This window comes from Dermacentor albipictus, chromosome 3 (assembly GCF_038994185.2).
Source record: "Dermacentor albipictus isolate Rhodes 1998 colony chromosome 3, USDA_Dalb.pri_finalv2, whole genome shotgun sequence".
NCBI classification, from domain to species: Eukaryota; Metazoa; Arthropoda; class Arachnida; order Ixodida; family Ixodidae; genus Dermacentor; species Dermacentor albipictus.
This window is the reverse complement of record NC_091823.1, coordinates 120,089,479-120,377,836: the sequence shown is the minus strand read 5'-3', so window position 1 is coordinate 120,377,836 and position 288,358 is coordinate 120,089,479. Positions and strand designations below refer to the sequence as shown.

The window sequence follows — 288,358 nt, the reverse complement described above, 5'->3', positions numbered from 1 at the left end:
TGACGTCCCTGGCGTCCCGTTTCTAAGGAAGAGACCGGCAGGAAGCGCTCTTTCCAGACGTACGCCGGTGCCGTGACGATGACGGTACTGAGCGGATGACGGGTGCGTCAATCAGGCCTAGGCATAAACGTGAGAGACTTTGCATTGGCACTATCTTAATCACAGTTAGAGCGAACACGTACACGGCAGCGCATGACCATGGTTTATTCTTCCACCGTGCGCATGACCACGGTACGTGCTGCGCCAGTGCTGCGAGCCCGGCCACGCATCGAAGCAAACCTGCGCAGCCGCAGAGACGCCAGAGCTGATGAAAAGTACTGGCTCACCGGCTGAAATAACGCAGCAGCAGACCACGTCTTTAAGCATCACTTCGCCTTCGCAGGCTTCCTTCTATGCGCCGCCGTGCTCGCATCACCGGCGCTGCCGTGTTCATTTGTAACCGTGGAATCGTAGGAAAAGAAAAAATGGCCAGGCTTAGCTTGGTTAAGCCAAGAATGCGTTGAATATTGCGCGAGTTGGTGCCCAGCTTTTCCTCCGGCTTTCGTGACGTCACGTCACGTGGTTGCGCTAAAGGTCAATGGTGGCTGCCCGGCCGCGCCCAAGGGCTGAACTGAGTGATTGCAATATGCAACGCATAAAAATAGAAGCAACTTAATAACAAACATAGCAAACTTAAAAGAGAATAGACCTACATATGAGACGCGCAGCAATGAACAATGGCTCATACCCTCAATGGTGGCTACCCGCCGTGGTTGCTCAGTGGCTATGGTATTGGGCTGCTGAGCACGAGGTCGCGGGATCGAATCCTGGCCACGGCGGCCGCATTTCGATGGAGGCGAAATACGAAAACACCCGTGTACTTAGATTTAGGTGCACGTTAAAGAACCCTAGGTGGTCGAAATTTCCGGAGTCCTCCACTACGGCGTGCCTCATAATCAGAAAGTGGTTTTGGCACGTAAAACCCCATAATTCTTCTTCTTCAATGGTGGCTGCGCGGCCGCGCCCAAGGGCTGAACTGAGTGATTGCAATATGCAACGCATAAAAAAAAGGGAGGGCAAGGAGGTTAATCAGAAGGTTGGCTTCCCTGAGCGAGCAAAGCAGGAAACGGCAAAGGGACAGATAGTTCTCGTTTTCAGTATCAAACACTGGTGCCAATGAGCGTGCTCCAAAGTCCGTGGATTTCAAAACAGTCGGTAAAACTCGCATAGATTTCTCGATGGATGATGAGTGATGCCCAGCATCCAGGAATATTGCCGCTGTAAAGTGTCGACCGGAATGTTTTCATACGCTGTTTGTGAATCTCGCACATAAATGTATACTGCGAGCTTTCTACGGTGTCCCAAAAATATGTTTTTGTTTATGTACAGTCGGATAGGAAGTTCACCTGTATTGCCTACGCATGATACGGATGAACAGGCTCAAGTTCTTGACGTTCTAACAGCCGCGGACTTTACATAAACAAAAACATAGGATGCAGGCGTCCACTCTCTGAAGCCGCGACCTCCACAGCCTCGTGCGAATCGAAAATCCGTTGTTACTTTCCCGCAGCCATCAGCTGCCGCTGCTATAATCGCCGAACAATGGTTGTGCTGATTGGGCGCACGACGCTGCTTCGTGTCCTCGAGTTCCTATCATCGTATTGGGCCCCTCTCTAAAGCGGGGTTGCGTTACCGAGTCCGGACCTTGCTTGCGTCAGCTGGTGAAGGGGCACATTCGACTGGGTCCGAGTAAATAACTGCAGCGCGTCAGAAACGCTGACAGAGTTGGGTGAAACAGAAGCGCCGAAACAGTGATCTTTCCGCCTGGCTTCCGGTCATACTTGTTGCGGTTTCTTTGTCAGTCCAAACTGAGTGGCACGAACATAACCTTTGTTTTTATTTGTTCTATTTATCTGCAACATTAACGGGAGAAAGGCTGGCGAGGTCGGCCGGAGTTATGCTACTCCATGCCGGGTGAGGGGTCTGTGCTGTTAAGTTCAGACCCACATATGAGACGCGCAGCAATGAACAATGGCTCATACCCTCAATGGTGGCTGCGCGGCCGCGCCCAAGGGCTGAACTGAGTGATTGCAATATGCAACGCATAAAAAGTGCTGCTTTAAACACAAAGGGGAAAGAAATTACGATATCATTGGGCTCCATGGCCTTTGCACAGCATTCTGCCGAGCAGGATGTGTGATAGGCATGCTGAAAGCACTACATCTAGTAGATTGTTTTACTGGGAGTCTGGAGCCCGTGCAAGGAGTGTGGATGCCGCATAGACGGAGTCAACAGATTTGATGGCGATGCTGAATCCATTTCTATACTTACCTGATTTTTAGGTATTTCCTAGTCAGGACGGCAGTGCTTTTGAATTTTTGTGTGTTCTGCTTGCATTTGTGGTCTTCCAGGTATGAAAGGAAAAAAGGAAAAAGAAACGTTAAAGGTGGAGGTCTCCCGCTGCAGTATTAAGAGTTCAAACTAGAAAAGTAAATATGGTTGTTTCATGGCCAAAATTTGACAAAAACAAGAATCTCGAGGACACAATTAGCTATGAAGCTAGTGAATTTCATTTCTCATGAGAGCTTTTTTCTGAGTGCTTGAGGTGTTTAAATTGTTCTTTTTTTGTTGATTTTCTGAGAACCCATTTCACTGCATTTCTTTCACATCCCCTCAATAAGCAATTTTCTAAACAGATTTTTTCAATGACCCAGTGCACATTTATTTGTTACATAGCTAAGCAATGGGCCTTCAGAAATAAAATTGTACGAGAATTTCATACAAGGGATACCAATAAGAAGAGCAAGTTGTTGTTCTTTCTTGTTGGTTATTTCATTATTACGCTCTCAGGATTCCTCATACCTCTTAGTTCTCGTTCATTGCACAGATAAATACGTCTCCTATGTGGCTGCAAAAATTGTTTTGTTATGGCAAGTTAAATTTAAGTTACGAGTGCTGGCCTAACACACGCAGTTGTAAGGCATTCCTTCAATACAAAAATATAATTTTTTACTCTTTATATAACACTTTCATCTGCCTAGTAATATGTGCTCTCTAAGTAGACTAACAATCTGTGCTACAATGCTTGTTCACCTACAATGCTTGTTACAACTTTGCGACATACTTTAAAGGCGATGGAATCTTTCATAGTGGCCTACAGCTGCCTTCATTGGACGATACGGCAAACTCATCTCACTGCGGTGCCAACTGGGCGTGGTTGTGACACGGTTACCTAGCTGACGAAATCTATTCGTTCATTACAACTTCGAATTGAAACCACGAAGCAGTACTTTACAGCGCCACTTGGAGTGTCCTCGATATGGTCTAATCAGTAGAACCGACCTTGCGCTGCTTAAAAGAGGAAACCTAAATTCTACCATCTGCAGCGCCATGTTTTGAACCGTTCTGGTTTGGGTGCAAGCGAGACTGTACACTTCGTGAGCCCACAAAGCACTACGGAATAAAGACACCACAATCCTTCTTTGAGTGTGCTAAATGTTGAACACGTGCCTGAGTGAATTTTTAAATTTCCAGTATGTCCCACATAACTAATGAGGATTAGACTTCTTGATGGCTGCAACCGTATGATCTCAAAGGTGTATATAGCCTATTAAATTGGGCCGAGCAGCTGTTTCAGCTTTGCAAAACAAATTGTCATAACTGTTCCTGAAGCAATATAAGTTTGTTAACCACTTACCCGAGGTGGACGCGTAGCCTTGAAATGGATTCACTGCTTACTGTCTCTCCGCGTACTGACAGCTTTCTGACAGTTGCGATTCGTTTCCTTTAGTTACTTCCTTTCATAACGGGCATCGAACAACGTTCTTATAATAAGTACTTCAAACAGTAGATGGCGCTGACAGAGTCTGGGTTGCAGTGCTAGTTAAATCCTCCTGCTACTGCGTGACGTTTCAGCTATCCTATGAAAAAATTCGGTATTTTACCTTGAACTGGCTGTGTTAAAGAGTTAAAATCAAGCCAAATGTAGAATTTATGTAGCAGGCAATGTGTTCATCATCATCATCATCATCAGCCTGGTTACGCCCACTTTAGGGCAAAGGCCTCTCCCATATTTCTCCAACAACCCCGGTCAGGCATTGTGTTACCTGCTCTTTGAACTGCGGCGAAAATACATCGTCTTTTATTGACATGTCTGATCTTAGTCTTTATATTTATACTTGGATTACCCACCTAAACTGACGCTACAAGAGTAATAATCACGCATGAAACTTCGCAGCGCGTAAGAGCTGCCTTTGGCAAATAGACTCCTCAGACATTTGCATAAATATTTTGCACACGAAAACAACCGAAACTGTTTTTTGAAAGGACCGCCAGAAGTGTGTTAGTATAGATAACTAGAGAGAACAAACGGAACCACTGCAGGAGGCCCGCGTACACCGCCAGGGCTCTAGCAGACGACAAGCGAGAGTCCTGACCCTGACGCCCCGCGAGCGGCGCTCGGAGCGCCCCTGTAGGCCACAGTCAGAGATAATAGAGCCATATGATTGGTTAATCCCAAAAAATTGCAGATAAATTTCACAAAGAAAGAAGCTTTTGAATTCGTCCCTAAATTTTATGCCTTTACATTTACGGCGGCCATTTCTTGGCCGAACCCCCGCGGTCATTTGCGCTACTTCGCGTGGAACAACCAAGGAGGTTTGATGATGATGATGGTGCCCTTGATCAGCATCATCGTCATGAAACAAAAACAAGGAGGTTTAAGACAGTACAACCGCCCTACCACTTCGTCTTTCTCGATGCATGCGCACCTCTGAAAGCGCGTTTCGAAAACGGTTCTCGTTTTCTCGCCACTGAAGTGCTAATAATCTGGGCTCGTTTTACGCGCGAGCGAACAGAATGTGCGAAAAAAACGTGTCTCTGAACAAACGCTTCTGTGCACGCTCTTGCACGCTAACTTATCCGGTGCCTCGTTTTGTTCCAAGTCCCATGTTGTGCTGTGGTATCTGTCCAAGGTGATTGATACTACGTGCGGTAATTGAAGGGCCGCACCGGAAGGGGTGCAGGCTGCGTTTGCCGTGTAGGTATACGTACCTTGTGCCGGGTTGACGCTGATCATGCAGGGCGCACCCAGAGAAGAGGCCTTGCGCTGACTCTCGCCACTGCCCAAATCAGGGTCAGTGGGGCACATAATTTTTGGTAGCGGGGGATCGGGGACACCGGCCGAACCGGGCCCCATCCCCCACCTCTGACAATCAAAAATAAGACTCGGTAATCGTGCACTGCCTGCTTGCTGTAACGTGGTTAAGCGGCAAAGCAAGAATCGCTGAGAAAGTAATGATACGCGCACGCCGTTACCACAACTCTCGGCGCAACGTAGGCGCTCTTATAACCATATCTCAGCGAACTAAAAGTAAGACATATGTATGGTCCAGTTCCCGTTTCGAAATGTTCGTCATGTTTCCTTCACTCTTCCGGAGTTGTGCTGACTCATCCAGACTGGCACCCTTGTGAACGTCGAAACTTTCTTTGGCTGCCACCCTGGAGTTTGGCGCAGGTTTTCGTTCATTGGACGACATTATTCTGTCGTCAATTAACATTTATAGGGGCGTAAGTAACGTTACAGGACAGATAATGTTGCATCAGTGAATGAACTACTGTTTTGAGTAATAAAACAACTCTCGATGACGTGGAACCTGTACATATGTGTGAACTTACAGGTATCTCTAAAGCACACACACCTCTTAGAAGAAATAGGGAATGCTATTACAGCGAAGCTGTATGTTGCTAGCCAATTTATCCGTCCGTCAGTCTGTCGCCTGTGCAACAAAAACTGCGAAAACGGCGAAAAATAAAAGACGAAGAGAGGCACGCGATTGGCGGCGCTAATAGTGACGTCGTTGCTCTCTGCCGCAGCCGGGCACGCGCGCAGCAGTTTCTCTCTGACCCCGAAATGGGTAGGCCACGCGTCATACGTGCTCCTGAGGAGCAGGCAGCCTGCGAAGCAACGTCGCGAGCAGAACCGGGAACGAGCTCGTCTGCGCCGTGCCGATGCTGCAGCCCGGGCACAAGAACTGGTGTAGCCGAGCGCAAGCCACAACTGCGTACCGAGAATCCGGCATCCTACTAAGCCGTCGTTTAACGAATTGTAGGGATTCACCCAGTCGTAAACACCGGGGACGCACGTTTCAGCTTCGCTGGTTTTACTCAACGGCTTTTAGGGCGTCCGTTATTGCGTTTAGCGTCAGCGTAACCGAGCGAACGAGCACAGCGAAGAATGAAAGAGCGAACGCGGAGCGCCGCGGGAGATGAGAGACGACGAGCACGAGGAAGAAAGCGAAGGAGGAGGGTATGGCTAAAACGTGAGAAGTAAAGCATGGTTCTGCGCAAGCCGGGCTCCCCACGAGAGGTTCAGTTGAAGGAAGGAAGGAAGGAAGGAAGGAAGGAAGGAAGGAAGGAAGGAAGGAAGGAAGGAAGGAAGGAAAACTTTATTTGGTCCTTCAAGTAGTGATAATTAAGCACTAAGCGGATCGCCAGCCGTTCATGCGCAGGCGCGAGTAAGAGCGTGCTCGAGAGCGAAAATTTGGGGGCTTTTGCTCCTTGAATATACTCATACACTACGGAGGAGGTTTCTTAGCGCGTGTTGTATGCGTTTCTCCCTAGGCGTGCCGGCATCGCGGAGTGGGGTTGAGTTTGTTTAGGCTCGGACGTTTGCTGCTGGCGAAGAGTAAAAGCATTTGCTGTCACGATACGAAATTACGCGGCAAGATATGTTGAACATTTTTTTCAAGGCGAAAGCCTTGAATGCCTCCTCAGGTGGAGCTCTTGAAAACGCGGCGTTCGGCGCACAAAGTCAGGTGAGCTCCCCTTGCGCAGAGACGCGCCCGTGCCACTGCTGGCGCGTTCGTCATCTTCTCCCACAGCTGGCTCCGATGCCACTCATCATGTCAGCGTTCCTGACTTGCCCCTCGCCCTCGTGCCACTGCTCTCGCGTTCGTCGTCGTCTTCTTTCACGTCTTGTTACGATGCCGCTCATCATGTCAAAAGGCAACGTCAATTAGGATAGATTTATTTGAGGCACTCCAACCCACGACTTTTGGTAGAAGAAAACAAGTAGTAAGAAGTAACAACGCACTCGAATGAGGATATCAAGCAATTTAATGAATGTCTCTTGAGCTCGCAAGCTTTCGCCTTGACCCTGTTTGGCGCATGCTAAAGTGACGGCCATTTTTTGTTTTTCCATTTACAATTGCCAGCTTCATAATAACAAAGTACTAATAATAACAATAATAGTAATATTCACATGCGTTATCGTGAGGCGAGTAAATTAGTAAAAATAAAGATCTCGGCCCGACCATAGAAACATAGCAGGTAAACACCAATTACGAGATAAATGATATGGAAGTGGGCAAATGGAATTCCGGAGAAAAAGAGTGCACCATCACCATCAGCGCCACCAGCCCTCGGCAATGAGCTTGATCGGCGGGCTTTTTTAGAACCTTTGTTTTAAATTAAATTTCCTGCTGACTAAGAGACTCTGTTGTTTAATCTTGATTTCTTGCACTGGTTATCTTGACTTGACCTTCTTGTTGATATCTTCTTGAGGTGTTCTTGTAGCATGAATGTTTTACTTTATTGCAGGAATAGAAAAACACGAGAAATTGTTGGAACCACACCCCGTCACGTTTAAAATGGATTATGTTTATTTATTTTCTTTATTTTCCATCTACAGAGCCAAATGAATTAATGTTGGCCATCCATATTAATTCCTTTCCTTTATAACTCTGCATTAGTTTATACTATCAGAGTGGTCTTGGAGATGTGGGGAGACCTTTTTTTGTTTTCTAATTTTGTTATGGATTGTTTACTTTTTCATATACTTTACTTAATGCCACTTGTACACTATTTATCATGCTCGGATGTGTTCTATATTAATATCCTTTATTTCCCGCTGTTAATTCGCTATCATATTAATTTATTTTCATCCATGGAAGGTGCGGAAACTTGTCTTTTTTTTCTTTGTTCTACAGTAGTTATTGTTTTCATATGCTTGTTTTTCTATGAACATTGCTGTCTATGAGCATTTTTATGTTCATAGATGTGCTGTCTGGAACTAGGAGGTATCTAATATTTGTCAGTGAATTTATTTATGTATATGAACGCATTTTTTCACCATCGCATGATTTTGAAGAACAGTTACTTGGACAGATAGAATGAGACATATTTTCAGTAATAGAATATATGGGCCATTTCAGTGAAGGGTAGTTCTTGCTTCCTTGAATAATCTTTTTTTATATATCCTTCCTTGTTTTTGTTCTTTTTTCCACTGTTATTTTCCTTTTCCCCCTTTGTTTTGTATTTCTTTTCTCGTTTTTCCATTTTTAGTCTTTCTTCTTTCTTTTTCTGTTCTTTTTTCATGGCTGTGTTATTTTCTTTTTTTGATACATTGTGGCTTCCATGCTAAATGTTTACACGAAATCAATCAATACACACGCAAATGCAAACATGTCAATGGACAAGGAGTTATGTTCTTGTGTGGATGTTTCATTTAAAGGGATTTTTGTGGACATGCCTACATGGGAACATTAACCGCAATATGTGAGCGGATCAGAAAGTATTTGCCCCTATTTTTATTAGCCAAAATAAGGTGCATACAGGTAACTAAAAACATACGTACTATTCTACGTACCTTGCACTATTTTCCTACGTATTCCCCACAATGGTTAAGATATTTGTTCCATCGCAGCCCTACGTTTGAGATGCCCTGTGGTGGAATTTGTCCGGCTGCCCGAGGAACCACCGTCGGACTGCTGTCTTGGCTTCATCGTTGCACGTGAATCGCTGTCCTGCCTGGAACACTCCCATGCGAAATGCCATACTGCCTGGAAGTGTCCTTGAGGTACACATGCCTATCCTCTTTCATCATTGCATCCACGCCGGAAGTGTCAGTCAGTGACGCAAACGGCCTCCCCGAACGCTCATTGTCATGAAAGCCTTCATGGACATTTGACGAGCTCACAACACCACCTCACACATCTCGCACATCACAGCGTTCATTCCTGGCTCCATAGACAAGAACGGCACCGAGAGCGGCGCTGCTGCGCCGGCGTTGAGAGCGCCGCATGCGGAGCAAAATTCTATTAGCCGGTGGTACCCCTCTCCCATCTCTCCTTCGCGCCGCCTTGATTGCCTCCTGCACTGCGCGTGTTTGGGCACGTTTCGCGCCGCGCGCGGTGTGTGCGCGTGGACATTTCTTTCGAAGGGCGGTGTACAGTCTCTCTCACATTTAGGGGAAAACTCGAAGCGCATTGCATCGCGATGCGGCGAGCGCTTGAGTCAAGCGGCGGCAGCAGCTCGCGCAGATGCTCGAGGGGCGGGATCTTGAACGGCGTCGTCTGCTACGGCGACGCACGCTGGCCGCATTGTCGAGAAACGTTCTACTGTCAGGTGCAGGGCGCTGATCACATCGTTACTGCGTGAAAGGAGCCGGTATTCTTTGCTAAGCGTTGCGCGACGCCCACAGATACGCCTCGAATGTAAGTTCATCGCTGCATGGCAGTCATAGACGACGTACTGATTCCATACATTCTTGACGGCCCGTTTCTGTAAGGCGACTATATATTCTAACGCGATAGGACGCCGATCCACACTGCTCGTGCTGTGCAAGAACTGCTAGAAGAGCGCGCAGTCACTCTCTTGGAGCGGCCGCCTCAATCCCCGGGCGCCAACATCATTTAAAATGTCTGGGGCTCGTTGAAAGTATCGCTGGCGCAACATCCCCTCTATCAGTCGCACGAGGATAGGCTTCGATCCACCATCGTCAGTGACTGAGACGTGCAGCGAATGAACACATCCCCAGTGGCGTAGCAACAGGGGGGGCCGGGGGGCCGTGGGCCCCGGGTGCAAGGGGTCAGTGGGGGGAGGGGGGGGGGTGTCATATACGTCTGAAGACACCCCTCTTTCCGCCGGCTACACCCGGGGGGGGGGGGGGGGGGGCTGACAGAAGACCTATGGGCCCCGGGTGCCAGACAACCTAGCTACGCCACTGCACATCCCTGATCAAGTCATTCTACACTTCACTGCCTTCCAGGATGAGCGCTGTCATCGCTGCCGCTGGGGACATGACGAGATACTAACTGAAGTTCCGAGCGTGACGTGTCCAATTCCCCACCGGCGGGCAGGGTCTGTCTGGTGTAGCGAAAGATTATCGAGAAAAATCACTTCCAGCTCATTGTCTGAACCTGTTCTGTGCGCGTCGCGAATGTACGGCCAGACTTTTCTTTCAAGAGGGAAGCGGGCCTCCCTTACTTTTATGGCTTTCTCTTTCACTGGCCCCCCGCGGACTCCAAGCTGTGCGCGAGAGAAAGGACCCCGCTCCCTCCGTTCGGTTCCTGAAAGAAACCCAGTGACGACGCTTCGGGGTGGTCGGCTGTTTCCCGTGCCCGGGGGCGTCGACGGGGATGGAAACCACAGTTGGAAAGGCGCGGGACGGGCAGACTCGCCCCACCAGCCCTAGAGACCGGACCACTTTTTTACGGGGCTAAAACTGAACGTTTTGTGTATTTTTAACTGGCTTTTCTGACCTTCTCAGTGTAATTAAAGTTTGTTTTAAATGTTCAACTGCGTTCGACCCGTTATCTAGCTGGACAGCGGACGCTTTGATCCCGTCAAGTGCGATCCGCGAGGCCAGCATAGAACCTAAAACGTTCATTTAATCGTGTCCGTTTGTTTCACCGTGTTCGACTCCCATTGTTGAGTGCTTTGTTTTCCTTTCGAGTCAAACAAAGACTGAGCACGTTGCGCGCACATCTTGGTGCGTTTTGTCGCTGCTCATTACGGTAGCACACACAGTGAAGAAATATACGTGCACACGCTCAGTACTCCGGCCTTTCGAAAGAACAAATGAACCATGTTGTCAAAAGAAGTTTGTGGAACTCCATTATCGCCAATGAAGGATCAGAGTGTGGCGACGCACAACGTTTAGTAAAGAATATCAGCTCAGTTCCCGCAGTACCGATGAAATCGGTGCATTGCCCCTGACAGTACCACGCTTCCCGAAAATGCGGCCAGCGCGCGCCGCCGTAGCAGACGACGCAGATCACGACACTGCCCCTCAAGCGTGTGCGCCTGCTCGAGCTGCTGCCGCCGCACGACTCCATTGCTTGCCGCATCGCGACGCAATACGTTCCGAGTTTTCCCCTTAGTGTGAAACAAACTGCACACGCTATATTTGCCTTTAAGAAGATCGGTACGCTTGACGATTATTTTTATGGCTGCAATGCGGCGAAACAGCAGCGTCTGCTTAACCATGTAAGGGACGCTGAGCAGGTAATTGGAAACGACATCGTATGTGCCGCCGGAAAAATCGTCAGCACATACGATGCGGCACATACATACGGCACCTACGAGCTAAAGTCATTTTTGCAGTTTCTCACATTATGTTTGCTACAAATCCGTGTTGTCTCTGATGGCGACAACGGACTTCTATCGACACTGTGCGGAAATAAACAAGATATATCGCTGCATAGCACAAGTACGACATGCGCACACAACTTTAACTAGTACGTCCCCTACAATATGGAATAGAGGCAGCAATGTAGACAGCTTGGTCATTTTTTAACAGTACTCAAGAGACGGAAGTTGAAAGTATTATTAATCATTCCTGCTTCAGCAATGCCGGCGTGACCAAGACGCGGGTGTATATCGTCCAGTAACCCGATCGATCGGTGCGGTGGTGAAGCGGGAATGAACTCCGGTCATGTTCAATGCATCATGCACATATTCAATTTCTCGGCACGCGTGAACTTCGGCCACTGCTAGCGCATACAACAGACGTGGTTTCCATTCTTAGACAGCGCACACACAAACGAAACACGAGAAAGAAGACAGGACAAGCGCTCGTTTAACTTAAAGTTTTTATATGAATAAAAGGATTATGTACCGAGTAATTATTAATTTCACGTGGGTTACATATAGAAACCGTCATACACTCAGGAGTGATCAATAAACGAGCTCGCTTCGTTTGCCAGATGTTTACTTCGCTCGGCGCATAATCATGTCTGTCGTCTGCTTCTTTCGTACCATTTTCTTGTGAATCGGCAGAATTTCACTGGTGGCATCAACCTTTTCATGTTTACATTGCTGTCGTGACAGTTAACAACACAACAATAATTTCCGGTCATCCGAAGAGGCGCCGTCGCAAACATGAGACGTTTCGCGCGCAGCGCGAACTGAACGCGGGCGCGACCGCGAAGGGAAGCGGCGACGGAAACCACCGTTGGAGATGAAATCGTGCCGCCAGGGGAGAAATGAGCGCTGGCGTCTAGGATGAAACTTGGCGTGCGGTCGTCTATAGAGAACGAATCGCACTTCGTTACTCGTACGCCGTGGACGCGTGAAGCACGACCTCCATTTTCAACAACTGACAGCGGCATCGTACCACGGAGTTACAGGCAGATAAGCCTTGGCCGGTCCAAGAAAGATCCCACGTTTGGAATGGATATGTTGACATGTACAGAAGTAATTTAGATAAAAGAAATACAAGGGAAAAACTCTGTGATTCGCCCTCGTAGTAACAAAGTATCGAATAGTAACAGTAATTGTAATATATCGGCACGCATTTTTAGGCTGCGCTATCTCTGGGATCGCCTCATGAAAGGGGTGTTAGAAATATACGCGATCCCTAAAAGTGGTGTTAGCTCGCCATGAAAGACTTCGTCATTAAAAAAAAATATTTGTTGGTTAACATAATGTGATTTGCGTGCTGTCTCTCTTTCTTGGATCTCGTTTTTGAGTGTACGAATGTTATGTCTGCTTTATAGGAGACCATTCTATAGACCTTCCTTCTTAATGGAATTCTACTAAAATGCAGCACTTTAGTGGCGTGGCTACGACTGTAGTGGTGCACCAACATCCTTCTAGGCGAAGCGAGTAAATTTTGCCGGGCATGGTGTCCTGTGCATGCAGCTATCCCTTCACACCAAGTACTGTGTCAGCTGAGTAATAGAAAACGCTTGGTCTAAAATGGTTCATAAATAATCGCTGCTGCGTGCACGATATTTATAATCACACGTAGGTTTACGCTAAGGTTATTCTAGTGAATAGAGCTCCTGCCAGGCTTGCTTACTTTTTTCATGAAACGAGGAAATCTGGGCAAAAAATGTTGCAACCCTGGCGTGCTGCGCCATCGCTGTTTCTACAGCGGAAAGGCCGCAGGCCATTCAGAGTTGTATTGTTTTAGGCGCACAAGAAACACCTGGAAAATTGCCCACCAGGTCAAGGGAAAAGACTGCTACGTATTTGCAGGACCACACGCCACTTGAATTTTGTACTCACGAGGGCGTTTCTTCTCGATGGCGAGCACAGAGGACCGATAATGGTGAATGACACAATGCATGGTTATCGCTCCTCTAAATAAGATACATGACAAGGTACCAGGGGCGTAGCCAGGGGGGGGGGGGGGCTTATGGGGCTTCAGCCCCCCCCCCGAAATTTTTTCGTGCTGTCATGTGCCGCCGACCAAAACAACTCCCGGCGCCAGAACTCATGCTCGATTTTGTCTAGAATGTCCTTAATTCACGCTCGAAAAGACATTTTAGCGCGAACATTGCTAAATCGGGCTGGATTTCGGGGCAACGCCCATGCATCGGGAGTCACATATCGTAACGCAAGGAGCCCCACCGGGCACAAGATTTCAAGGGCGTTTTGAAGGCGAGCGGGCTCATCTCGGCATCTCGCGGAGGCCGCGGAATCTACGGAGCGCTTGGATTTCAATTCTGAAACGTTATGGGTATAAAGTTCTCATAACATTTTGATGCGAAATGTTCATTGACATTTTCAAAGTCGTGCTTTAGATTTTCAATTCCGGAACTTCTTGGGTTTAATGCTGTTGTAAACATTTGACGCCAAAGGTGCATCGACTTTTCTAAAGTCGTACATCGGGCCATACAACGAGACAAGCCAAATCAATATACTATCAGACAAGTTGACAAAGCACGCAGCGAGGTCCGATGAGACAAAGCGTTGTGGTGGTTCATTTGTGCTGTCAGGTCACAGAAAAGAATATAAACATTTTTTTTTTCACCTGCGCCAAAGCATCCATGTCATGACACTAAAGCCACCATCGTAACTAAGTTCTTATTCATTTTTCTACCTAGACTTTTGTTCACGAGGATATATTGAGCCTCTTTCTCATTTCTTTTTCTTTTTTTTTCTCGCAACCCGCGAACTGCCGATCCAGCCAGAGTGCATGCGTTTTTCTCGTGCTGCATCGATAACCGCGGGCCGCACTTGGATGCGCGTTTGTTTTTCTCTGGCTGACTACATTTTCGCCTGGCAGAGTTTTGGACGCTTTCTGGCTAGCAGACGAGAAAAAGAAACAATGCAGAGTCGCTCGCCGCCAGCACTGTGGGGACTCGATAGATTGCAACGCGTTCGCTTTAGCGCAACCTCTCCGGAAAATTTTGTCTCGCCGGTGTAGGATACCGAGCAGTACGCGTATGGTTTCCTGTGGACCAAGCGTCACACGTTTTCTTCGATATTCCTTCGGCAGCCACACTAGGTGCCCAAAGTAGGCATTCGATTGTAGCCAACATGCTTTCCTTTTCGTTATTCTATTTCGCCACCCCCCACCCACAAAAAACAAAGAAGACATTGTTGCGGCGCAGCGAATTTTCGCATGGTGAAAGTTCGATTTTGTTACTTCTCTTGCGGAAAGTAATGGGCGACGGGACGCTTCAGTTGCCGGATACTATTTTATTATTGCGATAGCAGCTCTATAAAGAATCCAGGCGCATTTCTGTCGTTGCCCTCATGTTCCGTATAAATAACGACCAAGGGCGATAACATCGTGACCACGCGCCGCATGCTCTATGTGCGAGTGAAAACGTGCAGGGAAAAGGGGAGGGGGTGAGCCGACGATGGTGGCCGAGTCTTGTGTGCGCAAGGGAGAAAAGTGGGGAGGAAGCGCGCCGCCTTCCGTCGCACGCGATACATTTTGGGAGTGGAAAGAGGGGGGGGGGGGGGTGCTGTGATCTGTGAATCTGTGGTTGCGGAACCTGTTTATTTGCCTTGTTTGACGCATTATATATAGTGACTTTTTCTTAGGTACGTAGATTTATTGGTGACTTATGCGTATATTTAAATATCTTGTTGCGAGGTTTTGTGCATATGCGCAGTGAACATTGTTTCCAGTGCCAATTTTTTGCCCTGTATCAAGCTGTATCTTCACATTTGTATGTTCCATTGTATCTTCGCATTTCTAATGTCCCAAGGCCAGTCAAATGAAAGTGAGACAACCCGCCCCGCGCAATAATGGTTCGGTTCATTATTTTCGATGCTTGTGCGTAGCACATACGCATCTACTTTACAAGTGACATGCAGAGGTGAGGTTAAATGTTCTTTAATGCGCTCATACACGGGGTTGCACATGGTTGCGTGACATAATGGACACTTCAAAAGTTGAACAGCTTGGTGTCGTGAGGTTTTTGACAAATGAAGATGTTTCCCAAAAAGAAATTATTCGCCGTATGGCTGCCGTATGCGTTGAACATTGCGTGTCATTGGCCACGGTGAAGCGTTGTAGCTAACTGTTCAAAGAAGCACATGAAAGTTAGAAAGACGATCCATGGCCGGGCCAAAGCCACCGTGCAGTCACCCCCAACACAATTGAAAAGGCCGTGGTTGCTCAGTGGCAATGGTGTTCGGCTGCTGAGCACGAGGTCGGGCGAATAGAATCCCGGTCACGGCGGCTGCATTTCGATGGAGGCAAAATGCGAAAACACCCGTGTACTTAGATTTAAGTGCACGTCAAAGAACTCCAGATGAGGGTGACGAATTTTTGACTGCAATAGTGACCGGGGATGACTCATGGTGCCACTACTGCTAGCCTGAAACACTACGGCAAAGCTTACAGTGAAAACATTTGAATTCACCACTCCCAAGGAAAACAAAGGCCGTCATTTATGCCAAAAAAGCGTTGACTTCTTTTTAGATCGTTAGGGGCCACTATTGACCGAATTTTTTAAACCTGGAGAGACTCTAAATCGTTTCAGATATTGTGAAAGATCGGATCAGCTGCGTGTCGCAATTAAGAGCAAACGACGTGGAAAATTGAGCATTGGGGACATCTTGCTTTACGACATTGCCCGTTCCCACGTCGCTGATGTGGTTAATACAAAACTGGCAAAGTTCAAGTGGGAAACGCTACAACATCCCTCATGCAGCCCAGACCTGTTGCCTTGCGTCTTCCACATTTGGTAAAATGTGAAGAAACTGCTCAAGGGAACCAGATTCGTGTCGGAAGATGACGTGTAGTCATTTACAGATTTTCGAGGCAGTAACCCAAGGAGTTTTATGAGACAGGAATTACGCAATTCGTTAGTAGGACAAGTGTCTAAATACTCATGGTGACTACTTTTAAATAAAGTACCCCGTTTGTCATATATTCGCATTGGCTCACTTTCATTTGACTCGCCCTTGTATATGTTGCAGAACTCCTGCTTTTTATATGTGCTCTCTGTTGCGACTATAATTTCGGAGCAATTACTCGCAATGCACAACCGGTGACAGCTGCTCCTGCGCAGTACATTCTAACAAAGGAAAGCGTCATTGAGATTTTCCCCTGGTCGTTGCATGTGTACAAACATGTAAACAAGGTTATTGAATGACAGACATTATGTGTATATATATATATATATATATATATATATATATATATATATATATATATATATATATATATATAGATCCCTCGACTAATTTTATAAGGAGCAGGCCGCGCTGCAAAGTGAGCCCCCCCCCCCCCCCCGAACGAAATTTCTGGCTACGCCACTGCAAGGTACTGCAGCTATCCACATGCAGCTATCCCTTCACACCAAGTACTGTGTCAGCTGAGTAATAGAAAACGCTTGGTCTAAAATGGTTCATAGATAATCGCTGCTGCGTGCACGATATTTATAATCACACGTAGGTTTACGCTAAGGTTATTCTAGTGAATAGAGCTCCTGACAGGCTTGCTTACTTTTTTCATGAAACGAGGAAATCGGGGCAAAAAATGTTGCAACCCTGGCGTGCTGCGCCATCGCTGTTTCTACAGCGGAAAGGCCGCAGGCCATTCAGAGTTACATTGTTTTAGGCGCACAAGAAACACCTGGAAAATTGCCCACCAGGTCAAGGGAAAAGACTGCTACGTATTTGCGGGACCACACGCCACTTGAATTTTGTACTCACGAGGGCGTTTCTTCTCGATGGCGAGCACAAAGGAGCGATAATGGTGAATGACACAATGCATGGTTATCGCTCCTCTAGATAAGATACATTACAAGGTACTCTCTACTAGAGGCACCTTTTCCCGTGCAGGTATTTAATCGTCGCATTTGACGCGGGCTCGACTATACCCCGCTGCCGCCATAGAGAAAATTGCCCGCCCGGTGTCACCTAGAAAACGAGTTCTTGCCGAAAATGCCGTCATCCCGTGTGCATCGAGATGGACTTCTTGTGGTGACTTTTGCTGTCGCATTTCTCTTATGCTCCGCATCCTCCGAGAAAGTCGTGAATATCACGCTCTACTACGAAGGACTTTGTTATGCCTGCCACGATTTCATCCTGCACCAACTCCACCCCACATACGGCAAGCTCGAAGACTACCTCGACGTCGATATCTTGCCTTTCGGCAACGCCCACATGCACGTCACCAACGGTACCGTCAAAATTCAGTGCCAGCACGGACCTGACGAGTGCTACATCAACGAAGTGCAGACGTGCGCTGTGAAGTATGTCCACCCGACCCGAAAGCTTCTCGACTTCGTTGCGTGCATGCTAAGCCAGAACGATCCCACCAAAGCTGGGAAGCCGTGTGCCGTGAAGGTGGGTACCGACTGGGGTGTCTTGGACAGATGCAGCAGTGGACCCGAAGGTGCGCAGCTTCTGTACGAGATGGGAAAGAGGACGCGGAACCATAAGCCACCAATCGGGTACGTGCCGTGGATAGAGGTCAACGGAGCGCACAACCCCACAATTCAGCAGAAGGCCTCGCGTGATCTGTTTGGCTTCGCCTGCGAGCTTCTCGGGCCAGATGCCCCTAGGATCTGCAAGAAGCCGCACTCGTACTATTGTGCCGCATGACAGTGACCGATATACACCCGTCACCGCACAGTTAATCTTGTACGTTGCTGCTATGAAGACACATCACGGCAATGATTGTCTTGCTTAACCTGCTGCTGGAATAAATTGGAAACAGTATACAGCAAAGAAAAAAAAAACGCCACCCTGTCTTCTTAAACCTTCTGTGAAATCCAAACGAAGTGGAAGCTAGGTCATCAAAAAATATATGTAGTGATTTCACTGGTAGAATTTAGCCACGTGCTTGCTTCAATAACGGTAAAATTTGTAATAAGGTTGCAAGAATCAAACGTGTGTTCCTTATTTACGCTAAAATGAGTAGTCGAGAATGTGGGAATTAACCAGGCAACCATTTTAAGCATAGGCATTGAAGTGATGTTGTACGTAATTGCGTGCTGCAAACGACGAATCTTCATCCCGCATTTATCTGATTACTAGACGATTTTGATTCGAATTATTAGTCAAAAGCATGATGGTTGCAACTGTTTATGGTCAACACTGTTTATGGTCAAAAACAGTAGTGCGGTGCCCCGATGCTTTCCGTAATAAGGAAGTTTGTGCTTCTACAAATAATTCCTGGTACCGCTTGTTGATCAAATCGACGTACGCGGCATCGTTTTTTGTTTCTTGTGTGTGCTTTTTTACAGCGAAGCTGTTTATAGCTCCGGTTCCGGGAATTTTCGGCCTGCGTCAACAAAAATGTGGGCCGTTCCTGGTGATTGCGCAAAAAGAGTACAAGGGCACATACCCCATTAGACTCTGGGTAGCGGACTGCAAGAGCTGTAACGAGTCCTCGAACTACCCTTGTCACACTTGGAACCCGAACACGTCCCAGGCAGAAGGGTACAAAAAACTAAATTATGGGGTTTTACGTGTCGAAACTACTACCTGATTATGAGGCATGCCGTAGGGGAGGACTACGGAGATTAGCGCCTCCTGCGGTTCTTTAACGTGCACCTAAATCTAAGTACACCGGTGTTTTCACATTGTACCCCCATCGAAATGCGGCTGCCGTGGCCGGGATTCAATTCTCCGACCTCGCGCTTAGAATCTAAGCGCAACAGCGTAGCAAATAAGCAATCGCGGCGGGTACAAATGGTAAGAACATAGGTTTTCTGAAATGCTGTACACATTTTATACGTGATGAAAATAACTGTGTGCTATATTTGTAACTTTCCTTTATTCAAGACAAACCTGTGTGTGCGTGTTTCTGCGTAGATTTACGTGTGTTTGTTGAAGTCTTCTTACAATGTGGCAGGCGAAGTCCACTGGGAAACGTGTTCCCCTCACCTGGATGCCACGTGCGTGGAGTAGACTTCGCGTGAAGACACAATGCTTTCACTGATTGCGAGCTTGAACAGCCGGCGGTAGCTCTTGCTGCAGAGTCATTTCAGGACTCGGTCGTTACCTAGGTCCCTGGATCCGAGCGTACCGACGACGATTGCCTCGATGCTGACTCGCCGGTCGCGGCGAAGAGGTACTGGGCCGGATGTGTTTGTACTTCTCCACCTTCGCTTGTCGAGCTGCCTCCAGAGCCTTGACTCGGTTCTCGAACGGACAGGTCACGTCGACGAGGATCGCCTCCTCTCCATTGGTAAGGACCAGATAGGGGCGGGGCGTCTTGTCACCGACAGGTCGGTTATCCTGAGTCACCGTGAACTTTGCGGTGGCAGTCTGCACCCTTTTTGTTGTGGCTGATGGTGTATGCAGACCTGTGACTCATGCAGTGACACAGGACCTGCGGAAGCGTTTCCTGCGTGTACCCGCATACCCCGCAGTGCTGGTCCAGGCACGTTCCCAGGGCCTGGCTTCGTTCACGGGCAGCAGGTTGAGGCGTGCCCTGTAAATGGAGCACCAGTCGCTGAACCGGGTGAAGCGGCCAGACCGCATGAAGTGTGAGCGGCAGCACACTCCATCACCTTTGCTTGGTTAGGTTTCTCGTGGTCCCGTGCTCCCGTCATGCTATTCCGGAGCGTTCTCACCACATTAGTGCGGTGTTTTGTAGTCAGGGTGTCCTTGCCGCAAGTGATGATGCCACCATGTTCCTGCATCTGCCAAGAAGCACCTAGACGGCGGGAGGCCTTCCGTGCCACGGTCTATACCAACTGCAGCTCGCTTGCTAGAGCTCGGAAGTCGTTCTCTGTCTCTGTACCCGTTTGCCGAGTCTGCTGACAGAAAAAAAATGTCTTTTTGATTAGCGGCCGGAGGTCTTCGTCGAGGCATGCCCACTCTGCTTTTCCCACAACCCCACAATGTATGGTGAAGTTGAGTGCAGGAATAACGAAAGTTTGCACCGCATCAATCCTCTGCCAAGGGTCGAGCATGGAGTGCATCAGGCTGCGACCGACGTCGATCACCTCATTGGTCGTGCTGCTGTCTGGCAACAGAGAGAAGACGACAGCATGCCCTAGAAATGACTGCCCCTGCGGAAGGAATTGCCTCACCATGTACCATGAATTGCGTTGGCCGGGTGCCTGCGGGTGTTTTGCCAGAGATGTGCAGACTCTTGCATTTCGCTGAGCTGAAGTGAAGTTCCAATCGAGAGATGAGGTTTGCCACTACGTTAATGCTGCTCTGGAGTTCATCTGGGTCGTCCTCCAGCAGCATCAGATCGTTGGCGTAGGAAAGCACGTTGTGCTGCTTGTCGCCTCCCTGAACTGCCCGCATGACGGTGTCGATCACCAGCTAAAACAACAGGCCGCTCATTGGGTAACCCTGGTGAATCCCGGCTGAGATGTTGATTGGTGCGGTCGCGTTGGCCTCAGCCACGATGCAGCATTTGTCGCGGTAGAGGTCTGCAGCAGAGGCGCAGAAGTCCTCTCCGGCATCTACTCCGCTGAGTGCGTCAACGAGAGCGTTGGGCGGAAGAGAGCCAAATTCGTCGCAAAGTCGAGGAACGCCATGCCAGATGCCCCCACCGCCGGGCCACGCTGCATCGAGGCGCTGCTGCAACACCAAGTTGTGTTCGAACACGCCGTCGTGCGACAGGAACCCCTTCAGACACCGCGAGGGCACTTTGGGTCGCTCAACCACTGCATTAGACGGTAAGCGAGACACCCTGCGTACAGCCTGGTGATTGTGCTTCCAAGGGCGATGGGTCTCCAGTTCGTGACGTCCTGAGGCTCACCGTTCTTCTGGATAAGGAACGTCCTTGTCTCCTTCCAGGCAGTGGGCACGCGCTGGTACCTGAAGCAGACATTAAACACTGCTGTAAGAAATAGGCATCAGGGTCACTTGAGTGCCAGTGCTGGCGCGTAAAGTGGTCACTGCCGAGGGGCTATGGTTTCGCATCTGCGAAGGCGCGTGGTCACTTCTCTGTCAGTCAGTTTAGCTAGACAGGGTTCTGTCAAGTCATTGCAACACGTACTGTTCAGGAGAAAACCGGTGTCTGCGTTCCTGGGTGCCCACGATGCGGGGAAATGTTTCTCAAGCTTATCGAGGGCGATCAAGCAACGCTTTGACTCGCCTTCCACGATGAGGTGAAAGGCCCGGCTCTGGTTGCGAAGGTACAACCTTTGCAACTGCTAAGCGTTGTCTGGGTTGCTTGGGTGCCTTGATTTGCCAGCAGTGGCTGCCGGTGGAAGATTAACCTCTTTAGCAATTGCCTAAGTGGCATAGCCCAGAATGGACCGAAAACCACACCACTGTTTAGCAGAAACAGGCTCTCAAGGCAGGTCCCGCAGTTTCTTCGTGTACTCAGCCAGCAAGCACGGGTCGTCTATTGGTGCTGAAAGAAAGATTTGATCAGGGCGCTCATCTTGTGAAGCATTGGCGTTGTTTCCAACGCTTACTGCACTCGTGTGGATGGCCTCAAAAGAGAGTTGTCGCTGCGTGGGAGATCTTGCACCACTGCGGCTGCTTCTTTCTGTCGATTTTAGTGGCTCGGGTTCTGCTGCTTATGGCTGCAAGGAGGCTGCACTGATGAGGGAAGCTTCTGGTGTTGATGCAGTGGTTGTTGGTGGTGCATTCGGTGTAGCCGGTGTAGTCAGTGGGAAGGTAATATTCAGGGGGCTGCCACGTGACGAAGTCCCTGACGTTGAAGCAGTTGTGGGCTCCTTCGAGGGCGCCGGTATCGTTGTCGTGCCTGAAAATGGGGAGTCATTGTCAGTATCGTCGCTGATCGTAGGGAGTGGCTTGCGAGCGAGTGGGAACTCGCGGCGGCACCGATGCAAAATATAAGGACGCAATAGAGCTTGCGGTATGCAAAAGAAATCTTCGAATAAAAGCTACTAAGTTATGCTTACAAGTGAGAAGAAAAAAGAACAAGAAAAAAAAGGAAGAAAGGTACTATATTTAAACAAGGCAAGTGTCGAAAGAGGCAATGTTGACTCTTACCAGCTCAGCAGGTTCTTTCACGGGGCCAGTTACGTAAATACACAACACTCGGTGCATTCACACAATGCACCAGAACACAATTATGCATACTCGTGCTACGGTGAAGGTCCTTTCTCAGTTAAGGTCCTCAATAATTTGTTGCAATTCATCCCTAGCGTTGGTGAACAGGGCAATGTCGTCTGCAAACCGAAGGTTGAAATAATCGCCGTTGATCCTCACTCCTGAACATTCCCAGCAACCGCTTGAATACTTCTAAACAGGCAGCGACAAGCATTGGAGGGATTTTGTCTTTTTGACTGACTCCTTTCTTGAAAGGTAATTTTCTACTTTCTTTCTGAAAAATTTTTGTGGAAATTTTCTGCTTTTTTGTGGTGCAGCATGGCCTTATTCCCCTTTCCGCCATTAAACTCGAATTAACTAGCGTTATTTGTGAAGAAACAAATTGCTATGGAATCTTAGTAGATATTGCTAAGCATATTTTCGTATGTCTCCCCTACTTCTTAATTACGCAATGACTCCATGGCTGCTCGTATCTCTGCTGTATAAATGTCTTATCATAGTCTACGAGAGCCATATATAGAGGTTTCTTGTACCACCCAGGCTTCTCAAGTACCTGATGGTTGATATGGACGTGGTCCGTAGGATATCCCTCCCTGAAGCGAGTCTGTTCTCTTGGTTGATTAATGTTGAGTGCTCCCCTGATTCTATTGAAAAGTATAATGGTGCCTATTTTATACAATGCTCAAAGCAAGCTAATGACCCTTTAATTATTCAATTCTTTAATGGCCACCTTCTGATGCAATGGCATAACGCTGGCATTATTCCAGCTCCCTAGTACAATTGAAGTCGTGAGGCTTTGCGTATCGAAGGCCGCAATTTTTCCAACCACATTATCTTCTCCACTTTCCAATTTTTCTTGCACCATAAAAATTTTAAGGTAACTTCACCTAATAAATCTACATCAACAATGGCGTTGGGGCAGAACGAACATCATTTTCTGGAGTAGCTGTTGCCCTATAAACTAGAGCAGACTCTTCGGAAGTAAATTTTGTCTGTACTTTTTGGTTTGATTTCCACAACTGTGGAACACCCAGCTACTATTGCAATAGCCAAGTGTGTTATTGTACTTTTCTTCTAGTGGAAAGTTTTTGTAGTAACGTAATCGTGGACGTCTTGGCTCTTTAGATATTTTTTTCGACAGAAACGCTTATGGAACACGAAAACGTGTCTATAAAGTGTGGTGGTTACACGAAGATTCCGAAGATGTCGTTCACAGGATTACCGTACGCTGGTAAGAACCAGTGTCCGGTACTCGAGTATTAATGAAACACCGGAAGACCGGACATGGTAAGAGTATCTTTTTGTAATGTGAGGAGATAGACCAATTTTTTTACGTGATGCTGCAATAAAGCTAGGAGGCATAACAATGACCACGAATACATAAAAAATAATGTTGCGAGCGTTTGTTCTGGGTGCGCTTGCGTTTGGCCGCTACAGCAACCACAGGAACGAAGCAAGACAATAACGTAATTAAGAGAACCATACGGGCATTACACAGCGATGTTGCAATAGACCGATGATAGATATAGCGCACATTAAAACAGATATTTCATGTTAGAATAGAAAATTACACAAGCAAAAAAATTTAGAATAGCAGTACATCGAACTCGATGTTAACTACCATGTGCCCAACGAACGTAGGAAGAAAAAAAGCAGAGTACAAGAACACATCCAAAACCCTGAAAACCCATAAAGTCATTACACCTCCCGCCCCACCAATTGGTGTTACAATAAATCAAGGATGATTACAATTCGTGATTCAAACAAATAATGCTTGTTAAAATAATTGCACGTCAAAAGAGATACTGTACGTTAACGTGAGGGAAGATCACAACTAAAAAAAAATGAAAGCAGTAAGTGAAACTCCGTGCTAGCCTAAATCAAAGCCATTTGTACAAGCAACATGAAAATATGGTGAAACACGAAGTAAAACAATAAATAGAGTACAACAACAGATTGACTTCTTGAACGAATGAGCAGAAGAATCATAGGCGTGTACGTCAAGACACTGTTTTAGTTTTGTTTGTAATTCATCATAATTTAGAGCGGATAAGATTTCAATTCATAACATATTCTAATGATATATTGCGAGAAAGAGGGGCGAGTTAGTGCGCGCCTAAAAGGGCTGCACTTTAATGTTATGATTCAGGGGCGTGACCATAGGATGGGAGGGTCTGCGAAGGCCTGCGCTGAAAGACGACCTGCAGTGATAAAGGTTGTGACAAAGGGAAAGAAGCCCTATCGGTCTTCGATTTTCTAGTGAGGACAATCACAGAGATATTTTAATAATGCTTGATGTTCGATTTTTTCCTAATGAAGAGGGATGACTTTGTTTTGGACTGACACCGCATGGATGCACCGCATAACACCTCCACCACATGAACGTGGAAAGCGAAACTGCTTGATAGAAGCAACTATATCAGAGCAACTATATCATAGAAGTAACTATATCAGTTGCGAACGGTGCTCTAATGCTTGCTAGTATATTTGCTTGTGCTTTGAGTGGTTCGAACTTCAACAACTGCATAAAAATATCACAGGTCGTAAAAATCTCAGAAATCCTTGAATTTACTAGGCATAACTATATCCAGTCTTACTGAAACGCGGATGTATAATAAAGCTCCTGTAAACACTGATAACACAAAAGGAAAAAGTGGATTTTTAGCCCATTAAAGCGCACAAAATATCTACCAGGTAAACTTTGTTGACCTTTAATACCACATGACATTTCTGCACTGTAAATGCATTCTCAAAGTTCCATGAGCTGCGATTTAATTTTTGAAACGCTACGATTCCATACTTCATAAATTAGGCTTGGCCTTCATGGGAGCAAAACATGATGCAGGTCATCAACTGTACATGCTATACTTTGGAGCTTTCTAAAACCGAAACGCTTGCAACGAGGACTCAAACGAGACTTTACGCAAGTTCGGATAACCTTCCGGTAGCAATACTAGCCTTTTAGTGCATTAGGTGTTCTTGCTATTCAAGTGCATGGCATGACTTCATCGAGTAAAGCGGAAAGGCTTTAGTGTTGCTTTCAGAAGCGTGCGCGATGCAAATATATTATTGGTGCAGATCTAGGCGTGATATTTTATGACGAATGCAGGCATTCAATGTTAACACATTCCGCATTTGTTTTAGTGGTAATTAAAACAGTCAACAGACTGATGGCATCTTTTCCAATGAGGGGATTCTTCCAATACAGTCGTCTTCTATGGCCTGCTGGGTGACATTTTCGTACAATTTTATAACCTTTCAAAAGATGGGGTTTGCGTCTAAAACCGCAATCTTGGTTGCCCTACCTTTATCGCATAACTCATCTCGATTGGCAGGGGAATGTATGTCGACTTTTTTGTTTTCTGTTTCCTCTCACCGATTTTAAAATTTGCAATGAAATCAAGTATAACTTATCTGTCTTCTTATGTAATCTTCATATGATATTGAAATTGATGATTTAATTTTCTCAACCTAATGTAACTCCGTTCGCTATTTCATTGACTGAGAAGACAGGAACATCGTTAACTTTGTCGGCAGCAAGAAAGAAACCAACATGAATAATAGCAATGCCGATGTTATTCTTCTCATTTTATTACCTGGAACCACCTATGAAGTTCTTTCGCCCCGAATAAATATTTTATGGAAAAGAGGTAAAAACAACAACATCTTGTTTGCTTCGAAAAGAAGCACGCCCCTCTACCATACCTATAGGCCCAGCTTACTTTACAAAGTACCCCTGCAGTCATTTTCTTGCGAGGCTATAAATATGAATTGTATATGGAATGTCATGCATTCATTGTCCGCGCCATTCTTTTCTAAAACTTACACGCAAACTGCAGCTTGGATAAGCATACGGTATACTTGACAAAACAATAAAGAAAGTGTATGTTTAGCAGCACCTGCGGTTTGTAGCACTTTATCTATGGCGATGAACAGGTCAGATACATTATGCAGTAGACAGAATACTATAATGCTGTCGTCTTGGCAGGACCCCATCCTAGCAAAACGGAGTACTATGGAACACGCTGTTTTTTGGTTAATTAGTTACTAATCAAAGTCGTACTGTGCTTTCAAAAGTACGCTGGCCGCTAATGGGTTAACAGCAACCATAGAAAAAAATGTCAGATAAATCATTAAGTAAATTACGTTCGTTCAACATTGCCCCAATAAGGATCACAAGCGTATGCTTACAGTTTGCTGACAACACTTGCCGAGGACAAGTTCATTATCAGGATCATTCTTACGTGGAAGCGGTGGTCGCAAGTTTGCTTTGAAAAATGTAATAAAAGTCACTAGCCAATCCACTCCATGAAGGTGGATGACAAGCGAACTATTTAGCAGACGACACAGAGGCGACACAGAATTTTGAACAAAGATATGAACTCTTTTATTGTCGTGATCTGTGGTCATCGTGACGAAAGCTACGCACGCACATTGATTTATATACATTTGTGAGAACGACCATATATATATATATATATCTTCTGCATCACGAGAGGAATGATCCATTGCAGCTTTTGCTTGCGCGGGAGGGTATGAACCATTGCATATGATGATAGTTTTTGTTGACGCAGAACAGAAATGCAGGGAAGCCTAGCCATAAACAGCTTCGCTGTAAAACGGCGTATTGTTTTTTTTCTCTTGAGTGACCTTCAGCAATTCAGCACATTTCACCACCCGGTGAGCTGGTCGACAATAAATGGTATCATCAGACGGTTAACGTTCATGCCCATGAATGGACACTGCTAGATGGCAGTGATTTTTACGTGAAATATTAGAAAAGCGCAGCAGGATAATAATAATATTTGGGGTTTTACGTGCCAAAACCACTTTCTGATTATGAGGCACGCCGTAGTGGAGGACTCCGGAAATTTTGACCACCTGGGGTTCTTTAACGTGCACCTAAATCTAAGCACACGGGTGTTTTCGCATTTCGCCCCCATCGAAATGCGGCCGCCGTGGCCGGGATTCGATGCCGCGACCTCGTGCTCAGCAGCCCAACACCATAGCCACTGAGCAACCACGGCGGGTGCGCAGCAGAATGTTCGACAGGTGACCACAACAGGCCATTTTTGAACGTGCTGTCTTCTTTTACTGCCTTTACTTCTGCTGCTCGCTTCCGGTCTTCTAAACTAACTCCATTACCACTTGTCCACTTTGGCGTAGGCGGGGGGAAGAGGTTTGACGGGCGGAATACACCCGCCTCGTGAAATTTTCTGGCAAAATCTCCCCCTTCTTCCCTTTCTCACGCAAGACAAAGTTTCAGGAGGAAGGTTCAGAAAGAGCGGCGTGGATGAAAGAAAAAGGTTGAATGTGAAAGCAAGTGTAGGGCTAGCGGCTGTGCGAAGGGAGGGGGGAGAGAAGGTCTTATGGAGGCGATCACCTCTAACATGCACACGCACAATAAAAGTCTTCGCCGTCGCGCCAACAACAAATGAGCGAAAGGGGCAGCTTATTACGCGTCCCCGTCAGCTCGCGTCTGATTGTGGAAAAATTGACTACATGTGTTCTCAGAAAGAAAAAGAATTTAGCTAACCACACGGGATATGCCTGACACCTGAACGTTGGCCAGATAAGAGATTGGTGCAATGAAGAGGAAACCGAACTGGAAAAAGCACATAATAGTGGCGAGCCAAGAAGTCGAGAGGGGCCTATTCACAATAGTTAGAGTATTTGTAATACTGAACATTAGTGCAATATACTCAGACAATTCAACCCCCATGCAGGGTACCCACTGGTTAGTGGGCATGAATAGGGCGAGCAGACAGTTAGGAGAGCCCATTTCAAGAGGCGCTATTGCATCCAGTATGATTGCAGAAATTTTCAGGGGCGTTGGCTTCGTTCACTGTTGGTAGCGAAGCGTTTTCTAAGTAAACACACAAGTTCATCCACGTCGCTACTCCCCACCGGCGCGTATGCCTATGAAATGCACAAAGCGATTACGCGAGCGGAGAGAAAGAAAAGCTCTACATTGAAAAGAAAATCGACAAGCATGCAAAAGGCGTCCTGAATACACCGCACATTTTTCCCTGTTGCAAGAACGATGAGTTTGTTGTTCTCTGGAGAACGGCCAGGGCTTGCTCTGTGCTGGTAACCGGCTGCGCCCACAAAGTGCACCACTGATGAGATCCTCCGCGAATAATTTGAAGCATGGACGGATAGGCGCCGAAAACATTTCCTCAGCTGTAGAACTCCCCCCCCCCCCTCCCCAACCCAACTCCCTTGAATCCAATGTTTAGGAGAACTATGTTTAGACAACCCTCTTACGCCACTTTCGGAGCTAAATGTAGGAAAAAGCGTTGCTTGGCGCCTGTAGCAGGCAGAACTTGTGGCCCCACCCGAGCGCGCCTCTCGCTTATTACGGATCGTGTTAACCATAACTGATGAAGTGCGATTCCCGCTAAACATTACACACACTGAAAAACATGGGACGAGTGGGTGCTTAAAACTTTGGGGCATGGTTGCTCCCTACCGGGCCTCCGTGACGTCCAAGAGCTTCTAATTTCTGGTACTTGACCGAATCGTTGACCACACTGTGCGCAAGAAAACCATTTCGAAAGTATTGCGAATTGATTGCTTGGGAAACGCATAATAAGCAACCCCACTCCCATCTTATTATTACTTTCCCTTGTTTCTCACATTCACTGAGTAAACAAACTTGAAGAAATCTTGCTGGAGCCTCTAAATAGTTTGTACACGTTGTTAAGAATGAAAACAGTGCAAAAAAGAGACAAGACAGAAATATCTACAGAACGCTGATTTGCGGGCGGTAAAATATGTCAAGGACGGGGTTACAGGACGAGGGAGGCTAAGAAATAGCCACAACATACAGGTGAGAGGAGAGGCAGGTGAATGGCCGCGTCCTCCACAAAGCGACGCCGCCTTGAAAAGGTGAACAGAAATATGGGAACTTTATTGGCCCCCAGTCCAATTGCGACAGTGAACGACGGCAAAGAGTTTTGAGGAGGAGAGTGCAGTGACGGACACGTGGAGGGGAGGGGGGGGGTGGAGGTACAGCGCGCATAAAAGGCGTCGAGAACGAAGGTGGCGAAAAATTACGAACACCAGGAGAGCGTCTCCTCACTGCCCGATCCTTCTACACGAGACGGCTGTGGCCAGTCACCTTGCTGAAGTTCACCTACCCTGTCGTAACATTTGGTGCTGAGAGCCCACTATAACAAAGCGTCTCTGCATTCTTAAGAACAGCCGGGTGTCAGGAGACTTGGCATTTTCAAATGTATCGGTGCTGTTATCCCTTCTTTTACTGCGAACTAAGGATACCGCAATTTCGACAAATGTATCCAACACGGAAAGCATCCCTGGTTCGAATTGTCTGCTTCATCGGTTCCCGAGTGTGATCAAATTAGGACATGTGATGCGTAATCAGGACTGCCACTCCATGATGGCAAGTTCCCTCCAAACATTATTTCAAACAAGACGGACAGCAGGTCAATGAAAGTGTGCTAGATTGCATCCCATGATAATGTCGAAGGTATCAAGCTTCATTCCTGTTTATTAAATCTAGAAGAATATAGCCGGCCTACAGAGCCGGAATGCCGATTGAGTAATAGGTGACCTGCAGAATAGTGCCCGCCTTCTTTCGTGCGTAGACGCAGCCGAACCACTCACTAGACGATCTGGCTGGAAAACAACGCTTATCGATCTCAGCCGTTATCTCGCCTGCAACAAGCCTTCTTTCAAAGCGAAGCATTCTTTGCCTCTTCGGCTTTCACACTGCTGCTGCTCCTGTGGGCTGCTCCGACTGCTGTTTTCCGGCACCCCGCGAATGCCGGCCACGTCAGGACGTAGTTGAGAATCGCGCCACTAACGCCAGCCGCGTCGGGACCTGGTCCAGACGGGGCCGTGTCACAAAACATAAAAGGCATGCGCTGTCGGTGATTTATTTCATGACGTTTATTTGTGAGTTGTCATTCTCAACTATCTGAGGAATAACGCAGGAAAGAATGTAAGACACGACGGGCGCCACGTGGAAGGCCGGCGTGGTTGCGGTTCAGGGCCGGTATTTTGTAGCGATGACTTTTCCGATTCTATGCGTTTTCAGGCGTTTTGTCGCTTGGCCAGTGGGATCAGGCGGCCGTGTGTGGTGGATGATAAGAATAGCATAGAATAAGGCGTAAGGCATCGCTACAATATAGCGGCCCAGGATGATTATTTGCCAAGCGACTCCCGCGACGTCGACACCACGTTTCCTACTACGCGAGGCCCTTAACGCTATCGCGTTAGTACACGACAGGACTGCGGCACATAGGAAAGGCGACCAGAGAAGCTCGGGCCAAGATTTACGCCGCGTCGCATCTGCACCATGCACTCTGGACGCCTAACTGGGCGTGACCCCTCTCAAGTGCTGTGCACTAGCTGCCGCGCTTGTCTCCGTCCTCATGCGCAACAGCAACGACAGTAAAGGCAGGAGGTGGGGAGAATGTTAGTGAGAGAATAGAGAGAGAGATGATGCAGTCTTGTGAGATACAATGCTACAACCCAGAATGGCACCGAAGCGTGCACTTAGTGCCGACGAGACGAAGGCTCGCACAAAGCGTCGAGCGGAGCGCAACAAACAGAAACGGAGCAGGTAACATTTGACATCCCGCCACGACTGTTGCATGCCGTCAATATATCACCCCCAAATAACGTCGATGAACGCGAACAGTAAACAAAGCTTCGCTTACATCGATTCCCACAGTGGGTGGGATCTGCATATTTTTTGTTCTTTGACATTGCTTTCAGTGCCTATCGTTCTTGCTATATATGCGTCAAATAATAATTGAAGGGAACGCCAGTACCTTTCGGTTCACGAAAAACGGATTTTCATGGACCACTTGGAGATATCCAGCTTTGCTGTCTTTCCCGGCTGTTTGGCGTTTTATTTGTTTTATTTGTTTCATAGATACTGCCACTCCCCACAGGGATTTTAGCTCTTCTCCACAGACTCTATTCGTCCCTCTAAGTGCGTTCTGTTGGGGGAGGAGCGCGACCTCAAAAGTTTTGCAATTTCGGAGAAAATTTGTTGTCCTCATGTGGTTCCCGACTCTATACACTTAGCTGTCGAAAGGAAATCTTGTATTGTTGCCGTTGAAATGCTGTTGCAACCATCGAAACCTAAAAGATCGAGTAGTGGGTTTGTACTGGTAAAGGCGAAGATGGGGGTCCAATGGTAAGAATCATTGTTCTGCTAGAATGTGCATGCGAACGTCGTGGCACAAAAATACTTATCTCGCGCATGCGCACAGTACATGTGCGAAGGGTAGGTCGCTATGTGTTACGTTGTTCACTATGGGTTTGTAAACTGTGCTGCTTAAATAAATGCGTGGCAAAAATCAAGCAGCGCTCAACACGGGAGCAAACGAAGAGGCAGAGCAGTGCGCTTTCTTTTCCTTTGGTCCCGTTTTTATCGCTGTTCGTTTTTCAAATCATGTACCGACTGGGTCATCAACACATGGTGTATAAATATATCAAGGTGTACATAAAAAGTGAGTCTCTATTTTTTTATTATCACAATTTTTAATATAGCACAAATATGATAGCGTGATTTGATGCATACTGGTTGGACGCCTTAATAATTGAAGGGAACGCCAGTACCTTTCGGTTCACGAAAAACGGATTTTCATGGACCACTTGGAGATATCCAGCTTATCCAGGAGATACATGCAGCGGTGGCGTAGAGGTAGAACACCCGCCTCGCGTGCAAGAGGTCCGTGGTTCGAATCCCGGTGCCGGCAATTTTCCACGCGGATTAAAAAAAATCCGCGTGTTGATAAAATTGCATAAACAGGCCTGGAGTGTGGCCTGATCCCGGTGACCAGAACCGGTAACGCACTCCCTCACCAGAGCAGGATTGGCCACCCTGGTGCAGTACTTGGCCACTACCTCCTATATGAACAACACAATCAAACCCCGGCCCTCAGTCCCCAGCAGCTGCGAAGCAACTGACCACGGCGGCGGTCAGACCTGCGACGCTGCAGAGGGTGCTAAAACCGGGGTTGTTGGAGAAATATGGGAGAGGCCTTTGCCCTGCAGTGGGCGTAACCAGGCTGATGATGGTTGGACGCCTTCGCAAAGAAAAATTTTTGTCGGAAGTTAAGTAAAATATTGTTTCGGCAACGTAATAACGTGCATTTTCGTTGGCATATCTATTTATAAGCGTTGTCGAATAAACACTTTGCTTAACTCCCGACATATATACACAGGGTGTCCTGACTATTAAGCATCAGTAAGTAAAAATGTGCAAATGCCATGTGGCTGGACAGAACCAAGGTAATGTTGTTTGCCGTCGCATGCAGATACTAAGATTATTTGACAGTGTAAGCGTTGATGGGCTCATACCAACAGCCGTATCGGTTGGCGATGGTGTCCGCCACCGCCGGTGTCCGGTGTCCGTAGCATCTATCGCCGGGAATGCGAAAAAAAGGGCCCAGTTGCCGACGGGATCAAATCCGGGCCCGTTGCATGGGAGGCAGCTACTCCACGATTGAGCCACTCCAACTTTTTCTTTCTTTTTCTTTGTTACCGACATGGCAACAAACAAAACAAGATGTTTTAGCAATGCAAGACCATCACGATAAAAGTATCTGCTATTGGTTGGCTAACACGGAGGCTAAAAAGGCTTGAAGTTCGCAAGCTCGGTCATCAAACTGAGCCCTGTTGGTTTTTTTTATACAAATTATCCATTTCCTTAATATAACAAATGCTTTGAATGAAGTATTCTTTAGCAGGCCGGGCGTTTATTTCAGCATGTCTCACGGCCATTCTAGCTTTTCATAAACTATGCAAGGACAACCGCATGAACATGTCATACGGTAGAGTGTCTTCATTTAGAGTACGCAAGAAACGAATCCCGCATGGCGTAAGAGGTAAGTTCTTTGGGATTCTCTGTAAGATATCCTAATGGAACACCGCATCGCAGCATTGAAGAAATATGTGTTCGATGGTTTCGGATTACCGGCAAAGTAAACGGTTGACGCTACAAGGCGAAAAAGGTCCTTTTTCCTCTAGCCATGGTTTGACAAGTAAAGTACTAGTGCGGAGCTGGAAAAAGCACTTTACCGACGGACGTACTGGGATTCGTTTTACTCTTTTTAGCATGTTCTTTTCAGGTCCAATGCATAATATCAAGCAATACACTGGTGCCAGCAACATTGCGTCTGTCAGGTCCTTATATAAACGCTTTCGTGGTGCCCGACTTTACTCTTTCGTTCCGTTAAAAAGTAGAAGACAAGGTCTTGCACATTTACTCATGAGGCGGGTTGTGTCGAGCTTTGTTTACTTACGGTTTACTTGTCGGTGCAGTCAAGGCAGAGTGCGTGATTTCCTAAAAGAAGTAGTCTGGGCTTTTCCGCTGCTGGAGGTTTGGTTTTTAATAGAGCAATGAGCCACACCAGTGCTTGCGAGGATGCAGCGGAAAAATGCCCTATAAACGTGTCGTAGCGCGCGAGAAGACACGCGATGTGACATGCGTGCTGCGCAGCGTCAATACGTGCACATTTTGCATTGCACTTGCATATTATTACACCAGAGAGTGGTGGTGGTAAACTTTATTGAAAGGGGGAAGGGGAAACGGGGATGTGGCTGAGGAATCGGGCTCAAGTAAGGCCCTGGGCCTGCTTGGCCTTCTCCGCCCAGTCCACCAGTTCAAGCTGTCGGTCGACGTCCCCTGAACTGAGTCAGGCTGTCCAGTCAGTCTCGCTGCTGACGGGGGGATGAGAAAATGGGAGCGAGGTGCATTCCTACATTATGTGTGCGGGTGTCCCTGTTTGTCAACAGAGCCTTCATTGGTCGCTTTCCTTGCCCCCTGTGATTTTGTTAATGTACTTTTGGTGTGGGTATGTGTTTGTCTGGAGTCGCCTAAACGCGACCACTCGCGTTTTATCGAGTTGCTTGGCCGGTGGTGGGAGCTGTTACGACTTTGCACCGCTGCACCACGATTACGACTTTGTGGTCCCGTAGCGCTCGTCACCCGTTTCGTGAATGAGCGTTGGTAGCGAAGACTCCGAGCCAGGCGTCGATGAGAATAACAAAAGGGACTTTATACACTATATACAGGTCATTATACAGGACATGAACGGGTCGGCACTGGGGCCGAGATCTCACAGCAAACGCGACTGTTCCCGCACGTCGACGTCCGGCGAAAACGCGTGACACATCTCACCCCAGTCGAGAGCGGCACTGTGCTCTCGGAGTGCCGGCGGATCCTGTTTTCGAGGCGGCCGGCTCGCGGCTTTAAACTCCCCGAGAACCATTGTCACTCAAACGGCCCAATACAAAGTCAGCACTCGGCGGTCGTCCGAGAGGTCCAACCAGCGACCGCGCTGGCCACCCGGTTCAAAGTTCGCGCGCGCGGTGACCCCCAGGCAATAGGAGGTGCGGCGCCGGACTGTCTGGCACTTGCTGACACGTTTGAACACGTTGCCTGCCGATGCTTCTCCCGCAGGACACCGCTGCCTGACGGCTCAGCATCTTGACTTTTCAAAGGAGAATTTGGGCGCTCGCAGGATAAATTCTGCATCTTGCAGATTCGGAATCCGGGCTTGTGGTAATGGCACAACAGCATCCCCGCCCTCAGATAAGGCGCCGGGAAGACGAGCTGCCTCCACGTGGCTCGGATGCCAGGCGCGCACGTTCGTCAGGCTCGTCCAAGTTCACGTCCAGTGTCAGGACGCCAGGTAACTTCACGTGCCCACGTCCGACTCGCCAGGACAGGAGCTCTGCTTACCGTGTTGTCGCCAAGGCACCTCGACCAGCTCCGCTCGGGTCGTTCCTAAGCCCTTGCTTCTCGCCACTGGTCCCGGTTGGTCGTTCTGCAGCTTGCAAAACCGACCGGCAAAAGGCAACACCTAACACGAACAAGTGCCCTCTGTCTCCCGTCAAACACCAGACAAGGCCATAATCCAAATCAATCTAACTAAATTGCTATCCCTCTTTTTGCTCCCGCTGCAACAAGAGGCAGGTGTACGATCTGGTACACAAGGATCAAACAACCAGTTTTCAAATTAACAACACACAAAAATATCAGGAACAATTAATAATAAACAATAATAACGACAAATAGAATGGTCCCTTTGAAATCACTTGGACCGAAAACATACTACTGAGGAAGCAAATGAGGTCATTCATTTTTCCCGGCGATATTTTCGCGGAATCCGAAGCTGCTTATATTTGCGACCCTGCTTATCCGTGTAGCGGCGGTACAATAAGCCAGATTCCTTGCCAAATGAAACCCTCTTTTTTTCACTCCCCGTTTGACGCTCTTCCTCAGATCGGCTAGTGAACAGTCTTCCTGTTGCTCGCGAATCAGAGTTTCTCTTTCAACTGCCGCCTGCTTCTGCCGGCCGGCGGAAACCGGAGCAAGTGTGGAGCCCGCGTCGCCTAACTGCGCCGTCGCGTCCAAATCGCGGCTAGCACTGCACGTGTCACTCCCACTCACTTCCAGAACACGCTCGCCCAGGCCAGCCTCCGAGCTCTGCCTCTCCCGTGCCTGCTCGCCACTCAAGTTACCTTGATCGGTCCGTGTGCCGCACCGCTGTTCGCTCACCGACGCAAAGTCAAGTTCCCTCGACAGCGGGCGCGCTTTGGATCGCGTGAGGGCCATGTACGCCACGTCGGCAAAGAATGATTTGCCCTCATCCTTCAGCAGCTGCTCCGAGCTATTTGAGAAGAGGTAGGGAAAGTGCTCCGGGAAGGCGGCAGACACAGCTGCTTCTGTGTTAAGTTTCCCAAACTCTCCCTCAATGATAACCGTTGCGATCGGTAAACAGACACTCTCCTCCTCGGCCACTTGCCGTATCCTAGCGCACTCTCCCGTAAAATCACTCGCGGAGACGAAAGACGGGTGGACAACGTCCATAGTTGCTGCAGAGTCCCGAAGTGCACGGCACTTCTTACCGTTTACCTTAATTTCCTGCATATACGGCTCCAATAGTCGCATGCCTTTGTGAGTTTCCTGTATTGTTGCAAAAGCAATTTTCTCTTCGCAGTTCGCAGCGATGTGCCCTTGCCTTTTGCAATTGTAGCAGGTTAATAGTTTCCGTTTTTCAAAAGAACGCGTCGTATCGTTTCGCTGTTTTGTTGCAAAAGCAATTTTCTCTGGGCAGTTCGCAGCTATGTGCCCTTTCTTTTTGCAATTGTAACATTTCCGTTTTTCGGGCTTTCCGGAAAACCCAACTCTCCTATCTGCCTTTTCTACGCGCACTGCCTTGCTGTGCAAGCTGCGGCGGGTGTAATACTCTTCCGCTAACTCTGCTGCCTTGTTTAGCTTAACCTCCTTTAGCCAATCTTGCAGCCAGAGCCTGACCTCCTCATCAATGCAACGGTAGAACTGCTCCAACGCGATGTATTCGACGATTTTGTCGCGGTCGTCGTAAACCTCTTCGCCCTTCAGCCATTCCACCAGGTCGGCTTTTAGACGAAACGCGAAGTCAACATTCGACTCCTTGCCCTTTTTTGCATACCAAAACCTCTGCCGGAAAGCTTCGGGCGACAATTTGTACTTCCGCAGTAGCGCTTCCTTCACATCACTGTAGCTCTCAAACGCCTCTTTCGATAGGCAAGTTATTACGTCTGATGCCTCCCCAGGAAGCAACGCTAACAGATTCTGTGCCCAGAGGGATCGCTCAATGCTATTCCGTTCGCACACGCCCAGTTGAAAATGACAACAGAGGTTGTGTTCAGTACTACAGAAATTTCTGTTGTACAACAGGATTTTTCTGTAGTAACTACAGATTCCTGATGGAGCGACAGACTTTTCTGATGTACAACAGACATTTGTTGTTGCTACTACAGAAGTACAGTCTGTCGTATGTCTGTTGTTACAACAGAAAGCTGAAGCTCTACAACAGATTTTTGTAGTACTACAGAAATTTCTGTTGTACAACAGGATTTTTCTGTAGTAACTACAGATTCCTGATGGAGCGACAGACTTTTCTGATGTACAACAGACATTTGTTATTGCTACTACAGAAGTACAGTCTGTCGTATGTCTGTTGTTACAACAGAAAGCTGAAGCTCTACAACAGATTTTTGTAGTACTACAGAAAACATTGTCATCACTACAGGCACCCTGTTGTCCCAACAGAAATGGTCCTGAAGTAACCCTAAAAACTCCTGTAGTGCTACAGAGAGCTGTTGAAATACTACAGAAACCTATTGTGGCAACAGGCCCCCAATTGTCACAACAGAAGTGTTCCTGAAGTAATGCGACCAACTTCTGTTGTACTACAGAAAAATGTTGTTGTACGACAGAAGCCTATCATTGCAACAGGCCCCCAGTTGTCATAACAGAAGTGTTCCTGAAGTAATGGACAAACTTCTGTTGTACTACAGAGAACTGTTCCACAACGGAAACCTATCGCCGCAACATGTACCCAATGATGACAACAGAAGTGCACTGAAATTGTGTGATGCGACAAGCTTCTGTAGTGCCTTGTTGAAAAAGACAAAAGGAATTCCTGTCGCAACTACAGAAATTCTGTTGTACGACAGAAATGGTTGACATTTCTTAATTGGGAGACATTTCTGACATTACGACAGAAATTCTGATTTCGCAACAGAAGCATTCTGTCGCGACAACAAGAGTTCTGAAGTCGGAACAACAGCTTTATATCCTGACAGCGACTCCGACGTTACGACACCAATTCTGACGTCGCAGCAGAAACATTCGGTCGCGACGGCCAAGAGTTCCGAAGTCGCAACAGAAGCGCTTTCCGTCGCGGTCCTTTAAAATTGTATGTTTTCGCATCGGTGGTGTACACTGTACTTTTCTCTTGCGCGGTATTCAATCGCGCTTCCCTGAAGCCGGCAATGCTGATGGCACCGACACCGGTAATAAAGTCGACGTGGCGAATAGTTATAATTGTGCCGTGACGACGCGGCACCGGCAACGTCCTACCAGCCTCATCAAAATCGGCCGCTGATCAAAATCATACCATCTGCGGGAATGGCTGCGTTTCCGTTTTTTTTTTTTTTGGTACGATGTGGCACACAGGCCTATGGACTTACATGTGCTGTTACACTGACACATTAGTTAATTTCCCAGGAATATTTCACAAGCTTTATGCGAAGCAGAAAAGAAGATTTGGGTTGTTCCACAAAGTTGCGTGAAAAGCTGTCTCGCTCGGGTCTCATTAATCTGGTACAGTGCTGCCGTGAGAAGCCAGTATGCTGTCAGAAAGAACTCTCATCCACGAATGTTTATGTAGCTATTTTGCATTGAACACACGAATTATATGCGCGCTCAAAAGTGTAAAGAACGAGAGACTACTGTCGAAACTAGCAGTAATAACCCTAAAAGTCAACGTTGCCTGTTTCTGAATTCCTTATTTAATATGGATATCGTACATCAAAATCGATGTTCTAGCACTGCGCGATGTACCTGTCGATGGTACGAACACTCTTGCTCTTCTAGAAATGCGGCACTTGACGCGGTGGAGTGATAGCGGATCTTGGCTCACAAAATGCAAATGTAAACATCAGCGCATCAGCACGTCGTACTATTCACATAGCCAAAATGTACACTCGAAAAGCATGTCAGCGGTGGTGCAGTGGTAAGATGCCGGGCTGGGAATCGTGAGGTCGCATGTTCGAATCCTAGGCAAAGACGTTTTTTTTATTTTTTTTTTTTTTACTTTTATGTTTTTCGTTTTTGTACTAACAAATTTACATAACCTTACGGACGTCTCTGTCAATTTTTAATTAAATATTGATCAAGAACTACAGAACTTTCTACTACAGGACGGCACACTACAGACAACAGAACTACAGACAACAGAACTACAGGCAACAGAACTACAGGCAACAGAACTACAGGCAACAGAACTACAGGCAACAGAACTACAGGCAACAGAACTACAGAAACAACGTCCCAAAATACGACAGACTGTTAAAATTTCCTGTTGTGTTTTTCAACTGGGCGTGCTCAAATTTCACGAGGTATTTGGCCACATCCTCTCCGACGACAAAGGGTGGAAGTTGATCGCGTATTCTTGTACCGTTAGAAGTTATATCAGGCGCCGGCAAGCTATTTCGGGTCTCCAACTCTTTCATTTTAAGCTCGTGCTCGCGACGTTCCCTTTCTGCCTGCAACTCCCGAAGTTCCTTTTCTTTCCTTTCATCCTTTTCCTCCTCGCGACGTTCCTTTTCTTTCCTTTCCTCCCTTTCCCGACGTTCATTGATATCCGCCCAGGCCTCTTCGGCTTCCTCAGCCGTTACGTCCCCAGTCCTCATGACCTCAAGGATCGCATTCTTTCTTTTAGTTGAGCCCAACTCAATGCCCAACTCTTCACAAATTTGTAGAAGTTCCTTGACCTTGTTCTTCTCCATCATTCACACTGTCCTCCTGCTGTTTACCCTTTTTGAATATTTGAGCAAACGCGACTGTTCCCGCACGGCGACGTCCGGCGAAAACGCGTGACACATCTCACCCCAGTCGAGAGCGGCACTGTGCTCTCGGAGGGTCGGCGGATCCTGTTTTCGAGGCGGCCGGCTCGCGGCTTTACACTCCCCGAGAACCATTGTCACTTAAACGGTCCAATACAAAGTCAGCACTCGGCGGTCGTCCGAGAGGTCCAACCAGCGACCGCGCTGGCCACCCGGTTCAAAGTTCGCGCGCGCCGTGACCCCCAGGCAATAGGAGGTGCGGCGCCGGGCTGTCTGGCACTTGCTGACACGTTTGAACACGTTGCCTGCCGATGCTTCTCCCGCAGGACACCACTGCCTGACGGCTCAGCATCTTGACTTTTCAAGGGAGAATTTGGGCGCTCGCGGGATAAATTCTGCATCTTGCAGATTCGGAATCCGGGCTTGTGGTAATGGCACAACAGAGCGCACTACGCCTCAAGCGATACCTATGGGCCATTTCGTGATAAGTCTTGCAGGGTTCCTCGTGTCTCTCCTCCTCATTTACGCCAGGTAGAGCGCCATGTAGCAGATGCACATGCAGCGGTACAAGGCAGTTAAAGAAGGTCTGAGGAAGAAAAAGAAGTTGGTGGAGATGTAAACAGGAATGCTATAAATAAATATAGACATTCGCTACCTAATTAAATCAAGCTGGCTGGGTGATTGAATCACTGCCGCGTTTCAAGGGGGATGCCAATAAATCGTCATCATGAACATCGTGTCGTGCCACTTGCCTTACAATGCGAGATTCGCGCCGCGTAGCGTCTATACGTGCGCCCTTTGCATTGCAGTTGCATATTGTTACAGCAGGTGGCACGTCATGTAGCAGCTGCACAAGCAAGAGGTGCAAAGTAGATTGGGAAGCCTTGAGGAAGAAAAAGAATACTATGGAGATATATTAATATTGATATAATGATGAAGCATGTGACATACCTGAATAATTCAAGCAGACTAGGTGACTGTTTTTAATGCCCTGTTTCAAAAGTAATGTCGCTGAATCGGCACCACCATCATTACCACCGTATTGCGCCATTTGACATGCGCATTGCGTAGCATCGATACCTACAAACTCTGCATTGCATTTCCGTTATATTCCACAAGGTCTCCCGACATGTAGCAGTTGCACATATTAATTGGATGCTGCATGTAGCTGACCCTGGATGTAGCAGGCTAGGTGACTACTTGTCACCTTCCCGTTTGGAAGGGGATGCCATCATTGTCATCACCATCATCAACAGCGACGTACCGTGCCACGAGTCAAGGGATGCGACATGTGCGCCACGTAGTTTGGATACCGTTTCGGTACACGTTATGGCCTCTCCTCGCAGGGGACGAACCTGAAGAAGCGATTCGTAGAGCTATGCGCCCGGCTGCAACCAGGCAACATCGGGCTTAGCAAATCACTGTGCAGAGAGCAGGAGAAGTCGCAGCTCGCCGTCGAACCCGGTGGGACAGTTCGGATCGTTCTCGTGAAAACGACGCGAAGGTACTTCGCCGCGAAGACCTGTAGTGCGTGGTGCCAAATATGGAGCTCCTGTGGAGCCGCTCCACCAGCTTACGCTGTGACCGTGCTGCGTGTGCCGCACAGGCGAGTTTTTCTTTTGTTCGGTCAATTCATGCCTGATCAGTGTGTACACGTCATATCAGATTGGGAGCTATGACGGCTTTCATGACGTTGTGTGATGCACAGGCGAAGTGGTGGTGGCGCGAAATGTTTTTGCATTCCGCCTAATTACGTAATTAGTTTTATATAAGTAATGAACTTCTCAAATATTATAACTTGATGAAAAGTGTCAATGAGAAAACTGTAGAGCAACATAATAAGCTCCCGATACAGCGTTCTGTTTACTCTATACGTGGTTCACAAAAGTGTTTTTCCGAGCGTGAAAGAAGCCAGCGAATAGACGCGAAGTGCCTCGAGTAGGCAGTCGCGTGGAACACTAATCAAACACGATTCTCAAGACCATGATATTCAGTGTTACGAAGGCGCGCTCATGCGCTTGCTGCGAGAAGCGAGTTATTACTTGAACGTGTTCGCAGCGGGCACATTAGATACTTCGCCCGGAGCAATTTTATGCTTTCTGTATGAGAATTACATACAGTTCCGTAGCTTGAACTTTCATGAGTACAAGTAGGTAGCAAAATTGTCCACGTAATACGGACGTCATGCCTATACCTGCAATTGAAGTATGTCTTCAGGTTGAAAGAACGTCGTGTAAACTAATGCAAATAATAAAGCTCAAAATAAAAGGATCAAGGTAGAGAAACTTCGAAGTTACAACTGAGTGAGGTAATGCAAGATCAAGGTGCAAGGCTAGGCAGCAATGATGAGTTCTCAGCACAATGTTATGAGGACACATTCAGGCCCAGACTGCATGTGATTGCCAAGCGATATCAGAAAACAGGCCGAGCACATGTGCGAGCTTGCAGATGCAGGGACGTTCAGCCATCGACTCATCTTTCTAGATAATTCCTCGGAGCGGCAGGCCACTCGGCGATAGCCACTATCTGTACGCGGCATATGTTCAAGTGTGGCTTACCACGATATAAAGGTCGCCGCCAAGAACACCTAAGCATACGGGAGAGGACAGCGGAAAAGGCTTCAGGTGCTCGCTGCAGCCATGAAAGCGACAGGGTTGCTAAGTGGTCGATATATTTTTTCATGTATACTCATCCTTGCGGCACTGTCAAGGTCTCCCACTGCTGGTGAGCCGGTGAACCTTACACTTTACTACGAAGGGTTATGTCCCGACTGCCACGAATTTATCCTGGGCCAGCTGTGGCCGACGTTCGGAAAGCTAGAAGAATACCTCGACTTCGATCTCCTGCCATTCGGCAATGCTGACATGAAAGTCGCCAACGGAACGATCACCTTCCGGTGCCAGCACGGTCCCGACGAGTGCCTCGTCAACGAAGTGCAAACGTGTGCCGTCAAGTATGTGCACCCGACCAGGAAACTGATAGATTTCGTCGCCTGCATGCTCCGCCAGCCTGACCCGACCCAAGCAGGTGAGCCTTGTGCACGGAAAGTGGGCACCGACTGGGCTGTCCTGGACAGGTGCAGCCGGGGACCCGAGGGTACCCAGCTCCTCTACGAAATGGGCAAGAGGACGCGGGGGCACCAGCCTCCAATCGAATATGTGCCCTACGTGGAGATTAACGGCTATCACAACGAGACCATGCAAGAACAGGTGCAGGAAGACCTTTTTCGCTTCGTCTGCAAGCTCTTGGAACCCGCGCCACCTAAAGTCTGCATGAGTGGGGCAACCGGAGGTCGCTGTTTTAGAAGTGCCGCTTTTCACTTTCCTCCCCGAAGAGCATGATTTTCCTATGCAAGGTATAATGTCGTGACATGTTTCCCGCGACACAAATGCCATTATAGCGCACTCATCTATAGGTATGAAATGTTTGAGTTTAGGGCCGCACAAGAAGAATGTATACACGCAGTAAAAAGAGCTGTGAAACCAAACTAGTGTCTCTAAAGGCCGAAGGATCCTTGTCAAATAAACGTTCATCTTTTTCACCCTCTAAAAAACACGTAGTTTATTTCGCGAGAAAATTTGAATACTTTTTTTCTGTTCTTGTTATGATCGCGAACAAAAATTATTACTATATACAAGGTTGCAACAGCCACAAGCAGTGGCGAAGCATGCAGGGCTATTGCGTGATGATGATGACTATGGCCTCATATAATGTCTCATACCCCCAATGAGAGATTGGTCAAGAATCGTGTGCTAAAACGTTTACTATTGTATGCCTCTAGCTACGTCATCCTCATCATCCGACCGCAGTAGCAGTGCCTTCACTGTCTCGTGGCACTATCACCACGGGCGAGAGTACCGACCCGGCGCTTGGTAGGACATACCAGAGGTGGACAACGTACACGATACCAAAGCGCAGTCGCACAGGCGGCGCTGGCTCGACGACATATTCACTTTCGCATATAACGTCGGTGACTTGACGTAACAGCCTGTAAGGACCGCGGAAGCGGCATAATAGCTTTTCGGAGAAGCCGATACTGCGGGACGGAGACCATAGTAGCACGAGGGAACCTGGAGGGTACCAAACGTCTCTGTGGCGACGGTTATACAGGGATTTTTGGGAAGTCTGGGACGCTTTTCAGGAGCAATATAGCGAGTTGTACCGGCGCGCGCTATGGCATCGCGAACGTACGTTGTGGACGAACTTATGGCAGCTGGAAGTAAAATACAGAGATGGTTCGCGTCCATAGAGACAATAAAACGGTTAGTAGCCAGTGTTGTTATGCCTGGACGAGTTGTAGGTTAAAGTTACATAAATGTAGCGTCCCAATCGCGGTGGTCGGCTGAAACGTACATTGAAATCATATCAGTCAGAGTTCGGTTGAGGGACTCTCCGAGTGCATTCGTTTGCGGGCGATAAGTGGTTGTGGGCGTATGGCGGGTAGAGCATGAAGGAATTATGTATGCGATGACGCGACACAGAAAGTAGCGGCCTTGTACGTCGGTCAGAAGCTGTCGAACAGCACCATGATGCAACATGACAGCAGCTGGCTAGCGTACTCAATAACGCAGTGGTGTACGCACTGAGTGTGAGCGAGGACGGCGCCGATTCCATGGCCGCTGTCATCTGTGCGGACTTACGTCGGCGCAGTGGGATCAAAATTCGCTAAACCAACTTGGAGGGTGCTTAAGTTGCGCCTTTAAAAGTGGAACGCGATAGCATTCAAAGATCCCTGACTTTCAAAGATCCCTGACCGGCAACTGCAGCTTATGTGACCGCAATGTCTACCACGAAACACTGGCGGCGAACACTATGCTCGGAGGTGAGCTTTGTAGCAGAAACGCCTCCTCTCGCGTGGGCCGATCTCGAAAATGATGCAAAGACAGCCGCGCAAAAAAAAAAAATTGTATCACTTACAGGTTTCGGTTATTGTTTCGCGCTTTTAATATTTCTGTCCGAGAAGATTTCACATAAAAGGCATGCGCTGTCGGAGTTTTGTTTGATGACATTTGTTTTGTGGGCTGTCATACTCAAAATTCAGAGTAATAACTTTGTCAATAATGTAACAGAAGGTATTAGCAACTTCAGTGATAGAATTGAGTGGCTACATAACCCGCATATACCGCCTGTCATATGGCAAGGCGTTGCGTATACATGTACGTAAATATAAACAGGAATTCTCGCGCATGGGGACGTCGGCTCCGGACGCCGGCAACGGATTTTCTGCGATACGGGGCCCTGAAGGCTATCGCGTTATTAGGAGAATAATCGCCGAAAAACCAGAAGCTTTGTCCGAGCCCCAGGTAAAAGCAAAGTCTTTTTTCAGGAGGGCCGTAAGGGGACGTACAATATCGGCTAAATTACGGATGAAACGGCGAAAACAGGAGCTCAAAGTCTAATGAACGAACCCTACAAAAGAATGGTCTTACGGAACGTCTCAACTGAACAATCACAGAGATGCTGTCAATGTACATCTCCAACGATCACCGCCACTGGGACGCCCCGCTAGCCTACGTCACGTTCGCATATAACCCGTCCCGACTTGACAGCACAGGATATTCACCCTTTTATCTTTTGTATGGTCACGACCCCACATAGCCATTTGCCACCATCCTCCCTTCTGTGCCACGTGTTGCAACTGAGTACGCTCGTGAAATCATCGATCGCGCTCACATGGCACGTCAAGGCGCCCGATCTCGTTTATTAGCCTCGCAGCATATACAAAAAAAAAGCGTTGTGATTGGTGCCATCGCGATGTTAAGTTCACGCCGGGTGCTTGCGTGCTCCTTTGGTTACCATGTCGTCGTGTTGGCCTCTCCCAGAAGCTTCTCTCTCGCTACACAGGGCCTTATGAAGTTCTACGTCAAGTTAATGACGTAAATTACGAAATTGCGCCGCTACAGTTTGATGCATGCTCAAGTCCGATACCTTTTGACGTCGTCCACGATTCGTGGCTGAAGCCATGCTTCGCTCGCAATTATTCGCCTACCATGTGCCGAGACGGTGCTTCACCACCCAGGGGTCCTGTTACAGAAGGATGAAGGAAGAGAGCAAGAAGAAGATCGGGGGACGCTGGCTGCTGCGTATTGTTGGTCGTCAGCCATCTTAACTACTCTGACTCATTTTGTGTATATATTGTGAAGAGAATTTTCTATAGTCCCAACATCCCCATAACATAAATTATTCGAACAAGGTACGGGAAAATTCTTCACGGCGCACTTTTTCGGGATCGGGCTGGACGGCTGCCACGTTGACGAGATGCTCGAGTACGGTTATTGCAGGGCGCCCGAGACGTCATTTTGTGGAGTCTAGCTGGAGGCTGGCATTGCTGAACATCATGAGAACGGCGGAAAAACAAGCACATTGACCATTTGAAGCCACGAAGAAGCAAATTCATCATGCGCTCGAATGTGGCCGGCGCATTGCCTAGACTGAAAAGCATGACTTTAAAATGATACATGCTATCCGGAGTAAGAAATGCGTGTTTTTCGCGGCCTAGTGGATCGACAGCAATCTGCCAATAACATGAGTGAGATAAACGAGAAATACTGGGCGCCGTGGAGATGGTTGAGTGGGTCGTATAGACGGGACAAGCGATAAACGTCTGTCTTCGTGATGTTGTTAAGCTGTCGATGACATGAGACATGAGAAGCAGGTCGGAGAGGTGAGACGGAACGACGACGTGAAGAAGGCGACCTGCGGCGAGATTCTCGAGAATTCAGAGGCGTGTTGGCAGGGTACGGGGGAGAGGGGGATCGGTGAAATGAAGAGCGGTAGGCCGTTGCTAAACGAACGCTTTCGTATGTATAATCACGTTACTCATCCTGCTGACGCCGTCGACAGAACCGGGAGATGTACCCGTGGTAGTCACAGTAGTAGCGAATGGGTCGAGCAGGAAGCGGAGCGGGGCGGTACGGCTGTACACGCACTGGCGGCGACAATGAAGCCACAGGGACGTAGCGGTCCGTTTGTAGAAGGACCGCGGTGACCGGAGGGAGCGCTGCGACGTCGGCGTATGTTGGCACCTGTCTAGCGCAGGGGCCGTCTGAGCACGTTAGCTCCGACGGCCCCTGCGGAGCACGTTAGCACGTGAGACGCGACGCAGAGGCGATCTCTTGCTTGATTATGTCGCTTAAACCGGTCGGAGAAGGGGCGACGCGAGGTTCCAGCGCAGAGTAAGAGCACCGCTCGTGAAGTTCCTCCCGAACGATATCACGCATGATCGTGAGCAATTCTACTGCTGAAGGCAAATGAAGGTCTATGTTATCCGTGCATAACCGCAGAGATTGAAGTTCCTCTAGGCTCTGGCAAGTGGCTATGCCATCTTGGATGGTGGCAGGATATTGTGTGGCGAGTGCGCTAAAGGCGACGGTGTTTATGCTTTTAATAATATGCTATAATAATAATCTTTACTTATTAGTACTCTAGCGAAAAATTTACGAAAACGCATGCAGAGACACGAACTGAATGGGGGCTAACTTCCAATTAATGTTTAATACCAGATTCCCTCTAAATATACCGCAAAACGGACAAAAAGCAGTAATGAAAAGCGATGAGTATGAGTGCGTCAGCTCGCTTTTTAATTTTTTATCTGCCAAAGAAATAAGTTTTCTTGAGGGCGGCTGATAAGAAGCGCTTAGTAACGCGCATGTGATGATACGATGAAGTGATCAGTTGCGTTTTTTATTTTCCTTTTTTCTGTTTTGCGGTATATATTCCCAACATTTGGCGTTAAACGATAGTCCGAAATTAGCGCGTGTTCCGTTCGTGTCTCTGTGTGCTTTTGTGTACATTCTGCGCTGAAACACTGCTAAGTCTCGAATTCAACATCGCAGTATAAGCTCACGTTCTTGAATTAGCAGTACAATGCGGCATAGAGCATCATTTCTTAGCGAGATCATACGCGACATACAGGATAGGCCAACTCTTCGATGGCAGCTTGTTCATGCATATCCTGACTTATCGTGGCGATAATAGACTCACTTCTCTTACGTTGTCTAGACAAGTTGTCGTAAAATGGAAAGCAAAACGCTGAAATGCCCAATAGCTTATATGCACTGATATGTGTGATAGTTCAGCGTGCTCACATGTTTGGAATGCTATCACAAAGCAATATCACAAGACATCCGCACGAGGCTGAAGCATACGATAGCAGGGCTTAATACTTTCGATAACAAGTCTTTCCACAGTGAGTCGCCCATGGAGATAGCGGAGGTGATCAGATGACACGTGCTCAATTCTTAACCATTATAGATACACGTGACAACGTTGAAACCCGTTCAAACATGTGGCAGACCATTCGTCTGGGAACCGCCTGTCTATTCATCAGAGCGAATGGAATGATTTGAAAGAAATAGCTTGCTTTAAGGTGCGTTTATCCTTCAGTAGCACACGTTTTTGCTCTTGTTGGCGAACAATGGCTAGAACGGCTAGTTCAAACGAAGACAGGAGTGCGGACATGACAAGACCACCGAAGCAGACCTGATTTTTTTTTCAGTAAAGAAGTAGCAAGTGGACTCTGTAGCCGTCAGCCACAATATTACTGTACAAATTCTCGTAAACACAAGCTCAAGAGAAGAAAAGTACAACTAGTTACTCAGCAGTGAGACATCATGGGAAAACGTTCTGTTTCGCCCATACGTCGCACCAAGGTTTAAGAATTAATTGCATTATTATAGAGAGATTTCTCATATGGCTTTGACGCGATAAAAAACACACTATTGAAAACGTCGCACATGTCGCCTGTAAGCCAAAAGCCCTCATCTGGAACTTGATTTTATATGCAGTGAATTTTCTGAGCTAATCAATGTTGCCAGAATTGCAGTTGTGAATAAGCGCGCGTCAATAAATGACTTCAAGGCTTATCGACATGTCGTAAACAGAACATTAGTAGAGCATTTCCTAGCTAATAAAGCGATAACCAGTCACGCAGAAAAATTAACAGAATGAGCGATTTTGCAAGCTTTAGACATAGTATTATAAAACAGAGAAAGGGAAACGTACACACCATAGTTAATATGCTTGACCTCCGGAAGGCGTTTCATTCCGTGAAAGCTGGTGTACTTCTCAGAAATATCGGCACAAGAAGAGCTTCAAGAAATCTGCTAAATAATTATTACTTCACGGGAAAGTTAATGTCGATAGGTGACATTGATTTATACTTTCCATGTACATAGTGACTTAAACCTGTATAACGTTTGTCAAGGATTCATTTTAGGACTTATACTGCTGTTGATGTTCTATTGATTTTGTAAGCGATGCAGACACTTAACATGGTAAAGTAATACGATAATACATCAATCTTCTTTAGAAAACAGAACTTTCGTCATGTTTTTTTATTTCTGGAAAGTGAATTCTGGTTAAGCAAAAACAACTCGTAAATTGAACATTAAAAACAAATAGTGTTTGGCTCAAGTTAGAAAGATCTGCTAGACTATTGTTGCAACCTAACATTGCAATAACGTGTACTCGACTATACCGGAACCGTAAGATTGCTCTGCTATAATTTCATGAAGACCTCAGGTAATGATGTTGCTACGAGTAACAGTAGAGAGCCTGGAGCAATCAATTTGTTAGGGCATCATGCTTTAGCTGATGTCATAATTATGTTTATTATCAATTTGATTATCTCATACTGGGCTGCTGTTTTGTGGTATGGGGTAGCACGTCCAATAGAATGCTTTAATCTTTAATGAAGCTACAGAAATGGTTAGCTTAATGAGTGTTAACCTCTCGATCATAAAAAAAATTAGAGTTTTATGTGACAACATTACAATATGAATATGAACACGGGGGTTCTTGAACGTGCATCCAATGCATGGCAAACGAACGCTTTTGCAATGCACACCCATGGAAATGGGTCTGGCGCTGTAGAGATTGAACACATGACCTCTAGCTTGGTAGCGGCGCAGTAGCCACTGAGCTATCGACGAGGGGGGGGGGGGAAGTCCTTTTCTTTATAGCCGAAGCTGCATTTTAAAGAAAGCTAAGATACTTTTCCGAGAGCATGCACTTTGGCACAGGCTTCTTCTTCAAGCCTATACACAAAGAAGCGGAGTTTTTTGTTACGTTGAAAACACTTTTCACGCAAAAGAAACTATACTCTTAAGCACCGCTAAATCGAAACACTAAGATACTCTATTAAAAATCAGTTAAAGAATTTTTTTTCAACGTGAACCAAATTCTCAAACCGAAACAATGTGAGATAGAACCGTAATGACAAGAAAAACTTGGCAACATTTCCCTAGAAAGCGCATCACAACGAAACGGGTTAAATAGAGCAAACGAACCATGTGCGGAAATCATATTTTGAATAAAACAATTACTGGCTCTCCCGTAATCGAGAGTAGGTGTAAGCACGAAATGGCAACCGGTAAAGCAGATTGGTTGGATACGATAACAGCCATTATCCTAAAATTAGTATAGTGCACCTTCGCAGCGACACACTCCGCCACATCACACCGCACCACACCATACTCTGCACTGGTCCACATGGACGTTGTCCGGCCTGAAGAAGAAAAGCGGCTGAAGGCGGCACAGGCAGCGAAAGACACCCGTGAGACAGAGCGCACTGCCCAACTAGAAGAAGCAAAGCGCCTGAAGGAGGCGCCACGCAGCCTGGCGGCAGCTCTGGACGCGACGCAAAACCCGCGCCGCGGAACTCACGGACCGCTGGCGTTTAGAAGAGCACAAGCAACCATGTCTCAGCGCCAAACGATGACAACCAAGTGTATTCTGCTCTGTCTCTGCCTTTTCAACGTTGCTATTGAACATGACAAATCAAACTTGCGCGTACTAGAAGTATGCTGTAGAAAACTCCTTCGGAGCTATTTTTAACAAACATTAGGAAGAGCCCGGAAGCAATATTTTTTGTAACTTCTTCGGGCAATATCTAGCATTTGCAATGCGGTCCTGTACAAAGGTTTGGGGGTTCAGCGACCGCATTGTCTTAAATTTTGACTGGTTGCCTGGATGGTATCGTTTTGTTCGCGCAACTTGCCCGCATGTTCTCTTTTGAGTGCCCGGATAACGGCTCTGGCTTTTGGCTCAAGGTAACTTGCATGTCGCCGACAACGGGAGCTAAAAGCATATCATACTTAAAATGAGCCTGATCTTACTGATCTACAGAACAAAATAATTCAAATCCTCTCGCCTTACCACACCATATGGTGGGGGCACTATGGCAGTCTGTTCGCAAGTTGTGTTCCTGATTTTGTTACAGCCTTCAATGCTGCACATGATCCTGAGATATTGTAAAGGAAGTTCCCTATGCTTTCAAGCAGACAAATTTTCTCTCTCCAGAAATAATTCACAGGGTTTATGAAGCGTAGCAGTGCCCCAATCTGCAAAATTTCTAATGACATTTCTGCTAAAATAACAGCAGACCGTACTGAAAGTTGTTTTCCATAATGCTTTCTGACCAAAACGGCACCAATTTGAGTGTTTCAAATAAAAAAAACAACTCGTCACCTCGACCCTGCGAAAGTGCGACCCTGCGAGCCTGCGGAGCTGTCGCAAACCACCACTACAACTGCTTACAATGGTATGCAATGCTTTATGGCTTTAGAGAAATGGTAGTAGTGGTATGTAAAGTAGCGGTAGGAATGGGAGCAATCGTAATTTTGACAGCATGCCGCCGCCCGTAGCGGTGCTGCAATAACAATGAAATCAGTTGCTAGGATGGTTATTTTATTTGGAAGGGGTAAACTGCGCGTAAGACGAGGTCAAGTGAAACGACAACAACACTAGCGCTGACTAACAACATTGTTTTTATTGCAACAAGGCAATATGTAGAAACTATGGTACAACTTGCCCGCATGCCCCGAGTATATCGTCAAGGATAAAATGCAGTAATTAAAGTTTTTGTGTCAGAAGGATGAATCATCAATTTATAAAGGTGATTATTCCTCAGGTGCCGTCTAGTAACGCGATTTCCCTTTTGCTTAAAGCTATTGAAACCATGCACACGCTTACATTGTCTCCTTCGTGAATAGCACGTGCTTCGGCTATATCAAACGCGCGTAAGTCTCGGTTTCTGCTGACAGACGACTTTTAGTAGGACGTTCTGGCGGGCTGACTGATTCATAGCTTTAGACGTTTCTTTTAACTGCACAGAAAAAAACGAGGACACTCAAAGAATGCCCTACTGCCCTTTGAAAGGGCACATTCCAAACTTGTTAATAGAGCCAACATAACCCTAGCTTGTAAGTCCGCCCCGCAAAAATCATGCGAGCATAAGTTAGAAACCAGTTTCAATGAGCAAGTTAGACGCTTCCTCTCGGCTGGTTACCCTCATAGTTTAATCACAGGCTGCTGCGAATTAGTCTCTTGTGAAAACTTAAAGGTAGAAAGCAACACAAATAAGATATTCAGAAAGAAAAACTGCTGGTCATGCCCAATATTCATCGAGTTTAGCGCAACATCAAAAAAAGTGGCAAGCCGCTACGTGGTCAAGGTCGTTTTTCCGGCCCCATGCAAGCTCAGTAGAGTATGCCCCATAGTGACAGGCAATAGAAAAATTAGGCCCCAGTGTTCAATCTTGCACGAAACCCACTACACAGATTCTATTTGTGGGGTAGTGTATTCGGTTCACTCGACATGTGACAACTCTTATATTGGACAAACGGGCAGGTGTTTCAATGAAAGGGCACAGGTACACCAGTGACATGTAAAGAACAAGGCAGGAGGCACTTTGTCTCTACACTGGGACAGATGCAGAGGAAAAGAGGAGGGTGGAAGGAACAACCCTTTTTAATCAATTTTTAAAGACACAACGTTTCTGTTCCATTCGAGAGATCCGACTGAAAAGGAGATTGTCGAAGCGTTCAACATACTAAAAAACGGCGACAAATGTATCAGCATGCGTCTGTCTCGTTGTTACCAGAAGTCAATTTTCTGGAATATGCCTTGTAAAAAAATTCTTTTGATGATCTAAGGTTCTTGGTTATTGTATTTTGGTTTTGTTTGTTCTAGGTGTTTCGTGCTGCGACTGCGGCCGAGCGTCAGTTTTTTTCACCAGGTTTCTCTTTCTCCATAGCCACGTTTGCAAATTCTATGGCCTTCACCCTCACTTCTGGGGTTGTTTTCAGTAAGCCATGTTTTCAGCCTTCATGCTTTCATGGCGCCATTGTCACATTTGTTGATCGGTATGATATTCCCCGTTAAGTTGCTTTTGTTATTTTTACCTTTTTGCTTTCTTCAACCGATTTTATGCCCTCATCCTTCGCCTTTACACTGGTTATTTGTTACATGCCATATCCGTTTCCTTCACGTGCGCGGAGTCTCCTCCTGCTTTTTTTTTTCTTCGTGGGCTCTCTTCTTGTGTTATCTCTTCCTCTTTTTGGATAATACTGCGAGAATGACTTATGGTTATTTTGGCGATCGCTTGTCGCAATCTTGGTTTACATCGTTACCCAGCAGATAACTTCTATGTTTTTATGTTTATCGGCACATGTGTAAGTGACAAGGTGGACATGCGTACAGGTCCGTGAATTAAATATATGTATTTTGCTTTCTTACCAAAAAGAAACAGTTGGCAATCTGCGCTCGTGTGTGGTATGTGTCATCTTTCGTGTGTCCTCGTTTTTTTCGCGCAGCTAAAGGAAACGTCTAAAGACAGACATCCAAATATGCAACACCAACTAGCCCATCGTCGATCCCTCATGCATGGTGATCTCATATACGAAAGCCTAGGGACGTCACAACCCACGTCGCAAGCTGACGTCACCGCGGCAGCTTGCGCAGCAGTAACCTTTACTGGGAAACGTATGCGGGGAGCGCTACGTGCATCACATTGCAATCAGGAGCACCTTATCGTCAATAATATGGTTTGGGTGCTTGTTTGAGCTTGTTCTTTATTAAAACGTATGCTGTTCTGTATGTCGTATGCGTGATTCCAAAGACTATAAACACGGTTCGCTTTACTTTGCTGAGTGCTTGTAGCCTCTGCCTTACGTTCCTGTGAGCCATTGATTTTATTTTTTGCTCGCTTACGACGCTATAAGTGCGTGCGGTGGTATGAGCCACTGATGACGTATTTTTCCTGTTGACGGACGCGAAAGAATCCAGGGACCCTAGCCATATATAGCTTCGCTGTCAAAAAAAGTCAAATGCCGACTTGACATCGCGATATTGGACAAATGTGCTGAATAATTTTTCATTGCTTGCCGTAAAGTTGCTCTAGCAGACATATAAAACATTTCATATAATTAGTTTTATAGCATTGCCTTTCGGTTGTGATCAAAGTTCGTGGGTCCAGGGGCTCAACACACAATGAAGAACACGTGGGGAACAGACATTGCCTTTATCCGCATTCTATGAGGGCGCGCATGGCCTTTGCAAACACACACTTGACCGAACCTAGAACCGTCTGTGCATACCTAATCGTCCGTGGTCGTGGTCACGCCATAGAGCTCGACGGCTTGAAGCGCCCGTTACCGCTCGTGAGGCGACTCGCCCACGCGCAGTACCACGGCGAGGTCACCACGGCATGCCGACTGACCACGGCCGTGACGACAGGCGAAGTTGTGGCGCTCCGGCATAGGGGGTGAGGAAGAAGCTCGCCGCTCGGGCTCGTTGAGCGTGCCTGGCTATTGGCGGCGAGCCTGGCTGGTTCCGACCTCCGTACAGGGTCGTCAGCTCTGCTGGCGGCCATGCGAGCTGCAGCGCTGTCTGGTTATGGCTCCGGGCCTCAGGCGGGACCGCACCGCCTCATGCAGGCGGGAGCCACCGGATCCGTTCCCTGGTCCCGATGATTCCCGGATGGCTTCTTGATTTTGTAATGGCTCCATAACTGCTGCTATTTTTGGTGCATGAAATGTTTTTATGATCTATGAGAGCCGTATATAAAGGTTGCTTGTACACGCCAGATTTCTCAATTAATTGATGGTTGACATGGATGTGGTCCATAGTAGGATATCCCTTCTTGAAGCTAGCCTGTTCTCTTGGTTGATTGAAATTACGTGTTGCCCTGATTTTATTTAAAATTATCGCAGTGAATGTTTGGTGCAATACTCAAACCAAGCTAATGGGCCTACAACGAATCAATTCTTTTGCGTCTCCCTTCTTATGCAATGCCATAATGTTGGTATTCTTCAGCTCACTGGTACATTTGAAGTTGTCAGGCATTGCGTATAAATGGCCACGAGCTTTTCAAGCATAGTATTTCCTCCACTTTCAGGTTTTTCTAGCAGTATAAAAATTCTAAGGTAACTCCACCTAATAATATCTACCTCAACTATGCTGTTATTGCAAAACGAACATCATGTCCTGGCGTAGCGGTTGCCCAAGAAACTACAGCAGACTCTTCGAAACTGTATTTTGTCTATACGTTTAGGTTTGACGTTCACAACAGTGTTACGCCTATCAAATTCGTCACCAGGCTATAATCAATTATATCAGTAGATTCCTAGCATTATATCACCGCCAGATAGTCTCCTCGCTCTAGCTCGAATTTTTCTCAGTAACTAATTGGGTTGCTTCGAGCTTATATTTTAGCTTCTTTTAAGGAGTGCACAACATATTTGTAGAGTTTAAGAGGCACAACGCATTTCTAAAGTCTTGGACAATGGAAATACACTTTGCCATTGTGGACACACTTCTACAGCAATGCCATCTTTCTACACCTGTAGAGAATAATAATACAATTTCCAGATCGGGCTTACATGATATCAACGAATGTGCAACACTAATAACACGTTTGTATTTAAAACTGAGGCACTTTTCCCAGTGACGCGCGAGGCCATTATACTAGCTACGCGTACTCTTGCTTTTGCCCAAAAACAAAGCGGCGTTGGAGATAAAAATTATTGAGTAACGTTGCAGTGCCTCGTCGTAATACCGCCACATTTAAGAGGCATCAAAACTAGATTCGCGGTAATTGTTTTCTGTTTGGCAACAGCGAGCCAAATTTTGTATATGCGATAGCGTTGCATATGTTGCAGCATCATGGGAACATTCCTACTAGCAATTGTATTTTGCAGAAAACAGTATCTCACACAGCGCTAGAACAATTTTTTTTGTGGAGCATCCTTGGCAGTTTGATCAAGTGTTCGAAGCAAATGACATACAGCCGTGTCGCAATAGGAAAATTATATAGCTGAACGACGACGCCCTCTCTATGCTCCAAGCACACCACGTCAGCCGCCGATCGAGCCTCCGCCGCTTTGCACGAGGTGATACTAGGGGTAATTTCGTGCCATTTGGTGCTCCGCGCTGTGTGAAGATAGATATACTTTTGTTTAGTAAGCTGTCGGAGTCGGCAGGCGTAACGTACAATGCCGTGGTACCCGGAAAAGTCTAGTAGTTCATACCTGGTGTCGGCACATTTTAGAAACATTCCCCGCCTTTGAAAGATTTTCCACTCATTCGCCGTACTAGTGTCAATATTGCTGTGTATTTTGACAACCGATAGTCTTAAATCCGGGGTTTTGCCGTTTTGATGCGGTATCCGATATATCTGGTTAGATACCTAACCGTCATGACCAAATGTGGGACGTCTTCGGAAGAATTTAAAAAAAGAAAGAAAGCCCGTGTTCTCACACCGAAGTGCATGTTGGAGGGTCATAATTGCTTGAGCTTCGTTCGTAGACTTCCACTCTCATATTCTTCGCAACTCAATGGCTGCCTTAGCCCGCAAACTTCAGAAGTCAGTGATATAAAGGCCCAGTACAGTACACTGGCGCTTTAATGGAGAAATTGCAAATTACGACGTGGCGTAAGATACGCACCATATGAGTAGTGTCATGTAACTGCTTGGTTTCGCATAATCAACATAAGTTCGACAAATAAGGTTTTTAACAAGTAATTATTGTGGTTTTTACGTTTTGACTAATTACCTTCTTTTATATCGACCTACAAATATTGCATAACAAGAATGTCAATTAATCTTAGAAACATTGGTCTTGAATGTTTATCTTCAATTACGTTATACTTGCAATCCAACACTGCAGCAACCGAAAAGGATTCTTACCGAATTATGCATATTAACCGTTTAAGTACCGTAAGCGAGTGTCACTCAGTTGAATTTTTTTCTTTTGCAATTAAAGAGAGGTCTGTCTTGTCCACGTGTTTGTGTGCTCTTTCTGTGTGCCAGCAGCCAGAATGTCAAAATGAATTGTAGCTGCCCATTCACGCAGCTCCAATTCATTTTGACATCCTGGCCTGTTGCCTATTTGCCCACTAGGGAGCCCACAGACTCCGTTTGCCTGTAATATCTGCCCAGCGGTCTATCTATAAATCACTGGCCTCCTTGAAGCCTTTGGGTTCCGCGAGAGCAGGAGGAAAGTAAACATGTGTGCAGTAGAGATTAGTAAGAGGCGATTGGATGATTGGTGGAACAAACAACAGTGGCGTACGAAAACAAGATTCACAATAGTGGTTCAGAAATTTCGTTATGGGCATTATTCGTGTTTTTTTTCCTTTCTTTAACATAGGCAGGACATTAGGCAATAAATAACAAGAGCTTGGTGGCACAACCCACCGCCCCGTTCCAAAGGGGAAGCTCATAGCATCCATCCTGTCTCCGTTGAACAGATAGAAAGTAAACATGTCCGCATCACAGATTAGTAAGAGGTGATAGGAAGATTGGTGGAAGAAAAGTAGGCAAACGACAAACAATGGAGGCGCACAAAAACAAAGTTCCCAATAAGAGTTCAGAAAATTTAGCGATGGGAATTCTTCGTGTTATTTTTTTTCTTTTTTCGTTCTTTTTACATAGGTAGGACGTTAGGCTATATAATAACAGTAGCTTGGTGGCCCAAACCGCCACGCCGTTTAAAGGGGACGCTGATAGCTTCCATCCATCCATCCACTTATGTTTGTCCAGAAGAGATTTCAAAAATCGCGGCTGCCAGTCGCATGTTGCGGCGCTTGTCATGAAAGCAAGGCTTCCATTTGATCCAGTCATCAAGCTAAAAGATAGTTCGCTTCTGCACGAAAACATTGACATTGATGGCAGTGCTTTCTGTACTAAACACACATCCAGGGACTCTGGCGTTTCCGGAACGGCGATAATTTTTACACGGCACGACAGTGAAAAAAATTATAAGGAAGGAACTTTCCGCAATGCAGCGCCTCCTTGTGCCAAATTCGCGAGTTTTCAATGCGCGTTGGGTATTTATTACCCCCATTTCATATATATTTCGAATCTCCAGAAACGTGCTATCGAAGTGTGACACAAAACGATGTAATTTTTCTGAACGCATTTTGTATTTTTTGCCGGCACTCAAAGGGTTAAGAACAAAGTTGCACTTGCCTTGTGACGAAGCTGTTGAGGATTTAGACTCTGCTGTAGACGAATTATTCGATTTTACTCATTTTTAAATTTACTAAGTATATAAATTTTCTTCATTAAACTACAAACGCACGACAGATGTTTCTTAAATTAGCAGCGATCAGGTTAGCTCAAGCAATCACAACCCATGAACAACATCTGGTCAAGACGGCCACCGATAGTTCCTGCTCTCCGCCTGACGTCTAATCTGTTTTCTTTCTGTGAAGCATAGCCCGGCCGGGAAGAATTATCAGCAGGCCCCAGAAGTGACGTCCAAAGTTCTCAGATGGTGACCATGAGATTGCACCCCATTTGCAGTTGGGGCTGACGGCCGCCAACTATCTCGTCAATGGGGCAAAGGTTCACTCACAACTGAGTGTTAACTAGCAGACAAAAACGCTTCAGCCGCAGTCTTCTGTGTAGCAGACCCTTGAGAGGACTTGGGTTGAAGCAGTCATGAGAGTCTCTGCGCTGTTCCCGAAGGGCGGCCTTCTCTTCGGCGCTTTCGTAGTAGCCGTTCAGCTATGGTCTTCCGCGCAGTGCACGTCAATCAACATTACGCTTTACTACGAAGGGTTATGTGGAGACTGCCACGACTTCTTTCTCGACCAACTGTGGCCAACATACAACAAGCTCGAGGAGTACCTTCACGTCGAACTTGTGCCTTTCGGGAAAACCCATATGAAGGTCGCTAACGGCACTGCCATGTTCCAGTGCCAGCACGGCCCTCAGGAGTGCTACGTCAACGAGGTGCAGGCGTGCGCCGTCAAGTACGTGCACCCGGTCAGGAGGCTTCTGGACTTTGTCGCATGCATGTTCCGTCAAGATGACCCCACCAAAGCAGGCCAGCCGTGCGCTGAGAAAGTTGGAACCTACTGGCCAGTACTGGACAAGTGCAGCCGGGGGCCTGAGGGCGGAAAGCTCCTCCGTGAGATGGGCGAGAGAACGTTAGCACTGAAGCCTCCAATGAAGTGGGTGCCCTATGTACAGATCAACGGCGCGCACGACAACGTCACGGAAAGCTTGGTGGAACATGACCTGTTCGGCTTCGCCTGCAAGCTCCTGGAACCTAGTGCCCCTAGAATATGCAGGCACGGTGAATTTAGGGACTTTGACTTCTTTGCGCAGGTTTTTGGTTTCGATAAGCATTAGGTGTGAAAAGCAAAGTGTAACTTCTTTTCGTGTTGCATGAATACGGAATGCATATTTTCGAAGAATGTATGTGCGTTAGTTTGGAACAAAATAAATACTGCACTTGCTTTTACTTGGCACGTTGCTCTATTTTGCCAGCATCAGCTTAACTGCAATTGCTCGGACGATAAGTACTCCGCCCCCCTTTGTTTTTCGGCTGCGATGGACCCTAAACTTTCTTCTAGCGCCGTTAAACTTCTGAAGAACGTGACGCAGAGCTCTTAGACGCTTTGATACCAGCACCTCTTGCAATTGAATCCAGATGCCTTCATTATTCTGATTCGCGCCTGCGTCCATTAGTGACCTTCGCTGACACAGAATTGCGGCTTGGGCGGTGGCCGTGCAGTACACAGTATTCATATCTCAGGCGTACAGTAAAGTGTGGTGCGTTTCTTAACACTTTAGTCGCTAATCATGAGCTGCATTCGTCATGGGAACTTGTACCAATACGCCAATGACGACTCACGCTCGTTCAGCCGATATTGTGCTACTTCACTGCTACAAACTAGTTGCGGTCGGCAAAGCGGGAAAGCTGCTTTCAAGAGCAGCTGTCCTTTTCAAAAGCGAAGCTTTCCCTTGGGAACCCCGCTGAGTTCTTTTTAAATGTCCGTACAGGCCTCGTGTGAGACATTGGGTAAGGGGGGCGTTATAGTAGTATTAAAAGTGTATATAGGGCATATAACAAAACATAATAGACATACATTATTATTAGACAGTGAAAAAATGTATACACATCTTATACAAGCATTAAATCCTTGTACAAAATAACAGGGTCCGTAATGTACATATTGGAAAAGGACAAAATATACAATTCCTTTAATAAACAAAGAAAAAGGTAGCCACTCCAGTACAAATACTAAACAATACTAAAAACAAGAATAATAAGCGAAATGATGAGCTCATAAACAAGAGATCCCATAACCGGAAAAAGAAGAAAAGGCATCATGCACTTATTGAAGTTAGGCGGTGGAAAATGAACTGATGAGCTGGCGGAATTTATCGGGATTAGGTTCGGACACGATGAAATCAGGAAGAACGTTCCACAATCGAATGGTACGAGGAAGCGCGTATCAATTGAATGCATGTGTGTTCCCGTAGATGCGTGTGAAGCTGATGTGATTATATAATCTGTTAGATGTGAAAGGTGCGACTTGAAGCCATAAAGAAGATTTCCTACCCGCATGAACGTACTTGTGAAATAACGATATGAGCGCAAAATCACGCTGACTACTTAGTGACTGAAGTGAAATGTCGAGTTTTATTTGTGAGATGCTTCAATTGTAGGTGTAGTTACGTTACATAAACCTGGCGGCCCTATTTTGAATTGATTCTGCTAAGCTGATTAGGTTGTTATGATGGGGTGACCAGATCGGAGAGAGAAATTTGAGCTGGGGGCGAACAAACGTCTGATAAGCGAGCTTACGGATGTTAGAGGGCGAATTACGTAGGTTTCGGCGTAAGTACCCCAGAGATTTCGAAGCATTAACACATATAGTATTAATGTGATGGGTCCAGGAAAGGCTTGGTGCTAGAATAATGCCTAAGTATTTGCAGGAAGAAGCTGTAGAAATTGGCTTATTATTTACGTTATATTGGAAATAAGAGATTGAGTGTTTACGAGTGAAGGACATTACTTTGAATTTAGACGAATTAAGAGTCATTAACGAAGTGTTACACTAATAAGATGAAGCTCGTTTTGAAGAATGAGGTGGTCATTGGGGCTGGTTATAGGGCGGTAAATAATGTAGTTGTCGGCGAATATTCGCACTCGGGATGCTAAATTATTAGGGAGATCATTAATGTATGTTAGGAATAGAAGCGGCCCAAGAATGCTGCCTTGTGGCACGCCGGAAGTGACGTAGGAAAGAGACGAAGAAAGATTGTTAACACTTGTAAATTGTCGGCGATTAGAAAGAAAGTTCCGCAGCCAAGTTAGTGTCAATGAAACCAATCTTAGTGCGGTTAACTTTGAAATCAGGCGGCAATGAGCTACGCGATCAAACGCCTTGAAAAAGTGAAGGAATATGCTATTAATCTGTACATTATGGTCCTTATCTAAATGAAGGTCAGTTGTGAATTCTAAAAGCTGTGTCTCACATGACAACCCCTCCTGAACCCGTGCTGATTAGTGAAAAAAAAAAGTTTTGATTCCACATGGTTGTATATGTGAGAGGCAATTATATGCTGGAGCATTTTACAACAAATACACGTGAGCGAAATGGGCCGGTAGTTATCTGGTGAGCATCTGTCACCGTTTTTGAATATGGGAACTACTTTCGCAGTCTTCCAATCTGACGGGAGCGCTCCTGAAGTTAGTGACTGTCTGAGAATGTGACATAGTATTTTGCTAGAAGTCACGACGGTGTTCTTTAGTACTTTGGAATTATTTCCATCGACGCCACAAGAATAAGATAACTTAAGATTGTGCCTGACCATGCTTGCGGCCTGGTTGCTCCCTTGCCGAATAAGCCAACAAAGCTCACCTTCACGCATCCGCGGCTGCACGGTAATGAGGAAGTGAACGCTTCTTGCGGATAGAATGGCTTCGGATTGCGCATGCTGCATCTGAAATCAGGTGTGCACGAACGCGTGCACGTGTGTGTGTATGCGTGTGTGCGTGCGTGCGGGCACGCGGGTACTCTTGTTTCGACTCTTCATGTACTCACACAAGAGATCGCTGTACATAGATTCCGACTCCTTGGATCGGGAGGGTGTTCTGTAAGTGTCCACCTAGTGGACTGGTCTCTTTCGTCTGCTGCTGAATTCTTCATTGGTTGAGCAGGGGTACCCGTCAGAGGGAGACAGGCGCCCTCAATCAATCGACACTTCAGCAGCAGACGAAATGGGCATGCCCACCAGGTGGACACTTACTGAATAGCACCCCTCCACCCTGCTGCTGCATTTTTTTCTTCCAATTATTGTAGTAATAATACAGCATATATTTTCACAGTCAGAATGACAGAAAAAAGTTATGACTACATAAAAATCAAGGCCATTCCGCTCTGTGAAGGTGAATGACCAGCGGAGCTCGAAATATCTCGGCAACAAAACTTGTGGTAAAGACTTTATGGCATCACTCATTGTCACCTAGTAACGACGGTCACAACAGCTTTGTTGTCGCTATGCCATAGACTGATCGGCATGCTCGCCACTGTAAACACATTCTTTGGTAATGTCAAATCGATGCACGTACGCCGCTGGGTGGTCGGTTGGCCGTATCGTTGTGGCATCGCAACCAATATGCCTGCAACGCCAAACCCGTAAACCGCTCTCTTTTCGGTCCAGACAGATCCACTTTGAAATCACCGACAACGACCACATGAGTAGCGCCATCGCAAGCAACTCATGCAAAGTGAGTAGCCATGAACCTTACTGGGTTATGAGCTATCGCACTCGTTGCTTGCTTACGGGCTTACGGGGGTATGAGCCATTGGTGATGACAGTGTTCGGCATGCTGTTCTGTAGGTTGCACGCGCGGTGCCCAAAAATTTAAGGTCTGTTCGCTTCACTTTGCTGAGTGCTTGTAGCCTATGCCTTGCGGGGCCATGAGCCATTGCATTTTTTTGCTCGCTTACGGGGGTATGAGTGCTTACGGGGGTATGATCCCATTGATGTTGATAGTTTGTGTGCGGACACGAAAATTCTATGGTACGCCAGCCTTATACCGCTCCGCTGTAAGAAATTTTGGATATATGATATGTTTTTCTGCAAATAATTTGGGGGTTAAGGGGTTAAAGAGAGGACAAGCTAAAGAGAAAGAACGTGCAGCTTGTGCCATTTAGCACCGAGTGGCTAATTAGGCCACAGAGCTTATCTGCGAGAGGTCTTAACTGCGCGAGGGCTCTTCGTTATTTCCGCAATATATTACGCCGGGGCTTATGCTTTACGCGTGTGGTATTTGATTGGTTGAACGAGGCGCGTGGGCGCCATCACTCGAGAAAAGAGGAGAAGGAATTTTCGCTAATTCTTTGGCTCTCGAGCTGTCGGCTGAACTGGCCAGCACTGCATTATCTCTTGTAAATATATTTTGTAAATTGTCTCCAGTTTTAATCCTTCGTTTACGTAACAATATTACGAGTGAGTAGGGGTGTCCGAATAATAGTAGTCGTTGAAAATGAATCGAATACGAATCGAGTGTTGCCGGAAGCGAATCGAATCTAATACAAATCGAATAGTACGGCTCAATAATTTTGGAGCGGGAAAGCACACAGCAATGCCATGCTTGTTACTCAAGATTTGCTTTGTTCTGTCAGTGCCGAAGCCCTGCTGGTCAAAATCGTGCACACGTCTCACGACGCGAAGCGTCGCTTTATTATTTTGACCGGCTAGATACGGCGGATTTTCTGCGACGTATTGTGCCCAGTGCTCTTGAAAAGACAGCTCGCTGAGTGAAAGGTGCTAAGCCTGACAATAACATTTCACATGGAAGATAAAATAGTAATGCTGGTGTCATGTCCTTTGTGCGTACCGCTTCGCAAAGCGATTCGGATGTTGGGTGCGGCATTGATTCTGTTTCTTCCGCACCGAATAAACTTGGACGCATTTGTTCAACACTAAAGAAGCGCTTTTGTAATAACGCAGTGGCAACTGTACGAGCCGATATTCATGCTAATCAGGCACGTACCCAGGATTCTTTTTTCGATCGTGGCCCAATCCCAATCGATCATGGCCCATAGAAAAGTTACCTTAGTAACTTTTCTATGCAAATGAGGGGGGAAGGAAAGTACCTTTAGTAGTACAAATGGGAATATTGCCCACCGCCCACCCCCGGGTCCCCCTGGGCCCCCCCTGCGTACGTGCCTAATTCTAATACCTTTATTCCGCGTAAAAGCAGCCTGGCATATGGGCTACCTTAATCTCGTGGAGTTGTGTATATTAGACAAACGGGGCGATGTGTTAATAATAGGCTGACAGAAGAGAAATATTCGCTGAAAGTCTCATATGACAATTTGTCCTCCCAATGCAGAAAATGTGGATGCACCCCCGTTTTCTTCGTTACTGTTTTATCATTCCATAGAGGCGTCTAGGGAAGCCATGGAAGAATGTCATTTTGCCACTAATGACGGCTTGTGTAGCAGGCAAGCATCGGTTAAGCTTGGGTGCAAAGAAATTCAGTTTATCATGGAAGCTGTGTTATTTTGTCTCGTGCTCTGTTTTGTTTGCCTCGTTTTTCTAGTTGTTAATCTTGGTTTCCACCTAGTTTGTGATTGTGCACTATGCTCTGAACCCCCCCCCCCCTCCCCTCGTTTTGTATATTTATTACGTGTTGCTTCAATAAACTTCAGTTGATAGTGCAGCGTCTGTCCGGCCTGTTTTCTCTACGATTTGTCCGCTTGTGTCTTTTTTGTCTGCAACTTTCTGAAATGCGATACTCCGTGCGATTGCTGCATTGAGACGACAATGGCTCGTGTTTTATATTCTATAACGCGAAAACAGTTTCTGTCTCACGCAATAACAAGTAAAGAAAAATTGGAGGGCGCTCAAGCTTTGCCTTTAAGAGTGGAACGCGATAGCATTCAAAGACCCCTGACTGTTTTTTATGCTTCCCGGCAACTGCAGCTTATGTAACCGTAACGTTTGCCGGGGAATGCTGGCGGCGAATTCTATGCACGAAGGCAAGCTTTCGGGTAGAAACGCGACCTCTTGCGTTGTTTGATCTCCTGTTATTGCTGTGCAGTTTTAATATTTCAGGCTGAGAAGAGCTAGCATAAAAGACATGCGCTGTCAGTGTTTTTTCCCGTTACGTTTGTTTGTGGGCTGCCGTTCTCAATATTCCGAGGAATAACTTTGTAAATAATGAAAACCGAGGTATGAGCAACTATGGTAGTAAAAGAGTGGTTGGGTTTGTGTGGCTGTGTGTGTCCATATGTTTCTTCTTTTGTCCCGTCCTTGAATTGCGCTACCGAAATCCTCTCGGAATTTCGTTCGAAATTCTCTTTGCCGAAGCGACGCCCGACGCCGGATTTTCTGCGACATGGGGCCCTTAAGCTATCGCGTTAAAAATCCGAGGACACCTAAGCACTTCTTATAAGTCGTGAATGCGAACGCACCAATGGCGCAGTGAACGCCGCTGAAGTGTCTTTCCAGTTTTGCGGCGCGAGTAATGTTTGCATTAATATTCGTGCCGCCCGCCGTGCATTGGGATAGTTGGCGACGATGGTGGATTTCGCTGGCTGCCTGTTGGCTCGTTGTGCTGCGTTCTTCCGCTCTCTCGCTTCGTGCGCGGTGCACTGGTGTGGACAGCCCCGTTTCGCTACTGCCGAGGTTGTGGCCGCCGACGATGTAGATGCTTCAGACTTTGACGCTAAAGCTATAGTGTGGCTAGCCCCACCAAAGCGCTATACGGGCTGCTAGCTCCAGCAAGGGCGAGCCAGCGTCACGAGAGTGCGAGGCGAGCTCGTGACGTAGCGTCGCAGAAGGTGGGAAGTGTGCCGTTTTTTTTTCTGCAACAGACGCCGCCGGCTTTTTCGCTCAATGGGCCATTTGACGCTTGCGCATCGAAAGAAAGAAAAGGAAGAACACCGCAAGGTGGACTCTATTGTGACGACCGCACCCATGCAGTGTTCGTTCATTGCATTTTGGGAAGATACGGCGTATGCATAGCGTTCTGTGTTTTCAGCTTGCCGAGGACTAGTCACATTGCAGCTACCAACTTCTCTTGTTTTGAAGGAACGTTCAGAGCTCTCCAGGCGGGCGCCAGCACCAGAACCATGAGGAGCGCGCGCCGTGTTATCTCTCGTGCCTCGTCACAGGTGCGCTTCCGGAAGTTGGCGCCTGTGGCTCTGGGGTCGTGCGGTCGTTCGGCAGCCGGCCTTCTTGAGCGCAAGGCCACCCATGGCGGCGTGCCCACGTGATCCAACGGGGACGTGCGTCCAGTCCATGCTGCGGCTCTCCAAAACCTCTCTATATAAAGAAAAGTATAAATGTATCGCATAGTTAACATGGCATCTAAAACTAATTGAAGCTACATCCCTGCAAGAACACTCTGGAAGGGATGACTTCGTGTCTTGGAGCGAGGACCAATTGCTAAATAGTGACCTGTTTGATGCCACTCTCTTATGACTACTGAGGGCGAAATGTCTGGCCAACGTTGTCCATTGTTTTTGCCGCTGTCAGGTGACTTACAACGGTCAAATTGTCACTGATGCTATCTATTGTTCTTGTTGTTCTGGAAAAGCGCGTTTGTTTAGGGAACAGCAGATGGTGTTGGTGACAGGGCATCACTTGCTGAAAATAAATATTATCGCCAAATTGTTATTTCGAGAGACCGCCCCGGCGTTTACGGCCGCCGAAGTAATGCCAGCCAAGAAATGCGTTGAACGTTGAAACGCCTTCACTTATGCTGCATGCATCGATGCTAATAAAAGTCATACGCAGCGAAAATCTGTGCTTGATTGGTGGAATTCTATTAAACAATGTGCAGTTAACTAAAACCTGCTGTCCCCCCTAGCAAGTTCTATGCAGCACTTAGGCTAGGGCTAAAGCCAACCGCAGTACTTAAGTACAGTATAAAATGGAAAACACTGCCGTTGTCACTGTCTCTGTTGCTCTCATCAAAAATATTAATGTAATATTTTCAAGCAGCGAAATTAGCAACGTGAGGCCGAATATAATGGTAATGGCAGCAGCAACATGAACTTTTATAACCTGTTATTCTCTGCAGTTCAGCCCAGGCATGAACGATCCAGAAAGTTCAAACGCCTACGCTGTTTATCATTTGTTGATCACATGTCTTGGGGACCGATTTTTCACCCGCTCACAAAAGTTATCGCCCACCGCAAGATGCGCCATTATGCATGAGAACTTTCTGGAATGTTAGCCTTGATTATGTTATCTTTTGCCTATGTTGTTAACCAACCTTGTGTAACCAGATTGTATGCGCAACGCAAACAGTGTTTTAATGTCTGGAAGGCGTGCGGGCGCCGGTGATACGCTGCAACGTTCAACGACTCATGTTTTAACAGCCGACGCACTCACCGTGATGGCTTAGCGGCTATGGTGCTGCGCTGCTCAGCAAGAGGTCGTGGGATCGAATCCCTGCCGCGGTGGCCGCATTTCGAACAACCCCGGATTTCGATTCAAATAACCGACACGCCTGGCCCACCCATCAGGTTTCGACCATCAACAACTGTGCTTGTCGCTATCATTGTGCTTTGAGCGCCACTTGCTTTTTTCTCGGCACAAGTTCACCAATTAACGATTTGTTAGTTTCATGGCTCACAGCTTTTACTTTTGTGTTCTTTACCGCACTACAACATGGCGATATGGTGGACTTCACTTTATTTGATACGCAAGCGTGGCAGCTTGAAAATAGTGTGATGAACCTACAAAAGATATTCACTGCCTTCTTATGGGGCCACTCAGTGTGTTTGGACTTTGTCACGGAAAGTGCAGTTCGTCGCACTTCCTACATTAGAAGAATGGATACTTCATTAAACAATGATCTGGGCATGGTCTCTATTCGCTTTCCTCTTCACTCTCTGCAGTTTCATAGACGGTTTTCTTTTCCTACGCTGAGTCATCCTGCATTGCTACTATCTGACTTTGTTTCCGCTGAAGAAATGCGTAATTAGTTTTCTTTTTTTTTTAAAGCACTATCAGTGTCTCAGGGTGTGCTGGCTTGTTGCTAGGTGCAAGAAAAGAAATTAGGAAACGTGAAAAGTTTTATTTTTAGGTTGACAAACGCGTCTCTAACGTCAGCAATTGCTCTATTGGGGTAACGTTGCTATCAGCATAATCGGACGTACGCTCAGCGAAGCGAAGTAAAATTAAATACGGCATTAGTTCGTAGCAGTAGGCGAGTATCGCGTATTCAGCGATCTCTGCTAAATGCAGCAAATCCTTGTGGGACATGTAAGAGGACCGCTAAAGGTACGTTCTAACGGGTAACAGAATAAAGAGCTCGCGGCGCAATGCTGAGGCTACGTTCTGTCGGTTGACCTAACTGTAGCTTTACCGCGTATTAAAAATGTCCCTCTTTGCCTAGACTGACAATCGGCGTTAGGTGAATGTTACAGCCTAAGAGACAGATTTTCATACCGTATTTGTACAAGTGGGGCAAGTGTTAACAACTACACGTGCAGTTACCGCATAATACGCACACAATATACGCACACAACAGACACCAACAGTCATGACTGAACAAAGTCATGACTGTTGCCTTATCGTGCTACCTATGATTCCCTTACTGGCTGAACGACTGTAGCACCTGACTTAGCTCTCTTAATTTTATCCGGAAACGCGTCTATGGGTTGAAGTAGGGCGTTAGGTCGCTGTTTTCCAAAATCAGGGAGTGGAACATAGAAAAAACTTGCGCTATATGTTTAAGTGTCCAGGATATTAGTTAATTACACTTACACCTGTCATAAAGAAAGGCTGACCGTTTTTTCTTTAAATACTTTAAACTGACCTATTTCGCGTAACGATTTCTTTATTCTTAAAGTGAAGTATTTTTATGTTCCAAATACTGGACAAACAAAGTCGTCACCATGGACCATAGCTTGTCTTGTCTCGGAGTGCGATATTGTTTGGTGCTATTTTCTACTCACCACGAGGCCAACTAGTTGCACCTGATAAGAGGCTGAAAGATATTCGCATAACAAAGCTTTTCTTAACAATAACAACGCAATGGGCGTGACATAAGATATGTAGTTCATTGTCCATTGTTCTTTTATTTTCATGTTGCTTTCGGCTTCGGATTTCATGCCCCTATAGCTTGTTCTGCTTCGCTGTGCACACAAGGAAAGGATTAACGTTGCTAAGGCTTATCAATATTGTTTGGGTGTATTCGGCAAATCAACTATGTACTGTGTATTGTTCGTGCTTATCTAGTATACTAAACTTGCGCATTTGACATTCTCTCTCTCTCGGTATGCTCATGCTTCGGTTGTGCAAGAACAATAGCTTAGCAAGATACATTTTCGTTAATAACAAGCACTACATTGTGGTTGGAGTGCCAGAAGGAACTTCCGTATCTGTTATGGACACAGAGATAACGTTTTGGTATAAAAGAAGGCAATTTTGCTTAGTTTTTTTCCTATGGCTCAGATATTTACGCACGGAATATCAGTTTTTGTGACGGAAAACAAACATTTACTATTTAGTGAGGGCACGAGCACTCATCCGCGTGTATATCTTGTCCCCATTTTTTTATCGCTATCTTACAACTAACAGGAAAAAAAAGTACCAATATATCGGCTGACTTGCGTAACAAATCTATAGCCGCATAAATAATCAAAAATCTGATTTTTATTAGGAAAAGGCACGAAACCGCTATGAGGTAACTAATCGTAAGCCCTAATACGCGTGCCTGTACGCAGTGCCTTCTTTCGTCATAGTTTAGGAGCTCAAGTTTTTATGTGACAAAGCGCTGAGCCAGAAAACAGCGGGCTGAATTTTTGTTAGTTCAAAAGCCACACCTGCTTGCTAAGAGCTTCACGAAGTTGTTGAAGTCGTTACAGAGCAAATTAAGCTATTTTAGAACAGTAAAAGAGCTATTGGTGTAAAAATAATCACAAGCCGAATTCGCATAACTTTGCGATTGACCAGCCGTCTCCCCTAAGAATGTGACGAGCATCATGGTTGGCTGGAACTTGGCCTGACGAGCAACTCTAGCGTAAGAGCTTTTTCTCACTACGGACTCAGGTATATAGCAGAATGAACTGGACAGCGCTGTCTCGAAAACACATAAACCACAATGCACGAAAGCCTCCAGTGATATCTCCTGACACCTAGAGTGTAGACTCACCCTGAAGGTTCTAGAAAGGCGTTTCATTGAAAGTGCTACATGTGAACGTAAGTAAAGGCACTAGATAACGTAGGCAAGAAGTACAGAGGATCTTGTTGGTACATAAGTGCTGACACTTTCGTTATAAGATGAAGGACAAAAGGCCTAGGCGGGATCATCTGTGTGTTATTCCGTCTATTCCCGCAGCTCTTTTATGGAGTAGCCGGTGACTATTTATTATAATTAAGGCGTAGAGGTCGGTTAAAGCTAGTGTACACTTTCCCGCCACTGTTTACTGTGGAAGGAGGAATGGGGCCAAAAAGAGTGATGAAAGGTGAGAACGAGGATAAAAAGAAGAGACGCCTATGTGCAGTAACCATGTAACGGAGTCGCTTCCACAAAGTCTCCAGTTTAATCCAGTGTTCTGCAAATAATCCAAAGAAGGCCTCGTATCTGTTTCTGCTGATTTTAATGGCATCTCCCAGCAGCAGAAACACACAAATGTTCTCTAAGGTATCCTTCGTTGAGAATATCAGACAATGTTGACTGCCCAGAGGACTCAACAACTAGCATCAGGGATTCCTACAAGGAACACACGGAGCCACAGGCGAGTGCGTGGAAGAGATACGCACGCGGTATCATCAACGAGCGGACTGCGTAGAATGGTAATACGGAGCAATTTTTCGCGATTTCTAACTGGTAGATTTCTGCATCACCCGTCCACATCTTATTGAGCGGAGTTTTTTACAGAATACTTCCAAGGTGTGCGCTTGGCCAGCTCAGTGAAATAAGGGTCAACAATAGTACGAAAGTCCTAAAGTTAGATGGAATAGAACTAGCACGACGATCACGCAAATCTTAAGAATATCAATTCGTTGGCTCTTCACAGACAGGAAGTAATCAGTAACTTATGTAATTTTCCATGCGAATCCTGGGATCAATAACGCCGACAGTAAGAGACATTCGATCTGTGCAGTGTGCATCCTGTTCACCGTTTCGGACGCTAACGATATAAACCAAGCCAACATCAGTTTTCACGGTGCCTACAAGCTTTTTTTCAAGTAGGGTAGAAGAGACTCCTACGGGACAATAGATTCCATGGTTTCTCCCATTCAAGAAATGATTCCACATAAAACTTAGTGTCGGCAGTGCTATAGCCTTCCTGCGTTGGGAAGGAAAACGTGAGCTTGTTAGTGGTCACACAGCGTCTCTCAAATGTGTTGATTACTCTGGCCCTCATGAGGTGACATCGACTGATAGCATAAAATGAAGCTGGAAACTAGTAACCTCTCAGGAATGGTTAGATATTCACCGCTAGAGAGTTGCGGCAGAAGGACTTTGTGGGACCGAGGTAACACGATTACCAGCTTAGGCGTATGCGTCGTCGTATAGGCAAGCAAATATGGACGCGGAGAACGTAAACCTACCACCTGTGTTCTTTTCAGAAGGACGCAAGGGCGGACTGGGTCCAATCATGGTACCAGGCTGCTTCACACGCGGAAAGCCTTTCTCAGACGGGGAGAGTTGCGTGTACGACCTTATCCATTGGTAGCTTTTAACATTAGAAAGCGAACCAACGGATTGATAAAGCGGTCTAAAGTCTTCGAAAGAAGTGTCATACTGAACTATGCTGGCCGCTTTCAATAATCTGCTTGTTGGCGCATTTCGATTCATGTGTCCTCCGCTGTCATTGTTACCATAGATCTTATTCCTGTCCCGTTTACCCTTCGCATACTGCCAAGTAGCAGCTTGAAGAACCGCTATTCTAGATTTGGCTGCCCCCGGTCAAATGGCGCAGTGGAAAAGAGTACATGCAATGAATCTTGATAAACAAAGCTGAAGCACATTTTTTTCCGAGATCGCTTTCTTCTGGGACAACGCCATTGCGCGGCACTGGTTCACTATCGATAGTTCTGCAGTCTAGGGCACAGAAAACAATCTTGACAGACTTTCAACGCGTGCTCTATTTGACCATTCTTAAGTATGAACGCGCAAGCTGCTGTAGACAACTTCTGCCACCACTAGCAGAAGGCGAATTTGTGCGCGCGAAGAGCGGTTTCTGCACTCAAAAACGCAGGTGGTACAGCGCTGTGTGGAGCCCAAGCGATAGCATGCCATTACAGATGGGAAACTTCTACACTCCAGAAAGAAGTATTCGCTGTGGACCAAAGAAACATTTTAGGTGGACTCGCACCTCACAAAGCACACAATAGCGAAACAACATCTGCAGGTAATCTGTGCAGCATCGATCGGAGACATAAGATGATGGTTTCGTGCCTAGTTATTTAAGATTAGGATGATGGGGGAGAGAACATACGCGCCCTTCACCCTCAATGCATTTAAAACATGGCCGAAATTTTCCTTAAGTCATAAGTGGCACAATAAAATTATCAACATTTGTCAACAGAAAATTTTCACAATTATCAACAGTTCAAATTATTTGTGTCTTTAGTATTTGTTCTGAAAGAAGGGAGATGAATGCGTCAAAGGTCATGTGCACAGCACGAGCATTAAGCTAATGCTCATGCTCATAGCGAAGGTACTTGTCTTTGTTTCTCTTTATAAGCATTAGTGATGTAATATAATATGCGTTATTTAAATTATCGCATTAATTCCACCATGAATCTCACACACTACCCTTACCATGATATCTTTACCATTCTTGGTAGAAAGGTTCTCTCTCTTTCCTCTGCTAAGAATCTGCTGCAGGAAGGGGAACCATTCTTCATCACAGAAAACAGGGCGAATATATTTATTTGCTTAAGCTTTCAACCATTCATGAAGAAAGCAAGTGCTTGTTACGCTTATTAAAACTTGATATTAGCCAATTTCAAGGAAATAATGTAACTGTGTGTTAGCACAGCCGTGAATAACGTGAACTCGTGAACACAAACAAGGCAATTTTTTGTTTAAACGTAGTCGCCAGTGAGCGTGACACTTGCGTGACTTATTTATATAGTTGCACACGTTAAAAAGTTACCGATTACAATTACGTCATTTACAATATAATTGATTACACTTGCCAATTACTGTCCCAAGAAGGTAATTCAGGAATAACTCAAAAGTAATCGGTTTCTTCCACGTTACCTTCTTTCAAACATTGATCAACATTAGGCAGGCGCTGTAAATATACTATAACGACTAGATCCGATACCTTCAGTGCGTCCTCTGCAGACCTTCACACATTGCTCGCATTTACTGAGAATTGCTTTCCGAATACCTTGCTTTTCGAAGCAATTTTCTTGTGATAACATCAGCCGTGCCCCCGAAAGCTCGCTCGATGTGTGCGCAGAAGGAGAGGGTCGTGTTGTAATGCACAAACATCATGCGCACAAGATCGTGCTCGTTCAGTGCCGCGATGCTCACCTTTGGGTCTTCTGTGAAACTCAGCGCATCTTCGTTGCTGGCACTCGAAGAAGGTTCTCCCGGCAGGGTCAGTGAAAAGCTGCAAAAAAAAATCATCCGTATGCGATTTCCTGGCACCAACTTTCGAAGTGGCCCCCGTCGCTGTTGAGGCCTATCAGCACCGATTCAGTGAATAGACGGAACACCGTGTGGATCTTGTTGAAACAAATACAGAGCGCCGAAGTTTGCCTGTTTGAACACGCGTCCCAGGCTGTAGTTTCTGGTAAGTTCAAGTTCTCAAAACTGCGTCGGCCCTTACAGCTTGCCTCATCAATAAACTAGCTGGTTAGGCGCAATTTGTTACTGAAGAAAAGTAATTGAATTACAGTGAACGGTACAGGGTAAAAAATGTAACCGTTCAATTACAAAACTACCAAAACCTATAAAAATTTAAATGTATTTCGTTACGTACACGTCCGCTAATTTTGATGACTTTTGTTTTCTGGGACCTGGAACATAGCGGCGTTGCTCCATGATAACACATTTCAGTTCCAAGTAATTAGATATAAGAGGCACCCCGCTTTGTTTTCTCACATTCGCCTTTTTTTCTTTTTTAGACGGTGTTGCAATTTCCACATGATTTCTCCCTTCATTTTGAGATGCGCAAGAATGGCCCCGCTTCTTAAATGATGGTGTCTTTGGGGATAACATCGCAGACAAAAAAGACTCCTTTTAAAAGAGCAATATATATGGGATACCAATTTTTATCAATCGTTTTTGTCACACATTCCATAATTATGTCGCTTTAATTCCGCACTTTGATTCATATATGGTGCTGCATGTCAACCGCATATTGTCTATGCTAAAACCGTACAAAGCTGTCAGCAGTGCGCAGTGTTATGAGTGTGGTGCGAAGATAGTGTGAATGTTATTTTACTGTGTGCACGTTGCGGCAGCTTACCTGTCCGCATACAAGCACGCATGCTTAAGTGGACAGGTGAAGACTGCGATGTGCAATGTGATATGACGATAAATTTACTTACTTACTTATTGGCATGTTAAAACGAATAAAAGTAAGACACTGGTAACGATTAAGGAAAATGCACACAGTAGTTTCTCTCCGGCTCCGAAATGGGTAGGCCACGTGTCATACGTACTCCTGAGGACCTCAGCTTTCGCTCAGCAACGCCGCGAGTAGAACCGGGAACGAGCCCGTCTACGCCGTCCCGATGCTGCAGCAGCAACAACTGCGTACCGAGGATCGGGCAGACTGCCAAGCCGTGGTTTAAGGAACCGTCGGGATTAACCCAGTGATAAACAGCGGGACCGAACATTTCAGCTTCGCTGGTTAACCATCCTTACAGAGTACTTGGGCGGTAATTTTTTTAGATCGCTGAAGGTCTTCTTTTTTTTTTTTTTCGCGAGGACGTGCCGCGGAAAATCCCGGCCAACTAGAGGCTAACATCTTCGCTGTAAAATGTGAAACCGTGACCAACCTGGGACGATCACGAAGGCAGTACAACATCGCAGTTTCCACGTACCGTTGCTTGCTACGAGGAAAGTATTGCAGATTGTGGCCCGATCCTAAAGACGAGGGAGTACGTTCTAACGCCGCCTGTCAATGCGCGCGGTGTCACGAAGAAATAAAAATGCTTTAGCCATTTCACTCTGTAAAGGCGGATGGCCAGCGAACCTGTTTAGCGCACGACACAGAGGTGGCACAGAATTTCGAGCAAAGACACCAACATATTTATTCTCCTGATCTGTGATCATCGTGGCGATGTAGGTACACACACACATTCGCGTATCACCTCGGTAAGACACTTAATGACTCATATCCCCGTAAACGCCGCCTCCGAATCACGGCGGCAGAAGTCAAATTCTAGGCTAGAATGATGAGCGGAAATGGAGCCTGGCAGAAGACGGTGACGACGACGTACGCGTGAGCAGTAGCAGGAGCGCGTTCTCGTGGTCGAGGGGCACCAACGAGCCAGCTCTGGACGAAGACGACGACGACGAACGCGCGAGTGATTGCACGAGCACGTTCTTACAGTCGGCGCCGAGAACTTTTCAACAGTCCTAATAAAACCTGTGCAAAGATTTCATTCAAAAACATCTGTTCTTACCCTTGTGTCGGGGACCTCTTTGCATCCCAAGTATGATAAGAGCAGTTCAAGGGGGCGTTATAGGTCCCCGAGACCACAGGGGCATGAGTCACTGAGCTTGGATTCTTTCTTACCCTATCACCCATGGTCCGAGATACGTTCAAGGTAGATCCCATGCCACGTAACGTCCACCCTCAATACAATGTAGGGCGCCGGGTAGCCAGGGCTCGTTCCCTGTTAAAAGCGGCTGCTGCCAGTCCGAATCTGGCATGTTTCGTTGATGCCGCCCAGTACGAGTGCTCTGATCACTATGCCGTAGTTTCGGTTGACTGTAATGGCACTCTCATTAATTCAGCATCCGTGCGGAAGGTTTCTTCAACAGTAGCCGAGCAAGTTGCTATAGCTATAGCACTGAAGGACCCTCTACGTTCCAATATCTTTACAGACTCCAGATCGGCAGCCCGAGCTTTCGCCTCCGGCTCGATCTCAAAGGAGGCGGCGGCCATCCTCGGCAGCGAGGGGGCTGCTGGTTTTCATAGCATCAAATGGTTCCCGGCCCATATGGGAATCAATGTACACTCTGAGCTTGTTAACGCCAATGAGTTGGCCCATGACTGTGCGCGAGGTCTTACACACCGCGGCGGTTCAGGTGGACTCACGGGCGGCGACTTAGGGCTGTATAGGGATTCGCTTCTCACCTTCCACGAAGTCTTGACACATTATCAACTTGCTCGGCGGGCCTTTCCGCTACCACACCCTAAACTTAATAGACCACAATCGTCGGCGTTTCGCATGCTTCAGACGGGGTCATTTCCCTCCAGGGGCAGATTCAGTCACTTCGCGCCTAACGTAGAACCCCACTGTCCAGACTGTGGGGAGGCGTACTGCTCCTTGTCCCATATGCTCTGGCAATGCCCTGCGTTACGCAGCTCATCGCTAACCACTCTAACCGACTGGGAGGCAGCCCTTAAGAGCGGCGACCTCTCAGAGCAACTACGGGCTGTCCAGAGGGCCTGCGACAGGGCGGAGGACCATGATCTTCCGACCCCGACGTGGGTGCGGCCCGCGACGGCTACGGGGACTCCCTGAAAAGGGGGGTACCCTAACGCCGGTTCCTCAGGACCATTAATAAAGTTCTTTGTCTGTCTGTCTGTTTCTTCCCTATCACCAAAATAGGCCCAGCGTCAGTGAGTAGTTTGGAAAGGACGCTGCGCATTGAATGTGGCTTTTGGGTTAGGTAGTGGCACCGAGAGTAGAAAGGTGATGCGTGGCAGCTCTCGAGGCCATTGAAACTTGCGACAAGGACTTGTTTCCTACAGTCCACTTTCTGCTGCAAGTGCTCGCGACTGAGCCGATCAACGTTGCGGCAGCAGAGAGGAGCACTTCTTTCCTCTTGGCTGGCTGGATAGTTGGATTCGGTCAGCGATGGGAGAAGAGCGGTGGCTAGGCTTTGCTTTCACATCAGTTCACCGGGGCATCGCTGTTGGCGTGTATCAAGGGCGAGAACGATTTGCCCATGGCGGCTACCGCAGATTGCTACTTTCCGTATAATTAATCAACTCATAAGCGAGAAACAAGGGCTTTCAATTTTCTTGTATGATTTTGCTTTACCTTACGAACGTTTAACTTTTTTTACGTCAGTCACAGCTGAATATACACCTGCTAAAGAGTTCTTGAAATTCACCTTAAGGCAATACACGCCTTCATTATTGGCTTTTGTATATTTTCGCTTGAACGTTGCGAGAGTACTTGGTTTTTGTAGCGAGGCTTGACAGTCCAATGCTCTATTGTTGTCTTAAAAAGCAAGTATGTTACCTGACCATTGCTTTTCTTTCAGCTGCGAGATTCATGTAGCCTTCTAGCAGCGAAACTCTTTAACAGACGCTCCTTTTTTTCTCTACAAAATATAGCGCAGAACCTTCAAATGTTGCTTTCCTTCTGGCAGGAACTATTCCTAGTAGTGGATTCGGCCACAATTTTCCCTGTACGTACTGGAAGGCGTTGCTTCTAGTTCTAATTAGAGTCATGAAATTACCGTCGGTGTTATCAGGATTTCCCGGAGATCTCAGTGCCAATAGTCGCTTGAATTGAACGTTCGTGGTCGCTGGAGAGTATACGTGGTCGCTTGAACGGCGTACGACATACGTCAGTTCTTATTTTTTTTAGGACAGACATTTCTCAGCATGTTTTACTTGATAAGAGCGACCACTGAAAACCATTACGCAACAAACCGGTCTTTTAGTGCACAATATATCAGAACTTGACATTCGATCACAAGAATAGCGTTGTAGTAAGCGTGTTTGTCCTCATTTTTCATTTCGCGCTGAAACAGCAGCCCGAGGTGTAGCGCCAGCAAAGCCCCAACTCATCCCTCGCAACGTTATGCATCATCACAAGGCTTTCGCTATTCCCTCCGCCGTACTTGACCGCGTCGCACTGGAGAGTTGACAATTTCGGTCCTGCTTTTGTTTCTGGCGTGCAACTTCGCCTTAGCATTAATAATGTTCCCACGGGAAAAGCGCCGAATATGCTATGACTTCCGAAGCAGCGCATCGGATGTGCACTAAAAAAATTTTGAGCTGTCTCCTAGCAAGTCCTGAATCCGCAACTCATGACCTTCACTAAAACTGCCTCCTCCCATGGATCCACCCTTAACTCTGTGCAGCGCGACTGGCCGCTCGAGGCACTGCACGTGTATTCGCGGTCTGTTTTCACGGTCGCAAAAACAGTTTTATGCAGCACGCATTGAGCAATATAAAGCTGTATCAGGAGACCTTCATGTTGCCCTACAATTTTCTCATTGATGCTTTCATGGAATTATAATATTTGGGATGTTGAATAATTCATCGTTGTCAACGTCAGCATATTTTTATGTCCACTGCAGAACGAAGGCAATCTGCGATCTCCAATTACCGCTGCCCTGCGCCAACTGGTTACAACTTGCGCGTGCAAATTTGCGAATTTCCTAACCCCACCTGGTTTTCTGCCACCCTCGACTGGGTTCTCTTGACACCCATTCTATAGCACTAATGGTCCACCGGTTATCTAACCTACGCATTACATGGCCTGTTCAGCTTCATTTTTTCCCCCTTAATGTCAATTAGAATATCGACTGTCTCGTTTGCTTTCAGATTCGCACTGCTCTCTTCCTATCTCTTAACGATACGCCTAACATACTTCGTTCCATCGGTCTTTGGAATGAAAAATGTTAGTTGAATAATTATTTAATACTTATTATGTAACTAGGCGCAACGCAAAAATAACCTGTGTATCTACAAGCGACGGCAAACAAGAATACATTGGTTCTGTCTAGCTCCGCGGCATTTGTATATCTTTAAATCTTAGTGCAAAATACTTGGAACGCTCTGTATACACATTCCTTTTTATGTCTCTTAACATTAAAATGCCGAGTTTCGGTCGATTGAGTTTTCGTATGTCCTTACAGTACTGTGGGACGGATAGTTGTCTTTTAACAAGTTAAGGTGCCTTTTTTTAGCATGACAAGCTACGATGTGGCCAAAGTAAAACTGGCACGACCAACGTAAGCTATATCGAGCCTTTCGTGTATATTTTCCCGCGTAAGAGCCCAATTGCGCCCCGATACTAGGAACAGCCCGGCGTGAGCACTGAAGGGGGGAGGGGGAGGTAGAACGTTTAAGGAAAGAATACGCTCAGTTGCCTTGCACCAACGCTGTTTAATTTACTTGTCTACGGGCGTTTGCTCTCATTCATTGCTTCACCTAATAAACGGAAATCTGAAATGAGTGAAGAGCGCAAAAGCATCTTGTAAAGCGAGCCCCGGAGCAAACCCCCCCCCCCCCCCCCCCCCGTGTGTTCTACAGTTACTAAATTCCCCAAAATTGTCCTACGCTGCCGGCATCCGCAAAACTTCTCCACGAACCACTAAGTCGTCAGTTTCCTGTTGACGGGATCTCCTTGAGCTTGGGATATACCTTTTTAATGATTGCATTCATTCGAACACCGTGACTCCGCACAAGTGCACATTCATGTCAGCACTCTAAGGTGTGCAACTGTTGAAATTTCAGGATTCCATGAGGGTATATAAATGCGTGGTTTTATTTGGGTTTGCTTTGTTTCGGTTTCACGAAACTCGTATGAAATGGAAAGCAAAAACGCCGACTTTCAGCCTACAGCTGCGATAGTTGAAGTGGCTAACAGTGTGGGAGGGAAGGTATCACAGGCTTCGTTGAAGAAGGCGCGATGTACACGTGGTTTCATCATCTGTTGACTCACGGGAAGAACGAAGATAAACGGGCGAGCGGACACGTCAACGCCACTATCACGAATACACAATACTAATGGCATTGTCTTCGCTATACATTGTTCTCTTAGGTACTATTCCTGTCGTCACGTTGTAGGCCGACCTCATTCAGCTAGTCTCTCAAATCCTGTATAACATTGGTGATAGCGCCAGCTGCACCAGCAAATTTTCCAAACCAACTAATAAACACATTTTTATTGAGTGCACGTGTCAACGACCAGTTTGTCATGAAGGTGCTTGCGAAATGAGTCAGCTTTATTAAGAAAAGGCCCTTCATTCTAGTTTAGGAAATTTTCGGCTGTGTTTCTTACATCATATGCTAAACCACGCAATTATTTGCTGAAAACATAGCGCTCAAGAAAGTATAGGCTACTGAAATTTTACCAGATATTTCCTTTTTTTTCCATATTGCATTTCTGGGCCAGATGCGGTCTTATACAAGGTGTTTTTTATAGCTGCACCAAGTTTTTTAATGATTGCCTATGGCAGATAGCATAATTCTTACCCTTGATCTAAATTACTCGATGAGGCAGCCATTACTTCTACGAGAAATAAAAATATGCAATTGAATAATTACCATAATTATGCTTATTAACTTCCTAATTAATTATTTACGTCTCATATTTCAGTATATTAATTATAGCCGCTGAGTTTGCACGGCGTGTCCACTTAGAACGAATTCTCTGGACAGCACCCGTTTTGGGATATTCATTTTCAAAGTGTCCGTCGAAATCCATTGTTGTTCAAGTTTCATAAAAAAGGAACTGAAACGCCAATTCATTTCGTGGGACACTGAAAATTAATGACTAGAGAATTCTTTCCAAGTGAATATGCCACGCAAGCTAAGCGGCTACAACGTGTACATTATTAAATCGAGAATTTGAATTTCTCGTAGAAGTAATGGCCGTTTGATTGAGTAATTTTGATCAAGGGTTAGAATTGTGCTGTCTGCCACAGACAATCTTTAAAAAAATTAGTGCACCTAAAAATAACTCTCTGTATAATAGCGCAACTACATCTGACTATTAAATATCTCTGATTGATGCATTTTAACTTCCGAGAACTATACATCTAGGCCTTTGAGGAAAGTGGAGAATCACTGGGGAATACTTCGTAGTGCGTTCCTTAAACTCAGCTATCATCTTAAGACATCGTCAATTTTCACCCCATTGAAATGCGAGCACCAGGAATGTTACCGCTAAGTAGGCGACTGAAATAGTGAATGGCCTGCGCTATTATTAACATCTGAGGTGTCAGCCCACGATAATGAGGGCTCATGAAGAATACAAACACCGCCTGCAGAGGATATGTAGTAAAACCAGTGCATGAACCCGGCTCCAATATCGTAAAACCTGTTCAAGGTTGTTTATTATTCAATTCTTATAGGTAGCCGGGAAGTAAAAACACACACTATATTAGAGTTGCTTCAAGGGAGACAATCCTAAAATAGACCCAATTAGCCACCATCGCATAAACTAGTCATTTGTTGGCATTCTCACACCCATACGAAATTGCTATTCTGCATTTTGGTTTTTATTGTACTGGTAGGACAGAATAGATGGATAAGCTAATTTAAGTAAAAACTTGGGAACTGCGCGAAAAGACTGCACACAATACGCAGCACAAGCGCAGACTAACAACAACTTAAAACATAATTAAGAACAAATGCACCAAGAAAATCAGTTTCCAAACTTCCTTTAATTTACAAAGCATACGTAAGAAATATACAAAACTAATGCATAACGAAATATGTTTGCCAAAAACCCCGGTTCTTATTAGTGAAGTTAACTTTGTGGTTTAGTTCATGGAAGTAAATACTGACAGTTTACATGGTGGAAAAGTACATACGCACGCACTGATACGAATACACGGAGTCTTCTTATCTCTAGTATGTGTAGGCGTCGGCGTTCCCAAATCCGAAGACAACGTTTCAACGCGTCACGTGAGCACTGATAGCGGAAGGCCACAGTAGGCGACTCTTAAGCAGCTCTTAAGCAGCGAAGCGCCTCTCCGGCGAGTACTGCCACGGCTCCGTCTAGCAGCTTCACCCAATTTTGCGCGAGCATCTTCGGTACCTCGAACGCTCAGGCATGAAGTACTCCAGTGCTGTCATCATAGCGTCGGTAGTGTTGACTGCCTGTGCAGTGTCTCCGCTACAAGTTTTCGAAGGACCAACGCGTACCGCATCTCCCATCAACGCCACTCTTTTCTACGAAGGCCTCTGTCCTGCCTGCCACCGCTTCATCCTGCAACAGCTCTGGCCCACTTACGGCAAGCTGGAAGAGTACATCACCCTCGACCTTCTTCCTTTCGGCAACGCCCACATGAAAGTTGATAACGGCACAGTTACCTTCACTTGCCAGCATGGCGTCAAAGAATGCTACGTGAACGAAGTCCAAACCTGCGCCGTCAAGTACGTGCACCCAGCGAGAAAGCTCCTGGATTTCGTCGCCTGCATGTTCCTACGAGACGATCCCGCGCAGGCAGGTGAGCCTTGCGCGCGGAAAGTGGGCACGGATTGGCCTGTACTGGACAGGTGCAGCCGAGGACCGGAGGGCACCGAGCTGATGTACGAGATGGGCAATCGAACGCGCGGACACCAGCCGACTATCGACTACGTTCCCTGGCTTGTGCTCAATGGCGTGCACAATGAAACGATGGCCAAAAGAGCCAGCAAGGATCTGTTCGGCTTGCTGTGTGAGGTTCTCGGGCCCGAGAAACCGTACGTGTGCCAGAATGCTGAAAGCGTGAATGAGTACTGTTTCTCCTAAACCTTTTTTGTAAACGGACCGTTATAAAGCTTGCTTCCTTGTTCCACATTTTTTGGTTCGTTCTATTAATGCCAGGAGGAGGAAATAAAGAGAGAAGGCAGGGATGTTAACCAGGAATTGTGCAAAAGGGCTACGAATTCTCGACCTTTCGTTGGAGTCGAACCCACGACCTTTGGTGCTGAATAAGGCGAAGTGAATTAATGCCTTTAGTGGGAGTCGAATGGCCGACCTTGCATTGTGGATATGTAAGAAAAGCGCGCAGTGTTTGCAATGCTTTCAGGTTCATCCACTTAGGAAAAAGTGCCCCTTGATTTTTTCAATCATGTACACATTCATGTTTGCAGAGTATGCGCGCTGCAAAGAAAGCAGCCGCTACCGCTCGAGCAAAGCAATATTGTTTTCTGGTTAGCGAGCACATGTAGTGTTGCCGTATTCCACAGAGAGGAAACACAGGGAAGGCGGGAGCACTGCAGGGGCGTCCGCGTCAGCAGGCGTTTGGTGTGCTGTGATGACTGGGCCCTCGCGCGTGTAGCCGTGTCTGGGGCAACGGCGATCTTGTGGGTTGAGCCGATGTCGTGTGTTCGGACCTTTAAGACCACCCGGTGGAGGCAACGCACCTCTTCGGCCTCTGCTTCACATAGACGGCACCTCCAGACTGACCCACCCTGAGGAAATTAGCAGTCGCTGTTTCCTGTCCTCCTCTTCAATCTTCTCCTTTCTCCCTCACTGTTTCTTGTTTCTTGTCTTCTTTTTTCTCTTCGTTTCAATTCCGAATTTCTGGGCGGCAAGGTTTAACCTCGTGTAGTTATCCAACCTTGAGTATTTTGCATTAGGTTATAGCGACGACGCATGGCTGGCGTTTGGAGGTGTTCTTGCAACCTTGCAGCGTTCCCTTCTTGGGCTCTGGGGGAGGGAGGGGAAGGGGGGCTAACATCGTTATCGGATTTTTCTATATTTATATGGCAAACAATTTTCCCTCACTCCGTGATCGCTCGCTGAAACGGGGGCCTACGGTTAAACGTTTAAATTCTTCGTGAAACCAAAATAAACATTCCCCAAATACTACGTAATATATTTGTAATCTGAACCGTTTGCCTCTGTCAGACGTTTTACGACAACAAATGGGGATATCGTACGGACTGTTTTGTTTTATGTTGATTATATGCCAGGTCTAATACACAATCTTGATGACATTAAGGAACTCTTACGCAAGTTTAACACAAGAATGATCTATGTGCAAGAGACACACCTCAATTTCAGTACACACAAGCTTTCTGCGGCAATATGGCATTTACTGCAAAAACCATAACGACGCTTTCGCTTCATCGGGCAGTGTCGCCATAATAGTTGATAAGGGTGTTGCCTGTCAGCACTTACAACTGCAAACGCCCCTTGAAGCAGTTGTAGTCCAAGCTAGCAGTGCTTTTACGGTGGAGCTGTTAGAACTTCGCTGGGTTTCTCTTGACGTTCGCAGCTTCACAAAGCTGGGGGAAAGAGAGCTGAGAGAGAGTGAAAGCAGAGTATAAAAATAGCACCGCGCAGCATAGCGACGCGGCGAGGGTGGGTGGAGCCTAGCTGGGGAGAACGAGCGGCGCGGCGGGGACACGGGTGGTGTGACGTCAAGTGCCTCGAGCCGCTAGTCACGCGGCAATTTTGGGTGCATTTGTAGGCTTCTGTCCCGCTCGGAAAAACACTTTTATGTAGCATGTATTGAGCAACAGAAAGATGTACCGCGAGTTTTTCATGTCGATCTATAACTTTCTCATTGACACTTTTCATTGAATTATAATATTGGATACGTTGATTAATTCAATAAGACTAATAATCTAATTAGGCGGAATGAAAAAAAAATGTTTGAGTGTCTCCAAGCGACGGCAAATGACATTACGTCCACCTACGTCGCATTTGCATATGTTTAAACTCTGGCTAAAGTTAGCTGGGACACGCTGTATATAGCATTGGTAGGCATCTTAATGTTTGCGATAATCACGACTAAGTTTTTAAAATATTTAAGTATGCCTGGTTTGGCATACAATTACAACGTACATGTCGCTGTATGGAAGTGCGTCAATACCGGTAACATATCCACATAGTGCGAACGCTGAGCATAGCGCCAGTTCCAATATATTAGTCCCCTGACATGCCTTTGGCATTCTAAGTATCTTTTTCTCATACACAACAAATGGTCGCCAACCAAAGGTGTCTAAAATGCCAGGTCGGGCCACTCCAATGCCCTAACGCAATAACCGTACGGCCACTGAAGAAATGGTACATGACCCGCCTCTACCAGCTTTCCAATGGTAACCGCTGGCGTCGACCATCCTGTCAGCCGTTCAAGACCCGTACAACTTATTCAACTTGTGGCTCACGCTTCTATAGTTGGCGCCGTTCTATGCGAGAAGAAACCAGTGGTCTGGTCCCTGCTGCTTGAATGTCTTTTGCCCTGAGTATTGTTACATTATGGGATGTCAACTACTTCGCGACTATTGAGCTTTTCCCGCCACAGTCAGCTTGTGCTGTTGAAGCCCGGTGTCCGGCCATACGACGAGTTCGTGACATTTGTCGTGACTATACTCCGTTCCACACATAGCAGTCAACGCTGTGGAAGCTACGCAAGAAGTTCGGTCAATAAAATTTATGACTCCGCGCGCTCCGTCTAGGCTTCGCTGCGCGCCAACAGCATTCGCTTGCCCGAGCATGCACGTGAAGCTCCTCGCGACGGGTTGCAAATAAAAAAAAAAGCCGAAAACAAAGACGCAAATAAAAATGATCTAAAACAACTGCATCACCAGCCGTGTTCCACAGTTTGTTTATTTCTAAGAATTAAACTTGTTTCTTTCAATACCGAGCCAAAACAGTTGCGCACAACTGCTGTCAACAAACACCGAACTATGTCCTAGTGCGAGCGAAGACACTGCAAGGAGTCTCTTTATCCTCCACAGCGTTGACTGCTATGTATGGAACGGAGAATAGGTGTGGCGAAATGGCAAGAGACGCCTTGACGACAACGAAGCCGCATCAAAAGCATGGAAACACGTGCACCACGGTGCCTGCATCGTTCGGAAGGACGACACCTCGCTGCACGCGGGCTCGTGCCGCAGCAAAATAATAAATCAAGAAGACACCGACGACGAACAGGCAAGCGCCAAAAAATAGCACTCAGCGGATCGGAAAATAACGCGCGACTCAAGCAGCCCACAGAAGGGGAGAAAACTACGCACATGGAGAAATACATTTAACTAGAGCAGACACTCCCATAGAGCTCAGTGGCCACGGAGGAAGGAAACTCAGGAGAGGCCCTGACGTCACTCTTTGTGAAGCTAAAGTGAAGCCGGAAGTTGGCGTTGCTCATGGCGTTGCTCCGCCTATCGGGCCAGCTATCCTCTCTTGTTTACATTTCTCGAAACCACGCCGCGCTGCGCGCAACCGTGATGCTCGGACTCGCGCGCTCCGCAGCAATACTAAACAATTGTTAGCACGTTAGCATGATTCCGCCAAAGAAGGCAAAATTTCCTGCGGCTATTCCTTCGTTCGTTGCAATTGCCGTGTCGCGGTACATTGCGTACAGCGTTGCGTGCGCGTTCATTTCACGAACTTTAATTCCTCCTGTCCCACCTGGCCACAGCAACATCCGGGAGAGCACGGTCCAGATAACGCAGCGCAACAGAACTAGGAGACCAACGCAAACTTGTCCGCACTGCGCCTTTTCCACGGCACGAAACCTACGGAACAACACGTGTGAGCGCACAGAACCAAAACAGAGCCGCCATTGTGGCCCGAAAAGCGTGACCGCTTCGGCAAAGAAATAAAAAAAGCAAAAAAAGAGGAGAACCTACTACGTCACTTCCTTCACATATTTCTCCTAGTGCGTCAGTTTCCTTCCTCCATGTCAGTGGTTAAATTGACTGTAGCGCACCAAGCGGCCGGGTTTAACACCTGAATCACACTTCCGTTTTCGGTTTTGGCGCGCGTATTTTGAACGCTAGCTGGCACGCGTTACGCCGGCTGCGCTGAGCAGCGCGCCGGTGTTTTTTTTTTTCTTTTTGCTTCGATTGCTTCGAACTTTTCAGAAGAACTCGAAAAAGAAGTAGTTTAGAAGTATTCAAGAAAAAGCTCGGTCTTAACTTGAAAACTATAGCGCGGACTATAGAGCGGATGCACAGAATCGGAAAGCCGCATAAGAACAAATCCGCCGAAGAAACCTTGAAGCCTCGTCCAGTAATACTGAAGCTTTATGATTATAGGGAAAAAGAAAAGGTTTATCAAAACTGCGCAAAATTGAAAGGAAGTGGTATTTCTGTTGGCGGTGACTATTCAAAAGAAACACTGAATAAGCGCAGGCTACTCTGGAAGTCTGCGTTGAAAGAAAAAGAAGAAGGCTCGCGTGTGCGCCTGAACCGCAACAGGCTTACTGCGAATAACAACGTCTACGTGTGGGATTATTCCAAGAATAGCCGTGTCAGGATACGGCAGTTCCCGAAAACGAAATTGGCACACTCAAAGACTACACCGACAGATAGTAACCACTGAACCGATACCGTTTTCCAGGAAACCGTCTTTCGACTTATAATCCTTAAAGGGAAGCTGAAGAGTCTGTCGAATTCAATAAGACGCTCATATACGGATGCGGGAACCTTATAAACCATGTAGGTAAAATGTGGGGTTTCTTTTTCAATTAGGAGTGACGTAATCGTCGGTTGAAATTGCGCTGTAGCTCCGCCCCTCGTCGAATGCCGCGCGCTGCTGCTGACGCTGACGATGCGAGCGGAGACCGGAAACCGCGGTGTTGTGACGTCAACTCTAGTGTTTTGTTCCTTCGCAGCGTCCGCGACCGTGCCTGACCGCGCTTGTTTCTGCGTGCGTGCCATCGTAATCTGCTTCGATCGACCCTGCATTCCTTTGTAGGTGCGTCCGCGTGTATGTAGAGTGGTCTCACGTAGCCGACGGAATTCGCCGCCTTTACGACTTCGGTTACGAGTAGTGTGCGGATGGCGCACATATGAAGGTCACTACACGTACTGCATGAACCGGGAAGCTTTCTACGCGTTTAAACCGTCTTTGTAGATTGCCGACAGCTTTGGACAGCGCACAAATGCCGACGATCGCATCCCCGCTTACGTTCCACAAGGAGGCATGCAGGAACACAACACTACAGTTGTTTGACCGGAAACGAGCTCACTAGATCGGCGAAAGATCGGCGAGATCACTAGATCGCTTTGCAAAAAACGTACTTACCAAAGAGCATTTCCAACACGAGGAGATCTCACGACTTCGCTTTCGTTCGCGCCGAAAGCACTCCTCGCACCAGCATCGTTTGCTTCTTCGAGAGGCCGGCTCTTCGCAATCGGCTCGTACATGTAGGGAGTAACGCCGAACTCCTCAGAAAAACGCAGTCTCTCTAAATTTTCCATTACCGTCTCAGAAAAACAGCACCGAACTACCTGGCACCGCGCTTCATGTGTAGCGGCAGCGGTCGGTCACTAGAGTTGACGTCACGAGGCGCCCGACCAATCACAGGCGGAAACGAGACGCGCGAGCTGGGCGTGTCCGCTGCTGCACTTTTCGTCGAAATAAAATATATTTGCGCTTTCTTTCGCTCAATTTAGATACGATATTCGAATTCGGAGGGTTGAAATCCATTATGTACACATGTTCACTCATTTTTCTGGAAAACCTAACAGCTGCCCTTTAATGCTCGAAGCCTCACGAATGAAGTCGGCGATATAGAACATGTGCAAGCCAGTTATGACCCTCATGTCGTTATTGTTAGCGAAACGTGGCTACGACCAGAAATACAAGATAGCGAGTTGTTACCTCCAGGTTTTAAGATAATACGTAATGATAGAGAAACTAGAGGAGGATGAGTTGCAGTAATACAGGAATACAGGAATAATGCAGGAAAATATTGAATGTGTAAGCATGAACGATATCACTAATCACGAGAGCGCTTGGTGCCAAATCAAACTGGGAAATACTTCAGTCGCAATAGGAGCAATCTATAGATCCCCTAACGCATCGATTGAATATTTAGAGGCCATCCAACACTACTTAGGAAAACAGAAGACGCGAAACCAAAGGACCATAATTGCAGGGGATTTTAACTAGCCAGGGGTTGACTGGAACTCGACTACTATACACTCACGGGAACGAGCTGACTGCGAGGTGTTGCTCGATATTGCTTTCGCTAACGACTTAACACAGGTGGTACAGGAAAGCACTCGAAAAACTGGAACCGTGCAGTCCATACTGGACTTAGTATTTCTTGATGGACGGTTTGAAAATTATCAGGTAGCAATTGAAGCTGGCATATCAGACCATCAACTTGTATTTGTACAAATCAAAACCATGGTTCCCGAAACAAATCTTAAAGGATGCACTACGCACGTTCCCAATTTTGATAAAGCTGATGACACGAGCATGATTGATTATTTGTCGTTTCATCTAGACAGCCTGAGCTCTGACGATGACGTCAATGTGTTGTGGGCAAGATTCAAAACCATTATCTTGCACTGCGTAAACTCATTCGTACCATTAAGAAAAAAAAGAATAAATAAAAGTAATGCCTGGATAACGCGAGAGATTGTCCGTCTGAAGCGAAAAATAGGAAGACAAAGGAAAGTAAAAAACCGTGGAAAGATATATAACCTATCAGCACAGCTGCGAATAAAGCTTAGGCAAGCAAAAAAAAAGTACTACGAGGAAGCACTTCCGAACTTCATGGTATCTTCTCCGCAAAAGTTTTGGCGTCACTTGTCGCAAACCACTCAAAGCCAATACAGCATTGTTGTTAACGACGAAGTCATAACTGTCTGTTCAAAACTTGCGTCTTACCATAACGAGTTCTTCCAGTCTGTCTTTTCAAATGCTTCTAATTCTGCTGCTCCAACTACAGTAACATCATTTTCACACGTGTCAGATATGCCAGAAGTACGAATTAGCTATGAAGAGAATGCTATCGCTGCTGCTAAACATCATAGAACCAAAATCTGTTTGTCCGGATGGAATTCCAAATGCCTTTTTGCGAAGATACGCTGAATGGGTTAGTAGATACTTAGAAGTTGTCTTTAATGCATCCTTGCAACAAAAACGGGTCCCAGACGACTAGCTTGTTGCAAAAGTTATCCCGATACACAAAACCGGTGACAAGCAGAAAATTGAAAATTCTCGACCAATTTCTTTAATCTGCGTCTGCTGCAAACTCCTCGAACATATAGTATCGAAAGCAATATATAAGTACCTACAAAATAAGAAAGAACTACATTCGAACCAACATGGCTTCCGCGGCAAAAACTGTCAACTGTCGCACAGCTCGTTGAAACCATCCACGGCTTTTCAAAAGCAATGGATAACGGAAAACAGGTTGATGCAATATGCCTTGATTTCTCAAAAGCTTTTGATAGGGTTTGTCATAATGAATTATTTATCAAATTTAAACAGCTTGACATAAATAACAATATAGTGGAATGGGTCAGGTCATATCTATCAGGTAGGACGCAGTACGTGGACGTAAACGGCTACCAGTCCGATCGTTTATTTGTAACTTCAGGCGTTCCTCAAGGGTCTGTCCTTGGACCGGGATTATTTCTCGTTTATATTAACGATATTTGTTCAGATATCATTGAAAACGTAACTGTGCGACTGTTTGCCGATGACTGTTTGATTTATCGAGAAATATGTAACCACAAGGATAAAAAAAATGCTCAGCGATGCACTGGCGTTTGTTGAAGAAGGGTGTGAAACTTGTAAAATGAAAGTAAATAAAGAAAAAACTGTTGTTTTACGTGTTACAAACAAGCTTAAGCACGTCCTAAATTTTGATTATCAACTAAGTTCCACTGTGCTAAGTACCGTTAACAAATGTAAATACTTAGTAGTAACAATATTTGAAGACCTCAACTGGACTCAACGTATCACTAATATTTGCTACCGCTGAAAAAAAGTTATGGTTCTTACGTCGCAAATTAAAACTAGCCCCAGCCCCTGTAATGTTAACAGCGTATTTAACCATAGTAAGGCCTATACTGGAATATGCAAGGATCAGATGCGACCCTACCAAAAAGGATTAATTCATAAAATTGAGCGAGTGCAAAGAATGGCGGCTAGATTTATTCTTTCAAGGTACTCGCGTACTGATTCTGTAACAGAGATGTTGCAAGAACTAAATTTAACCCCCCTCTTGGAACGCCGTCGCATAGCCAGACTAAAATTCTTGTTTTTGCTTTCTCAATATTTATTTAACTTTAATGCAGCGCAGTACCTATTCCCGCGACAAGTCCAGAGCCTAAGAAGTGACCACCGCAGCAACTTTCTAGTATCCCAATCTCGTGTGAACACATATATCACAACTAAGATTCTCTCTCAGCAGCTAGAAAGTCAACCTCAACTGTCCTGACATGCTCTCAGCCCTTACAAAACATCCCAGTGTTGGGTTTCACTGCGTTAAATTGTTTATTTTGGTTTGGATGAGGAACACCGGCATCTCGGCGTCAGCCAACACTTAGTTTTTTGAACTCAAGCTCCTTCAAAGAGGCAGCGGCACGCTGCCTTTCCCGTTAATTCCTCAGTGCGTTGGTCCTTTCTGTTCTCTTCCTCCTTCCGCCACGCGTTCGCCCCATGGATCATTTGAAGCATCCTCTTGGTCAGTTGTACAGTCACCGTCCGATTTTTCGGACTCCCTAGGGGCCGCAAAAACATCCGAAAAAATCGGGCATTCCGAAAAAAATGAATGCATGTGTTTAACTGCCATTAAGGGCTCAAATTACCACAGGCATGTCCGAAAAAGCTCCTAAGGCCTGCCAGTACACTTATTACGCATATCGGTGCTCGTACTGTGACAGGATACGGGGGCGCACTCGTGTATAATTAAGGAATACATACTGTGTTCCGTGACAATTGCCCCTTTCCACGCTTGTCATGCTTTGCCGCCTAACATGGCTGTACAGAGGCGAAGATAACTTTCGGAGACTGGCATTACAAAACGCGCTGTGCTTTGCGAGCTTCGAAGCCAATCGCGAGGATTACAAAGGCGGAATCGGTGCCATTGCTGACAGCGGTGGATTCTTTCAATGAAGAACTCGGCAACGCACGGCAATGAGCTTAATAGCGAACATAGAAGCAGCTATGCCTAACGTTGCCGCGGTGGTGGCTACGGCTGCCAGCGGATCTGCCTGCGAGAGTGCCGGTTAGAGGTGGCGAGATAATCAAGATGGCGGCGGTGGTGGCTTCAATTAATGCCATTTCAGACCTGCAGTGAGGGCAATATACATTGACTATATGGAGTACGTGGTGGTGGCGCGAAGCCGTGCGAATTACCGGGCATGTCCGAAAAATTGGGCGTCTGGAAAATCGGTCGTTAACTACTCTAGCAATACCGCGTGCCGATGAAACGTTGTCAATGACGATTCGTTGCAATGCCTCTGTTATTGCAGCCAGCATTAACACGACTTTCGTTCCCTTTAACTAAAATTACAGCTAATTTTCCCTGATAGAAGCACAAATTCCCTGAGTTTTCCGTGAGTATTTCAACACTATTCAAATTCCCTGAGAATTCTCAGTTTTCCCGGTTGGTAGACACCCTGAATAATATGGCCGCTGCAGTAGTGGCTGGTGGGGCTCGTCGCGTTGCTCGCTCTCTGGTTTTGGGCATGTTGTTACTGCGTTCGGGGGGGGGGGGGGGGGGTAATCATGTGTAGACATCTCTAACATGACTACAGATATCCTTATTACGCCGCCAGGGGACCGCGAGGCCTCAAATTGCAAAAAAAGCAAAACACTTGATACAAGTAAGCTTAAATTGTTTATTGTCAATGGCCGATGCAGCAGTACGTGCTCCCAATTTTCGTACAGGTCAGGTGGACATAATTCTCTCAGTCACTAAGTTTACAACATACAGAAGCACAGATAGCCATCTATTCAATGGAATTGAAAGCCAAATGAAGTTTTCTTATCGTTTTCGGCGTGCCGCTAAGGGAGAGGGAAGCTTCAGACATCAATATCTATGCTGGGCAACTCTCGCACTTGTAGTTGCGTACAGTGCTGCTTTAGGTGTTTCATACTATACGTATACTGTCTGCGTTCGACCATTTCAGTTAGATTAAAAAAAGAAACATAAAAAGTGCTCGGTAAAGATGTACTGTCTGCAAGATAAATTCGAGCTGCAATGTTCCACTGTTTTCGCAACACAGTGGCGAGAGGCGCGTAGTGTAGGAGAAAAAGTCGTTATATGTGTATTTTGCAGAACATATTGTCTGCTCTTGATACTTCTGCTACACATTTACTGTTGAGGTGCGGCAGTAAAGGCTTTGACACAAGTGGAGTACTCGTAAGAATGCGAGAACGTTTTGGACAGAACAATGCCAACAAAAACTTTTGCAAATATTGTGTGAATAAACAAGGACACTAAATAAACATTTAATTAGGCCCAATTATTGCTCACGGATCCTTGGAAAATACAGTTTACGTTTTCATGTAAAAAAACATATCGGTTTGTGTATTCAAATAAGGAAAAGAGGTTGCAAGAAGATGAGAACTTCAACTGAGTAACAACGTGTTAGGTATGGCCGGACGCCACGGGCGATACGTCATCCCCCTACCTTCTATATGGCCAGACACCACGGGCGATACGTCATCCCCCTACCTTCTACTTGGTCGCACACCCCGGGCGATACGTCATCCCCCTACCTTCTACTTGACCGGACACCACGGGCGATACGTCATTCCCCTACCTTCTACTTGGCCGGACCCCACGGGTGACAAGTCATTCACCCGACCTTCTCCCAGGATTCGTCGAAAAAAGGATTGACTTCTCCTTCCCGTGCTCGGTAATGCAGGAGGAGGGGCCCTCTCTCACGTGACATCGACGGAAGCAAGATCCCGCCCACACTTGTAGAGAGCCTATTTAAGGGGCTCCGAAATGTACTTTTGATATACTTCATACTTCATGCTTTTCTTATTTTCTTTCAACTACCTTTGAATAAACAGTGCAAGTTTTGCACTAGCAAATCCTCTCACCCTTGCTCGGTCGCCATGGTCTACCGGATGCCTACAGCCCGCCGACAACGCTACGCTACCCAATAAGTAATGTCGGTCGAGCTTCGATAGGCAGGCGTCGCTACTTCTCGGCAGGAGTACGGTACGCAACCCTGGAGTTCGCAGCAAACTGGTTGCTAGCGGTGGGATCGCCCTCCAAACGCAACAAACTGGTTGCTAGCGGTGGGATCGCCCTCCAAATGCAACAAACTGGTGGCAGCGGTGGTATCGCCTACAAACGCAATAAACTGGTGGCAGCGGTGGGATACGGAATCCTGGAGACCCCAACTTGGACGACAACTACGAGATCGTAGCCTCTTCGTCCTGGCAACAACGTTCGGAAGGAAGGCGTCTGGATCATGACTGCATATGGTGAGTGCACGGCTTTTCTTCACTGATATATCACTTGGCTTTTAGGTATTTTTGGAAGGTAGATTGCAGTGATTTTTATTTGAACCATTGACGGAACTTTGAGTACGTCAAGGTTGTATAGAGTGAACGTTTAGCAGCACTAAGGGCAGCCATGAACTTGAAGGCACTAAAGAAGCCAGAATTGTTGAGCTTGGCCAATGAGTTGGGCCTCCAAATTGCCGAATCTAAGAGAAAGCCGGATATCACTAAGGCGATCGAAGCGACCGGGGCAGACGACGAGGAACTGACGGAATGCCTAGATAGCATTAAAGCGAAAGAGGAAAAAGAAGAGCGTAAGCACCTAGAGGAAAAGGAAGAGCGTAAGCGCCTTGAGGAAAAAAGAGCGTAAGCGCCTAGAGGAAGAGGAAGAGCGTAAGCGCCTTGAGGGAAAAGAAGAAGAGGACGTAAGCAAAAGCACGAGAAAGCGGTAGCGGCATTGAAAAAACAGATACAATATTTTCAGCAGTTAAAGGAACAAAGACAACGCCTGTCTGAATTCTGTAGGCGGTACAGAGCAAAAGAATGAGAATGTATCTAGCAGACTTTTGCCAAAAGCCGACGAGAAAAGTATTGCCTGTGAGATTAGCGGCCCAGTCATACTCGAACGGAAAGGGCTAGCCGCTAACGATGCCTTAGTGGCAACAGAGGCCTTTAAAGGCCAGAGTGAAAGCGACGAGGTGTTGTGCCAACAGAGGACTGTAGAGACAGCTAGGCCAGCTGCGAACAAATTGGCACAGTTACCGCGCGTGTGCGTCCCATCTCATGGTAGCGAGGTCGTTAGCGAGGTACAGAATACTGCGGACACGGCAGTAAAGAATTATGCCAAAGGTCGAATTTCCCAGGAAGCCATGTCCATTCTGGCCAAAGCGGGCAGATCCAAAACCGCGAGCTCAAGGATCATATGGTTCCCCGCGCACGTCACCACGGAAGGCGACGCGCTCCCGAACCTAAACGAGACGGCGCACCGGACGGCGCGAGACATGACCCACCGCGCCGAACAGGGCAACGCCTCTCGCACGATAGCGAACGCTTCTCGAGCAGAACGGGACAGGCTCACAAGATACAACGATATCACCAGTGCATATTTGAACGCCAGAAGGATATACCCACCGCCGAGTCCCAAATTGAACAGGAGGCAGGCCGTCGCCTGGCGACAACTCCAGACAAACACGTTCCCTTATCCATTCCGTCTCAAACGTATCTTCCCAAATAAGCATCAGGACGACACGTGCAAATTGTGCCAGGAAGGAACAGCAACACTCAAACACATGCTGTGGGAGTGCAATGTAGTTACAGGAGGGATGGCAGTTACTCCGGAGACCCTGTCGTCGAGGTGGGCCACCGCTCTGCGCAGCTCAGACCTCGGAATCCAGACGTGGGCAGTCCAGCAAGCCCGTGAGGCGGCGTTGAGGCAGGGCCTTGACGTTCCTCCGTGGGAGACCTGAGCCCGGGTCGCGTTAAACCTTGCCAGACGTACAAGAACGTTGTATCCATCCATCCATCCATGACAGACACGAGCACCCATGTCGAGTCAGATCGGCGTGCCGAAGTGAGGTGCCAGCTGGACGAGGCAGTTGAGAGTAGTTCTCGGAATGGCGAGCTCCGTAGCTCACGAGAGAACAACTGCATGGTTCAGGGATCGGTGCGGCTCTCCGCCAGTCTAGGTAGCCTAGGGATGGATGATTTAATTAGGAATCAATCGGACTGTGCGTGTGAGACAGCGCTCGAGACCAACGGGCTGTGCGTCGATGCACAGCGTGAGCTGGACAATGCAGTAGAGGGCAGTTCGCAAGAGTGTGAGTTGCATAGCTAGAATAAAGCCTGCTGCATTGTGCCAGAGTCGGTTGAGCTGCCCGCCAGTCGAGGCAAAGATAGAGTCGATTTAAATTATAATCACTCAGACTGTGCGTGCAAGAGACCGATCCGGGCCGATGAGATGTGTAACGGCCAGCACGAGGCGCCAGAAGGCGACATGAAGGAGAATTCAAAGAAAAAGCGCAGCAGAAAGAAGCGCCGTAAGGATAGGAATGCGGTGGCTAAAGTAGCGAAGCCAGAAGGCGCCATGAAGGAGAGTTCAAAGAGAAAGCGCCGCAGAAAGAAGCGCTGTAAGGATCGGAATGCGGTGGCTAAAGTAGCGAAGCCAGAAGGCGACATGAAGGAGAATTTAAAGAGAAAACGCCGCAGAAAGAAGCGCCGTAAGGACCGGAATGCGATGGATAAAGTAGCGAAGCCAAAGAAGGCAACATGCGCAAAAAGGCAGGGCGCAGCGAAAAGAAAGGTGCGGTCGTCACGGACGATGTTGACGCATCAAAAACGTTCGAGCCACCGGTCAAAAGGGGACCGAGAAGCATGTTCTGCACGGACGCGGAAAAAGGGCACGGGGCAGTTAAATTCCTCGTCGTTCCGTCGTTCTTTTCGAAGCTCAGCGTGCAGTACAAAGAAACGCCAGGTGGCAAGACGAGAACAGGTGGGGAGTAGCGACGCGGTCAATCGAGGTCATGATGAAAGCGGGGCGCCAGGACGCAAATTGGCAGGGGACTCTAACGTCTTGGGGGAGCTGATAGTGAGTCAGCCATTTTGTTGTTCCGCAGTAGCCAGAGTAGCTTTCAAGCCGCGACCCCCTCGAGTACGGCTAAAAGTATGAGTCAGTCAAAAACGGTTGAAACGGGAGACCAAGGGAGCTTCCGTAGAAAGGAAGTGTTTTGTTTTATTTTTGAACATTTGGAAAATTTCGCGATTTGATGCTAGAGTTTCTTTCAATATGTAAGGTATGAGCTCTGTGTTTTGTTAGAGAAGCTCGAGATTTGAAAGACGCGGGTTTTTGTAAACATGTAGTATCGCGAGGTGTTCATTAATAAGTAGATAGGCCTTCATTTTTGTGTGTAAGTAACCTGAGTGTCAAGGTTATCGTTGAGAGGCCTATGGTAACGTGTGTGTGTTTTCGTTAAACTTCGTCTTGTTATGCGTCTTTTATTTTCTAAGGTTAAACGCGTAAGTTTTCAGTGGGTGCATGATTTGCACCGAGAAGCGTTCTTAGTTCCATTAGCGCGTGTCCTGTGTGGAAGGAAGGAAGCAGAATTATGACTGGGTTGCTCGTGTGTGTTGAGGGCAGCCGTATTCTGACTTCTTTATTGAGCGTGCGTAGAACGAGTTATTAGCAGACGCAATTTTTTAAGGGTTCTGCGGAGTGCGTCAGTTACGCAAGTTTAGTTGCTAGTTTAGGCTACGTGTCCTGTAGGGACTAAAGGAAGAAACGTGAATAGGCGTAATGAAAAGTTTGCTTACGACGCAAGTACGCGTTCTGAATAGTGACCACAAGGTTAGCGCACTTGTGATTACGTACTTGTGAAGATGGCCAGACTGTTCAGTGGCACCAATACGTGCGATAAGTACGCCACTGCGATAGGTTGGAAACATGCGGTTCGTGTAGTTTGGGCGGTGCAGAAGCTAGCTTGCTATATTGCTGGTTCAAGAAGGGTAAGCTTAACGGCAATGCCGACGGTTTAAGTCGTTGCCCCTAGAGTATCGAAAGCCTCATGCTCATCCGTGTTTCCGTGGCATTTTTTCGTTCATTCATATGTTTTTCCGAAGTGAAGCCGATTGTTAGCTGATTTTAATAACCACGTCTTAACGCTTTCAAGAAATGGCTGGTTTTAGTGTTGAGGGGGGGGGGGGGGAGAGGACGCGCGTAGGAAATGGGAAAGGTGTAGCGGGTTTTCTATTTTGTTAAAAGCCGGGTGTGTCTTGGGGGAGAGTGCCCTTGTGCTCGCTGCTTTGTGGTTGTGGGTCCGGCACTGTTCTGGGGTGGTTGCTTGCCCACGCAGGAGACGGAGACCTGCTTCCAAGACCAACAACACCGGACCGGACCAGGGAGAAAAATCACAAGAGCGCCACGAGGACGGATGACCACTCCCAGGAATCTACCTGCTACGAACTAAGGGTTCGTGACCTCTACGGGGAATTCTGATACCGAAACGCCGATCCCTCGTACAGCGGCTGCTGGCCCCTACACGTCGGGATCTTCCTTCCCCGCCGCAGATGCTGTTAGGTATGGCCAGACGCCACGGGCGATACGTCATCCCCCTACCTTGTATATGGCCGGACACCACGGGCGATACGTCATCCCCCTACCTTCTACTTGGCCGGACACCATGGGCGATACGTCATCCCCTACCTTCTACTAGGCCGGACACCACGGGCGATACGTCATCCCCCTACCTTCTACTTGGCCGGACACCATGGGCGATACGTCATCCCCTACCTTCTACTAGGCCGGACACCACGGGCGATACGTCATCCCCCTACCTTCTACTTGGGCGGACACCATGGGCGATACGTCATCCCCTACCTTCTACTAGGCCGGACACCACGGGCGATACGTCATCCCCCTACCTTCTACTTGGCCGGACACCATGGGCGATACGTCATCCCCTACCTTCTACTAGGCCGGCACCATGGGCGATACGTCATCCCCTACCTTCTACTAGGCCGGACACCACGGGCGATACGTCATCCGCCTACCTTCTACTTGGCCGGACACCATGGGCGATACGTCATCCCCCTACCTTCTACTTGGCCGGACCCCACGGGCGACAGGTCATTCACCCGACCTTCTCCCAGGATTCGTTGAAAAGAGGATTGACTTCTCCTTCCAGTCCTCGGTAATGCAGGAGGAGGGGCCCTCTCCCACGTGACATCGACGGAAGCAAGATCCCGCCCACACTTGTAGAGAGCCTATTTAAGGGGCTCCGAAATGTACTTTTGATATACTTCATACTTCATGCTTTTCTTATTTTCTTTCAACTGCCTTTGAATAAACAGTGCAAGTTTCGCACTAGCAAATCGTCTCGCCCTTGCTCGGTCACCATGGTCTACCGGATGCCTGCAGCCCGCCGACAACGCTACGCTACCCAATATGTAATGTCGGTCGAGCTTCGATAGGCAGGCGTCGCTACTTCTCGGAAGCAGTATGGTACGCTACCCTGGAGTACGCAACAAACTGGTTGCTAGCGGTGGGATCGCCCTCCAAATGCAACAAAAGGTAAGCAAGGGAAGCCTCAGCCTGGACCCAACGTTTCAACAAGCAAACATGATTGTGAGGGCCGTGACGAAGAACAAGTTCCCAAGCCGAACTTACTCCGAGCATATTACAAATCTTTTTTGGGGACACACGGTGCTCAGGTTTGCTATCTGTTGTTTCAAGAGAAAGAAAAATTGCGTTCAGTGATTTGTCTGCTTGAGAAATTTGAAAAAGGCCGATTGTGTGAACATGCCTTTTCTAGCTATCTCTTACAAGTGCAGGGTTAGCCCAGTTATTGATTTCATGCAAACTGTACATGAACCATTTGTAAGTGACAAATGTAGGATAATGCCCGTATTCATATCCAATTCTAATCCTGAATAAATGAATGTGTGTTGTTTAGTGGCGCATGGGCCAGGTATGGCCAAAGAGCGCCATGACTGATAATGTTGTGTTAAGCGCTGATTGGTGAGTTGCGATGATGTGGTGTAACATGGCTGTAAAGTGGCCTAAAATCAATCACTATCGTAGAAGCGTAAAAAGAATATATAGCATAAAATTATGATAGTGATACGTGTAGTGGCCTATGGGTCTAGCACTCATGATAAGTGATCATGGGGCTGAAATTCAAGAATATCAAAAGAGCACGTATGCCTCATGAAGGCCTTTGAGCCCAAAGGCTGTGCCTAATGTAATCTTTATTCTAAATTCTAAAATAATTCTAATCCTAGCACCTGCCATCTTAACAACATTCCCTTGACCCGCCATGTAAATATCTTGCTGTACATATTACGAATAAATTAAAGTGGACCATTAATATAGAGTACGTCATTCGTAATGCTAATCACATGTTCGGGCACTTACAGCGCAACATTTTCAAAGCATTGTCTACGTTTAAACTATAGCTTTACAAGACTCTAATACGCTCGAAACTTGAATATAGATCTGCCATATGGGATCCCAGTCGTGTTACTTTTATTACTTCACTTGAGCTAGTGAAATATAACTCTGGTAGTTTATTTTTTCTAATTATGCCCGCACTGCCAGTATAACCTCAACGAAAACTAACGTAGCACTTATTCCACTAGCTGACAGCCCTTAAATGGCCCCTAACCAGGTCCCATAGATAGTTCTTATTATAATCTGGAAGTTATTACGTGCCCTCTAGGGAGCATTCTGCCGCAAAAAAAAAAATTCAAATCGGCTCATTAATAGCCGAGATAGAAATATTTTAGTGCCGCGAACCCATGAGTTTAGCAGGCAGCCTTCACTGCGAAGCAAGACGCTCTCTCCACTCGCCCCGTCTAGCCTTCGCAAGCGAAATTCCTTCCCTGCGTTCTTCCATACCAGACCTCGAGGTTCGCGTGACGCACACGTCACAGGCCCCGCCTTCATTTTTTTTTTCTCCTCGCTTTTTTTGCTGTTTTTCTGCGCTACGCATTTCCGCTGACCGCGCCGCGCGCGACCTGTTGTCTCGTTCGCGCAGCGCACAATTTTACGCGTTGTGCACAAGGAAACATGACTAGCGGTATAATTCAGTGCTACACTAATACTGCGGCAGAACAAGTGATCGCAGAGCGTGATCACGCGCTCGAACGCGGTAGAAAAGGCCAGTTTTTGCACCTGTGCACGTGACCGCACGACTGGGGGAACAAGCAGACGAAGCGCAAGTACATCTCTCTTGCTTGGGTGCGAAGTAAAACAAAAAAAAAACGCGCAGACATTCCATTTGTGTGTTTTATTATTTCTCTAAACTTCAATTAGTCAATTCAAGCGACAGATCGCACAGATAACAGATGTTCTCTTGAATAATTCTCGAGGTCACGTGTCACCACGAGCGACGTCACACTGCGAACACGATTACGTAGGCGCAGGGGCACGATTACGTCACCGTCCGGCTTGGAGCACGGGGGCCACGAGTGAAGAGGGAAACGGCGTTCGGATTGAAATTTCAGATCTTTCCGCGGCGCGTAGCGATGTAATACTTTGCAGACACAATTGTTATCACGCAATGTAGGCTCTGCGCTTGCCAGCACAATATGGCCAGACCTGATGAAGGGCCCTTTAGGTTGCCCGTATTTCGCTATTTCACAAAAATTTTCCATCGCACGACACTTCACGATGACTTCCTACTGTGGCCTCAGTGCATTTGAAACTGCGTCGATCGTCACAATAAACTAGGAATTGAATCATGTTCCACCAAGTCATTCTTTCAATCTTTCATTTCCCGCACATCTCAGGAATGGAACTACCTTCCCTCAATTATCGTAGCTATCACCGATAAAAAACTTTTCGCAAAACATTAACTAACATTGTATAAAAAGGATTTATTACATTACAACTCACCGCACTAGTTTGTTTGCTTTACTCTACTACTTTGTAACCACGCCCCTCTTTATTGCCATATGGCCCTGACGGTGCCTTCAATAAAAAATAAAATAATAGAATGAACAGTGACTGCCCTAGTTTCAGTCAGCTTAATGTATCGCTCCCTCAAAATTGCATTGAGTGCGTCTGATCGTTTTAAAATTATTTGCGTTTTCGTGTAACAAATTATTGTGGTGAGGGAACATCCGATACCTGGTGGTAAAGCCCGTCAAACTGATTTGCACAGAGCAGATGACAGTTTGTGCATTAGCAATTAGGAGCTTGCTTTTTTTTTTTCTGGTCGTAATGGCTATAATGACTAGAAAAGACATAACGTCGGCCTCAGCATGTTACTTCTCCGTTTGTCATAAAACGTCCTTAAAAGCAATTAAGCTTGTGTGTAAAATTTTATCGTTCCCGCTCGGCTTTATTCCACAAGCTTTATCCCGACATTTATACCACTAGTTCTTGCAGGGACTGCAATGAATTCGCTAGCCTAGACCATATGCTCTGGCGTTGCCCCTCGTTCCGAGGCACAGAACAAATCAATGAGGACAAGTGGCTCTCCGATATCAAGAGCCCCGATGCCGGTGCGCGACTATGGGCTGTCCAGAGGAGGGCCCACGATGCGGCGGTCGGGCATGGCCTGACTGTCCCAACGTGGGAGCGGCCCGCTGCGCGCTGAGTTGCGTACCTCAGGACTTCATTAACGTTTTGCATCCGTCCATCTATCTATCCCGCTCGGAACGATACAAAACTGTAGACTGTTGCTTTCCTGATAGGGCTCACACCCCTATATCTGGTAAACTTGCAAACAATTCATGGTGAGGCACATAATTCAAGGGGACTTGTTGTTATTTTGGTGGGCGTTGAGCTTCTTATGGCTTGGCGTGGGCAGCTTCCAGTCCAATAATTTCTCTTGTACGCCTTCCGGAAAAGAGAAATGATGAAGCCATGACAAACATGCAAACGAAAATGGTGAAGCAACAGTTAGTTCAATAAATAAACAAACCATGGTTCTAGTTGAAGTGTTCAGAAGCATACCTTGTGAGGATTTTGGCCCTTGATGTTTCTTCGAGTGATGACACATCCACTGTTGTCTAGTACGTGGAGAGGCTATTAATAGAGTCCAAAAGGGTGAACCGCGTCTTGGAGGCTTGAGTCGAAAGAAAAAAAGAGCCTCAATTACTGTGGTGTAAATGTGAGTGTGTTTGTGATCTATGTGCACAAAGTGCTCCTTGAGGGAAAACCACGCACACACACACAACATTGTTATGTGTGCGCATTACTTTCGATGTGTCTTTGCGTGGGCTGTGCTTAGTGAAGCCCCGATTAATTCGATGACAACTTTTTATGCAGGATACTAGGTAATAAACACAGTGGGTTTCTTATGGCTCAAGTGCAATTGACCTAACTATCACCGGAAGTACATTTACCACTAATGTGCAGGCAATTTATCGCAGTGTATCATTTATGCAGGAACAGCCAGAACTGTTCGTTGTTGATGCTGTACTCCAGTTAGGAATTTGAGCAAAATAACAGGAGCCTTGTTTGAATTGCCTTTTGAGAGCAATAACTTCATAATTATTATTATTTTTCACTTTTAAGCAATGACTACAGGAATCTGTTTCATCCGCCTCGCACGCAAAGTAATTTGAAGTTGAAAATGTGAAGCAATGCTGTTTTATTCACCGTCGCACGCGTCCAGAGGCTCCAAGGTTAATCCGCTTTCGTGGGTAGTCTCCAAGCAGACTGTGCTTGGTTCCAGCGATGAATTTTCACGCTAGCTCGCAAACGTTTTTAAAAAGCAACACGTCATTACGCGGCCAGACGCGGCAGATCACTAAGACGCAAGCTGCACAGCTTTTATGCCAGTCAAACGCCGCAGCTGATAAAATTCACCGTCTTTAAACGCTTTCGCTTGGTGGTGGCTATAGAATGTTGGACGCTTAAACAAGCTGATATATTATTACTATTCTAAAGGTGTTTATTTGGCAGAGCTCGGGAGCAGCGCAACGTCGACGGGCAGGGCAGTCAGAGCTTCCAAGCACGAGAGCCGTTGCTGAGCAGGAGCGCTCGACCCACTAGCGTTTAGAGCCAGTAGCGCTGAACCCACTAGCGTCTCTTCTAAAAACTCTTCGCTACAACCACCCCCCGGGAGCGAGAAGGGAGCCGTCCGGCGACCTAACAGTTCGTCACGATGAGCGGGTCGTAGTAAGGCTTTAAACGGTCGACATGGACAAGGTCGCGTCCCCGGCGGCGCATGTCTTCAGATGGCTCAACTGGTTCGATGACATAGTTTACAGGAGATGCGCGTTCGAGAACACGATAAGGGCCTTCATACTTAGGGACCAGTTTTGATGAGAGGCCAGGGGCAGTTAAAGGGACTGAGAGCCACACGAGCGCTCCCGGATCGAAGGTGACCGTGGCAGTGGCGGCACCGCGAGTGCTCCTCTGGCGCTCTTGAACATCGGAAGTAAAGGCCCGTGCGAGGTCACGGCAGTCTTCTGCATATCGGACCGTGTCAGAAATAGGGACGTACTCGGATGCATCCGGCCGGTACGGAAGAATGGTGTCGATGGTGTGCGAAGGGTGTCGACCATACAGCAAGAAATAGGGTGAAAATCCAGTGGTGCTCTGCGTAGCGGTATTATACGCGTAGGTGACGAATGGCAGAATGGCGTCCCAGTTCGTGTGGTCGGATGCAACGTACATTGAAAGCATGTCGCCGAGCGTACGGTTGAAGCGTTCTGTGAGGCCATTCGTTTGAGGGTGGTACGCCGTAGTTGTGCGATGAACAACGTGGCACTCTTTGAGAATCGCTTCAACTACTTCCGACAGGAAGACGCGTCCGCGATCGCTGAGCAATTCTTGAGGTGGACCATGCCGCAGAATGAATCGGCGAAGCAGGAATGATGCAACATCGCGCGCTGTAGCTGCGGGGAGAGCGGCGGTTTCGGCGTATCGTGTCAGGTGATCTACGGCCACAATGGCCCAGCGGTTACCAGCCGACGTCAGGGGAAGTGGTCCATACAAATCGATGCCAACGCGCCCGAACGGTTGGGTAGGGCAGGGTAGAGGCTGCAGGCCAGCTGGCGAGAGGTGGGGTGAAGATTTTCGGCGCTGGCAGTCGGGGCATGAACGAACAAACTTTTGAATGTAGTTGTACATTCCTCGCCAGTAATAGCGTCGTCGGAGGCGCTGGTAGGTTTTGAAAAGTCCCGAATGCGCACACTGTGGATCAGAGTGGAACGATGCGCAGATTTCAGAACGCAGGCTTCGAGGTACAACTAATAACCACTGGCGGCCGTCAGAGGTGTAATTGCGTCGATGAAGCAGGTCGTCGCGAATGGCGAAATGGCGAGCTTGACGGCGCAATGCACGAGTGGTTGGCTGCGATGACGGATCAGCAAGGCAGTCTATGATGGAGGCAATCCAGGGGTCCTTGCGCTGCTCAGAAGCGACGGTCCCAATGTCGACGGAAGAAACGTCAAGCTGGGATATTGCGCAACAGGCATTGTCGTCTGGCAAGGGAGAACGTGAGAGGGCGTCAGCATCAGCATGCTGGCGTCCGTTGCGGTACAGTACGCGGATATCGTAATCCTGTAAGCGAAGCGCCCAGCGGGCGAGACGGCCTGAGGGATCCTTCAATGACGACAGCCAGCATAGTGCATGGTGGTCCGTGACGACATCAAATTGGCGACCATACAAATAGGGCCGGAACTTGGTAAGCGCCCAGATGATCGCCAGGCATTCTTTTTCCGTGACGGTGTAATTGGTCTCGGCTTTAGTAAGCATACGGCTTGCGTATGCCACAACATATTCAGGAAACCCTTCTTTGCGCTGTGCTAAGACAGCGCCGAGGCCAACACCGCTGGCATCTGTGTGTACCTCAATAGGTGCCGTTGGATCGTAGTGGCGCAAAATGGGAGGAGACGTCAGCAAACGACGGAGCTTAGTGAACGCCTCGTCGCACTCGGACGACCACGAATGGAGAGGTCCGTTGCTGCCAAGGAGCTTCGTCAGGGGTGATATGACGGCGGCGAAATTGCGAATGAAGCGCCGGAAGTAGGAACACAAACCTACAAAACTGCGCAATTCTTTGACGGACGCCGGTTTAGGAAATTCAGCTACGGCACGAAGTTTGGCTGGATCGGGGAGGATTCCATCCTTCGAGACGACATAGCCTAGTATCATAAGCTGCCGCGCTGCAAATCGGCACTTCTTTAGGTTCAGTTGAAGGCCAGCGTTCGCTAAGCAAGTCAAAACATGCCGTAGACGTTGAAGGTGCGTGGTGAAGTCAGAGGCAAAAACAACAACGTCGTCGAGATAACACAAGCACGTGTGCCACTTCAAACCGCGGAGGACTGTGTCCATCATGCGTTCAAAAGTTGCTGGCGCATTACAAAGTCCAAACGGCATGACGTTAAATTCGTATAGGCCGTCGGGTGTGACAAAGGCTGTCTTCGGCCTATCGACGTCAGCCATGGGTACTTGCCAATAGCCGGAGCGTAAATCTAGAGATGAAAAGAATTCTGCTCCTTGTAGGCTATCGATGGCGTCATCAATTCGCGGCAGCGGGTATACATCTTTGCGAGTGATCTTGTTGAGGCGGCGATAGTCTACACAGAACCGTATCGAGCCGTCTTTTTTCGTAACAAGGACGACAGGGGATGCCCATGGACTGTTCGATGGTCGGATCACTTCGCGGCGAAGCATATCGTCCACTTGCTCATTAATCACACGACGTTCCGTCGCAGAGACGCGATATGGTCGTTGCCGCAATGGTGGTTGGGAGCCAGTGTCAATATGGTGCGTGACAGCAGACGCCCGGCCCATGGAAGGTTGCTCGACATCAAAAGAAGAACGAAATTCTTCTAAGATGCGCAGAAGCTGCGAACGCTGAGGTGGGGTGAGGCCATCGGCAATAGATGAATCGAACACACCTGTGGGCAAAGGGTCGGACGTCGACAGAGAACCGAGCGTGTTGTAACTGGCGCAGGACGTGTCTTCGGGAACATCCGTAATTTGTACGGCGTCGAGCACTTCTACGTGGCCAAGACATTCGCCTTGAAGCAGCATCACAGGGTATGAGAAGGGGTTACATACAAAAATAGCTGTGGAGCCCTGTTTGACGTTCACAGTCGCAAAAGGCAGCAGCAGACGTTTTGGAGTGTAAAAGCGGCCCGACGGAAAAAGTAGTGCGATGGCGTCAGAGAGGCTGTTGCACTGCATTGACACAATCACTGACGAGTTGGCAGGAACGTTTGTGTCGTGCCTGACGAGTAGTTTGTTCGCAAAAGGAGCATTATCGGCAAGCGTCATATCTGCTATCGGCGACAGTTCTAGTTCGGCCCGTGCGCAATGAATGACGGCATCGTGGCGGGCGAGAAAGTCCCACCCCAGGATAACTTCGTGGGAGCACGAGGAAATCACAATAAATTCGACGGCGTATACAACGTCCTCGATGAGAACACGAGCGGTGCACGCCGCAATCGGGTCAATACGCTGTGCGCCTGCTGTGCGGAGGGCGAATCCACCAATGGGCGTCGTAACCTTTCGAAGGAAGCGACAAAGCTTTGCGTCCATAACTGATACAGCGGCTCCGGTATCCACGAGGGCAGATGTGCGCACACCGTCAACTAACACGTCTATCACATTGGTCGGGCTACGTTGAGGACTTCCGCGTTTCGACGGCGTCGCAGCCCTTGCCTCATGGACTGCGACGATTAGTTTTCCTCATCCCGAGCTTCGGGACGAGGCCGCATCGGTGATGGGGAGCGTCGGCGTGGAGAAGTTGAGCGGCGGATGTTAGCGGACCGGCGGAATGGTGGTGACGCAGCCCGAGGTTCGTCATCGTAATAAGGGCGCGGAGAACTCGCCATAGAACTTGGCCCATAAGGTGTAGCGCTAGGCGACTGCACGCGACTACAGTAGCGTGCGACGTGGCCTGCATAGCCGCACGCAAAACATATTGGTCGATTGTCCGCTGTACGCCACCGAGTCGTTGCGGGAGGTCCCATCCATGTGGAAGGACGCGTTGGACGTGGCGCCTGGTGAAGTGATTGCATAGCCGGCTGTTGTCGGGGCATAGCGAGGACTTCGGCGTACGTGAGAGGTCCCCGTTGATGGAGTGGTTGAGGCTGGGTGACGACTTCCGCGTAGCTGAGTGGCGCAGCCGTCGGCATCTGTTGGGGCCTGGCCATGACTTCGGCGTAGCTGTGAGGCGCAGCCGCAGGAACACGCTGGTGGTGCTCAGGCAAAACCTCATGCAGTTCTTGCGCTATGACGCGGCGAAGCGGAGGCGCAAAACTTGGCGTAGGCGTGTGTACCGAATGCGGCTGTGCAAAATCCATCAACGAGAGTTGCCGGGCAACTTCCTCGCGGACGAACGCCTTCATTTCTGCGAGCAACGCTGCCTGGTTGGACATGGCAGACAAACCAGCGAGGTGTTCGTCACGTGGTAGAGATCGACGGGTCAGTGACCGCTGCCTGCGGAGTTCTTCATAGCTCTGGCACAGTGTGACAATTTCAGCCACAGAGCGTGGACTTTTGGCCAGCAGCATGTTAAAGGCGTCGTCTTCTATGCCCTTGAGTATGTTTCGGATGCGATCAGACTCCGCCATGGTCGAATCGACTTTCCTGCATAGATCCAGGACATCTTCGATATAGCTGGTGAACGTTTCGCCTGGCTGTTGAGCTCGTTCTCGCAAACGTTGCTCGGCACGCAGCTTGCGAACAGCAGGGCGCCCAAACACATCGGCGAGGGAAGTCTTAAATTCCGACCATGTCTGGAACTCTGCTTGGTGGTTGTTATACCACAGGCTGGCCACTCCAGCGAGGTAGAACAGAACATGGCTCAATTTGGCTGCTTCATCCCACTTGTTATGGTCGCCTACTCTGTCGTACGCCGTGAGCCATTCGTCCACGTCAGTGTCGTCCGCTCCAGTGTAGATAGGAGGGTCGCGATGACGAGGCACCCCGGGACACGCAGTGGGCGCAGGAGGAGGCGTTTGCTGGGAGGCGTCTTGGGGCATGGTAGATGGTATGGTACGGGACCGGAGTTCCAGGATGATCGTCTGAGGTCACCCCGCACACTCCACCAATTCTAAAGGTGTTTATTTGGCAGAGCTCGGGAGCAGCGCAACGTCGACGGGCAGGGCAGTCAGAGCTTCCAAGCACGAGAGCCGTTGCTGAGCAGGAGCGCTCGACCCACTAGCGTTTAGAGCCAGTAGCGCTGAACCCACTAGCGTCTCTTCTAAAAACTCTTCGCTACACTATCTAATTGAAACGAACCTGCGTGACGCTGCTCAAACGAAACGACCAGCCCGTTCGCAAATATTACCGCCGTACAATTCGAATCGATAGACGGCACGGACTGCAACCGATACCAGTGGGCTGCTGCTTATCACAGTAATAGTAATATTAATAAAGCACAGACGTTAATAACGTAAGTTCAATCAAACAATGACCTGCTAATTTTGTAAAACAATGACAGGTTAACTACGTTTGTCGGTTATTATGTGTACATTTATAAACCCAATAGGATGGATGGACGGAGGGATGGATGCATGGATAGATGGATGGATGTTATGAGCGTCCCGTTTGGAACGGGGCGGTGGGTTGCGCCGCCAAGCTCTTGCTATTATACTGCCTAATGTCCTACCTAGGTTAAACAATAAATGAAAATGCTATGAACTCCGACAGCCAAATTTTCTGATCCCCTATGGCGAACTGTTTCCGTTTTTTGTCGCTTCTCTACTTTTCTTCCACCAATACTCAAATAACCTCTTACTAATCCCTATTCTCGACATGTTTACTTTTCCACTGCTCTCGCTGAACCCAAGGGCTTCAAGGAGGCCAGTGGTGCCTAAATCGACCGCTGGGAAGACATCTCCACATTCTAATGAAACATGCTCCATCGTTTCCCTAGCTTTACCGCAGCAAGCGCATGCTTCTTCTTCTTTATTATATCTCGCTTTATAGCTGCGTGCTCTAAGGCATCCAGATCTCGCTTCGAAAAGTAATGAGATTCCCTTTGAGTTATCATAAATGGTTTCATTCCTGATTTCCTTTTTCCTCTTAAGTAGTTACTCATGGCAGGTTTCTTTTCCATTGCCGCCAACCATGAGATTATTCCAGGATTTCTGACTTCCCGCTTGACGTTTTTTGTTGCTGTGTCGCCCACCCTACAGGCCGCAATACTTGCCGGTAAGCTTCCTAGTCCTTTTCCTCCACTGTGAATCAATGTTTTTTCCGTACAGGTACCTCAACACTCTCCCAGCCCATTTACTTTCTTCCGCATTCCTCAGTCGTTCTTCAAACTCAATGTTACTGCGAGCTTCCCTCACTTCAAAACTAGTCCAGCCCATATCCCCCTGCACAGCTTCATTTGTAGTCTTCGCGTGAGCGCCCATTGCGAGGCGACCCACTGACCTTTCGTTCCCATCGAGTCCTGATTGTACCCCTGATTTAAGGCAAACAACCGCCTTTCCGAAAGTAAGGCCTGGAACCATTACACCTTTCCGCATATCTCGGAGGACGTCGTACCTATTGTATCCCCATAGCGCTCTGTGCTTCATTATGGCTGCCATTTATCTTTTCCTTCGCTGTTATTGTTTTTTCCTGTGTTTCCATATATCTATTATCTTCGTTTATCGATATACCAAGGTACTGGTATTCTCTTACCCGAGGTATTTCCTGGTCCTGTATCGCCACTGTCTTTTCACTGTTTTCATTTCATACCATAAGACCCGATTTTCTAACACTAAATTTCAAACCTCAATTGTTGCCTTCCTGTCCGCAAATATTAGCCAGACGTTGGAAATCACTTTGCTTGTTAGCTAGCAACACAATGCCGTCCGCATCAAATAAACCTGGAAGCTACTGCTCTTCTACTGTACCCGCCTGTTTATATGAGAGATTAAACCTGATATTACGTCCTTCTAGACTCCTCTCCATCCTCACCATGTACATCATAAACAACAGTGGGAAAGGACACCCCTGCCTCAGTCCCTTGTTGATATGAGGGCGTCGAGCGCCCCTAGGAGAAAAAGTAGGAATTAAAGTATACGACCAAATTATAGACTTACAGCAACTCCACTTACGCGCTTCATGCTGGAATACGCCACGGCTGATTTTTCGCCCTCTGTGGCGATCACTGGGACTTGAGAGTGGGCGGGGCCTGGTCGGAACGCTTTGACTGCGTCCGGTTAAGTTGGCTGAGCCAGTGCGTCGAACTTTTTGACGTTGTTGTCGCCAATGTCATGTAGCGTGCGCGCGCTCATTCCACGTCGCACAATATGCGCGCCATAGGTGATGTGGTGGGGCTCTGGCAGCACCATTAGCCTATAGGTTGTGTCGTATACCACAGTGGCTTGGATGCGACTGGAACACAACGCTGTGATGCAGCTCGCAGGATTTAGTGCTTAGATTCTTGATGTAAATAAACAGTTATTGCTGTGCGAATGGCGATTTCAGAGAATGGCGGGTCACTCGATCTTTGGGTAAGTTGACTCAAGTGGGATGGAATACCAAATCACCTGGCAAAGAATTCTTGCTTTTAATAATGTACACAAAGGCAGCTGTAATGTACTTTTGATGACATGTTGACTGCTACACCCAAAGCATTTCTTTCCTCGTTGGACAATGCTAGACATGGAAGCATTCCTCCTCCGTGGACGAGCAACACTGGCGTGTTTGTTACAATGCATAGCTGTGAACTTAATTCTCGCTCGCTTGGGTGCCGGGACAGGCACAATTAAGCTTCCGATCTGGAGCGTCATACGTCTAGATTGTCTACGAGCATATTTTCGCTTCGGAGAGGCATGCGAAGTAGTCTGCAGTTTTCGTTTCCTAAAGTGCAAAAGCATGACGATGACTCATGTGCGCAATCACTACTGTGCTCGCGATACAATACAATCCAGTGGACAAGTACCACAGTATAGTGGAGCTCCAACGTTCTCCACAACAGATCGCCTTTATTTCTTTTATAACGACGTGTCTTTTGTCGTCGCGTTCATCTAAGTCCACCAAGAAAAGATAAACCGGAGATAATTATTGAAGTAGCAGAGGTGATTCCAACATAGAGGTTGCTTAACAAGGTATGAGTTGGATTCTACCATGCCTGCGGGCCACAGCTCTGTTGCGTCAGAAAACGTGAGGAAATAATTGCGTCCGCTTGAACGGGTCGCCAAAGGCCGCTGTAGCAGTATAATTGATGGTAACCACGTTGACTTTGGTTTTTTTATGTACCGTGAACATGTAAATTCTGATGATGTACTATATTCCTGCTGCGTGCCTAGACACCTTGCAATCATGCAACACATTACATAACACCTGTATTTTGAACTGGTAAGTAACTTTAGCTAGGAAATTAGTGCTATTCGTAAAAGGGCTGTCCAAAGCTGCATTTCTAGAAAATAGAGGCGCTATACAATACATTTGAACTGCCATCTTAATTACGTGGCTTGAACTTAAACACCTGTGGAAGCTAATCGTAAGTTAGCATTACTCGGTCTTTCTTTAGGCGCCCTGCAGTAACGCCCAATTTCTTTATCACTTTTTTTTAACTTGTAGGGAGAACGTCATTAAGGGTGGCAACGAATAACTATCCCGCGTGATCTTGTGGAGGAGAGAGTAAGCCCGACGCCGATGCCAGAAGACGCGCAGCCGCTTGAAGGGTGGAATACGAATTAGCGCACGCCCATGTACAGCTCGCCTCCTATTACGCATGCAGAATACACCGTGGCCGCTGCTATACATTCGACGTTGAGTACTGCGTAATAACAGATTCCACTCGTGCGCCTCGAGACATACGCGCCACCGCGTGTCCGCATATATGCAAAGAAACAACAAAAAACTCTTACGCGAACGGTGCACGAGACGGCTTTCTTCCATATCCCGCTCTTCGTCGCGAAAGCGTGAGCGCACTCATTAATTGTCGTCTCGAAGCCACAGTCGGGAATAAAAAAAAAAGGAATTAGTAGGGTTCGTTGGATACGCAAGAACTAAGAAAAAAAAGAACGTAGGAAGGCACAAGAAACGAATAGATAGCGCGCGGCTTCCCGCCACGACAGAAGCTGCGACCGGGAAAGGCTTCGCGATGCGGTCTGGACGAAACCAAGTCGATCCAAGGTTACGCGCAAATGGCACGAGCAGGAAGCGAAAGCTCGGAGCGAGCCTGTTACGATGAGACGACGCCAGCGTAATACCGAGAAAAGCGAGTGGCGTCAAGTTCACCGCGTCGCGCGCTGCTAGGGCGAGGGTGCCGCGCGATTTCCTCGTCAGGAAAACCCGATGGCCCGATCACGAGCGCGCTTGATTGTCTTCGCGCCCGTTCCCGAGCATGAGTGCCCAGAAATACGCCACGATGTAACCGCGGCCTACAACCAACGTCACAAAAAAGTGTGTGCAATCCTGCGGTGGCAGTCAGGCGCCAAATTCGCAACAGGCCAGCCCGTTACGGAGTTTCTTGATTCGCCAGTAAGACGAGGCCGTCACTGACCAACAGGGGTCTTGAACTGAAGGTTCCCGCAGTTGACAGCAGCACCAGAGTGCGCGGTGGGAGCAAAATAGGGGGGAGGGGAGAGAGAGCGAGAGCAAAGAGAGGAAAGACAGGGCGGTCAACCAGACGAGAGTCCGGTTGGCTACCCTACACTGGGGGAAGGGAAAGGAAGAACAGAAAGAGGAAAGCGGGGTAGAGGGAACACTGCGTGTGCACGCAGCCAAGCGCCTTGAAATCAGTCGAGTCCAAGCAAGTGTCCCGCCGATACATTAGGCTTCCGTGATATTGTGCTGTCTGAAGCTAATCTTGGTGCTTCCCCATAGCTGGTGATGCACGTTGAAGTCACCTGTGAAGACCAAGGAGCCACTGGTCGTCAGCATGGCGTTGTAGTACGTGACAGTATATCGTTAAAGCAAAACCCAACGTTTTTTATTTCAGTACTGAATTGAGAGCATCCAGCACTTGTGTTGCACTTCGCACTGACGGAGTGTGCAGGGCATTCGAAAAGGGCGGGGGGGTACGCGAAAAACATTCACCCTGAAATCTCAGATCGCATGAGGCGAGAGTCTCCGACACGTGGAAGGGTCCAAGGGCGCTAGCTACGCATAGGCATACTTGCTATCGGAGGCAAAAATTGCAAACGTTCCCCAAGTTCCGGCCCGGCAAAGTTTTCTGCGTAGCGTTCAAACGAACAACAAAACGCTGGACTGCTTCGGCGTCTTAAATGTGTTCGAACTTTCTTCCAATCGACGTCTGTACACTTAACGTTCCATCTGGACTCAAGAAAGTGGATGGTAACGCCACTCCTCGGCAGAAGTGGTCAGTGCTCTTCACCGGCACACCACGACAAGTCACGAGATGTGTAGCTTCGTCTTAATTCGACGGGCAACGCTGTGCTCGGCTCGATGAAGTGCGGAAAAAGCTTCGAGCCGAAGATCGCTTGAGGGCACGGGGGAAGACACAAAATTACTCGCACGCACAAGAGATGTTCTTGTGTGCGCTTTTCGCCTAGACCCTCACGCACTACCATTAAGTCCATCATCCTGCCATAGTGGTTCACTAAAATTTGGCGAATTCGACTTTTATGCGAAGCATATTACGAGAGCTCAACCCAGCTCCTCAGGCGCGGCGGTGTCGCCTTGAAACCACGTGACACCGTGACGTCACGACAGAGTAGAAGTGGCTTTGGCTCAACTCTTGCAAGACGGGCTGGGTGGGAATCGAACCAGGGTCTCCGGAGTGTGGGACGGAGACGCTACCACTGAGCCACGAGTACGATGCTTCAGAGCGGTACAAAAGCGCCTCTAGTGAATGCGGTGTTGCCTTAGAAATGAGCTGTTTCTAAGGCGCGCGCCTCTTGCTCAGGCGCACATTTCGTTGCCGCGCCGAACGCTGCTTTGCTCGACGCTCACCGCGTCCAATGCGGGGCGCGTAGTCGCTGCCCTGTAGCCCATTGTCTTACACCCCTTGGCGGGTCGACGGGAACGCTGTCGCGTTCCACTCTTGAAGGCGAAGCAGTAATGCATGAGTTGTTTCTTCGTCTAGCCGAACCAAATATAGCCAAGCAACAGCAGTTCACCAGGCTAAACAGTGGTTCAACATCTAAAATAAAGGCTAGTATGCTTCGCATCCTGGGCTTAACCTTACCTAAGCCACAGCCATTTTTTGATCTCAAGGCGCTAGCTACCCCGATTTCGCCAATACTGCACGGTTCTAAGCGTGGCAGAGTATGCGTTCTCGTCCGCGGCACGAGTGATTGCAAATTACGTCGCCGCCGTTGTTGCAGGCCCTGTTCTCCTTGCCCGCGGGGCACGACTCTGCTGCGGCGTTCATTTCGGCGCGTTGGATAAAAGAAAGAAAGAAAGGGAAAAAAAACAGAGACAAAACAAGTCATCCTTACATGCAACGGGGACTGCCCATTGCCTCCGGGTCTCCAGCTTAAAAAACGATTGACGCGAGCGAAGACGCGACTAGAGCAAAGGAGAAGGAAAGGAAGCACTGAAGCTGCATCTCTTCGGGGAAGAGGAAAAGGGCGGGGAAGTCACAAAGTTAGCATTACGTGAAAGAGAGAGGGAGAGAGTAAGCCAAATGACGGTACGTGGCGCAGCGCGTAGGGACGTGAAAAAAATAAGAGAAGTAAACTTGCCCAGAAAAAGAAAACAGACATCCGCTAGAGAAGCGATTCGACTTTCACAACAAAACAAGGACACGTGCGAGCGCAAGAACACCTACCGCACACCTAGCGCCGCCAGATCAGCGTGAGACGACGTGATGGACGCGTCAACGCCCCCACAGTGCCCTACGCCGCGGTGCTACTGGTAAATCTGTCACCGCAGTGGAATTGAGTATTTCGGTGGAAATTGCGTGGACCGTGAACAGCGCAAAAATACATCGGACTATCATGGCTGCGCCGATAACGACTGTGGCAGAAGGGTGAGTGTTGACTGCGAATATGGAATCGTCTGTGACGAAGGGTAGCTCACTCCGAGTCAAGTTCAACGCTGAGGCTGCAATCTTGGTCTGTATACTGATCCTTGGTCCTTGCTAGCTTTAACCTAACATTCTACATATTAATGATAATGGAGGATTGCTATCCAAACCACTCAGGATTCTTCCGTGCTACACTCTAAAAACTAAGAGAGTGCCGGGCACTCCCTTTGAGGGAGTAGCGGCTTGTCCCATATTTCACTCTCTTTTCGAGAGTAGATCGACCCTCTTTGAGAGAGAGTAGGTCAACTCCTGTTGACAGAGTTTTGTTACTCCGCCGCAAGGGATTGCTAGTACTCTTCTGCAGAGTGATAATACTCTTCCCACAGGGAGTGCTAGTACTCTTCCGCAGAGTGGTAATACTCTCACCGTAGGGGTAATGGCACTCCACTAGACCGAGTACTTCTACTCCCCCAAACAGAGTGCAACTACTCTTCCCAATACCCTCTTAGCGAAGTCCTGGCCACGCATGCAGACAGGAAATCAGATCAAATTAGGGTCGCTGATACACCGTTCTCTAGGCGGCTCCTCAGACTCAGTGGCCCAATTCCAAGCGGCCTTCAGAATAGGCGTGAGCAATGTTATGCAGGATTTTAAAGTCATTTTTGCTGGCTATTTGCTGCCTACCATGAGTCGTGACGGCTCGTAATCGGCCTATGCGTATGTGTCCCGAACGCCACTGCGGAGAAAAAAAAGCTAATTCACATTTAATCCGCAAATATTTTCGCATATTTCACAATCAGGAGACACATAATCTAATTAGAACACAATAGTCGACGGAATCACACACTTATGGAGAACCACATTGCTCTATACATCACGTGGATTCGAACCCACGTACACTCGCATCTATACAATTCAAAGCACACATCCTAACCATTACACCACAAAGCCACCACGCTCAGTCGTGTTGTTTTAGAACTTATATACATAACAAATGTATTTGAGGAATCGGCTGCGGTTGTTGGAGTTTCTCTGCAGTGCGCTGTGCTGTTGTGTACTGGAATACGTTTGCGTTTGCATCATTTCCATTCCTTGCTACGACTAACGGAGGAATACAACGTAGACGACGACGTGAGAACTATTCACGGCTTGTCGTCACCCCAGGAAAATAACAAATGCGCCGTTCAGCTCACCATCGAGTGCTTTTCCAGTCCATGCATTATATGTTCTCCGAAATTACGCGGATACAAAGTATCGTGCCAACCATCCACGTATGTGAATTTAAGTCGCGCGTATACTGGTGAGCATTTCTGTTTATTTTTTCCGCCAGTTCCATTCGTATGTGGTCAACTGCGATGCCAGTACCAGGCATTTCGACGTGCCTCACGCTGCCGTGTAGGCGTTCTTTTCAGGTGCATTAGTTTAGAGTTTGGTTCAGTCCGCTGTGAGCTGTTGTCCTGCATTAGCAGCGGATCGTTAGCGTTTTGAAGAGCACGCATTCCAGCATTTGGAGACTGCTTATGCCGATAGCCGCGTCACATGCATTGGCACGCATGTTTAAATGAGTAATGTGTCCACTTGTTACGCGTGCACTGCTCGTATCCTGTGGCAGTGCTCGTTCTAAAAGCTTCGAAGACCATCTACATTCATACGTGTGTTCAATATATATGCACAGGATAGACCTGCCGGCTAGTTGGTTGAGCATTTTAGAAGAAACAGCGCAACACAAGGACGACGCAAAAACATGGACAACACCACGAAGCGCTGGTGTGGTCGATGCTTTTTTTCGTCCTGGTGTTAGCGCTGTTTCTTCTTCCACGATACACGCACACCACAGGTACGCGAAAGTTTAGGAGTATAGGGCGTTAACTTTGTTTTCCCCGTTTCCTCTCAGTGTCAATGGCACAATGCGTTGCCCGAAATAGCGCACGCTTACCCCCATATTCAGAAATGCATCATAACTTGAAGCCCATGCTTGACTTGATCTAAATGACGCAAGTCGTGAACGCACCAAAAGAAAGGCAGTGAGCGTCTGGGGGACGTTCGCACCAGGCGTCGTTTATATAAAGTCAAGCATGGGCTTTGTATTAATATACATTTCTGAATACGGTGGTTAGTCATCTACTTCTCACAGAAAATGTCGAAGAAACGCCCACCAAAACCAGGCACATTCGTAAACCTAACTAGGCAATACGAAGCTCCATAGAAAAAGAGTGGTATTAAAAGCTTTCAGTATTTTTCTTTACTCCAAAATGGTTGCGCTCTCGTGGTTTCAATGTACAGAGATGATGCAGCGTTAGCTAAAAAGCATGAATTTCCGAACTCCATGCCAAAATAAGCTTGTAAAATTATTTAGGTGCTAGAAACCAGGGTTTGTAGCGATCCTTGAAAACCCTTTATTTCTAAAATGCCATTTTCAAGGCATTGAAAAGCCTGGAATTTTTAGAAGTACTGGAAAGTCCTTAAATTTGTACACTTGGCTAGACATAGCAGACATTGCCAAGTGTTTTTTTTCCCCTTCTGTGACATTCTTCGCATGTCACAGAGAATTGTCTGTGGAGGTAATAGAAGGAAAGCGACATCCTTAATTAAAGTTCAAATTACAAAGGAGCTGCAGATACCAGTTTTAGGCACATGGAACCGGCGACAAATGTACTTGGAGGAGCAGAAGCAGGAAGCTCAACGGTTGAGGCATTCAAAGAAAAGCCGTGATGAGTAAATTGAGAGCTACAGACACAATAAAAGATCACCTTTCTCCGGTGCTGTGTTGTTCCGCGATCTTGAGCGCGCGCGCGCGCGGTGGAGAACTCCGAGTGAAAAAGTAGAGCGCTCGCTACGCGTTCCTTTGAACTGCGGCGGCCTGTTCTCTTAGAAGCAAAACGATGTGTTCTTTGCTTAGCGTGCATGAATGATACATTGCCATGTTCGGGGCCAGCCACCTACAGTTGAAGCAGAAGATCACGCTACGTTTTGTTCTCTATTGCCGCAAGAGTAGAACTACTCTCTCTCTCTGAAGGGGGAGAGTGAAAAGCACATTTCACTCTCTCCTTGGTGAGAGAGTGAACAATGCATTTCACTCTGCTCGACATTTTGCGAGAGTAAAACGACGCTTGGAAGAGTGAACCGGCCGCTTCACTCCTGCGATACCCTTCCTAGTTTTTAGAGTGTAGCTTTCCCTTTACTTTTGTCATAGTCATGATAATGGAGACTTTGTTTCAATACCACTCAGAAATTCAAGAATTGCCACGCGAAAATGTGCACGCACAAAATAGTGTTGATAAAAGAGGACGCGGTGTAATAATGGCCGTTAAGAAACCGAGCCGCTGTGTGCCGATTCCACTTTTCAGTGAAACAAACTGCGAGTTTGATTTATATTATTTCTATAAGTTGGAATGTTTTCTGTGTTGATTATCAGCCTCCAAACGGAAGCATATCTGAATAGCTGAATTTAATGTCCGCTTTTGTGTTTTGAGTAGTTCAAAATAAGCTTGGGTTAGTCCTTGATGGCGACGTGAAAACGGATCTTCTATCTTTTTCTCAGTTCAATAAATTTAAAAAAATCTTCAACGGCTACGGTTTAAGAAACGTTATCGAGGGGCCAACGCGGTTACAGAAATCAACGTCAATCGACACGTTCATTACCAACTATGTCAGAATCCTTATAGTCCGGTGTAACTTGCTACCCAGCAAAATGATCGCCTATCTAGAATCATTTGATTTTATTGCCAAGATGCCCTTAGTCAACATAAAGCCTCGCTTGAAACATATCTCAGGGCATAAACTATAATGCGCTTGGGCATTTTCGAAGTTGGCTGCGCAACACGAACTGCAACTACGTTTTTGATATCACAAACCTTGAGGAAGCTTATGACACCTTTAGCGATGCATTCAAATTAGTGTATGAAGCATGTTCTCCATACATCTTCAAAAGATGCCTCCTAGAGGACGTAGTCCATGGATTGACGCACAATGCCGAAGGATCATGGACAAAAAAATTTTTGTTATCACCGTTTTACACGTTAGAAGTGCGTCAGTGACCCTTCAGAATTTAGGTGCTATCGAAATAAATTAACTTCATTCTTGCATCAGGAAAAAAATATAGATAGATTTCTTTATTGTAATACGACGAAGCGTAGTGATCTCGTTTGGAAAAAAATATTTAATCACATTTTAAATCGGAGGCCAAATCTACGTGATGAACTTGAAATTAGAATAACAGATGAGAAGATTTAAGGACATACATTTCAAAGTTGTTTTAATGAACACATTTTTTGGTTAGTTAAGAGGGTTTGTAACCCCGAGTCTAAGTATCTTGCATCGCGTACTCCTGAACGAGAGTTTCGCTGCCCTCACGTGCTTCGTAAATTCACAGTCATTTTTTGGCTTTCGGGAATAGCAAATCTAAGGACATAAGTACCTTCAAAATCCTGCCGATAAAGTACGTCACTAATGAAATCAGCTCAATTGTAGAGTATATTTTTAACTTATGTAAGGCGAATGGTGTATTCCCAAGAACATGCAAATTGCAGAGGTGGCTTCACAAGGGTGGCGATGGAATCAACTTGTGCGACTACCGACCAATTTCAATCTTACCGGTCTTTTCTAAGTGCTTCGAAAAAGTTCTTTAAAAAATAATAATAACCGCTTGTAACAAGCGTAGATTACTCACACCCAATGAGCAAGGTTCTAGTAAACACTTTTCAACCTAGACTGCTCTCCTTTATCAAAAGGCACTAATATTCGATGCCTTTCAATGCAAGGAACTTACACATAGAATTTTCATAGATTTTCCTAAGGGGCTCACCCGGATAAACCATTAGACATTAGTTTCTAAACTTGGCTTTTACTGATTCCTTGGCATTTATATATTTCTTTTAATAATTACGCCATATTTTCCATCTCGCTGTATATAAGTGGTAATGAGTAATCATTTATCTGAGCTTAAACGCATTGCTGCTGGTGTCCCCCAAGAAAATATTTTGGGGCCATTACTATTTCTTCTATAGATTAATTACATTAATGTCTTTATTGGCTGCTCTCCCACTTTTGTCATTTATACAGACGGCAATAGTTTATTATTTGGCGTGCCTAATATGATCGAACTTAAAAAAGATGCTATCAATACTTATAGGTTACTGCGCAATTGATCCTTAACGAATTCATGACTAAATACATTTCGGAGAACCACAGCCGTTCTTTTCAGACCGCGTAATGAGCTAACGTCTTGAAACAGCGATGTATCGACGGCTGCCCACAATGTGTAGAGTATCGGGTATATTATCAGGGTCGCAATACGTACTGACTAAACAGCACTAAAAAATGTTACGTAAGGCTCTAGTTTGTTCGATTATTAGTTGCTGCTACTTATATTGGGGCACCAACACATTTACCAACACGAAACGACTGCACATAATTTAGAAGCGGGCTTTTTTATTCTCCATATGCTCTGTATCCCTACAACGCCATACCGCGGAGGCTTTTCTACCCTTGGCATAATTCCAATCCCAGAGCAGTATATTAACATACTATTAGGAAATACGTACTAATAATGGGTCTGGGAAGGCAATTTAATTACTCCCACGTTGGAGAATTGGACGCACAATCACCATAACCACAACGCTTGTCCTGGAAGCTAATGGTTCACAGCAAACCACAGTACTAAACTATGATCGGCAAAGCTCGTCATATAATTTTCCTCGCGTGGTCAACAAGGTGATCGTTCTTCAGAAAAAAGACGATGATGAGTGTGTTCATTTATGCCGTTTTGCAGTGTAATAGTTTTCCGTGTGCACAATATGTGTGTATACAGGGTGTCCCACGTAATTTGAGCCATAAATTTAAACATGAAAGGCGCGTCGGAAGCGAATTGAATTGAACGCATACTATTCGCTATAACCTATAGTAACTCAGGCAAGTTTTTGTTTCCTGCATAACTCACTAATTAATTAGGCTTAATTACCTAAGATTTCATTTATTGGCTGAGCACCCCAAGTATGATAGGCAGATTTGTAAGGCAAATTTGATAGGCGGACTGTAACTGACGATGTGTGTGCTGTTTGTGCGCTCTCTCTCTCCCTCCTTCCCGTCTTTCATCCCCCCCCCATCCCGCTCCCATGTTTAGGGTAGCAAACCGGTTGAGCTAAACTGTTTAACCTCCCTCCCTTTCCTTCTCCACTTTTTCCTTCCTTCCTTCCGTAGAGAAGCTTCAGAAACCACCGATTGACTTGTTTCCCGCACGATACGTCTCATGTAGTCCTTTTTTACGAGGTTAGAAAAAAAGCTCGCGAAATAAGGGGAAAAAAAGTCACGTGACAGAGCGCTTCCTCATTGCGATCGTGCTGCTCTCAAGCGTGCGTTCGATGAACAAGGTCGGCTCGCTCTAGATGACGGTGAAAATACATGCTGCTGGCCGAGCGCTGCCGAGGAGATACGCCCTGTTGCTTCCCCGTCGCCCATCACGAGGCAGCCGACGTTGTTCACCGTACTCACGCTTGAGAGCAGCACGATACCACTGCGCAAGGGGTCCGTCACGTGGATTTTTTTTTTCGCGGGCTATCTTTGCAACCCGGAAAAAAGGACTAGGTGAGACGTGCCGTACGGTAAAGAAGTCGATCGGTGGTTTCTGAAGGCGCTCTACAAACGTGCGTGTCATACTTGGGGTGCTCGGCGAATGAATTAAAATTTGGCTAATTAAACCTAATTAATTAATCAGTTATGGGGAAAACAAAAAACTTACCTGAGTTACTATAGCTATTGTGAATAGTATGCGTTCTGTTCAAGTCTCTTCCGATGCGCGTTTCATTCTTAAAATCTTGGCTCAAGTTGCGTGGGACACCCTGGGTATATAAACGCTGCTTGTTGGGATATAGACTGTGTAAATAGCGTGGAAGCTGTTGTATTTGTATTATTACGGAAATTTGGGCTTTTGCTTCACTGTCTGTAAAGCCCAAGTATCTGTAGGGGGCGTAGAACTTTAGTCAAACCTTTGCATAGGCTTTTTGTATGCGCCCCTCGACATTCCTGCGTGTTCTATAAATTTCTTTGATTTGATCTCTAGAAAAGCGAGCTTTCGCATGTACGATGCCGTATTTATTCATTTACTGTACCTTGTAGGCGTAAATTCGATTAGCAAAGAGACAGGCGATGCTCAAATGCAGAAGAAAAAAAAAACAAAATGCCTCAGGATAACAAAACAAACCAATAAGCAACAACGTCGTCCAGCTGTTAAAGCGCAGCTGTTGAATTAGGCATATAAGTTAGAAAAAAAAAAGAACTGCCGGTGAACGAACAGAAGCGCACATTAAAAAACGGTACTTTGACTCAGATGATGTAGGCGGGAGGTTTGCCTAAACAGTCTCCGTTTTCTCATCTCTGCTTGTCTGTTGGGCTGACTAATGAAGCACGAAAGGTATGCCATCGATAGTTTGATTTTGGAACGAAATACTGGGAATGTGAGGCAGCGTTATGAAGTTTGACGCACAGTTTCAACATGTGGTTCATACGTGACGCAAATTAAATATCTGAGTAGCGCGCCTTGAATACGCGATTGTTCTTGTACATTTCAAGCAAAGCAATAAGGATGATGTCATGTACGAAGGGGCACTGTGCGCGAGTACAGGCAGCCTAATGATGTTACTGTGTTTGCGGCACAAATGCAATAAAACATCCGGGGCCAGTGCCACATAAAAAAAAAGCGGGCTGATGGAAGTTTAAACGACGAAACCGATGCTCTCACGAAGCAATAGCTTTGGCACGCTTTTTCACTTGTACTGAAGCTAACAGGTATTGGCAGTTTTTTTTCCCAATGTGATTTCTAGGTTCATTTTTACTGCAGGGCTTTCCACAGCGAATACAGGAGCGCACGTGTGCGGATAAAGAACCTCGACCACAGTTTCGCAGCGGGGTTAAAATCTGAGGATGCAGAACGACGCGCGTGCTTCGCCAGTTTTATTGCGCAGAGCCCTAACTACTGTCTTGGTTTTGTGAACTTGTAAAAAAAAGTACGTAATGCAAGACGGTAGTAGTGCATCCAGTGACAGCTTAATGCGTTACGATATCATTGGCTGTTCGTTCACTGATGTCGAATTTGCTCGTTACCAACAGCTCCAAACATTGCCCTAAATAATAATAGTGATAATAATAATACTAATAATAATTCGAGGACACTTAAGCACCTCTCATGGGTTGTGAATGCGAAAGCACTATTGTCCACTGGAACGTCGCTGAGCGGTCCTTCGAGTTATGAACTCTTCGCAGGCAAGCGAACGCGTGGAGACGCTTGGCGCGTTTTTATTTGGCGCAGTTAGAACGCGGGCGAGAGCTTGCGCTGACGAGGAACGCGCGAGTAACACAGGCTTCCGAGAACGAGGATGACGTGGCGTTGTGGCGACGCCCTCTCCCCTCGCGCGACGCTTGGCGTACTATGGCGGCAGCAGGCGTTCCCTTTCACCCGATCTGCTACGTCGGGGTCCGAGCCAGCGTCACGAGCGCGACGTGGCGACGCAACCAACGGGAGGTTAAAATTAGCTGCTACAGAAGCAGCCGGCTATTTCGCTCAATGGGTCATTTGACGCTTTCGCGTCAATAATAAGATTACTACTACTACTACTACTACTACTACTACTACTACTACTACTACTACTACTACTAATAATAATAATAATAATAATAATAATAATAATAATAATAAAAGTGGAGTCTTTCATAGTTGTGATTAAGTGCCCCAGAATCACTGCAGTGAGAGCAGTCTGTGAAAACACGCCGAAATGTCACCGAGTAACCCAGTAAGCTATTTATGCAGTCCTCATAATGGAAGAAAATTTGCTTCAATGAATGTGGCAATTTGTGACCGTAATGAAGCCCCTGTAACCATATTTCTCTATAGAAAGAATTGCCATACATCGGGAGTGCGCTAACCTTTAATGCCGAGGCACTCTTAGCCTCAAACCATCCACTTAGCAGTAAATACGTAAGTTCTTATCTCGCATCCGTTTCGGGCTTCTTCAATAACTAATAGAAAACGTGACTAGTGGCAGGACCAACATTGTAGTTTCAACAAAAAGAAAAAAAGAACGATTATCTATATTGCGCTAGGTGTGGGGCACGGTTAGTTGGTAATCCATGATGATGTGCCCAGCGTGAAAGTGGACTAATTACGCTATTCCCTGTTACCTGCAAGGCAGTTAGTAGCGCTAAAAAAATTAATTCTGGGGTTTAACGCGCCAAAACCACTTTCTGATCATGAGGCACGCCGCATTGGACGACTCCGAAATTTCGACCACCTGGGGTTCTTTATAGTGCACTTATATGTGAGTACATGGGTGTTCTCGCATTTGGCCCCATCGATATGCGGCCGCCGCGGCCGGGATTCGATCCCGCGACCTCAGCCTCACCAGCCCAACACTATAGCCACTGAGCAACCACCGTGGGAGTTGGTAGAACTGCTGCGTCGGAAAGGTGCTGGTGCCTGGGCTTCAGTCACTCAACCGCAACACGTAAAAATAATTTACGCCATTAAATGTGGATAAGGGTGTAAATCAGTCGCAAACTCACGCCCTTGTACTCTTTTAAGGCGACAGTGTTCAAGGCCCCGTGTCGCAAAAAATCTGGTGTCGACGTTGGCGTCACCATCATGCATCATTTGAAAAGCCTAGGCTGAAAGAGAAACAATACCTTGTAAATGTATCTGCATCACGTGCACGACGTTTACAGGCCGCCCACGCTTCGAGATCAACACTGCGCACGACACATCTTCAGCCGAATGCCGACGCTTTTTACACATCAACGTCGCGGCCGGAGCGTCAAGCTATCGCTACGAAACAGCGCTGCTGCGATGAAGGCGGGGTTCACGAGGAAAGTTGGCGCCAACACTGGGTTTCCTTATTACGTGTGCACACTAGTCGAGCGGGGACTCCCCGCAACAAAGGCGCGGCTTCGCTTGGTGCCTTTTCATCGCCCCCTTGGTGCACTCTCGCAGATGTTCCGTCCTTCGGTGGCTTCGTACGAAGTACGCAAATGCGCTTCTATTGAAGCGAAGCCTCCAGGACTTTCCCGACGGTGGCGGCTGGATGTTGGTGCTGTCCTAAAGCTCATAACCAAAGAAATAGAAAGTTCGAGCCCGATGGTGGGATCGAACGTCCGTCCTCTAATACGGCAGCGTGAGGCTCTAATCATGAGGCCACTATCGCTCTTTTTCTCCTATTGTCCCACTGAACAAAACAAGCCCATAAGAACGGTGCATTCGGTATACCAGCCTCCAAGAGCTGGCTTTGCGAGATCCCGCCAATCGGACGTATAACACTGTTGTACCAACTCCGACCAGCTCTATGAGGTGATCGCCGTGTACGCATCATTGCCTACGCCAGGGGTTCGCGAAAGCAGATCTTCTTTGGCGCCAGCTTCCTTTACGCGGAAGACGCAGGAAAGAAACGGATGAATTTATAGCACTTGATTAAGTGCTTCACGAAGGCTTCGCTTTACATAGGTTCCAAGACGTGCGCTAGATGTGCATGCCCTTTTAATGCTTGATCTGGTGAAGCAGTTTTGCGATGACGTCAGCGACGTTGCCGTATTCTTTCCACAGTCAATGACGTTGCGGTATTGCAGTGAACGCGTTTAATGACGCACACCGAGTCCTTCAGGCCACCTGGCCACAAGGTGAGTAATTGTGACAAGTGGAAGAGCTGAAGAAGAAGAAATGTTTGAACCAGTGAAGAAGCATACAATGTATACTACCTCTATATAAGGACTCGTTTGAAAGTAATTCATTTGCCCAACTCGATAAAAAAAGTAGCACGAGACGACGGAACGTAAAATGGCGTTTAAATCATATGTTCCTCCACGAGTGTTAACAGGCGGGAGTGTCTTTTACGAGAATATGGTAACATTTCCTTGTGCACTGAAAAACTCGTCATTACCACCTTCCTTAATTTATGCACACCGTTGTCCTCCAGGCCATTCCTTTATTGAATGGCAAAACAGTATCGCAGCATTTTACAACTAGGACACTGTTTTTCATTACGAGAGACACAAAGCCTCGCTTTGCTAATGTCAAGTCCCTATGTCCAAGGTCAAGTGGCCAACGAATGCATAGATTTTTGCACTAAGGGTTTTCTTCTTGTTTTTTGCCTAGCCCCGCACACCCTACCCACCCCATGAAAGTGCTCTGGCAAACCCTGAATACGCCATCTTTAAAACGCATTTGCATCCATAACCAGTTCTTACAATCCTCAACGAACAAGCGCACGACGCATAGAACATGCGTTCTCGCAAAGATGTGCACAGAGAATCGCTATGCAAGCGCTGCACGGAGCACACTAATAGAAAAAGAAAAAAAAAGTTTGCGCCTCCGGCGTGCACGTCATAACGAACTTGTCTTCGACTTTCGGAGCACTCAACTTGCTGTTTAGCTATTCGTCCCAGCTTAGCGGTGGTAGAAATCTGGAGCACGTGAATTCATTAGCAATTTTCGTTCTTGCGATTTTTTCTTTTGTGACTTTGGAGCGCCGCTTTCTTTTTTTTATGCTTTCCAGGCTGAAATGCACGGATCGATAGTTGAATGCAAATAAGTAGTAGAAATCGCTATAGAAGCCGAAACCGCCGACGTCAATCACGGAACCCCGTAGACACTAAGCATGAAAAGTATGGTTTAGATAACACATTCTGGTTCAAAACGCAAGAGAAATCAACGAGTACATGAAAATTCGCCACATTCCGCCGCTATGTTCACTCAGGCTGAAGTGCCTTCTGACGCAGCATCGGTAGGCGTATTTGGCCTCGCAGAGATATGATACATTATGGTACGAATTCCAGGAAGCATGCAAAGATTAATGGGGTGCTCATTTCGATGGCGTCAAAACAACTGGATTCTGCTATTATTCCACCTGTTCCAAATTTTTTTGCAAGCGAATGCTTAATTATGAATGCGGTGTAACCAGGAGAATAATACAAGTTGATACTCAGAGATAGAGTCTGACTGTGAGTAGAGGGAGCCATAAAAGTTAACTAGTAAAGTGTCCACCCAATGCGCGCGGTAGGGGTAAGTGGCAAGACAAATATAAGTTAGAGAGGGAGACTGAAGGCTGTTAAACACATGGGCGCACAACTAAAGTGTTGGTATGCTGAAAGGCCACCACGCAGGCCTCATTTATATCTTTGAAAACCCAATAGCACCTTCTGAACCTTGTGCGCTGACGAATAGCGTGGTCTCTGTTCGAACCTTGTCCGCTGACTAAGGCCGATCATGGAATTGTTCGAACGCGTGAAAAAACCCCTGAGCTTCAAACTGAAGTCAGTCACACAACGGGTGCTTGATAGCCTCGTTGACATCGGCCGAGAGTTCACGCAGCAGTGTGAGTCATTCCGACGAGCGTGGGCACCGGCTGTCCTATACGGTGACTCCAAACCACAGCCTAAGTAGAAAGGTTGCCGAACTCCAAGGGATAGAAGTCGTAGCAGTAATGACGGATTCAAAGTGCGCATTGCGCGTCGTGTGAAACGGGTGACTACACTTTTCTAATGATAATGACTGAGCAAGTAGACGAAGTTGTCGTCTGTCCTTGAAGTAAGGATCGGAATACAGGGACTATCTTCGTGCCATTTTCTAGATGTTCCAGATGAACGATGATTGCCAATTATATCGCAGTGGGCAAGCCATCGCTGAAAGATAATGTCATGACCTTACTTGTCAACAGCGTGAAAAATCTCTATAGTTTCATCGTGCAAACTCCTTTTGAAAGCCGCGTCGGTGGACTGACTGAGGTACTGCAATGCAATATCAATCATCACTTCGAAGGTTCTCGCTCTAACAATTGAAGAGCCCCACAATGGTCTTCGAGATTCGTAGTCATCGACGTCGTAGCTTCCGTAGTTTCACCCGGACTGCAGGTGATTTTGACGGTAAAAAACCACAGCCAGCGGAGCAGGTAGAATTAACGAACCCACCCTAGAAGTGTTGCTGTGATGGCTTTGCCGTCGATAGAAATGGAGGAAACATAGTTATTGCACTGCAGGTGTTCATAAAAACAAACTTCAGGATCCTTAGAACGTGTAGGGAAAATTTAGGTTGTTTAACGCGCAAAGGATTATGTTAGCATTCTTCCAAGTTTCCGGTACGCTCGAAGTCATAAGGCATTACGTATACAGGGTGGCCAGTTTTTCTAGAACAATCTGCCCACCATCCTTCAACAAATCTGCTGTTACCTGGCCCTCCCCAGCTACTTTGCCCCTTTGCATAGCTCCCAAGGCTTTCTTTACTGCTTCCGACGTCGCTTGCGGGATTTTAAATTCCCCTAGACTTTTCTCTTTTTCATTATGGTCGTAGGTGCCACTGGTACTGTATCAATCTCTTTAGGACTCCTCAGCCACTTGAGCTATCTCATCCATATTAGTAATGATATTGCCGGCTTTGTCGCTTAACGCATTGATCTGTTTCACTGCCTATTCCTAGTTTCTTCTTCACTGCTTTTAGACTTCCTCCGTTCCTGAGAGCATGTTCAATTCTATCCGTATTATACTTCCTTGTGTCAGCTGTCTTATGCTTGTTGATTAACTTGAAAAGTTCTGCCAGTTCTAATCTAGCTGTAGGGTTAGAGGCTTTCATACATTGGCGTTTCTTGATCAAAAATTTCGTCTCCTGCGATAGCTTACTCGCATCCTGTCTAACGGAGTTACCACCGACTTCTATGGCACACTCCTTAGTGATGTCCATGAGATTGTCGTTCATATATTCAACCCTACGGTCCTCTTCCTGAGTTAAAGCCGAGTACATGTTCTTTAGCTTGATCCCGAATTCCTCTATTTTCCCTCTTGCCGCTAACTCATTGATCGGCTTCTTATGCACCAGTTTCTTCCATTCCCGCCTCAAGTCTAGGCTAATTTGAGTTCTTATCATCTATATATGGTCACTGCAGCGCACCTTGCCGAGCACGTCCACATCTTTTATGATGCCAGCGTTAGCGCAGAGTATAACGTCTATTTCATTTTTAGTCTCGCCATTCGGGCTCCTCCACGTCCAGTTTCGGCTATCCCGCTTGCGGAAGAAGGTATTCGTTATCCGCATAAGATTCTGTTCTGCAAACTCTACTAGTAACTCTCCCCTACTATGCCTAGAGCTTATGCCATATTCCCACACTGACTTGTCTCCAGCCTGCTTCTTGCCAACAGTGGCATTGAGGTCGCCCATCAGTAAAGTGTATTTTGTTTTGACTTTACCCTTGGCCGATTCCACGTCTTCATAGAAACTTTCGACTGCCTGGTCATCATGACTGGATGTAGGGGCGCAGACCTGTAGGACCTTCAATTTGTACCTCCTATTAAGTTTCGCGACAAGACCTGCCACTCTCTCGTTAATGCTATAGAATTCCTGTATGTTACAAGCTATATTCTTATTAATCAGGAATCCGACTCCTAGTTCTCGTCTCTGCGTTAAGCCCCGGTAGCACAGGACGTGCCCGCTTTTCAGCACTGTATATGCTTCTTTTTTTCCTCCTAACTTCACTGAGACCCATTATATCCCATTTACTGCCCTCTAATTCTTCCAATAGGACTGCTAGACTCGCCTCACTAGCGTTAGCCTTAAACATTGCCAGGCTCAGGGTCCAATGGCGGCCTGTCCAGAACCAGGGATTCTTAGCACCCTCTGCTGCGTCGCTGGTCTGACCGCCGCCATGGTCATTTGCTTCGCAGCTGCTGGGGACTGAGGGGCCGGGGTTTGATTACTGTATTCATATAGGAGGTTGTGGCCAAGTACTGCACTAAGGCGGTCAATCCTGCTCTGGTGGGGGAGTGCGTCACCAGTTTTGGTTCCCGGGATCAGGCCGCACTCCAGGCCTGTTTATGCAATTTTATCAACAGGCGGATTTCTTTTTTTTTTATCCTGTGCGAAATTTCGCGGCACCGGGTTTTGAACCACGGTCCTCCTGCACGCGAGGCGGATGCTCTACCTCCACGCCACCGTTGCGGATGAATACAACAATCAAACCTCCTTGATATTGCGCCGGCGAGCTAACAAGGAATACACGCTCCATGCCTTACTTGCACTCGTATTTTTTCAAGGTGATCCGTTGAGACTGAGCGGTTCTATAGTTTCTGCCGCTCCAGCACTCCTAAATCAGCCTGAGCCCGGTTGAGATATCGTATATCGATTATATATGACATCGTTCACACTATTGTTGACATTCTCGTATATGTGAAAATGATGATTTTTATGTTGTACACGGCGCTTGCACATACGCTGTTGAATTGTGTATAAAGAAGCAATCTCATAATAAATGTTTAGTTGTAAATGCAGCGATCGTGTGTATCTCCGTCTACTTGATTTCGGTATTTACAGCGCAACTGTTAGGCGGATGGCATCGGCGTCACTTGTAACTCAGCAAACGAGCACAAAGAAAACTGAGAGCGAACGCGGCGCATAATGGTGGATGAAGAAAGGAGCGAGAGTGAAGCGGCCCAATGAGAAAAACGGAGACGAGGGCGCAGCAAAAGCATGAGACCGAAAGCAGAGGAGGAGAGTATGACAAAAGGGGTGACAATGAAAGCGGAGTGCAGGTGGCGACCATGGCATGCGGCGAGCGCGGAAACAGCACTGGCGTGGGCGTGAGACTCACAGCGCATGCTCCACTTCGACTGCTGCGCCACCACCGTTAGAGAATGCGCTCCGCGGTAGTAACGCGCTTACGCTTTCTTCTATGCTTTTCTTCTGAACGATGAGCGACGGCAGAAATGTTTCGTCTGCCGCTGCTGCTAAACAAGCTGCACGAGCAGAGGCTCAGCGCCGCAAGCGGAGAGCACCCTGTCGTTCAGAATCAAATTATTTGCCACAATATATGGCGAGTTCAAAACACCTAAACAGCTGCGCTCATAATTCGCATTACAGACAATCGTACGTAATCGTCAATGAAATTTTTTGTGCACTTTTTTCGCTTTATACTCAAATAAGGTCACCCCACGCGCATGCCTCCCCGCCAAATTTCGGTTTTCCTCCGCGGCAAACCACGACAAATGCTGACTGCCCCAAAGTTAGTGCTACCGGTTACGCACCCGCCGTGGTTGCTCAGTGGCTATGGTGTTAGGCTGCTGAGGACGAGGTCGCGGGATCGAATCCCGGCCAGGGCGGCCGCATTACGATGGGGGCAAAATGCGAAAACACCCGTGTACTTAGATTTAGGTGCACGTTAAAGAACCCCAAGTCCTCCACTACGGCGTGCCTCATTATCAGAAAGTGGTTTTGGCACGTCAAATCACATAATGAAATGAATGACATGAATTGGTTAGGTGGTACTCACTTCAACATGCGTTCTAATCACCGTTTGGCTTTACAGCAGTATGCCCACAAGATTAGTACCCGATAAACCTGCCGATAAAGAACCCACCACGTATTTCCAGCAAAAAAAAAATTTGGACGACGACTAATTGGAGTCAAGCGCTTTCTGATGTAGTTTACGTGGCGACACCATGAGAGGCGACACCACGAGAGGTCAATATACAGGGTGTTTCACTTAACTTGTGTCAAGTATTTGAAACAAGTGGTTAGCCGCATCTGAATGAAGCCAATGGCATGTGGTTTGCCGTCACGTGGCGCTCCTTAGAGTTCCTTCTTATATTCCGCTTAATTAATTAATTAAATAAGATGAATTTTGCAAGGAGCAGAAATGGGAAATGAAGAATTGCGCCTGCTTGGCTACCCTACTCTCGGGGACGGGATCGAGGGAATAGAAAGATAGAGAGATGGAGGGAGGGAGGGAGAGGAAAGCCGCGGAGAGCTCGCCCACGCACGTGGGGGGCCTGAACAAGTCGAAGGTGTTCACATCAGCCAGTCGCTCTCAGGAAAGACAAAAGTGCCTTTAGAGCTTTGTGGGACGACAAGCGATGGAGACGGTCTTCAAGTAGCAGCTGCAGACAACCGCGGACCGTCCAGTCGTCGCAATGCGATAGATAATATTTGTCTTTCCGACTGAAATCAATGACAATGGCACAATAAATGTTCGGTGTTCTTTTTGACTCCGCAGACGTCGCATATGCAGCACTGTCGGTCATTCCAATCAAAGTGGTGTGCGTCTTTGTGAAAGTCACTGTCAACCACAGTCGGTATAGAAGCGATGCCTCACGTCGGTGAAGTACGGGTTTAGGCTGGAAAGGAGCGAAGGGTTAAATTCCTATGGCCTGGTGTGCCTTATATTTCGGGAGTTCCACTCTGTTAAAGAGAGCTTACGTGCCATGCGACGAAGACGCCTTGCAGCGTCTGTCCTGGAAAGAGGAATGGGAACACTGTTTTGTTCTTGATGTGTCTCTCGGGCAGTTTCGTCTGCTTGATAATTTCCACTGATCCCACGATGGCTAGGTAGCCACTGGAGAATAATTTCGTGGCTTTCCTGTTTGACATTGTGGGGAAGTTTGACAATTTCGTACGTTAGCTGTTCGTGAGCTCCACGTCTGAGAACTGATTGCATGCTGTGTAAAGCCGGTCTCGAATCGGGAAACACTGCCCATGTACCAGGACTCTCTGTGTCAATAAATTGAAGGGCACTGCACAGAACCATGAGTTTGGCACCTGTGAACGTCGTGGCATGTGACGTCTTGAACAGCAGTGTTACTGTTCTTGTCGGTATAAACACAGCCTCTCCAGAACTGGTCGATGTAGTCGATCCGTCAGTTTAGGTGTATACGTGGCTTGATCTTGAATACGCGGCTACTGTATCTCTCGTACACCAGGAACAAGCTCAATTATTTTACTGCAGGCGGTGGTAGATCGGACTTTTGCTTAAGTCCTGGAATTCTGAGGTGTACTTCAGGGCGGCACAAACACCCTGGAGAAGACACCGACCTTGCCGCAGGCGTGTACCCCGATGTAAGCGACGCACGATATCCAATGACAGTTGTGCTAAAGACGGGCGCTGTCTTTCCACGGTGAGTGTGGCGAGGTGGTGGCAATAAGTTCGGGCAATGTGCCTGACATGTCCATGTATTGTCTCGATGGTGATGTACAGTCGACCAAAAAAGTTTACGGACCAAGAGACCTGACAAAAAGCGGAATATCTCCGCAGCCTCCAAATGCAGCCTGATATTCCCATTTCCAGCCTTTACTGGTATATACGAACAACATTGTGATGTACGGTTTTACTGGCTACCTTTAAAGGCAGCTCGTATATTTAGCATTTTCTGAGACCCCATGGTCCATAAACTTTTTTGGTCGACTGTACGTCGTGATTGAATAATCTCGGGTGATAGCAATAGTTTAAGCCGTTAAACTGTGCAAAGTTTGTAATATTCACTTTAGGGCCAAGTGCGTTTCGTTAGTGGGGATTCACAAACGACCGTTCCAACCTTTTGCGACAACGTACATGCTGCGTGGCGATATTTTCGGCGTTTAAAGAAAGCCCACGAAATATGAAATAAAATCACATGGTGCTTAGAACGACAGAAAGCTGAGCTAGTTGTTAAGGATTCATTATGCAAAAAAGAGGTGAGGTGTGCAGACAGGACACAAGAGCAGAGAAGGGGACAACACGAACAACACGTATGGCGGCGTTTGTGTTCTCCACTTCTCTACTCTTGTGTCTTGTCTGCAAGCCTCACCTCTTTCTTGCATAATAAAAATCACATGCCTGCGCTTGTTCGCTATCGTATTGCAGCGCTCTCGTCCGTGCGTCGAGCCAATCGCTTATCAGGGACGACGACGCTTCCTTTCCGTGCGCCACCGCCAAAGATGCTTACGAACACTGAAGCCCATGCCTAGAGCCCCGGTCGCTCACTTCGCCACTGTCCGCGCGCACGGTTCTTTCGCACGAACCGCGATTGAGGGAGCTGCAATACAGTAGCACTGCAATACAATATCGCACTCTTCTACTGCACGACGTTATGGGTACGGACAGAGGCGGATGCCATTTCCTCGCATCTAGATCCTGCCACTCTTATTGCCATGACATCTCCATTTGGGTACGCGGCTGCATATGTCCAGCGATCTGCAGTGACAGTGCCGTGTCCTCTTCCTATTGCTTTGGCGCGTGCTTTGCTCTTGCCCAAGTGCTAATCCGGGGTGTAGGTTACGCGGAATTAGGGCCTGTGCTTATTTAGAGACTTCCAGAGTGCTACTCGACTCTTGGTGGAACTCTATGGGTACTCGAGTTTCACTAGAGTTGCTCGGCCCGTCTTACAGTGAGAATAAGGTGTGGTGTTTGTGCGTGTCGTCGTGCCTCTACTATATAGTTAGTCTAAGATGATGTGCATGCCCATGGATAGGATTTTAGCAGCTCCCGTGCCTGTGGCATGGACGAGGGCCTGTTTGTACGCTTTCCACAGTGATAAATTTATTTGTGCGCTCTTGGTTGATGTTCGGTTGCGGTAAAGAACAGCGCAGGCCAGTTTACCGACTAGCAGAGCCCGAGTCAAGTGTGTTAGGTCCTTTCCTTCATGCCATGTCTGCAACTGCGTTAATCATGAGATGTACGCTGTAGCCAGTTAGTCTTAGCCCGTTGACAGAGTGATTACTGCGACCAATATCTTGCATGCGAAGACCTACTATGCGGTGTATTTGTACTCTGGGTACACGTTTTCAGTTGAGGCGTATTTCAGTGGGTTCTCTACTCGTGTTTCTTTTTTCTTCTCGACTAGTGAATAACATCTCCTCGCCTGAAACGAACGTCATCGCACAGCACACCATGGCCACACTCTCCTCGCTGCCTAGCGTCGTCATGTTCCATAGCCGCCAATATGCGCGACCATATGCGTCATGGAACTAAATAGCGCCATTTCGTTCTTTTTATATGCCGCAATATCTTCATCACAGGCATCTACCTCTTCCGCACGTTGATTATGGTAGTACAATCAAGTTACTGTAATTCAGTATCTGAAACTGCACCAATTTGTTGACGTCACACTGTTTGCAGTGACCATTAAAAATTTAACCTACCCGCCATGACGGCTTAGTAACTATGGGGTTGGGCTGCTAAGCACGAGGTCGCGGGATCGAATCTCGGCCACGGCGACCGCATATCGATGGGGGCGAAATGCGAAAACACCCGTGTGCTTAGATTATGAGCACGTTAAAGAACCCCAGGTGCTCCAAATTTCCGGAGTCCTCCACTACAGCGTGTCACACAATCAGATCGTGGTTGTGGCACGTAAAATTCTATAATTTAATTTTTTTAATTGAACAATTTGATGAAGGCACATATAGATACTCAAAAAGAAATGTTTATTATCTATCTAAATGCACAAAAACCACCTAGAATAAGCAAAATCAACAAAAAGAAACAAATAGTGTCCGGAAATGTTTTGCAGCAATAGGGGGAAAAACCGAGGGAGCAAACTGGTATTGGGCTTTATCCGAAACCACCTTAGGCTTCACTTGGAGTTTGCACAGGCAACTCTCACCATTTGTGAACCATAAGTGTACATTTCATGTGCTTCACATCACATGTTTGACAACACTGGAGCCGGAGATGTCGCATTGGTCTGTCACCTCTTGACAGTGCTTTTAAAAGGAAGCCAGTCACATGCCAAACCTTCTGCTTCATCCCATGTTTCTTCTCGAAAACCAACAAATGACGCTTGCTGCATGTCATTAATTTTTGCTGAAGACATTCAGTCACAAACTTCGTACTCAATACTGAAACTCGGCAAAAAAAAAGAAATTTTTTCTGTTAAGTCGCCTGTAGGCAACACTTGTCCATAAAGGGTTCAAATAAGAGCTTTACTTTTTTTCACATTTTTAACTCTTTTCATGGTCTTCGAAGTGCACAAATCTTTAGTCATACATATATTATTACGTATGAATGGTGTTTATTTACAAGCGAGGTAACGATAGCGTCAAGATGTCGCAGCTAGCTTTCATCTTCATTTGCTTCTCCTACTCGGGAACATGTCGTAGCGATCTCCGGTTCACAGATGAAGCCAGCTAGGCAATTCCAATTACTGGTGAACGCTAGGGTGAAACCGCTTAAGGCAAGCGACATTTCCTACCTCGGTCAGGCTACACTAGGGACCAGCTGAAGTCAGGCGTGCCACCACGTAGTTAAAGTCGCTCAAACGGTACAAGATGATGAATGGTCCATTATACTGGGACAGGAAATTTTGGCAAAGCCAACGTACATGTGCGTTGAAGGAATCGCAGCCGTAAAAAGTCTCCTTTAATGTACGAGACCGAACTGGGGTCGGCTGTCATTGCACTCCTTGAATCGGTGTTGCGGTGCCACAGTACCAAGGCGAGCAATACGACGGGCTGTTTCGGCAGGACACTACGCCTAGGCAACCGAGCTGTGAAAGTTAAGCGGTAGTATTGTGTCAGTGCAGCTTAGCACTCGACAAGCGTAAGAGAGACAACAAGGACGCTAATCTGTCGTCTCATGGTTTGCAGTAATGTGAGCATAGGTGATGAAGGGAAGCACGCCTTCCCGGTCCTTGTGATCCCAAGACTGGTGCATAGCCAGCATGTTGGAGTTCTCTTCAAGCGTTCGACACTGTCATTGGTCCCAGTATGATAGGGTGTCAAATGGGGGAACTGCGAACGGCAGAGAAGAAGCAAACCTTCCTCGCCGTCCGCAGCAAACTGGCGACCGCGATTACTAATGACGACACGGGGTGGACCATGACGAAGGGTAGTGAAGGGAAGCAATGGGGTTGCAACGCATATAACGGTCGAAGATAGTATTGCCGTCGTTTCTGCGTAACGGACCATGTGGTCGACGCATACGACTGCCCATCGGTTGTTGTTAGATGACCGTGTGAATGATCCCAAAATATCTGCATTCAACTTGTTCGAAAGGCTGACTAGGCGGTGGCAGGGGATAATAGATATTCGGTCGCTAGTGAGCTGATATCGTTTGGATGTGGTAACAGAGTGCTTTACTGTCCCACATATTTTGGGACAGTAAAAATTCTTCTGGGTGCGATTCAAAGTCCAGATTAACCCTAGATAACTAGAGGTCGCATCATTGTACATGGCTCTCAGTACGTCTGGTCGGAGACTCTGTGGAATCACCTGGAGGAAGTGCGCATCATTGGCTTTGCAAAGCAAACCATCTCGGTTGCGAAATCGAACGGTGGCTCCAGGACGAGAGTCGGTGACAAAAAGTGGCTCTAAACTATTATTAGTTGGCTCTGTCATAAATATCATAAATGTCAAAAATGTAGAATCTGGGAATATTGAAGAAATGTGACCTAAACAATCATTAGAATTGTCTGCATCAAGCTCCGTCGTTGCCAGGTGACGTCAGAGGCAGCAGGTGACGTCTGCGTGGCAACGACCAGACTCGTAGAAAGTCGCCAAACGATACCCTTGAAATCGGAGCACCCGACGTGCTAGACGACCGCACGGTTCACGGGGACCCAACAGACAGCATAAAGCGTGGTGGTCGTAAAGATACAGTGAACGGGTGTACGTTGCAGTAGGATAGGCGAAAATAGCTTTCAAGCATTCTTGCTCGGCGACGGTGTATGTCGAATTGTGACTGGCCTACGCCACGACGTGTACAGAAAAAGAGAGAGATAGAGAAAAGGGACGGAAAGCCAGGAAAGTTAGCCAATGTATGTACCGCTTGGCTACTGTTGTGCCATTACCACAAGCCCGGATTCCGAATCTGCAAGATGCGGAATCTATCCTGCGAGCGCCCTAATTCTCCCTTCACAAGACAAGATGCTGCGCCGTCGTGCGGGAGAAGCCTCGGCGAGCAGCGTGTTTGGACGTGTCCGCGTGTGCCAGACAGCCCGGCGCCGCACCTCCCTTTGCCTGGAGGTCACCGCGCGCGCGAACTTTGAACCGGGTGGCCAGCGCGGTCGCTGGTTGGACCCCTCGGACGACCGTCGTGTGCTGACTTTGTATTGGGCCGTTTGAGTGACAATGGTCCTCGGGGATTATAAAAGCAGCGTCGCGCTGCCTGAAAAACAGGATCCGCCAACCCACCGGGAGAGAGTGTCGCTCCCGACTGGGGTGAGATGTGTCACGCGTTTTCGCCGGACGTCGTCGTGCGAGAACAGTCGCGTTTGTTGTGAGCACTCGGCCCCAGTGCCGACCCGTTCATGTCCTGTATGATAACCTGTATATAATGTATAAAGTCCCTTTTGTTATTCTCATCGACGCCAGGCTCGGAGTCTTCGCTACCAACGCTCTGTCACGAAACGGGTGACGAGCGCTACGGGACCACAAAGCCGTAATCGTGGTGCAGCGGTACAAGTTCGTAATACTGGTGGCACCGGTTGGGTGTCGTAACACTGGTGGCACCGGTTGGAAGTTCGTAACACTGGATGGCAGCTACGGGATTGACCGGCATCAGCTACCTCGGCGCGGTGAGTGCCTGAAGTTTACCTCAAACACCAGACTTTCTCTGACACAGGTTATAGTAGCTTAGGGAAGGATTTGGTGTTGCATTGTGATAACCTTGTGTGTTTCAAGCCTAGTAAGAGTGTTTTGGAAACCAGGGGATGCTGAGGGGGTAAACAGGGCAGTGTGTGAAATACTTGCATATGTCTTACTAGTAGTGTTATAGTAGCGTACGGCAGGTATATTCAAAAAGGGTAAACAGCAGGAGGACAGTGTGAACGATGGAGAAGTACAAGGTGAAGGAACTTCTCGAAATTTGTGAGGAGTTGGGCATTGAGTTGGGCTCAACCAAAAGAAAGAATGCGATCCTTGAGGTCATGAGGACTGGGGACGTAACGGCTGAGGAAGCCGCAGAGGCCTGGGCGGATATCAATGAACGTCGGGAAAGGGAGGAAAGGAGAGAACAGCAACGTCGCGAGGAGGAAAAGGAGGAAAGGAGAGAGAGGGAGCGACGTGAGCACGAGCTTAAAATGAAAGAGTTGGAGATCCGAAATAACTCCCCGGCGCCTAGTCTCACTTCTAACGTTCCAAGAATACGCGATCAACTTCCACCCTTTGTCGTCGGAGAGGATATGGCCAAATACCTCGTGAAATTTGAGCACGTGTGCGAACGGAATAGCATTGAGCGATCCCTCTGGGCACAGAATCTGTTAGCCTTGCTTCCTGGGGAGGCATCAGACGTAATAACTTGCTTATCGAAAGAGGCGTTTGAGAGCTACAGTGATGTGAAGGAAGCGCTACTGCGGAAGTACAGATTGTCGCCCGAAGCTTTCCGGCAGAGGTTCCGGTATGCAAAAAAGGGTAAGGAGTCGAATGTTGACTTCGCGTTTCGTCTAAAAGCCGACTTGGTGGAATGGCTGAAGGGCGAAGAGGTTTACGACGACCGCGACAAAATTGTCGAATGCATCGCGTTGGAGCAGTTCTACCGTTGCATTGATGAGGATGTCCGGCTCTGGCTGCAAGATAGGCTAAAGGAGGTTAAGCTAAACAAGGCAGCAGAGTTAGCGGAAGAGTATTACACCCGCCGCAGCTTGCACAGCAAGGCGGTGCGCGTAGAAAAAGCTGATAGAAGAGATGTGTTTTCCGGGAAGCCCGACGAACGGAAGGAAATCACGCGTCGCGAGTTTCGGGACGACGAGTCCCTTCCCAAAGAAACTGTAAGGGATGGACAGAATGCATCTCAGAATGATGACGATGGTCCGAAACAGCGAAACGAAATGACGCGTTCTTTTGAAAAACGGAAACCGTTAACCTGCTACAATTGCAAAAAGCAAGGGCATATCGCTGCAAGCTGCCCAGAGAGAATTGCTTTTGCAACGATACAGGAAACTCACAAGAACATACGTCTATTGGAGCCCTATGTGCAGGAAATTAAGGTAAACGGCAAGAAGTGCCGAGCACTGCGGGACTCTGCAGCAACTATGGACGTTGTTCACCCGTCTTTCGTCTCCTCGAGTGATTTTACTGGAGAGTGCGTTAGGATACGGCAAGTGGCCGAGAAGGAGAGTGTCTGTTTACCGATCGCAACGGTTATCATTGAAGGAGAGTTTGGGAAACTTAACACCGAAGCCGCTGTGTCAGCCGCCCTCCCGGAGCAATTTTCCTACCTCTTCTCAAATAGCTCGGAGCAGCTGCTGAGGGATCAGGGCAAATCATTCTTTGCCGACGTGGCGTACATGGCCCCCACGCGATCCAAAGCGCGCCCGCTGTCGAGGGAACTTGACTTAGCGTCGGTGAGCGAAAGGCGGTGCGGCACACGGACTGATCAAGGTAACTTGAGTGGCGAGCAGTCACGGGAGAGGCAGAGCTCGGACGCTGGCCTAGGCGAGCGGGTCCTGGAGGTGAGTGGGAGTGACGCGTGCAGTGCTAGCCGCGATAGAGACGCGACGCCGCAATTAGGCGACGCGGGCTCCACACTCGCTCCGGTTTCCGCCAGCTGGCAGGAGCAGGCTGCAGTTGAAAGGGAAACTCGGATTCGCGAACAACAGGAAGATTGTTCACTAGCCGATCTGAGGAAGAGCGTCAAACGGGGAGTGAAAAAAAAGGAGGTTTCAATTGGCAAGGAATCTGGCTTATTGTACCGCCGCTACACGGATAAGCAGGGTCGCAAATATAAGCAGCTTCGGATTCCGCGAAAATATCGCCGGGAAAAATGAATGACCTCATTTGCTTCCTCAGAAGTATGTTTTCGGTCCAAGTGATTTCAAGGGGACCATTCTATTTGTAATTATTATTGCTGATTAATAATTGTTTCTATTTTGTTGAGTTGTTGATTTGAAAACTGATTGTTTGAGCCTTGTGTGCTAGATCGTACACCTGCCTCTTGTTGCAGCGGGAGCAAAAAGAGGGATAGCAATTTAGTTAGGTTGATTTGAATTATGGCCTTGTCTGGTGTTTGACGGGAGACAGAGGGCACTTGTTCGTGTTGGGTGTTGCCTTTTGCCGGTCGGTTTTGCAAGCTGCAGAACGACCAAGCGGGACCAGTGGCGAGAAGCAAGGTCTTAGGAACGACCCGAGCGGAGCTGGTCGAGGTACCTTGGCGACGACGCGGTGAGCAGAGCTCCTGTCCTGGCGAGTCGGACCTGGGCACGTGAAGTTACCTGGCGTCCCGACACTGGACGTGAACTTGGACGAGCCTGACGAACGTGCGCGCCTGGCATCCGAACCACGTGGAGGCAGCTCGTCTTCCCGGCGCCTTATCTGAGGGCGGGGATGCTGTTGTGCCATTACCACAAGCCCGGATTCCGAATATGCAAGATGCGGAATCTATCCTGCGAGCGCCCTAATTCTCCCTTCACAAGACAAGATGCTGCGCCGTCGTGCGGGAGAAGCCTCGGCGAGCAGCGTGTTTGGACGTGTCCGCGTGTGCCAGACAGCCCGGCGCCGCACCTCCCTTTGCCTGGAGGTCACCGCGCGCGCGAACTTTGAACCGGGTGGCCAGCGCGGTCGCTGGTTGGACCCCTCGGACGACCGTCGTGTGCTGACTTTGTATTGGGCCGTTTGAGTGACAATGGTCCTCGGGGATTATAAAAGCAGCGTCGCGCTGCCTGAAAAACAGGATCCGCCAACCCACCGGGAGAGAGTGTCGCTCCCGACTGGGGTGAGATGTGTCACGCGTTTTCGCCGGACGTCGTCGTGCGAGAACAGTCGCGTTTGTTGTGAGCACTCGGCCCCAGTGCCGACCCGTTCATGTCCTGTATGATAACCTGTATATAATGTATAAAGTCCCTTTTGTTATTCTCATCGACGCCAGGCTCGGAGTCTTCGCTACCAACGCTCTGTCACGAAACGGGTGACGAGCGCTACGGGACCACAAAGCCGTAATCGTGGTGCAGCGGTACAAGTTCGTAATACTGGTGGCACCGGTTGGGTGTCGTAACACTGGTGGCACCGGTTGGAAGTTCGTAACACTACCCTGTGCTTTGTCCTTTTAGTCCCTTTACGACATGTACAGAACCTTGATGACGTTGTACTGACACAGCAGCCATGCCGATGCCACTAGCATCAGTTAACTCTGTGTTTTGATTTTCTACGTACTCACCTAATTATTTGCCGCTCTATTTGTTAGACTAAGATTTCTAAATTGATTTTATTTTATAAGTTCGCATTATCAGTTTTCTAATGTATTAGCATAGGAGGCCCCACCTGCGGTTTGTGACCTTTGGACCTCCTTCTACATATTTACCGGTATTGTATACTCTTATTCTTAGCAGTAACAAAGATTGATTGATTGATTGATTGATTGATTGATTGATTGATTGATTGATTGATTGATTGATTGATTGATTGATTGATTGAGTAGGAGAGCATACATTGAAGTGACGCTATACGGGCCCCGATATTAGTAGAAATTGGAGCTGAGAGAACGAGTCGAAGCGAGCCGATGGGCACTCGTAAGGCATGTAATTTTTGGGGAATGCCTGTCAGTGGCCACACCACGTCGGTGAATCTCAGAACAAGGTGACGAAAATGCGAGCGTAGACCCAGAAAACTCTTTAGCTCTCGCACGGATTTCGCTGGTTTGAAGGCGCTGATAGGCTCAATGTTCCGCGGATTTGACCTCAGTAGTAAGATCTTGATGAGGGCTAGTTGGTTCATACTTAGAACTGAGGTGAAACAGCGCGAAAAAGACGAGGACACAAGGAAACAAATACCACAGACAAGCGCTGACTGCCAACTGGAAGTTTATTTGAAAATCACCGGACATTTATAGCTTTCATCAGCATAGGCATGCGCACATCATTCACAAAAACATCTGCAAATCATCATTTTAATCTTTCTTCCAAAAATGTTATTTCTTTTCCCGACAAGGCAAGAGAGGGAGTCATATAAGAAAGGAAGGCGATAAATGTGTGAGCACTCCCTCTCTTGCCTTGTCGGGAAAAGAAATAACATTTTTGGAAGAAAGATTAAAATGATGATTTGCAGATGTTTTTGTGAATGATGTGCGCATGCCTATGCTGATGAAAGCTATAAATGTCCGGTGATTTTCAAATAAACTTCCAGTTGGCAGTCAGCGCTTGTCTGTGGTATCTGTTTCCTTGTGTCCTCGTCTTTTTCGCGCTGTTTCACCTCAGTTCTAAATTTGACCTCACGCCGTTCTTGTCAACGAAATCTTCATGTACCTACACCTTCGTTATACCGTAACGACAATTCTCGCGATTTAGGATCAAATGGTCTTTTTCCATGAAGTCAAGAACATTACTAAGACGTCCATATTCACTGTGCGTACAGGCAAAATCACAACATCGAAATAGCACAAATTTCTCACTTAGGTCCTCGCAGAATGCTATCCAGAAACTGCCAGAAAGCTGCCTGTGTGCTACAAAGATGGAACGGCAAAAATGTACACTCCTAGGACGCCACCCAGAGCAACGTGCTCATAAAATACGAGAACCTTTCTCCTTTCACTGTTTACAAGCATAAGCATGAGAAGACTTCCGGTTTTGCTCACTGACAGTAGCCCGCTAAATGTAGCGTAGAAGAAAGGCATTGGCAGCGATATTGAGTAGCAGGAGTGTGTTAAAATCTAAGCCCACATATAGTCAACACTTTTTCTTTATACATAACGACAATCTTACAAGTGAAGGTTGGCGTAAGTTATACAAAAAAATTCATATATTAGTCTTGAGGCGTAACGCCCACGTCTTTTACCCCAACTTAAAAATATACTACGTAGAACAACTACGTAGACGTAGACGTAGAACAACAACGTAGACGTACAGTAGAACAACTTCAAAACGCGTGTCGTTTTCCGGCATGGTAGAAGGGGAAGGCCCGTAACCGGTAGTTTCTTAGGGCCACGCTGGCGCTGCTGTTATCGCGCGAGTGCCTTTTCATGCTTACAAACAGGCTTCCCAGAAGACTTCTGGTTAAACCCTCTGGGACAACGCAAATAACAATAGCCTATAAATTTACAGAACCCTCCTGCTGGCATCAGTTTTATTGCGAAGTTGGAATGTTCTACAAGCGGATGTTATTGTTCAATGCAACAAAACATGCCCATACATGAGATCGACACATGCCGCACTTCTTTTCTATCTGAATATATCATGAATGTGTGCCTACAGTAAGCTATGCGACAAAATGCATCCGTTTTCTTGACTAACTTGACTGCCAGAAATGCACGACCGGAAGTTTTCTGCTGTCATCAATGCACTGCTGCCACAGCGTGGACAAAAAAGTTCTATAGACGAACATGGCGATTCATGTGTAAACGTGCCCTCTGTATCGTTACACTGCAGCGAAATGCGCTACCTATCAAATGTATTACAAACTACAGACAACAGCGTCATGTCACATAAATATATTTTGCACCTTTCTGCAAGCGAAAGCAAGCGAACGAACGAACAACTCGGTGACTGCGAAAACAGCTAGCGCGCGTACGGGGTTCGTCGGACTGAGCCAGCCAAGCGGTGGTCCCGTATTTACACCTTGCGTCGCGGAATATTCTAGACGCCTCCAGCGACAGGAAGGTGACGATAGGCCTGAGCGGTAAAACAGAAGTAAACGCACTTGGCAAAATGTCAAAACTGCCATGCTACCTCTCCCACCACTGCAACTGCTCCAGATGGAATAGAAGCCAAGAACTGGTGGAGTCGAAGCTCATATAAAACCAAAGCCACAAGCAAAACCACTTATGCGGAACATGCAGTGCAGCTTATCACCATTCCAAATGATGACTCAGCTTCCAGAGGTTGGCTGCCTGCTGACAGCGCCGTTACTCTGGCTAAATATGGAATGCTGTCAACATCCGCGAAGTCAATGTGTTTGCCAAAGTGTGGTTCCAGAATGTGTAAATGATGCACGAAATTATGGTCGAGTCAACAGTTTCATTTCAACAGGTTTGTCTATATAGACAGATGCTCATCTCCAATTGAAATTCGCCTTAAAGTTATGGTGACCTAAAGAAGCAAAGAGCAGTAAGTGCCCAACAGGGCACTAACAGTAGCACGACCCAACAGAAGCACCAGCCAGAAAAATACAATTGCTGAATGATGTGCCGACCTACAGAGCACAAAACGTTACACTGCGTAATTTTGTATACAATGAATTATTGTTGGATGTAAAAGATCTTTTCACTCAACATAACAGATTGTTTCTATGCTTCAAAGAATGACATTATGCTCAGAGGCTGATAATATAGAGACATATGAATACTCAAGCTTTTGTAATGCTAGGAATAACGTCTTCTGACTAACAAAAAGTTCACAATCCAACTGAAGTAACGCTTACACAACAGTGAACCGTAACGTTACATGAATTTACATAGCGAGGTCTTAAGCCAACAACAAGTGAGACCACTGTTGAGCTTCGCGCGAAAGCTAAATGAATGAATGAATGAATGAATGAATGAATGAATTATGGGGTTTTACGTGCCAAAACCACGATTTCATTATGAGGCACGTCGTAGTGGGGGACACCGCATTAGTTATGACCGCCTGGGGATCTTTTCGCCGGTGGTCAAAATTAATCCGGAGTCCCCCACTACGTCGTGCCTCATAATCAAGTCGTGGTTTTGGCACGTAAAGCTCCGGGATATATCAGTACTAAACGGGTACTAAACAACGCACCCACAACATTGCAGCGCCTACAGAGGCGGCATAGAAAACTGAACAATGTGGTACATTCGCTGAACCAAACGAATGCGGCAGTGGTTGGCAGCCGTGAGCGTCGTCAGTGATGCAATGCTTGCTGTTCCTTTATGAAACTCGTTTTATGCAGTGACTGTTGCTGGAAGCAAACTCAGAAGTTCTCATGCTAATATTCATAAATCAAATCAAGAAAAAGAAATGGGCATGGGCAGGACATGTAAGGAGGAGGGCAGATAACCGATGGTCATTAAGGCTTACGGACTGGATTCCAAAGGAAGGGAAGCGTAGCAGGAGGCGGCAGAAAGTTAGGGGGGCGGATGAGATTAAGAAGTTTGCAGGGACAACATGGCCACAGTTAGTACATGGCCGGGGTAGTTGGAGATGTATGGGAGAGGTCTTTGCACTGCAGTGGGCGTAACCAGGCTGATGATGATGATGATGATGATGATGATGATGATGATTCATCGGCATGTGCTGTTAGCCAATGGTGACCTGTTCATACAGGGAAATGCGTTTTTCTCCTACACTTATAGAAAAATAGTTTTCTTGTTACCGCTGCTCTCCGTTTATTGAAATTTTCCACAAAGTTCGAATTTGTGGTTCATGATTGTTTAGTATTAAAATTGGAAAAGTTATCTCCCTAATTCTCAGGCAAAAGAATTGCGGGGAAAGCTGCTGCCAAGCCAGTACTAGCACAAACGTCTTTCGCCACCTAACGGCAGCTGAGAAAGCAGCCGCTCCGGGAGGATTGCTTCATATTTCCCGCTCTTTTGGAACACGCGACAACTCTGCCACAACGACTGCTTTCCGCAGCGGCTGACAGGTGGCGAAACAAGTTTATTCTAGTGGTGTCTCAGTAGGAGTTAGCTTCCCCATAAAGAAAAGGCAACTTGGTTTTTTTTTCTCAGAAACAAGCTAATTAACTGTGTGAATTGCTACATTAAATGATCCGAAACATAAAGCACCATCTTTCTGCAGAATTTCATTAAGAACACGCGAGCAGAAGAAGCAACATCAATTTTATGGGATTTTTAGAGAAAGACGCACGGTATGTCACCCCCCCAGTACTATCCAAATTTCGTGATCACTTGCATGCACGTTAGAGACACGGCCAGCGATGCTGGAGCCACGTGCGTTTGGGTAACCCTTCTTGGGTCCTATACTGACGCTCGGCGCCACGAGCATTTCCTGCCGGCGCCTATCTCTCTCATTTGCTCTGTATATACCAGGCATTTCACCGGTGATTTAAAGTAAAAGTGAAAAGGAAACCGGGCCCCGAAGATAAAGAAGCTATTTTCTTGGCAACAGAGTATCCATGCTATCATGGATACTCTTCTACATTTACATTTGTACATTTACAAATGTACATTTTAGGAAGACTAATATCCACAGAACTACTACTTCTTCATTAACCTGTTGATAGGCCATATTGCTATTTCACAACTGAAGCTAGGCAATATGTGAAGTTTAGCCATCTGCAACATGCTGTCAGTGGAGCCACCTCGCAAAACAGACATCTGATTTATGTAGCATGATGTACTGTTGTCCCAAATGTATGTGCCAGAAAGATTTTGCTATCAAATAAAAATAGTACGTCGTTAAGTATACCATGCCTGATGTTTTAGAAGCAATGTCCTAAAACTTCTGCCATTACAGAATTTGCGCTAACTAGGTACATTTTGCGTGCAAGCTGACAATGGAAGCTAGCTGTTGTATTAAATACCTATACAGATTAATATGGATATAGACCTGACGTTAACTGCATCGAATAATTTACTGCCGAAGAAAGTGCCTTTATTATCACCAACGCTCAGGTTATGTTTTACATAACCCTTGTCGAAGACGCATGCGTCCACTTATATATACATACCGTATTTACTCGATTGTAAGCACCCCCATTTTTTTCACGATCGCGATGCCCAAAGCGAGGGGGGTGCTTAGATTAGAAAAATCTAGAATGACCCCCCCTCCCTCTTTTGGCTGTGACATCACGACGATACGGGTGCGAGAAATAACATGTTATTTTCAAACATTCAAAAGAAAAATCGGTGCAGACAGTGAAACCACCGATTGTATCGGATGCTCAGTTGCTATCACTGCCACTCGAGTTCGTCGCACTGCTTGAACCGCCGCCCTCGGTATCCCACAGCAGGTCGTCTTCCGTTCTGTCGAAGTGATTTGGGATCGAGCACTTCTTAAGGTTTTACCACAACGTCCACTTGGACCCGCTTCCACGCGTCCGAATTTCACTTTGCCATGGTTGATGGAAACGCTTTCTGCAGCTTTCGCCGTACAGCCGTAGAGTCCGGCTGTACGACGTACTCGAGCCGCGGACGCCGTGCCACCTCGGGACTTCGACGGCTCCGGCTCGATGGCAGAGGGAGCAAGCGCGCTTGGCGGCCTTGGCTACACGCTCTTCCTAACAAATAGGGGGGGGGGGGGGGGGGGGGGATGCTTAGATTCGCGCGCAAACTTTTTTCCCAGTTTTCTCTCGAAAATAGAGGGGGGTGCTTAGAATCCTGGGGTGCTTAGAATCGCGAAAATACGGTATATGCGTGTGTATGTCACTTACACTCTTCTTAAGCATAAAGAAAAACTCTTGGTGCCAATGGGAAGGTGCTAGCGATGTAAGCACCTTACTTAAAGGGTGTAGTATTGAAAGTAATGACAAAAGGGTGTAATCTGCGACAGGTGAAAATTGCTATTATACATTCGTAGGCTTCATCCTTTACACCTGTTACATTAGGGCGTAAATATGAGGAAGGAGGTGCTGCAAGGATACTTTCTTATTAGACACTCTACTTAAAAAAAAAGGAGGTTTAATAGGGGTGGTTACAAGGGAGGAACTAAATAAAACACGCTTTTTTCACCCATGAGGTTGTAACGGAGAAGATAGGTCGCACAATCTAATCTTTTACATAATCCCCGTTTCTTTTGCATCTTATGGTGCTTCACACTTGAACACGATTTGTACAGGTGACGGAGGCTTTGTTCTCGTGCATCGTGGATTGCTTTCTTTTTGCGTCTTTGCACCAGCCCCAATTTTCTACGTTTTGCATTTCGACAGTGCTGGACCAGTTCAAAAGTAAATGACGACATTCATACCTTCTAATGCGTTTCTGCTACGGCATTGCAGTTAGGGATAGTGAACGTTTCTTTTAGCTCTTGAGACTATTTTCGAAAAACTCTTAATACTTTCCACCACTGTGCTGCTTTGATCATCAAGTGCTGTCATAGATTTCCCTTCATTACTGTAGCCATTGGCTGGCCGCATTCTCAAAAGCAAAAACGCAAAAGCAAACCACGATCTACACCAAATGGTTGGTGTAGATCCCAAATAAATGGAGTAAGAAAGATAACACGTCTATTACACAGCGTCAGCGCCTTCTCACATTACCTGCTGGCCAGCAGATAATCAGTTCTGATAATCACTGCTGGCCAGCAGATAAGCAGTTCGCAGTAGACGCCGGATCCTCTCGTCTGCCAGGAGGGTATGTAACCCGCGTAGCCACACTTCTTACGAAAAACATGAGTTTAAGCACCTTTCCAATCGCTACGCATAGAAAACTATATAGGACTTCGAAGCGGGCGGCGATTTCTTATGAGTACGGCTGGCCGTCATCGTTCTTTTCGCCGCGACTTCGGAAGCACCGGCCCTCCTAGCTCTGTCGAAACGGTAAGTCAGTTTTGGCCTTCAGCTCATGTGCGGGATTCAAGATCAGAGATCAACGACTCGCATCCTGATAGTCAATGCCGAATAAAGCTGCGGTCATCAAACATGCCTTCTTTTTGTTGTTTTCGGAAAAGTACACGTTTAGCCAGCTGGACCGGTTCTTACGGAAGGGCCTCGGTCACTTTCGATGCCTCTAATAGCAAACGTAGCGAGCACATGCAAGTATATGATTCAGCACTGATCGAGTGAGATCATGACCTCTCTCACGCAGTTAGACAACAGCCACAACAAACATATGTAACGCGAAAGACAAAAGCAGAAAAAAGTATAGACCTCGTTTCCACCGAAACTCTCGCGGGAAGGGCAGACTGCGAAAGTCCCTAAAGTGAACACCCCAACCTATGAAGGTTACTCGAAAGAAGAGCTGCGGAGTCAGTCAGAGCAGCAATTTACCAGAAAAAAAAAAAGAAAGAAACATCAAGCCCACATAGAAGCACACGGGACTGACCCTATCGGCAGTTGCGTAGACACTGAGAACTGCTATCAGACCAGTCGTGTTTAGCCCTCTTCATCTCCTTTTCCCAGCGATGCGCGTAGCAGTGAGGTGCAAGCCCAGCTGCAATCAAGAGGGCCATTAGTGCGGGCACTCGTACCCCCCCCCCCCCCCCCCCGCCTCCCCCCGCGATACCGCGAATCGCGCGGCCCTCCGAAGGTGCGCCGCCCGCGTTGGGACGGCATCGTTATGCAGGAGCGAGGGCGCGGGTGGGCCGGCTTGCTGTGGTGTACGCGTCACGTATACCACTCACGAATCCCGACTCCCATCAGATGCGCCCGGGGAGGCGAAACCAGTGCTCACTGACGTTGCTCGCTGCTACATGCTTTTTTTTTGTGCCGCACATCGTAATGTGATCTGTCCGAGAGATGAGTGATGCACTCACGTCACTCCGTGTTTTTGCGAGGGTGACGAGGCTTCACTGAATAAACCAAGCGGCCGCATTTTGCATCCGTATCCGAAGCATTCTTTCAAGTGTGTGTGTGCGTGCGTGCATATGCCTTAAGCTCTTCATGAATGAATTAATTAATTAGCTAAGTTATTTATTTATTTATTTATTTATTTACTTATTTATTTATTTATTTATTTGAAATTATTATTCACAGTACCACACAGGCTCCTTGTCGGAGCCAGTGTAAGGGGGCATTGGCATGGTAATTGTAACATCTGGTGGCAAATATAGAAAAAAATTATGATGCCTATCACGCGAAAAATAACAACATACTTCAAACTGTGTACGAAACGTTGCTCATTATAATCACAATGCTCATGGTCAAGCGAGAATACAGAGAGATTAAGACAAGTTATACCAAGGCTTACCTTAAAAATGAAATTCAATAAGGAAAAAGAAAAGTGCGAGAGTACACGTCAGAGACAAGTAAATTGGGTATTCGACAAGCATTGAGCAGTTAGAACGCTATATAGGCATGACGTGTTCGGGCAGACGGTCATGGAATGCTTCGCGATCTGTAATGGAGACGATATCGTTAATAAGATCGTTCCAAAGTGAAATGGAATCCGCCAACGCTGATGAGTTCAACGCTTGTGTTTTACCGAAGGTACGCTTGATGCTAACGTCGCTATGGAGCCGTCGAGACATTAGCAATGGGGTTTATCAGGACACGTGGCCTGCTATGGTTAACGTATCCATGAAGCAAACACAACACGCAAGCGGAACGGCGAATTTTAGGAGCGTGCAGTGAGTTTCCAAGTTTCATTATCGTAACGCTTGAGTTGCGATCATAAATTCCAGAAATAAACTGGGCCGCCCGGTTTTGCCCGCGTTCTAAGTTGGCGATTAAGTAATCTTGGTGGGGGTGCCAGGTCGCTGACACGCATTCAGACTGTGGGAGAATGAACGTTATGTATACACTAACTTGCGAACGTTAGATGGCGATTTCCTCAGACTGCGACGAGTGTACCCAAGCGTTTGGGACGCTTTAGCAGAGATAGCAGTAACGTGGGGGGACCATGAAATGTTGTGAGTCAGGTGAATTTCTATGTACTTGTATGACTGAACACGAGATACTACAGAGTTGTTAATAAAGTAGGGCCAATTTGAATTGGATTTCTTGCGACTGAAAGAAATGAATTAGCATTTGCCCAACTTTAAACCCATTTGCCATTTACTACACCACATACTAATTAGGGTAATGTTGTTTTGCAGGATAACGTGATCATCCGGAGAAGGTATTTTTCTGTAAACGATACAATCATCAGCGGATAGTCTTATGCTTCAGGACATGTTAGTGGACAAATCATTGATATAATTTAAGAAAATTAAAGGGCCAAGGACGCTGCCATGGGTAACTCCCGAAGTTACATCGGCCAGGTGAGATGCAAAGTTATCAATATATGTGAATTTTGGTGAAATTATAAAAAATTCGAATCCAAGATAAACTATCAGAGTCTACTCCGAGGTAATTTCATCTTGAAAACAACCAGCAATGAGCAACACGTTCGAAAGTTTTGGAAAAATCTAGAAAAATGATGTCACCTTCTAAGTCATTGTCCATGTTAAAGTGCAAGTCGGTTGTAAATTCAAGCAACTGCGTATCGCAGGACAGATGTTTTCGAAAGTCATGTTGATTAATCAAAAGCAAGTGATTAGACTTCAGGTGGCTGCAGACGTGCGATGCGATAATATTCTCCGGCAACTTACAAAAAATTCAGTGTTAAGGAAATAGGGCGGTAGTTGTCTGGTACCTTTTTATTTCCGGCTGTGAATACTGGAATTACCTTAGCCACCTTCCAGTCTTTACGTAATTGGCCGTTCGACAATAATTGCCTAAATATGCAACATAATATTTTACTAGGTAGGGGTAGGCTATTTTTTATTCCATTCTATTCTATTTTTTTGTCTACACCGGCAGACGTACATAGTTGGAGGTTATGTATAAGACATGCAACGCCTTCAGAAGTGGTCGTTATGGGTTCCATGTAAGGATATGCTTGTTCCAGAAGTACGGGTTTGGTTAGATGACCTCCCTTGGTGAATAATGATAAAAAATATCTGTTAAACTCACATGAGCACTGAGCATCCGTTACGGGAATGTTGTTATCATTGAAAAGACAAATTTGCTGCGATGCATTATCAGGCGTTATGACTTTCCAAAACATTCTTGGGTTTGAGTGTAAAAGGGAGGGAAGGTCGCACGAGTAGTACTTACCTTTAGAAATGCATATAGCTGAAGAATATTCTTTTAGGCATACCTTGTACTTTTCGCCGGAAGATGGGCTGGATGAACACTTCGCAGCGCTGTAAGACCGTTTCCTTTTCTTTGGTAGTCTGCGCAGTGACTAGTTGAACCAAGGATTTTTTTATCACGTGAAATGGAAATAAGAGGCACATACGTGTCAACTAAATCTGGCATCTTATTTTTGAAAGCCAGCCAGTTTTCACCAGCAGAATGTTGTGGAAAAGTTGGTATAAAATACTGATGGAAAAACACTGCCATTTTCTTGTTCATGCTATTAGTATGCTTTATTGTCGTTACTAATCAATTTATTAGCTATAGATCCCATGTTTCGTACCGGTTGAGGATAGTGAGTTAAAATAGCCTGCGATAACTAAATCCGTCACAGTACTCAATTAGGCCTATCATATCAGGAATGGTGGTTAGCCCTAAATCTAAAATATTGTCACGTGTAGGTTTATTTACCACCTGTGCAAAGTTGAAATCCAGCGACAGGTTAACAAAATATGTTGAAGTATGGTAGGAAGACGATAAAATTGGCTAAATTGGCGAAAAGTTAAACTCTCTGAAAAGATAAACGTGATCCGCAGGGCAGCTCATGATTGGCGCAGGAATACTGCTTGGCAAGTCCTCTAGGAACAAATGACTAGCGACAGGTGGACAATAACAAATGCCTATTAGTAGGTTAACAGAGTAGCAATTAAGTAGCCCACATTATTTCTATGCTAGAATTTTTGTCAATACTGAAAGATGGGACTGCGTTCTTAATGGCCAACAGTACCTCTCCGCTGCTCCTTTGTGTACGATCACATCGATAAATGGCGCAGGCCCCATAGATGAGTAATTTATTGTCTCCGATATTAGGGTGCAACCAAGCCTCTGTTAATGCTAGGACGTCTGATGGGCTGTCATCAAGGAACGATGAGACCTGATTACACTTTGGCAGAATACTTCTTATGTTACTAAATTATACTGATAGTGAAAGAGTTATAGCAGGTTTGGAAGGTTGTTTGCAAACGCGCTCGTTCCCCCTTCGTCCTAGCTATCGTGTAGATAACAAAACAGAGTTATTTGTGGAGTCAGAAAGGTATGTCGCTCTAATAATTCGGAGTTTATCGAAAGATAACTTGAAAGGTTTGGCCTGTGCCCTGGCGAATTCCAGCAATTTTTTTCTGGCTTGACGTGTCAAAAGCGGAAAGTATTCACTTATTGAAAATTGAGAGCCTTTTAGTTGGCGGACCGGGCAAGAATGCTTTGCTTGTCTTTGAAGAAAGTTATCTTTGCTCTAATAGGCCGGCAGCTATTTCGAACAAAACTACCCAATCTATGTACCCTTTCAAATTGCCGATTATAGACACTGCGAGGCCAAGTTTTCCGGAACAGAAATTTTGAATTAATGATACATGACGCCATCCGATCTTCGCTCTCGCAATCTTCAATACCAAAGAAAAGTATATTAGAACGTCGCATTCTGTTTCCCGTGTCTTAACACCTTGACGCTGTGTTTTTTAACTGATCGGCGATGACAGAAACACTACAGGCAGTCATAGTAGTTTCGCTAGATGCGAGTGAAGCGTTAGCCGCCTCCAGTGTCCTAACCTTTCCACCCAAGAGCTTGATTTTACAGTCAACGGTTTTCTGCTTTTCTTTTACGCCATGAAGTTCACGCAGTACAGCACCTTGCCCTTCTTCTACTATGCGCAGTGTCTCCAGAATGGAAGCAAGTGCCCGCGACAGATCATCAGTGCCAGTACCTGGATTCATTTCAACGTCCCCGGGGATGAAAAGCAACAGGTCAGACAAACTGTGACGCAACAGAGACGGAATCAACATTACTCATATTAGCATAAGAACTATGGGGTGGGCACGACACCGCAATGAAACGATGCTCAGCGGACTTGAAATATAAGGCACCACTCAAATAACTGACCTACGTAAGCAGTACCGGTAAGCGCACCATCGTGGCAGCGGCGTCGTGCCCAACTGCGGCAGTTCAATGCAGGCGTTGATATCCCTCGCCGTTATCTTGAGTGATAGCTGTTGGCGATACACGTTGCCAGACTAGTTGACTGGAACCGGCAGCGTCAAGCGAAACGAAGCTTGTCGAAACCGGCTGTACTACCAGCTCGTATAGCGGAGCGCAGGGATGCCATTCAGAGATCCAGGATCCGTAACCGAGAAGGATTGTAAACTGCGGAATCTACATTTCACTTTTGTTTCTACTCCAACAGGAACACGAATGAAAGCCGCATAACGATCACGCGCGCACAGATCTACTGCCTTTAATTACGAGGAAGATCAGTTGAAACTCTGTCTTTCTCACATGCTATTGGACTATAGAGTCAATTTTGGTATACTGCGTCTGTACGTGTAGTCGAATAAGGAATACGAGCATTTTACTTTCATGCAGGAAGAGACCTTCCTGGTTGAAGGAAGGAAAAGTTTATTTTTTAGGAATCTTTCTTAGAGTAGTTGCTATTGGTGTCCAGCTGAGTTCCTGTAACGCAAGGATCGTTCTGTGCGATTGTTGACTGTTGATTCTTCCGCTTCTCTCGAAAACCCAGCTGAAGGACTAGAATTATGTTATCTGCAACAGGCGATATTTTAAAAAAAAATTCAGTAAAAACTTAAAAATGATCACCCTCCATAGCTTGCTTTCCGACACTGTGAACATAGCTTAAATCCACTACAGCTGGTGCGATGCGTTTCCTAATCATGCATTTGCACTCGTGGAAAGGACTTTGCTGTTAACAAACCGTGGCTCAATTTCGGAAGTCTGTTGGAAGCAACACATTTTGTCCGATATGTTGTTATTCACTATTAACGTGCTCACATTCAACGGGGACGCGCATGAGCCCTCTTGGAATGGCCCCAGCCCAGCCCAGGTCCAGGCCCTGCTTCGAACACAGCACGTTGCGAACACGAAAAGCGCCAGTCATCCGGACGCACATGGCCTTAGATATGAATAAGCGAAAGAGAGAGGAAGACGCACCGTGACTCACAACAGGTCGCTATCATTTTCTGTAATTCCAAAAGACACTGACCGCGGAACCTTACAGTTCTTAGCCGAGTTTTGTCAGTGCATGATATGCGTACTTAGCGTCTCGAAGGACAATAGACGTCACCGTCTATAGGTTGTGGGAAGCTATGTGACATACAGCAAGACGAGGCGCAGCGCGGAGTTGACTTGAAGGTCAAGCATTCTACCCGCAGCAGTAGAGCTACGCCGCGCACGAGTGCTTGCACCATTCGTGGAGACCTACCAATCACGAACGGTAACCTTATTTAACCTTTGACTCGTTTGAAGGGCTCTTTGCTCTTGGAAAAAGATTATGTGGTGTAGATCACCGAGCAAAGGCGAACGTTTGCGCGCACGGTAGCTATTCCCGCTGCAGCTTTGCTGAAATAATTGATATCGATCAATATAAGGTGACAAGCGGCAATCACACCGTTTTGGCCTCCACGAGACACCGCCATCGGACGCCAAGATCGAGAAACTTGAGCGCAGCACCAAGCGAAAGTGCCGCCGTGACGCTGTATATCGATGCCATCTTTATTTAGACAGTGTTGCCTGCACAGGTAACAGATTCTGGAGTTGCCAATACTCATTTAAAGAAAGGAACATCACGGCATCGTGTCATGGCATGCCATGACATGCATGTCATTCCAGTAATGCCTAGTAAATTATGTTATGTCTTGCATGCTTGTGATACCCACGGATATTCTGATGTACAACAGCTTAAAAAACGACCACTACGGCCTCCCTACGTAGGAGGATAGATAGATAGATAGCTAGATAGATAGATAGATAGATAGATAGATAGATAGATAGATAGATAGATAGATAGATAGATAGATAGATAGATAGATAGATAGATAGATAGATAGATAGATAGATAGATAGATAGATAGATTTGAAGCGCCTGAAGACATCAAAGAATGTCTCGCGATAAAAAAACGAAATTGGCTGTATACGTTACCTCGTCCAACGATATCTTAGTTCTAAGTTTGGTAAATGTTATTTTCGCGCATTTGGTTTTTGTTTCTTTGAGGGTGGATTTTATTTAGTAGCGGTTGTCCTAGTGCTTAGTACCTTTCTGTATGTCGTTTCTGGGGTGCTTCGACCTTTGCAATATTCAATAAATTAGACAATCTATTCGTCGTAACATAGGCAACAGAGCGATGTCAGTCCTCAACTCTCTCCATACGTGAAAGCTGTCGAGATAGAAGCCTCTCTTTCACAGTAACTGTTCTACGTACGCAGCCGAGTAGCAAGCAGAAAAGTTCTCCAGAAATGTTTCGTCACCAGCTCATCTGTTGCCGCTCGTAGATTTCAAACTGACGTGTACGCAGCCGATGCGGAGCCGCACCCACGTCTGGCTCCCGACCAGGGCGGAGACACCACAGAGGCGCACGCCCAACGGACGCACTCGAAACGCGTTTTAGGGTCGGAATTCCTCGTCGCAAAACTCTACTCCGCTCTCGGAAGGCGACATTTGGGCTCGCACGCACGCACGAACGCGAAAGAAAACAAAACGCGAGAGCGTGGCTCCAGACGGCAAAAGAATTTGAATCTTGAAGAGACAAGGAGCGAGCGCTGTAAAATTGTCTCTCCCTCTCGGCAAAGCAAGGGCGCCTACCAGCCCCCACTGGCCGGGGCAATCTTCCTGGACATCGCCTCCATCCTCTTCTTCGCCGTCTCCGAATCCGCGTGGCATCAGGGGGCGTGGGGGGGGGGGCGAAGTGAAGGACAGCCCGAGCCCGTCCGGCGCGCGCGCGGCCAGACAGCAGCAAGGCGACGGCAACCTCGGACGACACTTGGACGGGGAAGGCGGAGGCGAAAGTGGTGCGACCGCGGGGAAGCGGGCGCGCCCAAATAACAACAGGAAGGAGCGCGGGAGAAAGTGGAAGAAATGAAGAAGAAAAGCCGGGGAGGGGGGGGGGGGCACAAAATTACGCGTCTAATACGAAGCAGGGGCCACTCTCGCGTCTGCGAAGGTGAGAAAGGAGACGGAGCAGATTGGAAGCGTGAGCGAGAGAAGCTGTATACACCTTCCTCTCCGTTTTTCCGAGCGGCGCTGTAGAGAGGGGCTGTAGCTTGGCTGCAGACAACGGGCGTCGTCTTCCCTCCCCTGTTGTCGGGAGCCGAGGGGCGCGAGGGGGGGGAAGGGAGAGGGGTGTATTTCCTTCGCGGCGCGACGGGGTCTCGCAGAGGAGGAGAGGAGGAGCTGGAGGAAGAAGCTGAAGAGCAGGAGAGAGAGAAAGAGCAGTCGGCGTCGTTCGTACTGCCGGCACATGCGTGCGGGAGCAGGGATTGCCTTGCCTCCGTTTTTTTTCTCGGCGGCTGCTCCGTACTTCTCCCGCCGGCGCGCCGTTTCTCAGACTACGCCGGCTGCTGCTGCACGCCTTCGCGCGGCGTGCGCCGATTGTGCGGCGTTCCGGGTGACGTCGGACCAGCAAATCCGGTCGCGCTACTGTTATCATCGTTCACGAGCTAATTCGTCCCGTCAACAGCTGCCATTAAGCGAAGAACGTCAACGGCAATCGCACAATAGGGCGCCTCCTTTCACTCCCCCGCGGATTGCGCCAGACATGCGATGGATATCCGTGGCTTGTGAACCGAGGTGCGTTGTCATCCCCATCGATACCGTCCGTGGTGTTTCCATACGGGCGTCGTGCGCCTGTACGCGGTGACGCTAGCTGTGGCAGCATGACCGTGACAACTGTGTCTTAGAAAGTGGATCGGATTTCGTCCGAGCACGGCAACACACCCGGCGTCGGACTGCGCTCCAGTGAGTAAGTAACGTTCCGAATACCACATGCTGGATAAATGGATGGTCATGCCCTCTTTGAGAGCTGTAAGAAGGTTATGCAGTTATGAATGACGGAATGGCATGAATATGCTGAACGCGGTAGCTTACAGAATGTCGGGGTTCACTGATCTATCTCCGAACTTTTTCATATATTCATTTTTGTGATCGTTTTTGAGAAGAACTGCATAGTATTCCAAGAGTATTCTATTTAGGCGATGATTATTGAATGTAAAGGTCCCGGTATATTAAAAACTATACCCGGTTATATGTTCTTGATTAGACATGGGAGTGGAACTTATTTCGCTATCAATTCCGCTTGACGTTCAATTTCACACATTTGAAATGCCGGGTAATAAGGGCACACAGTTCAGTCCACGGTTGTCAATGTACCGCTCACTTTTGGCCTGGCCAGCAATATCGATATTCCCGCTTTGCGTTCAGCCAAAACTCAAGCATTGCAACGAAGCCAGGCGCACCTTCTAAGCTTTTAAAGTGCCACAAGATTTCGCGAAATATTCTAACAATGCAGTGAAGCTTGTTCTGGTGACGCCAGGGAAGCTTAATTATCCGTACACTGTGAACCAGCTTGCATGCTTAACGTCAATTTTGTGTATTTACAATCGACACCATACTAATCCTCCAAATAGGCGTCTTTGCGTGGAGAAACACCTTTATATAGGGCAACGTGATACCTCTGTAACGTGATGCTTTCGAGATTACGCCGTTCAAGCAGAATACAACAGGACTTTTAACACTCGACCACAAATGCGCCTAATATGTCTTTTCCTTCCTGTAAATAAACGATCCGTCCTCGTACTAAATATTTGCTGGACAAACGAAATCAACAGCACAAATAAAAAAAATATTGTAATTAGATATTGGTTCTCGCGCGAACGAGAACTAGCAACACTCGCCAGTTTACACTACGGTAAGATTAACAGCGCACTCTATGAATGGCATCCGACGACAAGCAGCAGCCATGGATGGCATTTAAGTGTGGCACAAGTTACAGCCCTCTACACGATGCACCCCAAAAGCTGCAGAGTCATTATCCATAGCCTTGCATTGGAAAGCACCGATCAGAGCGGTAAGCAACTGCGTGTTTTGCATAGACACCGGGCCATTAATAAAGCGAAAATGAGCCATCCACCCAATCGTAGCAACTGCTATAATTCGTCCCGGACTAGAACGAATTCTTCTTCAACTGCGAGGCTTTTTTTTCGAGGAACCCGTATGGGCTTCCTTTGTAGCAATTGCTACGATTGGGTGGATGTCTCATTTTCGCTTCATTAATTACTTCCCTCCACCTTGCGGGTTTTCGCAGAACTATTACGTCATACCGGATCATCTGCGGACATTTGCTAAATATGTTGCGCACGCATCCGTGTTCTGGGGATCGACGTGTAATAGATAATGAAACGTCATCTCGGTACGGAGATTGGCACAAACAATTCTGCGATGCTGTCATAATTTTTGCCGAGGGTCTCGGCTCTGGCATGATTGATGCCTTTTGGGTAGCAATAGAAATTTTGTCGAATTTCTACTCGCCTGGTGACAAATAGTTCACGTCACTACGTGAGGCCAGTGCTCAAAAAGGGTGCGTCACATCCGCGGTCATTAGCCTAAGTGGCACTGGCCGCCACACCCACAGTCAAATATCGTAAGCGTACATGAATACCGAAAACTGTGGACGTTAGAATGGGTGTCGCCGTAGCTCAGTGGGTAAGAGCACGCGTAATGCGGAGGATATGGGTTCGACCCCCGCCTGCGGCAAGTTGCTTATTCGTCGACCTTCGTTTGCCTTTATGCTTATTATTCCTACATTTCAATTAAAAACGAAGGAAGGAATTTACCCTGTTGTTCTTTTCCGGGTTTCATTATCTGGGGTCGCGACAGACTGTGTTTATTGAATCTTTACAGGAGCCTAGTTCGATCACGACTGGACCATAGTGCCGTGGTTTATCACTCTGCCACCCCGAGCGCGCTAAAGATGTTAGACTTCGTGCACCAACTCGGTATCCGCGTGGCCACTGGCGCCTTTAGAACAAGCCCTGTCGAAAGTCTATATGTAGAGTCAGATGAGCGGTCACTCCATTTTCAGAGAACATACATCAGCTTCATCTATTTTCTCAAAGTGCGCTCTAATAAGGAACATCCGTGTTTCACAACAGTTAATGACTTGACGTGTGAAACACTTTTTCGTTATAATAATAATAATAATATTTGGGGTTTTACGTGCCAAAACCACTTCCTGATTATGAGGCACGCCGTAGTGGAGGACTCCGGAAATTTCGACCACCTGGGGTTCTTTAACGTGCACCTAAATCTAAGCACACGGGTGTTTTCGCATTTCGCCCCCATCGAAATGCGGTTTTTCGTTATAGACCACCCTCTATGAGATTGCCTTTCTCACTGCCTGTAAGAGAAGTTAGCAAAGAAATGGATGTCCCATTTCTCGAACAGCGCCTATTGGCTCCAGCTAATCTATAACCGCCCTGGGAGTGGCAGGTGATAGACTGTGACATATCCTTTGTAGTGGTCACAAAGCACGCTCCTGACCTCGAAATCGCTATGCACTTCTGTGAACTTCAATTGAAGTACTCCTGCTGCGAATTCTACACAGACGCTTCAAAATCACATGTTGGCGCATCTTACGCTGCTCTTGATCCCTCTTTTTCTGTATCTGACGTGTTAAACCCCCTAACAAGTATCTTCACTGCAGAAGCCTATGCAGTACTGTTTGCGGTAACACACGTAAAGAAACTAAAACTTGACAAAGCAACCATATTCACAGACTCGTTAAGCCTTGTAAAAGCACTCATTTCTCTGCAAAAGTACACAAATGCTGTCTCCAGTGAACTTTACCCACTCTTATTCAACATCTATTTATCGCATAGACATGTAGCAATATGCTGCGTTTCTGGCCATAGAGGAATCGAGGGAAATGTGCTTGTTGGCGAGATCGCCAAATCAATAGCATCGCAGGGTATTCGTTCTGCTGCAGTCCATGGCACAGACATGAAGCCTTTCCTAAGAAACAAACTGCGAAACCACTGGCAACCCTTGTGGGACGCAGAAACGAGTAATAAGCTTCACTTAATTACGCCGAAGTTAGGTTTCTGGTATCCAACAACGAAAACACGAAGAACATGTCCTATTCACTAGACTAAGAATAGGACACACATTTGGCACTCATAATTTTCTCTTGACCGGTAACGAGCCGCCAACCTGTGGTAGATGTGGCGACATGCTGACTGTCCTCCATGTCTTGCTCGAGTGCCGGGAAGCGGAAAGAGACAGGAGGAAATATTTTCCTTTTGCATACCGCCATTGCATTCCCCTGCATCCGCTTATCTTCCATGGGGAAGAAACGCTTTTAAAGGCCGAAGCAGTCCTCGCTTTCTTGAAAGATGTTGTGCTACATGTTACAAGCCCATTCATGTCGTAGCGCATCCTCTTTCCAGAGGATATCGCTAGGGTAGTTTTCTTTGTATAGCACATGCCTCTGGGCCCTTGGGTTTCAAGGGCTCTAGTGAGGCAGCAGTGCTCTAGACAATTTTAGCATTTCACGTATTTTATATATTGCATCATTCTTTCTCAATGCATTCTGATGTTCATAGTACACGTCAGTAGTCATTCCCACAATTTTATTACACGCCGATTTTATGGAATTTACATCAACTCTTTTAACCCCTTTTGCAGCCACGGCACATTAAGATAACAGAACCCATCAGTCCACTGCGAACTCATTAACACTAGCATGGCGCTCCTTGGCCGCACCTGGCCCTTGCGCCATTAAACATCATTCATTCATTCATTCATTCATTCATTCATTCATTCATTCATTCATTCATTCATTCATTCATTCATTCATTCATTCATTATCTGTTGCCTTTAAAAAAATACGGGGCTCTACGTGCCAAAACCCCGATTTGATTACGAGGCACACCGTGGCGAGGGAGCCCGGAAGAACTCGGACCACGTGGGGTTATTTAGCGTGCACCTAAATCTAAGTACACGGGCCTCATATAGCCGTGAGTAATAAACACCGGGCGCCTCGGTTCCCTGATCCCCCGACCCTTGTTCTCGCTGTCGTCGTCGGGACGTTCTACCGAGTGGGTCAACCTTGAGGCCATCGTCGCCGTGTGGTCTTCGCATTCCTCCACACGTGGTGTGCTTGGTCGTTTGCGCTGTCCCTGACCCTATGTTCCGTATGAACGGCACTCGGAAGATGTGCCGGCGACGGCATCACCAGGGACATCGGTCGCTGTAACGCTATCTTGCCGCGGCAAGACGGCAACGTGTTGCGCCAGAGAAAACTTTGCGGTCCCCCGTCCCTCTTGTTGCAACGACGCGTACGACACACCGGGAACGCAAGGCTGATATCTGAAGAGGGTGCCGATCGCGCTGCCAGATATCTTGCGGCGTTTCCGCGCTAGCTGTTTCGCCATTTGAGGCGCGGCGGTGTCGTTGAAGCCATGAAGATATCGTCGCCGCTGATATCGCCCTACGAGTGATGAAATTTCGAAGTCTATACGTTTCCGTTATTTCACCAACTCTTTCTGAAGAACCCCTATATTGTCGACATCGTGGCACTTATTCGCCCCTTGGGCGTAGTACACATGGTGGGATTGTGACGCTATGGTACGCTTTGTTGGAGTGCGAATACCGGTGCACCCGCTTTCAAAACTGGACTCTGGAGTTTTTTACGTGCCGCAGCCACCATTTGATTATGACGCACGCCGCAGTGAGAGGGACTCCGGATTAATTTTTTACCACTAGGGAATCTTCAGCGGGCCCCCATTTGCACGGAACTCGGGCGTTCTTGCATTTCGTCCCCATCTATATGCGGCGGCCGCGGCCGAGATTTGATCCCGGGACCTCGTGCTTAGCAACGCAACATCATAGCCACTATAAGCCACCGCGGTGGGTTGCCTTCACAACTGTTGACAAACTTCCGTCATGTGGGATGGCTTAAGATTTTAGAGCGTAAGGGCACACCGTAAAAATATTCGTAAGAAAAAAACAACAAAGCACGCGAAAAGTAGGGAAACTTAAGTTATATAACGTTTCTACTTTCTTTTTCTCACTTTTTCTACAGTTTCACTCAAGTATTCCGGTGACGGCTCTTCCGTAATTAAAAAATAAAAGTGAATGTAATTGCACGATCCACTCCCTTACGGGAATAACTTTTACTCCCCTCCTGACGTGTTGCCCAGACGCTGCGGCGATGTGCGAGAATAAAAAGAGTGAAGCGCGCCATTTTTATGCCCTTGCCAACTTCGTCGCCTGATCGACGCCATTAGGACGGCTCGCGGGAGTGAAGAGCATGTACAGATGATGGAACCTCAATCGTCTTTGTAAGTCTACTTACTTTTCAGTGAACGGAAGAATAAAAAAAAAAGACGATATCCTTCACGTTAACACATTTAAGCGTTCCATGTTGTTTGTATGTCTAACACTGGCGAGCAGACGTCTGGCGACCGATGCTCACGTGCATTTTTGTTTTTCTTCGCATCCTGAGGCTGCCGTTTGAAGTGCTATGTATCCTGTGTACGCACTCGACCAATACCGTTCATTGAAGCGATTCCACGCTGCGGAGCTGCGCTAGAAGAAATTTGAATTTGTTGCCGATGCGGCGCGTCGTTAAACTTATGCTCGCGAGTGTTCCTGTCGTTGTGACGGCAGTGAATCGATTGGTTCCCCACTGTGAGCCACGACCGTGGTCTATGCTCGTTTAATTGACGCGAAAGGGTGTTATGGCTGACGTAGTACATTGCCTCAGGCCTCCTCCTTCCGGGGAAAAAAAAAAGAGCTTGCACTTGGAGTGCCTCTTCGCTATCTGCAGCCTGAGACGATGAGCCCCCTTCTTGTCCGGAGAGTGTGCTCGTTGAGCGCTTGCTGATAAAGGAGCCCAGCAACAGAAAGCAGTGCGGCTGCTCGGTCGCGCTGATAACGCGGCGAGGCGCGTGCGCACTAAAGTCGGGCTAATCTGCAGCCACTGCACACCCGAGAGTCGTCCTTGATACGCAGTTGACAATCTCCGTCCGCGAAGTGCGCCGGTAATGCTTAAAGCTTCCCACAATTCGTTATTTTTTTCTTTTTTTGATAGCGCGGAAGGAATGAAGGACGCGAAAAGAAGTGTGTGGGACACGCACTGACTGACAGCCGACAAGAAAAAAAAACAAAAAACAAAACAAAACAAAACAAAGCGAATATATTCGCAAAGGAGAAACCTGCGCGCGCATGCACTCAACCAGCGGTACCTCCGAGAGAGAGAGAGATCAAATCTATGGTGGCGATCAAGCAAGGAAACGGAGGGAGCTGATATGCCGTTATCAGACATTTTCCTGATGCGGAACGCGTCTACCATTTCGCCTTTGTGCTGTGTGCTTCTTGCCGTGTCCGTCGAGCCACATGGTTTCATACAACACTTCGAACATAATTACTAATAATAATATTTGGGGTTTTACGTGCCAAAACCACTTTCTGATTATGAGGCACGCCGTAGTGGAGGACTCCGGAAATTTCGACCACCTGGGGTTCTTTAACGTGCACCTAAATCTAAGCACACGGGTGTTTTCGCATTTCGCCCCCATCGAAATGCGGCCGCCGTGGCCGGGATTCGATCCCGCGACCTCGTGCTCAGCAGCCCAACACCATAGCCACTGAGCAACCACGGCGGGTAACGTAATTACTAGAGGGAACTCTGGCGCCAGTGTGCCAGTGCAATGGGAGCGGTTCAGCCGGCATGGGAATTATGGGAAATACGTGGATATGCCTAAACATCGTCTTTCTGGCTTCAACCGGCTTCGTGACTTTGTGGGTGCGTCATTTTGAACAATGCACTGTGTAATAAATAATTAAATGAACATTATTAAAATTATCCGGCCGCAGGATTCTAACACAGGACCTCTAGAACAGAGGGTAGATATTGAAATAATTAGGCCGCCGACCCATGCGAACGTCGCCGAGCGCCATATAACGCCCTTGCGAATTGATCGCGGCGAAGCTATAGTGCCTCGAGACGCTTGGCGCGTTCCGATTTGGCCACCTCGGCAAACTGAACCATTGCCATTAGCAGCGATTGTGCGTGTACGCAGCGTCTCCTGCACTTAGCAAAGTATAGATTGCTCTGAAATTTGCGACAGTGAAGGCATACAAAGCGTAATAAACGAATCCTCAAGAACGTTTGAATCCACAAGCGCGAAGATCGGACAAATGTACTTCTCATCATTCCCACGGTGGCTCAACAATTGCAGCGCCTGCAGAGTTCCCTCCAGTGTGTTGTGGGAAACTCTATGCTTCGCACCCTATGCGCCGTTTCAAAAACGAACGATAGCCTGCTGGCTGAACTGCTCATTTTGCCACATCTTTCTGTTCCCTCTCTCCCGTCTCTCAGAGTAGGGTAGCCAACCAGATGCATTTCTGGTTAACATGCCTGCATTATCTCTTTATTTCTTCCTCCTTGTCACAGCCTTCTAGAAGTGGTACAGTGTAACTTTTTATAACATGGATAAAGCGCTCGCTTTGACTTCCATCCAGGCTGAATAGCGCAGGCCAGGCCATCTCGGTATCCCCGGTGGAAGTAGCTCATAAATCGTGGCGCTTGTGACCCTTACGGAAATCTAGGATGAAATCCAGGAGTTTCTCTAAAGAACATTTATTAGGAGCTTTTGAAAGTCAACGAGAAATCTTTAGGATGTCCAACAGCATTCTTTGTCCGAAGTGTATCAGGAACATTCTGTAGCATCGCTTCTGAGCTCTTCCCACGGCACTGTTCCTATCTCGGCGTGAAATGATGGCAGACTGTCTGGCTTGGAGATGTGGGAACTTTTTGTTCTTCGTTCTTATTCGAAAATGTGCCTTGCAGCATAAAATCTTTGGTGCATGCAAGTTATATGTACTGTTGTAAAGCGCACAAGTTAGTCCCGTTGAGCGGTGACTTCAACTCACGCTGTAAGATAAATGAAGCCATTGAATGCGCATATAGGGGTATAAATATATCTGTAACTTACGCTCTTGCACCATTTTTGGTGTAGGGGTGTCAGTTATACAGCGGTTTACGCCCTTATTCAGTTTTCAGGGTGTACCTTATCTGAAAGCACAGAGAGCGACTGCTGCAATGATTTACTTGGATGATGGAGAAGTTGAAGCCACTAAGTCAACGTTGAAAAAAAGAAAGTTGTTTAGCAGCCCATGTTGGTTCGGAAACTTTGACTTGGTCAGCGGCCACGACCTTTCCGTCATAATGTTACCACACCAGATGAATTCTTGTCGAACCGATGTATAAGTTGTTTGCCGCGCTCACCAGCAGTAGAAGTTTCCTCGCTCTCAAGAGCCCTTCTGTAGTGTACCACTGTTAACTAGTAACGCTGGTATTTGAGGGAACAATGAAGTCGGGCAAATTGCCTTTCGCCAAGGGGGTGCCCACTGAGAACGGACAGATGTTGCAAAGTGGCTTGAAATAACAAACAAAACAGGAATACGTGCTTTGCAACAGCTGCCATAACAATGCATACGTCAACGACACTGTCCGCTGATGAAACAATGCACAGGAACCGTCATTCACCCATAGAGAAATGTGGGATGAGGTGGCATAAAATTTTTCTACGAACTTTCATTCGCATCTGGGATATATTTTCCGGCCCCCGAGTACCTTTGTGCTGCTATTGCCTTCCTCGCGCCGACGATCGCTACCTTAAGTTCACTGTGGCTTGACGCACGGTATAGACTGGATAATATAAATCCCAAAAAGATTGTCGCGAGCTGTGCATATACGTGAACCAAGAAACCACACTTTTGCTTTGACTTAGCGGAAAAGTACCCGGAGAAGGAATTACTATTTCAACGTCATCGGCAATAACACGAACGTCAAGCGTTACGTGCCAAGCACTGGCTCATGTAATGCTATATAATTCAACGGCGTACTGTCCTGTCGTTTCTTTTCGCCGTCTGCGTGCCTGGCGCTGTTTTGTCATTTTGATTGTAACTCGTAAATTTCATATTAAACCGTCGTTGAAAGGCTGTTGAATTTTACCGCAGATCGTACTCAAGGACTCCATTCAAGGGAATGGCTATGGGTCGAAGGGCACGCTACGGCTGCACGTTCTGCAAGAATATCAGCGTTCGTCTGTACATACAACCGGCTCAGCATTGGCATAAAAGCCGTAATGTGTGACAGGGATGAAAACAGAGCAGCGGAAGCACACGTGCTTCATAACTTTCTTCCGCGGCACTTTTGCCGCGTCATCGCTGCAGCGGGCGCCCTAAACGAGCGTGCAGGGATCTCGCAGCCGCTGTCATGGCGGGCTCTTTCTTTTTTTTGGGGGGGGGGGGGGGGGGGCACTTGATCCGCACTGTGCGTCAAAGCGATGTTTTGTGGAGTGTCGGTAACGTTACTTTCCTCTTGCGGTGTCAATGACTCGGAAATGGCGCGTGAAATTGGTGCTAGGGAGTGCGTGACTCAAGAATCGGTGCGATTCCGTATACCCGATTCCGTACACGGGCTACTACCCAGGTTTCTCGATTCAAATCAGTGGTTTCCATTCTCGGTCGTTCATTGTCGGAGATGAGGCAGCTTTTGCGAGGTTTTGCGTGACTGGCACTGGACGAGTCAGGGCGCACGGGCGACACAGTTCCTGGTGCTCTGCTTATGAGCCCAGGATACTATGCCTATAGGATACTTGGTACCGAGTTAGGAGATTGGCTGTCGCCTGTCGGTGCCGACGCCGTTCGGTCCTAGTCCCGCAACATCTGTCAAGAGTTATCCTATCCCTGAAGGTTAATGATCGGAAGTACCACTCCGTGCAGATTGCGATGTACGTGGATCGATTGCTGCAACACGTCATCATTGCGCGTTTCACCAGATTTTATCGCAATAGGGCTGTATTCGCCCACGTTTTTAGGCATCGATAGCCCTGTGAAACCATCCACGGGAGAGTGACTTCAGTGAGCATAGAATTCTTAGATGAGTCAGAAACACCAAAACGTTACTATATAAGCTAACGGTTTCTTTCGCCTCTTTATTGTTATTCTTAGCTTTTCTTCCTGCTCGTGTTGTTATAGTCGGGTTCTTTTGAAGTTGCACATACTCTTGTTAACGTGCGCTTTAGTGTTTCTGCAGTGGCTCCTGTTCCCGGCAACGCGGGTGCTGTGCTTAGAATGTGGCACTCGACGGAAACCTCTTTTGCAACTGCCCATGAACATTTATATATCGTGAACAATAATGTTGTGCGAAGGTTTATATTCTTTTAGCATGTATGCCTTTGTGTGCTAATGTCCTATTTTTTTTTTAATTGATGCTTCCGTTATGAACATCATGAGCATAAATTACTTGAAAGAGGAGTGGCAGGAGTCACATATAGGCTGCCAACCTTTCCGTAAAAATAAAATATTAAAGAAAACGCATTGTGACAGGCGTGTAAAAATGCAGCAGTGTGCGCCATCTTAAAGCAAGGAAGGCGCAGCAGCGCATCTGCTGGTGCGTTTCAGAGTGGGCTGCACCTCTGCGCGGCAGCCTTCTGGTAGCTTTGTTTACTATACTTCATTGGAGCGGTTGTTTCCCATAGCTCTTGCGTTTAGAAAAGCACACACCGCGGGCTCCCGTTACACAGAGGAACAGAGATAGATCGGCAGAACGAGGACGCGTAGCCCAAGCAAGGTGTCCCTTGCTGAAAGGGCATGTCTACGTACGTCAGTCACGTGACACAGCCGACAGGAAGCGCGATGAAGTCGCGCGTATCAAAGTGTTTATGAACCCATCCACGCTTCTGTGCTTTTCGATGTCGTAACATGGCGTTTAAGGCGCTTTGGCATGAAAAAAAAAAAAAACACACTGAAAGCGATTGCGTAACGAAGACGTTTTAATGTGTATTAATGCGCTATCGGTAATCGTTTTCAGGGCAAATTAAAGTTTGATGTGGTTTGATTTGATACGCGCGTTGTTTAGTCGAGAGGACAGCTTCATCAATAACGCGACCTGGCAGGGGCTGCTAACTTATTAGACTAGAAAATTCATATCCGCCACAAACAAAAGTCGTCTCTAAGTGCCGTTCGGAAGTTTCATTCCCTTATCATTTTTTAAATATAGTTTGCACACAGAAAACTCACTTCGGCGTGTGTGGTTCACGAGCTTGAGCTATAAGCAAAAGTGCGTAAGCCAGGTTCTCTCTTCTTACCGTCTCTTCGCCTGATGGTCCTTATCGATCTGTGATAGTGAACGCTAAAGGAAATCTTTGTCCATGATTTCGAGCGCCGCCTGAATACTTCGGGGAGCGTTTCGTTACCCGTTAAAACGTGCGTGCGTCACGCAGCACGTCATTTGACACTCGGCACCTTTCTTGAAATGTTGCTTCGTTACTTTTTTTCTAATATATGGGTAGGCGACTTTAGTGGGAGAAAATCCGCCGCTTTTTTTTTTCTCCGTTTGCGGAAAGGTTTCTCAAGAGCCTTTTAGCACACAAGATCAGCTTGTGCGTGAGTCCTGACGACGGCGTCTGTTTTGACTTCGATAGAAAAAAAAAAAAAATTCTGGAACAGTGGTTTATCTAGAGGCTTACTGCAACAACTGTCGCCTATGATAAGCGCAGAAAAAATGTGTGTTTAAGAGCATTGCAGATCTGGAGGAAAAAGAAAAGAAACATCGTTATAGAGGCGTGTACGAGAGCCGGTGGCATATGAACTTGAAGCAGGGTACTTGTTTGAAATGTCATAGAGCGATATATGGCACGCAAGAAATTCAGAGCTAAAGCAAAGGGCAGACAGCCATGAAAACAACTCGCATGAATATCGACGACACAGTCGCGGCGTTAAGTGCCTTTACACTAATGGTTGATGAGAAAACAATACTACGCCTGAGTAGATTTGAGTACAAATGACTCAACTGGTTCATAATTCACCGTAAAAGGGGGTCGGAGAGGCAACGCAGAAAAGCTGGGGCATTTAGATTTAGCTATACGATAAACAACTCCAGGTGGCAAGAAATTATTCTGAAATCATCCAGTATATGGCATCTCTCATAGAGCCTCTGTTGCTTTGGGACGTTAGCCCTCCAGAGAGCAAGCACTCGTTTTGAGAGCATTGCAGATCTGGAGGGGGAAAAAAAAAAGAAACATCGTTATGGACGCGTGTATGGGAGCCCTTGGCACATAAATTCACTTGCACACACGAGTAATGCGGTCACGACTAGTACTCGTAGTTGAAATTTGCGGCCGCGTGTGACACCTCGCTAGGAACTAGATTGCACGTGCCGCTGATGGAGCGTCATGTACGGCCTCGGTACGAGTTCTCTACAGGGCGATGCCCAGCTGGATGCGGTCGATGAGTTCCTTCTCCTTTCTCACTTAAAGGTCAACCGCAACGAACTCTTGGGCCACTTATGCACAGATGTGGATAGCGTAGATAAACAACAGCCTCCGTACAAGATTTTTGTTTTGTTTTACTTTTATGCTGACTTGACGTGTGTCGAAAGGTTCGCAAAAGCACACGTTGCTGATTTTGAAACTGAGGGTAAAAAACGCAAAAAAAACGCCGCCATTACCGCTCCCTCACATTACTCCGATTGCACCACTCCTCGGCATGACCTCTGAGTCTAGACACCGCCTACGGTCGCAGTGGTACCTACAAAAAAAAAACAATAGAACAAAGGCGCTAGTGTCTGCTGGAGCTGCAATGCAAGGTGATTGAGACTTCATGGGAGGGACGGTATCCTAGTGATCAGTAAAGAGTTTGATTTCCCTAAGATTTGACCTTGTGGCTAGAAACGCCTTTGTCACTTTGCAAATTGACCGTTTTCAACGAAACGTTGGTTTACGTGTTCAGCGCTTCGCAATAATTCTGCATGTTCGCAGATTCCTATTGTCTTCTTTGTTGTTGAGGAATAGGACAGCGTGAAAATTTAGGCGTAGAAAGGCAGATTAAGCCTATATTTGACAATGCCGCAAGAGCGCCTGAAGCCACAGTCACGAAGATCGGACAAATGTGTGCGTTATTCCGCGATACCTACGGTAGCGATACCCCATAATGAATCACGCTGGGAGTACTTGCCGTACTGCTCGCGGTAACTTAAGTTCCCCGGCCGTCGCCTTTACGAAAACGACTGGTGAAGTCGAGTGAAGTCTCGAGTGAACCGACAATGAAGCCTGCGGTTAAAAAAAAAAAGAAAAAGAGAGAGAAGTGTGCGCTTGGGGTCGTCAACCGTTTCTCAACTATTTTATCCCCCGATGAGTCCCGTTTCACGCCGTTCGTGACCTTTTCATAATGCCAAGTCGCTCGAGCGTTCGCTTCTTCCTGCAGTGCGTCATTACTTCTGATTAAAGCTGGATCCAGTCCTAGGGCATGTATTCAGAATGTAGTTAACGCTACGTTGTTCTTTTGAACGCTATTCAAAGGATCCGAATAACTACGAGCATTGCAATGCTATACTTCTCTTGAAGCTCGCTGCTACGATGATTTCTTGTTCATGCCCAAGGTGCACTTTCATTTACACATTTTTTTTTTTGTCCTTGCGGAATGTCTTGGGTCGCTCCGTCGTCGAAGAACACGGAAATAACTTGTCGACGTGCCTTCGCTCTCTTCGCGGCCGAAAAGGGCGTCACCACAAAATCGTCTTCATTTCGTCGAACAAAGTGCGAGTATGCTATATAGCCATCCGCTTCGACTGGCATTTCTCCCTTCACTACAGCCCGTCGCATAAATGGTCCACGTGTTGCCACTGTGATAGGTTCGCCTCAGAGACTCGCTGCTACCGACTTCAGCTTAGAGCACCGTCGCATACGGTTAGAGGAACACTGAAGAGAAAAACAAGTTGAACCGTAGAGGTGAGTGCTCCAACCTAGCTGCCCCCCCACCCCCCTTCACCCCGGCGACCGCTTCATAGCAGTAATATAAACGCATCTCGATGGCTACGCGTTTGTGGACTGTACCGGAAATGAGTGCAGTCGCCGGAAGCACGCCGCCCTGTTTTGGACGTCACGTGATATTAGATTACCCTTTTACAGTGCGAAAAAGCAAAAAAAAAAAAACACCATTGTTATCGCGGGGTTTGGTAAGGCAAGAAACAAGGCAAACACGAAAGTTGGGTGACGGCGCCGCTTTCGAATTCCCGCACCAGCGCGCCATGACCTCATGATTTTTGAGGGCTTCTTCTCGCGCCCAGGCCAATTCTTTCGTCGGTGAAGAAATACTACTAGTTTCCGTGCTAAACAACTTCGAAATGTGAACCTGGTAATAAGATTTGAGGGTTTTTAGCTCGTCACAACGCGGGCCAAACGTGAACTTTGAAACAGGTCGTGTGGCACTCACGCACCGGCGCTGGGCTTCCGGCGCAAAGTTCGAGTAACGGGAGGTTTGCCTTCGTTTTCTGTTCTAATAATAAAGGTTCAACCCCCAAGTTAACAAAAAGAGGAAGTCTTGAGGCAGTAATGTATTACTCTAAACTGATTCAGGCGTTTCTTTTTAGTCTTTCGAAATGGCTGCTTTCGGGAAGGTTTCCAGTTGTTTCTGCGTTGCTCCTGTTGCTTCAGCTGCTCTTGCAGCGAGAAGCAGCATGGTTGCCGTCTGGGCCCAAGCACGCTTTGTGGCACTGCGCGTATTTGCAGTAACCCCTGGCACGCCCGTTGCCCAACCAGCCCTGCGTATGCGATGAAAAATAAGCACACATTCGTTGATGCTACGTATACCTATAACTGTAGCAGGGCTCCTCATCTCACTGTCACCCAGCCAAACGCTCACACCGCGATGCCTCCGTGACTATGGCTTTCTGCTACTGCGCACAAGGTTGCGGGTTCGATTCCCAGACACGAAGGCCGCATGTTGATTAAGGCGGAATGCGAGGCCGTTTGTGTACCGTAGCTTCGGGGGCGCGTAAATCTTCGCAGACGCTTCGAAGCGAAAGGATCGAATGGCTCACTGAGCGAAAAGGCCTGCGTCTGTAGCAGCGCCTCATTTCCTATTGGCTACGACCGCAGGTCACGTGCGCGCTTCGACGGCCACACTTGCTGCCGTGCTGGCGCGCCAGGTATTGCGTGAGGGGAGAGGGCATATCTCCGCGGCGCCACCTTAGCCCTCGCTCTCGCGTGCCTGTGTGTTATCCGCGCGTTCCTTGTCCGCGCAAGCTCTCTGTCGCCTGCGTTCTGACTTCGCCTCGATAATCGCTGCAATGAAGTTAACGTTAAAAAGAACAGAATAAATGCGAAAGAAAGGACGTTGGCGGCAGCGAGTTTAGATCCCGCGACCCCGCGCTCAGACGCCGAGTGTCTTGCCCACTGAGCTAAACTATATGGCAGGCCTGTGCACTCTCCTTCGTGGCGTCATGCTACTTTGACCGAAATTTCCGTTGCCGAGCCTGGCGTGATGAAAGCGGTGACGTCAAAATCAGCCTGGTTTACTTAACTCGGTAGCGTCTCCATTAGATTCTATGGCAGTCGGGCAAGGTAGCATGATGTCACTGATCGAAGTGCACCGGCCTTGACTAAACGCCAAGCGTCTCAACGCACTCGCATGCCCGCGAGGAGTTCATAGCCCGAAGGATCGCCCACCGGCATTCATTTGCACATTAAGGCTTGTCCATTCACAACTCATAAGAAGTGCTTAGGTGCCCTTGGATTTTTGCTTCCATCTATTGGTGCGTCGCTCGTTGGCCAACGACCTCAAAAGTTTGCGTATGCTCGGTGACAGCCAACGCTCCTAAAAAAGTTTACACCCTTGGGTCTTACCTTGTCCCACAACCATAATCTTCATCTGCCTTAATTGCTTGCGTTTCGTGAAAACTCAGCGATCGCTACCTTCATGTTGAGAATGCTGTGTCACGCTAACGCGCAAGCGGTTCGTGACTTGGAAGAACCGGGCTCGCAAGGTTGAAGAAAGGAAATGCGGGCACGACAGATGACGATTATTATTGCGGGACAAGATACCACCTGAAGGGTGAAAACTTTTTTTGAGACTGCGTAAGGGTTCATCAGGAGCTCCGTCCACAAATCCGCGCTGCACCTGACTCCCGTGCTTCCGTGCTCCAGAACAGTCTCTAGAAGAAGCCCTTCAGTGCTGTATTGCCCATTTCCTTTGGTCATCCGGTGCATTCACGCTGCTTTCAATTTGACATATACGGCGCAATAATGCCAGGTCGACGCTCTTTCAAAATTAATGCCGGCATAGCATTGCAGCGGTCCAGCGTTTCTGTTAGAGTTTCACTTCTTTACGTTCCCGAGGCATCTTAACATTATATGTCCTATACGTCGAACGCGCAGCCTTGGAAGTGACCTGCGCAGTGACAACATGTTGCGCTGCGAGCGTAGTGTGAACGCACCGGCTAACATCGAACGCATACTCGTGTGCGTTCGTTTTTTTTTTTTCTCTCGCCAAGCAGGTTCTGGAAAACCTAAATACTTGTTTTTCCGGTAACGTTTCTATGTACTGCTACAGACCTCAAGAAAATACAGCATCGCGAACCACGTGGTACCGCGGAGTTTCCTGCATGAATCACTAGTCTAAACACTGGCGCTGTGATCGTTCAGCTATATGGTAATTACGGATAGTACCAGATGGGTTTACCTAACTTTCGTGCTAGTGAATTCGGACGCTCTGGTTGCGTTATGTACTACGTTTCATCTTTCTTAATATAGAAGATCGGATGTCATATTACAGCGACACTTCCACGACTGTTTCCTGGCGACGCTGAAGGCCGACGGCGTGCGGTGGTCTGACAGGCATCTAATGTCAATCGAAGAAGCGCCAGCAACACAACCTGCACCAGAGTGACGAATATCTTTTTACGCTCAAATATCGAGGATTATAAAATGAACATAATTAACTACTTTGCATTTGGATAGACGACAACTTTTTAATGCGTTAGTATTAGGAGTGTCCAAGTGAAAAAAGTGTAGGGAAGTATACTGCGCTGGTCACGTGGTATATTTGTTTATTTATTTGTTTATTTATTTATCCATTTATTGCAATTGACGGTGGTGTGCTGCTGACCACCGGCAGTTGCACTTCACTCCTAAAAGCGGCAGAACGTGTGTCCAGTGAGCTCCTTAACAACAACTTGCAATGTGGTTTTAACCAACTTGCAATGTGGAACGCGGTTTTAATCGTGGATAGATCCGGGATCTTAAAGAGGTGAGACGTAATGGCAAGGCGTTTCTCTCGAATTTACCGCTAAATCGCAGTTAAATTTCCTGCGTGTTTATCTTTGCCAGTAATTACAATTTTTTGTTTTTTGTTTCTCACTTCGCTTTTAACCGGCGCCGCTCCGGAGGTCAGCTAAGAGTGGCCCAACCCGACATATTGCGCGTAACGCATCAGGGTTTTGTGGCTGAGAATAAATTCAGTTCTCCGTGGTTACACCAAGCACCTCACTCAGTATTCGTGTTCCCGGGTGACCAGCGTCTCATCATCGTCTCATCGTGGGCGCTTGCTGCCTGAATGTCCAACTGATGCCTGAATGTTCAACGAGACGGAATGTCCAACAGTGGACATTCAAACTCGTTGGCCTTTCCTTCTGGGTTGTATAATTAGGCTCGCCTGAATTCGGCGTGTATCGGCCTCTCCCTCGCTACCCGGCGAGGCTTGACTTTTTTTTTTTACTGTTGTTCAGCAGTGTTGTTTTTTTACTGTTGTTGTTCAGTATATCACATCAAACCACCAAGCGGAAGCCTAATGAGATCACCTGAGATGCAGGATTTTTAGGGCACCCAAGATGCAGGGGGGAGGGGGGACGCGGAGACAAAGCTGCAGCCCGTACTGGCCCGTGGGTTGGGTCTGCCGCCGAGGTCGGAGTATGCTATGGGAGTGTTGGGATATAAGATCGGATCTCCGCAGTAGCGAACAGCCGAACACGGACCAGTTCGGGTTCCAGCTTTAGTGTCCCCACAGCCTTTTTTTTTTTTTTCGTCCTGCAGGCCCCGCCAGAGCATACTAAATAATGACACCCTGTTCGCACTCGGCGACTGCGCAGAATTGTCACTTCCCTCGTGGCCTGGAAGTCTGTGTGGCTATAGCACTGACGTGTAGCTCGATTTAGCTGCGAACGAGGGTCGCCGGATTATGAGCGTTCCAGACGAAGCCCCACGACGGTCAGCACTCTCGAAGGCGGAAGCATTAATGTCTTCGCGGTATATTTTTTAAAGCAGCAATCCGTAATTTTTGTTTCTCAGGTGGGGTTGTAACCAAGAAGCTATTATACGATGGAGGTCAGCTGGGAGTTTGCGCAGCTGCTGTTGTGAAACCAGACGGCGTGTTGTTACAAAGCCGCCTGCGCGGGAGCCGTCACTGCCGCCACTAAGAATAGCCAGAAAGGAGAACGCAGCCACCACTGCTCGCTGCTTCGTTAGAGCGTGGCCGTGGGTCAGCAAACAGATCCGTAGTATTTCTGAAATGCGTGGGATCTCGCTTATAAACAGCGTCGCTCTCTCAGCATTGGTTGTTAGACTGGAATATATCCGTGAAGGATTTTTAAAAAAAAATTATTTCGATGGCAGTTATATGGGCAATCCAAGCGAATTTTCGTCGTCGCCTTGAGGGTTCGTATGGGCTTAGGTGTATGTAGGCCATACGCTACGCCATGCTATATGACATGCGGTAGGTGCTGGTTGTACTGCGGCACCATTCTATCGCTAAAGTTGCTCGTGCCAGGTCTTACAATCTTGACAAAATTATTCCTCAGAATTCTTGAGAATGGCAGCCCACAAACAAACATCATCGAACATAACAGTGAAAGCGCATGCCTTTTATCTTATATATTCCCCATGTTCAAAAACACAACGGCAAATTTCAGTCTGTCGTATTTTGGGACGTCCTGTAGTCTGACGTCTCTAGTTTGTTGGTGGTTCTTGATCAATATTTAATTAAAATATAACAGAGACCTCCTTACGACTATGTAAATTTGTGTAAAAAATGCAAAGCGAAAAAAATATTCTCTGACGGGAACTTGAACTTACGACCTAACGCTTCCGAACCTAGTACCTTACCATCTGCTCCAGGCCGAATTTTTTTTATTGCATGGAGTGATGAGTATAGTGTCATGCGGAAATGAGTTAAGTTGCATGTAGACACACATATCAAGCAAATGCACACATGCTATGCAGTCCAATGAAAGTTCGAAAATCGAGCTTGCAGGCACAAGCGTACAGAAGCGAAATCCACTCAGGAACGAGATCAAAGGTTCCGACTACATTACAAGCTTGAGCAGCCTCTTCTCGAAAGACAGACTTGTACGCGGTGGCTCGCTTGACTGTCGATCATGCGACTTCTCCATAACGAATGAATCCTAAACAAATCATATAGTATATCATTGGTTGTCTTTTTGAAAAGAAGGAACCGGATAACGTAAGATGTTACAAGAAGTTATTGTTTAATAATTCTTTGTAAGTCGTCCCAAAAATAAAATGCGTCCCGACAAAGAATAAGCGCCGCGCCGAACGGGGTTAAACACGTACATTTCTACCGTGTCAACAGCATGGAAATCTCCGGCTACGCTGCTGTTTACATTTGTACGTCGATAGCCAAGGTGCGCTTTCACTCGCCACGTGAACAGGTGCCTCTCCAGAATAGCGAAAGTGTTGTTACAGGTAGGTTTCCTGTGAAACGTAGCTGTCAGTGCTTCTAAAATAAGGTTGCCTTGCTCATCTGAATGAAAAACAATTCATTTGCGCGCTTCGTTTCTTTTTCAGTAATTCGGGATTGTTTTTCACGTCGCCTTTTGTTTCACTTACGCGAGATTTTACGAGAATTGGCTCTGTACGCATTCTTACAAGAGTCGGGCAAACGCCAGAAAAAAAAAATCTCACTGGCTATCGTGGGCTGTGTCTCGCGAAATCCCGCCAACTATCGCCTAAAGCGATCGCCCGAGAATGCCGCCCCCGGCAGCGTTGCTGCCTTCCCCCGCTCGCATGAGCGTTGTGCGCATGCCACTGTAAGCATACCAGCGTTCCTACTGAGCTCCAGGCAAATCTTCACCGTCGCCGCGATCTTCCTTATGAAGCCCAAATGCGATAAGGCACCGTGCATGATGTGCGTGCGAGGCCCGTGAGCCGAGAGAGATGGCAGCTTGAGGCGCGCCGTCTTGAGGTGGCGTGTCCACTGTTGGAGGTCACGTGATCAAGCGAGCGCTAAGCGGGAGGGGAGCGGAGTGCGCGCATGGTCACTGATCAAGGGCGCGTTAGGGCAGGGTGGGGTGGGGGGGGGGGGGTACAGGTTATTGGGAGTCTCCTCCTCTAGTCAGGCCGTGGCTGCTCGCGCCTTTCAGCGCGGCTGAGCGCATGCGCGGGCGACGCGCCGCCTGTTTTGGATGTAATCGGTGGCCGGTGCACAACTTAAGGCCGATCAGAGACTGCTGGTAGCTTGATGCTCGCTGTGTTCCCACCCGCCTAGTTTCGGAGGTGGCGTTGTCCGAACTTTCCGAGACGCGGTGAAGCGAGAGGCACCACGACGGATTCAACGTCAGCGCTGTGGCAGCCAGCGTTCGTGGTCACCGAGCGAGATCTGTTCGTGTGACGCCATGCGCTTGCTCGTTGCTTCGCCCTTTGGGCGAAATTGCGACTTTTTGGTTTTTTTTTTGTTTAAGTCACTGTGCTTGAGATTTAACTCGGTGCGCTTTTGGAAGTTGACAAGGAAATTTATTCACCCGCAGGCACGCTTACAAAATGGCAGACAGGTACAAGTGATACATTTGTAAGATGTTGCAAAGCATATCCAAGAAAGATACAAATGACGACTGTTGGACTTTACCGTACACAAAGTCTAACACAGCGTAACCTCATTGTTGACGCAGCTGCCCTTCTTGATCGACATTGTTCTAAACTGATCAAACCAACAGCTGGCCGAAAGCCGAAAATACAGTCGCACTTGCGGCTATGCAACACATGTACCCTTTATATTGATTTTCTGTCTCATTACCAAGCACGTGTGATACCCTCGCTTGATATTTTGGTGAATTGGTGGCCTAAAAAAACGGTAAATGAGTCGTCACTCAGTGAAGCGGAAACGCCGCATTCATAACTGCATTTTATTCGCTTGCACGCCCGCCGTTGGAATCGCATTTCTGAGCAGCAATGGTAAGACACATTTGTACGCGCCGTGGTTGCTCAGTGGCTATGGTGTTGGGCTGCTGAGCACGAGGTCGCGGGATCGAATCCCGGCCGCGGCGGCCGCATTTCGATGGGGGCGAAATGCGAAAACACCCGTGTACTTAGATTTAGGTGCACGTTAAAGAGCCCCAGGTAGTCGAAATTTCCGGAGTCCTCCACTACGGCGTGCTTCATAATCAGAAAGTGGTTTTGGCACGTTAAACCCCATAATTTTAAGACACATTTGAAACGCATTTTCTGTGTCTGTTGTCAGTTGTTAGCGGTGCAACAAGGTACCCGATTCGGGCCACATGACACCAACGCTATTGTCATGACCGTAAGGCCAACAGGCTATGGCAACAGTGCAAATTAGAGCTCACAGGCTTTCAGTGCATAGTTGGCGCACCGTGCCGACAATGCGTCAGAAGTTTGCTTTGTGCACCAGCCAGGTTCCGTCGCTTCTTTTGAGCCGCCAAGTATAGACGCACCCAACACCGCTTCGGGGTTAACGGCGCAGTTTGGCACAGCTTTGGAATACCCACCGGAGGACGGTTGGTAACGCATTCCGCACGTTGGCAGTCATTCCCCTGTGTACCGCGACGTTGACAGGTGTCTCCCATCCGTGGGGACAAACGAACGTAACGCGTATATTTTTTTTTCCGGCACTGGCAGTTCGTTTGTACTGCTGTCTTTTACCAATCCTCCAGCCACTTTTTGTACTCTTCGTTGGGTTACTTGATACCCTTTTCAATGTGTGGTAGCTGCCTTACGTCAAAAATCTCACAGACCCCAATCGTCCAAGAGAATGACGAACGTGGACAACAGCGGTGAGAGGGAGTGCGATTGTGAAGAGGAAGAGGCGCTATTTTCTGCAGCCCTTTGGGGAGCACGACTCAGGCAAGGCATTCGAGCAACACTCTCTAGAGAACTGTTGATTCGGGACGGTTCTCGCAACCTGAGAGAGAGAGAGAGAGACAGGAGGGTGGACGAAAGAAAGAAAGAAAGCGATGCTCGCGCGTTGTCGAACCTGACTCGTTCACGTTGAGCAGGGGCCGGACGAGGAGGTGCGGCGACATAATTGACCGATTAGCCCTTCGCTGCGAGGGGAGGGCGTTCGTTCGTCTCAGGCGACGCGCGACGGCACTTATATGCCGTTGCTGCTGCTTTCGCTTTCGTACGACGCCTCTGCGGGAGAGCAACGGCAGACGAGCCGTTTCCAGCAGCTCCTTCCAGCAGCCGCTTCGGCAGCGAGCGCGTGCCCTTTTCAATCTGCCACCTGCGCGAGACGCCTGCTTCGCTGCGCGGGAGAGGGGAGCCCCCCCCAGCTGATGGAGTATTGAACTGGTAGCCGCGTCGAAGTAGCGTTTGCGCGTGAAGAAAGCGCGTTGGCCGCTCAGATCCTCGTACAGGCGTGCGTGCACCCCGAATGCAGCAAGATTACCGGGAACGCCGGAGAGCCCCCTGCAAGCGTGGTTGTTTCACTGCACGCAACTTCAACTTGAAGACTCGAAGGAGACTCCGAGCAGGCAGGGTGATCATACAGCAGAGCGGTGACACGAGCAGGCTCAGGTACGCGACACCACTGACGAAATAAAACTCGCGTGAAATGCAAAAAAGAAGAGAAAATAATGGAAAAGAAGAGAAAAAGAAAAGGAAGAAGAAAGCACTCCTAATTCGTTACCGCTGCCCCAGTTTGCTACCATTCTGCAGCCCCGAAACACAGTGTACCAGCATGAGTAAGAAAATTTGACACATCCTGCCAGGCGTTGGAAAAGCAACGATGTGATTCTGCTTAGGCACGCACGTGCAGGTTTCACCCTACGCGGCCAGTATACGTGTGCTTGATAGCCTTGCAGAAAACACTTGAGTTCAAGTGTTTCCGACTATATCGCCGATTTTAAGAACCGGACCTACGAGATTCGAATCTTCCAGATAACTCCATCGCGTTTGCCTGCTCGCGTGTTGTACTCCCGTACAAGACTTGATGCCATTGTCAAGTGACATTAGGCGACCTTCATCTCTGCAGTCACGTGACAGACACGTCCGCTGCCACAGCAGGTCGATTCGTTATAATCGCCACATTTTAAGAGCACAGTAATTGTCGAGTATTAGTTGGCTTCCCAGTCGCGATGGAATTATAGGATATCTGGTTAGAAATTAGTGGTATCTTTTCGTGCATCTGATTTCTTTGCGAACTAACTGATATTTGGCATTGACGTATGTCTAAGCACGCATAGGTGACATGAACAGCCTTTCGAACTTTGGCAAAATTCAGTTGAACTCAGTGCATTGACAAACAGCGATATGAACGGCCTTGAAAACTTTTTTCGATGTCCATTCGCACCAAACGACGCAAGCAGCTCATTTATACTCCTAATCAGTGCACATTTTGAAAAGTTATACGTGTCACTAAGATCCGTGTGAACCGGAGCGACCTGCGCCTTTGTCATTTTCCACTAATACAAAGCCGCTCGTGGTTGTCGATGGTGCTAAGCATTCCTGAGGCCATCGGCTAGTAAGAATAACATGTTTTGAGGATTAAAGGCGTACGCTACGCCTCCCCTTCAAACCATTCGGCTTCAAAAATAAAAGAACATGCGTGTTCTTCTATGTACTCCCAACCTTGTGGCACTTGTTTATCTATTAACGCCTTTGCAAATAATGTCCCACTTCGCTTTAGCAGTGCGTGCCGTAACTCAGAAGGGTGCATACACTGGCATATATAATCACTGTAATTCTGGATGAAACAAAGAACAAGGATAATAATTAAGCGTCACACCTGGCGCGTGTTGGCGCGTCTGTTTCCTGAACGGATACAGGCGCGACAAAAAAGATGCAAAGATACGGGGTAGTTTCAAGTGCGGAAGCTCCACCTGTGTATAACCACGTTACGAAAGCGTTGCTGGTTTCTCGATGGTCTATACAGGCCTTCACGAAACTTTGTGCATATTTATTTAGTGTGATTTGTGTACTCTGTGTGTCGCGCTGTTTGCGTGATCAATATGTATGTCGTAATCGTTGTTCACACCTAGCGTATCCTGCCAGATGACGAGACAGACGTATGCTAACGTCTCCAGCTTCTTATAAAACTATGTATATATCGATAGGAAATTATATTTGGAAGTTTTACCTGCCAAAATGACGATGCCACAATGAGGTGCGCCGTAATTGGGGACTACGGAATGATTTCGACAAAGTGGTGTTCCTTAGCGTGCGCCTAATCCTGTGTACGCGGGCGTGTCTGCATTTCTATCACGTCTCAAATGCGGACGCCACATGCGGGATTTCAGCCCTAGAACTCTAGCTCAGCAGCGCGACACCATAGCCACTATAAGCTATATACCGTGGCGGGCGTCTCTCTCTCTCATCGTAGTTTAAAGAAGGAAACGTCAAAATATACTAATCGCCATACGGAAACACCCGAATGAGGACAGAGATGGCCTGTGGCTGCAGGACGTGACAATCGATCTGGTGGCCGTCCGTTCAGACCACGTAGCGGATGCGCCGGGCCGAGTTCCAAGGTCACGGGCACCATTACGACTGTGGAGGGAGGCCATCGCCCTCGCCAACCGCTCCTGCTTTGGTCCGGGCCTTTCCAGACTTCTTTGTTCGCGCCATCTTCTTCGAATCGACGAGACCTTCCTTGTAAACACAGACGGGGGATATAGCGAACCCGTGAGACTCGACGTGCTCCGATTCGCGGCATCGCTCGCTGGCCGTTCACACATGACGCGACGCAGACCGTGACATGCGACGCGTGTCATTTGTCCGTTAGTTTTAACGTGTCAAAGCAACGCGCAGCTTGCGACAGGTAGCATTGCGAAGGGCTCCCGATTAATTTCGACCACCTCATGTGTTATACATAGTGCGAACCGAATCGTCGGCGTATATTCGGACTCCGCGATCGCGCGCTCAGCAGCGAGACGCGCCGTGGCCATTGGTCTATTCCTGCGAGAGAAAGAGAGAGAGAGCAAATGATAAATGAAAGGTATGGAGGTTAACCAGGACTGAGCCCGGTTGGCTACCCTACACTGGGGAAAGGGAAAAGGGGACGGAAAGATCAAAAGAAGAAGATAAAGTCCACTGGGGATATCACTCGGGTTTCCTCAGAAGCGATTGGCCAAGAACACTGGAAGCCGAATGGCTTTCACTGACCCCCTCGCTCGCTTGCGTGGTGGTCGGGCTTTTGCCGCCAAAAACAAAGACACCGACGGAAAGGGCACGCGCTCTGGAGCAAACGACCAGCATAGATTCTGATAGTTCGTAGTTTTAGGCGTGAGCTCAGCGCAGTTATCACTGCTGCAACATGACAGGGACGCGAGCTTGCAGTGCTCCGCCTGAAAACTCCGAAGTGCTGCCGAGGGCAAAAACGCCATCTACTGCCAATTCCACGAATGTGCAGCCAGCTGTTGCCCGCGTTAAAGCACCTTCATCCACGCGCAGTCGCTGCTTTTGCTATAAGTGGCGCCAACCTTTGATGTACGCCGATGTTCCCTGATTCGTACCGCACGCCCTTTCCGCTTCCGGTGTTTCCTCTTTCGCCAGTTCCGCTTTCTGGAATTTAGGTGTCTGCGTCAATGGCATGATTGAGTACCGCAATACCGTGCAGTCTCTCTGGTAGTTTCATCATTGCAACGCTGAAAGGTGATGGAGATACCACTGATCCTTGAGGAGTGCCCTTTGCGGAGACTTCGAACTTGTCACTGCGCAATCTTGCAAGGACTACGGTTACTATTCGATTAGAGAGGAAGTCTCTGACGTAGTTGTCGACCCTCTGCCCGAAGTTGGTGTTTTTCAAGCTCTTCAGCACGGTCTCGTGTAAATAAATAAATAAATAAATAAATAAATAAATAAATAAATAAATAAATAAATAAACATTTCTTTTAACTGCTACAATGTCTACTAGAAAGAACAAACGCAGGGACATTCAGATCCGAATCACTGTTTGGCTTGTGACATCTACGTCGCTCGTCGCTGCGAAGCGCGTGCTAGAAACAGAAAGAATAATGTACCGCTGCATCTCAGGTTGCGGATCTACTAAATATAGCACATATTAGAGGTTCTCCTTGGAATCGTCTTGATATTTCTCGAAGGAGGAGAGCTCGAAGTAAGGAGCTTCTGACGTGATGTCTGCGACTCTTGATCACGGCTTAATAAAAATGGCTGTGGCTTAGGTAAGGTTAAGCCCAGGATGCGAAGCATACTAGCCTTTATTTTAGTTGTTGAACCACTGTTTAGCCTGGTGAACTGCTGTTGCTTGGCTATATTTGGTTCGGCTAGACGAAGAAACAACTCATGCATTACTTCTTCGCCTTCAAGAGTGGAACGCGACAGCGTTCCCGTCGACCCGCCAAGGGGTGTAAGACAATGGGCTACAGGGCAGCGACTACGCGCCCCGCATTGGACGCGGTGAGCGTCGAGCAAAGCAGCGTTCGGCGCGGCAACGAAATGTGCGCCTGAGCAAGAGACGCACGCCTTAGAAACAGCGCGTTTCTAAGGCAACACCGCATTCACTAGAGGCGCTTTTGTACCGCTTTGAAGCGTTGTACTCGTGGCTCAGTGGTAGCGTCTCCGTCCCACACTCCGGAGACCCTGGTTCGATTCCCACCCAGCCCGTCTTGCAAGAGTTGAGCCAAAGCCACTTCTCCTCTGTCGTGACGTCACGGTGTCACGTGATTTCATGGTCACCGCCGCGCCTGAGGAGCTGGGTTGAGCCCTCGTAATATGCTTCGCATAAAATAAAAAAAAATGGCTGTGGCTTAGCTAAGGTTAAGCCCAGGATGCGAAGCATACTAGCCTTTATTTTAACGCGACAGCGTTAAGGAGCTCATGTCGCAGAAAAGCCGGTGTCGTCGGCGTCAGCTCAGGCGTGCGGCGCTTGCTCAGGCGCACATTTGGTTGTCGCGCCGAACGCTGCGTTGCTCGACGCTCACCGCGTCCGATGCGGGGCGCGTAGTCGCTGCGCCGTAGCAAAGCCACCTAGAAACAGTCTCTGTAGCACGCCGCAACCTTCGCTTCTCATTCCAACGAGCAGCTCTGTCTCCAGGAGGCATCTCACCTCGTGAGTGTCTAGCAGGGGGGCAGAGGCAAGCGCAGCTGCTTATATACCGCCGCGACGGCGCGAGTTGGAGACCCGTTTCTCCTCTGTCGTGACGTCACGGTGTCACGTGGTCAGCCTTGAAGGCGACGCCGCGAGCGATGGCGCGAGGTGGAGCCCCGTTTCTCCTTTGTCGTGTCGTCACGGTGTCACGTGGTATTGAAGGCGACACCGCCGCGCCTGAGGAGCTGGGTTGAGCTCTCGAGCGACGGCGAGAGTTGGAGCCCCGTTCCTCCTCTGTCGTGACGTCACGGTGCCACGTGGTATTGAAGGCGACACCGCCGCGCCTGAGGAGCTGGGTTGAGCTCTAGTAATATGCTTCCCATAAAAAACAAGGAAAGTACAACCCACGGGAGCCGAAAGACCGTCCGAGCAAGAACTCGCACTGTTTGTGTTGAATGCGGTGCGCGAATAAACAAACGCAGACAGCTGCAGTCACGCCTAGGCGGCGTCTCGATAATTCCGAGCTCGTGCGTCGGGCGGATTCTTTAGGTTTTAATTGGCGTATTGGGACTCTTGATGACTTCCTTGTGCTCACAACAAACGCAGTCGCGACGGTTGTCAAGCGCCCTCGTTGTGTGGGCCGCTCGTTTGACGTACGTTCAAAAGCGACAGCAGGGTTACCGCGTGTTTACTTTTGCGGAAGACTGAATGAACCTTCGTTAAAAATGACGCGCATACTCGACGTGCTTCTTGGCTCTAGTTGAGCCCTAAAAGAGAACGCTAGCTTGGCCAAACTTTGCCAGCTAACATCATTGTAACGTTTCTGGTTAGACGTTTACTTCTTTTTCGTCTTGAAAGCCTCGACAATGATAGTGAGGCTTATAGATAGACACTTGAAATCTAGTACCTTTATAAGGTCTTGTTTTTGGGAGGCGATGAGTAAGCAGTCAATATGGGAAAAAGAAGCCGCTAAACAACAACAACATTAATATTTATTCAGCTTTTTTTTTCAACTTCGTGGTTAGATGTGACATCGCATAATTCAACATTTTGTGGCTAATTGGAATGTGTAGTTAATTGGAATTTGGATAAGCACATGTTCCAGCACGTAAGAAAAAAAAGAGGTGCCATGACAAAATGAAGACAGGAAAGGGAGAACGCTGTTCCTGTTCTGTCGTCCTTTTGTCTCGGCACCTCAACTTCTTATGCGCTGAGACATGACTTCGTTCTGCAGCATTCTTTTACTCAGACAATTTTTATCACTTATAGAGCCTTAGTAAATATATACGTAAAGTGTAGTAGCAGGCTCTTCTCCAAAATATTATCGATCTATCTCCAAGAAAACAGAAAACGACCCCAGAAGCGAGAAACTGCCGATATACGAATACTCAGAAAACGCAATTATCAATACGTTGATAGTGAAAAATCGAAATAAATTACGTCGTCCTCAACTTCCCATAACTGAAAGGGGTCGCGAAGCATGGTTGTGTAACGTTATATTAAATTGAAATTAAAAGTTCACGTTGATTTATCTCTATAGGAGAAAACGTGACCAAACAGAGCAGACTGTATTGAGTTTTGTGCATGGTATGCTCATTTCTAGTGTAGGTTTTTTAGCTTCCTAAGAACTCCATTCCAGATAAGTTGTTTATTCATTTTTGTTGGTATATGATCGGCATAATATACTCGGACCATGGATTCAAGCCCCTCCCCCCCCCCCCACCGCCGCCCAGTGCTTGTGTGTGTGTGCGTATATATATATATATATATATATATATATATATATACATATATATACATATATATATATATATATATATATATATATATATATATATATATATATATATATATATAGAGAGAGAGAGAGAGAGAGAGAGAGGTAGTACCAATCCAAAGAAATCGTCCGTCTCGCAAATGCTTGCTTACACTGCGAAGCCGGACGGCCACTGTAGGCCACCGTTTGTTTGTAACCTGCGCTCCTTTCCACCGCGCTCCCCCTCTCCCCCCGTTTCGGTTCGTTGACACGAAGCGTATAAAGCGGACAGGCCCGCCGCTGAGAAACATCGCCGTCTGCGTGACGGGACCAGATTCTTCTGGGCTATGCAGTGTGTACGTCGGCGGAGGTAAGCCACGAAGGGGCCCGGCCGGCCCCTTTGATGCAGAAGTTGGCAGCTGCGAGGAGGTTGGGGGAAGGGCGCGAAGCACCGAGCGAAATGCACTGACTTGATTGCACGTTTCGCCGGTGCCGCGGTCTCTATAATCTACTTCTGATCCGTCGTGCAGGTCCCCCCACCGCCTTGCCCTCCCCTCCGCTCAACAGCGTGAGTCACGTGGATGCTAATACACGCTTTATATGCTTGATCCCCTCAACTGCCGCCGCTTGTGCCGCGGCGGCAGCGGTTGTCATTAGAAAGCCGTTTCTCTGGAGTTCGGAAAACCACGCGCTGCCGGCGCGTTCGCTCCGCTGTCTGGTACGCGTGCCCCCCCCCCCCCCCCTCCCCTTTTTCTATACATGTGTTTTCGAGATTCGATTTCTTCGTTTCGAGGGTTCCTTTGACTTCGTAAGGAAACGGTGAGCTGTGAAAAAGCTGCACCGACAAAGGTGTCGAATGTGTAGTGTCGTGGTGATCACCTGTTAAATACCGGCCGTGTTCAGTCGGGGTCAACCACACTGCCTTTCACCCTGTCCGCGTTGTACTCGCTACGTAGCTCTGCTCAGTCGTGTTCTCGATAGACGATTTATGTAAACACACACACACACACACACACACACACACACACACACACACACACACACACACACACACACACACACACACACACACACACACACACACACACACACACACGCACGCACACAAACACACACACAAGCACATACACACTCACAAGCACATACACCCTCACACACGCACTCACACACACATGCACTCACACACGCACTCACAAGCACTCACACACACGCACAAGAATTCGCGGTTATATACTGCCACAATAATAATTCTACCAAATCTCTTCCAGTTTTATCTTTAAGATACATGCTTTTCCTAATGTTGTGATTTTTTTTTGTCTTCGCATGTTGTGATACTGTCCATGACAGTATCACAACATTGACATTGCGAGGAGGGGGTCTTCTGTGTTTGCAGCAAGATGGCTCTGCGTGTGCGCCAAGCGCAGAAAAAATGTAGCGGAAACGTACTTCGCCACTCGTTTAACTGCGACTTCTGCTCATTACCGGTATACACTGCAGTATAACTTTCTACGGCACGTTTCTAAGGCAACACCGAATTCACTAGATGCGCTTTTGTCTCGCTTTGAATCATCGAACTCATGGCTGAGTAATAAATAAAAAAAAACTCATGGCTGAGTGGTAGCGTCTCCGTCTCACACTCCGGAGATCCTGGTTCGATTTTCACGCAGCCCATCTTGTAAGTTGTTTTTATTTACGAATGGCCTTCCGCCGTTTTTCGCTCACGGCCAACGCCGCCGACGACACCGGCTTTTCTGCGACACGAGCTCTTTAACGCTGTCGCGTTAGAAACGTGAACTGGTTTTATATGCGTGACCGCCGCATTCATCTCTTTCGAGGTAGGAATGCAGCCGCTCTGGCCGGCAATGAGTCCCCGACCGTGGCCTCCTAGCCAGCTGGACGTCTCAGCTGCCACGACGGGGATTATGGTTAACTTAACAGCCGTCTGGTTCGCTGTAAATCACGTGACAAGAGAATCGGGATTTCGCGTCGTGCTGCACACGGTAATATATCCGATGCAGTTTGGGCATTGCAGCTCGCATGTCAGATGCTAGTGGTTCTCGGAAGCTTGCGCTAGGCTGAGGCGACCTCCCGGATATATAGTTGCGTTCTAAACGCCTTGCTCGATTCTGCAGCCGTTCTGCTTGCGCTGTGCGAATACTACAGATTGAGTTCCGCTACGTATGACTGTGAGGAGCAATAAGAGTGAATGGCAGAGGGGTAGGGTCAGCTGTGACGTGCAGCAACACTTTAGTATAACCTGTACCTAATGTGGAGCAATCTGCAAATGCTGACGCGCAAGTACAATTTCAACACGCCCGGAGCCTTTCACAGTCACTTGTTGCTCCGTAGAGCCCTTTCTTTCCCATCTGAGGCAATAAAGCGATCGCTGATAGCCGTATCGGGGATTCATTGTTTGCCATTCAAGAACTCTCTCTCTGGCGCGAGCGCGCGCCGAGACACTAAAGCCGGCGCCCGGGGCTCGTTGCTGCATATCCCAAGCCTCTCTTTGAGCAGAAACAGCTGTAGAGTCGTAGTACCGCAGTTTGCGTGCGTATGTGTACATCTGTAAATCTCTCTGTTCATCTGCGGGCTTTTTTGTCTTTGGGCCAACTGCTGCGGTGACGTTGACGTCCCCCCCCCCCCCCTCCCACCAGGGCGTTGCGGTTTATGCATGCTGCGCAGCGTGGCTTTGTCTCTGCCGCGAACAATGACGCCGCGGGTCATTAAAGTCACGACGCCGGGCGAGACGTACTCGTTAGGCGAACCTGACAAAACGTGCGTTTCTTTTTTTCTTCTCTTTACTAACGAGCGTTATCTGGCTCGCCATCGTCGTTGGAGATGCCAGCTTGGAATGCGTCACCTCGTTCGCGCATGCTATACGCGGCTGGGGCGCCATTCTAGCGCAGCTGGCCGCAAGGTACCCGGTTCGACTCCTGGGTGCCGAGGACGCGTTCCAGCGCGGAAGGAAAAGCCGCTTCGCTTTGCGGATTAGCTTGTATACCCGATACTTAACCGGTTGCTTCCAAACGGTTCCTTTGTTCTTTTTTTAGCATCCTCCATGTGCACTGTAAACACTCCTAATTAAAAGTACGTCCATTGTTTCAACCTGAGCGAAGCGAAGCTATGGTACGACATTACTTTGCAGTCAGCGCTGCGCGAATAATTAACGTCGCGAACCTGACCGTGCGCATTTCCAAATTACTTCACTATCCGTGAAGGTAAGGTCCCTGGATAAAAATTTCAAGGTGGCGCCGTTCTTTCATCTGGCCGCCGCCCTCTGCTTCTTCGCGCTCTCCCGGCACGGCACCTCCGTGATTGGCTTAGAGCGGACACGAGGGATTTTCACGTGGCCGCACTGATCAATAAATATAGTGCCCTAAAAAGGTTCCAAAGGTTTTTCACGTAGCATGGCTTACGCCAGCATCCACATGCCTATGGATTTATTACCCGCAATACAGGTTCGAAAGTAGTATTCATAATAAATGCAGTATGGCACAAACTACTTTTTTTTTTTGCGCGTGCGTTTCTAGAGGATTGGCATCTTTGGGGGCGCTAGCAGGGCTTCGTGTAGGAGGGGCAATAAAGCAAGGGTGTGAGCAAGGGAGGATGGCACTACCATGAAACTTATCTAGTGACCTTCAATCAATGATGAGGATAAGAATGTTTAATGGAATCCCCTTTGAAAGAGGGCGGGGAGCCAGCCTGCTTGATTTAATGAGATTTTACTCCATCTAACACTATCCAGCCGTTTGCCTATCTGATGTAGATCGTAAGCCGACACTAAAGCAGAATAGATCTACGTGTACTGATAAAGCATTCTTTGAAAACCCTGTTGTCGTTCATTTCACGATAGAAGGTCGATTGTCAGAAGACAAAATGAAGCTCGAAATTTAATTTATCGAATTTCGCGCCGAAACGCCAGCGTCGTTGCGTCAGTGTGACGTCACGGATTTCAAAGTAATTTTTTTTGTGGCGTATTTGGGCTGCGTTGGCTCACTAAAAGCTTGGCATATTGGGCCATTGGTTCCTTTACAACACAATGCAGCCGATCTTTACGCGCTAAAGAATTAAATGGGCCATAGCACACGCTGTCAAAATCAATGACGTCACGCAGTGCTGCTGCGGGAACTTCAAGGCACCGTCGCCACCCGTCTGTTGCGTTTCCCGTTTCCTTTTTTGTTTTCTGACTTTCCGAGTATCTTCTCGCGGTAAGAGTGCTGTTTTGGATGTTGTGGAAGGCTAATTTGCTGATGCACAAGAAACCATTTATCCTTTTAATGTCCCTTTAACTTTCGTATTTCGATCACTATATTGTACCGTTTATCTACGCTTACAATGACTCCGGTTCTGGTAATATCTTCCGTGTTTTTTTTTCCACCGATACTTTAAGCGTATCTTACTTGTATCAGCTGCCCATCGGTTAATCATTCCATCTTCTTTGAATACCAACGCTTCTGGAAAGTGGTCGCCGAACAATACTGGTCTCGATGGGTGAATGTCTTGGGATTCCATTATGATGTGCCTTGACGATTCCAGGCTTTTCTTGCAGCACCACATGCCTCTATCTACCTGCGGCTCATATTTGTTAAGGTATCACCTCCGATAATAATAATAATAATAATAATAATAATAATAATAATAATAATAATAATAATAATAATAATAATAATAACAATAATAATAATAATAATAATAATAATAATAATAATAATAATAATTATTATTATTATTATTATTATTATTTAGTACTAATAACAGTAGTAGTAGTAGTAGTAATAGCAGTATTCATTAAGATCGCTTATGAAACGGGGCGGTGACAAAAAGTAACTTAGCCTGCTTGAATTAATCAGGTACGGTATGCGTGTTTATCAATGTAACATTTTTTGCATACATCTCCTTAGTCTTGTCCTTCTTCCTCAAAACTTCGCTACTTATCTTTCATCCCTATCTACGCTGTTAACGGATCCGGTCTTATCAATCTCTTCCCTGCTTTCTTTTTTTTTCCACCAGTTCCACTGAAAGCGGGTTCTCGCGCTCTCTATAAGAGGTCTGCAGACTGCGGCTGTGACGTCATCGAAGAAGACCGGCGCTCCCATTGATATACATGTTTTAGGATGGAAATGAGTTCAGTGATATTCAGCATTAAATATTTCTTTTGATGTACCCTGTCGCTAGTTGCGAACTGCGTCAGCCATTGAAAGTTACGAGCTCTTAGTTTCCTCTGTGATGTCATGGCTGAAAGCGCGCAGACCCTGAGTTACCGGGACATCCTCGCTTGCACACTCACGGCTTTCAATGTCGCCCCTTTGCTTAGAACGGCGCGTGAGCTCTGGCTGAACCTTCTCTCATAGTAAACCATCATGCAGGGCAAAGGCCTCTCCCATACTTCTCCAACAACCCCGGTCATGTACTAATTGTGGCCACGCCGTCCCTGCAAACTTCTTAATCTCATCCGCCCACCTAACTTTCTGCCGCCCCCTGCTACGCTTCCCTTCCCTTGGGATCCAATCCGTAACCCTTAATGACCATCGGTTATCTTCCCTCCTCATTACATGTCCTGCCCATGCCCATTTCTTTTTCTTGATTTCAACTAAGATGTCATTAACTCGCGTTTGTTCCCTCACCCAATCTGCTCTTTTCTTATCCCTTAACGTTACACCCATCATTCTTCTTTCCATAGCTCGTTGCGTCGTCCTCAATTTGAGTAGAACCCTTTTCGTGAGCCTCCAGGTTTCTGCTCCGTAGGTGAGTACTGTACTGGTAAGACACAGCTATTATACACTTATAGTAAACCAATGGCGAGACAAATGCAGAAGCCATGTGCGTGCCGTCTGAGGGAGGGATGCTCGTGGAATTGGTTCCTATGGTACTCTTGATTCGTCGCATTCGCAGAGATTTTCCGATGCGCTTTAAGCCCGAACGTCAGGGAACAATTTCCTGAGGTATGTTCAGCGTTCGCGCTGGCCATTGTCGGCAGATGCGAGCGCACGGCACATTTCATTGACTTCTCTCAAGCACAAGACACGATCTGCTTCGCCAAATCTCATCTGTGGCATCGCAGCCAGACCCTGTTAAACGTCACAGGTCTAGAGTGTGGCATTTACGTAAATATTCTGCACAGCAAGAACACTCAGCGAGGCTTCTTAAAAGCTTCTGGCGAGTTTGGAATTAAAGCAGGCTGTGCGACCAGAATTTATTTGCGCATTTCCTCTGAGATCGCGCGTGCCGTTACCTGCGCGTTACCTCGTCTCGGAGCCCGTAGTCCACGCATGTTTCGCGTACCACTTCCACTTCAGTGCGTGTTTCGCTTCTATAGTTCTGCAAACTTCGGCGCCAAGTGATCGAGAACTGTTGTCTCGTTGTTTCTGACGCCGTCGCAAATGCGCCGGCTTGCGTCCACGCCGCAAATGCGTTAGAAATGTGTTCCCTGCGGCTGAGACTTCACATTTGGCCGATTGAAATCCAGCGCTCGCGTTTCCCTCAGTTCGCGCCTGAGTAAATGCAACGAGCAGCTGGGAGAAATTCGCTCGATCGCAACTAAAATGATAGCCTACTGCCTACTGCCATCACTTTCTCGTATCCCTCGCCATTCGTTCTCGACATTTACGCGTGAAGTGGAGAAAAAAGCAAGTGCTTGTATTCGCGTTTATTGGTTTGCTCGTTTTTGTGCTCCCAACTCCGTGACACGTAGACAAAGGAGAACGAAAAGATTCCGCGCCGACAACTTACTCATTCAGGCCGCAGCTCTTCTTTCATTATTATCCTGTAGCTGACGTAGGTCATAAACACATTTTTTTTTTTCCGTTGGTTGCAGCGTTCCTATTGCTTCTCGGGTAACGAGAACACCTGTAATTCCTTGACGGCGCTATCCCTCGAACAAGTCGCGTATCGTTCCCGCAGTATTAACACATGTGCGGGCTGGTGCTCAAACGCAGCGTCTTCTTTGTTGTTTTTATCGCTTCGCACTTTTCTTCTTTCTTTCCTTTTTTTTTTGTAGCGAGACCATTTGGGAGGGCGTGAACGGCAACGATATCTTCGGGAACGAGACACCGCGCGCTGCGGCTCCGAAAGGTTAAGACAGGCCGTGTAACCAACCGTCTTTGCCTCCTTCGCTCTCGCGCGCCGTCCACGAAGTGAAATCATGAAAAGAAGCAGCTGCACGCTTCGCTGAAAAGCCACTCCCGCACGTGGCCAGAGAAACGCTCACGAATAACGTGAAGGAAAGAAAGAAAGAAAGAAAGAAAGAAAGAAAGAAAGAAAGAACGCACGCGCCAGCGAAGCGTTGCGCAGAATTCGCTTGTTTGTACGCGCCGCTGCGGAACACGTTTAAAAAAAAAGGGGGCAAAAAAAAAAAAGAAAGCGATAACCGGCTGTGTACGAACAGGTAAGACTTGGAAAGAAAGGAACGGAGCTATATTGTTGACTGTTACGGGCTAGTTTCCTATTTTGATTGCGTGTACGCTCCTGCAGCTTCGCGGCTGTTTAGAAGCGAGCTCGTCAGTTGCCGGAGAAGGAGACCTGCGTTTCGTCGTCGCTGGCACGTTCGAGAAAGATCGGCGCAGCGTGGCCTATATTTACCGAAATAAGAGCTTCCGACCGTCGGATCGGTTGCTGCGGCTGCGTGCTGTGTTTGTGTGTTTCTACCGCGAGGTCATTGTGCGACCGCACGGTTTTCAACGCTGGGAGCGCAACCGCCCGATACCTGGACATCCAGGGGACACGATGAGGCTGCGGGCGTCCCCCCAAGCTGCGCCGGCAGGCAAGTCTGACGTCAGGAGAGCCGCGTTATTGGCTCTTCAGTCGCTTCTCGTCGTAGTGTAGCTTACGCGGGCCATTCCCCGACTTTGAGCGGTGTGTCGGGTGCGACTATATCGTTTCTGTATGGTCGCGCGTGCATGCGTATAGTAAGCGAAGTGAGACAATAAGTACAACGCAAAGGTGACCGAACCCGGTGATCGGGAGTACAATCGGTATCTCACGGCTTACTTGCCGCTGACCGCAAGGTCACGTGTTACCTTCCCGGCGGCGTAGTATAGTATTCTCGATGGTCGTAGTATTAAAAAAAAAAAAACTCTCGTCTTTTGGGTGCGCGTATAAGAACCCCAGCCAATCAAAATTAATTCGCAGCCCCCCTTATAACTACACCGTGACTCATAGCCAGCCGCGTAGCTTCGAATTGCTAAACAGCGCAATTAAGTTCAAGGACTACATGGAGCCAAACGTTGACGCCAGCATCTCCTGGACTGAATGTGGCTGTCACTTTGACTGTGGTTCTCAAATTACCACCGAGCTTCAAGTGTCTTGCATATCAAGTGATCCGTGGGGTGGATGTCAACGACTGTGTGTGCGCGAGAGAAGCTCGAATGTGTTCGCCTCGTTTGACTTCGCGTAAGGTATAGTCACAAGGCTTGTGACAGTAAAAAAAAAACGGCAGCGCCTGCTCCTCGGCTCACGCAGAGCACCCTGGTGAGTGCCTGGCGCACTCTCGCCGTTTCTACATGTCTAGTGGGTGCACTCCCTGATCGTGCTCGCGCATCGTCTGCTACAGCTACTGCCAAATCGTACTACTATGCGTGTGAGGGCGCATCTTCTGTCAGTTCCAGGTGCCGCACTCAGATGCTTGTCCCTAAAGTTCGCCGAAAAAATCCAGAAATAACTTATCCTCGGTATTTCCTGGAATCCTGGCTGGAATACATGCACAGCAAGAATGCGCGAGGACTGCGCATGCACTCTGAGCGAGGTGAAACTGAACTAATCAAGGTATTGCGCGCCAGCCGAGGTGGTTTGATCTTGATACGACCATCGCGGCCAAGGTAATATCGAGCCGGATGAGCAACGCGTAACAACAGCGGATGGGTAAACAACAAACGGAAAGAAAAATACACGACGTGTTTAGGTCATGTTTGACAGGCACATGTACGTGAGGCATCATGACGTCAGAATGCAACACACCACGCCGCGATGGCGTTTACTGACTGTCGCTTCCTTGTTTTCGTTTTTTCATTGTTGCCTTACTCTGTTGCCTCATGTCAGCTCGTAAATGAGATCGGCCGATACGTGCAGCTTACAAATGTGCCAATGTGCTCGTAAGTGAAAAACAAGAGACAGCTATACCTTTTCTCTGTTCTATTAATTGGTAGCAACCGCAGCGCACGTTAACATTTTTAGAACACATAGCGTTATAGGAAAGAGTAATGCTCTTGACCCGAGATTTGTGTTGTATTCGGAGGGGCTGACGTCAGTGGAGGATCGTTGGCTCTTAGGCCAGTTGGAGCATCATGTTATCATCATCATGTATTATGACATGATGATGATAAAGTGTTGTGATGATAACACATGATGATGATCATGTGTTATCGTCATGTTGAGTGGAATGAGGGTGGAAAGAAATAGGACAGGACGCACACTCTGTCCCGTCCACATTGTTTCCTTGCACCATTGTTCCGCTTAACGACATATCATTACGGAAGTTCACGACTGGACCGATGTCATTGCCTGCCACACAGACGTTGGAGTATGTTGAATTGAAGTTTATTTTACCGCATAAGTACACTGATGTACATGGCAGGGATAAAAACTGCATAACGGCAGCTTGACTGGTCCCACCTCCCCGTGAACAAAAGGCAGCAACATGGCAACATACTTGTTGTACATACCTGTGGCAAGATAAAAAACAAAGAAACAAGTATACACATACAGCCACACCGCAGGCCTCAAATCCGAACTTTGTTCTGAGGCCTTGGCATTCCATCAAATTGTTTATGCGCCTCAGCCTCGTGTGGTGTTATCCGCAATATTGCGCAGGTGCTGTTATCTTCAGCGCGTTGAAATTTGGTCTTGACCAGGGATTAAACCGTTTCTACCAGCTAAGCGCTCCCCTTTATTATTCAAGCGTAAATGACGCGTGAATAAATTTGAGAGTGAGAGACTGCAAAGGGACTCCAACCTGTGCCATCGTGGCCTGAACAACGCACACCAACTTAGTGCAGTGCGGGTGAACCGCACATTTCGTTCGTGGAAGTATGCTCCTGCTAAATGGCGGTAGCTTCTACTATGGCCCTTACGTGCGTCACTATTACATGGTCTGATTTGCCTTTATCAGTTCAGTACACAACCTATGCATGAATATTTCTTAATCTCATCGCTCCAGTGAACGCTGGATCCGCTGCCATCGATCATGGTTTTCATGAAGTGCTTCAAACTGTGCACTTTTGGAGAGCCCACTTGGAGTACTTGTATTTTTTCAGCTCTCCGAAAGGCACTTTTGGAGCAACCGTGTAAAGGGAACCAGAACGAAGCGCCGCAAACTCACTTCAAAGCTGCTTGTCTTTCCCCCGACACTTGGCGCTTCGCCGTGTTTATACGCATCATAACGATTTGCCGCGAAGTTCTTACATGCCACCCTATCGCACGAGCTGCTTCCTTAAGGGGGGGGGGGGGGGGGGGGGGGAGGTCGTGATTTTTCAATCACGTTCCAGGTATCGGCTCTTAGAATCGTGAGGCTTGTCGCCACCACATCGTGCGCACGCCATTCTGTCCGCAGATGCGCAGCTATACAGGCCGTCGACCGTAGGAAGTTGAACCTCGCTTCGAGAAAATGTCGGCGCGGATGGGCCATGCCTGAGTGTCAATAGCTTCAAGAAATTGCCCGCTCCTGCAGTTCAAGGAAAGCGGCCGCGGCGGAATCGATTCGTGAGTTCCGGCATCGCTTTCTGTGACGAGCTTGTGGGCGCGGCCGGGAACCGTGGGGCCACAATCTGGCTGCGACCCCGTAAGAAGCCGTACAGAATCGCATGTACACAAGTGTATGTGCCTATTCTTTAAAAGAGAAGCTAGGAAATGCACACATTGCAATTTGATGACCGTGTCGGCCGCACCCGTTCAATGGGAAACGAACGGCGACTTGTAGCAAATGTGTTCAACGGACGTTAACAACGTAGAGGAAGTGTACTTTTTTAAGTTTAAGAATTTCCGCAGATCTGATTTGCCTGATTCTGAGTCCACGTGCCTCAAACAGTCTGACAACTTGCCCTCGCTCAGAGATCTGCTGTAGCCTCCTGGTTATAGCTCACAGGGTAGAGCGATGGCTCCGGAAAGGCGTCGGTCACCGGTTCAACTTTTGGCCCAACACGAAATATTATTTTTTTTTGTACAGGGAGCAAGTATTCAACTTACTACCATTATTTCTTTACTTTTCGTGTTAAGATAACCTCAACAAGCTTAACGCGGCATTCCTCGCCGATCAAAACAAAAGCTCTTTACTGTAGAGATCATCGAAATCCCTCGACCTCCCCTCTATGCATAATCATTTTTACTATACATATATACGTCTATAGCCAACCTCTCCCAGTGATCTCCAATAACCCCTGTCTTACGTCATGCGACCTGCCGTGCTGCGGCTTGTGTGCCAGTTTCTCTCTCTCTTTTTTTAGGGCATCATAGCGGCTAGACGGCCAATGGGTGGCAAGGGATCGAAGGCCCGACAATACTGAACGCTCTTTTACAGCATAAATTGCAGGGCTGCAAAAATATAGCTGATGGTCAGCACCGCGTGTTTTTTCCTTCGGTGTTGTTTTAAATGTTCCCAGGTAACCCTACTTTAAAAAGCAACAACATCGTGGCACGTCACAGTGAATGTGGCGTTGTGTTGCAGCACCAGTCTGCGGCTTCGATTTTTGCCCGCAGCAGCAGCATTCATATGGGAACGCAATGCAGAAATGTGTGTGCTACCGTGCTTTAAGAACACGTTAAAGAACGCCAGGGCGTCGGAGGTAATACGGGGACTCCTCCCCCATAATGCGTGCCTCATAACCCATTCTGCATTTCCTGAACTTTAGAAAACAACATTTCTTTTTCTTAGTAACCTCGCGTTGTCAGTTCTAACAAGCGTAGCCGGACATTTGTCGCAACACAATAAAAACGTTCAGATTTTATGGGGGTCTATACCCCAGTCTGCGGACAGCGAAGATTTCTTTTTTTCCTTTATGCTTCCGGTTTCGAGAGCAGTTCAGCGGCTAGGACGCACGCGTGGTACACGTGGTACACGTGGTACAGGGGTTTGCTTAACGCGCCAACATTTTCCTGCTTCTTTGTTGGCCGCGCGTATAACGCGTGCCTGCCTGCCTGCCTGCGTGCCTGCCTGCGTGCATGCATGTGTCTGTGTCCACGTGCTCTTGCGTTGATGGCTGTTTGTTCGTACCTGCGCGCGTGTCACGTTGTGCGGAAACGAGCCTACGGTTTCTCGGGGTCGGGTATGCGCGAACATCGCTTTCTCGTTATTCGTGACGCTCGGATAGCGCGCGCGAGAACAACGAACAAATGCTGCGTCAACGAATGGGGTGAACGTGATGAACTGCTTGCCATCACGGAAGACAGCTTCAAAGGCAGCACTTTTCCGCAGCAGTTGGCGAGGATGCTGTGCCTTGCAAGCAGGCAGTCGAATGAATGACCTCTTTGAAGCAACGCCCCCTAGTGCACTTTCGCCGTGCGCGAGGTTTCTTAAGAGTTGCGAGTGTGCGAACACTGATGCTTTAGAGCACAGCTCTTAGGCGCCCGTTCCTCCGTTTTGCGTATGGGCGTCGGCCCTCGGCGTAGCCGAGCGAACGAGCGCAGCGAAGGATGAAAGAGCGAACGTTGAGCGTAGCAGCGGGAGATGAAAGACGGTGATAACGAAGAGAGCGCGAGAAGGACAGCGCCGGATAATGGTGGGGCGCAACTATGAGGGGGAAAGCGGACGAGGAGGCTATGGCGAAATCTATCTATCTATCTATCTATCTATCTATCTATCTATCTATCTATCTATCTATCTATCTATCTATCTATCTATCTATCTATCTATCTATCTATCTATCTATCTATCTATCTATCTATCTATCTATCTATCTATCTATCTATCTATCTATCTATCTATCTATCTGTCTGTCTGTCTGTCTGTCTGTCTGTCTGTCTGTCTGTCTGTCTGTCTGTCTGTCTGTCTGTCTGTCTGTCTGTCTGTCTGTCTGTCTGTCTGTCTGTCTGTCTGTCTGTCTGTCTGTCTGTCTGTCTGTCTGTCTGTCTGTCTGTCTGTCTGTCTGTCTGTCTGTCTGTCTGTCTGTCTGTCTGTCTGTCTGTCTGTCTGTCTGTCTGTCTGTCTGTCTGTCTGTCTGTCTGTCTGTCTGTCTGTCTGTCTGTCTTATCTATCTTATCTATCTTATCTATCTATCTTATCTCCTTAAAGAAGGAGGTGTACAGGACTAAAAGCTTGGACACCTTGACGAGGTCCCGACCCTTTGTAAGTTGCCATAACAGCAACATCACAGCCAGTCATGCACAAGAAATGAAAAAAAGCAACAAAGCAACGGGTAATACAGAGTGAAACAAGGCGGCAAGAAATAATCAACACACATAAACAACAGTGGGGAACAAAAATAGGAGAATAAGAAGGCATGGTCTAATCTTGCAAATAAATAAGTTGACAAAAACGTTTAATGCGAGAGTTTCGGTTTCTGGAGGGATCAAATTTTGTCGGTCTAATAAGTTTAACAGCGAGGGTAATGTACAAGATAAAGATTGCTCATCATAGGAGGTTCTCGGGGTGGGTACGAACCACGTTTCTTTATGTCGGGTTTGACGAATTTTTGTATTCTCTCGAAGTTTTGCCAGATGAATTGTATCATCAATGCCAAATTTTACGAAACCTCTGTAGCACATCATCAACCTATAATTGTAAAAACAAAACACAGGAAGAATTTCATATTTAGAAAAAAGTGGTTCTGCGGAGTGCGTATAATGGACATTAGCTATATAACGCACAACTCTTTTTTGTAGCAAATGTATCTTGTGCAGGTTTGTCACACCAGTTGTGCCCCACACCATGATGCAGTACTGCATGGCATACTACCAGAGCATTGTGTCGCATTATTTTTACCTTAATGGGGAGTAAGCGACGCAGATGAGCTATAACATCAATGGCAGATGACAATTTTGATTGGAGATGATCAACATGCTCATTCCAGGTAAGGTGCTTTGTAAAACGCACCCCAAGGATATTAACGGAATCCACTATCGCTAACTGCTCACTGCCCAGACACAAACTCATATTAGTTGTCAACAACTTTCCTTAGGCGTGTAAAAGATTACTTTTGTTTTCTTAGGGTTGATTTTTAAGCAGTTTATCGCTGACCAGCGTTCTAAGTCAGACAGCGTTTTTTTAGCCTTTATTTATATATCTGTTTCCACATTGCTTGTAATAAAAATGGTTGTGTCATCGGCATACGAAACGAATGTAGCGTTATCTGTACAGCGTACAATGTCGTTTATGTAAATAAAAAATAAAAGTGGGCCCAAGATGCTTCCTTGCGGTACACCAGTTATAAGTGGCTTTCTTGAAGATATTGCGATACTGGCATTTACGAACTGTGATCTGTGGTACAGATAGGATGTCGTTTGTTATGGCTTTTGCAACACGAGAAGAGATTCAATGCAAATGATTAGCATGTGCTCTGAGTGATGTAGCTTTTATGCTAATTTTTACTTCAAGGCGCACCGCAATTAATAAGGGCAGCATAATAATGTGGACCACCGGCTCATGCAAAATATCTGTTCATATGTTCAAGGCAAACTAGAGATTTTTGAGCGGATATTCAAAGGATATTTCCGCACACAAGGTTGGCACTAACATAATTATTATATCTCATAGCGCTTTAGAAAAGTGTGCTTGAGCGTTTGTTTTGTTCCTATTCCTCTGTGTCCGACGCTATGTCGATATAACGAGAGACGTGTAAATTAGATGGGAATGGCATAGAGGTTAAGAGAAACATCCGATTTGTTACCCTGCACTGGCGTACGAGTATGTGGAGATGGAAGGAGGACTGAGTAGAAAAGCGGGAAAGAAGACTCACGGGGGCACAGATTATAGCCGGAGCAGGTCAGTCAGGGATCTCTGTCGCACACAGCCTGTGTAAGTGATTTATCAAAATTGATCGTTATAGTGTAGTAAATATTTCGTATGGCTCGGACAGTGCAGACGACTGACAGACCAAGCGACGCAGGAAGTGCGCGAGAACAGCTACGCTCTATCCTGTCGGGTGGCATATCGCTTGGCCCGTGTATTGCTTAGCGCTTCTGAACCGCTCTTCTGGATTTCGCGATGGTGGGGGTGTTCGCGGCGAACCTTCTCCTAGACGTAAGTATAGGTGACAAAGCGCCCCAACTGTAGGTAGTTGTTTCCGATACTTGTACGTATGTGGCGATGGAGGGCACCTCGGCAAGCCCTATCCGGCGTACTATCTACACAGTGCGTCAACAGCTGTGTACCCGTAGGAGCAACATGTTTCTGAAATTTGCGACTTGTAATTTAGGTCTAATTTTACAGCGGTGTCAAACCTGCTGTCTTTTGGTTCGCGTCAGCTGGGCACCAGTCACGGGTCGATTAGAGCAGCTCTGCACACATTGATCGAATCCTCCGGATGATTACCATGGTTCACGTGGCGACCAGTCTTTCTATTTCAATGCATAAGCATTGTAAGGCTGCGTCCCTTGCTAGTCTGTCAGTGCGTTTGCCTGTAACGCGTGACACGGTGTGCTCCATAGGTACGCATGGGGTCTTGTGGGGTTAAATGACAATAACTTACGACTTCGTATAACTACTGAGCTTTATGATTATGACTATATATATATATATATATATATATATATATATATATATATATATATATATATATATATATATATATATATATATATATTGTAGCGAAGAAGAGGAACGCTATAGTAGGCCATCCTCTCGAGTGGTTTGCTATGGGAACGCCGCTGGTACTGAGAGTCCGTACCCTGCTCTGACGGTTGGCCCAAACGCTGGTGACTAATAAACACCTTTACAAGTGCTGGAGAGTGCTTCGGCCTGCAACGTCAAACCAGGAACTTCGCTCCTGTACCCTACGCTCAGCGGCCTGCCTGAAGAAGCACGCTGGAACGAGAGTGCATCCCAGCAAACACCTCCAGCAAGCGCCTCCTCAGTCAGTCATGTGCTCTGGTGTGCCTTGGCTCGGGGAACCTGCCATTTTCAGCTGCGCGGACGACACTGACGTGGAGGACTAGCTGACGGCGTATGAGAGGATAAGCGCCCACAACAAATGGGATGATCCCGCCAAAACTGAGCAACCTGCTCTTCTATCTCGCGGGTGTGACCAGTCTCTGGTAGAACAAGAATTTGACCGATTTTCCTACGTGGTCCTCGTTTAAGATCTCTTTAGTGGCTGTGTTTGGTCGCCCCGCAGTACACGTTCGCGTTTGCGCGAACGGATACAGCAGACAGTTTAATCATTTACCAGCTACCTTGAATATGTTTGGGATTTGTGTAAGAGAGCCGACGCGACTAGCACTCTCAAACGGAGAGGGTTTCGATGAGGCTGAGTGAGCGCAGCGAGATAACCGGATGAAGAGGGTGGTGCCGGCGTCTGCGATTGGTCCGCTTCCCCGTACTCAGCTTGCGGTGGCTGGTCGAAAATCACGGTGTGGTCCAATGGAAGGCTAAGAATGCCGCTGAAACGGATCCTCACCAGCGTTCGCAGAGCGATATCGCAATGTCGTACACGTGCCAAAAGGCTCGAGAACGTTACGCTGCCATCCATAAAGTTTCATTATAAGCAAATAAGACCATGCTATCCGGCAGGTGTGAGTAGCCAGTGCTTGAGCGATTCAGCGGGCAGCCATCTTCTATTCCTTTCGGAACGGGGCAGTCTCCGGCGATTCCGAAAGAAAGCCCAGTTTTCTTCGGCATATTAATGCATCTTTTACGGGTTCATGTAACTTTGACGTGGTGAGTTGTCGCCGTTTTGGGACGTTTCGCGACAGAGGGGTGAAGTTGGCGCAGCCTGAGAAAAATGTGACCAACAGCACAGTGCTAATGGCAACTGAAAGCGTCGAATCAGAAATAATAATTTTTCTTTTGTTCGGTCTTATCATGCCTAATCAGTGTGTAGACTTCATATCAGATGGGGAGCTGTCGCGGTTTTCATGACGTCCCATGAAGCAGACGAAATTGGGCGCGGCTCGAAAATCTTTTAACCGTTAAATGGGATAGAAAAGTTTCGGATAGCCCAGAAGGCGCGAAGGAGTAAGACGAGTAAACAACGTAAACAAAGAGTAAACAACGTAAAAGTGCACGAAATATTATCGCGTACGACGACAACGCGTAGCTATAGTGTTGGTCGAAGTCAACGAGATATGACGAACTTCCAAATATAACTGCTGCTCTTGTCTGGCTGCGCATCCCCGAAGGCACGCTTCAAGTTGCGAAGCCTAGGCCTGCAACCGGAGAGCTTTCCCAGCTGGTGTGAGCGGCCACCCGAGCACCGAGTCGGTGAGAGGGAACGCTGAGGCGATGACTCGTGGGACACACAGCGATTCCGTTCACGCTTCCATGATGTGGCGTGATTGGGTGAGAGAGAGAGAGAGAGTGCGACTGCGCCGGCCGTGCACAATCACTTGCTTCCTCCTCACCCCCCCCCCCCCTCCGCCACCTAAACGCTTTCCAGCTGTAGCCACGGAGCCAGAAATGCACTCCCTGTGTCCCCGTTGGCCAAGGAGTTGTGCGCAACTATGTGACTGCGCTTGAAAAAATATGTGACAACTTCCTAACATGTGTTTTGAAAGTGAGTCAACATTGTGCCCACCAAACACACAATGCATGCTTAACTACGGCCGTTGTCAGGAAGCTAATTATCAATTCCGTATATGCTGCAAAGAAAGTTTGCGGGCGGCTTACGAGGTGGCCCCTTCGCGTCCGCTCCTTGTTTTGGCAGTTCACGCTTATTGCGCGTCCTTTCACTTCTGACATCCTCTTTTGCACTGACAGACCTTGCAGCCCGTTGTTTTAGGGCATGGCTGTGTTTCTCTGTGTGTGCGTGTGACTTAGTCGAGTCAAGTGCACGAAGCACTTTCGTCCTCACTGGTTCGCCTCATCCGCTCTCTGGGTCTGCCCCGCCTTCCTGCATGCGTGTGCGCGGGTGATTTCTGGACGATCGCCAGTCGCTGACATGAAAGTGTCCAGAATTCAAACTTACATGCTCATTGTAGACAAGTCGTGGGCAAGATATGTACTGCGGGCCGCGTGGAGGTCTCCATCGCACCCCATCCGGAAGACCGAGCCCGATCTCAGTATCACACCATTTTTGCACCTTCTGCGGATAGCGTATTCCACGTTTTCACAGGCTGGTCGCAACACACTTCAGCAGCTATAAGTAACAAACAAACAAAGAAATATAGCAAGGCAACACAGAAAAAAATTCACCGATGATTACGACACCCGATTGCGAAATTCGAGTGAAGCTCTATACGGATTTTTATTTCGCGATATATTGGTAGGCGCTGACAATCCGTATCGTGTGGCACTTTTCAAACGGAGCGAAGTGTGGCGCGACTGCATCGCTAACCGGGATATTGTGAGGGGCAGCGCGTGGGTGACGCGTGTGCGCGATTCACAGCAGCCGCCGCAGACAGATTCCCGCTCATGCAGTGCTTTGAAGAACAGACGACGTGCGCTACTCTGGCGCCATCTCCTACCCATTCCTACCCATCGTCGCCGCGGAGTCCGTCTTGCGTGGCACAACGTTTTTCTTCTCACGCTTCCCCTATACCCTCCTCCTCTGCTTTCCTCCTCATGGTTTCGCTGCACCCTCCTCGTCCGCCTTCCTCTTCGCCCTGTCATCGTTGTCGCCGTGTTTCACCTCCTTATGCGCTCCGCGTTCGCTCTCCTTCGGTGTGCTCGTTCGCTCGGTTATGAGGTACGACGCCGACGCAGGAACGGTCGCTTAAGAGCTGCGTTATAGAAACACTTAAGCCTTTTTTGAGTACTAGTGACATTCATCAGGAGCTTGTAGTGAAATTGTAAAGCCGCTGATAATTTATGAAATTTGTAATCGACCTTGACAAAGTAGGCGGGCGCCATGGCTGTCGACGGAGAGCCTCTCCGGTTTGCAACCCTCTTCATGTAAGTTCCTGCAGAATTGAGGGTTTTCTTTGAAGGCACCAGTTAAACACAGAAGTTGGCAGTCATCGCACGCCTTTGCGTGCTCGATCTCAGGTTGTTCCTGATGTACGTGCACGGATTTCCAAACCGCTGCGTATATGGCATGTAGATATATATTTTATGGAAGAGGGTGACATATGGCCTTGTCTTTGTTAGAACAGATGTCAACACAGTGATAATAGTTTTCGCGCGTCACGGTTTATAACTAGCCATTCAATGGCTCTTCAAATGTGCCTACCACTTCAGCACATTTAAAGCCGTTCATATGGGCAAGAAGGAAACTTTTATGCAGCCGCACAAAACTTCCTGTTCCGTCAAACTGACGAAAAACCAATAAAGTATGCGAGAGCGAAGGATTTCCAGGATAGTGTTTCTGAACGTGGTATTATACCTAGTGAAGTCGAGTTCCGTTGGCGCGACATTTGTGCATGGTGCGGGTAAATATAACTTTAGGAGTGCGGATACATAGTTGGAACCGACTCATGAGCGTTCCACCTTGTTAAACAGCGCGAAACGAGAAGGACGACAAAAAGTGATGATACCCGCCGTGGTTGCTCAGTGGCTATGGTGTTGGGCTGCTGAGCACGAGGTCGCGGGATCGAATCCCGGCCACGGCGGCCGCATTTCGATGGGGGCGAAATGCGAAAACACCCGTGTACTTAGATTTAGGTGCACCTTAAAGAACCCCAGGTGGTCGAAATTTCCGGAGTCCTCCACTACGGCGTGCCTCATAATCAGAAAGTGGTTTTGGCACGTAAAACCCCATAATTTTAAAAAGTGATGATGAAGGCAAGCGCAGTTTTTCGATTAGGCTTTTTTCAACGCCCACCCCCAGCTAGTTTACTGCCGTACATACTGCTAGTACCTTACTCCTGTTTATGACCATTCTATTTCTTACACGTCCATTTACACAGGTGGCTTTTTGGCTGCTCATAGCTCGACAAAACGAAACGAGATAAATAGCTTTGCATGCGCCTATACACAAGTGCGTCTAAAAGACTTGAAACTACTGTAGCGGGAACTATCTGCCGTGCGTCAGAAAGCGAAGTGACGACTAAGGTATTTGCGTGGCCGTCAGTTTCTCTCATCTTGTCACGTACGTTGTTCTCCCTTCTAATGCAAATTCGAGTTTTGTGCCGACCTTATCAGCTGTGTGCAGCTGCACATTCTATTATTTACGTTGCTGTTGAACGGGGTCAGTGACATCGCAGCGGATGCAGTACGGCTAATCATACAGCCTGATGCATCTTGTGAACGAATTCTATTAGATGAACAGACTTTGAAAACGTTCCGGCTGAAGCTTGACTGCTATGCACTGTCGTGCATTGGATCACCCCGTGACTCGCATTGGAAACAGCGAATGTAAGTTTCACGGGCTGTAACTTCTAACTGTCCATTTCATTTTCTATTCTTTAAAAAAGGTTTCCTTGACATTGAGCTGTAATTTGTAAGTGGTTAAATGAGATTTTGTCTCGGAATGTTCAGCTGCATCGTAATTCCGATTACCAAACATCAAGCGAAAAGTCTCCGGTGTCCCCAAAACTTTCGATTGAAGTCTTCGCGGTGTGTTTTGTGCGTAGTCTTTCGCCAAGTCAATTTGTTGCTCTATGGCTGTGTCTCCATGTGCATTTGGAGTCTAAAAGATTTGATTTGGTTGCATGTCAATGGAGATGTTTAGGCAATCGTAATTGATGACGTTTCCGCCTTTGCGATTGTAGCACCAAATCGAATTAAAAGAGACGGTTACTGCACAGGCAGTCCACGCACAATTTACTTCCAAAACTCGCATCACGCACTGCACAATGCATTCCGTTGCAATAGTGAAATTGGCATGGTCCTGGTGGAAACGCTTAAGTGCAATAAAAAGTGAGTGCGGAGTCTCGCACCGCGTTTATGCAAAGATGCGCTGTTCTGAAAATCACTGAAAGACTGCACAGATCTAGAAAGAGAGGCTAATGAAAGATAAATTCCAACCGACGGGAAAAGTCAACGATAAATGGATATGCATGTGTTGCTATCGCTGTTGCGGTATTGGATTATCGTGACTGCCAACTCGAGATGAATATTGTTCGAGAATTTGCGCAAGTCCTAAGAGGGGAGGAAGGAAGACGGCAGTTGAAGGTTGAGGTTGGTGCAGCGTGACGAAGCACTTTTTTTTCTTCTCTTCGCACGAGCGCAAGCGGCTCGCTCACGTGAGAAATGGAAGCCGAAAGTGATGACTCCCGATGGGAGTGTGCGTGTTGGGCTTTTTTCTGACGCCGCATTCTGGCAGAATGTTCGCGCATCTCTGACGGCGACTGCACCGGATTTACCTCCCTCTGTTGGCCTCGCACGTATGCACGCGCGCGTGCCGAAATAATGTAATACACGGTACCTTGGCCGCCCGAAGCGAGCGTTCCGCAAGGTCTCGTCTCACTATAGGAACAACCGCATGCAGTCTTCGCGTTTTGAGTTATGAGTGACGCATTCGCGACCTTGGCTTTTAAAGCGGGAGAAAGCGAGCGCTAAGGGGGAAGTTCGGAAAGTTGCGGATTCGTATAGAGTGCGTCTTGGGAAAAAAAGAAAAAAAAGAAGAGCGCTGTGACATAAGCTCTGTTGCGCCGTTAAGTGAGGAAGCGAGAAGACCTTGGTCGTGGCAATGCTGGCGCGTGCCGGGATGTTGAGCGACCATGAGACTGTACGAGGACGTCGGGATGGTGTCCTGTGTCATGCGCGAAGCCTGGTGTTTCTCCGCATCGCGGAATACGTATGGGTGGTGCAAGCGAAACAAAAAAAAACAAAGTGAAAAAGGAAAGCATAAGTCCTGGGACCCCTCATGCGTAACTCAAGCGTCGCGCCGTGCAGAAAATGCGGGCGTAAAATGCGTGCGCAGCTACTGCTCCGGCACGTTCCGCAGAGGCTGCAGGGTGCGACGACTAAAGAATGTAGCGCCACAGAACAGCACTGCCGTTACACCCTCGCTCACTCAGGGACGCTTACTTAGGGCTCCGCTCCGTTCGCACTCCAGAGCTTCTGGAACAGGCTACGCATCACTTTCTTTTTTTCTTTTTCATCTCGCATATTTGGTGGTTTCGCCTTGTCTGCTTGTAATTGACTAGGCGGGCGCAGATCCGTCGCAACTTCACTCGACGCTTCGCTCGCTCTGGATCCGGTCGCTGCCCGATCGCCGGCGTTGAAGAAGGGAGGCCGAGAGGAAGGAAAGGCCAGCCGGAGGTATGCGGGTCGTCGTCGTTTTCTCTGCTCGTCGCGGGAGTGGGGACATTGGCCGTTCGTACGTCGCGAAGGCCCGGAGCGAGCAGCGCCTTCGTTTTGCAATTTTCTCGACGAAAGCGTCCGCGTAGCCGGTGTCGCCGAACTGCTTCGAAGCAAGCAGTACTTACCGACTGGGCTGCTTTGGCCGTGTGCTTAACCTGACAGCCGCGTGCACTTCACTGTGCGGGATGCTGCATTTTTAACGAGGGGTTTGCGTCCCCGGCATAGAACGGAATGCTTTTGCGCGCCGCAAAGGCTGAGAGCTCGGCCATTGTATAGCTGTAAAGTGTACGCCGGTTTCCGCGCAGTCAATTTAGTTTTGTATTGACGCGCCTTTTGGCGACGCTGGATACTTACCTGCCATCATTCGGGATTTTATTGTAAGATGCCCGTTTCTTTTAAATGCTCAAAGAAAAAGAGAGGGAGGGATGAAAACAGAGATGTTAACCAGTCAAGAGTCTGGTAGGCTGCCCTACGATGGGGAAATGTAGAAGGGGAAGAGAAAGAAGGGAAAGAGAGAGGGGGCTGTAGAGTCGTGAACGGACAGTGGTACGTAGTCAAAGGCGCCCGTGCGAACCACACGTTCTCAGAAAGCGCAAAAGTGCCTTCTGAGCCTATGATCGGTGGGGACGGTTCTAGTATTGTCTGTTCACTCGGAGGACGATCATGTAGTTTCCTGATTGCATTGGATATAGATTATCTTTGTGCTTCATATTGAGGAGAACGGCACAAATTAGTGGTCAATGTTCTCCTCGCATCCGCAGACATCACATCCAGGACTGTCAGCGATTCCAGTTAGTGCGTAATAAGCAGCGCTTCATGGGAGGGAACTACTTTCGGCAACTGCCGTCGCCATTTCCCCACGGCCGAACATGGCAGACGACGAGACGTGTGAAACCGACGGGGCAATGCGTCAAGGTATCTGCATCCTCGGGTTCATTTTTCGTTTCACACGCTTCTTTTGTTGTCTGGGAGGTTCTCTTGCTTCGTACGCCGCATGAATCGTACTATTCGCTTTATTACAAAGCAGGGAGAGTCGAGCTTCTATACTTAAAAATTAGAATAATGTATCCATTCATGACTACTTGGCCGCTGAAGCGGAGAGGTATACAATTGAAGGAGGAAGAGAGCCACAGTGCCCCGTATTCTATAACTTTCCTTCAATCACCTGCACGCCACCTCAACTAAAGAATGGTGTGGCGCACCATTCATCTACTGACGTTACGACTGGGCTTCCAAAACACCTCGAACCGGTTTCTAGACAAAAATATTGTAACCTGGCTCTCGAGGCGCCTACTCGAGCATGCTACAGCGAAGCTTGGGTTTTGAAGCAGGAAATGCTCGTCGGAGGAATCATTCAGGGAGCTGTAGTTGGGTGCAGTGCTTTCAGTCGATGGGAGGGTTTGCGGGTAGGGTCAGGGCATAGAAAGACAGCTATGCAACAATATCGAATAGTAGAAAAAGGAATCGGAGGGAAAATATTTATCATTTAAACGGCAGTGCCCTACCGTTAGAAGCCAGAATAGAATGCGTGAGAATGCGTTGTTGTGGCAGAAAGTGTTCACTTGAAGACGACCCGTGCATAACATGCGGAAATGGCGTAGAAATCAACGAACATTCATATCCTGGTAGAATTTCATAGGTACAGTCGCCGAAAGAATATAGAAATAGTTGGTGTATATTTGAGCACACGTTAAAAACGTGAACATTCGGAGCCTTGCAATACGGCGTCTCTTATAACCACAATGTTGTTTTAGGATGTCGAACTCCGTGCATCAATCAGTCGCAACTTCTGCAGAGGCCGCGAAGCAGAAGGATATTGGCAGTCCAGCTGCCCACACGTGACCATGCACAAAACACAAACGCGCGACCATGTTCTGATTGGTTGTCACCATAAAACGATAGCGCAAGAAAGGCTTCCACTTTGCGCGACGTTTCTGTATATTGCACGGCGCCGCATGCTGAGATCTCGCACAAACGCATCTTATCTTCAGTAATGATAAAAACTAAATCTTACCATTGAGCCCGCGTGATAATGTTTTGTATCTTGCAATACTGAAGCGAATGCATGCATGTTTCAATCTTCTTGAGGTTGCATCATGTTTATCGAAATGAAAATAGATACATGAGTCTAGGGTCATCATTCCCTGGCGGCACCTTATAGTACGTGTTTAATGCGCATTACTGTACTCGGCGGACGCCGTAGCGGGCTGTCGAAGTATCGTCCATTTTAAACGCGCAGTAAAGAGGCAAATAATGTTAGTTGATAACCTTTCTGCAAAATCTCTCGCAGCGAGAAGAGGTTTGGTGAGCTGGAAGAGACGCAAAAAGGAAAGGCGGGTGGCGGTGCCGCATCGAAGATCTCGCACAATCCCACCGTGACGTCATGGACTATGACAGCATCACCTAGGAGCTAGTCGAATGTTTATCGGCAAAAGTAGACTACATTTTGTTCTAAAGGAGACAAAGGCATAACGTATCATGTTTCGGGAACTTTCCTTGAGCCAACTTGTCCAAATGCGAAAACAAATATGTGTGATGCGTGACGTCACGCTGACATACCAGCGTTGCAGTTTCGGTGTGAATTTGACGAAAGCGGAATTTTGACCTTAATTTTGTCTTCTAATAGACAACCTATTATCGTGAAATTAAGGGCAATTGAGTTTTGAAAGAATACTTTATAATTACAAATTATTTGTGTTTTACTTTAGTATTCAAGTTATTTGACATAGTTTTGGACACAAGATGTGCATATACATATTCGTAGCTTGGGCTTGAACTTTCAACCGTCAAAACCGTTGGCACTTGGGCGAGAACTTTCAAAGCGTGGTATATCACTACTCTAGACTACTCTACTCTAGTCTCTACTTCTACACGTTGCAGAAAAATGTTGCCAATTAGAATGACTTCTTTCAAAAATGTAATTGATTACAGTCACTAATAACTCACCCACCAAAATTAATAGATTGCTTTAACGCTACTTTCCTTCCTACTTTTATTTACATTTGACAAATACGGTAAGTAGAACAAGCTGGTCTTGTTCTTTCAGTGCATTCTCAAGAGCCTCTCACGTGCAAAAATTTTATTGAAAATTTTAATCGCTACTTTCACCCTCGTTCGCTTGGGATGACATCTGCAGTAACACTGAAAACTCTCTCGAACTGCGCGCTGGAGAGAATGGCTGTTTAGTAATATACGAACACGTTGCTGAAATGACTGTGGTTACTTACTCAGTGTTGAGATGCTTGGGTCTCAGTTCTCTGTGAAGCACCGCTTTTAATTGTTCCTGGGTCTTGAGAGGGTGCTCCTGACAGGGCCAGTAAAAAAAAAAGTAAAAATGGTATTAGGGAATTTCCCTGGCATGAGCGTCCGAAGCCTCCGTTGTTATTGAACCATCTTGCGCCGTTTCAATTTGTAGGCTAATAGCTGGTGCACTTCCTCCTCGGCGCCCCTCGCTTGCTTGGTATTTAGACTTGAAACAACTAGTTGTAACGGACGCCAGCAAGCGCTCGCTTTCCTTTAAAATGGGGGCCAAATCTGTAATGTCATTTCATTTGATTCTGGATAGTAATTCACCCTTAGAAATACTGTTTCTGAGTTAAAGTCGCAAAAAGATAGGTGCACGTAAGTCGCCTAACTTCAAACAAATAGAAACGCGCGAGTTTAACGGCCAGAAACTTATGGTTATGTCAGCATAAGTCGTAGAGTGCACTAAGTGAAGAAGACTTGAGCAGCGGCTCTTACCGCCTGTACGAAGATCGTCTATAGGCGCTTTTAGGAGAGAAGCGAGAGAGAGAGAGAGAGAGAGAGAGAGAAAGAGAGAGAGAGAGAGAGAGAAACGTTTACACTGAGAGAAAAGCTAAGAGGTAGGACTTGCGTCGTAAGTGTACGAATTTGCGAGCCTGTCGTGTTTACGAGATCCGGGCGTATAGCTGCAGGATGCTGATCGTGGGAAGGCGGTAACCCAGGTACTAGTTTTCATACATTTCAACACTGTAATTCCCGTCCAGTTGAAGTACTCAAAAGCTGCGTGACCTGTCGGAGCTTTCTTTTTTCGTCAAATATGTAGAAACAGCTTACACGTAATTTGTTACTGAATAATGTAATTGAATTACAGTGAGCGTTACTGAGCGAAAAAAAAGTAATTGTGAAATTATGAGACTAACAGAAAACGTAATTGATTGCAAGTAATTAATCACGTGTGCTAACTCGTTACGTACAATTCTGCTCTAGTCAAATGGTCTCCGTTGTAAAACAACAACAACAAAGAAAAAACACCCAATTTTGAATGGAATATGCCCCTTTACAACGCCGTTTCGTGCAGAGACGACGGCAGACCTCGGCGGCGCGCTTGGCGTTAACCTCTCTCGTGCATTATTTATGCACCCTTTGGAAAACTGCACGAGGCGCACATTCTTTTTATTGCAGGCCTTGATAACCACTCTTACAGCGTTATTTTATGAGAAGTGGTAAACAATATGGGTGTTGATATATATATTTTTTCCTCCGTTTGTTTGAGTTAGTTGAAACGACACTTGTAGCGTAAGCTGAATGCAATCATGAGCACCAGGAAGAAAATGACAGCTTGTAAAGTTGATAGGCCAAGTTCACGAAGCTTACTGTTTCGCAACTATTTTTCTGTCCTCTCGGTCTCGTAAGAACTGCTTGATTTTCGCCGACCGCATTCGCTAAAGCTATCAGTCAGCATGACGTCAGGATTTGGTCCCACTTCTTGTTTCTACTGTCGCCGCGGTGGCGCGAGGACTTTCGTAATTATTTTTCTTTCTGTATATTTATTGCTAGAAGTGGCGTTCATTAAGACTGCGGTGCAGTGAATTAAAAAAAAGAAAATGCACGAAGACGAGCTTTCTGGTAGAAACGCGGCCTCTCGCGTGGCTCAATCTTTTACTCTTTGGAACTTTTAATACTTCAGTCTGAGAAGAGCTAACATAAAGGACATGCGCTGTCGGTGTTTTCTTCCTTTAGATTTGTTCGTGGGCTGCCGTTCTCGAAATTCCGAGCAAGAACACTGTAAAGAATGAAAAACAAGGCTTGAGCAACTATGGTGGTAGAAGAGTGGTTGGGTTTGCGTAACGCGGAAATTGGTGCGGAATTATTTTTGACTGGGCTACGTCCAATGCCGGACGCCGGGCGCGAGACGCCGACGCTGGATTTTCTGCCACACGGACTCCTTAACGCTAACGCGGTAGAAAGATTTAAACTGCTGCAGGGACGTCGCGCTGATTCTTGTTACCGCTGGTGTCGCTGCATTCGATAAACTGCCGTTATGACGAAGTTAATGAACCTACTGAAGTTTTCGACAAGTTGTCCTCACACACGGTAACGATCACGCACTTATTGCTACCTTCCATGTTACATTTGAAGACAAACTTTATGGGTGAATGTGGGAGGCCCTGTTTGTCTTTATGCTCCTACGCTCGGCAGCAAAAACATTAAAGGGAAGCTGAAGAGTCGGTCGAATTCAATAAGACGCTCATATACGGATGCGGGAACCTTATAAACCATGTAGGTAAAATTTGGGTTTTTTGTTTCAATTAGGAGCGACGTAATCGTCGGTTGAAATTGCGCTGTAGCTCCGCCCCCCTTTGAATGAGCGAGCGGAGCGGAGACCGGAAACCGCGGTGTTGTGACGTCAACTCTGCTTCGTTCCTTCGCAGCGTCCGCGACCGTGCCTGACCGCGCTTGTTTCTGCGTGCGTGCCATCGTAATCTGCTTCGATCGACCCTGCATTCCTTTGTTGGTGCGTCTGCGTGTATGTAGAGTGGTAGTCAACGTGCGTGGTAGTCAACGTGAGCGGTAATCAACGTGACTGGTAGTCAACAGATGAAGGTCACTACACGTACTGCATGAGCCGGGAAGCTTTTCACGCTTTTAAACCATCTTTGTAGATTGCCGACAGCTTTGGACCGCGCACAAATGCCGACGATCGCAACCCCGCATACGTTCCACGAGGAAGCATGCAGGAACACAACACTACAGTTGTTTGACCGGAAACGAGCTCACTAGATCGGCGAAAGATCGGCGAGATCACTAGATCGCTTTGCAAAAAACATACTCACCAAAGAGCATTTCCAACACGAGGAGATCCCAAGACTTTGCTTTCGTTCGCGTCGAAAGCACTGCTCGCACCAGCATCGTTTGCTACTTCGAGAGGCCGGCTCTTCGCAATCGGCTCGTACATGTAGGGAGTAACGCCGAACTCCTCAGAAAAACGCAGTCTCTCTAAATTTTCCATTACCGTCTCAGAAAAACAGCACCAAACTACCTGGCACCGCGCTTCATGTGTAGCCGCAGCGGTCGGCAGCGGCAGAGTTGACGTCACGAGGCGCACCGACCAATCACAGGCGGAAACGAGACGCGCGAGCTGGGCGTGTCCGCTGCTGCACTTTTCGTCGAAATAAAATATATTTGCGCTTTCTTTCACTCAATTTCGATACGATATTCGAATTCGGAGGGTTGAATACCATTATGTACAGATGTTCACTCATTTTTTCTGGAAAACCTTTCAGCTTCCCTTTAATAGACTCCGCTGTTCTTTGAAAGCAAAGAAAAGCACAGTCAGCACCGTCTCTCGCGCCTGTGAAGAAATTACAATTCATCAGTGGGCATTCTGGGGAAATGTAGATGCTCACATATCTTCGATCGTTAGGCGCGCTTTTGTGCAAGGAAGCGACGTCTGCACTTCGTTAAATTTACTCGGTGTACGCTAATGGCGCTGTGACGCAGTTGGTGGAACCGCCGCGATCAACGGTCACCTGACCTATTTAATAGTTCACAATGGTTCACATGCTAGCACGGATGAAAGAAAGAATCAGCAAAAGGAGGCATGACGTCACTCAACAAGCCTTCGCCAAGCCAAACCACGTCGCCGCAAAACCGTCCGCATCGCGCTTCCCCCCCCCCCCCCCCGCCCATCCCCTTCCTACCTCGCGCCTCTGAAAGTGAGCTCAACGCAAGACCTGTTAGCGTAGTCTGTACTTGAGTGACTCGGAACAACATACAGTAGAATGCCTCCACAACAAATGCCTCTATAGCGAAATAATCTCTAAAACAAAGGATTTATTATGTCCCGGACGAATTCCTGCTTTCGATACGTGTTGTGAAGACCTCTACAACGAAGACCACTGCAACAAATTAGCGTGCAAAGCAAACGAAATCGGCTAGTTGTTACACGTTCACCGTTACGTTCCGTAATGCCTAACTCAGCAAAACTCAATCAAAACTCAACGCAATTGAAACTCAATCAAAACTCAGCGCGACGTAATCATGAATTTATCGTGTACAACGAAGTAATTTACGTTTCCGCGACGGCTGATTTGCTGGTGTACATGGAAAGCCCGGGTAGCGGTGTCACCTCTGCGCTCCAAAGATGTCACCGAGGTGCGCTTTGCGCTAACGCTAATAGCCACGCTAGCGGCACACCTCATGAGCGTTGCCGATGTGAGAAGAAGGCTGGCTGCACTGCTTCAGGAATCGCTCAAATCGCACGCTGCTTGTTTTAACGTGTCACGACGGGCAACAAGTACGTCGCAGTTGATGACAACACGATGACGTAATCCTAGCTGACGACCGAGAACGTCTTCAAAGCCACCTAAATGGCTATGGTGTTGGGCTGCCGAGCACGAGGTCGGGGGATCGAATCCCGGCCATGGCGGCCGCATTTCGATGGGGGTGAAATGAGAAAACACCCGTGTGCTTAGATTTAGGTGCACGTTAAAGAACCCCAGGTGGTCCAAATTTCCGGAGTCCTCCACTACGGCGTGCCTCATAATCAGAAAGTGGTTTTGGCACGTAAAACCCCAAATATTAAAAAAAAGCCACCTAAAACGAAAAGGGCGTGAATGTTAACGAAGACTACACAGTGACGAAGAGCCTATGAACGAACTAATAATTTTGACGGCTAGTCGAGGCAATTTGGGGCACTCGAAGATCACAGCTTCTTTTCTTTGTGTACAGCTGCTGCGTTTCGCTGCGGAGCCAGCGGTGAACCTCGGTGTAAATAAGGCTGCCTGCAGTCACGGATTCTGCGGGACAAAGTGTGCTTGACAAAGAAATCTGCCACTTCACTTAGATATATATTTCTTGAATTAACCATGAGCAAAAGTTTAGTATTGTAAAGCTTGCTTAGCCTGCTTGATTGTGAGCGGCAGTGTGTGTGCGACTTTTGCAACGAAGTGACCTTCATAGCGAAGAATTTTGGACATCCCGTGCACTTCGTTATGAGGGCGTCTGAGTGTATTTAGTTCCCGGTAGGTCTTAATTGATGCGGGATTTTTTTTTTGGTGCTTTTGCGACCCTATATTTGCGCACTTTCTTGTCATATGCAACTTCAGTTATTTTTTCATTCGCGTTACAGCTTACCCTTGCCCCAGAGCAGGGTAACAAAACAGAATCTTACTCGGTTAACCTCCCTGCATTGCCCATCCCCTTTCTCTCTCTCTCTCTCTCCTCGTTGTAAGCTGAGTACGGCAGCTGTGTGGACGTTGTTGAATGAATGAATTCTGGAGTTTTGCGTGCCGAAACCACGGTCTTATTATCAGGCACGCCGTATTGGGCGACTTCGGATTAATTTTGCCAACCAAGGGCTCTTTAACGTGCCCCCAATGGACGGGACGCGGACGGGCGTTTTTTGCATTTCGGCCCGATGGAAATGCGGCCGCCGAGGCCCGGATCTGACCGCGCGACCTCCTGCTTAGCAGCGCAGCACTTTAGCCGCTAAGCCACCGTGGCGGGTTCGTCCGTGTTGTTTTCATACACCCGTTTTATTATATTTCTTTTTTTCGCAAGAGTTGGGGCTTAGTGCGCCGCTGGGTGGCGCTAAAACCTACCGAGACGTGATCACGCGTTCAGGCCAACATTTTTTATCTACAATTTTACCGTGTAACCCTGCCTCATTGTTTTGTTTCGTGTCTGCACGTTTGCTTAAACGCAATTTTCGCGTTGGTGTAGTGTGTACATGTTTACGTGCTTACGCATATGGTGAATTCTCTCTCTGTATTTTTATAACTATTGAGAACAGGACATAACTATAGCCTATCCAACAGCTTCCCGGTTAAAGCAGCTCTTACACCGAAACAGATCATTAGCGGTTCGTTTGAAATGCGATGCTGTAAACATCCGCGAACTTTGAACGTTACCTTCCGGCCAGAAGATTGGCGGGACAGATACGTACGCTAGATTTCTTACCTCATGCTTCACCAACTGCCCTTGTTGACCGTGCTCCCACTGCGATATGATTGCTTCTGCATAGTGTTTACCGTAACATAGACGCGCCCTTTGTGCTACATGGGCGTCGTCGCGGCAGCTTCTTTGGTTCGTTTGGAGCGTGGATCATTTGCGTAGCCCGGATGCGGAAGGACGACGCATTTCTGCCCGACCCACATGTTTATCGAGCGCGCTACATGTGAGTGGCACTTGTCACTGCTGAATACAGCGTCTTGTCCAAGGCGATCGCTTGGGGTAGCTGTCCCTGTTTTAGCGTCCTCCAGCTGCCGCAGCCTTGTCTGCGCTGCCGTGTTGAAGCGATCGGGGTGTTCTGTACATTCCTTTTGGCCTGGTTAATTCGTGCTGATATGATAATTCGTGCTGAACTCTCTACGCCACCACCATCACTTTCGCGGTCTTTTTTTCACTTGACTCCCTCATATCCTCTCCTCGTCAAAGTCACAACAAAGCTATCAACTGGCGACCTCAGCAACCCTGCTGCAATACTTCCGACCTCGCTCACTTATTACGGTCGAGAGATCGTACACAGGTAAAGAAGTCAGGGCGGCCATTCAAGCAGGTTTGGCTAGAATGAAGAGTTCAGGTGAGAGTAAGCGTACTATAATAATAACTTGATAAGAAATATGGACAAAGGAAAAAAAATCAACAACATAAAGCTGTACGGCGGGCTCTGAAAAAACAAGTTTAGAGCATTGAAGCCTGCCGTGAACGCCTTAAGAGGTCATGCGCTCACATTCCGCAAGCACTGACGCGTCGTTGTCATCCCACCGAAATCCGTTGGTACGAGTGCCTTAGATCACTCTTCAGAAAGTGGACAGATGTCCTGCGACAACGGAGAACACACATTCGTTGCGTATCTGTCGTCTGGCCAGTCGTACTCTGAGACTCTGAACGAATGGTACAGAAGTCATTATCGAAGACATGGTTTGTTGCTGCTATCGCCCAGTGTTAAGGATCTGACTAGGAACTTCCACCGCTGTCGACCGCACCGATTTTGTTACTCGTCGACGCCACGTGAGACTGGGACTGCTTACGTTTCCCTCTGGTGGCGGCCGCTGGAAGCCGCGGGGGGGCCGTGATGCGTCATCTACATCGATCACTGCGTTGTCAAAAGACAGCCTGCATCACCAGGGGCCATGTACGGTTCCCAAAACAGTGTTTGCTGTAACGATGTCTTCACGAGAGAAAGGACATCGATCACCGCCTTGTGCGCATTCGCCGCAATGTCGCCACCAAAAGCAGCTCCCGCGTCCGTTTTTTTTTTTTTTTTTTTACCGAGTGACGTGAAACTAGCGGTTACACGTCAGCGCTTGTCTCGCACTTAACCGTCGGCTGATATCACCGTGAGACTGGCGCCTTAATTGAACAAGTCTGGCTCCCTAGCGCGCTCGTCGCAGCTTGACGGAAGGATAATTATCTGGCTAATCGTCTTGCGTCAGGCGCGTGTGCGGCTTCGAAAGACGCCATCGATCACCGCGAAGGATCACACTGTTGCAGTGGCACGCCAGTGTTCATTTCCTGTATGCCGAAGGAGGGTTGCCGAATGCTTCCTGCCTCGTGTTGCGCGCGCAGTGTGCTTGTGTCGAGCGGTACGTCGGCTTCTCGTTTTAGAGCGCAGCTCTTTGGCGTCCGTTCCTGGGTTTCGCGTCGGCGTTGTCGTCGGCCTCGTAACCAGCTCCGCCCCCCTTTCATCCCCCCAGCGCTAGCAGCGACCGACTGATACCGCTGGATGCCGCTGGCGCCGCTAGAGATTCAAGATAACTTGACTGCATAGAACACCGTCGCCGCCATGCAGAAAGAGGACGAAAGGGTCCCCCCCCCCCCCCCCCCTGTTCTTGTGTGGCGGATAGGGGTTGAGTCACTATCGGCGTCAGCGGCATCAGTCAGTCGCTGCTATCTCTTCCCTCCTCCCTTTATCGTGTTGTCCGCTTGCTGCGCGCGCTTCTGCCCCCATCGTTTGCCGCTGGGTGTACACGCCGCCCCCCTCCCCCCTCTTCCTGCGAGTCTCGGGTTGTGGGAGAATGCGGGAGAACATCCCGTTCCTCTCGCTCGTAACGCGTCCCACGGCTGTGACAACCTCGCGAGGCACTTGTATAGATCTCGTCTTTGAGAATCAAGCATTGGTGTACCAAGTCGAACATATATCAGCCTATTTCTCCGACCACAAAGCTTCCTTCATGACTGTCAAGAACTGTTAGTGGAGTCTTTGTTAAAGGAATACGTGTGAAAAATAAAAAAAAATTCTGTGATAGCGCATACATGTGTTGCTCGATTTCTTTGCCTCAATCTATCGAAAAGGTGAAACAGCTTATTTGCTGCGCTCAAATTTCGCATTAGGAAGTAACGTAATCGTCGGTAATTTTTCAGTGGATCGGCAGAATCTCGTCTCCGAATAAACAGTAAATGGAAAAGTGTTCCGGCATTGTTAATTTGGTAGCTGCAGTGGGAGAAAAGGGAACGATTAAAATTACGAAACGGCGCACAACATTCCTGAGGGAAGTCCTATGGCGATAATTCATTAAAAAAAGTTTAACTGCGATTTAGGGAAAAAGCAAGAAAAATATCCACGCATACTGGATCTGGAGACTAAGATATCAGAGCAGCAATAGACTAAGGGCGCGCGTTGCGACGGACATTGTAAAAGTACTAGTTTACTAGTTTACTAATTTACTAGAAGCATACAAGCTCAGAGAGAGAGAGAGAGAGAGACAGAGAGAGGGAGAGATGCAAATGGGAGAAAAGCAGCGAGGTTAACCAGACCTCAGGCCTCCCGTTTGTTACCCTGCACACGGGAATTGAAAGGGGAAGTAAAGACGGAAAAAAGAGCGGGAACAAAAAGAAAGGCGTGAAAAAGAAAAAAAGAAAGGGACGGGATCATTACAGTCTTTCTAATGGGCCACTGCCACGTAGAAAGGTCAACAAAGCATTGACCGACTTTCGGTGCGACGAGAGTTCATGTCGGCATACCGAGGCTGTCTCTTCTGACAGTGGCCTATCACCAAGGCGTGTCGGCATCAGCCCAACTATAACGTGCACTCTGCAGGAGGAAGTTACATTCCTTCTTAATTCCACCGTAATAATCGAGCTGTTGCAGTCTAGGAAGCCACCAGTGAGTTTCCAGGCTATTTGATGCATGTTTGAAAATATCACGCGCATATGCGGGAACTTCGCCGACACGTTACATCACGGAAATGTAATGGGCAGCAATTGGTCTATTGCCATGTGAAACAAATCGCTGACACTCCCACTATATTTATGTGCCGGCGAGAGCAGGAATATGAATAATAAATGAGTTCCCAAGAAGGCTGAGGCTTGAAGCGATAAAATGCGGTCGAACAGGGATTGTAAACGGAGCCAACGTGTTCAGGAAAGGAAACGTCTTTGTCAGTGCAGCAACTCCTTCCTCAGTAGCGTTCTTTCTGTGCGTGTAGCTCACTTTCCCCCACCCTCAGTGAGATAGGGTGTAGACGTTGATAATGAAAGAGTTATGTCCTCAAGTTAGCCGAGCTATCACATTGGCGTATTAATTATCAAGATAATGTCGTGGAGAGTCCTTGCAGGGTGTAGTATGCGCCCATGAATAAAAATGTCGGAGTTGGCGTTTGGGAGCGCACTAATTGTATTTTGCGAAGGCACGAGCTTCGCGACGTCGCATATCGGAGATGTTCTTGCTACTTCTCTCGTAAGAGGCAGCTCAAATCGACCGCAAAGAGGAACTGTACAACTGCACGAATCAAAATTCGTCGTCAAGAAGCGCCGAGCACAAAGGAATTTCCCCGAAGACTCGGCGCGTGTCGTGACAGTGCGAAGTGCATGCGAATTGGGCTTGTCATAACGGTCACGACCGCTTGACCTTCTTGACTCCGCTGTCGCCGAGGCGTGATGCTAGGGCGTTTGTATTTTTTAGTTCTCGTTCGTATTTTGGCGCTTCAACGTGTGGCGCTCGACTCCGGCGTGACGTGCTCCTCGAGGCGTAGCTAATTACTTGACGGTACACCCCCCCCTGTGTAGAGGAAAAAAAGAAAGTAAAGTATCCACGCTTTTTAATTCCGTTTATTCGTTACTGAATGCTGCTGCGTTTTCGTTTCATTTATTTTTCAGCCTCGTGTTTTTATAAGGCGATCTCCTTACTTTAACGCCATATTTAAACAAATAAAGCTATATGCTAATTTCAGTACCTTACCGCTGACGTGCCCTTTTATGCCGTACCGACGTGGTAATCCAGTAGCCATGGTGTTGCACTGCTGTGATGGAGGTCGCGGGTCCGAACTCGACCGCATTTTGGTGGGGTGACCTCTATATATATATATATATATATATATAGGATGGGGTGGGATGGGTTTATTTACAAGGTAATACATGGTTAGCGTAGTACAAGGGACAGGACGGTCATGCAAAGCCCAACAGGCAGCGGCCGGGCCCTTCGGCTGTTCGTGCAGCCGTGCATCTCTGCTTTCGGCTGTGTTGTGCAGCGTAGCAGTTTCTCCGGGGGCAGACGAAGCTCTCTGAGCGAGTTCCATAGCCAGATGGTGGCACAGTTTGAGTCGGGCGATGTACACCTTGCGTTTTGCGTTACAGCCGGTTGTGCGAAGTCACTCTTGCAATCACGTACGTCACGTTACTCAAGCGTTTCAGTATGACGTATGCGCCGGTGTACTGTGACAGAAATTTTGTGTACAGACCTCTTTTTCGTACAGGTGTCCAAAGCTAAATGTCCCCAGGAGCAAATGTGACGAGCATATGTCGAACGTCATAGCGAGCCTTGGCACGATCTTGAGAGGGGAGAGTCCTGAGGCGGGGCCAGACGACGGGCTTCTTCGGTACGACTTGAAGCGTGGCCTATCGATGAGACATCATATGGAGAAGGATGGTATCGATGAAGCTTTGATGGTTACGAGCACAGAGAAGAAAGAAAGGCGCATAACCTGTGACTTCATATATTTGGCAGTATTGTAAGCGTACGTAACAAATGGTGAAATAGAACTCAAATTTTTGTTATTCGTGGAAACCTACATGGCAAGCATATTGGTCAGCGCGCGATTCGTGCGCTCAGTGAGGCCGTTTGTTCGCGGGTGGTAAGGGTTCGAGGGTCGGTAATCGCATCTACAAAGACGTAGTAGTTCTTCAAAAACGTAATCACGACGTTTTGTGATTAAGTTGTAATCACAACGCTTGGAGCACCGTGACGGACAATCACGGAGAACAGCAGGAAACATGAAACGTCAGCTGCTGTAGCCGAAACGAGCACCGCCGTCACAGTACATCAGGTCAGATAGTCCACACACACAATAAATCAGCGACGTACGGTAGCAGACTTGGGGAAGGGACCCAGCAAGCGGACACCAATTTTTTCATATGGCAAGGTCGGCGGCTTAACTGGCTGCAGGGCACCCGTAGGAGGCGACGTTAACTGCTTTGCGTTGCCCTGGCAGCAGGAGAACACGCTTACTTAATGACACACTGTAACTGAAGCGCTCAAACATAAAGAAAGATACACAAATTATTAAAAAATGCCATTAAATATGCCAATGAACGCTGTGGATTTACCTGCTTTATTTTTTTTCCACAGTGCTGTTACTGTAGCTCTTCAAATTTGGCGTTTGTCGAAGCTGCGGGAGAAAAAAAAATAAGTAGGAGAGAGAGAGAGAGAAATGAATCAACGTTTCATGCCGCAAGGGCCAGGTACGGCCAAAGAGAGAGAGAGAGAAAGAACAATGACAGGACAGGCGCGACGCATTCATGACTGCTTCTTCCCCGACCTCAGGTGTGCATGCGCGGGGGACCCTTCTTTCCCAAGTTACTCATGATCATGCACAAGCGCCCATTGGCTAATGTCTATGAGATGTCGCGCTGGTATATGACATCGCAGGCGGGGCGCAATGCAGGGGGTCTCGAAAGCCTCAGGAGAAAGCCTGCCATCTATAATGGGAGATTGATAACTACCGGATTAACATTTGACTCGCACGCATGCTCGCGGCAGCATTCTGTGCACACGGCCAACGTGTTTCTCGTTTTAAACCGTCTTTCGAAAAAAAAAAAAATGTCTAGCAGTGCCCCATAACGTTCACCAAAAGCTCGGTGCAGAAGTGCTCTTGCATTCTGTTCCGGGGTCGAGAGTCGAACCGGCAACCTCGCGCTCAGAAGCAGGACGTCGTCGCCAAATAATGCGCCACCACGGCAGGCATCAGGCAGATGAATAGTCAATACGGGCAGTGAATTTTGCGCCTTTGCGCCTGGCACCGACTCATTGTGAGACGTTTAAATTGCTTTGCTGCGCAAATTGATCTTACCGTCTCGTGGTTGGAAAAAGTGACGGGGCTTTCGTCGCGATTGTTCTGAGCGACTTAAGTAGCCCACAACGCGAAGTCACATAGCTTCTCTGCACTGTAATGTGTAAGGTGTAAGCTGCTGCTACCCTATTACCACCGACATTTTGCGGCTTTCACGTGCGACGTAATGAAATAACGACCGCGATAATATTGACTGGTTATTTTCTCGCGTCGAAGCTTCATTGCGCGGGACGGCGACCATATCTTGTGATTACCGCGGTGAGGTGTTGCGGTGGTTACGGGACAGACTGGTTATAAAGAACTACCAGTATGAAACAGTGAAAGCTTGGCTTTACATCTCGGGACGCTGCGTTTATGTGCCCTCGGCGTAATTTGCAGTTTCTGTGACGTCAGTGGCGCCATTTTGGCGGCTCAGAATCGCTGACGAACACGACGAACCTGAGGAGCGAAGGACGGCATAACGAATCTCCCCGGCCCCACTCTATGTGAAATGGTCGACGGAGCCGGCAAATTTGTGTCTTGCCTGTTAGGGCGTGTCCCAGCGAAACGCGTGGTTAGGTTGGACTTTACGATGTGTCCACGTGGATCTTAAGTTACTCCTTTCTGTCTTATTTTGTGGAGCGAAAAGTATTGAATAACAGTAGAGGAATACAACTAGCGGTATGATGGCCGGCACGAGGAACCTCTTTATTGGGGGAAGGGGGGGGGGGGGTACTGGCTGCGTCTCACTTGAGCTTTTGTGCCTAAACGTCACGCAGTAACATAAATTATAGAAGGCTGCTGTCGGATGTGCGCACACTACGCGATTTTTCCTTTGGGACAGTCTCGCAACTATATGACCTTGCCGTCAAGCGGCTCTTTTCTCACATGCGCGCCTTTGTAACGTTCGATTTAGAGCTTATTTCCATACTTTGCTCTCGTTTAAGGCGTGCGTGTTTTGCCTTCGCTCGTCATCTTCTTGTTCAGGAAGGTCTCGATGCCTTTCGAGTTGAGACGAGAGCGGTAATTTTAGAGGTGTCGCTGGGCTCTTGCGCATTTAGCGTCGCTTGCGTGTCGCTTTTGCTTATTTACACAGCAATTCCTTGTATCGCCTGCAGACGCATTGCTCGTGAACTTCGTGACGCAACTTCGTGAACAGCGGCTACGACACGCTGCCGCACAGATGTTCGCCTAGGGACGTTTAGAAGGCAGGGCTCCGTGCAGCTTATGTCATTTACTGCGTGACGCCGTACAGAAAGGAGAATGTAAGCATTCCCTTGACAACGTTGGCGTCGTTGTTCCAAACAATTGTGTGCAAAAAATAAATATAAGAAAAGGACGCAGGCTGACGGCTAAGCGAGTTGGTATGAATTCATGTTAAAAAAGCAGCGAAAAAATTAGGACATGGATACAAGAAGAAACTCAAGGACGCAACGCCCATTATGATAATGACACAGAACGTATGTCCTTTAGTGCCTGTCGTTGCGAGGAGACGCTAGAACGCATTATTTGCGACTGTCCTGAATATAAGGTTCAGGGACAGTCCCAGGCGTCCGTTCTAGCGCACCTTGACAAGAGACCATTGTCAGTTGCAGCTATTTTCACATATCGCCGACAGAAGACATCGCAGCTGAAGGCGACGAAGGTACTACTTCGGTTTATGAAAGAGACGAGCTTGGACAAGCGGCTGTGACAGTGATGTCACGTACCGCGCAAGAGTGACGGGCTGTAAGTGAAGATGTGGGTGCTGTGTTATGTGCTCTCTCTCTCTCCTCCCCATCTTTCATCCTCCCCATCCCGCTACCATGTGTAGGGTAGCAAACCGGTTGAGCTAAACTGGTTAACCTCCCTGCATTTCTTTCTCCACTTTTCCCTTCCTTCCTTCCTCTCGTTTCTGTCTCTCAATTTTAGCACTGTGTTTCCAGCATGAAGAAAATGACCAAATAATTGTCATGAACACTAGCTAACTATTTCTCCTCGATGTGAGATCAGACTGAGTGAAAGGCGATTTCAGCAATTAATTTATTCGGAATGCAATAACATGGTGGCGGACCCACTATTACCCAGCGTACGCCATGTCCCTCATGCTTCATAGTAAACGTCAATTATTGGCGAAAATAAAATGACGATGTGTCATTTGGAGTCAAAGCGGCATGCATGCCCGCGGAAGAGAACTAGTTTTGAAAATCAGGGGATGAACTGAGAAAGATATTCGTACATAACTTGCCGTTTGTAGTGGGCGCGCCACTTTCGTTGATAATACGTCAAACGTCATAATTGGCTGGCATTCGCTAGTGCGAACAGTTTTGTAGCGTAGAGAGAGAGAGAGAGAGAGAGAGAGAGAGAGAGAGAGAGAGAGAGAGAGAGAGAGATATTCTCGATATGACCAGATGCCAGATATTACGCGTAGATATCACATGTCACCACGTCTCCGAGCTCCTTAAACGCAGGCCCGTTACGGGAGCATTGTTGTACAGTATGGATTTCTTGCTTTACCCAAACGCTGGAAATTTAACCACCAAAGCCAGCACGAAGTCAGGCTGCCGGCGTACCGCAATGCAAATCCTGAGACTCGTGTCTCAGGTCTATCGTGTGTGTATCATGTGTCATGGACTGTCTATGTATTTCGGGGATGACATCATTCAGTACAGTTGCAGAACGGACGGAGTTGCGTGCATCAAAAAGAGGTTCTTGTGAATGTGGCGGAGTCCACTGGGAGAAGCTTCTGGTGTGCCAGTAAATGAGCTCTTAGACGCGGCGAAATCGCTGAAGTCTGTAGATTTTTTCCCGATAAAACTAAGTTCGTACATCTCGCGGATTCCATCGGCTACTCGTTCACTCAGGCGCTGGTTGACTTGCCGACTCTCGCGTTATCTGCATCTCTCGACCATATCAACCTCACTCAAGTCACCTGAGGGTATTCCCATATTTATTTCGTTCCGCTCCAATCTAATGATCTCGATTGTCGTAATCTCTATTCACGTGCTGGTTAACGCTTTACTTTAGCCCCTACAGCGTTCCTTTATTGAACGTCGCCACATTCTGCTGTTCCGCGCCCTTTTGAACCTTACTGCTTTTACCACCTGTCGATGTTACGATATTCCGGTTCCGCACTACATATACGCCGCGTAGCGCGCTCTGCTTTCTTGTGCTCTCCTCGTTTCTCCTGTACTTTGTGATTATATAGAATTTTCTTGCATTCAGTTTATCGTGCTCCTCTGCCCTTTAGACTGCACGTTCTCTAAACGCGCTGCATGCCAACTTTTGGATTTGTTTCATACACCTAATATCTTTATCTCTCTCTCTCTCTCGATATATATATATATATATAGAAGCTGCTGAACAGCTCTAGTCAAGCTGTTCAGCAGCTTTTACCCACGGCCCCTCCATCGTTTTGATGGAAATGAAGCTTATTATTATTATTATTATTATTATTATTATTATTATTATTATTATTATTATATACATTCATCTCTCTATCTTAAATTTGCTTGGTCATTTCTTTGTTAGCCCAGTCGGCACCGACCGTCCCTAGATACAACCCAAGCTCACTCGCGCGGGATTTTCCGCTCTGGCAATCAATCCTCTATAGGCAGTGCCGACGCGCGGCCGACCTGACGGTCAGCCGGCGGCGGCCACGCTCGCATAGCTCGCCCACGTGCTTCCCCGCCGTGGGATGTCGGCGACAGCAGTAGCAGCTGCTCTAACAGAGCCGTGGAAGGTGACCGGGGACAGTAATAATGGATCGCCGAGGCCCGTGGCACTCTCGAAAGTTTCTCTTTGTGGCTTTACTCTACTTTAGCAATTTTCTCGATGCGTTCCCCTACCGACCGGTTCTCGCTGCCGAGTTCAGCTGCAGGTGTGTGTGTCGCCGCGGGACAAAGAACAGCACTTTTCGCGTGGATACATCTCCTTCGCCCTCATTACATCAGTATACCGCGCCTTGGGCATGCGCACGGAGCCGTGAGTGTGGAGAGGGAGCTGTGGTTTCGGCGCGAGTTTTCAAGGTGAGGAAAGAGGCAGAGAAAGGCCAACTTGTGGGAGCGGAAGGTCTCGGCGATATTGAAGCAGCCAGCGCCCACGGCTTACGCGTGGAATGCGAGCAACACACGAAGGACCACACCGCACCACCGCGAGCGGCTCGCGTGCAAAGGGGCACGGCACGCTAAGGGGCACGGCCCGGTCCCGATTTCAACTCCCATGGCAGATACTTTGATTGCGCTTTTTTTTTTTGCTCCTCCTGGTGGTAACACGGCCTTGTAGTGAACGTAAACATCGAGTCCCGATAAGGCTGACATGCTCGTCCATTTAATGCTCCTAGCAGCAGGCACAGCAGAATCGTCGGGGACATGTGTGACAAGAGTGGTCTTCCTTCGCGTAGAGTCGGCATGTCGTCTGCTAGGCGCTTTTCTTCCCTTCGTTACCGGTCGCAGCTAACTCGTAGGCTACGCTAGGCAGCTGCAAGATGAAACTGTGGGTCAGAGCTAAATACAGTGTAGCATTATTTCGCTGTCGTTTCTGGCCGCAAATTTGTTCGTACGAGAATCTTATGAAGCGAGAGGAACGGGGTGCCCGAGTAAAGCTACAGACCATTTTCTTCGTTTAGTTCGTGTTTGTAAATAGTTTAGGCGCAATTACAAAGTTAGCAGCTGCTGGCGGGGATTAGCCACTCATTGCACCTACATACTTGGTGTATGTAGGTGCAACTATGTAATAATGTAGGTGTAAGGGTCTAATCCTTGAAATTATGCAAGATGTAGGAGTAAATTGTAGACATAAATGATGCTATCAGAAGGTGATCCCCCACGTAGAGGGCGATCACCTTACCCGTTTTGCAGTCCAGATGCGACACTTTCCGGCTGTTTTCCGTTGCTCACGGAAAAGATTGGCATTTCTTTGACATAAGCAAACTGTAGGTAACACATTGGATGCTATAATTAGGTAACTGTCAGAAGATGCCTTGACTCATATTATCCATATATATAGGCATGGTAGAAACGGCGGAATGCGTTGATTTCACTTACTGTGGAGAATGTGTAAAGGGATAAATGCGTCGATGAATAATTTTTCCGTAAACGCAGATTTTCAGAGCATCAGTCTTTATTCAACAACCTACTACTTGAGAAGTACCGTACCACTCTACACTTTCGAAGAAGTACGGGGAACTGTATATAGACTCCGTTATAGTAACCACATTCTATTGAGAAAAGCAGCCATGTAAATAGCCAACCATGCACATTGCGACAGTTCCCGGAGCCGTCAAATCTCAGGCGCTGAGACAGTATTGTGGAGCAGTTACTTTCAGGGATATACGATCGCTTTCGCGAGATTTCGCCTGACCCGGCTTCGAAGACGTCGGCGTGTTTACACGACCAACAGTGCTCCCAGCCGGCACTGTCCAGGCCACCGTGTTGGCACAGCGCCACGAACGCTGTCGCTCGTGGACGTCCACGTGTCCGGAGCCGAATCTAGCAAGAACTCGCCAAAGGACCGTACATCCCCGTGGAGGAGGAGGAGGAGGAGGAGGAAAGAAAGGGAAAGCAGGGACGTATATTCCTCGAGAGTGATTGCTATATAGAATGTACCGCCTATGTACGCTTCGAGTTTCCAGGCTTGCGATCGGTGGGCGCGAGTCAAGATTTCGGAAACACATGCGCGTTACGCGGCTGCGGTCGCGCCCCGCAGGGCCGAATTTGCAGGAAAGCTTTTCGCCGTCGCGCGACAGGAAGCAGCCGAGCCAGTTTCCCCCACTTAGCGGTAAACAAGCAAGAGACCGCGCGGGTGAGCGTATCTTCGCCACGGCCCCCGCGGCCCGGGCCACCGCCGCGGTCGCCGCTGCCAGGCTTTGAGACGAGGCGAAAGGAGGCGACCGCCGCGTGAAATTCGTTTCCAGCACGTGGCAGCTGGCGGGGCTCGCGCGCTCTTTTTCGGAGTCGCGCCCGCGTGCGGAACGCCGCTTTTGAGCTCGTTACGACGCGCGCCTGCTGCGACGCGTTTTAGACTCTCTTGTGTTCGAGCCCGCGACATGTTTCCGCTCGTTTCTTTTGCCGCCTCGCCTCGGCCGTTTGTTGGCTACTTCTGAGTAGCTTGCTCATTTGCATAATACTCGCGCCGTCGACGCGGTCTCGTACAGCTCTCACGCGGCGAGCGCGGGCGAGCGCGACTGACTTGTCAACGTCGCGTGTGGGCCCGGACCTTCGTCTCCTGATGATGATGCTTTCGGAGGTCCCGTGACGCCTCTTCAACTGACAAATTGGCTCTGTTTTGCTTCATTCCGCGCAGCCGGAGCCAATGAATGCCACTGACCCGAACGAAAGGGGTGAGCGTCGAATTTGTACGACAGCGAGCGACCGTTTTCGCTTGCGTCTGTTTTACGAGTGTCCGTACGTCTGTGACCCAGTGCCCGTGATATTTCTGGTCGCTTGTTGTATCAGTCAACTGTGAAGAAAGAAACGATACTGTGTCTCAAATTTGTTCAAAGTAGTGGACGTCTCTTTTTAACATTGTCTAATGAAAGAAATGTGCCGACTGCTCCAACTGCAAATATATGTATAATTTCGTCCGTAGCTTACGAAGGTATTGATTTGTAAAATTGCCATTAGCTCCGCAGGAAGTGTATCGAAGATGTCCTGGCTTCTGTTTAGAGCAGCTTTTATGCGATCGAAATCGGAAGCTTTCGAGTGTTTGTTTGTGCGCGGCAAAATGTTCGATACACAGGGTGTCCCAACTATTGTGCACCATGATTTGAAAATATGCATATGCCACGTAGTTCGACAGAACCAAGGTAATATTGTGCCGTTGCTTGGAGATACCTAGATTTTCTTTCTTGCGTTCCGGTATAGTTACATAATTAGCCAACGCCTGAACTATTCTCAGCTTCTCCAAAACGGAAAAAGAAAGTTTAACGCATCACATTCGCCAGCGTCTTTGATTTTCTCATATTTGGGCTACCCCCCTCTTGTGCCATGGCGCATGAGTCGATTCTCGGGCAATGCCCTCCGGATGAGTATCTGCCACTGTGACGCTAGGAGCACAAATCCGTTAAGTTTATTTACATATTTGTCGTGAGTCAATGTGCATACACCTATCTTAACCATTCTTCCCGCAACAATAATCGCACATCGCCTTTGTCATCGTCACATTCTGCGAGGACGTCTCGCACTGCTTATCGGCCTGATCAGGCATTTCTGCGTAGCTTTTGAAGGGTGCAGTGTGAACCGTGTAGTGCATAAACATAAACATTAGGCGATAATGTGCGTTGGATGGGGTGAAAATGAGCACGACTTTACACATCGCAATCATTTGCGTAGCGTTTGATTAACAACTTCTCTTCGCATCGGTATCAATATGCCCCGGTTTTGCCATAGTCGTCATATACCGGTTTCCGTATGACCATTCGTATTCATACCGTTCCGTCGACGACGTTCCCTCTTCGCCATTCCGTCGTCGTCATAAAGTCGTTAAAACCTGAAGGGTGAGCGTCTATAGGATCACTTCCGCAGACGTTCTATAGACGTTACTTTTATGAGCGGCGTGTGTGCGCTCGTTAGCTGTGACAGTTAAGCGTTAGGCGGCTGAAAAGAGCCTAACTCCGCTATAGCCTGTGGAGCGCGGTACTAAAGCAAAAAAAATAATAATAATAATAATAATTTATGACGCCTGCGTCACCGTCGTTACTGCGTCAACAGAGCGAGCCCACGCAAAGTTTGCCGTGTGACACATAGCTCCACGCTCCGTTGATGTCATTTTGTTTTTTTTTCTTCGCTCGCCGTTGTAATTCGTGGGGGTAAACAACGTGTTAGTCGTTTTGCATTGTGGCGTCTCAGTATAGTCGCGTACGTTCCTCGCCTCAGAATGAGCCATGTCTCGTATTTCCATAATATATAGAAAATTTCTTGTCCGAAGAAAGCTTTTCACACAATTATTACCAACTTACGGTGTCAAAATTAGGGACGGAGTGTCACTAAGTCACATATCGAGAAACTGAGGAAGAACGGAACCACGGAGAATCCGCTGCACCAAGCTTCTTTGAAATTAAAACCTCCATGTGGCAGGCACTGATTCATTGTTCGATTGACTGAGTGATTGGACACAAAGCAACACACAATATAAGACGCCGTTGTTCACACCACCAGATCAACTCGATCTACATGGGCATTAAGGCGTTAAGGAGGCAATACGAAGTTATGTCGTTTAATATAGATTCCTTATGTCGGATGCCGAAAAGCTTTCGCGTACCGTCATCAGTGGCTTCGTAATCCGGAAAAATTCGCAAGAACGAGACAGGTGGCGATGACCTTTTGAAGTCGCTGTACGCCAGCCTCTTGCGACGCCGTGAATGTTCACAGCGTCCTACGTGGTTTGGATAAGTGAGCGGTTATTGATACATCGTCATTTTACGTTCCAAACGAAGCGATGACTCAGCATGCAGGTTCCGAGAATTTCGGCCCAAATGCGAGAAAATAACTTCAAATCCGTCACGCCGCAGTCACGCACCAGCGCCGTGAGGAATGGCGCGAAGTTGAGGAAAACTAAAATCTGACCTTGACGTTATCCGCATGGTAATAAACATTTTCGTGCTAAGTGAATGAAAATATACGTTTTTTTCTAAAGAATACTTCACCACTCTGAACCAATTTAGTTATATTCTGTGCGGTCACCCGTCAGTACGCGCGTGCGAGACTTGGTACACGAGTGTTGCGTCCTATCTCGTTGCAAGGCAGCCGCCGCGCCGGAGAGTCGAGCCCGTGACCTCACTGCTTAAAGGCTGAACACAATAGCCGCCGCTGTGCATGTATTGATCACGTTGACATTTCTTTACACTGACAATTTAACCATGGCTAAGATAACTGCACTCAGTGCCTTTCTTTTTTCTAAAAGTCCGCCGCCATTCCACCTTGTGAAAGTAGATGTACAGCGAAGCTGGTGCGGAAGTTAGACAAGCACCACCACCACAGGCGACGTACATAACGCGCGCACGCGCATGCGCGGAAGTGCAGCATGCATCCTCGTTCTTCAGGCCGTCCGACACGCGCAAGTGCCTTATTGAACTAGATTCACGTTCAAAAGTAAATTTCGTCAGTAAATGCGCAAGGTACGACTTGCACACAAGCTGCGGACATGGTAGCTTCGGATCGTAATAAGCCTATACGAGACAACATAATTCTGTTAGCCGGAAACCGAAAGCCAAAGCTCTTTTCCAGCTGCCGTTAGAGGTGCAGCCTCACTCATCCACAGTTTTGTAGGCCTCGACCTGGCGCAAGCGCGTTATTGAACTAACTGAATTTTTCAAAGTGAACTGTGTCAGAAAATTGGTAAGGTATGACTTGCGTACAAACTGCAGACATGATAGCATCGGATTGTCATACGAATATGCGAGAAAGCCTAATTCTGTTACGCGGAAACTCAAACACAAACCCCTACTGCAGCAGCCCGTTTTCGGGTGAGCACGCCACGAAAAATCCCGATCAACTAGAGGCTAACAGCTTGGCTGTAAAAAAAAAAGCACGTTGTTGAAAACTCTGATCACGCACATACAGGGCACACACCGCAAGGCTAACAGCTGGCGCGTTCTCATTGAAGTGAATCAATAAACTGTGCACAACATAGATGATAGTACAGGTTGCGCATAACTAAATGAGAAATGGGTGAGTGAAAATTAGGAAGGGATTGAGATCGGAACAGCGGCACAAACAAATGTTAAACCTAGGGTAATTTGAAAGTGCCCGAAAGATATCGAAGTTCTTTATCACCTAGAGCGACACACGCTTGACGAACACAAGTGTCAGCTTTCCTAATAATATGAAAAGCCTCATCGACCTAAAGGACCAGAAGCTGCATGACAGGACCACAATATTTTTCATTTTTACGCAACAATTTCTTTAATTTTCTTTTGTGTACGTGATAAGGGTTATTTTTTCTTTTTTCCCAACAACGAATAACTGTGAAGTCAGCGCCATCTCCTGTTCCTGCTTTCGTATGTCCTCGCCCCAGTAGCGCTGTTGCAATGCAATTTGTGTTCACCAACTCGCCATAAGGACAGTAGCTGGTTGCACACCAACATAGTTATTTGAATAAGCACTGTCTTGATGTTTTTAACTGGTTGACGGTTGTAGCCCTCTAAAATGCAGAAAAACTCTTGCAAGCCTTAGAGAGCCCCTAAATAATTTAATATAATATGTTCTGAACAGCCAACTTCGGTTTCATTCACCAGGAATTTACTGTGTCGTTACGTCACGGCGCAGAAATTGGTCACGTGGGAGCACGACAGTGCAGTGTTTGGACACTCGCAGCAGCTCGCTTGGTTGCCTCCTGTATGCTGATACTCATTGCGAGGCCCGTTGTAGCAGCATAGCAGACCACCGAGCGAGCCGAAGCGAGTGTCAAAACCCTGCAATGTCATGCTCCCACGTGACCAATGTCGACCAATGTCTGCGCCGTGACGTGAGAAGTATAAACAACGTAAAAAGTGGGTGTTGGAAAGGTATAACACTAAATTATTTATGCCGCTTTGGAGTCGGCGAGTATCTTTTCTGGGATTTAGAGGTTGCATCATGTAACGTAAAAAATGAACAATCGGAAATTGTCCTGTCAGTACTCGATTAAGACGGCGTGTGCCGATTCTCCGAAGTGTACTGCACACGACGAGACAAGAGACATTGAACGCTTTGTGTGGCCGTGCCCAGAGTACCGAGATGAAGAGACGCTCTTCTTCAGAACGTGCGAAAGAAGGACTCTCCCAAGCGTCTCTGCAATATTTTGTGCTCCCAGAAGTGTCAATTATAGCTCGCAATTAAGGAAGATCCAGGTCTTTGCGAGTTCCTCTGAGAGGCTGGTTTGGTTGACACGTGGGAACGCACCGCTTTAATGATTCAAGAGGCCTCCTGGCGCAGCAGTTGTCAGCCTCGATCGCCAAGCTAAACCTTCCTAAACCTACCTGTAGCCAAGTATTAAAATAGCACTAGTACGTTTGGAGAATTCGTGTTGTATTTCTTGGCCAGACAACTATATTACTTGGCCGCCAGCTGAGCATCATGGTGCCTGCAACAATGTCAGCCTATACCCAGTGTTCAAGCCACGGCACCGCACTCTCTGAGAGCGGTCACACACACACGGACACGCACACACGCACACCCACACACACACAGAGAGAGAGAGAGAGAGAGAGAGAGACGGTCTATATGATTTATAACCCCGTCGGACCGTCAGCTTGAGAGGGATAGGACTGTTGCGCGTTTTAAAAATTACAAGTTGGAATGTATCCGACGTCCATGAAACATCTGACGACTAAATTTACATTTTAACGACACAGTTGCGCAATTTGCTGTTACTCGTCGGCCGGAGCTCTGTGAAGCACGTTCAAGTGAATCGCAACCTCGTTGAACGTTTGAAACCGAAGTTCACGTATGAACGACGTTTTTCTTAACCTTCTGTTGCCCTGCCGGGCCACAGTGTGCAAGCGATACATGGCATGCGACATCCTCCAGTCGGTTGGACTGTGCTTTTGCCACGTAAAACGCAGTGGGTGCCTGGACTGCGGTTTGTGTCACGAGTTCATGCTACAGCCCTCGAGGCAGAAGCTTGAATCCCGATAAACGAAAGCAACGTTACATTTTTTTCTTAGTATCTTGGCAAAAAACCGCGCCCATTGTTAACTGAACGACGTAGACTCCGAAAAATAAGATCTGTCTGCGAAACTTGAGGAAGAACGGGAGAGCGGTGAACATAAAACCTTTCTTCGAACATTTTCGAACTACATACGCGAACGCGTTCGTGTATGTAGTTTGGATAGTCCTCACTCGTAAGTCTTGCAAAGAGTCAGTAGTGCAGCTTTCCTGCGTAGGCACGCACGCATTTTATTGACAAGCATTCCGGTTTCTGGCCTCTTGTTCGTGCAGCACCAGCAGCAACACTACCGACAGCGGGTCGGCGGCGGCGATGAGCTCCCGGTCATGGCGGCAGCTGCCTTGGATCGTGGGCATCAACCTGGTGGCCTTCGGTGCACACCTGTGTGCCTGCGGATGCTTCGTCTACCTGCCGCCCATGCTCCGGAAGGCCGGATTCTCGGAAAAGGTAACATTGACCGCCCGATTGCTCGCTTCCATACCGATCATGTACGGCACGGCTTATACGCGTTGGTGCACGCCAAGGTTTAGCCTCTGAGTAGGAAGCGGTACAAGAAATAACCCCCGTTTCAATATTCCGTCACGAGTGTTCAGACTGTTCTTACTCTTGAACAGTGTTTGTAAAAAAAAAAAAGTTACGTGAACTTTACTATGAAGCGACTGCAGAAGGAGAGCGTAAATATATAGAAGTAGTATGCACAGACACACTGCACAGGTGGGGTTTCTCTATAACTATTGTTATTTCTTTAACAAACAAATTAACTTCCTTTTTTCTTCCCTGCCGCCGCTTCTTTTTCCTTCGCAGAATGTTCCGCGTAATTCGGGGTAGCAATCTAGGCCTAAATTTATTTACCTCTAACCGATTTTCATTGGTGCGAAGAAATTGGATACCAGCCACATGTCTATTATGGGAGCCCTGCATGAGCTCAATGCAGCATACGGATGGTATACGCAGCTCGGTGTGGAAAAGTCCGGGGTCCGAGCATCAGCTATCAATTCCTGTGGTCTCCGTCGCGCCGGTATTCTGCCTCTTCAACTTCCTTCTTCCTTCGCGATAACAGTTACCTTTGCTCTGTGAAACGGCAGACAGAATGAGCACGAGTCCACACTCCTCAATTACATTGTTGGCACCCGATGACTTAGTGTTCGTGATCCGGGAACGAAGGCGGTTTCATACAGCTGTAGCTGTATTAATTCATTCACAAAACTTTATTAGTGTCCTGAAGCCCGGTCTTTTCAGACCGAGGCGGGCCGAGTCCACGTCGGCACCGCCAGGCCGAGCCTTATGGCTTCATTGTGGACCCTCTGGACAGCCCGTAGCTGATCTTGATATGAAGAGCTTGTTATCAACTAGCGCCAGCTGTAGCTGTATATGTTTGAAAGAAAAAAAAATAAATCTTTACATGTGTCGTTACAATATAAGTATTCATGCAGGGCATAGGGATACCCATATGCCGGTTCACGGGACCATTATCATTGTTTCCGTATCGCGCGTGAGCTCGTCGCCGTAAGGCGTGCGTACGACGATTGTACGTACGTTGAGCTTTGGCCTGTACCTGTATCACAATGAAGCTTACTCAATGCTTCCCTCCTTTTCTTGCGAAGAGAGAGAGATAGATATTTATTGTTAATGCGGAGACATCTGCATAAGTTCGCTCGTTGTGCGCGCTGGCGAGAAGAGCTGTACGAACACCTTGCTCACAAGATTGTGCATTGTTACTCAATGCGGCGATTCTCGGGTGTGGGTCATCTGTGAAGTGCAGACCTGGCATTGTCCCTGAAGTTCGCTGAAGGCGCTGCCATAAGGTCCGCGAAAAACGGAAAAAAGTTGTCCATAGGCGATTTCGCGGCATCGACGCCCGAAGTGACCATTGTTATCGAACCGTCTGCGGGCCAATATCTGGTAGACCCCAACCCGGCACCCTTCACCCGTTTTCCATTTTGACGTGGAACTGATCTGAAGTGCCGCCAGCAAACATTCACGTTCCTCGGAAAGGTGGTAAAATCTGTAATGTAACTTAATATAAAGCTGCGTAATATTCCTGCCTAATAATGTTGTTCGTGGGTTACAATCGAATGAAAAATGATTTGTATGCATCACGCATAGTGTTCAAATAGAAAAATATGCGTTCAACGGTCAAGAAAGTTTGCCTAGATCAGAGAAGTGCACTAAGCGAAGAAGAATCACGCAGGAGCCCACAGCGCCTACGCAGGCAGTTAGAAGTGCTTTGAGTAGGGATAGGAAGATAGATTCGTTATGAGAGAAAAGTTTAAAGGGTGGAATATCAAGAGACGTGTACAAATCTGCAAGCCTTTTATGTTCACGTAATCGAAGCGTAGCTTCAGTATATCGATTATTGAAAAGAGGTAGGCCACATACATGTTCTCATCCCTTTGGGCACTGTTCTCGCCAAATTTAGGTGCTCAAAGCTGCGTCGCCTGTTATAGCTTGTTTCGTCGAAAATGCTGGTTACATGTAATTAATAATTAAAAGTAATTGAATTACAATTAACTTTACAAAGTAAACAATGTAATCGTTGATTAAAAGATTACGAAATACCTAATTGATTACAAATAATTCATTACATATAACAACCATGAATTCATTTATTGTTCCTTCAATACTGCTCACTGAGGTCCAAGCAGGCTGGACAACACAAATACAAACAAAGCAGCAAAAGCAGAAAGAAACAGCAACAAAAGAACATCGATGCAGGATCAAAAATGTTAATTCACTTGCTTTAGTAAACATATCCTGAGAACACAGCAAAGACTCCAAGGACAACATAGGGGGAAATTACGTCCACTTACTTATTGAATTAAAGAAATGATAAATTAATGGCAATGAAAGTGAAGGAAAAACAACTTGCCGCAGGGGGGGAGCGATTCCACGCGTTCGCATTACGCGTGCGATGCGAAGTAATTCCAATAATGTAATATTTGGGGTTTTACGTGCCAAAACCACTTTCTGATTATGAGGCATGCCGTAGTGGAGGACTCCGGAAATTTTGACCTCCTGGGGTTCTTTAACGTGCACCTAAATCTAAGCACACGGGTGTTTTCGCATTTCGCCCCCATCGAAATGCGGCCGCCGTGGCCGGGATTCGATCCCGCGACCTCGTGCTCAGCAGCCCAACACCATAGCCACTGAGCAACCACGGCGGGTCCAATAATGTATGGTCTTTGGAAAAAAAAAACATCACTTAAACATGTCGGTGCGAGCAAAATATGGCGTTAGCACTTTTTGTCGGGGTTGTGGGGTGGGCCTGCCAGTTAAGGGTTACAAATACGGGGTGTCAGGATTGGGGGCTCAATCCCATCGCCCGTGGTCCTTTGCCAAGATTGGGGTCCGGCATGAATTCGAAGGTAGCTGGCCCATGCCGTCGTCCAACTTATTTACGCCGAGGACGTTGATAAAGTGAAGAACTTCTCATCGAGAACGAGGAATATGGGTTTATTTACAGAAATTAAATCAGTCTAACATGACTGCTTCAGAAAAGAGTGTCAGTCCAACATGACTGCACGAGAGAAGTGTATCAGTCTAACATGACTGCTCAAGAGAAGTGTGTCCAGCATTCGCACAACAACAGTTTTTATACACTCGGTCCGCCCGCCATACGAGGCGGCGACTGTTCGTTTACTCATCGCCAACTTGCTGCTGCTCCGCAGGTCAGTTTACGTACACAAAGGCACACATATTCCGAAGCCTGACGCCGGCGTTGGAGGGGTGCCGTTCCGAGAAGTAACGGCGCCAATCGTGGGTAGCTCGTTGTCCTGCGGCTGGCCGAGGCATGGGAAGCACCAAAATACGGCTTTCCCGCGGCAGCTTGTCCATGCGTATCAGATCAGGTCCGCGCTGGAGAACTCCGAAACCATTGTTCACACACCGAACTCGTTCCGTCACAATGTCGATGGGGCTGGTGGAAGGAGGCGGTTTTCAGCACAAAGGCCGCTTCTTCGAACGCCTCCTAGCTGCAGCGACGGTGAGGGGGAGATGCGCGTCGTGTCGCCCAGTCGTAACTGGGTGGCAATCTTGCCTTGCAGCTCGCCATTCTTAACAGGGGATAGATCTAGAGCTAGGTTGTTCAATTCTAACCTAAATTTTTGCCTTCGTGCCCGTAGTAGTGAGTGGTATGCGATTAAGTTGTATTAAATTAGAGGGTGAGTATAGCGCAGGAAGATCTGTTAAGTGTAAACTTTACAGCGTTTCTCTGAATAGGTTCAACATCGTCAATGTTACGTTTAGTACAAGAATCCCACATAATGCACGGATATTCTAGTTTTTCTCGCACAAGAACAGGGTAGCAGATGAGGTCAGCAATAATTGGAACAACTTTAAGTTGATGTTTCAGGACGCATAGCGTATGGAAGGCAGGTAAACAAACATTTTTTAATGTGAAGATTCCAAGGTAAGTTAGAAAGCAGTGTCATAACGATATATTTGCAACTGCTTGTTGTAATGGTGAAGACCCTAATAAGTCAGTATACGAAAGTGGATGTTCTTTTTTGCGAGTTACTGGAGGGCCGACACATTTGCTCGTGTTTAGTGACATTTTCCATTCTTTGCACCACACACGTATATTACCCAGAATAGTGTTGAGGTCGTTGTAATAGTTAGTGCAAATGATTTATTTAAAGCACCATCATCGGCAAATAATCTAATTTCTACACCATGCAGTGTTAACGTCAATATAATTAATATACAGCAGAAAGAGCAAGGGGCCTAGCACACTGCCCTGTGGTACGCCAGATGTGCCTGGGAGACAATCCGAGAGTTGAACCGCCACATCTACGTATCGCTTGCGATTAGTTAAGTAGGCTGAAACCCAACAAACGAAAATGTCTGGAATACCTTTAGTTCTAAGTTTGAAAATTATTTTATCTTGAGGAACTTTGTCAAACGCTTTGGAAATACAAAAGAAGCATATATATATTACCGTGCCTATGGAGGCTTAAAGATGCAAGAGAATAAACAATGTGACGAGATGAGTTAACGGTTGTAAATCCTTTCCCAAACCCATGTTGACATTCGGTCAATATAGAGCGCTCTTCCAGGAATTCTGTTATACTATATAGTAACTAAGCTATGTTCGATAATTAACAAATAAGTATTGAACAGTATTATATTAGTATAATGCCAATATAACATGAATCTGATATAGATAAATATCAATTTAATTAATAGCACGCGCTTAACTTTAAAAAAAGTCACAACCTCCTCAGGACCTCAGTAAAGTTCTTGACTGACTGACTTCCCGTAGTACTGCGTTGGTGGTGCATTGCGTCTGTCGTAATGCAAAACGTAAAAAAAATGGCTGTGGCTTAGCTAAGGTTAAGCCCAGGATGCGAAGCATACTAGCCTTTATTTTAGTTGTTGAACCACTGTTTAGCCTGGTGAACTGCTGTTGCTTGGGTATATTTGGTTCGGCTAGACGAAGAAACAACTCATGCGTTACTCTGCTTCGCCTTCAAGAGTGGACCATGGGCAATGGGCTACGGCGCAGCGACTACGCGCCCCGCATTGGACGCGGTGAGCGTCGATTGATTGATTGATTGAAAACATCTTTATTTACAGGATATTCGTAGAACTCGTGGGTGGGCCGCCTATTCCGGTAGCCCACTGGTTACTGCTGCTGCGCTGGCCCTCCCCACCAGCCAGTGCTGACGGTCAGGATCATCGCTGAGCAGAATAGCCTCCCACTGCTCTTTTGAGGGATTTGGGATGGGGTCAACTATGGGATTAAACTGGCAAGCCCACACCATGTGGTAGAGGTTAGCTACCGCTCCACAGTGCGGGCATTGCGGGGAGTATAGTGTAGGGTACCACTGGTGTAACTTAGCTGGCGTTGGGTATGTATTAGTTTGTAGCCTCCTAAGAGTGTTCTCTTGCAACTTATTGAGGGATTTATGTGGTGTCGGGTACTCCTTCCTGGCTGTTCTGTATGGTGCGAGAATGTCAGCATACACTGCTAAAGCAGTTAGGTCCCAGCCCTCTTCACGGTCATCAGGGGGAGACGCCCGGTATAGAAGAGCTCGGGCATGCCTGTGAGCGGCTTCGTTTCCTCCTGGTAGTTCCAGGTGACCGGGAAACCAGATGACTGAGGCTTGGCTGGGTGGATGCTTAGTCAGCAATGACAACCCTGACCTGTGAAATAATCCATTATTGAGGTTGCGACAGGCGTTCTGGTAGTCAGTGAGCACATCGGCGTTGGGGTTAGATGCTATAGCTAATGCAATAGCTGCTTCCTCTGCGTGAGTGGGGTTGGAAGTTTTCATCGAGGCGCAATTCACCATCGATCTTGAAGGCGTTGAGACCACAATAGTCATCACCCCATTCTTTGGCCCTGCGGCGTCCACATAAAGGGTATTAGGTTGCTCGTCCCATTTCTTCTGCAGGGCTTCCCCTCTTGCTTTTCTTCTTTCGATGTTATATACGGGATGCATGTTCCGCGGAATGGGGTGCACGTTGATGCGTCTCCTCAAATCACGTGGTACCTCTTCCCTTTGGTCTATCGTATAGGGCAGATTAATATGGATCTTTTCGAGCAGATCTCTACCTGGTTTTGTGAGTGCGAGCCTATTGAGTTGTGAGAGGCATTGTGCTTCCCACATCTCTTTCAGGGTATTAAGTACTCCTAGAGCCATGAGCTTTGCCGTTGGCGTGGAGTTTGGTAGCCCCAGTGCAGTCTTGTAGGCCTTCCGGATCAGCGTCTCCAACTTTTCAATTTCCGACTTGGAGAGGTTAAGAAATGCCGTCCCGTACATTATCCGAGAAATCACGAAAGCCTGCACTAAGCGGATGGCGTCCGTTTCCTTCATGCCATGGTGCTTATTTCTAATACGATGCATCATCCGGAGGATTTGTTCGGTGGATGTTGTAAGCTTCTTCACAGTGGTGGTGTTCTGTCGCCCCTGCGGGATATACAGCCCTAGGATCTTGATCTCCGTGGGTTTCGGTACTGAGTGGTTGTCTATATACACCGTGATGTCCTGCGCCAGGGGTGTCCTCGGGTTCTTCAGGATGAGCAACTCGGACTTTTCCGGCGCACACTGGAGGCCTCTTTCCCTTGCGTACTGGTCCACCGTGTCCGCTGCTGCTTGAAGACGCTCCTCGATCTCGGCGTCACTGCCCGAGTTGCACCAGACAGTGATATCATCCGCATACAATGTGTGTTTGATACCCGGGATTTCGGAGAGAAGGCGTGGGAGATCTTTCATAGCCAAATTGAACAAAAGGGGTGACAGTACCGCCCCTTGCGGAGTTCCTCTCGGGCCTAGAGTGATGGGATCAGATTTTATTCCACCGAAGTTTATAGTGGCTTGCCTTGCTGATAAGAAGTTTTTGACATAGTTGTAGGTTCTGGCGCCACAGTTGGTGTCGGCGAGGCTTTGAAGAATATTTTTATGCAGAACGTTGTCAAACGCTCCTTTCAAATCAAGTGCCAGGATGGCCCTTGTCTGTGACTTGGGGGGTGTCTCAAGGAGATCCTTGTACAGGTACAAGAGGGCGTCCTGGGTCGATAGGTGAGGGCGAAAGCCGAATTGAGTGTTAGGTAGGAGGTTGTTCTCTTCTAAGTATCTACTGAGTCTCGTGTTGATGACCCTCTCTATGAACTTGCCCAAACACGAGGTCAGCGATATCGGTCTTAGATTATCCAGTTTAAGGGGTTTGTTCGGCTTTGGAATGAACCGAACCTCGGCCGTCTTCCAGGATATTGGTAGCGTTCCTGTAGCCCAATGCTGCTCGTTGAAGCATTCCACCAGCGAGGTGATGGTGTCGTCGCTGAGGTTAAACAAGAGCTTAGCTGTTATTTGATCTGGACCTGGAGCTGCATTTTTTCTCATGGCCGCTATTTCTGCTTTGATCTCTTCCTTCGTGAGTGGGATGTCCAGCTTCGCATTCGGCAGCCCAGAATACTCCGGTTGTTCCACGACTGGGTCCGTGCACAGATACCTGGTCTTGAGCTTTTCCATCAACTCTGTGTCCGTACCCGGGATGGCGTGTACAATCTTCGTGAGCCTGTCTTTAGTGGCCGACTTGCTGCTGCTGGGGTCGATTAGGACACGCAGGAGCTTCCAAGTCTTTGACACACCTAGCTTCCCCTGAATACCATCGCAGAGCGTATTCCAGTTCTGTCTAGCCAAGGATATGGCGTAGGATTCTGCCTTTTTGTTTATCTCGTCTATTTTTTTCCTGAGTTTGCGGTTAAGCCGTTGTCTTCGCCATCTCTTTGTCAATGAGTGTCTTGCTTCCCATAAATGCAGAAGGTGCGGATCGACTGCTGGGCAATCTTCTGTCGTGCAGACCTCTTTCGTAAAGGCTTTCAAAGCTTGCACCTCACCCTTAACCCATTCCTCTAGGTTTGTAATAGACTTTGCAGTAGATGCCCGGGCCTGTCTCCACCTGTCCCAGTTCGTAATTCTTGCGACACCTATTTTGCGTTTGCACGCGTTTGTGCTTATCTCCAGAGAGAGGATGAAGTGATCGCTTCCCAGGTGCTGTTCGGTATTCTTCCAAATCGCGCTGTTTATATTCTTGGTGAACGTCAGGTCCGGACACGTGTCTCTACTAACGCTGTTTCCCAGCCTCGTAGGGTAAGTGGGATCGGTGAGGATCGATAGCCCTTCTTGCGTCACCACTACTTCCAGTTTTCTGCCTTTTGGTGTCGCCGCCGGGTAGCCCCATGAAGGGTGCGGTGCGTTGAAGTCGCCCCCAATCACGCAGGGGGCATGTCCCGCTAAGCTCAGAAATTTCTTTATGAGGGAACCCAATCTTGCGTGCCTGTCTTTGGGAGGGCTGTAAACATTCAATACATGCGTGCTTGTCGCTCCTCTTTGGAGAGGAAGAATAGTAATGTAGCAGTGCGCAATATCCGGCTCGAAAGGGTCGTGCAGTATGGCAGTGTATAGTTTGTGCACTAACGTGGCAGTTAACTGGTCTTGCTGATAAGTCACATAGCCTTGGAGTTTGATAGGTATTAGGTGGGGTTCTTGAATTAGGATAGCTGCCGGTGGGTCAGATTCCTGAGATAGTAGGAGATTAAGAGCCGCCTGCTTTCTCCTGTAGCCCCGGCAGTTCCACTGCCAGATCTTTATTCTAGGTTTGGCTGGCATGGTGAGTCTGTATCGGAGTGCTCGTCCACTTGCATTGTACGAGCGAATTTGGACTTATGTCTTTTATCCACATGTTCCTTCCGAAGTGCAGAAATTGCCGTCTCCGTGTACCGTCTGTTGTTTGCAATCTGCTCTCGAATTTCTTGGAATTGGGCGTTCACGTAAATTGGAAAGGCTCGAAACTCCTCCTTGAAGGATCGGAGTTCTTGGACAATTTGTTGGTAGACCTCGCCTAAAGCAGGCTGGGAGCTAGGTGCCTGCTGTGTTTGGCTTTGAGGAGTCGGCTGAGTTACCGCCGTTATTGCATTAGTAGTGGCTCGCTTAAGCTCTTGGTTTTGGATTGTTAAAGCGCTGACTTGTTTTTTAAGACTTTCTATCTCTTTTTTGAGTGCTGCCAACTGCGTGTTATTATGGGGCGGGGAGGACGAGGGGAGGGGAGGCCACTCTGCAAAGCTCACCTTCGAATCTGAGAGCTGACCCGAGGACGTCTTCTTCAGCGCCCCGGTGGTCTTCGTGTGGTTCTCCTTCCCTTGTTCTTTACCCACCTCCACATCCTTGTTCTTTACCCGCCGCCTCCTTAGAAACGAGCTGTTTCTAAGGCACAGGCGTGCGTCGCTTGCTCAGGCGCACATTTCGTTGCCGCGCCGAACGCTGCGTTGCTCGACGCTCACCGGCGTCTCGAGCTCTCTCGTTCGAGCTCGAGACGCCGGTGAGCGTCGAGCAACGCAGCGTTCGGCGCGGCAACGAAATGTGCGCCTGAGCAAGCGACGCACGCCTGAGCCTTAGAAACAGCTCGTTTCTAAGGCAACACCGCATTCACTAGAGGCGCTTTTGTACCGCTTTGAAGCATCGTACTCGTGGCTCAGTGGTAACGTCTCCGTCTCACACTCCGGAGACGCTGGTTCGATTCCCACCCAGCCCATCTTGCAAGAGTTGAGCCAAAGCCACCTAGAAACAAGCGCAGCTGCTTATATACCGCCGCGACGCCGCGAGCGACGGCGCGAGTTGGAGCCCCGTTTCTCCTCTGTCGTGACGTCACGGTGTCACGTGGTATTGACGGCGACACCGCCGCGCCTGAGGAGCTGGGTTGAGCTCTAGTAATATGCTTCGCATAAAAAGAAAGAAAAGAAGATAAAAGAAAGAAGGAAAAAAAATGGCTGTGGCTTAGGTAAGGTTAAGCCCAGGATGCGAAGCATACTAGCCTTTATTTTAGTTGTTGAACCACTGTTTAGCCTGGTGAACTGCTGTTGCTTGGCTATATTTGGTTCGGCTAGACGAAGAAACAACTCATGCATTACTTCTTCGCCTTCAAGAGTGGAACGCGACAGCGTTCCCGTCGACCCGCCAAGGGGTGTAAGACAATGGGCTACAGGGCAGCGACTACGCGCCCCGCATTGGACGCGGTGAGCGTCGAGCAAAGCAGCGTTCGGCGCGGCAACGAAATGTGCGCCTGGCAAGAGACGCACGCCTTAGAAACAGCGCGTTTCTAAGGCAACACCGCATTCACTAGAGGCGCTTTTGTACCGCTTTGAAGCGTTGTACTCGTGGCTCAGTGGTAGCGTCTCCGTCCCACACTCCGGAGACCCTGGTTCGATTCCCACCCAGCCCGTCTTGCAAGAGTTGAGCCAAAGCCACTTCTCCTCTGTCGTGACGTCACGGTGTCACGTGATTTCATGGTCACCGCCGCGCCTGAGGAGCTGGGTTGAGCCCTCGTAATATGCTTCGCATAATTCTCCTCTGTCGTGACGTCACGGTGTCACGTGATTTCATGGTCACCGCCGCGCCTGAGGAGCTGGGTTGAGCCCTCGTAATATGCTTCGCATAAAAATTGGAGGACGCTTAAGCTTCGCCTTCAAGAGTGGAACGCGATAGCGTTCCCGTCGACCCGCCAATGGGTGTAAGACAATGGGCTACAGGGCAGCCATCACTTACGAGGCGCCCCGCATCAGACGCGGTGAGCATCGAGCCATATGGTCGAGCAACGCGGCGTTCGGCGCAGTAACGAAACGTGCGCCTGAGCAAGCGGAGCGAACCAAAGAACTCGGTATCCCGGAGGGGGAAATGATGCACGCCAGCCAAACGCCGTGATCGGCACGGGCAGAGAGATAGAGAGATAGTGATCTAAAGAAAGGAAGGACGCTTGATTCTACAGAGGGAGCAAGGCGAAGCGTTGTCAGGGGAGAGAGTCCGAGCCGCGACAGCTCCAATGCGCGCGTGGCGCGCCATCTGTCGGGGCAGCGCCGTACATGGAGAGGAGGGGGTCTTCTGTGTTTGCCGCAAGATGGCTCTCCGTGTGCGGAAAGCGCAGAAGAAATGCAGCGAAACGCACTTCGCTACCCGTGTAATTGCGACTTCTGTAAGTTACATGTTCATAATTACCGATATACACCACAGTACAACTTTCCACGGCTCGTTTCGAAGGCAACACCGCATTCACTTGAGGCGCGTTTGTACCTTTTGGAAGCATCGAAATCGTGGCTGAGTGGTAGCGTCTCCGTCTCACACTCCGGAGACCCTGGTTCGATTCCCACCCAGCCTATCTTGGAAGTTACTTTTTATTTATGGAGTGCCTGTCGTGATTTATCGCTCACGGTCAACGCCGCAAAACGCCGACGCCGACACCCGACGCCGACGACACCGGCTTTTCTGCGACACGAGCTCCTTAACGCTATCGCGTTAAAAATGCGGCCCGGTGTCGGCAGAACAGCGCTAGCTCGTATATCCTGTCGTGCGCTACACATAATGTTTCGATCGTAATGTTTCGGCCCGTAATGTTTCGATCGAAAAGCAACTAGCGTGCCTCGGTATCGCTGCTTATTGCCATTTTGGTTCGAGACAAACGTTCGACATTGTGGTACACCGGCCATATAGCCGCGCCCATGCGGGTAATTGGAAGCGGCTAGAATTGTCTCTACTTGAGACCTAAAGGAGTGCCACGCTTGCTGAAAGCCCATCACAGTTCGAGTTTTCTTGCTTTCTTGGGTGTTTCCACTGTCCTTAATTAAATTGATCGCGCGCTGAGTACTTAGCTCCAGCGACCCACGGATCGAGACTGTTTGTTGTTTAACTGTCTCTTGAAAGGTGACAGGACAGCGACGGAGGCGTTGGCTGTGCGATTTACGGCAGTGATGTGCTTCCCCAGTTGTGGTTCTTGACAGAAATGAGCAGGCCCGGGAGCAGACGAGGCTGAATGCTTTGTTCGTCCAACACCCCTGCGATACGTCAGTGGAGCTGGGAGGCTCAACTTAGCCTCACTTACATCTCTCTCTCTCTATCCATCTATCTGTTCATTCATACGTGGCACGTTTAAGTGCACTGCAATCGCAGCGCGCAAACGGCAATGTCACATGCCATTTTTAAATATTTCGCGGCATTTGGGACGCAGAGAAAAAAAAATGATTACATAACAACTAAGAAGTTCGAAGCTGCTGAATTCGACGTTTCATAGAACACTCCTCAACTTCCTTATAGAACGTTCTGCCCTGAAGTCAGTGCTTGCGAAGTTGGTTATAAATCTTGACTAAATATGCCATTAAGCCGAACACAAATACGTATTTGAATTGCCCCATAGATAGATAGTCGCGTCCTGCTAGAGTACTTGGACATGATTAATATCCTTTATTAAACTAAGCTAGGAGACCCTGTATAAGAGAACATATTGCGCATAGTGAAGTGAGGCGTTGCACATCGGGAATAGCATCAGGATTTCCAACATTTATCAACAGTTCTTGCGTAATAACTTTTGTGAGCACGGGTCTGTCTAGGTTTTGTGTTCGAGAAGATGCATGCATTGTAACGCTGTGGTGACAACGAAGAACTACCAGTGGCACAACGCAAGATACGAAACTAACTCTTTATAGGGCCAACTTGTGCCCAGCAAGACCAAGTAACACTCGATCAGCAAAATGATAGCAGCGAGCACACTCGTCGACTGTCGAAATCTGAAGTGCCGATCACACGTGTAAGGATTAGAACAGGGTGTTTACCAAACGGGAAAACGGGGAATTCTTAGGGACTTTAAAGTCTGGACATGCTCAGGGAAAATTTCGGGACTTTGTGCTTCCATCAGGAAAAATGAGCAGTAACCTTGTTGAAAGGGAACGAAAGTCGCGGTAATGCTGGCTAGAGTAACAGAGAGGAAGCGTAACGAATCCTCTTTGTCGCCGTGTCGTGCGCTGGAGGAGTTGCCAGCGTACAGTCAACGACCGACTTCCCGGACGCCCGATAATTCGGACGGCTTCGCGGCACCACCGCGTACCCCTAGGGTCAGTGCATAAGAACTTGTGAAATTTCGGACGCGAGAACCCTTCGCCTTCCCGTTTTCCGGACTTTTTGCCGTGGCCGCAGGTTTGAAACGGCATTAATAAAAGCCACCACCACCGCCGCCATATTGATTATCTTGCCACCTCGAACCAGTGCTCTCGCACGCAGATCCGCTGGCAGCCGTAGCCACCACCGCGGCATCGCTAGGCCTAGCTGCTTCGACGTTCGCTTCTTGCCGTTCCGTGCCTTGTTTTTGTTGAAAGCATTCGCCGCTGTCAGCAATGGCACGGACTCCGCCTTTGTCGTCCTCGCGATCGGCTTTGAAACTCGGAAAGCACAACGCGTTAAATAATGCCTGTTCTTGAAAGTCAGCTTTGCCTCTGCACAGTAGTGTTACGTGGTGAAGCACACCAAAAGTATTGCGGTGAAGCGTTACAAGCGTGGGAAGGGGTAATTGTAACGTGACACAGTATGTATTCCTTAATTATGCACGCTTGCACACGCCATCTGCTGTCACAGTACGCACCGCCTAATAAGTGTACTGGAAGGCCTTCAGAGTTTTTGGGGATGAGCCTGTGGCGATTTGAAGCCTTAACGGCAGTAGAAGATGTGTATTCATTTTTTTGAACTGCATGATTTTTTGGACGTTCTCGCGGCCCTTAGGGAGTCCGAAAAATTGGACGTTGATTGTACAACTAAGAGGACGCTTCAAATGGTCCGTGGGGCGAACGCGCGGCGGAAGGTGGACGAGAGTAGAAAGGACCGACGCATTGAGGAATGAACAGGAGAGGAAGCATGCCGCCGCTTCTTTGAAGGAGCTTGAGCTAAAAAAACGAAAGTGCTGGCTGACGCCGAGATGCAGGTGTCCCTCATCCAAGCCAACATAAAGTCTTTAAAGCCTTGAAACGCAACACTGAGGCGTTGTGCGTGGGTTGAGAGTATGTCAGGACTAGTTGGGGTTGACCAGTTGAAGTTACTGGACTAATTGACTTTTTTAAGGTAAGAAACGTTAGAAATATATTGAAGTACGACTTACATACAACCTACAGTGATAAGAACATGGTATTGTAAGTTTAATATGCGAGAAAACATAATTATGTTATGGGGAAACTCAAAACACAACCCCTTTTTCTAGCGCTTCGACCATTTATAGAGTGGCCATGGCTTCCGAGATTTGCTCGCGCCGGGGCGCGCAAATCCCTAAGGCCCTAAAGCACCGCGCCTGGTTCCTTGACACACCTCCAGATGGCGCTCGCCTCTGTCGCATCGCGGCCCACACAAGAGGCCGCGTTTCTAGCAGAAAGCGTTTTCCAGTCAACATTACGGTTACATAAGGTGTAGTTGCCGGGAAGCATGAGAAGCAGTCAGGGATCTTTGAATGCTATCGCGTTCCACTCTTAAAGGCGAAGTTTAAAGGCTCATTCACACCGGCGAATGACAGCGGTCGCGCAACCAAGTTGGTCGCAAATGGTAGCGTTTCTCGAAAAGTAACTATTCTGGGCCAATCGCTCGCTGCTCGATTTTTCAGTCGCGTGACCGTGGTCTCAAAACTGCTGAACCAATCAGCGGCGCGCCGAAATGCAACGTTCACGTTACCCTGGCAGACTATACACAGGAATGTAATTGGTGTCTTGCCTCGTGATGCCGGTGCGCCGCAGTTCCAGCAACGCGTTGAATGTACGCGTTAGCATTCAGCAAACTAAACAGCAAAAGAAATCACGAAAATTATGCACCGATTCCCACGCAATGCGCACTAGAAATTACAACTTACTCTCGATATTACACCTTGTCACACGCGAGAAGTTCGAGCAGGAGGCAGCTTGCGTGGCCGGCCACTTATGCGCCCGTGGCCGGCACGGGCGCACACACTAGCGTCGCTTTTTCTTCGGAGGCTTCCGCGCTGCCACAGCGGACACCAGGCACGGCCCAGCACTCAGCGCAGTGACAACGCCTTCCTCTTCGCTCGAAGTAAAATCCATGGCTGTTCCCTGAACGCGAAACCAGCGAACTGCGCGCGAACTGGGTTGATCCCTACAGTTCTCGCTGAGAACGATAATCACCGGGATTGCGACTTGCAGGTCGCGCTGGCCTGGGCATGCCGGTAGGAGTATCGGTCGCGTTCAGTCGCTTTTATGCGTTGCATGTTGCAATCACTCAGTTCAGCCCTTGGGCGCGGCCGGGCAGCCACCATTGACCTTTAGCGCAACCACGTGGCGTGACTTCACGACAGCCGGAGGAAAAGCTGGGCCCCAACTCGCGCAATATGCAACGCATTCTTGGCTTAACCAAGCTGAGCCTGGCCATTTTTTCAGTCGCCAATCGCAAATGGTTGCGCGATCTCCTCAAGTCTCCGGTGTTATAGAGCCTTAAGCGTCCTCGAACGTTTTGATTTGGTCTTGCCGAGGCGGTTGCCGAGGTTATTTTGCTTATACAGGAAAGTGAACATTATAACGAAGGATTGATTGTGTCCTGGCCGAATTCCTGTCTTTGAAAATGCATTGTGAACGAAGACCACCACTGTGAATTTGCCTGTACAACTAAGAACTTAAGTGTCCCCACCGGCTGATTACTTGCTTTACAATGAACGCCGCGTAGTGAAGTCACCACTGGCCTGTGCAAGTCACCAAGGTGCACTTTGCGCTTGCACTAACGGCAGCGCTAGCGACGCACTTGACTAGCGTGCCTACTTCAGCTGCAGTCCAGCTCCACTGCTCTAGGAACCGCTGAACTCATACGCTGTTTGTTGTAACGCAGAAGCGGGCGTGATGGCTGACAAATGGGTGGCAGTTTGTGGCGGTGCGATGGCGTAATCTTAACTGGCGACCTACAACGTCTTCAAAGCCATCTAAGGCGTATAAGACGCGAATGTGAAGAAAGGCAGAAGTGATGAATATTTTGTAAACGACCAAAGAATTTGACGGCGAGGGAGGCCATAGCGGTATTCTACGTTTAGCTGCTTTGCGCAGTTCCTGGGTTTCGCCACGCAGCATTCAATGAAGTTCGGTGCAATAAGGTTGGCTTCCTCATTCCATCGTCGCCATTGCGTCGTCGTCACACACTTGTCCTCATGCCGTTATGGTCGTTAAACCGTCGACATGCTGTCGTAGTCATTATGATGTCGTCTCATACTGCCGTCGTCGTTTTCGTGTTCATGTAGCCTTCATGCATTCATGGACGTCGTTTCATCGTCATCACTCTAGTGTTATCATACTAGTAGCATGCCGTCATCGTCATATCGACGTCATCGTTCCTTCGTCGTCATGCAAAGAATCCGGATGTTATAGCACAACAACAGTGTGTGTAGCTAGGTACATTGTGTTGCAAATGTGCGTAACTTGGTCGTTCACTCTGTACCTAACAAAAGGGCCCTCTTCAGAAACACCAATGAAAGCTGCGCGTAAACGGGTTCTCACAGCGCGTGAGATCTGCAATCTATTGCACTTTTCTAAGGAATGGGGCTGGGCGTGCGCAGCAGTTCCTTCCTGCTTTAGACGTAACAGGAGGCTGGATAGAACCTCGTAACTTTTCTCTGATGACCATAATGTTTGAATTGGTACTTGCTTGAATTTATTTCGGACAGTGTGTCAGTAAACTGCACAGGCAGGAACTCTCGGTAAATCCTTACATAGATTCTCGTTGAGAAATTTGTTGATGTGCAGCACTTAAGAACAACGGGTAAACGACTTCACACCGCAAGATTTGTCATCGCAGTTATAGAGTTCGCTGGTTATCACGTTCTCCAGTTCCCTCTAGGACCAGCCTCTCCGTCATTCCAGCGTGTTATTTCGATTTTTCAGTGTATCTTTTATTTAACATTGGCTACTCCATATAAATAGAGTAGCTATTGGTACCGAAAACTTCACACCTGGTAGTGCACAACGTAATGAAATAGAAGTGGACCTGTCTCACAGCATCGCATCAGAGCTGGGAACTCTGCCTACACTGCTCGCAGTCCCGCGGCGTGATCCTGGGTCTCGGTCCATTCCTGTGCATCGTGGGAGTTCCGCTGGTCGGGGCCTGGAGCGACCGGTGTCGCTCGCGGCTAGGACGTCGGCGCCCCTTCCTGCTAGGTCTCGGGTTGCTACTGGCTCTAGCGCTGGCGTCCATCGCGTTCATCGACCTCATCTCTGCCACGGCTGTCCAGGGGCCCGTGCTGGCGGCGGCCACCATCGTCCTTGACTTCGCCACCCAGGTGAGAATTTATTCGAATGCGAAAAACTGCAGCAATTAAAGTAGCTCCAAACGCACAATGACTAAGCCGAGCAGGTGGCGACACCCTAAAGGCGCATTCACACTTGCGAGTCGCGGAGGTCGTGTGACCGTCAGTCGCCTGCGACCAGGCAGCGGCCCGGCAGCACCGGCATTCGCACTTGCAAGGGCCACCTCAGCGACCTGCGGGTCGCCTTCTCGTTTGAAACGAGAACTCTCGGGAAGGACGTCGTTCGCGCACTTGTGGGCGTTTCGTCTGCTGTGACGGCGTCTCCCGCATTCGAGCTCGGTGCGCTCTTGTCCCTCGCTGTTCGCGATTGACCGTGACGACCTGAGTGAAGAGGAGGATGTAGTGTCGGTTCCGAGGTTTCGAGAAGATGGCTGCGGTGGTGGGACCGTCGGTGAAGTGGCAACCGGATGCGCAAAGTCTCGCGCGCTACTTCCGGGGCATCGCTGATTAGTTTAGCGGTTTGCAACTCGCAGTCGCTAGACTGGAAAATCGAGCAGCGTGCGACTGGACTGCGACCGTCGCCTTTCGACCAATGCTACCATGTGCGACTGTCGCACGACTTCTGCGACTCGCAAGTGTGGCTGGGCCTGTGTGGGCAGCTAGACTTTCAGAAACTGAGTAAAAAACTTTTTCTTGGGCAAGCTCGGTGATATTTGGTTAGGCCATTGCATCAAAAATTAAAAAAAAATATCACGAAGAACAGTAGTACCAAAGGTGTGTTCGTTTGTTCCTTGTGTTCGTTTGAGTTGCACTACAGTGGCTTGATGAAGTTCAGCAAGGTGATTTGGTGCTCAGCCCATTGCCGCTAAACGTTCGGTTAGTGCAGCTAAGTATGAAGTTTCCGGCAATTGCTACTTTAGCGACAGTTAGTCATTGCCGTCAATCGCTAAACCATTGTTCCCCTGCTAACTAGGAACACCGCAAGATAACATAGTCGTGAGAGACAATTTTTTCTTATCGATTCTCAGGTATCGATAAATAATGGAATATATCGCTAGGTAAGGGACAATGTGCCGTGGCGGTGCCTGCTTCCAGTGCCTGAATGACGTGTAAAATCTAGGCATTGTATATGCACTGACGCTGAAAATATTTTATTCCCGCTGCACAATGTGCATTCATTTTATTGTAACTTGTTGTACCACGGATAGAGGCAATCAGAAAATAAACAAAAATATACGCGTAGGAACTACTCTGGGAGTTCTATTGTGAAACAGGCGTTAAGCACTCCCCATACGTGGACCGATCCCGAAGATGGTACAATACCGGCCCGACCCACGGCGGAGTTGAAGCAGGCGTTAAGCAGTCCCCATACGTGGGCCCATACCGAAGACAGTGCAATGCCGGGCCGACCCGCGGCGGAGGTGCAGTTCGCCATTAAGGCGCCCACATACACAGCTTGGCTGGTCATCCTTCTTCACAGAGTGGAAGGGCATTGAGATTTTTTAACGCCTATATCCCATATCAACTCCCATGTCCATCTGTTCGCTGATGATTGTAATTTTCACAGAAATTGCCAATGCTAACGATATTGAATGACTTCAGTCGGACCCTACCACTATGCGGAACTGGTGCAATGAATGGTTAATGGAACTAAATATTATGAAATGTAAAGTCATGCGTGTGTCTAGGAAAACATTTACCAAACCGTCGTACTACATTGACAACATGTCGTTGGAATGAGTTTTTTCCTATAAATATCTTAGTGTTTACATCACTTCTAACCTCAGCTGGTCTCTTCATACAGAGAACATAATTAAAAACGCTAATCGCATGCTTGGCTACCTACGTCGCAACTTTTTCAACGTATTTACTCATTTGGAACTTTTGCTGTATAAAATTTTAATACTACCCAAACTCGAATACGCGACTCCGGTGTGGGACCCTGCTCATGAAGATGTAATCACTGACCTCGAGATGTTTCAAAATAACTCTGTACGTTTTATTCTTGCTAACTTCAACCGCACATCGAGTATAACTAACATGAAATCTAATCTTTGCCTCCCATCGCTGGCATCTCGCAGAAAAGTGTCTAGCATTGCCCTCTTCCACAAGTTGTACCATCATCATACTCTACGAAATCACCTGATCCCCCATCCAATTTATGTATCCTGTCGCATTGATCATCAGTACAAAGTTGGCATTTTATCATGCAACACTAAAAGTTTTCGCAATCATTCCTGTCGTGAACATCACGTGACTGGGACAATTTTCCCGCTGAAGTAGTAGGCGTTACTAATTAGGAACATCTCCGTGAAGGCTTTCCTAATATTTTATATACAGGTGCCATTTAAGCACTCATGCAGCGAACTGTATTTGTCTTCATTCTTTTGTATTGCCGACTCCCCCTCCGTAATGTCCTTGGTCCTGAGGGGTATAATAAATGAAATGAAATATGTTTTCATACCAAATAAATAGTGATAATAGCTGGGGAGGTGGTCTGTCTAGTTCTCTTGTACTCCAGTATCGAACTAAAGATAGGCTGATGATGAACCGATGGTTTAGTGGAATAATAATTTTTAAACGAGTCAACCTGGATTGGAGCTCTTTGTTTCTTCCCTGTTCTGCTGCGCGAACACTTGGGAACATCGCGGAAAAAGCGGGGTACTGTGCTCGCGTTATCTAGTCTTGTCCTGTTTCTTTTCTTTCCCGCTCTTTCTCGAAGTATTCACGTAGATTTGTTCCATTCAACCTCACTTACACCCCTTCTGTAATATTACAATTCGTTTTCATTGCATAGGCATGTGTCTTCCACAGCTACGCCTTACACCACCAGCGCCCTTGCAGGCGCTGCTGAACCCGTCCCAGTCGCTGCTGTACGACCTAGTGGCAGATGTGGAGTACGGATTCTCGGTGTACTCGTTCACGCTCTCTCTTGGTGGCCTGTTTGGGTACCTGCTGAGCGCTCTGGACTGGACCGACACAATCCTGGGGCAAGCAGGACAGGTGAGCACCCGACACTGTCTCAAGGGATAGATTTTGCTGCCACTAAATGGCGGACCCAGAAGCAGCGACGGCGGCTTGAGAATTTTTAGTTTTTCTTCATTAGAGTTGCATATACAATCCGGTGCTTTCGTCCCGTTTTTTCGCGTTTCCCTAATCACTTGTTCGGTCCTTCAACACACCCTTTGTTGTAATACTTAATCGTTGGTGTCGTTGATCGGTCAGGAAGGCACTGCCGATTGATGTATATGCTGTCGTTTGTTCTTGAAGTTGCAGTTATACAGATAAGACCACTGCCTTTAAGATCATAAGATGTTGTCAGGGCGGCCTTGATAAGATGCTTGCGCACCAGCTACTGCAAGTCGGTCTGCCTCCGTCCGCTCTTCCAACATCCCACTGATCCGCCTCGTCCCCAAGACGTCCCTTCCGGCACGCCCAACCAAAGTCATAAATTTGAGGAGAGTCTCGAGGTACGGGGAAGCATTTGTCTAAGGGAAGCGACGGGCCGTTCTTACGGCAGAGAATCTGTAGTGTCGCAATTCACGATACAAAAAAAGTACCAGACACACAACACATGATAACACGAGTGAGTACAAGTGTCTCAGCATACATTAAATTACTGGGGCGAGTAAATTTAAGAATCAGTGCCTCCTAAAATTCATTATAGTTCGGAAAATTATGAGTGCATTTTGGCGACAAGTCCTTATATTTCGCACAGTTATACATTAACTCGCACAGTTATACATTAACTCGGAACGGTTCTGAATTTTTTTTTTACGCGAAGTGCACTTGAGTCTAAGTATGGGATCTCGGATTGACACGTACGTTACCTCAGCGTCTGCTGCGTACGAAATTAACTTGTTGCTTCTTTCTGCTCGGCACCAAAAGATCGCATGCTACGGTGCAATACATTGTGTGCCAAGGGTTCGCCTGAATTGCTCTCACTAATCGCTACTGCTCGCGCCATTGCGGGTGTCTGGTGTTAGTATTAAATTTCACCTGACTATAGTGAGCAATAGCTACGATAATGCAGTGCACTATTACTTTTTTGAGTGAAACAGTGGCTTAAACTATTTAAAAATGTACTTAAAGCTGCACCATCTTTAAGCAGCCACCGGCTTTCAATACGTTCTCTCCGTAGGTCATTGTGCAGCAGAACCTGTGTTACCCGAAGGAACGGTGGAATAGTGCCTTGTAAAACAATTCACAAAGTGCTATTTTCTCCGTGTTTCGGTATGGTAGTGACTCGGGCCGGTATATTGTTCAATTATTCTATTCTGTTTTTATTCCAAACCGGTCATTAGCCCTCTCCGATAGATCAAAATGGCTCGTGTTCTGCCCATATGGGCGAGCGCCACGCCTATATAGGCTGAGCCCGAGTCATTTTTGCCTCTCAGGGGGGCTGATGGCCGGTTTGGAATAAAAACAGATTGGAATAATTTTGCGTTATACCAGCCTTGGTGTTCATTATGACTGCTGTAGAAAGCGTTACCAAAGCTTTAAGACACAACGTGTTCATCGTTCGCGGCTGCACAAGCGTTTTTTTTTATTGTTCATAACATTACCTATGTATATTCGGGTAAAAATTGCAGACCTGGCATCGACACATTTTCTGTCATCTAACGTATGCGCTCACGATATGGACTAGTCCGGCTACTATGACCCAGAAGCGTCGAATAAAGAAATATTCAAGTGGATTCACCCCGATGTCTGATAGTTCCTGGGAAATGCATATGCCACATAACGCCACTGTGCGAAGTCTATGATGTGTGCACGCTTTAGTTATCTCTGCAGAAGGCACGAGAATTTGATGTTAACAGTAAGACTATGTAGAGTAGCGGTCGTCGCTCGATGGCGATATTGGGACCGACACACACCGGCAGCAGCAAAGTGCGACTACTGACACACATTGCGTTGGGATTAGACTTGAGGCGACACCAGTGTTACGGGACATGGGCACGAGAAGAGTTATCAGCAACATGGCATGACTGGCCCGCTGTTTGGATTCACTGTCACGCTGTCACTATATTTGATTTGGCGGGACGTGTATGTGTACTTGATAGCTCGACGTGTGGAGCTCAAAGCTTGCTTTTATCAATTCTAGCTCTGGTTTTTATAGATAAGTTCGCCATCCGAGCTCTAATTTACTATAGCACGATTATGAAGGCAAAGCAGGCTGAAGCATTACTGCGAGTCGGCCTAGTTGGAACATATTCATATTTACACTTTTTGTGCGCAAACAAACAGGGACAAAGAAAAGGGGCAACACAAGGACGAGCGGTCGTCCTTGTGTTGCCCCTTTTCTTTGCCCCTGTTTGTTTGCGCACAAAAAGTGTAAAAGCAGGCTGGGCCCCTCCGTCAGAACCGTTGTTTATTGTGTTATTCTCATGTGACAGGAGCGTGCCGTGTTCATACTCATGCTGGTTGCCCTGACCTCGTGCCTGGCTGTGACGTTTGTGCTGGCCAAGGAAAAGCCGTTGCCACCTGTCAAAGCTACAGAAGCCGTGGCGAATGGTGACGCTGTGCGTCCGCCGCCTCCATGCGCTCTCGTCATCCTCGACAAGGCCCCTCAAGGAGGCGTTGCGGGCAGCTGTCTACCGGTTGTCTGCAACGGCAATGGCGCCGCCGTTGGCGAACCGGGTGAGCATCACGTCCAGATTACATTGACTGTGTTGTACAGTTGGTTTTGGATAGTAACACATAGCCTTAGCAAAGAAGAAGAGTAACTGTAATTGGCGCAAGAGTGAAAACGGGGCAACGAAAAGCATTGTGCGTACAAATTCGAACCTTTTCTTGTCCGATGCTTCTTTTTATTATCCTCTATTTTGCGTGCCATTGCCAAATATGCATCGAAGCCAACTTGTCAATTTTTTTTATTAATGTGCACAGGAATGAGCTGTTAGTAGGCATCATCTAATACGAGTCCAAGAGCGCACATATTTAGGCGAAGTAGCGACTGGGGACCCTAAAAATGACAAACAAAAATTCCAGAGCTACAAAAATGGCATCGATAGAATATTACAGGCACGTCTCAAATCATGATCGACGCCGCACCAATATCATAAGCACAAAAATACACTCAGTGCATTCCGCAAGTAATTCACAAGGGGCTGGAACTTGGAGGACAACAAAGAAGCTTAAGAAGTCAAGGACCACGGAACGACCAACAGAACGGGAAGTGATATGTACACCGTTAACAGGCAGAAAAACGGTGCTGTGCAAAAGAAGGCAAAGAGATGTAGCTAACATTACACTTGAGTTCAAGTGGGCTCGCACAGGTCATCAAAGCAGATAACCAGTGTCCTATTAGAATATAGGATTGGTTGCATTAGGAAGTTTAAAGGAATTGGTCGGCCGCAAGACTGAGGTAATTGAACACTGGTGCAGGGGACACGGATCCTCACTCATGACGATACTCCACTGCTTCATGCTGTACCAGTGGATGCTTCCTCATTCGGTCTTGGGGGCATTGTTGCTACAGCAGCCAAAAGAAAGGATCTTACCAGCGGCTTATCATTGGTCTTTCACAGAGGCTGAACGAAATGATGTGCTGAAATTGAAAAAGAAGCACCGACAATTACGTGGACTTGCGAAAATATCAGCAAGTACTTGTAGGATCAACCTTTCACGTCGAAGCACACCAGAAGCTGCACGTGCTGTTACTTACGACCAAGTGACTTGACGAGCTGCTTCAATATTTCAGGATGTGTGTTCTGGAGCACCACTAGGCTATGTGCCGCTCTCCTGGCCACAAATTGTACACAGTTGAAAATCTTCCCCTGAAGTCATCAGGGAAGCCAGCTGACGAAAAGGATGAAATAAATTTTGAGACTGTGGTCCGTGAGTTCAAGGAATTCGTACCAAAGCCTGGGCAGAATCGGGGCAAGCATCCAAAGAGTGTAAATGTAAACACTCTCAAGGATGTCCTCTGCACTGTGTCGCGGTCGGCCGTGCATGGGCTGGCACCAGATCTGAAGCGCTAAGTTTATGTGGCAAGCGATGTTTCACTACTTAATGGCATGCTTTTCAAATGCGACAGAATAATTATCTCACCTGACCTTGGGACAGAAGTTCTAGACAAATTGCATGCCGGCCACCGAGGTACAGTAATATGCCGAGCAAGGGCAAGAGAATGCGTATGGTGACGAAGTATTGGCTGGCACATAGAGGACTATCCAGAAAAATGTCGAATTTGGCAAGAGTTCTGAAAGCCAGGAACAGAGGCCCTGCTTATAACCACACAGCTGGCTAACCCATTTGATACAGTCGGCTTAATCCCTTCAGGCTGGTGGTGAAATAGTAGTGGATTACTGACGATTCATAGAGGTAGAACAGTTGAAGAAAACAACTACTAAAAACGTCGCTTAAGACCTGGAGCCGATATTTGCACGGTTGCACGTTCCGAGAACAATGCAAGCAACGGTTAGCATTTCACATCTGTAAAGTTCAATAAACATGTGCATTGTTGAGGAGCCACACACTCAACCTGGATCGCTTATTGCGCGCAACGTAGCGTTACGCCGGAAAGTGCACCGTACCCAGCAAATCAACATTTAATGAAGCCTGCTAATGTAAGCGAAGCACTGCCTTCCTTCGGGGCCCTTGGTGGGGAGGGTTTTAACCGGGAGAGCTCCCAATGGGCCGTCGCCTGAAGAGCATGTTACCAAACACTCTCATGATCATGAGCATGATCACACGGCACCTTTTTTCATAACACGTGCACTGTTCAAATTTAATCAACTGTACGAATGAATGTGTGTACGAATTCAAGCTAGCTATATACATACGAGGCGAACTCGAGAAACATTCTCTCATTTTTAATCAAGACCACCTCTTAAGTTACACCCAATACAATTTCAGGCATGACCATATTAGAGTTGCATTTTGCAGGACAAACTGCGGTAGAAAATAACTAGCATACTTAGTCCCATCCTTCGTAAATGCACATCCTAGCACGATCACTATCGCGCAAAACTTCAGACCATTAAGCTGCTTTAAAAGTGTCATACAAAATATTTGCTTTCCCTTTCTGATTGACATTGTGCTAATTGTTTTTTGTGTGTTTTATGTATAATTATATTAAGTCCGTTTCATATTGTGCTTGTATATATATAAAGCTTTTTTCGTGTTCATATTACTCTGTTGATCCTAGACTGTTTCTGCTTAGGAAGTTGTACAGTGATTGTTGTATTTAATGCACGTATGTTTGTAATGTATGCAATGTATGTATAATCCACGCTATTGATATGTTTGTATGCTATCTATATGTTATGATATGCTACCTCACTGTTGAGAAATGTATGGAGTCAGGCAGACAATAGCCTTGCCAACCAAGACCTTCACTGCGTCTAAATCAATGCTAAATAAATAAAAAATAAATAAATAAATAAATAATGCTTGACTTGAAGTGAAATGACAGCGAGTTCAGGGAAAAAAATCCTAGTCCACAGAACACGAGGAAATATGACATATGTTAGTCTATACAAGGTGCGATGTCGTGGACGTCTGCCGCTACAGACACGTATCACTCCGTATCACATGGTATAGTAACACAGCTAGAACAGCAACCTAGATCCTACATCGTACAAATGGATGAATGACCAAGAAGATGTATGGTGAGTCACTTGCAGCCTCTGGTACCCTTGAGCACCACAAAGAGTGGGCGTGTTTGCTGAAGTCCAGAACGCCTGGACTTGTAACGCCCAAACGTCTTAAGGGATGCTGTGGGTGCAATGAAATGCAGCGCCCCAAGCGGCAAGCCAGCCAAGTAGACCGCCCTGATGACCCTAGCGCTCGCTCCGAAGAGACATATCGGCAACCCAGCCTACCTACGTGATAATAAACTGTTACGAAACTTGTTACCCGCCTCGATAACCACAATTACGGCATCTGGTCGCATGCAACGTCACAGCCGGGTAGGAGTTAACAGGATTCAAGTGTCACCCGTGCGAGAGCCACCGATTGCTGCTTTCAATTTTTTTCTCTAAAGGTTATTATTAGCTTTACAGAGCCCAAGCGGTCACATTACGTTTGCTACAGACAAGAACATACCCAAGTCCATATTTTATTAACAGGATCTATCCGGAGAGTGAAATTCAAACCAACTGTAATAAGCGCAATGGCATCATTACTCTTGACCACATGCTTTGGCAGTGCCCCGCGGTCTTCACAGACCGTGACAAGGAACAAGAATGGTGGCGGCAAATGCTACACAGTGAATCACTCTCGGACCAACTACGAGCAGTCCAGAAGGCCCGCGATGTGGCTGAAGGGCTCGGCCTGACAGTCCCAACGTGGGAGCGGCCGGCTTCAACGTACGGTTGACCTGCAGGACCCAATAAAGTTCTCCTTACCTTACCTTACCGCTACTGGCCGTCAATAAGACGGTTAATCTTGCTGCCTGTCCTGTCCTCTTATTCTTCGTTCGGTTTCCCTAACTGCCTTCTGTTCGGTTTCCTAGGTACGCCGTCGCACAATCACAGCCCACTGAACGGCGCCGGTGTGTTCATAACCTGGCACCACGTGGGCAGCAGCAAGGCCAAGGCCAGTCCAGCCACGGTTCTGCGTGCGCTGTCATCGGCGCTGCTGGTGCTCGTGTGCGAAGCCTTCTGTCGCGTGTTCGTCGTGATGCCGGCACGAGCCGCGTCCTATCTCCTCCGCATCCCGATCAACCTGCGGCGACTCTTCCTGTTCCAGCTGCTTGCTTGGATGGCCCTGTTTGCGCACTACATCTACTTCACAGACTTCACGGGTGAGGTAATCAAATAGCACTTGATGCAAACTCTCCGTCTCTATCTCCTTCTTTAGTCATTATTGCCACTTTGCTTCTTTGCTGCGATTACCCATTCTTTAGATCAGTAGACTTCAAAAAGAATAATAATAACGGTGCCTTTATACCGTAGCACAACACCAAAGATACCTACGTAAGCTTTTAAAGTACCTCATGAAATTCACTAGCCCTTCAATAAGCGGCTCAAGATCTAATGGCGTTTTCTTGACCGCAGATACGCTTTCCGCCTTTGCCGCAGTCAACAACTACTCGAACACTACCTTTAACAGCTAGGGATCCTCATACAATGACAATGACGATGCATAATATGTCGACGCCCCTTTTTCTTTGTCGCGACGTGATTATTTCCACCGTTTATATCTGATTGTGTTATTACTCATGAAGCCTACACTTCCTAATGCAGTAGACCACTGTTCTCAGAGGCCCATGTCGCCATGAGGTATTTGCCCAGAAATACCCGTAAAAATGTACTCTGGCCTTGTCGTTTTAGGTGAACCATTTTTTTAGAACAATTCCAGACTTCGCCGACCATGGGTGCTGCTGCCGTGCCGAATAGGTGAACACAGGAAATAACACATATAAAGAAAGTCGCAGTTCCGCCCGAAAGGCGACTCATCGATTGCAATAGCAAATTAGTGGAGTGTTACACGAAGTAAGAATAGTAGTTTTATCATTCGTATAAGCTTTTAAACATAGGCATACTAACTCAATTAACTACCATGGTGTCACGCGCACACAAGAGTGCATGAACACATCTCACATGACCATCGCGGAAACGCTCTCTAAATGCTGGAGTTAGGAAACGCGGAAGCAACAGCGAGCGAATTGATTTTCGTGCTGCATTTCGCGTCAATGGTAAGCCATGAAAACGCAGCGCGGGGGTGGACTCTGTCCCCGTCGCAGATAGCTTTCAAGATACACCAGCCCGGACGGGCGCGCGCGACCATCCGGGTCGCTCGGAGCACAACGCCCCCCCCCCCCCACTTTCCTCCCCTCCCTCAAGGAGCCTGCCGGGCGACGGAAGACGGCGCGCTTCGTCCCGGCTTTCCTTCCTTGTGTGCGCGAGATTCAACCGCGACCGCCGGCTCAGTCTCGCACGCTTTCACTCGCAGGTACAGCATACGGCGGGCGGCTACGATTTGATGGTCCTTGGATTTTATACGGAACCTCATGGTGATGGCAGACATGCGCCTGGAGTGTCCGTATAACTTATATCACAATAAAAAAAATGGCTGTGGCTTAGGTAAGGTTAAGCCCAGGATGCGAAGCATACTAGCCTTTATTTTAGTTGTTGAACCACTGTTTAGCCTGGTGAACTGCTGTTGCTTGGCTATATTTGGTTCGGCTAGACGAAGAAACAACTCATGCATTACTTCTTCGCCTTCAAGAGTGGAACGCGACAGCGTTCCCGTCGACCCGCCAAGGGGTGTAAGACAATGGGCTACAGGGCAGCGACTACGCGCCCCGCATTGGACGCGGTGAGCGTCGAGCAAAGCAGCGTTCGGCGCGGCAACGAAATGTGCGCCTGAGCAAGAGACGCACGCCTTAGAAACAGCGCGTTTCTAAGGCAACACCGCATTCACTAGAGGCGCTTTTGTACCGCTTTGAAGCGTTGTACTCGTGGCTCAGTGGTAGCGTCTCCGTCCCACACTCCGGAGACCCTGGTCTTGCAAGAGTTGAGCCAAAGCCACTTCTCCTCTGTCGTGACGTCACGGTGTCACGTGATTTCATGGTCACCGCCGCGCCTGAGGAGCTGGGTTGAGCCCTCGTAATATGCTTCGCATAAAAGTCGTTGTACACGTGTTGACGTCTGTACTACCCGTACATTTGTGCGGGACACAGGTTCTGCTCCCTAGAAAATCACGCAACGAATGCCTAAATACCCTCAATGCAACGAATATACTTGTTGGAGCGCACCATTTCTTTAACAAACCAAATTGATTTCTTCGGTTATTTTTGTAGTTCTAATGCGAATCGCTTTCATTGGCCCTTGTGGCCCTTTTCATTGTCGGACTTCATTCTGATGTGGGCGCATAGTGCTCGCGCAACGTAGTTTGCGCGAAGTAGGTTGGTCGCCGAATGTCAAGTTGCACGTGCTGTCGTGCGAGCGCTCTGTAGCATGTGAAGGTTGAGATGCTGTGCTGCCTGATAACGCTGTGGAGTCGCATTTGTTTTTTTATGCTTCCGTGGGCTGACAGTTCCGGCGCGCGTTCGTCGCCCAAGTCTGCTGCGCGTCCAAGTTGCGCCGTCCCATCATGCCTGCTCTCTACACTTCGCTTCGAGCGACTTACACAATGCGTTGGGATGTGCATGATTGTTTTTTTTTTAAATTTTAAACGGGCATCACAACACCCATTGCTACTGGCTTCCTCGGTCACGTCTGATACACATGAAATGGTTGCGTTATAAGAACTGATGCCACTAAAGCATTATTTTGCAAATTTTTAACTGAGGGGACATTTTCGTAGAGAGAAAAAGCTAATGTATTCTTGCAACAGAATACAATGCTGGGACTGACGACCGAGTAATGTCATTTTTTTTTTTGGCAGCTTGCGGTGAAATGGACAAGCACACGTAGATGGCACTATTTTGTTTTTATTTCATGGGAAGCATTCCAAAGTTCACATGAACATTTTGAGAATAAAACAGCCAACCTAAGTTGTTATCAGCTAATTTTTCCGTACCGAGATGCTTGTTTCAGCGGCAAATAAGCATTAGTACTGTAACAATCTTCAAAACATGTAGAAAGAGCTTTTATTCTGCTATATTCATAGGCGGATAGCAAGCATCTTGTACCTTCCACACATAGTAATAGTAGAAATGACGTACTCCTTTATGTGGCTTGATTAACATAAAAGCGATGGAAACCTAGAAAACCATTTTGTTCCGCCGACTTTGCAAAATGCTTTACGTTTCTCTAAGCCCGTCTGTGGTTTCGTCCAGGTTATATATCATGGAAGACCCGAAGAGACTGCCAGTAATGACGACCGTTCGCGCTATGACCGTGGAGTTCGAGCTGGCTCTTGGGGACTACTAGTCAACTGCATTGCCTGTAAGTAATTTATTCCCTCTAAGCAGCGAATTTTCACCGTTTTTCGCTTTCGGGTGCAATGTCGGAAGCCATAGTAAAGCATTAAATTATTACGTAGACATTTTCCTTAAGGCAGGTCAAGTGCACAAAGACGCAGACGGCGCAAGAACAGACAAGGCACTACTTCCAGCCAATTTCAGGCAATCTGGCATGCAAGTGCGGTGCCGTTTCAACATACCTCCGTGTTGAAAACGTGTTTACATCGGCCAGACAGTCCGACGTATCACTGACCGCCTACGTGAACACGACGGCAACTTAAAGCATAAATCGGGCAGCAATATGGCCTTGCACTGCGCCACAAGTACACATGGGTGTTTGCCGCTTTTAGACCACACTGTCGTAATCAGAAGATATAGCAAACAGTTCGCCCGAGAAATTGTCGAAGCATCGTGCATCGATTGGCTTGGCTCTTGTGTCAGTGCCTCTTCAGTGTCGCTCTCGAAAAAAAGAACATGAGTCTCTACAACACTAAGAAATGGAGAGCACCGGAATCTCTGTTCAGTCTTCTTTGCTACCCCGCCTTTCTTTGCTCTTTCTTGACCGATTAACTACTGATTAACTTTTGATGCCTTGGGTTTACAGCTGTTTGGGTGTCCTATTGTATTTTTGCTCACAACCCCGCTATAGCGCTTCTTAGCATTTCATACCGATCATTTTTTTTCCTTTGACGATCTTTAGGTCAACACCTTTTACTAGTTCGTGTTTATAGTGTAATCATAGCGTTCTGCAGACACGTGTAGTTATGAGCGTGCGCGGTGGGACATAATCTCACACAATTAGCCATATAGTTATCATTGGTTGTGGTGCATGCGCCGTGACTTCAATGGTGAAAGAATATATGCGGGGGTTCTTGCACGAAAAATTAGTTGGAAATAGCGCCTAATCTGTCTTCTTTTCGCCGTTCGTGTCTTTGCGCGCTTGACCTGCCTTAAGGAAAATGATGCGGTACCAACTAGCTAGGACCCAGACCCTTGTACGTAGAGAGTGTTGTAATGCACTTCACTACAGATTGAATAACCATTGGTTAGAAATGTAAAAAAAAGCAAGAAGAAACCAGACTGCAATTATTTCTTCCGGTCTTTGGTCTTTGGAATACTGTTACTTTACAAATAAAGCCCTCTGCAAGGTTATGCAGATCTCCTGATATCTTATAGCCATTATGCATTTTTACTCTTCCGCGCCCATCCCGTGAGGTGCCTCGTGTTGCGTCATGGCACTCGGCACTCATAGTTAAAGCTCTTGTAACTGGTTAATATCCTCGATAACCATTCCACCTACTGTGAATCCTTCCTGTCAATTGGTTTCTGCTCAAATTTTTGTGCCTCCTAGGAATACCCCCACAATTTCGAGCATAAGTGGCCACATGGCCTCGATGGCTCAGTTTAACTTACATGCACAATTCAATTGCTCTTGTAATGAAAGATAGCAAGAAAAAAAAAGGAAAGATGGGAAGCTGTCTCTCTGTAAGCTTGAGCCTATGCACTTTTGCGCGGTTTCGACTGCTTAATTGAAGTGAAGTGAGAATTCGTCCCAGAAACGGCTCCCATCTGCTTGCCGACCATTGCACGTGACGTCATTTGTAGTCAAACTCTTATGCGCTATGCCGTTTTCATTCACTTGTTTTGTACGCAGCATCCATGTACTCGCTGACCATCCAGTGGCGGGTGACGAGTCGCTTCGGCCAGCGCTTTGGCCTTTTGTTGGGCATTGGCACGTTCGCAATCGCCATGGCCGGCCTGCTCGTCTTCACCGACTTGGTCAGCATGCTTACCCTGTCGGCATTGACGGGCATCGCAGCCGCCGCCCTCGACTCCATTCCCTATGCTCTTGCGTGCCTTTACTGCGAGAACAGCCAGGTAAGAAGTAGCCTGAAACAGCCCACGCCATCTTATATACGGCACCTGCAAAACATAGTATGATTGTGCTGACTGCTGAGCTATCCCCGTGGTTAGACGCGAAAATTGCAGCGCTTTGCATAACGCAATTCGCTGTACCACGATGCATAGCTTGAGCGAGCTGAGTGAGCACTGCTCAACTCACGTGAAGCATCAAGATTAGAGTTCCGGTGAAGCTTTCACTCCTGATTCTGCCTTCAGGTGTCGTTGATTGCTTTTATCAGTGTATGTCGATGCAAGTCAAAATTTTATGAAACGTCAAAGTGAGGTCAAAAGCAGCCTGGGAAGGCTTTGGGTTTTGGCTCAGCTTCTAGATATCGTTTTTTTTTATTTTCTCCAACGTTCTCTACTCTGTCCAATGCACAGTAACGCACACACAAAAAAAGTTGCATCTGCTGAAACAGAAAACACGGAGACATTTTCTGGAGAAGAAGAAACGAAAGTGTAGCTTTGAAACGGTGTGGGAGAAGATCTGCATGCGCCAAAGCGTTTACGAATCTTGACAAGCGCTGAATGTCTCGGTACCAAACAAATTGCAAACTTGCATCGTAGTTGGAATGGGAATCTCTGATCGAGGCCTGATTCTGCACCTCTCGCTAACGAAAACGACTTTTTAACAATGTTTTTCTGTAGACGTATATATTCTGATAAGTAACCCAATATGTTGAGATCATATGGGTATGATGTACATTGATGTAGATGTATATAAATGGACGTATATAAGTATATGGATATAAAACAATTGAAGGTCACCGGAACTTTCGGTGCTATACGTACTGTCTACAGGCACTCGCGCTTTGCATTCCATACAAGATCTCATAGTAATATCGGAGGCTAATGTATATTTTGCATCACCAGCTATCGTTCACCTCATGACGGGTTTACAACTGTCCCTTGGCTTGCGTTCTGCAAGCGACTTCTGCAAGCAACTCATTTAGTGACGCAAAAGCATCAAATGGCCCATTGAGCGAACAAGCTTGTGTCTGTCGTGTGGACAAGCGAAAAACGGCACCTAAATTACCATTGACTGTAATGCCACGTCAAGACCATGCCTCAACGGAGCAGAGCAGACGAAACGGAACACCCGCTGCCCCTATAGGGCGCCAGGTGTTGCATGAGGGAAGAGAGGCATCGCCGCGACTCCACGTCACCCTCACGCTAGGAAGCCTGGGTTATCCACGCGTTACATGTACGCAGAAGCTTTCGCCTGCATTCTAACTGCGCCCCAGTAAAACCAAATCAAAACGCGCCAAGCGTCGCAACACACGGGCTTGCCCGCGAGGAGTTCGTAACTCGAAGGACCGCTCGGTGGTGTTCAAATGAACATTAATGCTTCCGCATGCGCGACTCGTCATAAGTGCTTAAGTGACCTCGGATATTTTATATTTTATTATACCCCGTAGAAACCGTCACTGCTTCTCATTCACAGTTTTCTTCTTTTGGGTGATAAACACAGAGCACAACCGGTAAGCAGGCAGGTAAGCTTGGCTTTGCGAGCGGCTTGTTGCAGGATGTCGCATCGCCACCGCATCACGTAACCTTAAAGGAGTATTGACAATACATTTTCGGCACCTCATTTTCTTCCGCTAGGCGAAGATTTTAGACCTCTTAACTTTAAACAAATTACTAGAAATCGAGTCTGAGAGTGCCCCGAATAATTGAATAATGTAGCTTCTCTACAGCGAGTTTCGGTTTTGTTTCCGAGGAGGTGATTGTGATGACGTCATAAGACTAAAAGGGGCCACGTGCGAGCGGGGCAGCACAAGGTTTTTGGCTCTAGCTCCGGCTCACCAACTCGCTTCCTATACCGCTACTCATTGTGCGCAACCTGTATTTATGTTGCTACCTGTAATAATGCGTGTACTGGGTTGTGTTGTACCGTTTCATTGCCTGCAATATTAAGACGGAGTTGAATTGCAGCCTTTTCGCGAAGCCCGCATCGCGTAAGTTTTTCACACCGACGGCATAATTTCGAACGGCAAAGTCCGCATTTAGGGCTGCCGAGTGTTTCAGGCGCCAGCTTCCAAACCAAAAGAAAGTAATAATAAAAGAACAAGCCTATATTCCGGGAAGGCGGCTTGACCTTGTGTTTTCTTTGTCATAATGTGTTGAGTGTCTGGGTTTCCACAAACATGCCCTTGGGCTCGTTACGCGCAGAACATGACCGGTAAGTGCCTTTTTTAAAGCCACATCTTCTTACACACCTCCGATTACGGCAACGCTAAAACATTGATGGTGTAATCCTTTTGCTAACTGCGCAAGTTATGGGGCTGGTAGATTTGTGAATACCTATCTGTGCCTCGCTTCATATCGCGTGACCTCATCTTACACTAAACGTAAAAGCGGTCTCCCTGACACTCTAGCAAAATCTGGTAGTGGAGTCGCAGGATTGTTGATCCATGCGGGAAGCCTTTGCAGTACATTTTGATTATCTTGTAGGAGCACTCATCAGACCGCAAATTGGCGCCACTCCGCTAGCAAACTATTTGTATTCACGTCCGGGTCACGTGCGTGCACTTTAGGAAGCATACAGTGGGCGCTCCAGTTGGGTAGGCATTACTGCTTGCACGGCTGCATTTCTGACCTTTCTCTCTTCTTATTGCACTATAAGGGTTGCAGATGTCTTTGTTACTCTTGCCGCATGTGCGTAGTTTCCCTCGGAACCTACTTAAAGGGAAGCTGAAGTGGTTTTCAATTTCCATGAATTGCTGGGATTGGGAAGAACAGACCTAATAATTTACGGTTCCGAAATTTTTTTCTTCGTTTTGTTAATATAAGGGGCGGAAATCGCTTTCTAAATCACCCCCGCGGACACGCCCCCATCGCTTCCCGGAGCGCCGGGTGAGGAGGTTACCAGAGGAGAGAACCGGCGAGAGTGACGTCACTGGCGGGGACCGAGCTGCCGGACCGGCGTGCTGGCATGCGCTGGCATGCCTCTTTCCGTCCTGCGCTTTACTGAACGACGCTACGAGAGATTTGCCGCCGCCGCCGCTCACGTTTGTTTTGCGATTTTCGTAAACTGTTCTTTCCTTCTGTGCTGCGTGAGTGCCTACAGCCAAGGGCGCCCAACATGCCCTCGTTCTGTGCAGCATTCGGCTGCGCGAACACACGCCGGCGAGACGATGTGGTGTTTCACAGGTTCCCGAAGCACAAGAAGCTTGCAGCGCAGTGCGGTGAGGAGAGACGAAATCAACTGTGCTGTGCTCGGACTATTTCCGCGATAGCCGGATAGCCTTACGACAAATGCGGAAACGCGTTGTTGCTAGCGTTGCTATACTCCGTTTCATACATCAGGTGCAACGCTGTGGAGGCTTGAGATACTTCTTGCAGTGGCTGCATTCGCACTTAGAATAAGTTCGGTGTTTCTTGACCCGATTTTTTAGAAAACTTTTCATATATAAGCTCAGTTCTGAATGAAAAAAAAAGAATTTACCCATAGAAACAATCCGTGTACTTATACGGCTGCTAACACGTTCTTTCAAATCAATTTTCTTTTCGGCATTCTTTAATTGCAGCCCGTCGCGGCAGCTTCACGTGCATGCTCGCGCGAGCAAATGCCGCTGGCACGCTGCGAACCATAGACGGAAACGCGCGCAGTAATAAATTTTGGTAACCGGACTTCGTGCGTAGCTTCCACAGCGTTGCACCTGAGGTATAAATTTCAGTATAGGCTTGCCTAGTGACATTCGACGTACGGTTGCAGTTATCATGTTTACCACACGGCGGTGCTAAAACTGCCTAATATCTTTATGTAAACACTAGAATGGAGCGCGCATACCGATTCTTGATCGAGCCACAATCGCAAAGTCGTCGAACCATATTCTGAATATTGCACATATAATCCCCCTGACCATCTCGATCTGGATGTGTATGATAAGCAACTTCCATGACTGTACCTCGCAGCTAGCAGTGCATGTGCGCGCTTTGAAACGCGGCACTTATGTTCGCGATCGTGTATCAACGCTCAGAAAACCACGGGACTTCAGACAAGCAGCGGCAAGGTGCTTGACATCGCGGAATTGTACCCGTGTTTACAATCTAATGAGAAGTTAGTGCTTCGGCATTCTTCCAGCAGCAAGTTCCCAGAGACACTTTAGCGCATTTTTTCTCCCGTCATTGGAACGTGCAGCTACATGAAAAAAAAATAAAGCATACGTAACAGCTAAGATTTCCAGCGCGCGAGAAGGTGTACACATCGCTCTCGCTTTTGGCACACTCAACATCGTCGTTGCCGCCGTTGCCGCCATCGTTTTCCGTATCGGCTGTCGGTCCGAACATGTACGGCGAAAATACAAGCTGTCCGAGACAGCGAGAACGTTCCATAATGCTTACAACTCAGCTATGCAGCCGGAACAGAACAGCGTGCTACGCTCTCAAACGGCGGCATGCGGCGGCGCCGACCGGCGACTGCCGCCACTGACGTCACAGCGGCTCCGACCAATCACGGGCAACAGCGGCGTCCGCGCGATACCCTGAGGCGCTGGTGCGCGTTTTCATGAAAAAACAGCCGCTTGCGCTTGTTTCCGCCCTTTTTGAACGAGATATTCGTGTTCAGGGGACTCAAAACTGTAGAATGCCGCAGAGAACCCATTTTTTTCGAAAAGTGTTTCAGCTTCCCTTTAAACCATTAAATGTTTCAAAATACAACGCGAAAGCAGGTCTACTCCACGAAATAGCAGAGAACATGATGACGGTATGATAAGATTGCCCACAATAGCAATTATTTCCCATCAGGAGGTTGAGGAAAAGCATGAGACTAAAGAGCGAGAAACGCTTCACTTTGGTCTCACACCTATCAACTGAAAGATTCCCTAGTCCTGTTTTCGTGCCCTGTTTTCAAGCATTAACTCTTCCCAACTAGCTCAGGCGTTCATCCCATCTTACCGTAGTTAATAATGTCGTAATGAACAAAGCTTAACGATGGATAATCACAATTAACAATTGTGTGGAACGGCTCAGCTAGCGTCTAGGCACTTGGGACACTATAGCACAGGCGATATGTTATTACCATCACAACAATGTACGTCAAGAAGGGAGATATCGCGAGTCCGCCTGCTGTTCTCTAGAGATGTGCTCTACATTTACGAGCACGCAACCCCAAATGGATTGGTAACCAGGAGCTCTACAGCAATGCAAGCAGGACGACGTAGAGTTTCTGTATTTGGCTCTCTGCGGGAGCCACGTACAGTAACTCTAGGCCGAAGCAGCATCGTGCGCCGCAAGTGGCCGCAAGCTTGCGTCCCATACGGCTTCGTCGTGTGCATTGACTTGTTTGCTGTCTCACAATGCGCTTCTGGATGACGATGCACAAAGTGACATGCATATAGAGACTTTCCTTTAAGTATGACCAAAGATAGCGTTTCGTCCAAGCGACTGCTATCAAGCCTCGCAACGTTGTGTATCCGCGAGCAGCCAACACCTGCCGCCTCTCTTTCATCCTCTTCCGGGAGCTACTTTTTACAGTGCATAGCAATTGAGCAGTGCCCCCATTTCTAGCGCTTTGGAATAGAATAGCGAAGCACTAAGTGTCCCCACTAATTAATGAAGCAAATTTGATCGGACCGTCCTGAGTGCAGCACGTCAGTCATGACGCTGGACTAAGATAATCATTCGAACATCACTTCGAGAAAAGTGAATTTCCTCCAGCTGGTGGTGCACTTTCTTTCCCCTAAAGGCGTCTCAGTGAATCATAGCCGTTTTCCTGTTTTCTTTTTCGTTTTTTTCGCAGGAGTACTTCAAGGGATCTCGGTACACGCCTGGTGTGGGTCAGTGCCTGGCACTGCTGGCCACCGCCGAGTATTTGTCCCAAGTGATTCTCACGTTCCTCATGGGCTACATCTTCTCGGTGACGCACACCGTGGCGTCGTACGTCGCGGTTGCCTTGGTGTGTGCCCTCGCATCGTGCTACGCGTCCATGTTTGTCGTGTGTCCTTCGCCCAAAGACACCTCATGACGCCACGCTCAATGTACTGTCGCTGACCGGGTAGAAAACTGGCCTGTCGCGCAGCCAGCGGCTCTTTCCAATGACAACGACAGCCGCGTCGCTCAACGAACAGCCCAGTGCGGTGACTCTGTTTGTTGACCACCAGCCGGCCTGCACCAGCAGAGGGCGCACCAATACACCAGGTGCTCTTTGTGGTGTTGCCGAGTGTGCGTCCCTCTAACCGTCCAGTGTAAAGATCTTTGCGACCGTCCACTCAAGCCTGCGTACTCGCTTGCGCCACGCCTTCTGGAATTCGCTATGGTATGCGACACTCAGATTAGTGTATTGACTCAACGAAGGTGCTCAGAAACCAACTACAACTTTCCCACCAATGCTCAATGTAAGAAGGTTAATATGGATGTTGCAGCAGAATACCCAGATTTGTGGGATTTTTGCTGCGACCTCTCTCATAGTGGTTCCTCACACTACGCCCACTGCCTAGGCTTTGAGTTAAAATGGAAAGTGTAAACAGCCAAACATGCAGTGCTAAACAAAGAATGGGGAGACATCTTGGGGAACGCTGCCTGCTGAGTTACGTGTAAAGTTATGTGTGTATTGAAGCGACACTGAAACTTTTAGTTGGTGCGATATGAATATCCTGTCAGCCCCGCGGCTTTGTGAATGTCAGATTACTGATTCCGGTTTGCTCTTAAGCGACAAGTGCCTCAAAGTGCTCGTTTCTTGCCGCATGATTGTTGCTGATTTGTTTTTCTTTTAATAATGTTGGTGTCGGTAGCGAACTTTGAAAATTGGGCTTGAGAATTTGTTGACTTTGTGGGAGTGTCCGAAAACGTCATGAAATCACGCCTTGGCGAAGTGCAGAAGATTTGCTATGTTCTGTACATTATATTTCATAGTAATTGCGTCGCATAGCAAATGATATAATCAAAGTGTCTTGAAAGTCGACTCTGGTATAGCGTAGTTCTTGGATGTATTTACTACTCAGTTACATTTTGTGAACCTTTTGAAACATGTTGCCGCCAGATAAGTAGATACTGAACCATGGATTCTTTGTCCTGTGTCGGAAATACCTAGCTGAGCGTAAGACCAAGCAGATGGGCTGTGAACAGAGGGAGCTCTATTTTTCTATTACCACTACAAAGCCGTACAGTTCGGTAACTCGGTGCTCCCACACGAATAAGTGCTTGAAGCATTGAACAGGCTTCAAGCAAAGAGATGTCTGTGATATGCGCAGCAAGCTAGCAGCACTGCTGGCCTTTTCTGTATATTATATATTTTGTCCGCTTTTCGTGATTTTCGCCGAAGAGAGCCTTTTAGAATGGTGCTCAATGTTATTTTTATTTTAATGTTTTTGCAGAGATATTTCATAAGTATTTATGCACGTGATTTCACGTGCGCAGCTGTATTCATGGGTAGAATAAAATAAAAAACACTGCGCCTTCACCGGCGTAGACGACGGCATCATGAGTGAGTTTGTTTTTAGAAAGCTCTTGATCAACGGCGAAATTTGCCTGCATGTGGTGAACCCACATGTGTCTAGATCTCTCTCATCAATTCTTCACCGTATACACAATTCATATAGAGACATACACACATAATCTATACATACATACCGTATACACACATAATCTCAATGTATAAAAAAAAAGCTTTTTTTAATATTTGGAATCTTAGTTAAATTTGGGCCGCAGGTGTTTGGTTTGTTCTCTGCACAGCTCACACAAAAATGTGTTAAATTGAGAGCTCACTTTTGCTCACGCTGTCGGTACAGACGGAGTGGAAAAGATGGTAAGCAGTATAGTGTGGTTGGCCTGAGATAGACTCCTGTACCCAGCTGCTTTGCGCTGATGGAACGAGAAAGAAAGAGGAAGCTGGTGGGTGACGACCAGGAAAGAGGGAACTGAGGAAGAATAGAAATGTCTACTCGCCTAGCGTCAACATCTGGTACAGTTTAAAAAGTCAGATGTGGTCGAAAGCCCTACAATTCGATTTCCAGCACAGCCAAGTGCCGAATTTAACGACCTCTTACGTCCTCTTAATGGTTGACTGTCGAAACAAGCAAGAGCGGCAGCCGACCTGTGCCAACCTCGCACGTATTCAAAGCACTTGCATCGTTGCACGGTCTATAAAGCAGCATACTTCTGTTCTCGTACCTGCATTTAATGAAGCGCAATTAACATTCATACTCTTGATCCCTGTCGGCGTCGGCCACGCAGCGGCTATGGGTTTGATGACAACAGCCGAGGACAAAGGCGCGCGGAGAGACGCCAGGCGGAAAGCCACGGATAAGAACAGGCATATCGTTATCGTAGTCACTTTTTCTGCCAGCTTCCTCAGCCTCCCGGCAAAGGATGGCGATCACCTAGAAGTGGTGCGAATTAAGTCTAGCGCAGCTCATGGCCTAGAGACTCGAGGCGTTGCATAAAATGTGCTATAATAGTCAAATGAAATGCGAACAGCGAAACGCGTGGCCTCAATGTAGCAAAGAGGTCGAATGATAGAATTGGCGCCGTCGGGCAGTCATCGTTATGCACGTTCGCTTGCCTAGACAGACAGCGTTATTTTATCATGAGCAGAATTTTTAAAGATCACCCGTGACATGTAGGAGCATCCTACTTCTTGAGCTAGATTGCTCTCAGAGGCAAGCAATATTTGCACAAAGAAATGAAACTGCATCTTTTGCTCAGTAACAAACTCTGGCTAATTTTACGTTGAACTCGTGCAACCTTGTTCAAGCGTCGTCACTTTATTAGGTGTGTTGGTGCTTGAGCCCAGATAATCATGAAGTTGCTGGTTCTAGCGATAAAGATGAGCGGCACCTTGGTACAAGTTAATCGCAACTGAGTGCCTGTGGGGGCGCTATAAGTGCAGTCATGGGATACCAACAAACCCGATCTTATAAAATGTTGAATTCATGAGAACCCCAGTCCATGTCCCTTAAGCTTTAGCGAGCCCCAATAAGTCGAGGATTTCATCGGTATCGGCAGTATCTATGCGTTTAAGCGAGGCACGTTGGCTGTGCATGACCTTAATGCAACAGGGAGTGTTTAAAAATTCTGCCCGCGTTAAAATGAAACGTCCGGTACATGGTTTTCACGCCGAGTTTGAGGCTACTCGCTCTATGCTGCAATAGTAATGCTAGGATTTTGTTGGAGCCATGCGTTCGCTTATGTTGATGGGGATTTCTATTGGCAGTCGCTTCTAAACGGGCTGGCGAAAAATGCCCCCTTGTAATTATCGCGTGTGTTATATAAATCCACTGCAGTCTAGCATTTTGCCTTTTTTTTTTCTTGATCTTCTCGCTTTTCAATAAAAAGACGATCTCTAGGTTACCACGTTCTCTACCCCGTCGCCGCGGCCCCGTTGACAAGTAGCGTCATGGCGACTAACTCTGTTGCCGATCGCGCAGTGCGGTACACTGATACGAGCTAAGTTTTCCGACCCACATCGCTCTGTTTAATTCCGCAAGCAAAGAGCTCTCACCGTATAATTGTAACTTGAGTAATGAGAAATAGTGGCACAGTGCAAGGACAGCACAAGTGGCAACGGTGCTAGCTGCCATAACGGCACCGGCAAGTGGCAATCAGGGCTGCATCGGCGGGGAGAGAAAGATGGAATTGCCCCGTAAAGACGAAGCAATCGTAGCGATAATAAAGCATTAAACAACTACATGAAGTAAGTTTGTAGACTTACCGTGCATATAAATTGCAGTCAACATTGCCTTACTAATTAAGTTAACAATCGTGGTGTCACGCGCAGCCAGGCAAACATGAATAGACGGTGACAGCGCACAACCGCTATCAGAACTTTGGCGTGATGGAGACCGGCAGCAGCGGCGAGCGAATTTCCGTTCGTGTTGGCTCGCCCACATTTACCACGCGTTGCAAATAACTTCCTAAATATGGCGCGCACGGTCGCTCAGTGCCGGCACGCGCAGCCATTGCCGGGATAGAATAGGAGACACGCCCTCATCTGCCCCCCACTGTCTTACGCGCGTCAGCAGGCGTCACGAATCAAGCCACCATCCTTATCGGTTCACCCTCGCGCTCATTCCCTCACATCCGCAGCATACGAAGCGCGGGAGCGATTTTATCGCACTTGCACTTTATACGGAACGCCACGGTATGAACGACGATCAAAAGTCACCTGAAGTGTCCATAGAGTTACTATCGCAATAGAGGGGAAAAAAAAAAATTTGCGGCAGAACCCATCTCATGATGACTGTAGACGATAATGCGCTAGCATTAAATATAGCGGCAAAGCGTATTGCCAGCTTCGAAACGAGTTAGGCATGAGGCTTGCACTGCAGTCAGACTCCTCTTTTGTGCTTGCCTACGAGCGTGCGCACGCTGAGAATCGCGTAATGCGGCAACAGGGCCGTTCTCGCACTTCTTTCTGCAAACGCCGTGCCATCTAGGGGCACTGCCAAGATGTCCGCGCCTGGCCTCCGAGACGAGAAGCGTGGCGCGCCGGTGCCTGCTAACGCTTAGAATGGGTCCCTCGCTTGCCACACACTCAGTGCCACTTACTCAGTGATGTAAGTTTGCGAGAGGTTCATCGAAGAGCAGCACATACCCAGGGCATTTGCGGCGCAGTCTGCTAATGCGTCGGGCTGCTGTCCTTGAGGAATACTTGTGACGTGGCTTCGATTCCGCTCAGCATCTAATAAATTTAAGGCATCTCTTTTATCATAGTGAGGCGGTACATTCCCTATGGCTCATACCTAATTACCCAAGTTGGCGTCAAAAACTTTCGTTGAAGAGCAGCGCACACCTACCGGAACATACCCAGTGACCCATGTTGGCATGAAAGAGGTTCATAGGAGACCAGCACAGACCGAGTGGCACATGCCCAGTACCCCCAGCCAGCGTCAAATTTTTCTTCGAACAGCGGTAACTACCAGTCCTGCATCTACAATGACCCATGTCGGCGTGAAAGAGGTTTGTTGGAGAGCGGTACGTATGTACACTATGCCACATACTCAGTGACACAAGTTGGCTTGATCATTGACTTCTAAACCTGTTACCTCAGCACAGCAGCCTCATAGGCTACCCATTCGACCACTTACTACCCAGTAGCTTAGGTAGGCGGGAACAAGGCAAGCTACAAAGATAGATAGATAGATAGATAGATAGATAGATAGATAGATAGATAGATAGATAGATAGATAGATAGATAGATAGATAGATAGATAGATAGATAGATAGATAGATAGATAGATAGATAGATAGATAGATAGATAGATAGATAGATAGATAGATAGATAGATAGATAGATAGATAGATAGATAGATAGATAGATAGATAGATAGATAGATAGATAGATAGATAGATAGATAGATAGATAGATAGATAGATAGATAGATAGATAGATAGATAGATAGATAGATAGATAGATAGATAGATAGATAGATAGATAGATAGATAGATAGATAGATAGATAGATAGATAGATAGATAGATAGATAGATAGATAGATAGATAGATAGCCCCCCGAAAAGTTGCTGAAGTACCCTAAGAATGCTAACGCTTTAAGTACATTGACCAACACATAAACTGCATTGTCGCAGTAGAACGACTAGAATCGCACTCTGCGTGAAAATTATATGTGCGCACGATGACTAGCCGACAGCGCGCACTCCAACTTGGTGTTTTGTTTCGTCTACGTGCTCCACTGCCCGGATTTCGTTTGACCACCATAGTAGATAGCTGCGTGTGAATACCGCACACAGCCTAGGTTTGAGCAGAAGACCAACACTGGTTTGCGGAGTTTGGGTAATAGCCAGAATAACCATAAGCCCTCCATATTCACAGAGCATGTCTGACCGTGAGTCACTCTGTGGGAAGTAGGTTTAGCCAGCTTTACTAGAACTCAGTTTAATCAAAACCATGGACAGCCAACCTGCTTCGATTGGACCTATGGAAACATTTTTCTAGTTTCCTCTTCCTGATAGACTCTTGGACTGATTCGAGCTCGCTAAAGCTTAATGCGCTTCGACTGGAGGGCTCACGAATTCAACATATGTAAGATCGTGTTGGCTCGTGTTCCATGACTGAACTCGTAGCACCGGAGAAAAACGCGGACCTAGGAGGCGTAGGGCAAACACATGCTGTGTAGTACAGCGCAAAGCGGGACAGGGGACACAGGAAGTAACGAGGAAAAGCACTTTTCCTGTGTCCCCTGTCCCACTTGGCGCTGTACCACGCAGTCTAAAATGGAAAACCAACTAGCACTAATCTTCGCCGTTCAAACACATGCACTGACTTCAGATTAACTTATGCCAATGTACAACTCATACTTTTCACTATCACAAGTAACATCAGTGCACATCTCAACATACCTAACAAAGTGACCACTTTTGACCGATGTTTCTATTATGGCGAGGCATCGGCGTCTTAATCGACGATAACGAAGTGGCGCATGAGCACGCAACTCCGCCTGCCGTGCGGTCGGAGCCAGCGCTCGAACAAGGATCGATAGGACCAGCCGCGTTCAGTGATTTCGTCTCTGTTTGACCGACGAGTGATAAAGAATCTGGAAGATCATAAACCACACGTCTTCCCACAAGTGGTGACTTCCACAAGCGTCTTCCCACAGTATCTTTGTACAACCGCAGCGCAGCTATGCGTTCTGGGCATAAATGTTGCTTCTTCTTTACTGCCTTCATCATCGTAACTCGACGCGGCGTCACTTTAATTCCGGCTGCAGAGTTCTACTTTAGTCTTTAGATTTGTCCTGTTGCTCTTCCTTTCCTCTTTCCTTTTTCCTCCCGTCCTTCCTATCTTCCATTTTTGTGTTGCTGTCACCTCCCTTCAGAATAGCAGGCAGGCGTTGTGCCCCTTCCGGTGGCTGTTGCCAGCCTGCTCCTCGCTTTCCCTTTCCTGTTAACTGTGTATATGTGTTCAATCATTGTAACGTATAAAAAGACTTCTTTATTGTTGTCTGGACTGGCCCCTACCACAGCTTTCGTCATTTCCACTATAAGTAAACGGTGTCGTTGCCGTCACTTTAAGAAGGCGCGCTCATTGCATGACTTGATACAGGAATAGAATGCTTAGCATTATTTGAACTCGACAGTGCAGTGGCGTACAACACTTTTCGGAATGCCACAAACTTAATTGCACCAAATTTATTTAATTAAAGCAAAGGTGCCCTGCAGCTCTTTTGGACATGTAAAATAAACTTTTATCCTTTAGACGAAAGTGTTATGGCCGTTTCAATGAAGCATGACGGTTGTTCAGAAATAGGCCTCGTAGAATTTCCGAATGAGGCACGCATCCATCACAGAAACAAACAAACAATAAAATAAGCAAAAAAACAATGTTTATACTGTTTGATGGGGGGATGTCTCAGCTGTTCTTGCAGATGTGCACCGTTTATTCATTTAGCGATTTCTCAGCGCAGGAGTAAGCTATGTATACCGCTGTCATTGCCGCGAGCAATGCCACCTCAGCCTGCGCCACAGCATCGCTGGCTAAATGTTTCACTGCTGGAGACTGTTTTGTTTTCTAAAGCCCTAAAAATGGCAATGGTTAACCGCAGACGACGCGCTTGCACGGACGCAAATGCGGTGCAACCTCCAGGGGACGTAAAAAGAGTTTCTAATGCCCGATGCAAAACAAGAAATTGCAGCTCTGGTTCAGTCTCCCCTTAATGCAAATTTTGTGAAGTAATAACTTTTTTTGCTTGCACCGAAAACCTGACACCAGCAGTTCTGCCAAGTCTAAGACCCGGACATCATGAGCGATGGTGTCATGCGTGGCTGAGGGGCTGACGAGGTTGCTTCATATAGCGGAGGAGACGTGCGAACCTTCTTGGTTGCCAGAGAAGTGGCAGTGGCGGCCCGAACAGGGATGAGGAGAGTTATAGGAAAACAAATAAGTTAATACATAATGTGAGTACAGGAGAAAGAGCCATGTGTTACGCGATGCAATTGGTTACATATCTTTCTCATGGCTAGGGAAGTCCCTAGATCACTAGGCGGGGAGTGGGTCGTTGGCAAGAGCTACCCAAGAGGATCTAAGTCCCACCAGTTGCCGTAGCTGCACATGCGGTAGCTGCTTGCTCGAAGAGATGCGCACGCTATCGTTGGGGCCCGGAGTAAGGAGCGCCAGTGAAGGAAGTTCTTCGGGACTTACTTTCTGGACGAGCCACGTGGTTGATCGAAACCTCCGTGACACCTCTGGGTAACGCCGCTGCGCCATCGCGCTTGTTTTTTTCTTGCTGCGAGGTGAAATGTGCATGGAACAAATCGAATTGAAGCAGTGCGCGATCGACGCACACACATCTGGAAGGGGAGTTCTCACAACGGCACGCTTGTGCGATGCTGTAGGCGTGTTTACAATTGGGCCGTTGCAGTATACATGATCAAGGCTACACTGACCAGCCCTCGCTTGTGACTGTGCAACTGATAGCGCGCGCAAGAAGGCGAGGCTAAATTGACGAAACAGATCCTTCCGAATTTCGGAAGCTTTTCTTTTTCACTTTCCGGATATCAGCGGCCCACTGCTGCACGAGAGAGTCACCATTTCTGCTAGTGCAACGTTTCCTCGGCGCCTTTACCTCATTGAAATGCTCGCCCTTCTTACTGCTTACCGTTATGCAACGACAAAAATGGTAGCTATTGACTGGTGTTTCCAATCGAGCGTCTTTGTTGGTAGCGCATCGTACAGAGGGAACAGCGCAAAATCTGATGAAAGCAGAGATAGGCTCCTTTCGTATTCCTTTTTTATTCCGTATTCCGAGGCTCCTTTCGTATATGTGGTTCACCATCCCCAATGAGAAGCAAATTGCATTGACGTTCTGGGGCCAGGGTAACCCCTCGATTGCTTTAATTTTCGCAGGATATCGCCGCACGCTACTCGCGTCGAAGTTCATACTCTGGAATTTCTGGGCATGGTCTTCAACTTAACGCAGGAGATTAACGAAATTTCTCTCTCGCGTTTGCTTTGTCATCAAAATTACTGACATTAACTTCTTCATTAACCAATGTCAATTTCTCGTGTTGGTGTCATACTTCCCGGGATCAACATTGCTTTCTCAATATTTTCAGCGTTTTTAGCCCCTACCGCTGGCACACGCTGCATGTTTCGTGCACGAACTCAGGCCCCACAGTGATCGAGTGCGCGCGGTGACCGCTCATACTGCTCATCGACACAAGAAATTAACGAAATGCTATGGCCTCACGCCTAACTTGCATATAAGGAATTGCATTCAAATAATTACTTGTCAATTACGTTTACTGGCACTTATCGTAATTTTCCAATGACATTGCTCATTCAGTAGCGCCCACAGTAATTTACTTACTATTTTCAAGTAACCAATCACATAACACAAGTGATGTTTTCGACGAAACGAATTACAACAGGTGACGCAGCTTTGAGCTCTTAAATTTGGCGGGAACGACGTGTGCATTGAAATGGAAGCACGTACATGAATTAGCTCATTTCACAATCAGCGTCTTGCAGCTGCGGTATGATCATTTGTGCGTGCACGAAACATACACTGTGGGCCAAATGTAGTCTCACAGATTTGTGCATGTCTTTTGGAATTTGGACCTCTGAGATTTCTTTATCATAAGTTTATCTTTCTCTGTCCCCTGCAAGCGCTTTTGTGCGGCCTTATAGGCGACAATAGCTGCTACTAAATTATTTTCTTGTGCAGTCTGTGACTGTGATATAGACAGAAGTCATCGACCGTTAAACGCGTATGTTTCGATCTGTTTTATAATTACCGGGCATTTTATTTTAACATTAACAACATTTTTACATTCACCTATGGGCCATAGCGAGAAATCTGCCCATTAATCTGGATCACTCGAAGAGGTTGACTCTACTTAGTCTAAGAAATCAAAATGTGTTATTCACTAATTACCAGACTTTCACCTGCCAACATTTAAGCTAATTATTTTAGTCCACTTATTGCAGTGCACGAAATGTAGCCAGTGACATTACAAGGCACCGCCACTCGGAACGAACTTTGTAACCAGAACCAGATTTGAGATATCCGCACCAAAATTTGCGGTCAAAATATGATCTTTTCCTACTTACTTCAACAAGAGTTTTTTATGCCATCAAGCTCAAAGGTTACGGGAGCATCAATACATTTCGCCATTAACGTTGGAAACGCACAGTTCTAAACTTGTGTCATCCTCGGACTTCATTACAAGAAGATATGACTTTCGAAGTCACCAGGTATAATTCATAATTTGCCGCATTAGACTCGTAAAGTAACTAGTTCAAAAATTAGTTTCCAAAGACTCGTTAATTATTCGAATATTCATTTTGGCTTTTCGAGAAAACAATGTCAGCTTCTGAGAGTATTCTATGTGAAGAAGGATAATTTTGCAGAAGGACGCGGGTGATTTCCTCGAATTATATTATCAACAGGAGAAAAAAAACACCCCGTATACTTGACTTGTATAGACGAATTCTTGCGATATTAAGACACAAATATTATTTTACGGCGGTATAATATTTAGCTTTAGCTTTATGTTAAATTACACAACAGTTTTGCTCATCTTTCAAGGAGCGTGACCGCTCGCTGGCGTCTCTTAAACAGTCGTTTAAAACTAAATGTCTAACGCGTAAAGGGCACCGTAAAGAGGTCCATTAGATGTTAGCTGATACATTCTAACTTCCATATATCGTGGTGGTCAATTTCGGCTTTGGTGCCAGAGAATCTACTGAGAACGATAATTCAGTTCTTCACTGGCCCTACCGGGAGCGCCTTCCTCTAGTTTCAGCAACAATGAAGCGCTTCGCTTCATACATAACTCAGATCCAAGCATTGGGGCATTGAGTAACCACAACATAACGACAAAACTTTGTTCTTCTAATCATTTCATACCGCAGACTGCGCTGTGGTTAGACTGGCTCTTTGATAAATTGTATTGTTCGACGCTTGAGCTTCGTTTGGTTTTGTCAGTTTAGACTTTTCTGCCACAACATTCGTGTTACTGATGCTTTAAAAACCAGGAATATTCTCACTGATGTACTTTTGGTCACAAACACGTTAGCTGGAACAATAACTAGTTCGGAAGGTCTGAAGTTAATCATGCCACATGTTATGGGGCCAGGCGACATATTGTATCAATAGCATGCTTTAGGCAAGCGGTGTAAGCAGAAGGTGCAGTTTTGTCACTCAGCGCGGTGATTTGTCAGTGTATTCGCTCGCAAGAAATGCAGAAGCAAGTGCAAAACAGCGCTCGTTCCAGCACTGGAGCATTCGACCTGCGCCCAGTGCGGCTAGTTTGCTTTCCGACACGGTACATGCAGCTAAATTCCACTACAACTGGTTCGATTCATTTCCGAGTCGTGCATGTTTACTGACACAAGTGGCTTTTCTCAAAAGAAAACCCTCGGTATATATTGGAAACATGTTGGAAGAAACACAACTCTGTCTTATTGCTTGTTATTTACTTCGCACGTTTCGTGAGTGTTTGAGAATTCGTACGGGTTGTGGGTGTCTGCTATGATCCCAAAGCCTGGATCATGTCTCGAACGCTGCTTACTGCAAGCATCAGACGCAGACTGCCTTATCTCACGGATGAGTTAACTAAAGAGAAATGTGCACAAGGGCTCACAAAATGAGCCCCGTTCTATCAGCGCCAAAATATTCGCATTTACCTTCTGGGGCCTGAAAGACGTCACTGTCTATCTATTGTGTGATGCTGTGTGTTACAGTGCCACGCGGGGTGCCATGGGTAGTGGCCCATGAAGGTCAAAAACAGTCGAGTATCGTACCTGTAACAGTGGAACAACCCCGCGAACAAGTTCTTGTACCATTCACAGATTCTGGCTACGCAGAAACACTTCTATTTTTAACTTCTTGCTAGCGTAAAAGGCTTTTTGTCTGTGATAATGCTCGCTAGAAACACCGGACGTTTGCACGCACAAAAATAAAAGATTTCAGCGGATTGGTCGCTGAAATTCTTGAGACCGATCAAAATTAGGTGATCGCCAGCAAATAACTTTTCGGCTGCGACGGAACATCTCAATTTCACGCCACAAACGAGAAATGTGAGCACAGCGCCAATTGCAAGAGCCGCCGTGACCCTAGACTTTGTTTTTCTGGACAGCGTTGCCAGCCCAGATAACGTATTCTAAAGTTACCAATAGAGTGGTTCATTTCCGAAGGTTCCTATAGGTTAACGCTGTCATCTCGAATCATTGAAAGAAAAGTCGGGTTCGCGTATCGTGACGTGCAATGTTTTTCACGGCTATACTCTTACTGCAAATTGATTTGTCTCCCGCGAGCCTTGTTTGAAATTAGCAGTGCCGTGCCCGTCTATGTAAGCTTTGCTTGCCTTATTTAAAAAGAAGCAGATATCAGACATTCGTTATTTAATGCTTCAACATTTACTATTTGCAAATTTTCAAATGTTGAGGAATAATGCTTGAGGGCCTTGTTAATAGGATGTGTGATCTTGGAGAATGAAATTCGTGGGTCTAATTGTTGATATCATGGGACGCTTCGTAGTAAGTGCAACGCATTTCACCAGGAATTTAGGATTTGACCAATGTTAGCAGTGCAGCTGTTCCTCTCTCTCTCTCTCCCTATATATATACAGTGAAAGCTCGTTAATTCGAACTTCAATAATTCGAATTTATGGATAATTCGAACTGTACGATTTGGTCCGGCCAAGCTCCACAGAAGTCTATGTATAAAAAAGTCCGTTAATTTGAACGCGAGAAGGTTCCCTCACAGATAATTCGAACTACGCTCGCCTGGCACACGGCCTACTGCCTACACACAAGGCTGTATTGCCTCCGAAACGGAGAGAACGGCGGAAGAAGGCAAAATCGGAAAAAAATCTAACCGACGCGGGGTCAGCCAGATGGCAGCGGCGGCTGCCGCCCCTCCGTTCTACGTAACCTCCGAGACTTCTTGCCCGTTGCGAATCTCGGAGGTTTTGAAAATCTTGTACAGCTGCTAATGTTGTGCGGAGATGGCACGGCAAGCGCCAAAACACAGTGAATCAAGTACGTCGCGGCTGCGTTTGCAATCAAGAACCAACGAATCAGGGCCTTCGCCACCTTCACATGTTCACCGTCTTTGTCTCGGCAGTCTTCATCGCTTGTGCACCTGTGTTTTCAGCTTAGGAGGTATCGGCCATCGCGATTCATTGTGATGGTGTTAAGCCTCGGCTAACGTTCGTTTCGGTGGACATCGGTGGTGTGGCACAGTCGGACCCAGAGCTTCGACTTGAAGATGGCGTGTGCCCGCGGCAAACGCCATCACTTTCTGACATGCCCTACTGCTTCGAAATCGCAGTGTACTGTTGCTCTCCTTCACTTTCGTTAGTTCGAACTTTCGTTAATTCGAACTGAAGCGGCTTCCCCTCTTGCCGTTCGAATTAACGAGCTTTTACTGTATATATATATATATATATATATATATATATA

At 47.5% G+C, this 288,358-nt stretch overlaps 5 protein-coding genes and 1 non-coding gene across 10 annotated transcripts; all 6 read left to right on the top strand.

Annotated features, from left to right (window-relative positions):
- Positions 1–5,023: 5,023 nt before the first annotated feature.
- LOC139058312 (U1 spliceosomal RNA) lies at positions 5,024–5,182 on the top strand. Its single transcript, XR_011513307.1, has one exon. It is a non-coding gene; the product is annotated as a U1 spliceosomal RNA (small nuclear RNA).
- A 12,113-nt stretch (positions 5,183–17,295) lies between these two features.
- Positions 17,296–18,201, top strand: LOC135919461 (gamma-interferon-inducible lysosomal thiol reductase-like). Its single transcript, XM_065453291.2, has one exon. The coding sequence runs from the start codon at positions 17,398–17,400 to the stop codon at positions 18,058–18,060; it is 663 nt and encodes a 220-aa protein (XP_065309363.2). The 5' UTR covers positions 17,296–17,397; the 3' UTR covers positions 18,061–18,201.
- Positions 18,202–42,428: 24,227 nt separating this feature from the next.
- Positions 42,429–43,383, top strand: LOC135919458 (gamma-interferon-inducible lysosomal thiol reductase-like). The gene has a single exon (XM_065453287.2). It carries the CDS (start codon positions 42,477–42,479, stop codon positions 43,176–43,178), a length of 702 nt encoding a protein of 233 aa, XP_065309359.2. The 5' UTR covers positions 42,429–42,476; the 3' UTR covers positions 43,179–43,383.
- A 15,181-nt stretch (positions 43,384–58,564) lies between these two features.
- On the top strand, positions 58,565–59,260 carry LOC135919491 (gamma-interferon-inducible lysosomal thiol reductase-like). The gene has a single exon (XM_065453350.2). The coding sequence runs from the start codon at positions 58,565–58,567 to the stop codon at positions 59,258–59,260; it is 696 nt and encodes a 231-aa protein (XP_065309422.2).
- Positions 59,261–81,766: 22,506 nt separating this feature from the next.
- LOC135919484 (gamma-interferon-inducible lysosomal thiol reductase-like) lies at positions 81,767–82,563 on the top strand. The gene has a single exon (XM_065453342.2). The coding sequence runs from the start codon at positions 81,848–81,850 to the stop codon at positions 82,526–82,528; it is 681 nt and encodes a 226-aa protein (XP_065309414.2). The 5' UTR covers positions 81,767–81,847; the 3' UTR covers positions 82,529–82,563.
- A 32,683-nt stretch (positions 82,564–115,246) lies between these two features.
- Positions 115,247–276,414, top strand: LOC135919483 (solute carrier family 45 member 3-like). Of its 5 annotated transcripts, none has more exons than XM_065453337.2 (10): positions 115,247–115,293; positions 154,328–154,417; positions 236,971–237,145; positions 254,027–254,266; positions 257,078–257,236; positions 259,630–259,873; positions 263,694–263,989; positions 266,967–267,075; positions 268,747–268,970; positions 274,738–276,414. In XM_065453337.2, the coding sequence occupies exons 1-10, from the start codon at positions 115,262–115,264 to the stop codon at positions 274,960–274,962; spliced, it is 1,794 nt and encodes a 597-aa protein (XP_065309409.2). In that variant the 5' UTR covers positions 115,247–115,261; the 3' UTR covers positions 274,963–276,414. The 5 variants fall into 5 exon arrangements, with proteins under 5 accessions (XP_065309409.2, XP_065309407.2, XP_065309413.1 ...); XM_065453335.2 differs by having other exon boundaries at positions 257,048–257,236; XM_065453341.2 differs by lacking the exons at positions 115,247–115,293; positions 154,328–154,417 and adding an exon at positions 157,929–158,419 and having other exon boundaries at positions 257,048–257,236.
- Positions 276,415–288,358: the final 11,944 nt, after the last annotated feature.

Excerpts from the sequence above, each read along its gene's own strand:
- LOC135919458 (XM_065453287.2), top strand. The coding sequence starts at position 42,477 with ATGAAAGCGACAGGGTTGCTAAGTGGTCGATATATTTTTTCATGTATA.
- LOC135919461 (XM_065453291.2), top strand. The coding sequence starts at position 17,398 with ATGCCGTCATCCCGTGTGCATCGAGATGGACTTCTTGTGGTGACTTTT.
- LOC135919483 (XM_065453335.2), top strand. The coding sequence starts at position 115,262 with ATGGCTGCGCCGATAACGACTGTGGCAGAAGG. Across the intron at positions 237,146-254,026 it reads AGGCCGGATTCTCGGAAAAG|TCCCGCGGCGTGATCCTGGG; the intron begins GTAACATTGACC and ends CACTGCTCGCAG. Across the intron at positions 268,971-274,737 it reads TTTACTGCGAGAACAGCCAG|GAGTACTTCAAGGGATCTCG; the intron begins GTAAGAAGTAGC and ends TTTTTTTCGCAG.
- LOC135919484 (XM_065453342.2), top strand. The coding sequence starts at position 81,848 with ATGAAGTACTCCAGTGCTGTCATCATAGCGTCGGTAGTGTTGACTGCC.
- LOC135919491 (XM_065453350.2), top strand. The coding sequence starts at position 58,565 with ATGAGAGTCTCTGCGCTGTTCCCGAAGGGCGGCCTTCTCTTCGGCGCT.